Source organism: Hoplias malabaricus, chromosome 1 (assembly GCF_029633855.1).
Source record: "Hoplias malabaricus isolate fHopMal1 chromosome 1, fHopMal1.hap1, whole genome shotgun sequence".
Lineage (NCBI taxonomy): Eukaryota > Metazoa > Chordata > Actinopteri > Characiformes > Erythrinidae > Hoplias > Hoplias malabaricus.
The window spans coordinates 20379986-20623223 of record NC_089800.1 but is presented as its reverse complement, the minus strand read 5'-3'; the positions used below and the strand labels follow the sequence as shown (position 1 = coordinate 20623223).

At 38.7% G+C, this 243238-nt stretch overlaps 13 protein-coding genes across 28 annotated transcripts; 7 read left to right on the top strand and 6 right to left on the bottom strand.

The window, feature by feature from the left end:
* Nucleotides 1-15359: 15359 nt before the first annotated feature.
* arhgef1 (Rho guanine nucleotide exchange factor (GEF) 1) lies at nt 15360-65691 on the top strand. Of its 4 annotated transcripts, none has more exons than XM_066673080.1 (32): nt 15360-15628; nt 31598-31662; nt 35372-35458; nt 35701-35814; nt 38940-39038; nt 39683-39725; nt 40137-40242; nt 40470-40610; nt 43500-43529; nt 44314-44419; nt 44797-44872; nt 45961-45999; nt 46542-46739; nt 47341-47482; nt 51874-52029; nt 52620-52816; nt 53126-53272; nt 54432-54514; nt 54692-54817; nt 55112-55226; nt 55510-55610; nt 56399-56473; nt 56561-56636; nt 58065-58232; nt 58311-58398; nt 58543-58662; nt 58819-58877; nt 59171-59314; nt 59465-59587; nt 60568-60725; nt 61737-61838; nt 62280-65691. In XM_066673080.1, the coding sequence occupies exons 2-31, from the start codon at nt 31636-31638 to the stop codon at nt 61809-61811; spliced, it is 3219 nt and encodes a 1072-aa protein (XP_066529177.1). In that variant the 5' UTR covers nt 15360-15628; nt 31598-31635; the 3' UTR covers nt 61812-61838; nt 62280-65691. The 4 variants fall into 4 exon arrangements, with proteins under 4 accessions (XP_066529177.1, XP_066529099.1, XP_066529257.1 ...); XM_066673002.1 differs by having other exon boundaries at nt 15361-15628; nt 60565-60725; XM_066673160.1 differs by lacking the exon at nt 45961-45999 and having other exon boundaries at nt 15362-15628; nt 60565-60725.
* A 1392-nt stretch (nt 65692-67083) lies between these two features.
* On the top strand, nt 67084-73655 carry cd79a (CD79a molecule, immunoglobulin-associated alpha). Of its 2 annotated transcripts, none has more exons than XM_066642429.1 (5): nt 67084-67198; nt 68272-68601; nt 71507-71622; nt 72425-72484; nt 73113-73655. In XM_066642429.1, the coding sequence occupies exons 1-5, from the start codon at nt 67159-67161 to the stop codon at nt 73230-73232; spliced, it is 666 nt and encodes a 221-aa protein (XP_066498526.1). In that variant the 5' UTR covers nt 67084-67158; the 3' UTR covers nt 73233-73655. The 2 variants fall into 2 exon arrangements, with proteins under 2 accessions (XP_066498526.1, XP_066498518.1); XM_066642421.1 differs by having other exon boundaries at nt 67090-67198; nt 68269-68601.
* Nucleotides 73656-77711: 4056 nt separating this feature from the next.
* On the top strand, nt 77712-107057 carry lipeb (lipase, hormone-sensitive b). Of its 2 annotated transcripts, none has more exons than XM_066672700.1 (13): nt 77712-77812; nt 89829-90070; nt 91597-91881; nt 92411-92501; nt 94074-94219; nt 95407-95592; nt 96581-96733; nt 97108-97252; nt 98056-98283; nt 98470-98616; nt 100367-100611; nt 101236-101496; nt 102884-107057. In XM_066672700.1, exons 1-13 carry the CDS (start codon nt 77725-77727, stop codon nt 103199-103201), a joined length of 2535 nt encoding a protein of 844 aa, XP_066528797.1. In that variant the 5' UTR covers nt 77712-77724; the 3' UTR covers nt 103202-107057. The 2 variants fall into 2 exon arrangements, with proteins under 2 accessions (XP_066528797.1, XP_066528877.1); XM_066672780.1 differs by lacking the exon at nt 77712-77812 and adding an exon at nt 84239-84378.
* A 931-nt stretch (nt 107058-107988) lies between these two features.
* Nucleotides 107989-151084, top strand: tmem145 (transmembrane protein 145). Of its 3 annotated transcripts, none has more exons than XM_066672184.1 (16): nt 107989-108106; nt 108342-108602; nt 122588-122662; nt 123307-123384; nt 124669-124755; nt 125715-125816; nt 130151-130235; nt 131614-131685; nt 131853-131921; nt 132207-132287; nt 134374-134452; nt 135328-135421; nt 137186-137358; nt 138626-138746; nt 141219-141404; nt 146528-151084. In XM_066672184.1, exons 2-16 carry the CDS (start codon nt 108507-108509, stop codon nt 146759-146761), a joined length of 1632 nt encoding a protein of 543 aa, XP_066528281.1. In that variant the 5' UTR covers nt 107989-108106; nt 108342-108506; the 3' UTR covers nt 146762-151084. The 3 variants fall into 3 exon arrangements, with proteins under 3 accessions (XP_066528281.1, XP_066528431.1, XP_066528368.1); XM_066672271.1 differs by lacking the exon at nt 107989-108106 and adding an exon at nt 108174-108215; XM_066672334.1 differs by lacking the exons at nt 137186-137358; nt 138626-138746.
* Nucleotides 151085-156100: 5016 nt separating this feature from the next.
* On the bottom strand, nt 156101-158305 carry mrpl17 (mitochondrial ribosomal protein L17). Of its 2 annotated transcripts, none has more exons than XM_066685438.1 (4): nt 158214-158305; nt 157894-158120; nt 156890-156958; nt 156101-156438 (listed from the first exon to the last, which is right to left on the bottom strand). In XM_066685438.1, the coding sequence occupies exons 2-4, from the start codon at nt 158065-158067 to the stop codon at nt 156178-156180; spliced, it is 504 nt and encodes a 167-aa protein (XP_066541535.1). In that variant the 5' UTR covers nt 158068-158120; nt 158214-158305; the 3' UTR covers nt 156101-156177. The 2 variants fall into 2 exon arrangements, with proteins under 2 accessions (XP_066541535.1, XP_066541543.1); XM_066685446.1 differs by having other exon boundaries at nt 158227-158293.
* Nucleotides 158306-161627: 3322 nt separating this feature from the next.
* On the top strand, nt 161628-163552 carry LOC136701963 (trypsin-2-like). Of its 2 annotated transcripts, none has more exons than XM_066676776.1 (6): nt 161628-161667; nt 161794-161944; nt 162051-162301; nt 162976-163109; nt 163273-163374; nt 163505-163552. In XM_066676776.1, the coding sequence occupies exons 1-6, from the start codon at nt 161628-161630 to the stop codon at nt 163550-163552; spliced, it is 726 nt and encodes a 241-aa protein (XP_066532873.1). The 2 variants fall into 2 exon arrangements, with proteins under 2 accessions (XP_066532873.1, XP_066532866.1); XM_066676769.1 differs by having other exon boundaries at nt 162051-162312; nt 162981-163109.
* A 3961-nt stretch (nt 163553-167513) lies between these two features.
* Nucleotides 167514-174752, top strand: LOC136701942 (trypsin-2-like). 3 transcript variants are annotated; one of them, XM_066676758.1, is made up of 6 exons: nt 167514-167553; nt 167664-167814; nt 167921-168171; nt 168850-168983; nt 169147-169248; nt 174705-174752. In XM_066676758.1, the coding sequence occupies exons 1-6, from the start codon at nt 167514-167516 to the stop codon at nt 174750-174752; spliced, it is 726 nt and encodes a 241-aa protein (XP_066532855.1). The 3 variants fall into 3 exon arrangements, with proteins under 3 accessions (XP_066532855.1, XP_066532850.1, XP_066532843.1); XM_066676753.1 differs by lacking the exon at nt 174705-174752 and adding an exon at nt 169379-169426; XM_066676746.1 differs by lacking the exon at nt 174705-174752 and adding an exon at nt 169379-169426 and having other exon boundaries at nt 167921-168182; nt 168855-168983.
* A 1197-nt stretch (nt 174753-175949) lies between these two features.
* On the top strand, nt 175950-188333 carry LOC136701935 (immunoglobulin kappa light chain-like). Its single transcript, XM_066676738.1, has 4 exons — nt 175950-176243; nt 176349-176683; nt 186527-186590; nt 187858-188333. The coding sequence occupies exons 1-4, from the start codon at nt 176195-176197 to the stop codon at nt 188166-188168; spliced, it is 759 nt and encodes a 252-aa protein (XP_066532835.1). The 5' UTR covers nt 175950-176194; the 3' UTR covers nt 188169-188333.
* Nucleotides 188334-191457: 3124 nt separating this feature from the next.
* On the bottom strand, nt 191458-196197 carry LOC136701922 (leukocyte elastase inhibitor-like). 2 transcript variants are annotated; one of them, XM_066676717.1, is made up of 8 exons: nt 196034-196197; nt 195248-195428; nt 194266-194373; nt 193720-193860; nt 193330-193447; nt 192784-192926; nt 192249-192416; nt 191458-192143 (listed from the first exon to the last, which is right to left on the bottom strand). In XM_066676717.1, the coding sequence occupies exons 2-8, from the start codon at nt 195413-195415 to the stop codon at nt 191736-191738; spliced, it is 1254 nt and encodes a 417-aa protein (XP_066532814.1). In that variant the 5' UTR covers nt 195416-195428; nt 196034-196197; the 3' UTR covers nt 191458-191735. The 2 variants fall into 2 exon arrangements, with proteins under 2 accessions (XP_066532814.1, XP_066532822.1); XM_066676725.1 differs by lacking the exon at nt 194266-194373 and having other exon boundaries at nt 196034-196195.
* Nucleotides 196198-198005: 1808 nt separating this feature from the next.
* Nucleotides 198006-205771, bottom strand: LOC136697052 (leukocyte elastase inhibitor-like). 2 transcript variants are annotated; one of them, XM_066671966.1, is made up of 8 exons: nt 205588-205771; nt 203430-203610; nt 202448-202555; nt 201899-202039; nt 201518-201635; nt 200910-201052; nt 200400-200567; nt 198006-200294 (listed from the first exon to the last, which is right to left on the bottom strand). In XM_066671966.1, exons 2-8 carry the CDS (start codon nt 203595-203597, stop codon nt 199887-199889), a joined length of 1254 nt encoding a protein of 417 aa, XP_066528063.1. In that variant the 5' UTR covers nt 203598-203610; nt 205588-205771; the 3' UTR covers nt 198006-199886. The 2 variants fall into 2 exon arrangements, with proteins under 2 accessions (XP_066528063.1, XP_066528155.1); XM_066672058.1 differs by lacking the exon at nt 202448-202555 and having other exon boundaries at nt 198007-200294; nt 205588-205767.
* Nucleotides 205772-207533: 1762 nt separating this feature from the next.
* Nucleotides 207534-216740, bottom strand: LOC136696975 (leukocyte elastase inhibitor-like). Its single transcript, XM_066671848.1, has 7 exons — nt 216587-216740; nt 215782-215962; nt 214819-214959; nt 210681-210798; nt 209799-209941; nt 209253-209420; nt 207534-209147 (listed from the first exon to the last, which is right to left on the bottom strand). The coding sequence occupies exons 1-7, from the start codon at nt 216706-216708 to the stop codon at nt 208740-208742; spliced, it is 1281 nt and encodes a 426-aa protein (XP_066527945.1). The 5' UTR covers nt 216709-216740; the 3' UTR covers nt 207534-208739.
* A 1556-nt stretch (nt 216741-218296) lies between these two features.
* LOC136696911 (leukocyte elastase inhibitor-like) lies at nt 218297-223862 on the bottom strand. The gene is made up of 7 exons (XM_066671720.1): nt 223676-223862; nt 222888-223068; nt 221966-222106; nt 221579-221696; nt 220958-221100; nt 220419-220586; nt 218297-220313 (listed from the first exon to the last, which is right to left on the bottom strand). The coding sequence occupies exons 1-7, from the start codon at nt 223795-223797 to the stop codon at nt 219906-219908; spliced, it is 1281 nt and encodes a 426-aa protein (XP_066527817.1). The 5' UTR covers nt 223798-223862; the 3' UTR covers nt 218297-219905.
* Nucleotides 223863-233942: 10080 nt separating this feature from the next.
* LOC136696741 (leukocyte elastase inhibitor-like) lies at nt 233943-243011 on the bottom strand. Of its 3 annotated transcripts, XM_066671587.1 has the most exons (8): nt 242844-243011; nt 242039-242219; nt 241207-241314; nt 239278-239415; nt 235884-236001; nt 235276-235418; nt 234730-234897; nt 233943-234624 (listed from the first exon to the last, which is right to left on the bottom strand). In XM_066671587.1, the coding sequence occupies exons 2-8, from the start codon at nt 242204-242206 to the stop codon at nt 234214-234216; spliced, it is 1254 nt and encodes a 417-aa protein (XP_066527684.1). In that variant the 5' UTR covers nt 242207-242219; nt 242844-243011; the 3' UTR covers nt 233943-234213. The 3 variants fall into 3 exon arrangements, with proteins under 3 accessions (XP_066527684.1, XP_066527535.1, XP_066527613.1); XM_066671438.1 differs by lacking the exon at nt 241207-241314 and having other exon boundaries at nt 242844-243006; XM_066671516.1 differs by lacking the exons at nt 241207-241314; nt 242844-243011 and adding an exon at nt 242710-242837.
* Between the last annotated feature and the right edge of the window lie 227 nt (nt 243012-243238).

Below are 243238 nucleotides of genomic sequence, written 5' to 3'. Positions count from 1 at the left end.
CTCTGAACCGGATTCTTAATGTGTAAGGTTTAATGTGTAAAGAGGCAAATAGCTAGACTTTACCACATCAACCTAAACGAGGCTTTGTCAGTAATGCACCAATTCATATTCTAGATATTTGACAGTTCTTTATCGTTGAGGTCATTTTTAGAAAAGAATCAGGAATCCAGTGTCTGTTTAAATATTTTAAACTAGACATCAAATGGGGTTTTATGCTTTATTTATTATTTCAGGTCCACTTGATCTATCTACCCGTGTCCGTCATCCAATGTGTCTCATCAGGATGTGCTATGAGTGTATTCTAAAAGTATTTTTAATATATTACTGTTTATGTATATCGTGTAACAGAATTCATCCCATCATAGTTTTCTGCCAAACCCTGGATGTGTGTAACCCATCTCAGTAATGAGGTATTTAAGACGCGCACAACAATTTAGTTTTATTTATTTTATTTAAACAACAAATACCGTGGTTGTAAAGCACTCGGACCAAGTTGTAAAATGGAAGTTCGCCAGAAACACGAAGCACTTTGATGTTTTGGCCACCAGATGGCACTAATGTGCACCGTGTCATGAAGCTTCGAGTAATGAACCATTTTTGGACACAGTTCTTTTATGAGGAAAGCTTCAGAAAGCTTCCGTCTACCTCTAATTCTAACATAATCATGTTCTTTACTGTCTACTTCCTGTTGGTTCTCTGTTAACAAACACATCTGTAAACATCTGCTCCACTGAGATAACTAATGTATCGAATGTAAACTGTTGCCTAATGAAAAAATGCTGTACCTTTGTTTTTGGTTCTGATCCAGAGCACGGACCCGTACCGACCGAAGAAGAAGAAGAAGAAGAAGAGTAAAAAGAGACGTAAGCCCCCTGCAGTGAATGTTGTAGTTGCAGGTGAAGGGGGGTCACCTTGTGTGACAGGGTGAGTGGTTAGAACATGAATAAATTAAAAGCTAAACTGCTGAGGTGGGTGTCAGGGCGACTCTGGTGAGGCACTGGGAGGTGTTTGAGTTAAAGGGTTAATGAGGTAAAGATGTGCTGAATGAGGGGATAAAGCCGAAACCTGGTCAGAGAGCAAGGTCTGAACACTAAGTTTATCATAAACATGGTGTTAAAGCTGAATGGTGAAGAGCGAGGGAGTGGAGGATGAGGGGAGCAGGTGAGTGAAGGAGTAAGAGACTAAACCTGATCACACTTTACATCCCGACATTTCAGAAGAATTTGACTTCATTAAGAAGTTCTTTAAAATCTTTATTTTGAATGGAACTGTGGAACCTTCTGAGAGGTTCCACTGGGGAACTGTTCTCACCAGAATCAAATCTCTCTGTGTTTCCTGGTCTGAGGGTCAGCTGACAAGGAGGAAGTGGACCCTGGATTAAAGGTTCTTTCTATTTTAGTCTTAGTCTATGTCTGTGAGCTGAGTTTTAACTGAATAACAGCAGCCGCGGCGCTGACCACAGCGGGGCACAGGGCTGGTCAGAGTCGCTGGGGGCTGGGCTTAAGGCGTTTCATTCCAATATCAGTTCATTACTTCAGCCAATAACATCTGGAAACAGCTGGAGAACCTGGGAACGTTTTACTGAGAACCAGGAAAACTGGACTGGACTACACTGACAGAACCATACACTCAGTAGAACCTTCATTAATTCATTCATCTTCTGTAAGCACTTCACCCACGTGACCAAGGCAAACTGGACCAAAGAGTGTTGTGGCCCTGACCTGGTGTTTGTGTGGCCCTCATGTGGCGAGTCAGGGCAGTGCACTGTCAGTCCTTGTGGGGAGTGGGCTCTGAGACGGGGGACGGGCCGAACCCTGGTCTGAATCTGTCAGGGAGAGTTTAAACCCACTGTGACTGAAAAGTGGGGCCTGAATAAGGAAGCCTGTGTTCCCTGCTCTGAAGACCACAGTGACGGTTCTGTAGTCTCCCAGTGGGACGGGTCAGGGTTAGGGAGGTCCAGGGAAGTGTCTCCACAGCAGCTGGACCTCCAAGAGGATCTCTATCTCTGCACTGGAACTCTGAATCTCAAAGACTAACCTCCAATAAGCCTGAGCTCAACTGAGCTGCTGTGGCTCAGTGGTTTAGGAGGTAGCTCAGGGACCCAGAGGTTCCAATCTTGCAGCAGGTTTTGGAAAACACGAAGACAAACGTCCAAAAAAAAGATAAAGAGGTGTGAGATCCTGTGGCTTTGTGGATAAAGTTCTACCTCTGAACTCAGAGGTTCACATCCGAGCAGGACCCACACGGCTGCTGAAGGTTCGGGCACTCGAGGCACATGCCGGTGAGGCACTACGCCTGACTGTATGGTACTGACTACCATACAAGTTTAAACAGCAGTAATTATAATTCAATTATTGTTTTAATGCAATCGACAACAAAATGAACTGTAGCTTTGCCATGCTTCATTGTAAGTAGGTTGCTGTAGTGTGTTTGGCTGTTTAAGGCTTCGTTCGAGAGTTTTTTGTTGACAAGGCTGAATACATGTGGAGTGGAGGGTTACCTTTATCGATAGCCACATTTTATATATATATATATATATAACACACACAAATATCTGAACCTCAAAATTATAAACCGAATTCCTACCCAACAAACAAATATCTGAATATTATGAATACTGAATTGTCGCCGGGCGGCACGGTGGTGCAGCAGGTAGTGTCGCAGTCACACAGCTCCAGGGACCTGGACGTTGTGGGTTCGATTCCTGCTCCGGGTGACTGTCTGTGAGGAGTTGGTGTTCTCCCCGTGTCCGCGTGGGTTTCCTCCCACAGTCCAAAAACACACATTGGTAGGTGGATTGGTGACTCCAAAATGTACGTAGATGTGTGTGAGTGAGTGAATGTGTGTGTGTCTGTGTTGCCCTGGCGCCCCCTCCAGGGTGTATTCCCGCCTTGCGCCCAATAATTCCAGGTAGGCTCTGGACCCACCACGACCCTGAATTGGATAAGCGGTTACAGATAATGAATGAATGAATGAATGAATTGTCGCCTCATGGTCGTTGGTACTGTTGTCCTAGCAAGCAATGTGAATATAAAAAAATTATTAAAGTTACATTTCTTACTGCATCATATTCTACTTTGTCGTTTTTTAATCTTTATGTGTTACAGATGGATACATATGAGGATGGTTTTCACATGTATTTGCAATTCTCTGTTTTACCACATGATGTCACCAATTTGCACCCTCTCCGCAAAGTTTCATGGATACGCATTGGTCAAGTCTTCCAATATATTTGACACCATCAGGATATACGGTAAATGGACCAGCATCCCACTTCCAATATGTTAGACTCAAATATATTTGAAGTGGCATGGTGTCCAATTACCACACATTCAATCTAGTTCAAATATATTACAAGGGGATGGCCAAAGTTAAGTCTGAGTAATTTAGGAAGCGTATATTCATCCCACATCCCCCTCATCTCATATCTGTCTTTAGGGTTTTTATTTCCACTGTCCAAAACTCAGCTCTGGAGTGAGAGACCAGCTCTGTCTAAGTCTGAGTCTCCTTTACTCAGGGTGTGAGTTTGGAGAAGATTCCTCTTTGTGTTTTTTGAGCAAAACTTTTGTCTTTGTCTAATCTTCTCCAGACTCACACCCTGAGCAGAGGAGACTCAGACTTGTACAGAGCTGGTCTTACTTTCGAGACGTAAGCCCCCTGCAGTGAATGTTGTAGTTGCAGGTGAAGTGGGGGTCACTGTGGAGGTTTGTGTCTGACTTTGTGTAGTGTTTGTTTTTCAGTGTTTAAGCGCAGTTAGGACGTCCCAGCGTCGAGGTCTGATCCGAGAGGAACACCGCGGGATCGGGATTCTCCAGTGGACTTTTCTTTCTCATTTTCAGAATAAAACAATAAACCACCTGCAGCTCTGTGTTTTCTGCTCTTTAAGGGAAGTAGAAGACCGAGTGTGACGTGTGTGTCAGTGTTTACCTGAGATTCACTCAGAGTTCAGACTCTGCACATTTCTCCAGCACACGTGGAGTTAAAGGGTTAATGAGGTAAAAGGGTTAATTTGTGTGACAGGGTGAGTGGTTAGAACATGAATAAATTAAAAGCTAAACTGCTGAGGTGGGTGTCAGGGCGACTCTGGTGAGGCACTGGGAGGTGTTTGAGTCTCGCTGTGTTCTCCAGGTCAGTGTAAACACAATCAGACACAGAACCAGCCCCTCAGCACACACACACACACACACTTATACCGTACTGACCCAGACAGGGTGGGTCTGGGCTGGTTCTGACAGAGACACAGCACCTGAAACACAAGTGACCCACATAATAAACATTTCCCTGAAATGATGAGGCCCACGTGACCAAGGCAAACTGGACCTGAGTCCAAAGAGTGGCGTGGTCCTCACCTGGTGTTTGTGTGGCCCAAGTCAGGGCAGTGCACTGTCAGTACTTGTAGGGAGTGGGCTCTGAGACGGGGGACGGGCCGAACCCGGGCCTGAATCTCTCAGGGAGAGTTTAAATCCACTGTGACTGAAAAGTGGGGCCCTGAATAAGGAAGCCTGTGTTCCCTGCTCTGAAGACCACAGTGACAGTTCTGTAGTCTCCCAGTGGGACGGGTCAGGGTTAGGGAGGTCCAGGGAAGTGTCTCCACAGCAGCTGGACCTCCAAGAGGATCCTACACCCAACCAGAGTGTAGAGCAGCAGAAGGAAGAGTCCAGACCTCCACTAAGGCACCTCTCAGGCCCTAGATCTGCTCTGGTTCTGCACTGGAACTCTGGATCTGAAAGACTAAGGCCCAATAAGCCCTGGCTGGTTTGAGCCGCTGTGGCTCAGTGGTTTAGGAGGTAGCTCAGGGACCTGGAAATTCCAGGTTCAACTCTTGCAGTAGGTTTTGGAAAACACAAAGACAAAAGTCCAAAAAGTTCTTGGTTCACATCCAAGCAGGACCCACGCGGCTGCGGAAGGTTCGGGCACTCGAGACACCTGCCGGTGACACAGGTCGGGGGCACTACGCCTGGTGGGTGAGACAGTTCGAGGGTGAGATGAGAGACTGGGGGGGGGGGCAACTATGGAGCCCATGGAGTGTGTGTGTTCTCTCTCTCCTTCTGTCCTCCTCTCGCTCCTACTCTCTCTCTGTAACTGAGTTTTGATTGATTTTTAATAAACTTCATATTAAAAGGCAGTAAAAATAAAGTTTCTGATTTAGAACAGAAACTACTCTTTAATCCCTAAACCTTATTGTCTCCGTCTCTAAACTTAATATAAATATTCCCTACTCCCTCCTCTTCTCTCTGTGGTGATTATATGAATCTGTATAAACATATTTATATCTGGACAAAAGCCTACCCCTGCCTGTGTAAAAAGTAAAAAGCTTTACACCGCCCTCTGCTGGAGGAGACGTTTCATATCGCCCCAGTATTAAATATAAAAGGTGCTGTGATTAAACACACTCCAAAAAATTTAACAAACAACTGCACATAACTTTGTTAAATTTGGCGCTGAATGCTAACAACAAACACAGGAGCAGGAAGTGGACCGAGTTACTGTCTGTTTTTAAAAGATGTTAATTCCACTACGTTTTATAAAACAAAGTACACGATTACAAAATTAGGAATTTATTTTGAGATTAGTCATAAAGTGTTGTTTAATTTATTAAATTATTAGTGTAAATTAAGTAAATACAGCTGTACAAATACAATTTAAAGGGTGTTTGTGTAACATCATTAAAAAATGTCAAATATTTAAAACTTCAAACATTGACATGTTCTTTTGTGGTAACTGTTGTGTAGTATTTAAAATAACAGTCGTCATTATAAATAAATAAATAAATAAACAAATTTCAAATTAAGTATTAATACACTAGGTTCATGATCGTTCATTTTGATTTTCCTAACATTAATATCATCATTTTTAAATCATCTGAAACAAAACATTTGGATACAACATTATCCACAAGAGCAGACCACATCCATGATGCACATGCTTTGACAACGGTGATGGGTTTTTTTGTAAGGTGTCCATTTATTGGGTGTGGTCATTTAATTAAAGTGGAAGCCTAAATAAAATGCCACAAAATATTATATTAACACTTCTAATATTACAAAAGAAAAGGTAATTTTGTTGCCTTCCACATTAAAAAAATTACCACTTCAAATAAACGTTAAAGACTTAAAGTACAGCCAATGTATTTTGATCACCACATTAAAAATAATACACATAAAAAACGTCATTGTATTTAAACATCCACCTTAAATAAAAGGCCACTTCAAACAAACCTTAAAACATAAAAAAATTACCAATATACTTTGACTGCCACATTAAAAAAAATCCACATTAAAAGTAATTTAAATCAGACTTCCACCTTAAATAAATCACCACTTCAAATCCGTTAAAAAAACCGTTAAAATCTTAAAAAGACTGCCAAAATATATTGAACACCAACTTAAAATATTACACCTTAAAAAAATAAGCAATTTTATTTAGACGTCCACGTTAAGTAAACAAGCACTTAATAGAAACTGAAACACACACAAACACCTTAAAACCACCATCTCCCATTATATTTTACAGGCCACCTTATCAAAATTCTACCTTTAAAAAAATCTGCCATTTTATTTAGGCTTCCACTTTAAGTAAATGACCATGTCAAATAAATGGACACCTTAAAAAAAAGAAACACTGCCACCTTAAAAAACAATAAAGTGCTGATGCTCCGCCTTTAAAATCTGACTTCCACTTTAAATAAATGACCACTTCTTATAACCCTATATAAACCTTAAAAAGACTGCCAAAATACATTAAATACCACATTTTAAAAATCAGCAATTTGGTTTGGACTTCCACCTTAAGCAAGTGACCGCTTCATCAAAACGGTCTCATTAAAATAAATACCACATTAAAAAGTCTCCTATTATATTTTGCCTGCCACCTTAAAAATTTCCACATTAAAAAAATTTCCATTTTATTTAGGCTTCCACATTAAGTAAATGACCACACTAAATAAATGGACACCTTAAGAAACCCTACCACATTAAAAAGACTCCCATTATATTTAGACTAAAGCATTCAATAAACTGCTGCTGGAATTTCACCTTAAAAATCCAGTCACATTTATCAGGGGCTTCCTTAAGTCATTGCCTTATGCGGTTATTGCTATGCATTATGCTCTGTGTCCATGAGTCTGTAGCTGTGTTCGAAACTGGGCCATATTCAATATATATATATATATATTGGGGGTTTGTTTGTTTTAATGTAAAACTGAGCTGAGAATAACATCTTCAGGACTCAGGGAGAATGAACAACACAAGACAGGACACTGACAAGTCACTATTCTGTGTTCACTTGCATCAACACCCACCGCTATGTGAAGGCACTGTATCGTTCTTTTCGGATTGTGTCACACGCAAATACGGATCTTACACTCTCTCTGCCTCTCTTTCTACCTCCGACCTCAGTGAGTGTTGATAGTGAAAGATGAGTGTGACTATGATCCTGCGAGCGACACAAAGTGTGAACGACAGTTAATCAGCATGCAGATTTCATTTATTTATTTATATTATTGTGAACACCTCTCACACAGCACTGTCAGTCTGTTTGTTGTTTGACAAAAAGCAGTTCAGGTGGCTGCACTGTCGACTCAGTCTTATATCCTCCATATTAAATGTTAAACAGACATCTACTTAGAGAGAAAACAGCCCATTTAACATAAACTAATACAAGATCAGTTAAATTTCATTGTGTCCAATGCAAGACATATTTAAGCTCACTGAAAACACTAATATGAGTTTACGGAATTTATTATGTCCACCAAAATAAATGGAAAATAAACTCCAACTATGTCTAACCGACTTAGTCACAGATTGATACAAGATCCTTAACAGAACACGTAACGTTTCAGTGTGTGTGAGTGTGTGTGTGTATGTTGAAGGGGATCAATAATAATTATTTTACTATTATAACCAGCAGTTTGTTGTACAACTGCGAGAAACACAATCATTATGTCGTTTAAATCAAGTAGATAAAGAAAACAAAACTGAACTGATTTGATCTGCATTCTTTAAAAAAAAGTCCTACAAAGGGTTCTTGGAGCGAACCACTTTTGGTTCCATAAAGAACCGTGTTTGTTTAAGAAATGTGTGTGTGAAGGTTTAACAGGTTTAAAAATCCATCACTTGGTCTAAAGGTCCTTTACCCGTTTAAACACATCAGCAAAATAGTTCTTTATAGAACCAACAGTGTTTTTTCTAACCCTCAGAGAACCTTTTGTAGCAGCTTTATTTTCGAGTGTAGCTCTGAACCGGATTCTTAATGTGTAAGGTTTAATGTGTAAAGAGGCAAATAGCTAGACTTTACCACATCAACCTAAATGCAGACAGACACAGGGAGAACACACCACACTCCTCACAGACAGTCACCCGGAGGAAACCCAGCAGACACAGGGAGAACACACCACACTCCTCACAGACAGTCAACCAGAGGAAACCCACGCAGACACAGGGAGAACACACCAAACTCCTCACAGACAGTCAACCAGAGGAAACCCACGCAGACACAGGGAGAACACACCAAACTCCTCACAGATAGTCACCCGGAGGAAACCCAGCAGACACAGGGAGAACACACCGCACTCCTCACAGATAGTCACCCAGAGGAAACCCAATGTCCAATAATTCAGTGTTTGATTCGGGTAAAAATAGCCCAACATGAAGAAACACAGAAAGGGTTCTCCCTTCGTCAGCAGGCCTTATGTTTGGGCCAAGTAATGCTAGCAGGTGGTAATAAGCATCCACCCACACTACAATGTGGCACCAAAATCTCAGATAACAGCACATAAAACTGTGTTTTAGAAGGCTCTCCCACTGCTTTATATGTATCCCGAAATACTGAATGCAAGACTCCAGCAGTCTTGCATCAGGCTAAACAGCAGGGAAACAACAGTCTTTTTAGAAGCTTTGACAACCCCCTCATTCTGTCACTACCGCTCTTTAGTCTGTGCAGACTGGAATCATGTTGCGTGGAGAGGGACTGTACTTTAAATAATTGATCTTATAGTGATTTTAGTCCCCTACAATTCCCCCATGGTGAAATATTTGTGTATTATTTCATAGCTACACTAATTAAATAAATCTGCATCTCCTGTTTTAAAAATGCATCATATCGTTCCATATCTAAAATTATCTGTTATTATTTACAGTACATCTGCAAGATTTTTAAATCACGACAGTAAAAGTTGTTTTAATCAAGGTTGGCTTAACAAACGCAATTTCACTACAGGAACTACATTTCCCATGATGCCCCAGCGTCTTTACGAACACGTTTCAGATACTCATGTTTTATTTCGGATATTTGCACGGAGCAATTAACTTTCGCAAATGTTTTAAAGTAAGTCAGCCACACAACAGACAAGGTAACGAGAGCTCATATCTATGTTTTGGTTTTAGCCACTTATAACCGCATAATCTACCAATGATTCACATACTCCATTAAAGTAAACCGACTGGCATTCCCTGCCCACAGACATAATGGTAAGATCACATCGCCACCCAACATCGCTCCAAGTGAGTATACCTGCTCTGTGGGGCTCCTCATCATTGAAGAGCAAGGTGAAATGGGGAAAAGAAAGTATGATGGGCTCATATGTCAAACTCAAGGCCAAATGTGGCCCGCCGTGTCCATTGATGTGGCCCGCAAGAGCTTAAAAGATCTGATTGACTGCAATCTAGTGGCCGTCCCTTCACGGGTAACAATCAGCATGAATTGTGGGAAATGAAGTTTATGGTCAAAGCACGCTTTTAGATTTAATTATTCATGCATTCATTCATTATCTGTAACCCTTATCCAATTCAGGGTCGCGGTGGGTCCAGAGCCTACCTGGAATCATTGGGCGCAAGGCGGGAATACACCCTGGAGGGGGCAATTATTAATTATTCCGCCACTAATTCTAAAGCGTGCATTGACCTTAAACTACATTTCCCACAATGCATGCCGATTATGTTGCCCGCCAAGTAACGGCATTCCACCACTAGATTACTGTGTATCCTCTTCGATGTGATTATGTTCAACAAGTGGAATTAAGAAATAGCTACAAATATTGATCCCAAAATGTCCAGGAAAAGAAAAACGTTCGCAGCAGAATATGTTCACAAGAACTACGGCCCAAAACGACGCAGCTGTGAAAGCTAGCTTTATTGTAGCTAAAGAAATCGCTCGCGCATCTAAGTCTAGGGTACACTTTTGAAGCAGTGTATGCTGAAGGTCTGTAAGCAGGTGTGTCCCGACCGGATACAGACATTTAAAAATGTCAGTTTATCAAGAAACCCCATCGCAGATTGAATTAAGGAACTCGCAGGAAACCTGGCAACACAGCTGGCCGCAGAGACGCGCAACTAACCTGACAAACTAACAGGATTTAACAGAGCAACAAGCAAACATTTTTTTTTTACATCTATGCAAATATTTATAAGTTGAATAAGTAATACATTCAGAGTTATTTAACATTAATGAGTACTTACATTTATTCTACATTACATTTAGTTACATTTATCTGGCCCTTTGAGGGCAACCATTATGCTGATGTGGCCCTCTGTGAAAATGAGTTTGACACGCCTGATGTAGAGAAACGGGGTGACTACAGTCTGTAATTGTAGAACTACAAAGTTAGTGTGACCAGACGTCCTCTTTTTGCCGGATATGTCCTCTTTTTTGGACATTAAAAATGTGTCTGACCGGGATTTCTAAATCGCTAAAAAATATCCGGGATTTTGTTGTCTGCGGGCTTTCCTCCATTCCAATCCTTGACATAAGCCCTAAACCCTGAAGTGTGCACTTTGAAGTTGTTTCAACGCTGTTGTAGGGGAGCAAAATGGGTTAGAGGGGTCAAGTGACCAAGGGCCAGGGAGCTGAGAACAGAACTGGGACACATCACTCGCTCTTCTCCATGTTTGTACAACGCTAGAGCTTCGACCCATTCATTGGTTTCAGCCGAGCTCCGCTAAACATTAGTGTTTCACTAGAATACCCCCTGTCCCAATAACGACACAAATACACAAACGCATCTGACCTTTAACGACTTCCTGACGAGTAAATTACATCTGTGCAGCTTTTTGTGTAACATTAACTTTGCAGGAAAACAGGTGAAATTCAAAACACCAGAGAGCGAGGAACAAAGTTGTGAAACACCTCTTCATCAGCCAGATCTTTATATGAAGTATATGATTTTTTACATAAATGTCTGGGTCCCAGCGACGCCGTTGATTGATCAACTTCTTCGTGATAAAATTAAGTGTGTCGTTTTAGTAATGTTAAAAAAAAATCACCGTTAAACATGTCACTTGTTTATAAATACAGCGATGCGGTTTTGTAGTTTGAAACAAACAGGAAAAACTCTCAAATTGTCAGGAAATGTCAATTATTTTAAAAAGTTTATTCGTTTTTGTTTATGCCCAAATGTTGAGTGCAAATAAATCAGGGCACAAAGGTTAATCGTCTTGTTAAAGACTATCTGTTTATAATGTACAGCAATATAACTAAATGGTTATGGATGCATTTGTCAACATTTTACATGGCCCCAGGGTGGCTCCAAGTGTCCTATTTTTTGGAAAAATAAAAAAACTAAATATGGTCACAGTGCTCCTGTGTGGTTAGTAGAGCTGATAAAATGACAGTGAGTGTAGAAACAGGGTGGGTGTTCCTAATCCAGCTATTATTCAGTGTATACACAGTACTGTGCAAAAGTGGTAGGCGTCCCTTCGATTGTGTATTACCCTGAAATACTGACATTCAGAACTTCTAATCAACATAATCTTGTCTATATCAATTATTTTTATTCTGTTATGTCCCTACTGTGTGTTCATGTAGTGTTGGCCAGGCTTAAGCTAGAAATCTAGTTGGTTTGGTACAGTTCGCTACGATTGTGAAGACTGCTCCTAAAATTACAAAAACATGGAGCTTGTCATGAACTTTTAGTTGCTTCATACTTTTGTGATATATTTAGTGTAAAGTTGTAACTTGTTACCCATTGCTCTGTTATTTCGTCCACACTTGTATGTTGTCAGCATCTTAGACAGTGTTATTGGGAGTCCAGGGCATAGGTTGCCGAGACCAATCGGGATGAAGTCATAGCCATAACATTTTTTTTTATTACAAAGCTTGTTGATTGCCATTGTGGGAAGCATTATTGGCAAAACCCAATGCCAGTCAACTGAGACATGAGCAAAGGCTACAAAACACCAGGTGTTCTGATCCAAAAGCAAGAGAAACTCATTCCCAGAATGAGGGGCACTGGGGTATGACCAGACATCCCAGATGGCACAGAGAGGGTAATGAAAACAGCCCTCAGGAAGACGCCCATTGAGACCCTCTGTGAGATGGTCATACCCTGTTCTCAGTGTGCTCTCAACACTCCAGTGACCCAGGCATATTATATCAACAGCCTGGTTAGAAAGGAGAGCTGCTACCCTTTAACTTCAAAGCCATAACTTACAAAGAGTTTATCTGTCTTGCTTATAGAATCATCAAGGAATTGTCTTTGGGTGTTTTTTTAATTAATTAATTAATTTATTTATTATTGTGAGTTAAATCAAAGTGCTGCAAAAGCATGTGCATTGATTTGTTCTGTTCATGGGCATAATAGTTTTGATTTACATCATTTAAAGATGAAGATTTTGTTGTTAGTGATCATAAAAGTTGTGTACTAAGAATTTAGAGTTTTCTTTTTATATAAAATGACAATGTTTACCATAAAATGAAAAAAAAAAAAATACATGAGAATATCTGAATTCATTCATTGTCTGTAAGCACTCATCCGTTGGGTCTGGAGCCAACCCAGAATCACAAGGCAAGAACACACATTCACTCACACCTATGGACACTTTTGCATCTCCAATCCATCTACCAACGTGAGTTTTTGGAGCGTGGGACGAAACCGGGGAACCCAGAGGAAACCCACACAGACACAGAGAGAACACACCACACTCCTCCCAGACAGTCACTTGGAGGAAACCCATGCAGACACAGGGAGAGCACACTACACTCGTCACAGACAGTCACCTGGAGGAAATCCACGCAGACAAAGAGAGAACACACCACAGTCCTCACAGACAGTCACCCGGAGGAAACCCACACAGACACAGAGAGAACCCACCACTCTCCTCACAGACAGTCACCCGGAGGAAACCCACACAGACACAGGGAGAACACACCACACTCCTCACAGACAGTCACCTGGAGCGGGTGTGTTTCTGCTTTGCGACCAGGTAGGCTCCAGACCCACCACAACCCTGAACTGGATAAGCAGTTACAGAAAAAGAATGAATGATATTGATACACATTCAAATGAATTTTTAAACATCTATTATTTTTAGTCAGAATCCTTTGGCCCGTTGTCGTTGGCTTGGTCATAGCCAAACTAAGTCAGACTGACTGTGCACAGTGTGCAAAGAAACAAGCCCGCTTGGCCAGTTTTGTCCCATCTCTAAAATTTGGTTTTGTTGTTGGACAAAGACTAGTTTTATTTAAAAAGAGTTCCCCTTTCTGAGATCAAAAGGCTGTTTCAGGATTGTGGGTATTTTCGTCTGGGAAATTGAGGTTAGCTGGCATTTAAAAATTTAGATTTATCTCAAAAAAAAAAAAAAAAAAGTGTTGAGTACAGTATATCACCCTGTGTTATACTAAAAGCCCACTTGATTATGGAAGGAATGTTGAATGAGCAAATGTCCATAAACCTTTGGCCCCAGGGAGGTACGCTATGTCTTGATTGAATCTAGTGAAGCCCAGAATGGTTTTCAGCCTGGTTGGTGAGTGATTGTGTATTTTATGTCATATAGACAGCTGTGTTTCATTGCGACCACCAGGGGTGCAGAAGTACAGGGGCACAACTGAGCAATAGGTCTCAACTTTAAAATGTATAAAGCTTGAGCTAATGGTTTAACACATTAAAGCAATGCTAGGTAAGCTTGGTAATCTCCTTGGCTCTCCCTACTGTTGAAGAGTGTTATTCACTTTTACAGTACTGTCCTGAAATCAAGGAGGTGGTGGGAGTGTGTAGATGGTTTCCTATCCTTTTCCAAAAGTTACATAGTGCAGTTTCTGTAGTGCTGAGCCTGGCATAGCAAAGACAGAAGTTTTATTCTCCCTACCACAGGTCAGTGAAGAATCACACTGATTTTGAAGCCATAATTTTAGAGTTAAATTATGCCTAGTGTTGCTTTAAATGTCATAATGGGGTACTGATTTTTTATGTAGCCATAAAAGTCAGAGTCAGTACTTGTCAGCATAGATCTGATCTTTTCCAACCTGACTTATTGTCATAAGAAACTGCCTGAAATTTTAGGCCATGAGATTATGTCTTTCACCATGCTAATGCAAAACTACAGTAAGCAACAATAAATATTTTCTAATAATGAAAAATGCCTGTGAATTTTGACTGAAATATTAGACTAGGTATATTAGGTAGGTAACAACAAGTACTGTATGTGTCAGAGACAAAAGGCGAAGTTTTATATAAAATAATCTAGGCATTTTTCATCACATACAGTCCAGGAAGCCCCACAATTATTCAGCATTTTCCCCTCCATATGATTATAAGTGTAATGGTTAAAAATGTGAGATATGCAAATGAGGAACTTTATAATTAGCCATATTAATAAAAAGAGCAGACAATGGGACATCTGAGCATGTGCATGAGATGTTAACAAGTAGAGGAGTGAGCTGTACAACTTCCACCAATTCCGACCTGACAGCTTGGACATTTAAATTAATATTTCAGGATTTAAAGGGTGATTCACAGCAGCAGAATGACACAGTATTTTCTCAGAATTTTTTCCACTGTTGACTGTAATGTGACTTCTTTCAGTTAAAAAATAATAAAATCTTACGTAGGGCAACTTTTTAGGCTTTTTGTTTGTTTGTTTTTTTACCTTTCTTCCCTCAGTACAATTGTACCTAAAAAATTACACAGGTTTTCACTATTCTAAGAAATGTGTTACTAACATGCAACAAAAAATATTAATACCTAAAATAATACTTAATCACTAATAAAAAAAAAACTAATAAATTGAATATTTTTGTGAATATTTGCCCAAAATGTTGGGAAAACCCTGAAAAAATGAATAACACACTTTTGTGGAAGGTTTGTTAAATTGTTCATATTGAGGGGGAAAATTAAACATAAAAAAGGGGCCTTGGCCACAGTATATTCATGCTGTGCAGTTTGTGGTTTCCAAATGGTCAATGTAAGGTAATAAACAGAATCTGTGCCCTTTTAAAATCTGTGTAGAGGACTTTAATACATAAAAATAATAACTTTTGACCAGGTCTACTCAAAACCTTTATGCTCTGGGTCAGCTGAATGGCGGGGACAGTATTCGGTGTAACACTGCCGAATAGTCTCCCGTAGACAATCCCTTTTCTCTCTGCCAATTACAAATAATGGGTCTGCAAAATGTCCTGTAAATGACCAGCGGAGTACCAAGTAGATATCTCTGTGCGCGGACAATACTTGCCTCGAGTTGAACACGATTCTTCGTGATATTGTCGCTGTAGCTTTACGAGTAATATTACAGAACCTAAGGAGTGTAGCGAGATTCTTCTACTTCCGCATACAGTGTATTTTTTTTCTCCACCGCAACTTTCGAGCAGGACGGTGTCCGAACAGGAGCCTGACACTTCGTTTCACCTCTTCCTTAAGGTAAGTCTCCCCAGAAGCGAACAGAAACCAAGCTTAAGTTGTAGTCGATGTTATAAAACCTATATCCCTGCTGGTTTCAGTCGGAGAACTGTGTGCTGTGTTTTCTTATCTGCTGTTTTGCTTTAGCAGTTAGCCCTCCACTGCCCAGAGCACTCCTTGGAAACAATGCTTTTTTTGGTTATTTATTTATTTATTTATTTTTTAAACTTGTCTTTCCACCATTGTATTTTCTCTGTAACATTATGGCTTGCACAGTCGTGTAGTGTAAAATATAATGTATACAGAAATAGTATTTGTTTCCTAACCGGGTGTGTTGGCTTAGTAGGAGGTAAACACAGTTTTTAGAGGCAGAGAACAAGATCAAATTTGCAGTTGCCTTTAATGTTACCAACATAAGATCTGAAATCAGATAGCTACAGTAGGCCTTAGTGCTGGCATGGATATTTTTTTTCCTGTCTCTGCTTTTCTGATCTTATCCGGCAGTGACACATGGCATAGGATTCTTTTGATCTTTTATGAAGACATCATAGTATATGAAGATAAGATGATATTTGTTAAATCGTATGTCTTGTAGAAAAGTAGAAACACATCTCTTTTTTGTTTGAGGTTTATTATTTTTCCTTTCAATTAATCAGTGGCCTTTCTCGATTTAACGTAAATGCAGGGATGCAAAGTGCAACACTGGAATATCTGTTTTAATATTGCAAATTGGAAACTAACCGGGCTGTTATGATCCGTATTTGTGCGCTGACATAGCTAAAGTCAATTTCCTAGCATGGCTAAGGAAATAAATATTGCTGTGAAACAATTTATTGAATGGTTTTGGAGGAGAATGAAGTGCTCCTTGAACTGACATTTGGGTGGATTGCAGCTCGTGTGAACGGGGACCTGGCCACTTCCTTTTCCTGTACTGACATTTCTTCTTTCTCTCTCTCTCTCTCTCTCTCTCTCTCTCTCTCTCTCTCTCTCTCACTCGCTCACTCTCAAACAGTGGCAAGTCTAATCTTGTCATCCTCAAACCTACTAATTCCTTCTTTTGTCCCCAAACACTTTAATCTTCCTCTCCTTTTCTTTGTCTCTCTTTTTTTTGTTATTATTTCAAATTTTTACATTTCTTCCTTTTTTCCAATTGAATATTTTTTTTAGTTGACTGTTGGTCAAATACAGAACTGCAATGATAATATCCTCGCAGGCATGATGTGTATGAAGAAAATCTTGTACTCAGACAGATATGAAATAGTACTTAGGGTTCAAGGCTAATAGAGGGTATATTTAAATAGCGTATGTAAGTCCCACACAATGATTCTGACAACGAGTGTCAGCTGTAATACTCAAGCTACATTCCCTAATATCGGTGGAACAATCTACTGCAAGCTTTACTGACTGTTTTGTGTCTTTTCAGTCTTGTCTGTTTTTCATTTCACAAATCTCCACAGGTTTCACTTATGAACAGAATGTGACATTATTGAGCACTTCTGTGTGAAAGACAACTAACAAACTTCAGAATTAAGGCTGTGCTCTTGTTTTAGAATAATATCTAGGTACAGTTTAAAGTCAGTGAAATGAGAAATCAAAAGCAGTTTCCTTCTATGACATGTTTCAGAAAGAGTACTGGGGGTAACCCCTGAGGTGGCTGAGCATGCTCGTTTCATGCAAGAATGTGGTGATGGAATGGGGGAAAATTAACATGGTACATTTGTTTAATATTGTTTCCTTGGCTGTTGGTGCACAATGACAAGGAGCAGAACATTGTTTTTGATATATTCATCAGTATTAATCATGCATAGAGAAATGCACAATGGAGGAAATAGATACAGGTTCACTTGCAGAAATCCTGTAGTGTGGGGTGGACATCAGCTCTCAGGTGTGAAACGTGACGTTAAAATCATTCCATGAAAGATGACTGAGGGTTATCTGTTTTTATACATATACACTCCCAGAAATAAGGTACAGTTTTGTCATTAAATGTACAAACAGTGTAAATGTACCTTTATTTGTACGACAGTGTTTTTAGAGTCCAATAAAGGTACATTATTACATTATCTATTCCAGAAGGAGATAAGATATTATTACACAACTGTGTAAAATAAAAAAACATAATAGAAGTCTTGGGGATAAAATGAGGCGTATGAAATTAACACAACTTTAAAATTACAATTAATATAGAATATGTTGCAGTTATATTTCACAAACTAAAAGAACTGAATATGTAACCTTTTCTGAGATTGTAGGCTGTGTCTGAAACAGCCTGTCAACTTAGGCAGTATTATGAGGGACGAAATGATCCAGAGATTCTCCTGCACACGCTGCACAGGCTCCGCCCACACTCCTAAACCATGTGTTTCATTTCCCGCTGTGAGAGAGCATCACAAGCAGAAAATCTCCTGCTGTGCGCTGCATGTGTGAACGACCGGTCTGGGACATCTCCGGACCTGACACCCTGGAGTTTCTCTAGAGATTCTCTGGAGTTCAGGTGTGAAAGAGGCATGATACTACTACACAGGGGGCAGGGACATATTTTAGGTTCAGCTCTAGTGTTTTGGCAGTGTAACTTTAGAGAGATGCAGACACCAACACACAAGTATAAACACTCACAGTGGTGCAGGGTACTTTCACAGGCTACAAATTTGCTTCGATTCCAAGCCAAAGCATAAGTCTGCCTTAAGAGTGAATAGCAGTGTACATCCCAGACCAGGGCTGGAAATAATGCTGGGTAACCCTTTACATGAGTAAATACGTGTAGAGTGAAAATCCTGTGTGCTCTTGAGTCCATTCAGAAAATCAAGTGTGTTACTTTTGAATTAACAGGAAAAGCATGGGAAGATGTTTTCTACCTGAGAGAGTTGTCATAAAAGTTTAGACATTGATATAGTTAAAAATATTTTGACTTGGACACCCTGGGCTGGGTGTACATACATTGTGCCATAATCTGGCCCCAAAACCACTCAGTTATTTTAGGTTTTGACATAATACAGTTTTACAGAGAACTGTAAACTCCAGACAGCTCTGACGACTACTAAGCTGTGAGGCGAGCTTGAGGCAAACTAGAAAATGAAAGGTCAGAACCAAGACATAACCGTTTTAATGCTCTTTACACCAACCATTTTACTGGGGAGTTGTTTTAATCCAGGTTAAGAACCTGTGAAACAACAGCACTGACTGCATGCATGTTTTGCGGCTGCATCCCAGTGTATTTTGCATCATCTCAAACTGAAAATGTAAACAGTGTTATTGATATTAAGCATGTCAGCATGTGCCTGGGTAAATAGATCTATGTGTAGCTGCAGTAAAAGACAACTATGACATTCTGTGACAGTCTTAGTTAAAGCTGAACTGAAGTATGCTACAGAAAAAAAGAGGGTTTCTGTCTCAGCCTGGTACCAGCAGGCAATGAAGCCTATTCAAGGGTGCCTACTGACTCTGGGAAAATGGATTTGCACATTGTTGGAAAGACTGCTGATGTTTATAACAAGCTTATTAGCCAATCACCAGTCTAGATTTTGATAAAGGCTGTGTGGTTAGTTACTGAAATTTGGAGTTTTAGTCAAAAAGCACTTTTTATGAAATTCAGAGTTGTTTCCTCACCATTTGCTGCTCTCCAGTTGGTTTGCACATTGGGAACCGATCTAATGTTTTTATGAAACCAAAATATCACTAAACTAGTAACTAAATAAAAAGTGGCCACCGAAAGAAGTGTTTGAACCTCTTCAAAAGACCACGGCGTAATTTTACGAGCTGCCGTCGTGCGTCGGATAAAAACAAACGTGAGCTTTATTGCAGCTGGAAAATTTTACAGATGGCGAGTTTGTGCTGAATGTCCCTCTGGCCTCAGCAAGGTTTACACATCACATTTAGTCCTTTCTCGGCTCTCTTGGAAGCACGAGCAAACAGGTACTAATTAAGAACGCGGTTCCAGATTTGCCTAATGGTAAAGCAGGAAGAACAAACAAGTATAGCTGAGTAGAGTAGTGCAAGTACCATGCAGTGGAAAAGTGCCATTTCCTTCACACTTCGTCCCCTGACACTGTCCTTGGTGTTTATATCTTTCTTGTTTGCTCCAATTTTAGTGTTGGTAATAAACTGTTTACAATCTGCGGTAAATGTAACTGGGATTTCATCTTATGATGAAATGAATTAAATGATGCTGGGGAAGGTGTGGCTTCATGGCCAGAGAAGTGTGTTGGGGGCCTGAAGGTCACCAGTTTGATTTCCTGGACCATCAGGAAAAGTGTGTGTGTGTGTGGTGGGGGGGTGGTGGGTAGGAGAATGCACTGAAAGAACAGTGTATGCTCCTACCTCAGCATAGACAGCTGAAGTGCCCTTGAGCAAGGCACCTAACTCCCAGCTGTTTCCTGGGTGCAGTCACATAATGTGTTTAAAAGAAAATTCAATATAGAAATAATTGGAATAGAATTCTGTAATAATAAACGTTAATAAAAATACATTTTTCATTTAACGTATTTGTGAATGAACGTATTCTTTCAGAGAGCAGACTTAAAAGCATGTTTGGAGCAAATGAATTTTCTGTCCTTTTCTAAGCACATGGAAATATGGTGTTGTTTATGTTTTATATTTTTATATGAGGCAGGGTGAAGAAAGCTTTTCAGAAGTGCACAAGCAGCTCATTGAAAGCCTTACAGTTACCTCACTGTTTTGATGTTATTTGGAAGTAGACGGCCCATGCTTCACCATAGCCTGCGTACAACAAGAGCAGTCTGTTTTCAGTGGGGGTGTGGCTTAGCAGGAGACAGCTGTTGATTGGATGGAGCGTTGGACCTTTTGCCTCTTTAGAGTTCTGCCACTGGACCAAAATGGGACATGATGTAATGCTCCAAAACATCCTGCTTTACACTGCTGCTTTGGGTAGAACATGTGCTGTTATTCATCTGGACTTGTTCTCATTGACTTTCTCTCTCCTTCTCACACACAAACACACATACAAAATAAAGCTTCAAAGACCCACAAGTCCAGTCACTTTTAAAAACACCTCAACATAACCAAGGTTAACCCAAGCACTCATGGTCTGTTCTGGCAGAGCTATAGGTGTGTGTGTGTGTGTGTGTCTGTATGTGTGTCAGACAGATAGACTACATCTGTGTGTACTCAAAGGGCCTCTGTGTTTAAGGCAATGCATTTACTCCTGGATTTGAAGCTCCTATGTTAAACAGAGAGCCTGAGAAAAAAGCGGCAGTCTGATGCAGTGTGTGTCCCTGTGCTCTGAATGGCTCCTTTACTTCAACTTGGCATTAGTCTATGGGGACTTTTGGCCTTCTTGATGTTCTTGTTGAAGGCATAAGCAGAGAACTTGGACATTTGTATATAGAGTTAGGCCCCTGATATGTGTCATTAATAAATGACATAAATATTGTAGAATACTCTGGGTTTGGAGTTCCTAGGTTTCTGTTGTTGTGTGTCATGTATTTTGTTATTAAATTACAAACTAGCTACATATTTGATACATGTAAGTGCTCTAAATGACTGTTCAAAGTACACTCCAACTTTCAGCCTCTGTCCTCAGTGCCCCTGAAAAATCCTCTTTGAATGATTTGAGGGTATTTTGTGGTGTGTAGTAATTAGCCATCTTTAGCCTGTGACCTAGTTATTATGGTAACAGCGCCACTAAACACTCACAGATTTACCACAGGTTTGAAAAGAAATATATATATTTCTTCATTTAAACCATAATACAACTCTAAGTTTCAATACACATGGGTTACAGCTGACGTACAGTGTGCTCGGGACCTACGCGTTACTCAGACACACAACTCAAATTAAAACTGATATTTGTAAACTGTATTATTGTTTCTATCAACACATTTACTCATTGCTTAGACGTTAAAATTAAGGAAATATAAGTATGGCTCCCTGACACATTTATCCACGCCATGTTTGTAAACAGAGCTCTGTTCGTATGTGTCAGTCAGTAGAGGAGACCAGGCCCCATCCCAAAGTGGCGTCATCCACCCTACATAGTGCACGTCACAGATAATAATAAAACTGATAATACAGAACATAATTAGACACTAGTTTGACAGGGGAAACATGAACTTTATAGTTCACCAAAAATATATTGACATTGCGTGAGTGCTCAAACCATTATTTTATAACCAACTGTGCCCTAAGGAGGATGTAGTGAGATATTTGGGATTTGACCTCTGCTTTTCTGCACATGGAAACCTCTCACTGATCACTCACACTTTCAGACAATATGTCAAACCAGAGGAATAACGTAGGCCGAAAGTCAAAATTAAACCTTATCCTCCAAGAATCTGTTCCACTCTCAGATTATTTACCTGTAAACAGGGGGAAAAGACTAAGACGGAGGAGTACGAGGCTTGTGTCTGTCGTCTCTTACACACTACAACAACACAGGAGTGAAATAAGACGATGACTGAAACTTGTGTGAGATCTGTGTGTGAATAACTCACTCAGATTCAGACAGAAGAGCAGAGAGACACATTAGGGTCTGACGCTAACTGTTTTCTATTAGATCTTATGAAATGAAAATGCTAACATAGCGAACCGATTTTAATGATCTTTTTTTCTCATTATGCAACACAGTGTGATCATTTACCCTGCTGCTGCAAAGAGGTGGTGGCCTCCCTGTGCTTCTGAGTGTTATGAGACTCTGTCTAGTGCAAGAACAGGAACTGTGTATGAGATAAACGTATCTGTGTTTCCAATTAATTTACATTAGTGCTGCGTTTGAAACAATCAGTCCCTAATATGGCACCCACACCAACCTCACCCCCCCACCCCCACCCGATTCACAATGCTTTTTTTCAACTGTTAAACTGTAAAAGGTTAGATACTTGAATCGACCTTTCTCTCTTCTGTCCTCTCCCTCTATGTTACTTCAAAATGAAAGCCCTCTACACATTTTATAATATTCCAAAGCAACAGCAGCAAAATCAGTATAGGGGAACACTGTATTTTGTTACTTTGTTGTTTACTTTACTTATTTTTGTTATGCTTTTAAAATGGTAAAATTTGGGAAAACATAACTGATTTTACAGAGCCCTACATGCACTTACCCATGTACTTAGATAGAAATAATAATAAAACATTGTACTTGGCCTTTCCTAACTCTCAAACCAACCCCGGAGCAATCATAGCATGCAATCTCATTGTTTATGCAATAATATGAGAACGTACTTGTTGTCAAATGCAAGAAAGAAATATCTACATCCACATCCATAAGCTTTATTTAAACATTTATTTACCATCATTGCTGCACACACAACTGTGAATAAGATGAAGAATCTGGAAAAGGGCTTGGACTAATAAGAAGTACGGAAAATTAGAAAATGGCTCGGAAAATTCATTCCACTGAGGCAAGCACATTTTCAATATTAACATGAGTTGACCCACTCTCTCTGGAGATATGATCAAGTCCTGCTGTGTATTTTGTTGCGGACATCCAGATGCTTCTGTTACTAGGAATTTGTCACGTACTCCTTTATGGATTTTGAAAATGGTGAATCAGTTTACCATGTGCTGTTACGTAATCATTATGCTACTGTATGGAATGTGCATGGAGCTCTTTCAGAATATATGTTATCAATTACTGACAGCCGCTTCGTTTTTAATTTTTTTGTTAAGGAATGGAGAAATTAGACACTATATGTTTATTATTTATGTTCTTAAAACTACAGACAATATTGGAATCCTTCAGTTAAATGAAGAGGAATGGCAGGGGCCTTTTAACTGACCCCCTTCAGAGGCCTAGACCTAGTGCTCCCAGCTGAGAGATGGCAGGACAGAAGAAGGTGAACTGCTGCAGAATTCATGAAAAGCTTTTTCCCTCCCACTTGGGCAGGATGTGATTACATACATTTAGGCAATGTATGACTGCTGCCCATTTGCATAATTGATTATTTTTCTTGCTTGGAACAACTGCTGTATTTCAGCATTCAGTAAATAGGTTTACAAACAAAACATAGGTTAAAAAAAGCAGACACAAAGTAAAGTAGTAAATTAGCCAGACACATACCAGGCCATCTTCATCTTCACATTGAGAGTAGCCACTAGATGAAATTTGTGCATCTGATAAAGATGCACTGTGAGTGCCTCCAGCTGGAAGTGTACCTAACAGGGGCAACTGGGAGTAGGACCTTGGGTAGAACCAGGACTCACTGGAGGTTCTGGAGGAATGACTGGGGATGCCCAAGGAGGATCTAGAGGAAAGGACAGTGGATAGACACTTGGGGTTCATTTTTTTTCTTATTACTTTAAATTTTTCATGGTTTACAAGAAAAGATAATATAATTCTCTTGAATCTTTATTAAACGGGGTAAATTTAAAATGAAAATTATTTCCAGTGTTTTCACTGCTTGGAATTGTTAGACTAGGCCTGGACAATAATTCAATATCAATAAATATCACAAAACATTTTTCAATAACAATGATATGATTTTTAAAATCATTTTCAGTGTTTAGTACACATTATTTACAGTGTCTGTCACTGACTGACGGTCATTAGAGGGTGCCGCCGTCAGTTTACTGCCCTTAAATTTAAAGTTAGTTTAAAAATATTAATATTGACAAAGCGAACATGTTCATCTTTCACAGTGGTGTCATATTTCTTAGGGTTTTATTTGCAGTGTTACTGTGGCTTTTATATTGTTGATATCAATATCGGAATTATATCGTATCGACCGAAATTAAGAAATATATCGTGATATAATCAAAGCAAGATTGCAAAGGTTCTAGGTCTTTCACCTTTTACAGTTCATAAAGTCAGAGGAACTCTCAGTGTGTTTTATAGGCCAAGCCCGGAAATCAGTGTTAAATATGTATGACCATTGGGCCTTTGAGGTAATTAGAGACCACTAAGGTAATTTTATAATGGCTCTAGGAAGTCATGTTTTCTGAGGGTATATAAAGAAAGCTCCAGCTCCTTTCAAACATTAGTTATGTTGCAGTCGTTATGTAAATCAAACCAGTTCGTGTAGAACAAATAAGTTGACAAAAGGTGAGCATCGTTCAAAGTCATAGTCATCCACCCTGTAGTAACAGTTTTAATGTTTTGGCTCTTCTGCACATCCAGACACCTTCACATGCTTTGTCACAATTTATTCTGGAATTTTGTTTCAGGAGACCTAATGTAGTCATAAACAAGGACAAGTGTTAGTGATGTGAAGCACTGAATAACTTGTGGACCATGTTGATAAATGTGTGTCAGTGAGTGAATATATACAGGAGTGAATTACAAGCAATTACGTCTTGCATGTGACGTAAATGGTGGACAACAACTCTAGAAGTTGCACTTAATTTAATGCAAAATGACGAAAAGGTGTGTTGTTTTTGGCTGCAATAATTCAATGTACAGTGGGACATCTGTACAAATGGCCCAAAGATCCCAAAATATCCAGAAAATGGACTAAATCTGTCAACTTTAAAGGGGCACTTTGGAAAGTACGCTTACTTCGCCTGTTTTAGTTGGTGTTAGTTAACGTTAGCTTGACTTGCTAAACTCGGTGGCTCAGATTATACTCTGCTACGTAGCTGCGTTACGGAGGTTTATAGTGTCAGATGAATTCGAGTTCGACTTTGATCACATTTAAAGAATAACGGTACCTCTAAATTTGAGTTTAGCTTATTGCTAGGCTATTGTCATGAATAATGTTGGTTATTTAGCTAGCTAGATACTGTCATAACAGTCAGTCATAACAGTGTTTTACCGCAGCGTTGTTCAGCTGTTGTCCACCATTGACGTCACGGTTGTGTTCAAGAATTTCTGTAGCGAGCTCGGGTTTTTCCATCAATTTAATAAAATGGTCAGTTTTAATGCAAATTAAGCTGCTATTTTCATTTTAATTCATACTTATATATGTCAGTAACTAAAATAATGTGAAATATTCATGGAGGTACATTAAGTGGTGCTTAGCCATTAAGTTGTTTTATATTTATATTAAAGTAATATAAGTATGGATCCCTGATCCATTTATCCATGTCACATTCGTCTGTGTCACTCTGGGGAGGGTACCTCATAGTGCCTACGTAGTGCAGATAATAAACCTAATAATCTGCACCCTGACAGTAATGAAAACACATCACTCGCTGATCACATTTTCAGACAAAGAGAACTACTGCAAACTTATGCAAATAAATTATGCAGAGCAATAACTTAGGTAGACCGCCCTGATAAAACATCATCCTCCAAGAATATATTACACTCTCAGAGTGCAGGGAAAGCAGGATCACATTATTTACCCTGTAAATAGGGGGAAAGAGAAAAAGAATATGTGGTTTCTGTTTGTAGCTAAAACAAAACACGAGTGAAATAACACAAAATACTGAAGGTTGTATCTGTGTATGAATAACACACAGATTTGGTCAAAGGGCAGAGATATGCATCGGACTCTGAAGTGCTAACAGTTCTATATGATTATATGGTCAAAATGCTAATATGGGTAACAGAGAACAGTCGCTTTCTTCTCATCATGCAACACAATGGCATACTTTACCACATACTCCACCCCTGACGCAAAGAGAGAGTGTTCTTAGTGTTGTGAGACTCGAGTAGCTATGTATACAATAAATCATTCCATCTGTTTACATTCGTGCTGTGCTCTGAAACCTGACAATCGCCACTCAATATGGAGCCCACACCAAAAAAAAAAAATTATGCAACTCATGTATAGCCTATGCTTGATCACATTTCTTTATAATAGAAGTATTTATTTCCATGATAAACAGATTAAATATTACATAATAACACAGACTAACACAGTCTTTCCTCTACACACTCAGGAAAAAAAGGTACTGTACAGGTACATTATGGTCGGTAAAGGTACAAAGTGTGTAATGTACCTTTTAGAGATACATCAATCATCATTAAAGTTAATCATTATATTTTTGTTCCCTAAAGATTCTCCAGAAGGATTAGTGAATATTTATAAGCTTTCGTTACAGAAATGTGTAAAATAAAAGAACATATTATAATTCCTGGAGATAAAAAGGTGCACGTGAAATCACAACTTGGACATTTACGATTAATACTGAATATCGTACAATAATGTTCCCTAACTAAATGGTACCACCACAGTGACAGTTTTTCATAAGGAAGGCCTTTGTTAAAGTAACAGCAGGTTGTTTATAGAAAGGTGTGTGCTTACACTTGGATTTAAACCTAACAGTGGCATTAGTTGTACAAATATTTATTGTGCATTGTTACTCTGCTACGGCAAAATGCAGACTACTTTAAAGATATATCAATAACATAGTGTTTTATAAGATATAGCCAGGTATTTACAACAATTGCACAACATGTGACACACTTCTGGCCACTAATATTTTAACCTCTTTAGATTACACCAATCACACACCCTTTAACTATTACTGTATACTAGGGTATACTTTGGGTGGTGTCATACTTTATCATAAATCATACGGTTTCCAAGCATTAATGTAGTGGGTGCTGGGATTTCAGGGAGGTATGAAAAGAGCAGGGTTTAATTGCCCCATCGTGTAGCAAACGCCGCAGGGTTTATATACCCCAAAATAGCCTTCTAAGCAAACAAAGTGGGATTTAGCACCGCAAAGCGAACACAGCTAGGCCATTACATTTTTTCTCTTTTCGCATTTACACACCCATGTGGGATTTCCTCACACAGCCCTGTATCACTCTTTCTCTGAGTACATTTTGCTAGTTTTGCTGTAGCTCTTTCAGCAAAACTTGCCTACTGTTAATAATGAAGATATGTCTCCATTTTTACAAAATGTTAATCAAATTTAGGTGAATTTTTCAAATTGGAAAGGGTTCTTTTTTTTAATCATTATATTATTATTATTACAATTTCGTACATTTTTCTTTTTCTTAATCTCCCCTTTTGTCTTTGTTCTTGTAAGAATGTTTAAATCAATATTATTATTATTATTATTATTGTTATTATTATTATTAATATAACATTTATTTTGCTGCAATCCTGTGTTCTTGAAATTAATAAAGATATATTTCTGTGTATTTATTAATTTTTTTTGTTTCGCCAATAATATTGTTATTGCCAAAATACCCTGAAATATTGTGATATTATTTTAGGGCACTATCGACCACCCCTAGTCAATACCATAGTTAATTTTTGTTATTATGTATAGGGATTACAATAAACCAAAAGAATTTGCTCCTATGAACTTGTCTGTTCTGTTTACTGTTGCGCAGAATGGTGATGACTCTAACATTTGTTGTGATGTCATGAAAAGCAGTCCAAGCTGTTTTTTCTGTCTATTTTTATTCTGTTAGAAATTAGCCTCTCAGTCCAGGCTTGTTGATTCCAGTCTCTGCTCATTGCTCCCTTTTGTCTTGTTTTTTTCTGTGGTATTTGTGGTGGTAGCTTCCTCTCATTGGCAGAGATTAGAGTAAATTGAGGCAGAAAGAGCAGTTCATGTCTGTAAGTCAACTTTTAAGAGACAAGATCTCAGATTATTCTTTCATCTAATGCACCAACGTTTTTCACAATTAGAGCCTGTATACAGGGCCAATCTTTAGTCTCCTAGTTTTTTTTCTTGTTTGTTGGTGTCTGTGTCTCTTTCCCTGTATTGTTCTCTCTCTCTCTCTCTCTCTCTCTCTCTCTCTCTCTCTGGCAGGAAATGATTCTGGTCGGAAATTACGCCCATTTCCGCTCTCTCTCTCTTTCTCACTCACTCACTCACTCAAACACACACACACACACACACACACACACACATTGTTGTTTTTGCTTAAGCATCTGAGGCTGTCCTTATAGAACACAGAGGGCTCCATAAACAATGCTGTGCGACTGATTAAAGTAGGTGAAACCACACCGCTATTAGTGGCTGCAGCCTTATGCAATTACACTTCCTCTGTGGAAGGGAGTAATAGTAATTATGTAGATAAACCTTTGCACAGAAGGCTACTGGGAGTATGGCATGCACAGCCACTCTGCAGCTGCTGAAATACTGCCATGGGTCTACTTTTAGCATACTCTCCTAGTGTATGGTGAAGAGGTGGCATTCCACAGCAGCTGTTCTTTCCCAGTTGGCACTGGCTCCTCAGTACTTTACTAACACAACAACATGGAGGGTAAACACAGAATGGGTAATAAGGCCTTTTTTAAATATTTATAAAAGATTTTTTAACATTGTTTGATTCATTCTCAAAATGACTGATCACTCCTTTAGGTTCCTGTTACTTCATTACACATACAGCGCCCTCCGTAATTATTGGCACCCCTAGTTAAAATGTGTTAAAAGCCTTAAAATAAATAAATATTTTATTGCAGAAGCATAATCTCACTCTAAAAAAAAATAGAAAAAGCAACCTTCAACTCAAGTGGAAAATAAAATAAAATAATGAAACAATCCTGACTGAGAAATAATTATTTCCCATAAAATGTCCTGTTTCTACTGTAGTGTATAAAGTGGATCAAAGCATCTAGGAACCTTTTATTAGTAAATCCTCACTTCCTGTTTCCCTGGGGTATAAATATGGAGGCCTGTTTCTCTTACTCACTCTTAAACATGGGAAAGACATGAGAACACACTGTTCAAGTAAAGCAGATGTGTGTCGACCTTCATAAATCAGGCAATGGCTACAAGAAAATAGCCACTCACCAGCAGATGCCCTCATCTACAGTCAGAGCAATCATCAAAAAGTTAAAAACATCTGGAACTGTGACAAACTGTGATAAAGAGCCTGGAAGAGGACACAAGTGTATCTCGCCCCCACACACAGTGAGAAGGATGGTAAGAGAAATAAAAAGTTCTCCTAAGCTCACTGTAAGAGAATTGAATCGAATGGTAGCTTCTTGGGGTTACAGTGTCTCCCAAACAACCATCAGGAGCTATCTCTATGCTAACAAGCTGTTTGGGGGCATGCTCGGAAAAGCCTTTTCTGAGTTATACTCATAAGCGTAATCGGGTGGAGTTGGCCAGCGGTACTGGGATTTTAACTGGGACCGTGTGCTTTGGTCAGATGAGACCAAGATAGAGCTTTTTGGCAACAAACACTCTAAGTGGGTCTGGCGTAACACCAAGGATGAGTACGCAGTAAAACACCTCATGCCCACTGTTAAGTTTGTGGGAAGATCGGTGATGCTCTGGGCCTGTTTCTCCTCCAAAGACCTGGGAACCTTGTAAGGACACATGGGATCATGAACTCTTTGTAATATCAGGACATTTTGAATCACAATCTGGTGGCCTCGGCCCGAAAGCTGAAGATGGGTCACCACTGGGTCTTTCAGCAAGATAAACATGTGGCCAAATCTACTACAAAATGGTTTCCAAGGCACAAAATTAAGCTCCTCTCATGGACATCTCAGGCCCCAGACCTCAACCCAATAGAAAACCTGTGGTGAGCTGCATAGGAGAAGACCCAGGACTCTGGACAATTTAGAGAGGTTGTGCAAAGAGGAATGGGTGAAGATCCCTCTTTCTGTATTCTCCCATCTTGTGAAGAGTTATAGTAGAAGATTAAGTGCTGTCTTGTTGGCAAAAGGAAGTTGTACTAAAGTACTAACCCCAGGGGGGCCAATAATTGTGGCACACATGATTTTTTGAATTGTTGACCTATATTATAAAAAAAAAAAAAAATTATTAGAAGCCCAAGAACACTTCTTAACAAGGGGTGCCAATAATTATGGAGGGCGCTGTATTTAGGAGTGTATCTTACATGAACCTTGCTTTAGTGTTGCTTTGTATTTTACTGATTTGAATGGGATGGGATTATGGTGTATTTCCTCTGGCTTCATTTTTAAATTTATGATGGCAAACAAGTATATCCACTCTGTCTAAAAATAAACATGCATCTCTAAAATACTGACTTTACAGAAGGAGGCAAAAACCTTCTTAACTTTCAGTAGAAGTCGAAGTGAAAGATTATATTCCAAATAATATTGGAGCAATTCTATTGGTCCATTCATCATGACATTTTCACACAGCTGCCGTGTTCAAATGATGCAGTAAACTAAACATCTACAGAAAAATGGACACGCTTATTCTTTGGACAGCGATGACATGGCGCAAACACAAATCATTTTTTACAAGATCTAATCCTCTACTGTGAATGCTTATGTGAATGAGCATTACTTGCTGTGATAATTGATGTCTAATAGTACATGCGCTGACTATTTTGCTCACATTAGGCACTCCATAATATGGTGTTTCTAACCCATTGTCCAGGATGCACTGACAAGTCCAAAAATAAGTTTGTCTCAGTTTCTTCCACATCTGACAGTGTGGAGAAGCAAAACGACAGCGTTGAACTGTGATGTTGAATAGATACACTGCTAAAGGTCCACTGGTCTTTGTGTTTAACAGTTTGCACTAAGCGTACTTTCATTTATATGTTCATATTTTTATTGGTTTGACTACCTCTGTTAGTTTATTTAACTTAATTTATAATTTAAGTTAAACAGATGTTTAAAGCTCTGACCAGTTTATGTAAGGAGCAGTTAGCTAGCGACCAGTGACACCTTTCATTTTATTACTCTTTTTTTTTTTTATTATTATTATTTTATTACAACATACTGTTGGTTGGCAGCAAAAACTTAGCAAATTAATGTTACATTTTTCTATAATCCAGGTTTTTAATAAATGTGTGTGTATATATATATATATATATATGTGTCTGCATCACCATTGGCAAATATGTACATGTGCGATATAAGATATTAGCACTGAGATTTCCCAGATCTGTAAATCTCTCCTTTTTAAATGCACACTTTGTATGGCCTTTGACACCTTGCTTTATTGATCATAACTTGCTCCTTTGAGGAATTTTGTATCTGGGTAATTTGTCTAGGTACAGTTTTCAATTACCCTGACTTATTTATATATTTTGTAACATATTTTTAAAATGCATTTCACATGACAAAATATTGTTAAGCCTTGATTACACTATGCACTGTCAGATTCCTGGATGTTTGCCTGTGTAAATCCTACAGGTTAATATTGATAAAGCTGTGTATTATTAAACCCTGCTGATTGTGTTATATTTTTCTTTTTCAGGAGTTTGATTGACAGGTGACAGCCCCATCCACATCAGCATGGACTATGATGACGTCCATTATGGGGTAAGAATTTGAGTGAATAGCTTTTAGCTTGTCCTAAACATCTGATAACTCATTTCTATGTCAGGTAATTCACACACTCCCTTTGTGGAACAGTTACTAAGTTATTCTCTTGCAACGAAATATGTGGTTTCCAAGTAGCACTCCCCCATCACAAACAGCTCTATTGATGAGGATCATATGACACTTCATTAGGTTTGTTACGATAGCCATCTTTTGTGGTCGATATATTGCCCCAGAAATAACTGCCATAAATTATATTTAATATTTAAAGAACATTTTATGTCACTGATATAATAATAATGTTACAACACCTTTTAAAGAGCAATTCACTTTTAGCAAAAACGTAATTTCCTAGAATATTCAAAAATTGTAGTTGGAATATAACAAATATTTAAATTTTCTAAATAAGTAAACCATCAATAAAATAAAACCACTGCTTTTAAACAAAGTGACACAACGGCTTCAGACAGAGACCCAAGAAAACCAGAGAACAGAAGCAAGTGAGCGGCCAAAATACTTTTTACGTAAACAACCACAGCTGTAAAACAATGGCCGATATTGAGGTGAGCAAAAACTATTGAAGGAATGTCCATATATCGTATGATAAGACGATGATGTATTTGTTGTGACAGGCCTACACTTCATCTTGGATCTTTTTCTTTTATTTAATATCAGTAGAAAGTGAGAATCAGCATTCACTTTGGTTTGATTATAACTAACCTTTTTTTTGCGGTAGCTCTGTTATTGTGGTTCGCTGGAATATGAGTGAATGCTCCCTTTTGAACTCCGGTGCACACCAAACAATGAACCAAGACCGCCTGAGTACGTTCTAAAACTTTGTCCCATATTTGGAGACATTTCCCCCTTAAGTGATCCAAAACAGCATAAAATATGTCAATATTACCCACCTATGGAGCAGGAATAGAGCAATATCCTCATTATGGTTCATGCTTTTCATTGTGTGGAGGTCTTGTAGTCTACTTAAACACATTATACCAGTAGACACATTATACCAGTGTCCAGTACAGAAACAGACTGGAGAACTACTAAATGGTGAAGAAACAGCCCAGTTGAAGACTCTGACAAGTGTATCGCAAAATAAAGGTCACGACACAATGCTAGAGAAGTGATATTAAATAAACAAACAGAACGTTGATTAATGGCTAGTTTAGGTCTTACAAAAATTCACTATTTTGCCTGTCTGAAGGTGGCAGTGTTTCTACTTTGATCTTCAACTTTCACTGTGTGCAGGGTATTAGATTGGCATTTCTGAGATTTCAGATCAAATGATTGGAGCAGAATGCACAAATTGTGTTCTGCTTTTCCCCTTTGAAAGCTGCGCACCTGCCCATGCATGACGTCTGTAGATGCTTAAGCACTTGCTGACACTTAATAAATTCAGGAATGCGGCGTGACAGACCAAGCAGTGGCTGCACACCACAGATGCAGCTGGCTCTCCTCTCACCCTCCTGAGCTATGAACTGGAATGTTCCAGCACCTAATGATCCTGCCTGGAGGGTAGACTCTCTCTGGCAGAGCCATGAATCACCCCTCGTCCAGGCAGGAGTCTCCCACTCTGCGCAAGAGTATGTCTGTAAACACAGCAAAGAGACAGACCCCTATGGTACGGACACTGTCCTTTGTTTAAGAGTAAACTACTGGTCATTTCATCATTCACATCAGTTCTTTATGAAGATAAATGTGTAGATTACATAACATTTTCAGTATTTGCATCTTAATGTGGTCGCTGGATACACAGATAACACTGATAGCTTTGATCTCAGAATGAACACTGCTCATAATTATTACATAAATCTAAGAGATGCTTCAAATATTTTGAACCCAATTATTATAGAAATTCCTCAAAATTTCTTAATCATGTAGATAAACTACTGCTTAAAGGAACAATATGCAACATTTTATCCAAACATTACCGCTGCAAAATGATTGTGATGCTACACTGACCTCTAACAGGCATAATCCAGCCTCTGCCGTTACTACTCTGACCTCAGCACTGCAGAAACTGCACTATGTAACTATCACACACGATCTTTCTCATAAGTTTTGTTATTTTGTATATATTTGGTCCGATGAATATAATAACTTTCACACCGCAATTTAGAAAGTGGACTAATGGCACTTTTCCACTGCATGGTACCTACTCTACTCGGCTATACTCTGCTCTTCTTTCTTGGTCCCTTGGCTTATTTCCACTATAAAGCCCTCTGCCTGGATATGTAGCTAATAAGGTCGCAAAACACAATCTCTAACAGTATAAAGAGGACTAATAAAGAAGAACTAGAGTATGGGAAGCTATAAAGGGCTCACTGCTTTCATTTGACTGGCTCCATTACCTACACTAGCAATGCACTGTCAGTCCTCTGCACACTTTTGAAAATAACATTAATAAATAACATTGAAAACACAACTTGGCCACTAGGTATGAATCAGCTCTATTTGGAAATTCAGTATCTGTGCCTTTCAGCCAGAAGTTTCCGTGCATGCTTACACACATTGTACCGTAAAATAAAATGTAGACACGCAAGCAGAACAAAATGCTGTCCAGTAGTCCACAGAGACTTTATATTTAAATATTTTGACTATAATCTCTTTAATATTTTAGAATAAAGTCTTGTTGAAACTAAAAAAGAGACTTGATTCTGCAACTTTTTTATGAGTAATTGATTATGGAGATGTTATTTACATGCACGCACCTAAACCCATATTGTTTACACTCATTAGACACTGTTTATCATGGTGCCCTTAAGATTTATTTCTATCTCTCGCTTGCTTACTCTTCATTTTGTTCTTTATTAGAAAAACAAACAAACAAAAAACCCCACTTGATTCACTGGTATGTTTCAATTTATAAATCTAGGTTTATTACAAAAAAGGAAATGGAGTTATGCTTATTTTGAAGATTCCCAGTGTACGAACTGAATTAGGAAAACAAGCTTTTACTTTTGCTGCACCATCAGATTGGAAGTTGATACAGAAGGTTTTAAAACTCCAGGAATTGAATCACTGAATATATTTATAAACATTTCTCAGATAGTGGAAGTGGGTAAAAGGGCATGTCAATGTTTTAAATGAATTAATGAAGGTTGGATGTTGATTTTTTTGTGTTCTTTGTTTGAAATATTTTATGTATTACCATCTGTCTTGTCCAGGACTCTTCTATAAATGAGATTTTCAATCTCAGTGACATTTTTCCTGGTTAAATAAAATGTAACAAACAAAATCTTGTTAAAATTACGACTTTAACTTCAAATTTTGACTTTAAGACATAGTAGATATTTGTTTTTTTTCTTCCCTCTTCTGTTTGTCCCCCATTTCCCTGTATGTTTCTTTTTTTTAACCCCCTCTGAACCCCTCAAAGTGATTTGGCTAAATCTGGTTAAAACATTTGAGGACCTCCTGAAGGATCACAGAACTAACACACTTTGATTAAGAAAAGGTCTAGTGTCTAAGGAAAAGGACTTTAAAATGTGCTTGACCTTTGATTGTAGTAAACTAGCCACCAAAGGACTTTGCAATAAATTATCCAAAATAAAAGCAACATATGAGGTCTCGAGGGTCCTTTTAACTTAAGTGGCTTCATCAAGTGTAGCCCAGTAGATAGTGAAAAGAAATAAATGATGTAAGTACAGTTATTTAAACCCAGATGACTGCAACAGCAATATGTTTTTTTGTTTCTCTCTTCATCAAGCGGGGGCCGTTCAGAGCTCAGGGTCCTAACGTAGCCCAGAGTATAATAGGAGCAGAGGATGAGGACTTTGAGAATGATCTGATTCAGGTGAGCCATTTATACTCAGTACGTTAAAACTGTTTATACGCTACATTTACAACAAGTAACAGTCAAAGCAGTTAATGTTGAAACTCATACTGTACAAATGTACCTATCAGCTTATTAAAGCACTATAAGTGAATAACTTTAAAACAATGGCGTAATTAATCAAGTATTTTTATCATTGTTTTTGCTGTTTGTAATTTTCTATTAATTATGGATTAATGGGTTTTGTTTTTCTTACTTTTTAGGCAGTGGATGACCAATGTGCTCATTTTAATAGCATTGAACTGCTGAAGTCCAGGCCCACCCATCTCCTCGTCTTTCTACATCACGTCATCTTACAGTTTGACTGCGCTCCTGTGGTGAGAAACCGAGAGGGACTTTTTATGTGTGTCTCAGAGAGAGAGTTTAATAAAAGAATAAAAGTAAATATTAAAGTATGCTGTAAAAATCTTTTTGAAATTTTTAGTAGAACTGCAGTGGAACTTGCTAGTTTGTCCTGCACTTACCAGCAAAGTAGGTTTGACCAATTAAAAATCATATTTAATGTTCTGTCGCCAAAATAATGTAATGAAATTAAGCAAAGAATCAATCAATAAATATATTTTATGGATTGTATTGTAGTAATAAGAAAAATAGGTAGTAGAAGAATATAGAAAACAAAAAGACAAAAAACAGTATGTTTGTGAGTGTGTGTGAGAAAGTGACGCTAAAGAAGGATGTGTGACATCCCAGTGCTGGAAGTCAAACAGCAGCTTGTCTGTGTGGTAAATATGCATGCAAGCATATGTTTGTGTCTGTGTGTATGTACTTTATTAAACGTCTAGCATGGGTGTGTGTGTGTGTGCATGCCTTTTAAGATATTATTTACATGTGGGTGTGCACACAAGGGCCAGAGGCATGTTGAAGACTGTTAGCAAGTTGGATGTCATGTGTTTTCAACATCATTTTTTAAAGGGTATGTTCAATGGATAAAAGAATAATACCAGAATAGTAGCATACAACTTAAACATAAAATAAAAACAATTGGAAACTTCTCAGACACATTCGGCTAAATAATGTCCCATTCTCATAAAATTTAAATACAATTTGTGAAATCATCACTTTAGATGGTTGTTGTATAAAGTTATAACGATGTGCTTATTTATAACTCATCAATAAACTAACAAACAGGCAGGTAAAACGAGGACAGTGTTAATGGTTAATTTCTAATAAGAGTACAGTTCAATAACTGAATAAAGAATGTTTTGAATCATGTTAAATAAGAAACGGGCTACATTTAAATTACAACATGGATTGGCAACTCAAAGTGTCTGTAGGTGTGTGAGTGAATGTGTGAGTGTGTGTCGCTCTGTGAAGGACTGCTGCCCCCTCCAGGGTGTGTTCCTGCCTTGCGTCCAGTGATTCCGTGTAGGCGCCTGACCCACTGTGACCCTGAACTGAATAAGGGTCACAGACAATGAATGAACCAATGAACAAAGTAAACAGTTGAAATAGGGAATACTATTATTTATTTATTGGCAACACAGAAGAAGCTGCAAAACTAACATTTTCTCAAGCTTCATGTCCCAAGCAGTGTATGTAACCCCTCATGGCTCTACGTAACAAGGAATTGTCTGAAAAGTATGAAACCTGGTAGCAAAGCTTAACAAAAAGGAAAATGGTACAAGGTTTTTTTGCTTCTGCACAATATACAAGTGTTCATCGGAGATAAATCTACTTCTAACCACTGGCACAGCATGCATTCACAATAGATGGAAACTTGGAGTCTATTAGGTGCTTTTGTACATCATATTGCTGCTGTAAACAGAGAGGTTAGTGTGTGTAGCTTAGCATTATATTTATTTTCAGAAAATGACCTCAGTTAACACTTAACACTCTATGAAGTAATTTCCTTTGGACAATGGCCAAGAAGATAACCACTACTGAACTATGAGCTTGAGAAGCATTCGGTCGAACATATTCAGTATACAAAATGTAGAGAATTAAATTTAACTTAAAGTTCTGTTTTTTAATATTGATTAATTTGGTTACTGAAATAAAAAGAATACAATTTTGGTTAATTGTCAGGTGTGTAGTGTACTCATGTGCTGTATACTGTATGTACATTATTTGAAAATGTGTGTGTTTTTTTTTTCAAAAGCAACTGTGAATTTTATAATTGTCTTCTTAACTTGTGGATGTATTATGTTAGGAGTAGAAGTCCTGTTTAATAAAAATCTATGGGTTGTGGATTGACTCATTTTGACTGATAAGGTTGGGCAATAAGTTCTAGTTCTTTAATTTTATGAAGCATGAGTGTCTCTCCCTTTATTTTGCATGCAGCCAAGTGACCCTCCCAGGTATTGTTCCCTAAACACAACACACCCCACTCACTGCTTCCTTCCTTGGTAGCATACGGTTGTGTGGCTTTAAAGCTGCCTCGGTTGTTTAGTTTATATGTATTGCAGTGTGAGGGTTAGGGTTTTCCTCATGTCTTGTGTTTTCACTTTGTTTCATTTGAATTTTTCAAATGAAGCATTCACTTATCAAATAATTTTCCTTTGCTTGTGCTCAGCAGAGTTCTGTTATTTAAATTAAAAGCAGAGGATAATATTTTGACTTTTTTGGAACCTTCTCTACAACATTCATGTTGAATGTTAAGTGGTATCATTTTGAATGATCGATATTCTCCAAAATTCTAAATCAATTTGTGTTAGTAGAAGTTAGAGGAACACTAGATAAGATTTGGTATGATTTGCTCCTGGGCTCACCCTAGAGTCGCAGAGTGTAATTCGCATTTACAGCAGTGTCTTTAAATGAATGGGTAAGGGGTGATTTCTGTCCTCCAAATGTTACATAGTGCAGGTTCTGTAGTGCTGAGCATGGGGTAAAAACAACAGAGACTCTTCTCCCTATTACATGACGTCACAATGATTTTGAAGCTGTCAATATAAGATTAAAAATACTGCTTAGTGTAAATCATCTCCACGTCATTTGAATAAAAAATTATTTTCAAATTTGTATCGCAAGTGATACTGCCAAATTGTGTGCTAAAATCTAACATGAACTGTCAAATTTTAAGGGTCATGAGTTCCTTGTTATCTTGAGAAAACAGATAAGAATGCAGCAATGACACAACTGTTTAGACCTTAGATCTGTTCCGGGGCATAAGGCAAAATCTGGCTTGAATTTTTGGAAAATTTATGAGAAAAAGTGAGAAGTCAAATTAATATCAGTTATGTGTTAATAGGCTATAGGTGAAAACATTGTGGCGCTTGGAGCATGTCACAGCAGATCCCGGCGCTTGTAGCAGTAGGTGAAGGAGGCAGAGCGCTGTGTTTTATGGCTCTAATGATATGAAGAATGCCCTATTTTTTAGACAAATTGTGTGAAGAGTTAGTTTTCTCATTTGAAGTATTTTGGTAATTTTGTAGCACAGTCATTTTATTTAATAAATATGTCAAATAATTAATCTGTACATCTGTCTTACTCTATCTGTCCACAGCTGTGCTACTTATACGCTGACACCTTTAGAAACCTCAGTGCCAAAGAGACTAAGAAGAACATTGGGGATTTCTACAACAGCTTCCTGGACAAAGGAGCAGTGAGTAACAGACACACATTGACACGGAGGTGGACAGCAGACTGAAATATCATCTGTTTATTATTTCACATGCGTTGTAATGTCTGTTACTTCTCAACAACTGTCCGTGCAGTTTGTCTGCTGCATTATCTTTTTGTCTGTTTTCCAATCCCTCATTCATTCTCCGCTGTGAACTATTCTTTGTCATTATTTTTGTTCCTTTTCTTTTTTTCTTCATAAACCACATGCAGTGTCTGAGCCTGTGCTTCCTGCTTGGGGTCCTGGGAACGACCTTCCAGATGAACTTCCCTTTCAGAATCTTTCTCTGTGGTCTTCTGCTCTTCTTCTAGAGCCATATTCTTTTCATGCCCTCCCTTACTATCCTTTCATCTGTAAGAATAAGTCCTGGCACTTCATGTGTTTCATTCAGTTTAATTTAAACCACTTCTGTCGTGAGAGTTTTTTTTTTTCATGAATCAGAGATTGTAACTTTCTCTAGAATCGAAGTGCTATTCTGTTTTTTGGACTCTTGGACCATCTAGAGGCAAACCTGGTGCACTGCATGGTGGTAAAACAGAAGGCTCTGTTGAGAACCGCTTAATTGATTGTTCTTTTCCTTTGTGTGTGTGTGTGTGTGTATGTGTGTGTATATCTCTCTGTTTCAGATTCTCAGAGTACCTGTACCATCTCATATAACATATGAATTTGGTGAGCTTTCATTCATATTTAACTTGATTGTTATGGTTGTTAATGCTTGGAGGAGTCCACATAAGTAACTAAAATCCTAGAATATCACTGCAGCTTTGTTTGACCAAAATTTTTTTTAGAAGCACATCATTCATTAAGGATGTGCATCTTGATGCAGAGGGAGTTGGATTGATAATATTCATTTTTATAAAAGCTTCTGTGCCACAATGGATGTTGATATTCTCAATAGATATACGCAATATATATACACAGACATTTTGTGGCACTGCTTTTTCATTGTAGTTCTTTTCATTTGGGAATGACACTTTTTATTTCTTTTATTGCGTACAATATACTGTGTTTAAAATGAAGGTTGCAGTGTTGCAGAGGAACTATTTTTATAAATTTAAAGTGGTTTTCTCTGTGTACCAGACCGCACTCGTCCAGATCTGCTCAGCGATGACCTGCTGAAGAAATTTATAAACGAAATACAGAAAATGCAGACAAGGGAGGTGCTGCGGCAGCTTGATGATTTCAGGTTGGAGACAGATATGTCCGATTCATATCCCCTGCTATATAACATTATAGATCACAAAGTGCTATTTTGGCAACCTATCTTTAATGTGTATAATATTAGACTTAAAAATAAAAGTGTAATTTTCAAACATTCTGTTGCTCTTTTGTCATTTTATGGTCAGTGGCGTGTAGAATTTAAATATTACTGTTGTCAGTCCATTCAACCAGTCCCATCATGTGCCATAATAGGCAGAAGAGGATGATGGGAATGACCCCTAATGAGCAAGAGCTGCGTCAGGTGGAGAATCACTATCCTACTGACCGTGTCCCCAGGGAAATGAAGGAGAAAGCAGTGGCTGAGATGTTGCTAGAGAAGTTATCAGATTCTAAGTGAGTTTGTTTTAATATTTATTTTGTATAAGTATTTTAATAATTTTCTATCTCACTTTGCTAAGAATATGAATGACACATGAGTCTTACACAAAGCCAACAACAAGGTTTATACTGATGCTGTTTAAAAGTGCATTTCCAAAACGGTAAGTTAACAAAAGGCAGACCGTAGGATATTTTTTTATTTATTTTTTTAATTACAATTCATGTAAAAGGGGATAGCATTTTCATTCTTTTTTTTTTTTACCTAATGTGAAGTGCAGCTGCTGTTTTCAGATGTCCTAGAATAAAGCAGTAAGCCACAAGAGGCAGTGTATTACTGCGATTTTAACATAGGGGAGGATAAACCTCCCTTCACTCTAGGGCTTGGCAATAATTCAATATCAATATATATTGCAATATAAAATGTTTCAGTAACCAACCCATTTTCAATATTCCAATATACGTTATTTACAACACCTGTCACTGATGTTCATTAGAGGGCACTGTTGTCAGTTCAGCACTCAAATTAATATTTAGTTTAAAAATATTAACATTGACAAAGTCAATAGGTTTATGTTTGAGGGTGATGTCATGTTTCTTGTTTGTTTTTGTAAGTATTTCAGTGGATATTATACTGTTCACATCGGAATTATATCGTAAAATTAGGAAACATATTGTGATATAAATGTTGGCCGTATCGGACAGTCTTGAGTGGCTTGTTGCTTTTATTTTACTGAAAACATGATGCTCAATCCATAGATGTATATATTACCAAAAATATTCTTCCAGTACATACTGTGTATACAACATCAACAATGTTCTTGAAGTCATGTTGAAGAACAGCTAGTTGTTCGAATAATGTTGTTCATGTAGCAGCCGATGTTTAGTTATATTAGGAAGTTGGATATGCTCTTGTGAAAGAACTAAATGGTGTTTTATTTTTTCATGTGGTGATGAGATTACAACATGAAATTATATGAGATTAACATGAGATTATTCCTGCTCAACAGCTCGTTTTTAAACACCAGAAAGAAAAAAAACGCAATACCTCCTCCTCAGTACACGGCAACCCCTGCATTGCTGTAATCAATGTCTTTTGGATGTTCATAAACATACTGCAAGCTATAACCACTTGTATTGTTTTAAGAAATCATTGTACAACATACAACTAGATGTGTCTTCTGTATTTAACCCATCTGTGGTAGTGAAGAACACACACACACTAGTGCACTAGGGGCTGTGAACACACACCCAGAGCGGGGGGCAGCCATCTCCAGAGCATGGGGAGCAGTTGTGGGTTTGGTGCCTTGCTCAAGGGCCCCTCAGCTGTGGATTGAGGAGGAGGACAGTACTGTTCCTTCATTCCCAACGCCCCCAGTTTTCCTGCCGCTTGTGGGAATCAAATCAACAACCTTTCAGTTTTAAGCCCTCTTTAACCAGAAGGACATGATTTTTTTGATCATGTCTGTGTACTTTTGGAGCTCAAACTCATTTTTTGGCAAAGTTTGCATTCAAAGTAGCTACATGTGGGAAAGACAGCTGACCTGTAATCACAAATTCAGACTGCTATACCCCAAGTCACCCCTAGATATTAAATAAATAAAACATAACAAATTTTCCTAGAAGCACAGCAATGTTATGATAATCCTATAATTTTGTTTTTGCAAACTAAGCTTCATAAACTCGTTTGGAATACTGCTCCTGAATTACACTTCTGTAAGAAACCAGTCATGCTTTTTTTTTGTCTCTTTATATGAAAAGGAAAATAACCACATGCTGTTAACCTCAAAGAGTCAAATTATACCATGAAGAGAAAGAGATGACTTCAGCTGGGTTGCCAGCTCTGCACATGCAGAGAGAGGCAGGGAAAAGGGGGGGTTAGAAATGGAAGAGAGGAAGCTGTGGAGAGAGGATGGAGTTAGCAGTGCCACGCTGGCAGGAAGTCTCTCATCTCTGGCTCTCTGCCAAATGAGCGATGGGGAAAGGGGATAAAGTGAGGGGCTGCAAAAGGATAACGTGCCTATTATGACCAATGCTCACACACATCTTAGTTTAGGATGCTCACACCATACGGTGTAAATATTTTTTTGATTTACCAAAGGCCCCCTTTGTATATTGCAGTATTGAAAACAATATATTGAATTAAAAATATATATGTTCTGCAGTTCCAAGTGATAAATAGTGTCCTGTATTCCGCCTTTCCTTATTCTCTCATGTGTTTAGTCTCCATGCTCTGACCGCAGCTGTTACAAAGGCTACATCCCGAATCTCAGGGGAGGAGCAGCCTTTTTTCATTGGTCAAGCTCCGGGGATTCCCTGTCAGACTCCACCCCTCATTTGTGTTCATAGAAGAACATAAGGATCCAATTTCCATGTTCTTGCAGGGCTGTTGCATCAGACATAAACACAGTTAAATAGTCGTTTCCAGTGCTGCACTGCTTTGTTTGCTTCGTGGATCCTGCCGGATGACAGCTTCAGTGCCTCAGCAGAGATATTCAGCCGTTCAGAGCAGCACTGAGGGAGGAAGTTAGTGTTATTTTTGCAGAGAATTTAGATATTAACTGTTGAGGGTTTGATCTAAAGTTTTGATCTTGCTGCAAGATTTTTATAGATATTTTTCCTTTTTTTTTTTTTTGTTTGCAATTTTCAGAATATGTTCATTAGTTTATGTTCTGAATACAGCACCACTTCACTTAGTTCAGATTTGAATCAGAAAAAGCACAGTCACTTCAAGTTTCATCGTCCCAAAACAGCACTGAAAATCGCCAGAGAACGAGAGGGTAAAAATGTTACTTAAACGGTGAGAAGTTGGACCAAATCTTAATGTGCTTAATGCATTCCAGCAACTACTATAAGGCATTTAAAATGTATATCATCCTCGTCTAATGGCTCCTGTTTTGTTTTTAGCCCTCCGATTGTTGCAGACGAAGATAAATGGTGAGTTCTGTCCTTTTTCTTTCTTCTTTAAAACTGATGCATGCTCTGTTTCTTTTAAAAACTAAACCATGTCTACTTATTCAGGATTTAATTAGTATAAAAAATAGTGTTGTTATTTTGTAAGGAAGTCTTTTTAGTGACTCCTCTGTTTATTATAAAAATGATAATTTGCCATATTTCACATTTGGGAAAAGTGTGGATGATGATATTTTTCACTTTAATGTTTATTTAGCTTCAAAAGAATTAAATTTATAATGAAAATGCCTCAGTAAGAGTAGTGCTACCCCTGATGTGTTTCAGACTTTAGATATCATTTTTCAGAAACTCATTCCTGCCGTAGAGTCAACCAGTGAAATCCCTCTCCTGTCATCTCATTCACTTTCTTTCTCTCATTCCCAGTCTCCTCCCTCCTGTATCCTCCTCCCTTTTTCTTCTCTCTCCTCTACTTTGTCTGTCTTCTACTGGAACCTTTCCCACTCTCCTCCTCCTCCAAGTCACGTTGTTAGGCCTTAGGAAAGACTTGGGCACATCTAGTAAATGTTATGAAGTGAATAGTAATGTTAATAAACAAATGGACTAATTGCGTTCTTTGTGTAAGGGACCTATTCAGACAGCTTTGTCATTTTTGCACCTGGTCCATTAAAAAAAATATGGCTATGTCCAGGTCTAACACCTGATACTCATTGTCATGACCTGCCAGGCTCATTTGAAGCAGCAGACAGAATTTGTGTGTCTTAATATAAAGCCAAAAAACTAATCTTTTACTTCATTCTTCTCTCCTTAGCTCTGCCATCTTTACCGCAGTGGCTTTTTACATGAAGCAGCTGGGCGTGAAATCGAAAGTTCCAGATAATAAGAAGTCTAGAGGATTCTTCAGGAGGAAGTTACAGGTCTCTGTTACTGCAAATCTTTTAGCAAAAAAAAAAAAAAAACAACAACTTTGTGGGTGGAAATACGTGCTATATGATATGGGGAAAACTGCTAATATGTTGTTAACTATTAATATTGTGATAAAATTGCAATGTAATAACACCCAGACTAATTGCTAATTGAAAGTGAGATAATATAAAAATGAAATAGCAAAATTATTAAACTTATTTCTCATTGAAGATTATTCATTTCACATGTAATTTAGCTTTGTGAATTTGAAATGCATATATTGTATATTCATGTAGTAACTTATTTTGCTAAAGGATTCTGATTGAGTGTCAGTTTATTGATTGTTTGTGTTTATAGCTGACTGTGAAAATGAATGTGTGTTCTTTAGCCTACAAAGAAAGAAGAACCCAAGCCAAAGGGACGTAGTGTTTTATCTGGATGGAAAGATAAAACAGTGGGCCCCAGTACGTATCCACCCTCTCTTACCTTGTGTGGATTCAACAAAGTCATTTTGTAAATTGTGTACGTTCAGGGCTTCAGTCAGTAACTCAGTTTAGAAAAAAGTTTAGAATTTTATTCCAATTTTCAGCCCTGGACTTTGAATCAACAATGTATCTCATACATAGTTTCATACCTGGACCAACTGCAGCATTTATCCTAGTGCAGTGATGTCAGAGTCTGGAGTTAAATATTAATTGTACAAATAAATTTTAAAGCCTTTTCATGTAATGTATAATTGTAACTGAATTGGATGTTTTTGGTCATTTTATGGTGTATATTGAATAGGGTTAAAAATGACCGTTTTCTTCTTATTAAAAAATAGAAACTGAAATTTAAATATTAAATTACTACAGTCATCGCTAACATCAAATTCATTTTTTAAAGCATCTAAAACTAAACTCACATGTAATTTGGATGCAATATTATCCTCAAGAACTCGCTTGCCATTGTCAAAATACTTAATCTACATGTTATTTTTTTTTTGAACAAAATGACAATCATCATTTTTAATACTATGCAGAAGTTACCAAAAAAAATAAAAATGAAAAAGAATGTTTGAATTTTTAATTACAATTAAATGTTACTCAAAAAAAGAGCTTTTAAAGTTATATGTAAACTTAGTACATCTGGTGTTAATGTGTTGAGACATACTGAAGCTAGCTCCAGGGAATTAGAGTCAATAAAATTGACTTTACCCTACAACCAACATTCATCTTATTTTGAGTTTTCAACACATATACACATATATAGTTTCTGTCTGCTTTTTAGTTTTTTTTTTTTAATAGACCATCAATACTGTCCTAACCTGTTGTAGCAATAAAACAGAAAATTCTCATTTAATGAAAGCAAAGTGAACATTTATAATAATGTATGCAGGAACCTCATAAAAGAAAACAAAGTACATGGACTGAATCACCCAGATTAAATAAACCTATTTGTTGACCCCTCAAAGACATTATAAATCAATTATCATTAAGTATGTTTATTATGATTATTATTATTATGATGGTTGAGGTGTTGGAGATTTTTAAAGGAAAATATTTGTTGCCAGGTTATCCTCTTGCAGATGAGGAAAAAACACTCATTGAAGGTACTTTGGTCTGCTCCATCTGTGTAGTTTCCCCTTTCTTAGATGGTGTACCCATTACTAATCAAATCAGTGCATGTGTGCATGTTTGAAATCAAACTCAGGGCGGATGTTGGGTAGATAGGTTTTATATATAATCTAATTCTGCATTTCACAGAAGAGTATATCTGTAGATACAAAACCAAGGAATGAGTTGGATTTACAAATCATTACTTAACCAAGTTTGGTTGACCTTTAGATTTATTACTAAAATCTTCCATTTGAAGGATGACTAACATTATTAGCACCTGATTTCATCTGATCTGTTCTTCCCTCAGTCTGTATACTTACATTCTCTGCATTCGTCACTCCCTTTTTTCTTTGATGACCTCTTTTCTCTATGTATGCATTATGTATCTATTATGTCAGCCCAATGCATCTGCGCTCAAGTAGAATAATGATTTTAATCTATAATAACTATAATTTGTTGATGAAATTGTTGATGAAAAAAAAAAATTGTTGATGAAAAATGAAATTGTTGCTAAGATTTATACCATTTACAACAGGTGACAAAAATTTTGAACGGAAGAGTACTGTGAGTACACAATCACCCCGTGGTTCCACTTCTGAAACTGGCTCTGGACCTTTCCAGCCTCGGAAACAAGGTGTTCCAGGGCCAGGGACAGTTCAGGTGCCTGATGCCGGCGAGGTGCCACACAACATCATCATAACCACCACCCCTGAGTTCACCCAGAGTGATACGGGTAAGAAACTGGACAGCTTGTGGAGTGGAATGCAGTGGAAATTAATTATTAATTACTGTCTCTTGGAATTTCTGAAGATGGCTTGCGAACAGAATGTGTGTTGAGGTGTTTGATAAAATTTATACTGGGCATGGGCACTTGCAGTTGACTGTCTGAGTATTTATTAATAATCTGTCAGCTAGTGAGCAAAACCTTCCTGTTCTCAAATTGAATGAATGTTGCTTTAGATCAAATAGTAAAAGGAAAAAAAAGAAATAATCAAATGCATATCTCACCTGTGGACTGTAAGTGTCATTACACTAATTTTCCCAACCTATGTGTGGCTGGATTTTAACCTCTGCCTGAATTATAATTACAAATAAGATAAGCGGTTACAGATAATGAAATAAAAATAAACATATTTTTGTTTGTTTCAAAGTACAGAAATATCCATAAAGTACAATATCCAATCATTATCATCTTCTTCTTCTTCTTCTTCTTCTTATTATTATTATTATTATCATTATTATTATTATTATTATTACTATGAATCATTCCAGTATGATTCTGATGTATCACAGTGCATCCCTATCATTAATTTATATACTCTTTCCTCCCTCAGGTATCACCGCCAGCTCTTCTGACCCCCAGTTTGTGCCAGATGGTGGCGATGTATCTCCCGCAAGTACCAGTGCTAGCCTCCCTGTCTTTGACTCGTCTTTTGCTAACAACATCCCTATGGATGACAGCCATGACAAAGACAGGTGAGAGGAGGAGACCTGGAAAATAAGTCTGACCCTCCGGGCATAGCCTTAAGGCCTTTACACACCAAATGGCTGTTATTTATTTGAGCCTGTATTGGGATGTCACTAAATTTGTTAAAATATGTTTATGACAAATTGATTAAGATGGTGAAGAAGAAATATTTTGTAGCGTATAGTAAATGCAGATTTTATTTCGTTTACCCACTTTGTTTATAAAGTTTAAGCTTCTGTATGAAACTGGTTTACTTTTTTTGCTTTTTCCATTGCACTTCTGTATCCTACTTCGAATATAACTTTCCCTTTATAAAGCAAAATAATTACTTGTGTACTCATAATGTTGATTTAATCATTCAGAATAATGACAAAAGTATGAGTAAGTATGTGGTTATTATCACAAGTAATTATTATAAAAAATGTGACATAATTTAAATACTATCAGTCAGTGTTTGGTCACCTTTGGTAAATCTGAGTAATGTAAAAATATAAAAATAATTTCAGATTATTTTAAGAAGATTTTTGAAAAGGAAATACAAATACAAACAAATATACAATGAGATGAAAGACTCATGGAAAATCTTCACATTGCTTTTGGTGTGTACTGGCCTTTAAAACTAAATCTTAAATCTAGGATCAAAAAGGGAAGTTAGATAAGAGAATGTGCTTAGAATTTTAATAGAAAGAACAGGCATCACAGGCACAGTGTGGTTAAGAAGTTGAATTGTGTTGTGACTGAGGAGCATGGTAAAACTCCATCAGTGCCTTGTCCATGCTGTGACTGAGGGAGTGTGGTAAAACTCCATCAGCTCTGTGACTGAGGGAGCGTGGTAAAACTCCATCAGTGCTGTGTCCCTGCTGTGCTCTTGCTGCTGCTGCTGGCAATGCTAGCTATCGTCCCTGTGGACGGCAACAAACGATTTGTCACGTATCAACACTCTTCATGCCTACATCCTGTTCCCTCCCTTGCCAAAAATCCACTTTTTTTCTGAACTCTCCTCTTTTCCACTTCTTGTCCTCATGTCTCATTTTCACTTGTTTCATGTGATATTGTTCTGGTTGTATTTGCAGCCTTCCAAGAGTATCTGTTGTTCTTGTCATTTTCGTTTGTAGTTTCTTTGCAGCGCTTCCATTTTAGGGAACATTCTTTGTCTGTCTTGTGTCTTTATGCAATTCAAGTTTTTTGAAGTTAATTCGACAACAGTGAGACGCTTTTACTTCTGCTTAAGGCTTTTTTTAACCTTGCACAGTGTGTGCAAGAACAACTTGGGCTATGTACGTGTTACTTGTCGTTGTCTCCAGCTAGTGGGCTCACTCCATTGTGTTGTTTACTGTGTGCTTCTTTTATGTTGTTTGTCTGGTTTGTTTAGAAGAGTTGCCCTCTTCATTTTCTGGTTGCTTCGTTGTTGCCTACATTGCTTTGCTGTGTTGGGATGTAAATGATTTACTGAGTGTTGGTCGGTCGTACTTTAGGTTAGATTTGGGGGAAGTATTGGTTGTGTCATTGTCCGTGAGAACTGTTTTTGCTTGTCCTGTAATTCTACACTGTCCCGTATTTTGCAGACGGAAGACAAGGTGGGTCTTCATGACTGAGACATGGATATTCTGCCAGCTTCAGCCAACTACTGATTCCATACTCACTTTCACTCAGTTAAACATATATTATGCACTGCACCTTTGTTGTGGTGCTTGGAGTTGGATATTTTTTTAAACACTTATTTTAAAATTTCTCCAAGAACATCTGCTTCTTTATGTTATAGTTTAGATGTAGCTGTAAAACCTTTTTGAAACTTGATGTGAATCAGAGATGAAACTGATACTCATCCCTTTAAAGCTGTCCTTACTTGGTGAAACTTTAATGCCACAAGTTACAAGTTAATGTCTGTGTAATGTGACAGTTGCACAAAACATTTACAAAATAATGAAAGTCGCATATAACACTCATTGGCAAAATAGTAGCTAGATATTTTTTCATATATTGTGTTTTTCAGGAGATAAACATTTATTTGCCATTTATTATTTTATTTGCATGGAAGACAAAAAAGATAGTAAACAATAGTAATCCATAACTGCATAAAATAACATCTAGGCTGACAAATAGCATATTTGCTAGCTAGAGTTTTGCATATTTTCTTTTAAAAACTAGGTTTACTGCATGTACTGGTAAGTGTCCATTAGACAGAGTATTTCTTTTACTAAAGGCTTGTTACATAAACCTAATTCTGTTTCAAGCTACAAAAAGATGGCATAGCAGTAATGACTCCACATGACATTTGTAAAACTGACAGACCGAATGCATGCTAGATTGGAAAGGAAACGTTCTGTTAAAATATTAATTAAGGGTCCACATATATTTATTTATTTTGCTACCAACTATGTTAAAGGCGACGCACATAATTGTAATAAAATAATAATAATAATAATAATTAAAAACACCTTTTTAAAAATTCAAAACAGATTTTCTTACAATTTGCTATCTCTCCTGTTGGTTTGCACACTGGAAATGTGTCAGTAAACAAATAAATATAATAAACAGAGCCTCGGTCAGAAATGCTAGGCTTCCTCTCTCTCTGCTCATGGCAGAAAAATAGCAAAGAGCACACCAAACATTGAAATCAACGAAAAGAGATGAGGGTATTACTTGATTCCTGCTCCATAGGTGATTCATATTGACTTATTTTTGCTGTTTCAGATTATTTAGATAGGAACCCAGTCTAAATTCGGGAGAGCGCTATCTGCATGAAATTAAAAACCGAGCAAAAGCGCTACAAAACTGAATGGCTTGAGTTATAAATGAGTTTCTGTGGTAAATTAAACAGTGAATAAAATATGTATATATTGTAATTCAAAATTCAGACAGTCTCCTGATCTTCTGTGATTTTACGCTAACTGTTGCGTAATATTAAAAATGAAAGTTGTCGTTTTATTCAACAAAAAATAAAGTAGTTTGAAATTAAGTAAAAATAATAAATGGTTTGAAAATGGCAAGAAAGAATTTATTTGTCACTGAGTTCGTTATTAATTCCATCAAAAACCACAGCAAAAGCATGTGCATCAGTTTGTTGTGTGAGATTTGGTTTAGACGATTTACAGATGATTTTGAGGTTTGCAATGATGAATATAGCGTATTAATGCTTAATTTGTTATGAAAAGTTTTCATCACTAATAAAAGCACAATTGTAATTTTTAATACAAGGGGTCCTCGACTTACCGATCCGTTCCTACGTCGCGTCGTAAATCGATTTTCGGTGTAAGTCGGAACGTACATACTGAGAGAGAACGGCGTTGCAGCAAGCTAAAATGGCGTACCACCTCGGTCCCGAGCCGCGTAACCGTGTATTCTTCCGCCGCGCACACCAAACACGAAGTTCGCGTTATGACGTTTACGACGCAAAACCACTTAAGTCGAAACAAGGCTTTATACAGTAAATGGGAGATGTGTCGTAACCACGAAACATCGTCACTGGGGACTGACGTAACCGAGGATTTCCTGTACTATGTTGAAGTGTCAAAAGAGCGGGATGATGTTTGAAATTTGAATTACAGTTATTCATTCATTGTCAGAAACCGCGTATCCATTTCAGGGTCGCGGATTACTTTATTATATGTTACAGAAAAACACTTTAAAACCTATTTGTACATCTAATAGTATCTGTCACTAAATTGGTTTCTTGGAACTTGTTACGTAAACTTTAGATAGTGGCGACTGAACTTTAGTTTAATGTAACTTGTTGCAGTTAAGTTTCATTATGTAAAGCACAAGTTTGTATCTTATAGTGTATTTAATAGTTAATCACTCCATGACTAATAATAAATGTACTTAGTCTGTGGGATAGCGATTTTGAAATTATTTATTTATGTTGCTGTGTTACGAGCCATGTTTTGGTGTTTGCTGTGTGTGAGATTGGAAACTCAAAGGAGCCCAATTAACTGTCATTAATATTTAATTTTTTTTTCAACTTGGGAGCTGCTGCATTCAAGTGAAGTGAGATGTGGTTAATTGCTTCTTCTGACTCTAGTTGAGGTTTGTTAATTTTTAGCTCACAGGGTTTTCTTAATAGGCTTGTTCACAAGAGTAGAACCCAGTTCACAAGGTGAGGATAAGACTTCGCTAGTCTGGTCTCACGTTCTCTTAAATGTGTTCCACGATTCCTTCATAGTTCTTTTCTTTACTCCCTGTTTCATTGTAAATTGTCAATATCAGATCTTTCCATTGTTCATCCATATCTGTTCACGTTTGTCTATCAACAATATCCTCCATCTTGTGTCCTGGTTTTCATTTCCTCTCACTACTACTTCTGCACCTGTCTCTCTCATCGCCGTTCTTTTCCTCTGTTCTCCTCTCTTCTCTTTTCCTCTTCTTTCCTCTCCTACTTCCTTCCCTGGTGTGTATATAGGAGTGTACGTCGCAGTGAGAGTCTGTGTGTGGAGCGGCGTCACTCTCGGCGTGGTGGCTCTGGCCGAGCCAAACAGTCTCGCTCCCGTAGTGACGTGGACCTCCAGTCAACTGTAACCTCCCACCCCCCTTCACCCTCCCCCCAGCACTCTTTCTTGTAAGGCTGCATGAAAGCACATGCTTCTTTGTATATGTAAACACACACACACACAGGTTTCAGGAGTACTGCTATAAAACTCATCTTAAATGAATGCAGGTGTACAGATCCAATTCAGCAACACCCTTTACTCTAACAAGGTAACCTCATATATAATCATCATGTAATCTACTAATCAACTTCTACATACTAATCTGAAACCACAAATTAAAGGATTTGTGCTGTGGCTGCAGATTCTCATTCCAGTTAAGCAGAAGCACACCTGATTCTACTTGTTTAATCAGTTAGTCTCACTCTCCTTCCATGAATTTTTGAATCCCCAACAACTCAGTTCATCATTCATAAGTTCATATTCAATTCTAATCTACAGACGAAAAAAAAAATGTACGCATTCATAATTTTCCGAGGCTTGACTCACAAGGAAGAAACAGCACAGCAGGGATTCAGTGCCTAAAACTAGAAGTTTAGCTAATTCAGAGAAAATATATTTGTTGGATAAATCCCTTTTCTTCCATTCTGTGAGATTTTCTGTGCTAAATTCTGCTTTCTCTTGTGTTTTTCCTCCACAAATTTCCTTCTGCTGTCTCTAGTCCGGAATTAATAAGTGCACCAGCTGAGGGAACTCCTACATCATCCATCTCTGGACCCTTGCCTCAGCAGCAGGAGGAGGTGGAGCCCCGCCTTCTGGAATTTGAGCAGGACCCACCGAACTGGAGAGAGCTTGTCCCCAGTGATGTTCTAAGCAAACTCAGCAAAAAAGAGATGAAAAGACAGGAGGTCATCAACGGTAAGTCCCCTGTTATGTGACTGCTGAAAGAGAAGTGTGTAGTTTTTTATGTTTATTTTGGTTGAGCTTTAAAGGTGGTGTATTTTACAGCTTTCCATAACTTAATAGTATATTATATTATACCATCTCTTTTCTACAAGTTAACAAAAATAAGGTCTCTTGGGTCTTAAAGGTGATGTTCACAAATGTAATCAAGATGTTTCCTCACCATTTTTTATTGTAATAAGACAGATTAACATTACATTTCATGTGTTTTTTGGATTTAACTCACTTCTACATTCTCTCTGTTTTGTGTCTATCGTCCATCAGAGTTGTTTGCAACAGAGCATGCCCATGTCCGCATGCTAAGTGTGCTACAGACAGTGTTCTACCGTCCACTCGAAAGAGAGAACATTATGTCTAATACTGAACTGAGAGCCATCTTTCCCAACCTGGATGATATCATGGACATGCACTGTGAGTCTGTCTTACATTCACTCTCTGGTTTAAGTCAAATAAAACATTGTAAGACTACACTATGTCACAAGTTAGTGCCTGAATAATTGTTTTCCAGTTAAATGTTTAGTTAAAATTACAATATTACATATTTTACACAATATATGTTTCTCTTTGAACACATTTTTTATACAAAATGCAGCTCAAAATGATTTAGTGATTAAATATGATAAAGTGTATACTTTGTAACCACAATTTAATAAAGCAAACAATAAAAACAAACTGAAAAAGTGGAACCGCAGTTAATCCGTTAATTATAATTTAAAATGAAAGTGAAGATGGTATAAGGTGTAAATGGAAAGGAAAACTATTATACAGAGCACTCTGTAATATTTTTACCTTAAAATAACAGCTTCAAAATCATTGTGATGCTTCACTGACCTGTATTAGGGAGAACAGAGCCTCTGGGATCATTGCTGCAGAAACTTTTGGAGGGGTTAGGGTTAGGGAAAACCACCCCATTAACCTCAGCCTCCTCAGTGATTTCAGGACAGTGCTGTTAAAAAAATGTATTACACCAGGGGGTAATCCAAATGCCACCTAATGTCATCACACCTGGGCAGCCGTGGCCTAATGGTTAGAGACCGGGCTTGGTACCGGAATGTTGCCAGTTCATTCCCCAGCAAGGCACTGAACCCACAAATGCTCCCTGGGCACCAGGGATGGCTGCCACCAGCTGTGGGTGTGTGTTCACAGCCCCTAATTTACTAGCATGTGTGTGTGTGAGTTAGTGTGTTCACTGATGGCTTAAATGCGGAAGACACATTTCGTTGTAAGTTGTACGATGACAAACAATTGCACTTTTTAAATGTATTAATTTTTTAATTAAAAAAAAAAAAACCTAACAAAATAAATCAACAAAACTGCCTAGAATTATTTTGTTGTTTTTGATTTTGTAAGTTTGTAATTAACATAAATCTTTCACAGTTAACAGCTGTAAATATCATTATATGATTAAATTCCTGTATAATTTCATTATTTTTAGTTAAATCTTTGACCAGAAATTCTGTTTGTTTTTTTGACCAATATTATAAGACACTCCTTAAAATCAGCACAGGTGATAACTCTGTTATATCAGTCTGGCCTTAATCTGAAGTTCACTGGAATTTATTTCTCCTAGATGCATTCTATGAGAACTTGAAGAAGCCGCGCCTGGAGGATGGATTTGTAGTTAAAACCATCAGCACACCACTACTCAACAGAGTGAGTACTGTCTTCTAGTCTCATGAGATTTGGGAGACACTTACAACAACGTGTGGAGATAAATGTGGTGTTTTTAGATAATGTGGATACTGCTTAGATTTTTAAAAATAATTTAAAAATCCTTTTGGAACTAATTAGCATCACACTAATTTTTTTCTCTTTTTTTACTCACTGTAGTTTCACGGATTTGAAGGGGAGTGGTTCCAGAAGCTCACAGCTCGATTCTGTAGTCACCAGTCCTGGGCCCTGGATCAAATCAAAAGCAGACAGAAGAAGGATCCTCGCTTCAATGCCTTCATCCTGGTATACACACATCTTTACACTTCATATATATATTTTTTAGACATTTTTCCCTGAGCTTTATTTGGAAGCTATCAGATTTCATCTCTGTGCACTCGCTTCAGCAAGATGTGAATACATTTTCTTGTTCTGGAAAGATCAAATACAGTACAAAAAAAAATGGTTTAATGTTGAAAACACTGCTCACAAACGATTATAACATATCTAACTGACACCATGTCTTTAATACATGGCATATACAATTATTAGGCTACCATACACATTCTTACATTTCTGGTAAAACTACCATGCTTCTAGGATGCGGAGAGTAAGCCTCAGTGCAGAAGATTACAGCTGAAGGATATTATCCCCATTGAGATGCAGAGATTGACTAAGTACCCGCTGCTGTTGGAGAACATAGCCAAATACACAGGTAAGGGTCCCCCACCACAGAAAATATTTTGATCAGATTGCTGAGGGTGCTCAAGTAAATAAAGTTTATTTAGTACATATTTGTTCTTTTCCCCTCCATTTTATTATTATTATTATTATTGTGATTTTAGATCCCTGTTACCATTTGTGAATGTTGTAGTTGACTACAAGTGCTTTCCCTAAATATTAATGAGTAAGTGCTTTACTGTGGCTGTAATGTGTTATAAGAGGTTTTCCTTTATTTAAATTAGGGTTAAATCTTCCTTCTGTTTTCTTTCGTACAGAGGACAATGCAGAGAAGGAGAATATTCAGCAGGCTGCTGAGTGTTGCCGTAAGATTCTAAACCATGTCAACGAAGAGGTGAAACTCATGGAGAATTTCCTGGTGAGTAAAGTGTTATTAATAACAATAATTATTAATAATAATAATGTGACATTTATATGACATCTTCCTTATTTTTTTGGTGGCTTCTTCACTGCCTGAATCAGTGATTCCCAAACTTTTTCAGCATGGCCCCAATTTGGTGGCTGAGGATAATCCACCCCCTGACCCCACCCACACACACACACACACAGAGGAGAGTTCCAGCAGCTCGTTCAGGAACTAAATCTGTATGAGTTTTTACGTAGGTCTCTGAGACTCTGATTCTCAATGAATAAAAAGCATTAAATATTTTTTAACATCCACATTTTTATAATCAGCGTGTTGCTTGTTCTACAAGCTTTGTGTTCTGCTATGGACAAGACAAACTGTTCTGCTGTTGTTTGCATTCTCATTATTTTGGTCTACAGCCATGACAATAGAGCTGACTTGCAGCTTTTTTCATCTATAAAAAACTCTGTGTGAATAGGCCCTTACCGTGGAGTCATTACAAGTGAAATGCATTAGCTCCATGATCTCTTAATGACCTCCCCTACATCAGCTACCCACACACGATTCAAGTGTGACACTTTACTATAGAATTAAGAGAAATGTTTTCATAAATATATTTGCTTGTAATCTGACTGAAAGTACATAATGTGTCTTGGCATCTTTTATTTTTTTACTTTACAATTCTCAAAAATCCTTAACCTTTTGTCTACTATTCTGTCACTTTCTTGACTTTCCCCCTCACTCGTACCCATGCCTAATAACCCTGTGTCTGCTTGTCATTTTCTTACTTTTTTTGTCAGACTTTAAAAGACTACCAGCGCAGGTTGGATACATCTGGGCTGAGGCCCAGCAATGAGCTCTACCTGGAATACAAGGTATGTGAATTGTGTCTCACGTTACATGGACAGATCCTGCACAAATTTTTAAGCAGTGATTTTAAGTGGTTTGATTCTCTCTTTTAGAATTTTGACCTTACCACAAGGAAAATGATTTACGAAGGTCCACTGGTCTGGAGAGTGACTAAGGAAAAAGCGATAGGTAACTTCTTTCAGTGCTCATCTCAAGCCCAGATTATTTCAGTGAATGTATTCAGCCTGTTACAAAATTCTTCTGTTCCAAGTTTGAATTTTCTTTTCTTTTCATATGTTTATATAATTTTTCGTGTAAATAATAAATAACAACAGCTGAATTTATAGTGGGGCGGCACGGTGGCGCAGCAGGTAGTGTCGCAGTCACACAGCCCCCCGGGGTTTCCTCCGGGTGACTGTCTGTGAGGAGTGTGGTGTGTTCTCCTTGTGTCTGCGTGGGTTTCCTCCGGGTGCTCCGGTTTCCTCCCACAGTCCAAAAACACACGTTGGTAGGCGGATTGGCGACTCAAAAGTGTCCGTAGGTGTGAGTGTGTGAGTGAATGTGTGTGTGTTGCCCTGTGAAGGACTGGCACACCCTCCAGGGTGTATTCCAGGTAGGCTCTGGACCCACCGTGACCCTGAACTGGATAAGGGTTACAGATAATGAATGAATGAATTTATAGTGTGTAATCGATTAAAACACTACTTTTATGTAGGATCAAATCGATTTCTCTACCAGTGTCGCCCCACATTTGGATGATTTACATAGTCTCATAGTTATAGTCAGGTCAGTAAATTCCTTTGTGTAAACTACATATGTGCCTGACTAAGAGGCCTGAACAATAATGCAATATCAGTATATACATGATTCCATACGGAATATAAAATGATTCCATAACAATGAGATGATGTTTTTAAACACATTTTCAATAATTCAATATACATTATTTACAGCATGTCACAGACAGTCATTACAGGTTGCTGTCGTCAGTTCAATATTTTTTATATTTACTTTAAAATTAATACTGACAAGCTTAGGTTTGATGGTGATGTCATGTTTCTTGTTTTATTCTTGGCAGTTATTCTGTGGAATTTATATTGTTCATGTTGATATCAGAATTATATCATATCGACTGAAATTAACAAACATATCGTGATATAGAATTTTACAATGTCATCCAACCCTACTGATATATATTGTCAGTAATACCAATCAAGATTAATTTAATCTGCTTTATTTATATATCCCCAGTCATTGTGAAACAATGTAAGAAATTGTATCCCTAGATAATCACTCACATTTCAGCTACTTGTGCAAACCAGGACAAATATCACATCATAAAACTGTTATTTTCATATATATATATATATATATGAAGTTATTCCTGTTTGTATATTTGGTTATCACCTGGAATGAGTATGGTTTTTAATTTATATTTTTCTACAAATGGTTGTATTAAAATATTTTGGAGATGTAGTTGTTCCAAAATGTTTCATCTTTTTAAAAAAATGTTATTAACAATAATGTGATATTTGTTATATTTTCCCCACAAGTAAGAATTTTGGGCATGAAAGGACCTTTTAATCATGCTTTTTCCTTTATTTCCCGTGTATTTAGATGTGCAGGGTGTGCTGTTGGGAGACTTGCTGGTTTTGCTGCAGAAGCAGGATGATAAAATGGTGTTGAAATGCCAGAGTAAGAGTAACATCGCGGCTCAGGAAGGCAAACAGATGCTGAGCCCAATCATCAAACTGGATTCTGCTTTCCTCCGTGAAGTGGCCACAGGTGAGGCTGTTTGTGTTTTTTTGCAATTGTTCTGTGTAAAGTGACAAACTAAAATATTCTGTGTTCCCTCTATACCAGATCGCAAAGCTTTCTATGTTATCTTCACCTGGGAGAGTGGAGCGCAGATCTATGAACTTGTGGCCCAGTCTGTGGGGGAGAGGAAAATGTGAGTGGGCGAATGAGCTCTGTGTACGATTTCTACGCAAAGATGCTACAATGAAACCAAGTTTAGACACCAGCAGTTTCATTCCCTTTATGTTTATGTCAACTTTACACCAGTCAGAACTCATTGTTTTTCTGTGTGTTGTAGATGGACAGATTTGATAAAGTCAGCTGTGGATGAGTTAAAGAAGAGTGGAGGTTCAACTCTAGACAGGACAAGGTCCGGCAGCATGCCAGTAGGAGGCAGTGTGATGCATTATAGCCCCACGTAAGTGTGTGAAAGATGGTGGTATTTTTGTTCTTCTGATCTGGGTATTTTGAAATAATACATATAGAGTGCACTGTATAGTTACACTTTCACATCACTTCTAGACATGACTGTTAATTTACAGTTAAATTAACACATCTCTCACTTTGTTTGTAGAATGCAGCCTCCTCTCAGTCCGACTGAAAATGGAGCAGATCCTCTAAAGAGCAGTGCCAGTAAGAATGTGTTCATTTTTAGTCACGAAGCACAAGTATTGTGGGTCCGGAGTGATTGTGTGTGTTCTCTGCTAAAAGTGTGCACAAGAATACACTTAGTAAAATGTCATATTATTCTTTCCAGTGCTTTTCACTCCCCCTCGAATAAAATACATGTAATTATTCATTAATACACGATTAAAACTGATTTTGCAAAATGCAAGGATCTGAAATCGATAAAAGACTTTCACTTAAGTAATATTTGACCAAGGATTTAGCCCAGTTCATACTGTCTTTGTGTGTTTTTAAAACAGGTCGAGAAAAGGACAGCCTTACAGATGAAAAGAGTAGACACACTCAACCCTCAGTAATTGACTATCTTGCAACCAATGGATTTGATCCTTTGGGTCACACAAATGCCCCTCCAGAGAAGTCAGCTACTGGGGCTTTGGATGAGGGTCAGTGATGTATTTTTTCCTCTTCAAAAATCAGTGACATTACAGTATTATTTCCATGTTATATCCCTGAGTGTTCTGCAGCTAACCAGTAATGGTAAAATCAATGTATGAATTGCATATTTAAATTGTTGAACTTAACTACTTCCACAGTAACATGTTTGAAGAGGCTGTTGGTCGGGAGCATCAGTCTGTCTGAGGAGCCCCAGCCAGAAGCAGAGAATGGAGCAGGTTTAGCAAAACAAGACATGGAACCTGAAGCAAGTCAGTCGTTAGGTATTAGCAGTATAATCCTGGTATCACAGTATTATAGTCTTGTAGTTCTGAGACTGTCTCACACTACAGGAACTTCATTAACACTGTCGTCAACATCATTTCCGCAATGTCCAAAATCAAGAACAAGCAAAGAAGACTAGGCTTTCCTTTCCCCAGCTGCTACTTCCAGCCCCTTATGGGAGTCTCCTAGGCATTCCCAGCCCAGTTGGGAGATATAAACCCTTCAGCAGGTTTTTTACACATGTATCATAAATAAATAAGACTTAAACTCACTGTAAATACTGACTGAACCCTTTATCTATGATTCTGGCCCTGTCCGTGTTAAAATAGAGAGCAGCTGTCAAAAAAAAGCAGAGGAGAAAAATTATAATCCCCAGCACATACCCCACAACACATATTCAATGTGTGCTGGTAAAGCTGAGATTGACATTAAAGACTATGGAATATGAACTGTAGATTCTGAAGATCAGAGTACAAGTGCATACACACAGGTGATTCAGTAATAAGAGCAGGCAGCTTCACTACAAAGAAAAAAGTGTGTATCCAAATCTCCACACCATCCCCGCTGTTCATATGTCCTTCTCCAATTTCTCATCTACATACTAACACTTTTCTTTTTCCTTACAAGCGATTTCACTGCTAATCAGCACTTGTATTTGTGATTTCTGGGTATTTTGAAAGTCTTCTGAGTGGTGTTGCGTCACTTCTGACGTGTTTTTTTGACCAAATGTATTTTTTGAGACCAGTCAGATTAATTGGGGGTTCCTCCTGGTGTTAATTTGTGTAATTCATGACCCCATGTCACCAGTCAGTCTTGTAGTATGCAAAGCAAAAACACTTAAAGACACCCGATTATTGGAAAACAATGTGTAGTGTGAAAGGTACAGAAGCAATTGGTCATTGTTGTACTGTCAAAATATTCAGCCTAAGTCATCTCTTGTACTGAGCTTGTTCTGATTTCTTATCCATTTTCTTAGAAGAAGAGAACAGTACAGAGGGCAAGGAGGACGGCGAGGGTGGAAGAGTTAAGGCAGAAGAGGAACCAACAATTGTTGCTCCCCTGGTGCTTTCACATGAGAGTATGCAGGAAGTTCGCAGACGACTGGACGGTCTGGAAGAGAAGCTGAAGAGACTACAGGTGAGAATGTCTGAACAATGGACTGAACAATGGGAAGATTAAGCAAATATTAAAATAATTGAGTCTGACTCTTTTGAATGTTGCCTTTGCATTAGATAGTACCGTATTTTCCGCACTATAAGGCGCACCGGATTATAAGGCGAACCTTCATTGAATGACCTATTTTAAAACTTTGTCCATATATAAGGCGCACCGGATTATAAGGCGCATACAATAGACGCTACAGTAGAGGCTGGGGGTTACGTTATGCATCAATTAGATGGAGCTGCGCTAAAGGGAATGTCAACAAAACAGTCAGATAGGTCAGTTCAACTTTATTAATAGATTACAACCCAGCGTAGTTTAAGGTAAAACATGTAGTGCAATGTTAATATACCCCACATCGTTGGGGGGGGGGACTTTTCCTCGATTCAATAATAATAATAATCACAATATAGTAACACTCGAAATAGTGCAAAGCGATAACAATATATCAATAACTCAACGTTGCTCAAACGTTAAAATCACACAACACACAAAATAAACACGTAAAGCTCACTTTACTAAGTTATTCCTCATCCACGAATCCCGTTCGTTAGTGATTCGTTAATGTTAAATTCTCTTGCTGCTGCTCTATTCCCGTGTGCTTCTGCGTGACTGATCGCCTTGAGTTTAAACTCTGCGTTATATGCGTGTCTCTTAATAGGAGCCATTTTGGGCTTTACATAAAAAACAAATGGAAATGAAATATATATACCGATATATATCCAGCATGCACCGCGCGGAAGAAAATGAAGTAGGCGGCTGCTTACCGTAGTTGCGAGACCTGTTGTGGCTCAATATTGGTCCATATATAAGGCGCACCGGATTATAAGGCGCACTGTCGGCTTTTGAGATAATTTGAGTTTTTTAGGTGCGCCTTATAGTGCGGAAAATATATAATATATATAGAATATATATATAGAATATATATAAAATATAATATATAAGGGTTAACCTTTCAAGTGTTATCATTTTTTTTTTGGTTTACAGACTGTGGAGGAAGACTATCACAAACTGCACGAACTCCTTGCAAAGTTCACCATTCAAAGAGGCAGCTACAACTGAGAAACCTCCCAACCTGCTGGTCACAAGGTGATTTTTGTAAGAGCTTCAGGATGACACACTATATCTAGGGCTGCCACTGTTCACATATACACTCATTGACCCAGATTTTTTAATTATAACCTCTTAATTGGCTGAGTAAAAGTTTCATGGAGAGCTTTAGAGTCAGACACTACTACTGTCAGATGCTACTGCCTGTCTCTTGACAAGAAAAAACAGCGCTCTGTGTTTTTGTATGGGTTATGTTGCGCAAGAGAGAGAGAAAGTACTATTTTACTCAATAATAGGGATGCTGTATTTACATAACTAAGTCACTAAGCTCTGAAAAAAGACAGAATTACTGGAGGAAGATGTAGCCAAATAAAAAAAATGAATGAAATAATTTTGACAGCACTGTATATAATATATAATACAGGAGTATCATCGTAACAAATCCATGTGAAAATATGTTGAATGCTTGTGTCTCCACAGATCACTGTATGTGCTGGAGTGTGAGTGTTGATTTTAAGGAATTCCTTGATCGATTGGCGTTGCCCGGACCTTCCAGTTTCCTCTAATATCCGCACTCATCTCCTCTCGCTTTTCCTGGAGATCGACTGTATGCCTCATCCCTTGTCGTTTAAGGCTGGCTTTTTGCGTGTGTGTGTGAATGCATGTGCATGTGTATGTTAAAAGAGGTGACTGGACTGGAGACCATATCTAAAATCTTCCAAAATGGAAGAGCTACCAGGTTTTTTAAGCAGTTTTTATTGTACATGCACACACTTATGGACTGCCCCAATGTAAGCATGTCAAATGATTTATATTTGCAGAAGTAGTAATATAGTGCCAAAGGGATAGCTGTACTGTACATAAGACAAGAATGTGTTTGTGTAGATTTCACACAGATTTTATGGCCCAAACATTTTTGAAATGTGTTAATAGAGAATGTAATGTATTTTAAAGGAATACTTGTGCATTTTTTACATCTAATCTCCGTCTCTTCAAGGTCTGCCAGATGCGGTTAATTGATACAGTTAGTAATTATAATATATTTCCCTTTGCTTAAAGAAAAGAAAATCCAATGATCTGAAGCACTGTTATTATAGAAACCAAAGGGCAGACATCTGATTGAAAAATGCTGGAGTACTCTTTTAATATGTATATTTGCTGATCCTTGGCTTTGTGTTGGGAGTTGTGTTTATCTGAGAACGACATTTGAGTGCACATTAAAAGAGGGACTAGAAAGTAAATGTGAGTTCTATAAGAAAAGAGGAAAAATGGATTTTGTAGGTAAAAAAAAAAAAAAATTAAATTGGAGTGACCTCTACTAGGTCTGAGATATGATTGAGTTTGTTGTAAAGAATGGAAATAGATGTATGTTGTGCACTATGCAGTTACAAATTATGACTGTTTTTATTTGCAGAAAGTGCACATGCCCCACATGGTCACTATTCTTCGAGTGTGCTTGACATTGTGCATGTGCATGAAAGGGGCCAGTTCCTAATATTCTAGGGAGTGCTGGTAAAAACTAACAAAGAAATTGTTTTTTTTATGTTACACGCCGTTTACAGTTATTTTATTCAGGTGACTTTTTATGCCCTTTCTCATATAGTGTTATTTCTTTAGTTAATCATTTCCTTATAATCAGGATTTCTTTTAAATTTTAATTGTTTTCAGATGTTTTACTTTTAAAGGGTAGCTCTCAGTTATTGCAGGACCAAAGAGGTGGATGTATATCTGCATAACAAATGGTTACATCCATAAAGTTATTGAGCATGTGTGAGTGTACGCTTGGCTGTAATAGAGAATAGATCATTCACATGCCGAGACAAAAACCCTTCTCACACCTTTTCCATTAGAATGAGTGATCTTACATCAGGCCGGTTTGTGAGCTAATGAAACAAATAATACATAAATGAAATAAAACATTATGGTAGAGTTGATAGCTACAGGTCTTAGACATATACACACAACGATCACTGGATTGGGAACACCTGCTTTGTATCTAAACTCACTGTCCATTTCATCAGCTCCACTTACCACACAGGAGACTGTAGTCTGTACTTTGTAGTTCTACAGTTACAGACTGTAGTCTGTTTCTCTACATACTTTTATATCCCCATTTCACCCATATCTTCAGTGGTCAGGACCCCCACAGAGCAGGTATGATGTGGATGGGGGATCATTCTCAACGCTGCAGTGACACTGACTTGGATTGAGACAGTAGCTCACACTGAGCCATTACACTAAGGGCTTTAAGAGCTTGAGCAGCATCACACACACTCCATTAACACCACCACATCAGAGTCACTGCAGCACTGAGAATGATCCACCAACCGAATCATACCTGCTCTGTGTGGGGGACCATTGAAGAGCAGGGTGAAATAGGGATAAGAACATATGTAGAGAAACAGGTGGACTATGGTATGGTCAGTGGAGCTGACAAAATGCACAATGAGTGATCCATTATTCCAGCGATGGTTCAGTTAGAGAAGCAAACTTAGCATAATTACACAATTACAAAAACATAAACACGTACAAATTATCCAATAAATAGTATTCAAACAAACAAACAAACAATATATTTGGATCATTGACAATTGGGTGGTGTTTTGCAGTTTTACATCAAACTGAATGGGCTCCTTGGCCTTGTGTTAAACTGGTACAGGTGTAACTACTACTATTCATTTGCACGTGGACCCTGTCTAGATCAGTTGTTGAAAATGATATTGGTGGGAATCTGCTGATAATGTCCCCCAGTACTGTTACTAGTTTCTTAATGCTCCCATATGATTATGTAATTGCATTTCTAAAGTAAAAGCCCCTGCAGTTTTGTGTTCAAATCTTTGTGTAAGTACCAAAAATGCTTGTTATCACAGCGTAAATAGAACAATCTTTTAAAATGTAACTGTTTCTGATCCTTTTTTTTTTTGGACAGTGCATGCCTCCATCCATCTCATATTCTTCTAGTCAGTCATTGTGAAGTACTTCCAAAAACGGATTGTGAGGCTGGTGCACATTTCATTTTGTTTTGTTTTCTTTGCTTTTCATGGAAACACTTGTTACAGTGTGTATTATGCATTGCCAGTTGAGCAAGAGAGAAAGGAAACATGCCCCATGAACACACACAGGACTTTCTGACTTGTAGAATGTAAGAATGGAATATATTGATATAATCTCTCTAATATGCACCTTCGTATGTATTAAGTCTCTGACAAAAACAGGGATTAAGTGATCGTTTATTTCTCTCTTACTCAATTACTTACCATTTCTAAAGTTTATATGTGACATGTATCTAGCAAAGACACGCATACACATGCACAAACACAGTACACAGAAATCTATTTTTAATGTTAGGTTGCTTGTGCTATTTTTTGTTGTCTCAAGGGTTGTCTACTGAACCTAGTGGTGCTCTTCCTCTTTTTCGTCATGAATGGATGAAAGGCAAATATATCTGGGTTTCACTTCCATACCTACAGGGTGTGCTGCCCTCCACATACTATATATACATTATATAATTTTGTCTTCCCTCTAAGCAGAACTAAATATTCTTTTAAAAAAGTACCTTCACAGAATATAAAAATATATATATTGTTAATTAATTTTTTGAGCACACCGTAAACATAGTTTCATAGTTTCTTTCACATCTTTATCTCCATTTATGATTTTTCACACATTGCTGTGTACATTTTTTTTTATTTTGTACATTTTAAGGGGTTATTTTTACTCACCCCACTGCTGTCAATCTTTAGAAATTATTATGCAAAACTAAGAACTATTCTGTGTATTTGGGCTTTGATTTTATTATGTAAAAATATGTTGTAATGGAACTGAGGTACTTTTTTTTTTATTATTACTGTAATTTCCCCTATCTTTTTTTTTTTTTTTTAATAAATGGTTTTAAAGGTACTCTGTGTCATACATAAATCATTGTACATTCATTCGTTCATTCATTCATTCATTATCTGTAACCGCTTATCCAGTTCAGGGCAGCGGTGGGTCTGGAGCCTACCCAGAGTCACTGTGTGGAGGGGAGGGGGTGTCAGTCCTTCACAGGGCGACATACATTCGCCATTGTACATGTATAATAATATTTTATATGCAGAGTGTGGATGTACTGTTTGACAATATTTATCATTATCCTCATACGATATGGATTGGTTATTCCAGTGAGTCCATAGGTGAGTGAGACTGAGTGACTGGGTAAGCACCCAGTGATTTCTTGTAAGCTCTGGACCTACCACAACCCTGAACACAATGACTCGGTTACAGAAAATGAATGAATGAATGACACATTATCTGCCAACATACTTTTCTGAGCATATCAGTGATCATAATTATAAATATATATATACAATGTAGTATGTAAAATTAGGTGGGTTTCCATCCAAAACTTTCACAAATGTTTTGCATAATAATGAAATATCGGCAGAGAAAAAATTTGAAATGAGTCACGTTTCCATCCGCGGCACTTTTGTAAATAAACTCCAGATGAAATAGGCTCCATTATCAGGCACGACATCAAAATGAAGGAGAGGGAGGGATCTGAGTGTGTCGTTTATCTCAAAAAGCTTGATTTAATATTTATTTGTTGGACGTCTGTGTGTGGAGATTGTTCTTAATGTTTTAGAGAAAAGTTAAATGCTGCGTGGTCTCTTGTTTGATTCACTGTTTCGTATTGGCATTATTACCATTTTCATGATTAAATGGTACTCTACTTTGGCTTTTTACCTTAAAATTACAGCTTCAAAATCATTGTGATGCTTCACTGACCCATAACAGGGAGAATGGAGTCTATGTCATTGCTACTCTGGGCTCAGCACTGCAGAAACTGCACTGTGTAACTTTTGGAAGAAGGTAGGAAAACACCCCTCGATTTCAGGACAATAAAGTGAATTATAATCTGTAACTGCAGGGGGAGCCCAGGAGCAAAAGACCAAATCTTATCTATTGTCCCTTTAATTGCAATTTAAACGGCCTATCAGGAGGGTAGATTTCAGACGTAGCTTGCTCTAAGGCACAAATGTGAAGACAAACATCTTTGGTGTTGAAAAATAGAAAGAATAAAATGACAGAATTTTTGTAGAGTAGTGATTTGGTTTGTACAATTAAGGTCTTAAATTACAAAAGAAAAGTCACAATACCCAGATGATTCAAACATTCCAAACCTGATGCAGCTAAAACTGGTCACAATGCATCAATGCATTTCTCATCCCCTGTCTGTTAAAGAGAAGAAGTGGTGGGTGGTGACTGGGAGGAACATTAATGGGTGGAGTGAACAGTAAATGTCATTCTATCAGTGGGTGAATATTTCATTAAGACGCATTAAGAGTGCTCTATAGAAGCTGTGTGAGTAGTATCATTGAGGATGGGGTCAAGATTGGTTTTCCTGTTCTGTTTTTTGGCAGGTAGGTATGCTCATATATTTCAGGAATGTGAATGAGTTTCTGTTTGGGACATTTGCAATAAATGCAATGGTGTAATGTGCTATAAATTTATTTTATAATATATTACCAGAACGTGAGACTACAGTACTGAATAATGTTAAATATCTAGACTAATATTTTTTAAATATGTTTATGGTCTTACAAAAAAAGGAAAAGGATTTTACCACAAATTATAGGCAAACCGTTTTGTGTTTAATTTGCCTTGCTGCCATTTGCCGGAGTCAGTACATACCATTTCCTGTTTTGCTCCAATGGAGCGCATCTCCTGCTGAAGCAGATGTTCGACGGCCTCAGATTATCGTTAACAATATTAGTTTTTCTGTGTCTTTATCATCAAAGATTTCATTATGCCTGTTTCAGAGTGGTTTGGTAAAGGAGGCTTTTGTATTGGTTTATAGCAATTATTAAAACGTGTATGCGTACTTACATATATGACCAGAAATGTAGACACCTGCTCCTTAAATGTTCTTCCTCTAAAATCAAGAATAAAAGGTAATTTATCCTCAGTTTGCTGCTGTTACAGCCTGGAAAGCCTAAATATTGGAACATTATTGTGAGGATTTGATTCAATTCAGTACCAAAAAATATCATGATATAACATTACAATACTTATATAAGTCCATCAGTGCCTGTGGACTTAAAATGGTATGTCATGTAGGTATAATGTGAAGGTTTGTTTTAATTGATAGCTGTATGTCACAGTGTCAGAAAAAAACAATTTCCTAATAAGGCCTATGGCATTGAAAATACTCATATTTTAATTAACATACAAACTATTTAGTGTTTAACTACTAAACTCACATTCATAAGAAGAGGACTCAATCACATTAATGGGGGAACATACCTACAAATAAAAGATTGAATATATATCTAATATATGCTCAGTGACAGTGTTTTTGTTTGTTAGCTGCATTAGCCTTGTAGCTCCATTGCAAATCTAAAGAAGCTAAAAGTGTACTTGGAATTTTCACTGAATTGTTCATTCATGTGTTTTTGGTCTAAACGTTTGTTTTGTTTTGTTTTTTTGTAAGCAGCCATCAGTGTAATCTGCTGTGATATAGAGGCGGCGGATGACCAGCCCTCCTTGCGAATTGCCATCTCAGCCACAGCCACCTTCAAGTGCTGCTTCAAGACAAACAACACTGACCTGATAGCAACATGGCAGAAGATCAAAATACATGACCACAACAATACTGAAACAGAAATTATTAACTCGACATGTAAGATGAAAAAAGAGAACAACTTACAATGCTGTACTCTTGAGGTGAAACATGTCACATTTAATGATACAGGCCTGTACCAGTGTGAAACGCCATATGGATCAGCTCACAGTTATACACACGGCACTTTCCTGCAGGTCTATGGTGAGTTTAAAGTATTTTTCAAATTTTTTTTCTCCATGTATTAGCATGACTATATTTCAGTTTTTTTCTTAAAAGGGGACATTTGAAAGCATGGGGCCAGCAGTAAAAAGTTCACAAATGCATCCATGCATCTATTAAGTTGAACTTTAATACATAAACAAGACAACTAATAAATGCCTCTATGGCTACGTTCCTTTCCATTAGAAAATAATAACTAATAAATTATAAGAACATATTTTTGTCATTTTCTGACCGTTTCTGACCGTTCTAACCGTTTACGTTAAGCCAGTAAATCTCTCTTCAATACCAAATTACAAAACTAAAAGCACTGTATTGAAATGACATACAAGTAACTCTGTGCGCAAGGCAGGAACTCATCCTGGAGGGGGCGCCAATCCTTCACAGGGTGACACACATTCACACACCCAAACCTACGCACACACTTGAGTCACCAATCCACCTACCAACGCGAGTTTTTGGAGCCTGGGAGGAAACCGGAGCACCCGGAGATGGGGAGAACACACCAAACTCAAATAGACAATCGCCAGGAGCAGGACTCAAACCCCCAAACCCAGGACCCTGGCCCTGTCTGTGTATTCTGGTTTGTCCGTTTTTGCTTCTCTTCGGCTGTCCATATTTCTTTCCAATCGGAAAATGTCTGATATCCCTTCTCGTTCCCTCGTTACACACCTTCTAGACCAGTGGTCCGCAACCCGCGGCTCTTTGATCCCTCTGATGCGGCTCAGCTTTTGAAAATAATTAATGAGTATTTAATTAAAATGTGTTTTATTTTGGTTCGCCAGTGTGCGGTTTCTTGAACTTTTGGACAGCTGAATGCACGGCGCCAGTAAAATAATGACGGTACGCAGAGAGAGAACAGCATTTTTGTGTCCTGCCAGTGGATAATTTAAGTTCAGCGTTTTTTTTTCCCCCATTACTACAAGGACTCAAATAGACATTGAGTATTTTACTTAACCGTCAACACAACATATTTTTTTCGGAGTTAAAAATATATTTTTTTTTTCATTACGACGAGGACTCAAATAGACACTGAGTATTTTACTTAACCATCAACCCAACGTCTTTGTTGATATGTTGATTCAAAATTTCACAGTGTCAACAAATCCCGAAAAAGTTGGGTCAAGTAGCAATAAGTGGCTGGAAAAAGGAAATTGAGCATATAACGAACAGCTGGAAGACCAATTAACACTAATTAGGCCAATTCACAACACGATTGGGTATAAAAAAAGCTTCTCAGAGTGTCAGTGTCTCTCTGAAGCCAAGATGGTAAGAGGATCACCAATTCCTCCATTGTTGTGCTGAAAGATAGTGCAGCAATACCAGAATGGTGTTACCCAGCGTAAAATAGCAAAGACTTTTAAGTTATCATCATCAACCGTGCATTACATCATCAAAAGATTCAGAGAATCTGGAACAATTGCTGTGCGCAAGGGTCAAGGCCGTAAAACTCTACTGGATGCCCATGATCTCCGGGCCCTTAAACGTCACTGCATCTCAAACAGGAATGCCACTGTCAAGGAAATAACAGAATGGGCTCAGGAAAACTTCCAGAAAGCAGTGTCAGTGAACACAATCCACCGTGTCATCCGCCGTTGCCAGCTGAAACTCTACAGTGCAAAGAGGAAGCCATTTCTAAGCAAGCTCCACAAGCTCAGACGTTTGCACTGGACCAGGGGTCTTTTAAAATGGAGTGTGGCAAAATGGAAGACTGTTCTGTGGTTAGATGAGTCATGATTTGAAGTTCTTTATGGAACACTGGGACGCCATGTCATCCGGACCAGAGAGGACATGGATAACCCAAGTTGTTATCAACGCTCCGTTCAGAAGCCTGCATCACTGATGGTATGGGGTTGCATGAGTGCTTGTGGCATGGGCAGCTTGCATGTCTGGAAAGGCACCATTAATGCAGAGAACGATGTTCAGGTTCTAGAACGACATATGCTCCCATCTAGATGTCATCTCTTTCAGGGAAGACCCTGCATTTTTCAACAAGATAATGCCAGACCACATTCTGCAGCAATCACAACACCATGGCTACGTAGGAGAAGGATCCGGGTACTGACAACCTGCAGTCCAGATCTTTCACCTATAGAGAACATTTGGCGCATCAAGAGGAAGGTGCGACAAAGAAGGCCCAAGACGATTGAACAGTTAGAGGCCTGTATTAGACATGAATGGGAGAGCATTCCTATTTCTAAACTTGAGAAACTGGTCTCATCTGTCCCCAGACGTCTGTTGAGTGTTGTAAGAAGAAGGGGGGATGCCACACAGTGGTAAAAAATGGCCTTGTCCCAACTTTTTGGGGATTTGTTGATGCCATGAAATTTTGAAACAACATATTTTCCCCTTAAAATGATACATTCTCTCAGTTTAAACTTTTGATCTGTGATTTGTGTTCTATTCTGAATAAAATATTAGATGTTGGCACCTCCACATCATTGCATTTAGTTTTTATTCACAATTTGTTTAGTGTCCCAACTCTTGGAATCCGGTTTTTAAACCACTGTCATGTTGAGTGGAGTTTGGCTGAAAACCACACAGCGTGTAGAGTCCCAATTCTGCCCTAGGCTCCTTACCACTAGAACATTTGAACTCTCGCCCCATTTTGCTCACCTACAGCAACGTCATTAATGTCATCAAAGTGCACACATTAAAGAAGGATTGGAGAAAGTCTGCAGACAGCATAATCCCAGATATTTTGGGGAGGAACATACAAGTGGGAGGGAGATACAAGATGCCAACAAGTCAGGGGTTATAGTTAGTGTTGGGTTAAGGTTTGCACCCTAACCCTAAAAATGAAGACACACCAAAACAATCATATGACTCAATCCAAATTACAACCTTCATTTTCTTCTCATGTACAATGATCTTTGTCATTTACTAGAGCCCATCGAGAAGATACTAAACATCAGTGAGCAAGCTAAGAACAGCATCATCACTGCTCAAGGTGTTCTCCTGCTGATCATTGTGATCATTCCTGGTGCCATGCTCCTCTGCAAGGTTTCTAAAACTAATTTACACTGTTTCTGACTTGTAAGGGACACCAATACATGTATTTTGCCATAGCTGTCACTGCCAATTGTCTATACATTAATACAATGTTTAAACAGTGACTTAATTTTATCAACTAATTCAATCAAATAAATGTAATGATGAAAGGGGAATATACACCGATAATAAAACTACCACCTCCATGTTTCTGCGCTCATGATCCATTCTCACAACAACACTACAGCAACACTATGTAGTTCCATAATTACAGACTGTAGTCCATCTGTTGCTCTGCACACATTTCTTGCTTCCTTTCACTCTATTCTTCACTAGTCAGGACCAGCACAGAGCAGATATGATTTGGGCAGTGGATCATTCTCAGTGCTGCAGTGGCACTGACATGTTGGTGGTGTGTGAGTGCATGTACTGTGCAGTGCTTGTACAAGTGTACAACCCACCTAAGCATAGTCCACCAACCAAAAAATATCCTGTCAACAGCGTCTTGTGGGCAACATCCAGTGACAACTGGAAACAAAGTATGCATAGCAACAGATGGACTACAGTTTGTAATTGTAAAACTACAAAGTGCTCCGATGTGGTCAGTGGAGCTGATAAAATTGGTAGTGAATGTAGAAACAAGGAGATTTAACAAGGAGTTTTAATGTTATGGCTGATCAATGTGAAATGTACTCATGTGAAATGGAGCAATGCTATTGTACTGATCATCAGTCAACCCACTTGGTGACGAGGTATGATCCCACTTGTTTACTCTTACATAAACTTGACACTTTAAACATCTTTTCTTTCACAGTCAAAGGGGCTGCATGAGCTGGAGAGAAGTAAGAGCAAGGAGGAAGAGAATATTTATGAGGTTTGTCTTGTACAGTTTGGTTAGTCTCTTATTACTTGTACATATCATTAATAATTGGTCTTTTTTATGTAGGGATGTTATTCTCACCATTTAGTCCACAGCATTATTGTGCTACACAGTGCATGCTAGAAGATAATTTATATTAGATCATAAATTAAAGGCTAAGCACCACTTAATGGACCTTCACATTATTTTAGTTTCTGACATATATAAGTATGAATTAAAATGAAAATAGCAGCTTAATTTGCTTTAAAACTGACCATTTTATTAAATTGACGGAAAAACCCGAGCTCGCCAGAGAAATTCTCATACGGAAAACCGTTATGACTGACTGTTATGACAGTATCTAGCTAGCTAAATAACCAACATTATTCATGACAATTGCCTAGCAATAAGCTAAACTCAAATTTAGAGGTACCGTTATTCTTGTAAATGTGTCGGTCTTTTAAACCTCATTCCTTGAATTGGTAATAAATAGTATGTTTTCTGACTATCAATAAACACAAGTTAGGAACTCAAATTCCACTGTATTTATTTGTTTGACACTTTCATATAGCTGCTGCTTAGCCTTTAAAATGTTTTTTTGTGTTGAAATATCTAGTGTTAACCCCCCTATTCATATTTTCAGGGACTAAATCTGGATGATTACACCTCCACCTATCATCAGATCCAGCGCTCTCTGGTACAAGGACCTTACCAGGATGTGATGAATAAGGCAGAGGATGACATCCAGCTGGAGAAACCCTGAGTGAGAGGCAGAGAAGATACCGATAAAGAGGGTGGATAAGGATATTGTCTTATGCCTTATGTTAAAAAAGGGAAATAATGAGTAATTGTAATATTTCGGTACCATTCAAATTAGTACCTTTATGTGATCTGCAATTTCTACACGATTGATGAAATGTAATGTGATTAACAATGTGGAGCAGGACCAGGTGGAGAAACCATGAGCGAGGGGCTGAACTGAGGAGCAGAAAATTTACTGATAAAGTTCTGTCTTTATGTTTTATGTGGGTAAAACAATGTAGGGAATAATGTGAAATTCTATAATCTGGGTGTTACAGAAGCAGTTTTATTTTATATTTTTTAATATACATGTTTTGAGTCACTATTTGTGGCTTTGCTTTTGTATCTTTCTATTTAGAGTATATTTACATGTGTGCCTGTGTGACCTGCGGTTTTTTCATCACTGCTGAAATAAAAAAAAATTGTGCTTTACATATTCTATATATTGTGTATATATTTATACAGCCTTTTGAGCTATTGTACAATAGCACATGGAATAGCTTGCATAAACAGATGGCCTACCACAGCTATATTATCTCCTGGGACCATATCAACCTGGCTTCAACTCAAGAACCTACCTAGCACACCTTAGGGATGTGGATACATTTAGACCAGTGGCGGATGCTGGTCTTTCAAGGAGGGGAAGCTCAATTTAGGCCTACGTCATAAAATTTGTCGGTTTATTTATACGTAAATTCTACCCTCTGTTCCTTTTCAAGAAAATGATCTGTGACCAACAAGGTGTCTTTTCCAGGGACTTGACTAGTGTCCTCTCAATGGCCAGCAGAGCTAGGCTGCTTAAACGGCCTTGGCCCATGTGAAGTGTGTCCGCCTGTGAGTGTTTTGTGACGGTGGAGGGGCTCAGCAGCACCCGCTGGACAGAAACTGCGATAGAAGTCAGAAAGACTGATAGAAGTCAGTCTCCAATAACAAGCAGCTACAAAAAAACACCAGAAATAGAAGCTTGATTTGTCGCTAGTCGTTTTTAACAAAGAAAATGCCGCTAAGAGGATTATGTCTCCGGTTCAACTCAGAACAGAATGAAAATTTAATGCTCCCACGGATCTCTACACCAAAGGATCGCTGATTCGCTCATTTCGCTGTCAATCAAAAAGTGATTCAGCCTCAGACAGATCATCCAATCATCATGCAGAAGCTGAGCGTCCGGGCCAGCCGAGGCCAGCCCACTGCCCCATAGACCCCCAGAGACGCTGAGCGTCCGATGGGCGGGACAAAGCCCAGCATTTATCCAATGACTCGTCTCGTTTCGCTGCACTTCGCTGCTTCGCTATTGAAGCATCCACACTGTTTAAAGCACTATGAAACTGCAGGAATGATTGAGAGGAAAGCCGCGTCTTTACCAGTGATAAGAAGCTGATTCTGAACAAAAGTTGAGCGCGTTGTAGTGCATATTTATTCAATGACATGTACACACAACATTATATATTTGATCACTTATTTTTTGACATTTTAGGGGAAGCTGGGCTTCCCTTGCAGTCTTGGAGCAATTGACTCTGATTTAGACATGTACTGTACAGTACCTAATAGGTATGTTGTATGCATAGAGGCACTGACATGGAGTTACTTTCTTACCTTGCTGCCTTTCCGCTCTCTATTTTTCTTCCATACTTCAGTTTTTTATGCAGGGCTCATTAGCTGCTTCAGTAACTCTGTGTGTTTTGCTGGAGCCGAAATTAAAATAATTATTTCAGTATATGTATTAAAACGTTTGATTCAATAAATACAAATATATTTCAGATTATTTTTTAATAGTAACTGTTTAAAAATATCTGGACAATATCACTCCTTTACTGACTTAAACCCACTAACAGCAATCCTGTAAAACAATGTCCCAGCCAGCTTTACTTTCCCTTACCGATGGTTGTTATTCAGAGTGTATTTATGCGAAATGTTCTGGTGATTGATTTCCATTCTACGTACAATTACAATATGGTTACAGTTACAGTTTAAATTACAGTTACAATATGTAAGTTATGTTCTTTTGTGTTCCACTGATATTGAACATAGCTTTGGCTAAAAAAAAAGTGTCAATACTTGTCCTGCCAAAAAAGCACATTTGAATTTGAATTTGATTGGAACACCATGTAAGATTTGGTATTTTTGCTCCAGGACTCCCCATACAAAGGCAGAGTGTAATTCATTTTTGTGTCCTGTGTCACACTGTCCTGAAACCAAAGGCAAGGTCCAGAGCAACATGTCATTGCTCATAGGATGTTCTCTAATGGCTCAGGAGACATAGTGGTGATTCTCCTAGAAGTCTGAACACTATTTGTGACTTTATTGAGATTTCAGGTAAAACTCCAGAGACACATAAAATCACTGAGTTCTTTTTTAAGTTCAGCACATATTTGAGCAGCAGGTGACATACTAACTCTCTTTTGTTTTTCCTCCTACAAACATTACATGGTTCAGTTTGTGCAGTGCTGAGCCTCGAGTAGCCAAAACAGAGGCTCTTTTCTGTCACAGCTCAGTGGAGCACCACAATGAATTTGAAGCTGTAATTTTAAGGTAAAAATATTACATAGTGTTCCTTTAATCACCATTATCCAGCTTTCTGAAAATACAGCCAGACACAGACCAACGTTGTTCAACCATGGGGGTATGAGGGGGGCACTCTAAAGTGCTCCATAGAGTGGCAAAAACAAGACAAAATGCCCAATTGGCTGCCAAATAAATATAAATATATGGCAAAAAAATAACTGAGTGCCACCTTGGCTGCCGTTTCTTGCAGTAAATTATGATGATGTGCCTCTAGAGCAAGAAAATTCCATAATGTGTCTTAAGAAGAGCCCTTACATGGTTGCCTCTCAATAGACAAGGGTGCATCATTAAGTTTCCTCTATTGTGCCCCTCATGACAGCAGTCTAGGGGTCCAGTGAAATACTTTTGATAAGATTTTAAATATACATCTTGCTTTTAAAACACATTGTACAGCTGCTAACAAACATAGTATGCACTTTTGCAAGGCCCCACTAAGTTAGGTATCAGTTGGCCATTTTCTGAATTTCTGTCTGAAATTACATGGCCATTTTTAAACGATTATTACCTTGTAACTGCTTGGAATAAGTGAACATAGATGGCTTTTTTTTTTTTTTTTTTTTTGTAAAAGAACCATTTAAAGTATAAAAATAAATGTTTTTTTACACTATATATAACTGTAGAGACACCATCTGGGATCCAATTTGTGGCTCAGATGTGGATTTTTATGTAGAACTTTACCAGAAAATGTTTAGAGTGTTACAAATGTATTTATTTGATATTTATTCAAGTCTAAATAGAGGATGCCTTGTGGTGTCTCAAAACTGTTCTTTTTGGTATCAACTATTATTTTATGTTAAAAATAAATAAATAAATAAATATACTGTTGGTTTTATGAATTACTACAAATATAAATTGCATGGCTTATGTTTGGTTCATGAAAAGCCATATTGGGCGATATTAGGTTTTAACAAGCAATATTGGACTTAATAGGTGTGTACATATTTGTCCTTAGTGAAAAAGTGAGGTAATAAATCTCCAAAGTGGCAAACATTGTGTCGAACAGTGCTCCATTGTCTTGAATAAGGCGTTAAATTAAAGTTCGGGTGCCCTCTCGTGGCCGTTAAAAAGTATCGCATGATAAGGTGCAATTATACACAGACAAAATGCACCTTATACACAGACAATATATATATATATATATATATATATATATATATATATATATATATATATATATATATATATATATATATATATATATATATATATATATATATATATATATATATATATATATATATATATATATATAGCGCTTGCACATGGTTTACTTGATGCAGATTCCTCATGTGTCATAATATTTACACAAATTACAAATTAGCTTTCAAATGGCACCTTCATCTTGCATATATCTTATACAGTATGAAAGTTATGAAGCGGAGAATGTGAAAATTACAAGTCTGAAAATACGTTTTACCTACGTTTAACGCAGTTTACCTAGCTATGCATTTTGATTTAAACTCCTGTATTGTTAGCTATTTTATCATACATGGTGAATCATAGGTTATGTCGTGCAATAGGTGCCCTTTTTATTTTTTCGCCACTGTCTAAAATAGTCTTTTTTGGGTAGTATCATCAACTGTTTTATTATAACTTTACAAAAGACATTATGTTGGCAGAAGGCGTTAAATTCCAAATGATACTCTGTTCCCTGTTCTTTGCGCTGTGTAAGTTATGAAACTAGCGGATGTTGAACAGCTGTACAACTCTGCAGCTAACATTTAGTGCACTATGTAGGGTGTAGGGATCCGTTAGAAACAGGGCTGTAGTATTTGATAGGTTCAATAGATAATCTCCGGGCTTTGATTGGTGGGGCTCTGGCTGGGGCGTGGCTTCATGGCAGGTATGGAGTAGCAGCAGCAGAGGGGGCGGTGATTATTCACTTCAGAGACATGGCGTCGCGGAGAAAGACGGGAAGCGGTGTTCTTGAAAAAGGGGCAAATGGAAGACGCTCTTCAAAACTCAAAGACGGTCCTATAGGTAAAACGTATACCCTGTATTTCATCTCTTGGAGTATTCCGTTAATATTTCACATCGAGTTGAACATATGTGTGTATTTGCCCAGCTTTACAGCTATAAACATTAAGCACTAGGTCCTGACAACTGGCGTTATTTAATCCTTTACGAGGTTCAGGAATGTTTACATTGACGGTGTGTTTTTCGAGTTGTGAAATAGGTTATGGTTGGCTTTAGCAGTCAGTTTAAACTGGCTATATATTGGGTTGTAGCTAACGTACCTTTAGATGAACAGAGTTGTTTATATCTGTTAAAGTTACTCGTGTGTGTCCATATATTGATGTGAAAATTACTGTGCACTTTTGAAGAGGATAAAGCTAGTCCCTGCTCCTGTCATTATCTGTCGTGTAAATGAATAGGCTTCTCGTACATTTTCCGGACGCTTGTTCTACCTTTACCTTAAGGGAAGGTGTGTGTATTGAGCTACTGTTGCTGACCCTTTACGTAGCTGTGTGTTTACTCCGCAGAAAGAGGTCAGTCTGAGTCCAGAGACAGGGTCCTTCGTGTTTCAGGAGTTAACCAAGGGACAAAATAGACACTCCTTGTCCATTTCCTAACCACGTTGTACTTCATCGCCTTGGTCTCGTTGCGTTTGTAACCTACGTAATGAATGTTTAGTAATCCTCCTAATCTCCAGTCATCCTCTATGAATGGTGTTTTGTAAGCTTCATAATCTCCCCCGTTAAACTGAGCACGGCTTGCACTTGTGAAAAAAGCGCACAAAATAAGACAAATGAATCGTTTTTTTATACAGTTACTTTGGTAGCCTCCTTACAACCTGTTTCTCAGTGGTTATGGCCCCCCAAAAACATGTACTATTTAGGTGATGGGCTATTTCAGTAGTGGTGGTGTTAGTGTGTGTTCTGCTGGTATGAGTGGATCAGACACAGCAGTGCTACTGGAGCATTTAAACTCCATCTGGGCCTGTTTACACCTGGCATTAACATGGATTTTGTTTAGATTTTGGCTGGATACTGCTTTCTCTTGTTGTTTTATATTCACAACAGGTGCTCTAGAACTTCCCAGTCACTCTTCAATAACATTCCTTTACCAGCCTAGCAATGTGAGGCCTAGCGTTGTCCTGAAACTATTTCACTGGCCAGTAAAGGGACGTTCCAGACGTTCAGAATACAGCACACGCTTAATTTCCCATTTATACTGGGAGTATAAATCTACCCAATATTTTTATTTTCCTCTCTCTCTCATTTAGGATTGTGGTAATAAATCCACTTTTCATCCTCTAGTCACTATTTTCCACAGTAAAGACTTTCTCTGTTGTTTTGTACAGATTCAAACACTTTATTACATGTTCATCTTTATTCTTTTGATGTAAACAGTTAGAGTTACTCAGAGTTGCTCAGTCTGTCTTTTTGTGTTTGACATGAATCTTCATTAAACATTTCTTGCAGTTCATAATTTGTAAGTTCACAGGGCCACCTCTACAGTCACGATCGCTAACTGTAAACCATCTTTAAATCATCAAAAGCAAAACACACATGTAATTTTGGATCCAATCTTATCTCCAAGAACAGAATCCATGCAAATGCTTTTGCAGTGCTTTTTCCTTGTAACTCGAAATGAAAGCAGTGGCTAAGTATTTTTATTCTCGCCCGTTTCAAACTGCTTTATTCTTAGTTTTTATTTTTTATTATTTTTTTTTATAAAATAAAAATTGTCATTTAAATAAAATGCAACCGTTACCTTAAAATGACAAAAAGCAGGGGAATGAGACACAGGGAGAACACACCACACTCCTCACAGACGGTCACCTGGAGGAAACCCATGAGGACATGGGGAGAACACACCAACTCCTCACAGACAGTCACCTGGAGGAAACCCACGCAGACACAGGGAGAACACACCACGCTCCTCACAGACGGTCACCTGGAGGAAACTCACGCAGACACAGGGAGAACACACCACACTCCTCACAGACAGTCACCCGGAGGAAACTCACGCAGACACAGGGAGAACACACCACACTCCTCACAGACAGTCACCCGGAGGAAACCCACGCAGACACAGGGAGAACACACCACGCTCCTCACAGACAATCACCCGGAGGAAACTCACGCAGACACAGGGAGAACACACCACACTCCTCACAGACAGTCACCCGGAGGAAACCCACGCAGAAACAGGGAGAACACACCACACTCCTCACAGACAGTCACCTGGAGCGGGAATCGAACCCACAACCTCCAGGCCCCTAGAGCTGTGTGACTGCGACACTACCTGCTGTGCCACCGTGCCACTTCTAAATTACAATTATACATTACAAAAAGAAAAAAAAACTTTAAAACTTATTTCTAAACATAATACAGTATCTTTGGGCTGAGCGTGGTGGTCTCATCTAATACCCAAGTGTTCCCGAGCTACAGATGGGATTCCACATTTGAACCTATCACCTATATCCTTATTCTTTTCTGTTTTTTTTCGGCACATGGCCTGGCAGCAGTCATTTCTTCTAGGATTGCTGGTGCATGTTTGTAGTTTGACCAGTCCGTGTCAGAACCGATTTAACAAACATACTGTTTTCCAGGAATAAAAAAGACTAGGTTTTAAATTTACATTTGTCTGTTTATTCATTTAAGGCTTTAACCTGACTGCACTCTTAGACAGATTGTCACTCTGGTGGGACTTTAAAGGGTACATTTTCAGTACCTTTAGTTATAGAGATAACATAACTGTATCATATTCTTTAACATTTCATAGGCCCCAGTTTATCTCCAGGACTTATGTTCTTTTATTTTACATAGTTCTGTATTGAATATATACAAATACTCACCTCACCTTCTGGAGAACCTTACCGTACTTTTAGGGAACACAACTGGACTTTAACACCACTGCTGTGCCTTTAAAGATACACTACACTGTTTGTACCTTTAGTGACAGTAATGTACCTGTACTTTACATTTTTTCCCTGGTCTCACAGTAGTAGTGAGTTTAGCTTGATATGACTTTAAACTACTACAAATCAGAGATTATCATATGAGTCTAAAGACCATTAGCACAGTTAAATAATTACAACAAGATGTTATTTTTCATAGCGGCAACATTTACTAACTGGTTGTTTTCTGCATTTAACACTTTAGCAAAACCCAATATTTGCATGTCCCTGAAAAGAAGTTTTCTAGTACTTCCCCTCTTCAGGATATTCCTTTTATCTTCTTTTGATTTCAAGTCTTTCAAATGGTAAGATTGTTCTAGAGACTGCTGTGGAACTGCTGTAGGAGGCGAGGAAGTTATTTTTTTTTTAATGTGTGGAAAGTGAGGAGGACAGTTTGCTGGGGGAAACTCGTCATCAAATCGGTGCTTCAGGGTATTGTTTGCAACTTCCTCTCAAATGTTGTGTGGAGTGGCCTGGGACTAAAATCTGATTGTCTCTGTGTCCCCTTTAATGACAAAAACATGCAACTAAATACTTGGCACTTCTGAGCAGAGAAATGTTCCCGTGAATTGATACAATAGTGCTCTGAAAGTGCAGAAAGATTGATCCTTTACCAAACACACACACACGTTTATTTCACAGCTGAGATATTCTGTTCAGCCATACCATTAAAACCATGTACCTATTTTTTTGTATTATATAACACCCTTAATACCATAATACACTTATGCTGCCAAAACTGAGTAGAGACTTCGAGGAATTCCACAGTTATTCCCACAAATGATGCATCCTTGTTTCAGGGTGCACTGTCCTGCTGAAAGGAGCGGTACTACATGTCCAAGAAACAGCCACATAAATGACAGGACCCAAGGTTTAGCAGCAGGACAGTGCCCAGAGCATCACACTGCTTCCATTGGCTTGCTGCCGCCTTATAGTGCAATCAGGTGCCATCTGCGATGAAAATGCACCCTGCTTCCAACGTGATATAAAAGAAGACGTGATTGTTCGGACCTGGCCATCTTCCTTCATTGATCTGTGATCCAGTTCTGATGGTCATGTGCCCACTGTAGGCGCTTTCGACAGTGGACTGCGATAAACATGAACTGTGTGACCAGTCTGATGCTACACTGCCCCAAATGCGGCAAGCCGTGATGCACTGTGCTTTCAAAGATTTTTTTTATTGGAAGATAAATAAAGCAAAACCAATGTGGGGAAACTTGTTTTTTTTTCAATAAAACCAACACCACTTGGTCGCAGCATCAACTCAGCAGCTAACGTCACCTTAGCATTTCAGAACAATTAATGTGTTAAAGTTTCCAGATTAATCACACACAAAAAGGGACCTGCAGGGCTGTCTGTGAGGAGTGAGGTATGTTCTCCCTGTGTCTGTGTGGGTTTCCTCCGGGTGACTGTCTGTGAGGAGTGTGGTGTGTTCTCCCTGTGTCTGCGTGGGTTTCCTCCGGGTGACTGTCTGTGAGGAGTGTGGTGTGTTCTCCCTGTGTCTGCGTGGGTTTCCTCCATGTGACTGTCTGTGAGGAGTGTGGTGTGTTCTCCCTGTGTCTGCGTGGGTTTCCTCCGGGTGACTGTCTGTGAGGAGTGTGGTGTGTTCTCCCTGTGTCTGCGTGGGTTTCCTCCGGGTGACTGTCTGTGAGGAGTGTGGTGTGTTCTCCCTGTGTCTGCGTGGGTTTCCTCCAGGTGACTGTCTGTGAGGAGTGTGGTGTGTTCTCCCTGTTTCTGCGTGGGTTTCCTCCGGGTGACTGTCTGTGAGGAGTGTGGTGTGTTCTCCCTGTGTCTGCGTGGGTTTCCTCCAGGTGACTGTCTGTGAGGAGTGTGATGTGTTCTCCCTGTTTCTGAGTGGGTTTCCTCCGGGTGACTGTCTGTGAGGAGTGTGGTGTGTTCTCCCTGTTTCTGCGTGGGTTTCCTCCGGGTGACTGTCTGTGAGGAGTGTGGTGTGTTCTCCCTGTGTCTGCGTGGGTTTCCTCCGGGTGACTGTCTGTGAGGAGTGTGGTGTGTTCTCCCTGTGTCTGCGTGGGTTTCCTCCGGGTGACTGTCTGTGAGGAGTGTGGTGTGTTCTCCCTGTGTCTGCGTGGGTTTCCTCCAGGTGACTGTCTGTGAGGAGTGTGGTGTGTTCTCCCTGTTTCTGCGTGGGTTTCCTCCGGGTGACTGTCTGTGAGGAGTGTGGTGTGTTCTCCCTGTGTCTGCGTGGGTTTCCTCCAGGTGACTGTCTGTGAGGAGTGTGGTGTGTTCTCCCTGTTTCTGAGTGGGTTTCCTCCGGGTGACTGTCTGTGAGGAGTGTGGTGTGTTCTCCCTGTTTCTGCGTGGGTTTCCTCCGGGTGACTGTCTGTGAGGAGTGTGGTGTGTTCTCCCTGTGTCTGCGTGGGTTTCCTCCGGGTGACTGTCTGTGAGGAGTGTGGTGTGTTCTCCCTGTGTCTGCGTGGGTTTCCTCCGGGTGACTGTCTGTGAGGAGTGTGGTGTGTTCTCCCTGTGTCTGCGTGGGTTTCCTCCGGGTGACTGTCTGTGAGGAGTGTGGTGTGTTCTCCCTGTGTCTGCGTGGGTTTCCTCCGGGTGACTGTCTGTGAGGAGTGAGGTGTGTTCTCCCTGTGTCTGTGTGGGTTTCCTCCGGGTGACTGTCTGTGAGGAGTGAGGTGTGTTCTACCTGTGTCTGCGTGGGTTTCCTCCGGGTGCTCTGGTTTCCTCCCATGCTCCAAAAACACACGTTGCTAGGTGGATTGGAGACTCAAAAGTGTCCATAGGTGTGAGTGTGTGTCACCCGGTGAAGTACTGGCGCCCCCTCCAGGGTGTGTTCCCGCCTTGCACCCAGTGATTCCGGGTAGGCTCCGGACCCACCGCCACCCTGAACTGGATTACAGGGTTACAGACAATGAATGAATGAATAAATGTTAGTTGTAAGGCTTAGAATCTTAATGTATTTTACAGGCAATGGAATCTGATTTGTTTGCTTTGTCAAAGAAATCAGTGAAAGAAATACTTTTATTTTTCTAGTGAAATGTTTTCTTTAGTTCTGTTTGGGAAATGTCAGTGTATATATTAATTATTCAATAACATCAGATTGTTAAGTCCTATTGTTTTGTCACATCTAGTCCTGAGTTTTTTTTACCACACACAGCAGTATGCTGTTTTTAGCACTGGAGCTGCCAGATAAGGTAAAGGCCATTGGCAGCCACAGTACAGAACACCAATAGCATGCAGTGTTTTTGGGGCTGTTTGGGGGTGGCACATAAGAATGTGTATACAGAGGCCGTTGGGTCTTGGGGCACTGTTAGACAGTGGTGGTGGACTACCCTTATTCCTACACCTCAGAAGGCTGTATATTCCTGTATTAGTTTAGTAGGTGAGAAGTCACACTAACTGAACTGGAAATGCATTTGGAATGGCCTTGAATGTGTTTGTTTGGTGGGGGATGGAAACAGAAAAGAAGAGCCGATTAGTACAAAGTGCCAGGAAGAAAAAAACAGCAGACAGTAGAAGAGAAGTCACAGGGTGTCACAGGATGGGTGCAATCGCTACACCCCGCCTCACATTTTCTGTTGGTTTTGCCCTCCACTCCTTTTATTTCTGCCCTGAATTTCAGGCTGTGCTCGCAGGACGGACAAATACAGCAGCATGATTTCAGACAAGGGTAAAACTCTGCATACACCACGTGTGTGTGTGTGTGTGTGTGTGTGTGTGTGTGTCCACTTCTCTGTTCATGTTCATGCTTCATCTCTGTTGTGTAGTTTTGAGTTGCTCAGTAGGACTATTTGAAGCCTTTTAGTTGTGTTGCTGTATGGGGGGGAAAAGGATTCCTTTAAAGGGATACACATTGCATAATTATGAATCTTTATTACATTTAGATATTCCTGTATTCTATAGTTTGTCTTGGATGTGATATTTGATGTTGTATTGTATTGGTTTAAGGGTTTAATGTTAAATATTCACAATATATTTGATTGAACGATTGATTTTTTTAAACATTTTTTCTCATGTTAATTCTTAACAGTGACCTGCTCACACAGTAAATATCATTAGAAAGAAACTGAAACATTGCATGGTCAAAGATTAAAATAGATTTTCCTTTTAAAACATAAGCAATGATCATGACATGAGTGGGTTCAAGCGAAAGAAATGACCCAGTTTTGGACTTTGGACCCAGAAGAATGGGCTTTAATGACCTTGTGTAGACGTGTTTTGCCCTGGTTCTGTGCTCATTAATTGAGTAATGGGATCAGGTAAAGGCCTAGGCTTAGCTTGTTGTAGCGTGTCCCCAATGAAAGATTTGAATAAGCCTTAGATGCTTTTGTAACCAAAGAGATTCTTATTGTTTAGTTCAGTGTAATATAATTTTTTTTTTGAGGGGGACTTTGTGTGTGACTTTAATATATGAAAACAGTTATGATCATCTCAAAGTCACTCTATTTTTGCTGTTTTCCACCATTGTGAGATAGAAAGGGCAACAGTGACCTCTTTTTATTTTATTTTTTATTTTTTCTAATAGTGAAAGTGTTAGAGAACTTATTGAAAATGTCCAGGCAAAGAATGAGCTCAGATCTGAGAACGAGAGGTTAATCTTTTCACATTTTAAGGTGCACCACAGGATGGATAATAGTTCAATATTAATATATATCTCAATATAAAATGTTTCAATAACAATAGTGATTTTTATACACATTCACAGTGTTTCAGTACACAGTATTTACTGCATCTGTCACTGACTGACGGTCATTAGAGGGCGCTGTCGTCAGTTCAAGGCACTCGCATTATAAACATAGTTTAAAAGTAGTTTTGATGGTGATGTCATGTTTCTTAAATTTTTATTATGTTTCTGATATTTATTAAAGTAAATATGTCTGTGATTCTGCACTTGATGTTTATCCTCAAGTTGAAATATGCCATCGTTTTATAACAAATGGGCTCTCTCTCTCTCTTATAACAAAAGAACACGTACTCCCTTTTGTTTGCAATACCTACGCGAAATTCAGATAAATACAACCGTGGGTTGGCAGCACAGTGTTGTTGATGATGCACAGCTCCACAGTCCTGAGGCCGTCGGTTCAAACACCACCCCGGGTTATTGTCTGTGAGCAGTTTGGTGTGTTCTCCCTGTATCTGTGTGGGTTTCCTCTGGGTGATTGTGTTTTCCCATACAGGCCAAAAACACACGTAGGTTGATTGGCTATTCTGAAGAGTCCACAGTTTTTGCGCCCAGTTTTTCCTGGTAGGCCACCATGACCCTAACTGGGTAAACTACTGTCCAGTTAAACTGTTGCCTGCCCTGATGTTGCATATCATCACTTTTTAAAGAAAAACATGCATCTCTCTTTTTCTTTAACACGCCTCTGTGGATTTGTAATTGTAGTGTTGCTAAGACAGCTGGGTTTCTATCTTCATAAACCAATGGAACGAATGTGCCACAGGCGCAAATGTTTCCAGTATGTGTCCTTCGAACTGCAAGGAAGTGGTGGAGCGGTAGATGGAGATGGAAGACAGGACAAATTGCATATTTATAAATATGAATTTAGAGGGTGTAGAGTTACCTTCAGTCATTTTTAAGGCATTGAGTTACTTCTTTATTTATTTTTTTTTTGGAAACATCTCCTAAATATATATTTTTTTGATGAACATGGAAGAGGTTTTAGGGGTTTCATCAATGACTCGAGTGTGACTTTAATGTACCATTGACAATATCAGACCACAGATTTAAGATATGAAAAATTAGCCAAAAGATGATTAGTTATGGAGAAATATCCATTCATTCAGAGAGAGCTTTTTTTTAACATACTCAATGCCTTTTCTGTTGTAAGACAGGCTTGTTGGGGCTTATGTAAGCCTCATGCTCCTACCAATTCATTTACTCTCTGTTTCTCTTTAGATAAAAGAAAAATCTTTTAGAGCATTCTGGAACCCATATTTAGCTTGGAGAATTTTGTAGCAGTTTATTGCTGTTGTGGAATGGGCCACTCGTCATGAAGATGGAAGTGCTTGGGGCTGTATGTGTTGGTGACTCAAATGTTGTGGAATGGATTTACATCGCCATTGCTCTGCACTGGTAAAGCACTAAGGACATCAATAAATCATAGTGTGTGTCATTAATGCTTCATTTCATTCTGTGACAACACTGTGTATTCAGCTTTGACCGAGCAACTGAATGGCAGAGTACACTTCTAAATAATTTGCTTTATTAATAGTGACTTAATAAATTAATAAAAAATAAATAAATCTTGGATTATAAGTCGAAGCAGGGCATTGCTGGTGTGAGATAATAATAATATAATTTTTAGCACTACAGGATATTTGGGCTGATTTTGGTTCTATGGTACCTCTCCTAAAAAGGCTAGTCTTAAATTATAATCTTTTAAGATTGTTTTTAATGTGAAGTTTGCAATTCAATTGTTGCCCCTCACACTTGTGGACTGGGGGGGGGGCAAATATTCATAAGGCGATGTTTTATGTTGCTGTATTTTTTAAAATACATTATCAATACACTGCTGCCAAATATTAAAGGTTTTATTGAAGCACGCACACCTTATTTCAATCATGGCACATGGGAAAAAATATAAAATTCGAAAATGCCCCAATCTAAAATAATAATAATAAAAACACCTGACAGCCAAAATACACACGGGCACTCGGCTGTAATCAGCCCGAATATTTTAATTATTCTTTCTTAAAAATAAAATTGTAACACCAGAAGATCAAATAGATTTTCTGCATAATTTGCTTTGAGAATGAGATGCATGGCTTTGGCTGCGTCTGCCGTGTCCAATCACAACGCAGACTCACCCTACCGCTCTATATATAAAATACACTGGGACTGTAAAAACATGGCCAGAGCGGTGGGCAGCCATCCCCAGAGCCAGAGGAGCGATGTGGGATCAGTTTTTGAGGAGGAGGACAGTGCTGTTATATTAAATATTCTAATTCTGACTTTACTCTTGGTACAAATATTGCTCTGTCTCAGAGGAAGGGAGGTAGTTTGCAGTATCTCAATAGGAAGCAGACAGTTGGGAAAGACTGCATTGTGAAATGGACTGTGGGTATGATGGCGTGATGTAATGAAGGGCTATTTAGGGCAAAGAGCAATAAATAAGTAAGGAAAAGGCTTGGAAATGCTTGGAAAACCATGACCAATAAACAAAGGTTTTCTCAGAAGTGAGTCTTGAATTAAATCCAATTTTGAGGATTTAAAATAAAGCCCAGCTCTTGACAATTTGCTGTGTCACTCAGATCACTGTCTAAACTGTGAGACAGGAGGTATTTCATATGTTCACTACAAAGTTACACTACAAAGAATTCACATTTTGACAGTACATAAAAGCTTTTGCACACATGGTCAGTTTTGCTCTGTTGTTTTTCTAAGGGCAAAGAAACATCTTTAACATTTGTATGGGTTTAAATACAACCAATATTTCTGTAAATTTAATCGAGTAAATCATTTACAAGTCCAGTATTGAACAATACAGCATGTAATAAATTATGTCACTACACAAAGAACTGACACTAAAGATTATTTACTCTTATAAGACAAGACAGTGTTAAATGTTTCTAAACACGTTACACTTATATTTTTATTGATTTCTTGTTGTTTTTCACTGTGCAGAATATCTTTAAGAAGCTAAAATATCTTTAATCAAAACTGTTGGGTGGGGGAGAAAAAGTCGATTGTTTTTATTCGTATTTACATTTGTTTCCTACAGAGATCTTAACTTTCTTCATTTGAAATATTTAACAATGTGCAATTTGACCAGTTTTTATTTTTATATATATTTTTATTTATACTTTTTTCTGTTAAAATCACTGTCATCTTAAATATACCATTGAATAAGCAATTATCCATCCATCTGTAACCTGAGCCAGATACGACTCTGTAACCTGAACCTGGGTCCAGAGCCTACCTGGAATCATTGGGCACAAGGCAGGAATACACCCTGGAGGTGCCCCAGTCCTTCACCCCCACACACACTCACACATTCACACCTACGGACACTTTTGAGTCGCCAATCCACCTACCAACGTGTGTTTTTGGACTGTGGGAGGAAACCGGAGCACCCAGAGGAAACCCACGCAGACACAGGGAGAACACACCACACTCCTCACAGTCACCCGGAGGAAACCCACGCAGACACAGGGAGAACACACCAAACTCCTCACAGACAGTCGCCCGGAGCGGGAATTGAACCCACACCCTCCAGGTCCCTGGAGCTGTGTGACTGTGACACTACCTGCTGCCCCACCAGCATTTATCCATGTTATTTTCAATTTAATAGTAGTTTAAAAACTCCAAAAATCTCTGCCTCCTCATTGAGCTGAGCTGAGTATTCAGGTCAAATCACAGAATAATTGTCAGTGACATCGCCATGGAAACATAAATAACACAGCGTCAGTAGCGGCGCGCTAGTCAGAGCCCCAGGGAAACAAAACTGTGTGTTTGGACGCCCCTGCAGCGGACGAGGGCTGAGAGGTGACTAGTTAAGAAATTGTAGTATGATATGGAGAAAACACACACACACACCCTGTGACAGTGTACTGAGGAAGGTGTTCTACGCTGCCCCAGTACAGAAATGCTGGCTGGCTGAAAGATGCAGATAAGCAAAAGGCTGTTGCAGAGACGTCATGCTGCTTCTAAAGACTTTTACGCCACCAGGGCACGGCTGATAAAGTTGTGGTGGCTGCAGTGTGTTGTATGTAACTCATTCTGTAATCATTTTAGAGAAGTTCAGATGCAGGGGTTTCATCAGTGAAGGAATGTTTATAACAATTTATCAGTTTTTCATCACAATTATCCCCACTGATTAAACCACTCCAATCTCAACAGGGCATTAGAGGCTGAATGCTTGAGGATGCAGCAATTTTGATTTATTTATTTATTTATTTATTGGTGTGGTAGATTTTGATGCCCTTCAAATTAAAATGATTTGGATTGTTTTGGAGAAAAGCTAATTTTATTTATTTATTTTTTAAAAGAATGTTATCAAACCGCTGTACTTGTGTTGAATGGCTGTTTCTTATTGTGTTCATAAATCATATGCTGTCGGAATGTGTTAATCTCAGCCTATATCTGTGGCTCACAACCATTGTGTTTTATTTTTCTAGTGATGGACACTAAGGCCGTGTTTGCAGCCCTGTATGAAGTGTGTGAGGAGAATGTCGCCTTCTTTTCGGGAGGCCCAAAGGGGCCGACGGGGGAGGCTGCACAGAAACTAGTAGACGCTTTGCTGACCATCCAGAAACACGCTCGCAGTCTAGAGCCTGTTATCTCTGGCTTTGCTGCCATCTACCACCACTTTGACTTTGACCCTCACATCCCGGCCAATGGATACCGCTCACTAGTGAAGGTGTGTTCATGTGTATACACTGTCTTACTGTCTTAATGGTGACTTTGTGAAATGTATTTATTTATATCTAGACACTCATTGTATTTAGTGGGTTGGGGCTGCATCAGCTACGTAACCTGTATACACCCATCAACCATAATATTATCACCATCTCTTTGTTTCTACATTCACAATCCATTCTCTCATCTCCACTGACCACACAGGAGCACTTTGTAGTACTAAAATTAGATTTAAATTGGTTTAAATCTCCTGCTCTACAAACATTGTTTGCTCCTTTTCACCCTCTTCTTCAATAGTCAGGACCCCCACAGAGCAGGTGTGATGTGGTGGTGGATCATTCTCAGTGCTGCAGTGACACTGACGTGGTGGTGGTGTGTTAGTGTGTGTTGTGCTGGTGCGAGTGGATCAGACACAGCAGTGCTCCTGGAGTTTTTAAACCCTGTGTCCACTCACTGTCCACTCTGTGAGACACTCCTCCCACATTGGTCCACCTTGTAGATGTAAATTCAGAGACAGTAGCTCATCTGTCGCTGTACAGTGTGTGTCGGTCATCCTCTAGTCCTTCATCAGTGACACAGGACGCTGTCGGCTGGATGTTTTTAGTCGGTAGACTATTCTCAGTCTAGACACTGAGGGTTTATAAACTCCAGCAGCACTGCTGTGTCTGATCCACTCGCACCAGCACAACACACACTAACACACCACCACCACGTCAGTGTCACTGCAGCGCTGAGAATGATCCACCACCACATCACACCTGCTCTGTGGGGGTCCTGAGAGTGTCCTGACCTTTGAAGAGCAGGGTGGAAGTGAGTTAACAATTCATGCCTGTAATTGTAGAACTACAAAGTGAACAGTGGAGCTGAGAGAATTATTTTGGACGTCAGAGAAAGAGTAAAAAATATAGATCAAGGTCAAATTTTGGAGGAAAAAATAAAACATACTACACATATTGTACTACACAGTGTAATGGAAACTATTTGTGATTCAGCCGTAGTGTTTTGGCTGCGTAATTGCAGAGCAAAGCAGCACACCAACGTACAAGGGTATGCATTCACAAACTTCACAAAGTCGCGTTGGCTGTGGAGTTCTGTGTTGAGTCAATGAGGAAACATTTATCAGCTTTTAGTTCTTCCTAAATGGTGCACAGAGTCAAGTCATAGATAAAGTGTCACATTAATTTGTCACACTGTTAAAGCTGCATCATTGTACTGTAAATGTTGCGATTGTGAAGTGTAAATGGTTGGGAATGAGGCACAAGGATGGGACTGCCATTATGGAAAGCACTGCTTGTGAAGAGCATTCTGTGACCTTGTATACTGCTAATACAGAAATCTTCAGATCCAAATCTTTGATCCGACCGGTATGATGTTGTGCCTGATCCATCAGGTGCATTAGCATTTGAAGCTGTAGTGTCTCACCAGCTTCTCATTTTTAAAATCTAAACCTGAAACTTGGACTCCTGCTGTATGTCAAACTTGTAAAGATGTAATTTCACAAACAATTTCCCTCTGCATCTCTGTCAGGTGGTGCGTTGCTGTCTCCTTCACATTATCCACAAGGGGCGCTACATTACGACCAACAGGCGGAGCATCTTTTATCGGGCGGCCCATAACGCTGGGGAAATGGAGGCATATTGCAGTGCTTTGTGTCAGCTTAGGGCTCTGCTCTACCTAGCCCAGCGTCTGCTGCATGACAACAGCCACGGCAACCTCTTCTTCCAGGAAGAAACAGGTCTCAGCCAGAGCTTCCTTCGAGAGTACGCCTCCATGCACAAGGGCTGCTTCTATGGCCGCTGTGTTGGCTTTCAGGTGTGCATGATTCTGCATATTGCCTGGACTGTACTGTTTATTGTTGTTTTAAGAGTAGGGAATGATATCCTAGCATTTTTCGTGCCACGTTTGTGTGTTTGATTGGTTTTCACGCTCTTCTGTGATGCTGATCACACAAAAAAATTACATGGGGCATGTTTTTCTTAAATAATCCTCTGAGTTTCCTTGAATAGCTGCAGGATTCAAATTACTGCAGTTCTCAGATCATGTGGTGTTTTGTGTCTTAAATTTGGAGTACAATTCATCATGGTTTACTATAAATAGCCACCATCTCATTCAAATAAAGATGAGTGCGATTCATTTTGGTTCCAGATAATCTGCTAAGACTTCGCCTAAAATATCCGTCATGTAAACTTTTATAAATTTAAATGATTACACTTAATACTTCATTTGTTATTGTTTATTTCTTGTAATATTTAAAAAAACAAAACAAAAAGACATTCTTCTTTTGACTCACTGTGTGCTTTTCATTAACTTGTTCCCTTTTTATTTATTTATTTCTCTATAGTTCACTCCATCAATCCGTCCGTGCTTGCAGAGTATTGCTATAGGCCTGGTCTCCTTTGGGGAGAACTACAAGAAACATCAGTCTGGGATAGGTCAGCCACATATGCATTTATTTTTATAGTCTCCTAGGACATGTACATAGTGTACTTTTACTTTTGAGGACACTTCACGGTGCTGTCAGTTTTTATGTATGTGTTTTGTACATCAGTAAATGGAGACTGTAAATTAGACCAGGCATGCGTTTTCCGGTTTTCCAGGTGTTCTAACATTGTGTCTTATGCTCAATGCTGCACTCTAGTGGAGACAGGAGCTATTACCACTTATGGTGAGTCCTCAGTGCAGTTTCAGCTTCTCACAGTAGCTGTTACAGTATTAATTTAGAGCTCAGACTCTCCTTGCACTAGCTAAAAGCCTGCCTAGAAAACTATACAATAAGAATTCATTCAAATGTCTGTTTTTTATTTAAAGATCATTTGTTATTTAAAATACTTCCATACAAAAATGAAGAAATACATCAGAAGCATGCACTAAGCCTGATTGAAAGCATAAATGGACTACATTATATGCTTCATAAAACTGTAGCATGCATCAGGAAAAATAAAAATAATAAATTGAGAATTGCTCATTTAATGTCCGTTAATTCTCACCTTGTTTGATATATTCATGCATTATTAGGCTAATCTACTCCCATCATTTAATACTTTAAATGTAATAGTTAACATACAGGTTATTACTTAGTTTATCAGTGTTGGCAGGTGATAAACGTACAGCTTAATATTTCTTGTCTTCTGGTTAACATTTTGAAACATTGGTATCATTGTAGACGAAGCAAATCTGTAAATACACAGTACTTATGTCGGAGTGAGTACATTTCACGTCTCATACATGGCTTGGTGTGCAGGGGTCAGTTTCAGCAGTGGAGATGGAGGTCAGAGCGATCAGACAGTGGGTGATGGATTGCATGTGTCTAATTTACCCTGCATTATTTATTTTCTTCCATGCATGCATTAAGTGGAGCCTGGGATTTAGGACAGTCTTATAAAATGGGCCAAAGCCTTTAGGCGTGCAGCTATAGAATATATTTTTAAATCCCTTTGTTCTAGCAGCTACAGATATTCACCTGCACAAAATAAATACAGATAATACATTTCCATGCAAAATATAGAAAAATTAGGCCATGGAATTGTAGAGATTGTGTCAGCACTCCGTTGGTACATGTGAGAAATACGAGCTTATTATAAAATGAAGCTTTTTTTTCTTAATGCTATTACTCACATTTATTTTCTGAACATTATATTCCAGGGAAGAAAAGGTAGAGTACAAATGTACATTACTGTCACTAATGGTACAAACCATGTAAATATACAGTCCTTTTTAAAAAAAAAAAAAAAACAATTAATCACTGAAAAATCTGCTTTATGAGATGCTCATGGGAGGCCTGTGTGTTTGACAACTTATATAAATGTTATTAATTTGGAAGAAATATTTTAGCTCCAGGTTGTGGGCTCTGCAGTAATGTGCTACAGCTTATTTCCTACCAATCCTAGTGGCATGGATCTAAATGTTGCACTCGCTGTTGTCGTTTCATAGCTGAGTTTAACAATGTGCTTTTCACATTCTTGTGTAGAATCTGTGCCAGACCGGTCACTGTTTTCTTCTCTCAGGTGTTGCTGCTAGTTCTTTTTTCACTTCTGGGAAGTTTGCCATTGATCCGGAGCTGAGGGGTCAGGAGTATGAGCGCATCACTCAGAACCTGGACGTTCATTTCTGGAAGACGTTTTGGAACGTTACTGAAACTGAAGTTCTTGCAGTCAGTATTCATATTTATTATGTGTTTCATGGGATATCAAAATAGTAATGTCTACGACATAGGCTTTAGTTTTAAATCTTGTTAGTCATCAAAGTCCCCACACTACACAATCCACCCTCAATGAACCACACAGCTGTGCTCCTCAAAACGTCGTGGGAGTCTCTCCTAAAATGCTACATCCCGAGAGCAGGCGGGAATTTCTCTCACACTCCGGCTGTGTCTGACTGATACCCTGTGCTCTTGCTCCCTCACAGGCAGCATTTTGAAAAGAAGGTGTTTGTAACCGAGTCACATCAAAGTATTCAGTATTTCAGCACATTGCCTGGGCCCTGCTCACTAGCGCCCCCTGCCAGAACCATTACAACTTTGGAGCAAAAAACAGGCAGCATTTTAAACATGTTTTAAATACAGACATCACTCTGCACCTTCCTCCATCAGATCACTGCCTCAATTACAGCACTGCACTCGTTTCAGACACAGATGGTATGTAAAAAAACACGGTGGATGTCTGCGAAATAATCCCAGCTCGACTCTCATTGGTTTATCATCTTTCAGGCCTGAAGCTAACAGGGCGTTTCACTCCCGAGAATCGGGAGTCCACCCACACTGCAGAACTCAGAGTCATAAATATTGAACACATTTCATATTTATGATTCACCACTGGGGCAGCCCCAACTGTTCTGGGAGAATATCGGAGGAGTAAAGACTGGATTATAAACTAGATTATAGACTCCACACACTACAGGATCATCTGGGAGATAATAGTTTATGATCGTTCTAAAATCGGGGAACTCTTGCGATTGTTGGGAGCAGTAAATCGGCTCTGATTATCCTGTAGTGTGGGCCAGGCTTAAGTTAAATATCATCGCTGTCGCTGAAAAACATGAAAAATCTCCAATTTCTGGCAATTTTTCAGTTTAATACAGTGTTTGAACACTGTTGTCCTTTATATTGTGTAAAAATGTAGAAAAATGACTTGGAATATAATCTTTTTATACGGACTTCTATTGAAAAAAGTCTTTTTTTCGGTTTTCCTGTAAATGTACTATTTTAGAGATAAATGTTGCTCATTGGACAGCGAGGACATGCATCTGAAGTTCTTGGCAGGCGTCTGGATCCATTCCTCGAACCACAAAACCCCTTTTTCTCCCTGTAATAGTTACTCACTCAGTCATTCACTCTTTCAGGGTTTGGCCAGTATGACATCTGTTCAAGTGAAAGTGAATCGGGCCCTCTCCGTGCCTCCTACGTCCTTTGACCTACCGCTGGCATCTGATCCCACACTCACTGTTACAATCTCTCCTCCTGTTGCCCATATCGGCCCTGCTCCCGTCCAGATGAGACTCATTTCTAATGAACTAAGGGAAGGACAGGTAAGGTTCCTCACACCTGTCTCACTTTCCGATCGACTGACACAGTGTTGAGCGTATGTTTTGGCCTTAAGAAGATCACATTACACATGTTATTGTATTGTGGATTTCCCAGGCACGGATTAAGCATAGACCTGGACGAGCATTTGGAATTTCTCTCTCCTCTCTCTGCTGAAAGGAAGATATAGTCCAGGACTAAGCTTAGTGTTGGTTTTTAATCATTGCACTTGTTGCTGTGTCTAAACAACTTGTTGCCTGATCTATCTCCAGTTGTGTTTTCAGAACATTTATTCATTTCTCCGGAGCCTACCCAGAATCACTGGGTTTCCTCTGGGTGACTGTCTGTGAGGAGTGTGGTGTGTTCTCCCTGTGTCTGCGTGGGTTTCCTCCAGGTGACTGTCTGTGAGGAGTGTGGTGTGTTCTCCCTGTGTCTGTGTGGGTTTCCTCCGGGTGACTGTCTGTGAGGAGTGTGGTGTGTTCTCTCCGTGTCTGCATGGGTTTCCTCCGGGTGATTGTCTGTGAGGAATGTGGTGTGTTCTCCCTGTGTTTGCGTGGGTTTCCTCCAGGTGCTCCGGTTTCCTCCCACACTCCAAAAACACACGTTGGTAGGTGGATTGGAGACTCAAAAGTGTCTGTACGTTTGAGTGAATGTGTGAGTGTGTGTCGCCCTGTGAAGGACTGGCACCCCCTCCAGGGTGTGGCCTTGCGTTCAGTGATTTTGGGTAGGCTCCTGATCCACCGCCGCCCTGAACTGGATAAGGGTTACAGACAATAAATGAATGAATATTTACCTCGTTTTGTAACTGTATTAGTCTTAATTACTTTGTTCAGATGGGAAAGAAAAATGAATCCTGCAATTACACATTGTAGCAATATGTGTGATCAAAAGTCTCATTTTGTGGCAATCATTTTGTGAAAAGGTGCCCTTATTGCACTACAGCTCTTGTACATTTCAACATTAAGCCCTTAAAACCTGTTCTTTTCTCCTCAGGACAGTGAGAAATTGTTGGCTATGACTCGTTCTGAGGGTGGCCCCATTTCTCTGAGTCTGGGCTTAAAGCCTAAGAAGACCCCTCCTTCACCTTGGCTCGTGGTACACTACCATGGAGGAGGCTTTGTGGCACAGACTTCCAAATCACATGAGGTAAAGGCTTGTACCGTCGTCTCTATATATTAACTTTTAGAACTGCTGTAGCTTAGTGTGATCCTGCACCACACAGCATACAGAAGTAATTACTGTCTCAGGACATTAACTGATGTTGCTTCTCCCAGTGACTCATTGATCCAGGCACAGGATAATGGATGAGCTTGATTTAATCACCCCACCACTCAGATACAGGCAGTAGTGAGCCTTCAGAGAGATCTATGGAGTCTGTGATCCAGATTTCCAAACAGGTTTAGTGATTTTATTATGGAAAGCAAGCTAAAGTTAGACTAGAAGTCTATTATTGACCGCTATCATATCATCATATCATATAAGTGTTCTTCCCATGCTGACTGTGACACACCCTCCTCCAGCCCTATCTGAAGAGCTGGTCTCAGGACCTGAACGCTCCAGTCCTGTCTGTAGACTATTCCCTTGCCCCAGAAGCCCCATTCCCAAGGGCTTTGGAGGAATGTTTCTATGCCTACTGCTGGGCCATCAAGAACCACAACCTTCTTGGTAAGTAAAGCGAAATTGTAATAATTATATTACCAGGTTATCTAAAATATATTTTGAGATTGAGTGTGATTGCATACCACATTTCTGTGGTTGCATACTCTTTTGTCTTTTTATGGAAACTGTTGCATAGTATTAAAGCTGACAAATGTTATTTATTAATTAAAATGAAGTATACATATGCATGATTGCTAACATTGAAATCACAATATTTAAATCGCCTAAACCCAAAATCCCATGTAATTTTGGAGCACGTTTTACTTGATGGAACTCATAACAAACAAGAAACAGGACATCACCCTCAAACATAAACCTACTGGCTTTGTCAATATTAATATTTTTAAACTAATTGGCAACTCAAAAGTGTCCATAGGGGTGTGTGTGTGTGTGTGTGTGTGTCTGTGTTGCCCTGTGAAGGACTGGCGCCCCCTCCAGGATGTACTCCCGCCTTGCGCCCAATGATTCCAGATAGACTCTGAACCCACCGTGACCTTGAACTGGATAAGCTAACAGATGAATGAATGAATGCATGAATGAATTTTAAATTGAGTGCTGAACTGATGACAGCGCCCCCTAATGACCGTCAGTCAGTGGCAGGTGCTGTAAATAGTGTATACCGAAATATTGACAATGTGTTTAAAAATCATATCATTGTTATTGTTATTTTATATTGCGATATTTATTGATATTAAATTATTGCCCAGCCCTAATACTAAGTGTAACTGAAAGATGTCTAAAGAGTCAAAACTATTGAATAGACAACTTTGATTTGTCCTTTTCTGCCTTTTTTCCCCTCACACTCTCAGGTTGGACCGGCGAGCGAGTTTGTTTGGCTGGTGATAGTGCAGGAGGTAACCTGTGTGTGACTGTGTCGATGAGGGCAGTGGCTCATGGGGTGCGCTTGCCGGACGGTATCATGGCTGCCTATCCTGCCACCTTGCTCACCGCTTATGCCTCACCCTCTCGTCTTCTCAGCCTAATGGACCCTCTTCTGCCTCTGAGTGTCCTGTCACGCTGCCTCAGTGCTTACGCAGGTCACACACAGTACCATGAGAAATATCTTTCGTAGGGTATTGTCAGAACATTCTGAACTAAAATGTCAACAAGTAACATTTAAATAGATATTCAGAGGTCAGGCTGTGTTTTGTGTTTTGGGATGTTCTGGACATGCTTCGTTGTTGTATTCACCCTCTTCTCTCTGCTGCGCTTGCTCCGTGCAGGTATGGACTCACAGGTGGATAAGCAGGTAGAGAGGGTCAGCACACTGAGCATGGTGAAGCGGGACACCGCCCTACTTTTAAGAGACTTTAGACAAGGAGCCTCCAACTGGATCCACTCTCTCCTAGACACCAACAGAGCAAGTGCAGGTATGTGGTTTGACTCCCAGTGAAATCCAGCTCATTGATTTTGAGTCTTATAGAACTGATCATAAGGGCAGCAGTACTTTGGCCCGTGTGATGACCCGATGAAGGATTATTTTGCACAAGCATGCTAGACTGGAGCCAGTATTTAGGTTTACACGTATTAAAGTGTTTTAATATTTTAATATATAATTATCAAGCGGAGTTTGACAGGAGAACAGGAGAATTAATCATGAGCATTATGGTTAAATAAATTCAAAATATACATGTGAAACATTATAGCCATCTCCTCATTTCTACACACACTGACCATTCTCTCAGCTCCACTGTCCAGAGGGGCATTTAGTGGTTCTACAATTGCAGACCAGAGTCCACCTGTTGCTCTGTATACATTGTTTGCCCCATGTTCCCCTGGACCCCCACAGAGCAGGTATGATTTGGTGGATCATTCTCAGCGCTGGAGTGACACTGACGTGGTGGTTGTGTGTTGTTGTGTGTGGTGTCCTGTGTCACTGATGAAGGACTAGAGGACGACACGCACTGAGCTACTGTCTCTGACTTTTACATCTACAAAGAGGAGTGTCTCACAGAGTGGACAGTGAGTGGACGCAGGGTTTAAAAACTCCAGCAGCACTGCTGTGTCTGATCAACACACACTAACACACCACCACCACGCCAGTGTCACTGCAGCGCTGAGAATGATCCACCACCACATCACACCTGCTTTGTGGGTGTCCTGAGCGCTGAAGAACAGGGGAGAGAGTAATTATAAAAATGCAAAAGCATCCTGTGTGGACAGTGAGTGTAGGAACAAAGAGGTAGTCATAACTATATGGATGATCAGTGTATACACAATAAGATTAAACAAACAAATTAGCATTAGTATCTTTATTAGGCAAACATTGGTTTTATATAGATTTCCAAAATCCTGAGACTCTATCCGTTAAACCAATCTAGCAGGTGCTTCCTCCTCATCCACAGCCTTTCACTCAGCTATGGATGGTTGCGTAATTGGTGAGGTTCCCATGCTTTCTTCTGAGTTTGGTGGTGACTCTCCCACTTGAACGTTTGAAGTTACTCAGATTTGTGGCACTGGTGGACTTGAGTTATATATACAGAGCGTTAGCTGTGAGAACATTCATTCACTGTCTATAAGGGCTTATCCAGTTCCGCCTACCCGGAATCACTGGACGCAAGGCGGGAACACACCCTGGAGGGGGCGCCAGTCCTTCACAGGGCAACACACACTCACGTATTCACTCACACACTCACACCTACGGACAGTCCATCTACCAACCTACCAATCACCCGGAGGAACCCCAGGACCCTGGAGCTGTATGAAAGAGACGCTACCTGCAGCGCCACCGTGCTGCCGCCAGTGATAATACTGTTAATGTAATATTGCTGATACATTAATACAGATCCCTTCCTGCTTGTGTAGATGAGAATATATTCAGGCCACTTACTAATTATTTGTTGTTGAATAGAACAAAATAATGTCACAAAATAGCTTTACAGTGGAACTTTACAGTAAGCTATTTATCATGAACTAAATTTCATGAATAGATACAAGTATGCCTTGGATGCCCTCTACAGTTTATAGTCAGCTTTACACAATATCAAATTTGGTCATATTTTGTTATATGGAAATGACACAAAATGTGATTTTATGACAGTCTCTATACAGTTAACCCTAGCCATGTCAAATATTTGTATGAACTATTTTTCTAATGCTATTTAAACTCTTTCTTTTCAGACACAGTGAGGAAGAGTGTCTCCGATGGCACTCTGACATCTCCCAATTCTGACCAGTCTGTTCCAGCTGCGACCTCTGACTTCTCCGAGATGAGGGAGTCTCTGAAAAGCCAAACCTGTCTGAACCTGACCACTCACACCACCAGCAGCAACCACGATAAAGCCAGCCATACCAGCAGCCACAGCACTAACTCCACAGCCCAAAATAATCCTATCCTCAGCACCACACCACTCTCAGAGAGCAAGGTACAAACAGAACCCCGTTCACTCCCGACTGCATAGGGCTCCGTTGTTTAGACTGCTGTCTTTTATGTTTTGACAGCTGGTTCTAAGTGGTTCTTCTATGAACATGTCTTGTTGAGGATATAGTTGCATTAAAATTCCTTGTTGTTTTTCTTAGTAAAGGTTCATACTCTACAAGAAAGGAAGTATGTAGGGGAAAAGTTTACGTAGTTAAAACCTGTCCAGGCTGAGTTTAAAAGTGTTCACTTCAATTGTTCACATGTTGCTTTATTGTGTAGGTGAAAGGAGGTAATTTTCCCTTTCAGTTCAACTGTTGTTTAGCTGTTCATTTCATTTCTTGTTTCCCTTCACTCATAAGATGGTTAAGAAAAAGTCAGTATGCGTTTTTGACTATCCATTTAAAGGAGTGCATTGAAATGGGTGCATTAAAATTAGCACTGTGAATTTGTATTAAAACATACCTCGTCTGAATATATTCAGTTATCAGTTGGTGGTTTGCACGATGACTTTCTCAATACTAAATTTCTGCAGTACTATCAATATTAATATGCTCAACCCTTAAACTCATTCTAATTGATTCAAGTATTTTTTTTGTTTGTTTGTTTTGTTTTTGGGTTTTTTTTTTAGCCAGAGGATGTCAGTTTCTTTCTCTCGAAAGAAGAAGACCCCTCCTTGTCAAGTTCAATCTCTGCTGTAGCCATTCCTCCCCAAGAGGGAGAAGAAGACTCTGAAAGCCCAAGAGAGTTTCCTGAGGGCTTTGAGCCACTGCGTTCAGAGCAGCTTGCTGAGATGAAGGTGGACCCCTCCCCCATCTTCAGAAACCCATATATGTCCCCACTTCTGGCTCCAGACAACATGATAAAGGGACTTCCTCCAATACACATAGTGGTAAGAGACTTTAGCTGTTTTTTATTTTATTTTATTTTATTTTATTTTAAATGATATGCATGGAAAAATGGCACTTGGTGGGATTCAGAAGATACGCCATGCACTCATTAATTGCCTAAGGCCAGGGCACTGAATCAGTCCTGATGGGATTCTATTTAAAAGTGTGAGAGACTGAAGACGTGAGCTGAATGTCCCAGTTTCAGAAACACCAAGGTGACTTGTTGAAATATTCAACAAGAGACACATAAGAATTGCACCTTCCTTTAATCCTGTCTTGTATATTTATTATTTGTTTGTTTGTTTGTTGTTGCCTACAAATTAAATTTAAAAACACTTCATAAAGTGATCTGCAAATCTGCACGAGACATTCTTTGATTCCAGACTGAAAAGTTTCTCTTCAGTTACATCTACAAATGAGAAATTCCAGAAATGTGGACTCTACTTTGCCACACTACAGAGACTGTTTGGAGGTCAGGGAATTAATGATAAAAAGCTTAAAGGAAATATATGGATGCCTCTGAAAAAGGGGAAAAGTGCCCTCTCTGTGAGGAGCGGGGACCCAGGTGGGGAAAGTGCTGGCCTTGTGGTGCTTGGAAGTGTTTTTTCTTTCACACGGCGTATAAACTATGCACGGTTCCAAATGGCACCCTAATCCCTACATAGTGCACTACAATATAGTGCTGAGGAAGAAATTTGTGACACACCATATTACGAGTATAAACGCATGTGTAGGCTCTGCGCTGAACCAAAGCACAAATCACAATGAATCTGACTTTTTTAAATCATATTTGTGTCACTTTCGTATGTGGTACTGAGATCCGATCCATATCTGATCTGTCTGAATGACCAGATCAGAATTCATGTCACTGCAGCGGCTGAGAATGACCTCTGAGCTACGGTCCAAAGCATTTGCATTTTTCATTTTAATTTGAAGCTTTAGCGGCCGTTCAGAGCATTTTTGTTTTGTAAAAAAAAAAATTGTGAAACGAAAAACTTGTGAAACTTCTTAATCCAGGTTCCTGTCTCTCATTAATGAGAAAATAAAACTCATGGAAGTAACTTGTAATTGTTTATATGGGTATGAAGCTGCTTAAAATGGAAATATTAAACTTATATTATCAAGCACTCCTGTAAATTTGCGCTTGGATTGAAAGAATAATTCACACAAAGAGTGAGTGTAGTCTAATCGACCAGTATCTGCATCACAGATTAAATTTTATCATGGATAAACATAAAAAAACCATGACATTGGTGAGAAAATATTGAAGTTACTTTCAGGAGAAGATCTAATGCATTGTGTATATAAAAATAAGGCTTTACTTGCTGACTGCAGCATAAAATGTAAACAAGCCTTATTTCCTACTCTCTCCTTCACCCTTTTCCCAAGGCCTGCGCTTTGGACCCCATGCTGGACGACTCTGTGATGTTTGCCAAACGCCTGCGAAACGTTGAGCAGCCTGTGACCCTTTGTGTAGTGGATGACCTCCCACATGGCTTCCTCAGTCTATCCCAGCTCTCCAAGGAGACCCGCGAGGCCTCTAACGTCTGCATGGAGCGCATCAAAGAGGTCTTCACCATGAAAGACCCGCCTCCAGAGATGCGGAAACATCGCAAGCTTAACAGGACTTCAGGAGGTGCCAAGGGAGCCTCCACCAAGCATTTTCAGAGGACCACGAGCAGCGAAGGGGGAGCCGCCATAGTTTGAAGAGATTTTATTGTGAGATTTCAAGCAAATACTGCTTTATACTGAAGAATAAGAATAAAGAGATAAATAAAGGTAGGTTTGTTTGATGAGAAGAATGGAAGACTGCAATCACTATGCAACAACAACAACAACAACAACATCATAGCAGATCGAGGAGGAGTCAGTAATCCAGTGATTTCTCATATTAGCAATATTTAAATTTTTTTTTGTACTTGATGAATGGGGGAGCACTAAGCAGATGGAAGGAGAATGTAAGGAAGTACGCTGGATATACAGTGAACTCCACACTTCCAGCTGCTTGTGTACGTGCTCACCACTACCAAGTTTAAATGCAAGAGCACATGCGCATACACTCATCCTTTGCATCAAAAAGCCACTTTGCCTTTTTTACTCTGCTGCTTTGCTTAGTTTAAAAACTGAACTAAGGATGACTACAGTCACCGCAAGGAAAGACCTTCCCTGCCTTCTATAGGTCTGAATAGGCTGCTTGTAGTAGATTTTATAGTGTATTTTTAACTGTAAGCCAAAGCAGGTATCAAGCTGTGATTATATAAATTCCTAGCTGTCTTTTATGTGCTGTATGAAGAAGGTTTGGTGTTTTTGTGTAAGGTATTATTGTAATTCAGAATTCAAACATTGTACCGCTATTTTGTCAATGTGTGGTAACTGTGGCGTAGGAATAAATACAACAATTTCCATTTAAAAAAAAAACAAAAAAAAAAACCCAAAACCCTAAAATGTAAGTATTAATAAGTTATGTTCACAGTGGCAAAGATGACAGTCATAATCTTTAAATGGTAAAAAAAAACTAATTTCACATAACTTTAATTTTAATTCAGTGTGCAATGAAGTAGAACAATGTGTTTTCTGCATTTCCTCCATCTGTGGCAGTGAGCACACACCCAGCGTAGGGGCAACCATCCCCAACACCTTGCTCAAGGGCACTTCAGCCATGCCTCGAGGGAGGAGGACAATGCTGTTCCTTCTCCCACCACCCCCAATTTCAAACCAAGCCCGCTTCTCTAACCATTGGGCCATGGCTAATGGAAGTTTGTAACCCTCTTCCAGTTCAGCTTGGCGGTGGGTCCGGAGCCTACCTGGAATCACTGAGCGCAAGGCAGGAACACACCCTGGAGGGGGCGCCAGTCCTTCACAGAGTGACAAGCACTCACACATTTGCTTTAAAACTTGTTTGTACACCAAATATATACTTTCATCAGTGTTTATGAGGGGTCATATTTCAGCTGACCAACTTGATACTGAGACGGAAAAACATTTAACAGTGAGTTCCCAAAGTACATTTAAATATGTACATTTAAATTATAGCATTTGCTTTTCATAATTGTTTATCAGAGAAAGGAAACACACTTGCAGAACTATATTTGGTTTAGCATCCGCCATGGTGCCTAGTCTCCCCAGGAAATGGAAGCGTGTAGCCTAACTAGATGTGCCAGGGTGGACAAGTAATGCCTATTTTAACCTTTTAACCGGAGCCATGCTGCCATAGAACATTTAGCTTTTGTTTTTCTGTTTTCATATTAATGCGATAATAGACGTCTTTGGCACGAGAGGTTCTCGCACTTTCTATTGCTCATTGGTCTTCTATCTTCTGTTCTGTAAATGTGTACTGTCTGCTCTTGCTTGTCATGGGCTTGTTTTGAGACCCTCTGGATGCTGACCCATTTCTAGCACCCAGCCCACGCATGAGATATTTTAAGCCAAATCCCTCAACAACCTTGAACCAATGGTCCATTTCATGTAGCACATGTCCCAGCACTACCCCTCTGTATGCCAGTAGATGGGCCTAAAATCAGGTCATCATCTTTCTACCACGTTTCAGTTGAGATTTCAGTCTATTCGGGTGCTTGGCAGAACTAGAAGCACAATCATTCCGCTGAGGAGTCCGTATTTTTGTGAATTCTCAAAATGCTTAGTCCAAAGTTTCTGAGATTTACAAGTGTTTTTTTGGGGTTTTTTTTTTCTTTCCCCCCCTCCTCTTCTCCTTGAGCCCATTGTCAGAGGATTGGTAATACCACACGTGTGTGTGTGTATTTTTTCCCCTGTCTCTCACTTTGCACAATCACACTCCCCAATGTCAGAGACAGGTTTTATTTTTTGTTGTTGGGTTTTTTTTTACTTTCTTTCTGTAAGATAACTTAGATTTGAACTCTTTTTAACATTCCCAGACCGTTCTAGTCATGTTCATTTTTAGGTCACAAAGCAGACTGTCCCTGTGGTGGTCTCTTAATTAGTTGGCCACACCCAAATGAATCTGAACAAATGTTCTCTAAAAGTCCTCTCTAAAATGGTGAGGTCACTCAGACTGAAACTTTATCTCATGTTTTTTTTTTTTGTGTGTGTAAAATTCAAAGAAAACAAAAGAACATATGATGTATTATTTCTCTTGAACCTTTGTTTTAAATGATAAAAAATACAAAGAAATAACTTTAAATGTTTTGACCAAGGTGGTTGTGTACAAGAATAAAAGGTAATTTAATATATGTACAGTATAAAAGTTGGGATGGACATTACAGACGGGTTCCCTGTCCGTCATTATGGGAAATGTAAGATTTCTCTCCAATAAAACGGACAAACTGGCGGCACTGACCCAGCCTTCACTCATAAGAGTGAAAGGTTTATAGAATACTTGAGCTGCACCATTGTGAAACACAGCGATATCATTAGACCTGTTTTATAGCCCTCCCCAAAATTCCACTTGCGATATTTCAATAATTTGTATCTTCAGTTCCCAAACGATGAAAACATAGATTTAAATGGATTTTGTTTATATTTGCAAAACACAATCTAAGTTTGTGAGTAAAACAATCCGAAACCTTTCATTGTATTTTGTCAGTTAAATAAATGTTCAAGAGGATTAAAATATATTTGCCACATTTTGCAAAAAACAATCCCAACTTTTTTCTTTGGAAGCAGGTTTTGTGCTTGAATCAATACCTTGCCTTTTTTTTTTTTTTTATAGACTTTGTGCATGTTTGTGTATTTCATGATGCCAATCAAATCTGCAGTCGCACAGTCACAATCCAAGATGATTATTCCATGTCAGAAGTTATATTTTGAAGCTGGAGGTCTTCAGATAACAAGCACTTTATGGCTAGGAATGCATCAGTGTATAGTATATGTGGAACAACTTGCATTTATTATTTTAACCATTTTTTCCTCAGTTAAAACACCACAAGTGCAATCCTTTGTATAGGAACATTGATGCATAAATGGTTTCCACTAAAGCAATATTTTTATTTTCTCTTTTAGATTATATTATTTTAACCTCATATTTTATTCAGAAATCATTTAATTATTTTGTTATAGGGGCTTTATAAATTTTCACATTGCTGTGAAAAATAGGAGAAGTGGCTAATTAGTAGAGCTTTTTATACATATATACATATGGAGAAAGATGAAGAATGATGACATTGTATTAATATTATAAAGAGTCCAGAGTGCACTAATCTAAAAGAAATCTTCAAGAACAATGATGTTTTGAAGTTTGCAATAGTGCATTTGTTCTTTTAAAAAAATCTATTGATTAAGCCTTGTGCTCATTTATTGTATATGTATAAGTATGAGTGCTGACTGTGATTCAGTTCTGTATGTGCAGATATGTTGTCTGTATTTTCACTGGAACCAAGTAACGCAAAGGATTCACTGCCATTTATGGCAGCTACCAAATGTAGAACAATGAACCCATTCCTATTTAAAAATAAATAAATAAAATAATAATATATTATTAAAATATTAAGTACTCTAATAGCCATTTCAAAACGCAAGTCTTGTTACTGACGTATACATATATTACAACTGTTTATTTGATTATTATATTTTCTGTGTTTATTGTTATTGGAATAAAGGTAATCAATTAAACCTCATTTTTTAATTATGTCCTTAATAATAATTTTATTATTTTGTGTATTGATGTGATAACCATGAGTTGTTTGTAAAATTATAGGAGAGCTTTTTTTTCTTTCTATTGGAAAACAATCACATTATTATTATTATTAGTCTCAAGAATAAATGCAATTACTGTTAGTACACCTCAGTATCGTCAAGTCTCCAAAACTACAGCCACAATCCTCTATTCCAGCAAAGTATTTAAAAAGCTTAGAAGAAATCTTGCCCTCTAGAGACCATAAAATCCCTGTTGTTATTAATATATAATTATTTGGTGAAATCATTATAAGTTAAGTAAATGAATTGACAAATAGCAGAGATAATTTTAAAGTATAATCTCAAGTATGGAAGTGTTGTGTGACGCAGGGCTATGTTAGTACCAAAGGCCTTGGACGTGTTCGAATTTGTAGCAGCTAGGACTCAAGGGCTGTTTTTTGCTCTTAGCTTAAAGTGGTTAATGATTATATCTTACAGCAGGAGAGTGATCTAAAGTCCTCAAAAAGCTATTTAAAACCTGTTGGCTGGACGTAAAGGGAACGTCTGCGATTGTGGGGAAACGTTCTATCCTCCATATTTTTAAGGTGGAACGCTGTGTTTAAGGGAAAATGATTTGTTCGTAGGGGTCTGAAGAGTAACTTGTCTGTAAATTTTGTAAATTCACTGTTTGAATTACCACAGAAACTCATTTGTATCTCTAGTTGTTTAGCTCTGTAGCACTTTCGCTACCTTAAGTGATCTGAAACAGCCAAAAAGGCAATATCACCCACATATGGAGCAGGAATAGAACAATATCCTCATCTCGGTCCCTGCCTTTTAATGCTACAAATCTAAACAACTCACGTTACTAATGAGTTTCTGTGATGATTCAAGCTGTGAATAAAAACGTGCCGACAAGTTACACTTAAGTCACGTTTAATGAACTGTCGTTATTTCCGTCAACCATATCGTTCCACCTTAAAAGACGCGGCGCTTAGAGCTTCGTAGACATTCCCTTTAAAGGTAAAGTAACTAAAAAGGCTGCTTAAATCTGAGGGGAAAGGAAAAAGGGAGGTCATACTGGTTTGGTACGGCCTTCAACAACTCGAATGTTATAAAATACATTTAAAGGGTAATGTATTAAAATTACAAAAGATAAATAAAAATAAGGAAACATGTTTCGTAGATGTAGTCGTTAAATCTAGCGGGAGGAAGGAAGAGTTAAAAAAAAAGCTGATTATCAGAGCATTTCTTGCAGCGACTCGACCCCCCCCCAGTGAAAGCGCGCTCTGGTCGCACATGCATCAGCAGGGCTGTTTGACGGGAGCGCGCATGCTGCCAGATCCATCTCCTCATCCCTAAGGTTACCAGCTCACCAACACAGAGCGGAGAAGGAGCAGCGGCAGGAGGAAGAGGTCAGAAAATGGACCGAGTTTTAGGGTTCGCCCTGGTGTCGAGCATTTTATGCGCTGGGTCCGTGTTTGGAAAATACGTCAGAGGCATCGTTAACACCAAAGAGGTGAGCTGTTTACTGCGTGGCTGTTTTTTCGCTGCAAAGTCTCGGGCGAGAAGGCTTCGTGTAGGCGAGCCTTTAGCATTAATGAGCTTCCAATAATGTGATATCTGTAATTTATTCATTCTGTGGTCGTTTATAGACGCTTTAGGTTTGCTTCACATCTGGCAACCGCTTCGTTGTGTCACTGCAAGGGATTGTCTTGCAGAAACAGAACCGACTTTTTAAAAATTGTTATTTATTCTGAAATAAATCCATCATGTTGCTCGCTTGTGTTGGCAGCGATGGCTGATGGAGTCTTGCTTTATTTATCAGGCGACCGTTACAGGTGTGCGCTGTGTTCAAGTCCATTATATTTTACCGTAGTGCAGGTTCAACATATTGCTGGAGTCTGTGGTACGTAGAAACCATACGTTTGTATTTTTAAGCTCCACACACTCAGGTTTGAACGAGTACACACTCATCTCTAACTCACGCAACAAACCACTGGACCACAGTGTGTAAAGACTGTTATTTTAATGACGTTGGTGCAAAAACACTCCAATATTTTTCCAATGTAGTCTATAGGCCTGGGCTTATTTGCTTTTTGACTGAAGCAAGGTGTGCCCACTGTTAGGTGTCTAATTATGACCAATTGTTTCACATTGAGGAGGCTTCTGCTTGCTTTCTCAAGGACACAGATGCCACATGGCAGTAGTTTAGACTTGAGCCTGAGTGGCACCTCTGCACTGCAACACCATGGTGTAGCTGCTCATCAGCTGGGTGCTGTTCTCATAAAGCAAAATGAGTGGGAGATATAATCAAATTTATTAGGACTGTGTTGTATATACATTGATGAGAAAAAAAGAAACCCACCGCTGTTCATTTGATCAACTCCACGTACCGTTTGAGTGTGTTCTCTAGTCATACTGTTGCTCTGCATATATTTTGTTATCTCTTTTCGACCCTGTACTACAATGGTCAGGGGTCAGGACAGGACCACCACAGACCACAGAGCAGGTAGGATTTAGGAGGATCTCAGGACTGCAGTGATACTGACAGTTGTGGTGTGTTAGTGTGTGTTGTGCTGGAACAAGTAGATCAGACACAGCAGTGACACTGGAGTTTTTAACTATCTTTTAATTTTACCCATTCATGCAGAAGCCTTGCTGAGGTGCTGGATCTCAGGATATTTCTAATATTTTTAATTTTTAATTTTATGATAATTTTGAATCATTGTCTTTCATTGCACTACTTTAAATGTTTACTTTTTTATTTTTAATCTCTTTTACTCTTTAATATTTTATCATATTTTGTTTAAAAGAATTTCTGTAAAGCACTTTGAGATGCATTTATCGATGAAATGTACTGTTCAGATAAAGATTATTATTATTATTTTAACCTGTACCCACACAATGGCCACTTTTTGACACATCTGCCTTGTCAGAAGCAGTGACTCATCGGTTGCTGCACAGTATGAGTTATTCATCCTCTAGTCCTTCATCAGTGCCCATAGAACACTTTTTGTTTGGTGGACTACTCTCAGACCAGCAGTGACACTGAGGGGTTCAAAAACTCCAGACACTGCTGTGTCTGATCCACTCTGCACCAGCAGAACACACACTAACACACCACCACCACGTCATGTGTCGCTGCAGCTCTGAGAATGATCCACCACCACATCACAACTGCTCTGTGGGGGTCCTGTGGGGTCCTGATCGTTGTAGTACAGGGTCAAAAATCCAACACCCATTACTGAAACACCACCACCACATCAGTGTTGAGGCAGTGCTGAGAACGATTCACCTCCCAGTTAGAACCTGCGCTCTGGTGGTCCTTTGGAGGTCCTGAGAATTGACGAACTGGGTAAAAGGCAATGTATTCAGAGCCACAGAGAGAGTGCAGGATTGCATAGTGTGGCTTTATGGTCAGTGGAACTAACAATGGACAATGAGTGTATAATATTAGCATTTCAATGAAGATTTTATGACATTCGGCTACAGAAACAATGATGAGGTCAGGTAATGATGGCCAATGCTTTGTCGTAATGGAGAAAATCCATTGCTCCAGTTCCACTGCTCCACAGCCCAAAATCGTAGACTTCTGTAACGTCTCCAAAGCGTCCCATCTTGTTTTCTGCATCTCTATGGAGATTACACAAGCGGTCCATGTACTGTGGAATGACGGTGTTCTCAGTTTGTTCACTTTAAAGTAGCTGAATTGAGCAGTTATACAGGTTCTCTGCAAGCTTTTTCTGATGTAGTGTATTTCTTCCTGAGAAAAAGAGCGCAGTAATCTCAAGTCTCCTAGAGATATAGAAAAGTCGCCCATTCTATGCAGATTTGATGAGATAATAAAGCTCTGTTTCATCTGCAACTGAACTCTCATCCCTCCTTTATCTCTCCCTGTGTCACGTCTCCATTTTTGTCTTATGCTGTTTCTACAAAGGAATTTAAGGAGAATCCCCTTTAAGTCTTCTGAGCGATTAAAGAGCATCGTCTGAACAATAAAACCATACTTTAGTTTGATATTTTGTGAGTTCAAAGTTTTCCTTTAATGTCCAGAGCCTTAACATGGATTTATTAGTTCCATCACCAGCTCGTCTTAATCAGTCTAATGGGGTAATAAAGACCAAACCTGGTTCTGAATGATAACAGATGTTGATATTGACCACAGACAGAATTTTAAAGGAACATTAGGTCGCATTTTTACCTGAAAATTACAGCTTCAAAATCACTGTGATTCTCCGCTTACTTGTATCAGGGAAAATAGAGCCTCTGTCTGTGCTATTCTTGACTTAGCACTTCAGAAGTTGCACTATGTAACATTTGAGAGGAGGGTAGGAAACAATTCTAAATAATAAAAATAGCAGCAATAACAAAGATAGCATATTTTCCCTCGTGTTCCTTTAAACATCTCACAAACCTGTCAGAACCACAAGGCAAACAGCATGCGTTTGTAATTATATTTATATCAGAATCAGAATCTGGTTTATTGGCCAAATATTTTGATACAAGAAGAAATTTATTTCCAGCTCTTTCCAGGTGTTTCTTTAGTAACAGGATTGTTCACAGTACATACATTATAAACAACAGAATAAAGTCTACAATATACAAACATACAAAATCAGCTCCACTGACCACATAGGAGCATTTTAGCTCTACAATTTCAGACTATAATCCATCTGTTCCTCTGCATACTTTCTAATCCCGTCCTTCAGCGCAGAGGACCCCCACACAGCAGGTGTGATGTGGTGGTGGATCATTCTCAGTTCTGCAGTGACACTGACGTGGTGGTGTTGTGTTAGTGTGTGTTGTGCTGGTGCGAGTGGATCAGACACAGCAGTGCTGCTGGAGTTTTTAAACCCCTCAGTGTCTGGACTGAGAACAGTCCACCGACCAATAACATCCAGCCAACAGCGTCCTGTGTCACTGATGAAGGACTAGAGGACGACCGACACACAGCAGCGACAGATGAGCTACTGTCTCTGACTTTACATCTACAAGGTGGACCAATGAGGGAGAAGTGTCTCACAGAATGGACAGAGAGTGGACAGAACTCCAGCAGCACTGCTGTGTCTGATCCATAGCACCAGATCTGAGAATGATCCACCACCTAAATTACCCCTGCTTTGTGGGGGTCCTGAGCATTGAAGCGCAGGGTGAAATGGGGATAAATAATGTAGAGAACCAGACAATAGACAGATGGACAACGAGTGTGGATCCAAGTTAGGTGTTTCTAATCCAGTGATTTTTCAGTCAATGGTGTGTGGTTTACTGTAGGGGTGGATGTGAAGCAGGGTGTAATAACAGTGAAGAATGTTATCTACAGAGTGTCATCTGTGGCCCAGCAGATGATACTATATCGGTCAATAATGCACTAAAATTAAAGGACACTGGCAACTTATCTACACTTTGACCCTTATGTTTGTCGTCTGGGTTTGAACAAGGTGTTATGGAGCTACCAATCATCCTTTATAATGCAGAGGATATGTAATTAAGAGCAATGATGTAAACAAATGCTTAGGATCCATCCAAAACAGAAGCTTCATAATTTACCTTGTGTCTAAGCAGAACTATTACAGACTTCTAAAAAAACGCATTTTGTTGTTTATTGTCATTGTTTGTCCTTGGCTTATAGCCCATGCCTATTTGGCACTAATGGACTTGGTTGGTGTGTTGCCTTTGGGAGGTGGGCAGACACTATTTATTTTCTGTTTTATTTCCCAAACAGTATGAATGTGAATGTAAGGTTGTAAATGTATGGGAATGTGATGTTGCAGTAATTGAGGTTTATTACACTCTTGACTTTGCAGTGCTGTAAAGAATTTAATATGTGTTGTATATTTTTATAGGACACACAGTTCTCATAATGGAGTATCTTTGTTTATAACGTTTATCCCAAGACGGAACTATAGCATGGACATTGAATTAAATAGCCTTAACTTTATCAGGTAGATATTTCATGAAGTTGTTCTTATTGTTACTGTACAATTCTTCTGCTTCTCTCCACTAACCATCAATGGGAAGAGGCCATACTGTCCTTATTTTATGTAGTTTGTGGACCATACTTAGCACAGGACTGACACTGTCATGGTTACAGTGTATATATCCAAGGGTGATCTTGTGGTCAGCAACCGGCCCCTAATATTTTATAGGAAGACTAAATTAAGTTATCATGTTTAACCAAAAATATACCATGTTCCTATTTGCAACCAGTTTGCAAATGTCCCCCAACATAAATTGGTTCCAGAACCAGAAAAGAACATTCCCTTGTGGAACCAAAGAATATCAGCGCAAACCACAGACAGTGTCTGTGTTGAGCTAAAGAAGCTCCAGGAAAAAATCACAGACCCTCAAATAAAGTGATGTTTACCAGTGGAGCTTGGCAAGGTCAGCAGGGCCTTACCCCAAAATACAAAAATTTTAAGGATTCAAATTTCATAGAATTTGGCTGTTTCCTTGTGTGCATATTATAACGAGCTAAATTCAGCCTGAACTATGCTGGACCCGAGCACACCTGCCTATTCTGTTGTTAATCACATTCTATTAAGCCAATCAACAACAGGAGTTTATTATATTTCACTGCAGCTGCTCGTATTAACAGTTCTTCCAAATGAAAGACATAATGGCACTGCTATTGGCCAGAGTCTAGTGGGTGAAAAATTAATTGCTAAGGACCATCATGACAGAGACACTGCAAATACGTATCTGCTGAGTGTCTGAAGTTTAAAATCTCACAACCTCACGCCCACCAAAAGCCAGAGTACAGGTACATTATTGTCACTAAATGTACAACAGTGGTTTTTAAAGTTCACTTCTGTGTCTCTTAAACATACATTACATTCTCTTCTCCAGAAGGTGAGGTGACTATTTGTATGTCTTCATTATAAAACTGTGTTTAAAGCAAAATAGATCTCAACAGATGAGGTACCACCACAGTGACCGTTCTTCTGAGAGTTTACAAAATGTAATATACATGTGTATAGTATAGTAGTCGTATAGTATATCTATGAGACACTGCAACCGCATGCACAAAAGACAAATCTGCACGTGCTTCCCTACTGAGGATACATTCATGTGACATAGGTCTATATAGTAGTGAATATGGCCGTTTCCATAAAGACTGGTGAATTGTTAATTGGCTCTTAGAACCATCCACTTTCATCATTCCTACTTAGTGATAATACTAAAGAAAGAAAGAAAGACTCAGAGATAGACCTTTTTTTCTTTTAGGACTAATGAGCAAATCCTAAACTATTATAGGAGTTTGCAAATGCCTTTTTAATGGGGATCTGTCATTTCATATATGTCTCAAAGGAAAAGATAATGTTAAAACAACAGAAGCTGGAACTAGATAAAAGCAACAGAATTAATTAGTCAAGCCAACCCTACACACTTTTTTAGATCAACGTTAAATTTATTCTTGAGTGAAAAGGCAAGGAGAAGATTATTATATCAAAAGCAACAATGAATATGATAATAGACTTAGAAAATATCTGACAAGGCTGTTAAAGTGGCAAAAAAAAAACTTACTGATCTATGTAAATGAAGGAAATAAATTGTCATCAAATGATGACTGAAGTCTTCTTAGAAATGAGAGAAAAATACCAAGAATACCAGAAGCTTTAGATTCTTCTTTATTATTACAGTACATATTCTGGAACAAAATGGAGCAAAGAAAAGTGCAGAACTTGCAGTAATGACTTTCAGAGCATATGGAGATTGCAGAGTGGCTGTTTGCAAGCTTCAATTCAGGTATTGATTTTAAGACCTTGGACTGAAAGAGTACACTATGGCTTTATCTTCTCTGTTTCAAGCTCATGAATTTACTCATCACTCTGCAAACATTGCAAACATGGCCTTAAGTGTCGTGGCTGTTCTGGCTATGCTGGCCTCAATTAACCCCTACTCTGTGTAAACAGAGTATTAATATATGTGTTGGAGCTTGGACAAGATTTTTACAGACTGCTAGTGTTAGTTGTTTCCTTTGGAGGTACAGAAGAGACTCATTAATTCTCTCATTAATTCACTCGTTTGGTTTATGATTGGCTCAATTCCATATTTACTATATCCCCTCTGTCCTAATTGACCTCTCAGGCCACTGTTTTTACTCTGTATGTTCTTGATGTAAAACACTATTGATGTGACGTACACTATTTTAATGTGCATTCCATCACCATTTTCCTTTAATGATTCTTTTAAATTAAATAAAAACGCAGCTATATTAAGCAGCTGAAGTCTAGTGTCTGATGTATCGGCAGTTCTGTGATAAAAGTGTTTCTGCTTAAACCGTTTTAAACATGAGCGCATTATGGGGACCCACTCTATGGAACATAAAGGCTAATTCACCACGTAATGAACATATGCCATGTTATGAGTAACTGTATGACATTATTAGATAAACAAGTCACTATATGGATATTGTTATCGTTTTTATAAATATATTGATATTATCACCAACAATATGGTTTGGCACAGCCCTAGTAGACATATGATATATGATGATATAATTAGTGAGTTCACCTACTCTGAAGTGGCCCTGTTATGTAAACTGATGCTCAGTACAACACTGATCGATCACTGGATTAGGAACACCTGCATGTCTACATTCATTGCTCCACTGACCACTCATGGAGCACTGTGTAGTTCTACGATTACAGACTGCAGTCCATCTGTTGCTCTGCATAATTTCTTCTCCCCCTTTCACCCTGTTCTTCAATGGCCAGGACCCCCACTGAGCAGGCACGATGTGGGTGGTGGATCAGCGCTGCAGTGACACTGATGTGGTGGCGGTAGTATGTTAGTTTGTGCTGGTATGAGTGGATCAGACACAGCAGTGCTGCTGGAGTTCTTTAACACTGCATCCACTTACTGTCCACTCTGTTAGACACACCTTCCACAAGATGCTGGATGTTTTTGATCGGTGGACTGTTCTCAGTCCAGCAGTGACACTGAGAGGTTTAAAACTCTAGCAGCACTGCTGTGTCTGATCCACTTGCACCAGCACAACACACACTAACACACTACCAATACCACCACCTCAATGAGGGTCATGCTGGGGTTCTGATCAATGGAAAACAGGGTGAAAGGGGGCAAACAGGTAATAGATGGACTACAGTCTGTAATTGTACAAGTACAAAGTGCTCCTGTATGGTCAGTGGAGCTGAGAGAATGGAGAGTGAGTGTAGAAACAAGGTGGTGGTCTTAATGTTATGGTTGATCGGTGTATCATTGCTGTCCAAAGAAAAACATGCATCTTCAAAATAGTACAGTTATAGGAGATAAATTTCTAACTTTCAATGGAACTCAATGTAGGACGGTTTTATTCCAATGAATATTGGATTATTTCTACTGGTCCATTCATCCTTTATATATAAAAGCATGTGTTTATGTGTGAATGTGTTTGCATGAGCTTGTAAGTGTATTTATAGTCTGTCTGTTGTGCTTCCAAGCAATTAATCATTTAAACCCTCAGTGGAGTTAAGGTGACATGAGTAGTTGATTGGTAATTAATTCTTCATGAAGCTTAGCGTCTCTCTCTTAGAGAGAGAAAATGGTGAAACCACCTCTGATTGGCCAAATGCTGAAGCTGGGTGGAGTCATCTCTTTTAATAATAAAGACAGTGAAATGACGTAATGTCATGACATCTTCAGTCCTCAGTAATGAAGTCCTCAGTGATGCCTTTTTGTCTATGAGCCAAAGTCTATTTGAAAGATGCCATTGATCATTTTTCCAGCTCCTGCTCTACATAGACTTGGAGGATAGGCGTAGGCCTCAGTCATAGCTGATTATTCAAATGAGACACAGCAGCTTCCACCTACTTCCTTGTGGAAAGCTGGAAAGCATATGAATAGCAGCAACAATAGCTTTTCTAAATCACCGTTTATAAAACGCAGTTCCATATTTTGCTTTACTTATCTCTGATTTAAAATCACTGTCATATTTAAACCTTATTAAAATGTCAGCAAGATTCATAATTTTTGATATATAATGTATAAAGAGAAAGTTTTATTACAATGTGCTTTAAATTCAAGTGTTTCTTTATCGTCATTATTAATATCATAACACAGCTGTGTTGTGGAAATTAAACAAATTTAAAGTATGCCATTTTTATCATTATTCTAAAGTGCTTTGTGTGTCTTTCATGATGAAACCTGTTCTGACGGGGCTATGTAGACTAAAGCTCTGTAGTCCATACCTTGTTTATTTGACATGTTTGTTTGCTTTTAAGTGAAGATCCTGGAATAAAATACTGTAATATTAATGAGACAAGCTTTGTATATAGTGCTGCTCAAGCAAAACACTGTGAGCTTGAATTTGATGAATTAATGTGGAAGACATTTGCACTGACCTTGAAACAAGTAAAGTGGAGGCATCAGATGTCCATTAAAGTTTGAACAGATGTGTTCCCAGCAGAAAGATATGGTTAGATTTCGCTCAGTCTAGAAGGGATGTAGGCACTTTCAAGGACTGCTGCCTTCCAATTACATGAAGCAAAACTGTATTAAAACTAAGGTCTGACCTGAAGAAAAGGTCTGGACCAGGGAGGAATCTATAGAGCAGGATTCTATCTGACCTCAGGTAGTGAAAATTGGAAACAAGTCATTTAAACTGAACTATAAAATTAAAAACTGGAATAGCTTAAGGTTGCTGTCTCAGGCTGTGGTTATTGCTCAATGATGATTGTATAGCAATCTGCACTCATTCATCTCGGTGGTATACAGTGACAGACTATAGCCCAGAGGTTCTCAAACTTTTAAATCCAAAACACCAAATGAATTTTATTAATGCCAGGTTATATAAAGTGAGTCATTATGTAATTTACACATAAATAAGTTAAATATTCAGTTAATAGTTCCTTAAAGGGAACATGTACAGTTGTGGGTTATTGCAGTTCTCTCTGGTCGTTTACAATCAGAAGCTTGTTTTAAGGTGGAATGGTTTGCTTGAGGGGAAAGAAACATTGTTTGAGGGTCGATGAAATTTAACTGCTTTTATTCACAGTGTGAATGACCACAGAAACTCATTTATAACACTGTAAAGCAGTTAGCCATCTCCTGGGTTTGGAGACATTTCCACCTTAAATTATCTGAAACAGCAAAAATAAGTTGATATTACCCACCTATGGTGCAGGAATAGAGCAACATCCTCTTTTTGGTTCATGCTCTTCAACGTTTGGAGTTCTCTCCGTTGTCCAAATGCTGAGAGAGAGAGAGAGAGAGAGAGAGAGAGAGAGAGAGAGACTAATTTTTAGCATGCAAACAGATTGGAGAGCTAGCATGAGGGCTTGTGAGGAAACATCTTCTAAATTTTATATAAAGTGTTTTTGGATTACAATCTTGAACATTGCCTTTAACTGTTAAGTCGTAAGTAATATGTTTGAGGTCATCTCATGTACCACATTTGATAACCACTGCTATAGCCCATTCTGTGTCATGTATAATTAGTGCTACCCTGGCTCTGTATTAATGGTCAGTTTCCGAATACAGAGCAGGTCTTGGTTGAATAACTTGAGTAGAAAGCTGACACCATGTCACAGCATAATTACAGTGTTGAGGGAATGCATTCAAACAGTATCTGACCAACTGAGGTCTTGATATTAGAAACAGACCTATGATGAATAGAAAGCAGAGGGAGGAGGGCAAATCGTGCCAGACAACAGACTGGTAGACTATAATTGAACTCCTATACCATGGACCTATAAGGTAGGTGTGTCGTGGTCAATTATAGTCTGTTGAAATGAGTAGGTGTAACTAATAGACTAGTAATTATAAAGATGATGATGATGAATAATTTACTGTGTACAACGCTCAATGGCAGACAACCCATAATGCATTTCAAGAGTAAGTTAACTCTTTATGGACTCTTTGTGGAGCGTAAATGAAACAGCTGTGGAATTAATCTTCTACTCCACAACCCAGGGAGCACTATCTGTCTTTTCTTGGTTTCAGAAGTCTTAAATATATGAAATCTTAATGTGTTTTTGGGGTTCATTTTGTTGTTTAAGATTCCAATCACTCTGGCCACAGACAGTTCTCACCTCTGAAGACGTACTGCTCTGTTAATGCACAGACTTCCATTCCCATAAGCATTTTGAATATTAATAATTAATTATTTTCAGTTTAATAAAGTTTATGCCACAGATATAATGATACTCGTTCATTCATTCATTATCTGTAGCCGCTTATCCAATTCAGGGTCGGGGTGGGTCCAGAGCCTACCTGGAATCATTGGGCACAAGGCAAGAATACACCCTGGAGGGGGCGCCAGTCTTTCACAGGGCAACACACGCACTCACAGATTCTCTCACACCTACGGACACTTTGGAGTCGCCAATCCACCTACCAACATGTCTTTTTGGACTGTGGGAGGAGCACCCGGAGGAAACCCACACGGACACGGAGAGAACACACCAACTCCTCACAGACAGTCACACGAAGTGGGAATCGAACCCACAACCTCCAGGTCCCTGGAGCTGTGTGACTAATTATAAATTACAAACCTCTCTCTCTCTCTACCTGCTGCGCCACTGTGCCACCCATATAATGATACTCTAATTGAATTTAAATTAAAGAGCAGTGAGCTTTTAGTTATTAAGAATATCCTGACATTGTATTTGGAATATAAAAAACAAAATGACATAATGGATTATGGGAACAAGAGAATAAAATAGCACAACTGGCTAAAACACCGTTTTGTGACAATCATTTTAAGGTAGACAAACACGGCAGTAAACACAGTGGTCAATATTGAGGTCAACAAAAATGAATGAGTTAATATCCGTATAAACGGTCTTCAGCGGTCTCGTTTTATAGAGAAGTGTGTTCGGAGAGAGGTACTGACTGAGCTGCTCTGACATTAAACAGGAAGAGGGAGTGATAAAAGCAGTGCCTTAAGACGTAATGAGAGTCGAACCTCTGGTTTCTATGGCAGCTGCAAAGTTCAGCATGTGGCCATTGCTATGACAATAGTGAGTTCTATCCTCAATGTGGGTGGCTGATTAAGGATAACTGACCTGTGTGTGTGTGTGTGTGTGTGTGTGTGTGTGTGTGTGTGTGTGTGTGTGTGTGTAGGATAAGCAATATACCCATATCCCTTACTGTGATCTGAAGTTTTGGTCAAAGCGAGTTCTTGTGTTAAGATTATTTAAGAGGCCTATAGCACTGCCATGGAAACCATCAACAAAAGCTCTATTGTTGGCTTGAAAGTTGATGCATGTACTGAAGGAACAATTGAAGATAGACTAGTGTAAATTTGTGAATTTTTAAATATGCACACAGAAGTGGAGGAGATGGTAAAATACTTCATTTGCTGACATTTCTAGACAAATTATTGCTTTTAATAAAATTGCACTATAAGGCCAAATGATTGCACTGACTCATTAAAAAAAAAAAAAGAAATAGTATATTTGAGTAATTGGATTAATGCTTCTTTTGGTGATATATTAAATTAGCCCTAACAAAGCAACAAGTGTCATGAATTAATCATCCTGGAAACTTGAGTGGTCCATAATTAGCGAACCCAGTTTCTACCACCTTTCATTCAGTCCTACCTTTCCTCGTAACACCCTCTAAGCTCTGTGTGTACCCCACTACAAGAAGTCATCTAGAAATGCCTGGAAGAAGAGTAAAGATTTAGGAGCTGGTATGTTTAATATTAGCCTCCTGTTTAAGTTTAATAGTAAACATTTGTGCAGTGTCAATTCAAATGCAGTGGTGGCCTGCATTTTGAATTATTTATAATCTGTTTTTCAGAGGTTCCAGTAACAGAATATACACAGATTTGTTTTAGCAGAGAGCATGATAGAGTTCAAAAAACGCCATACAGTTTTCCCCATTCAGAAACTGGGCTTAGACCTGTGATTTATAATATGGGCATGTAGCTGACTACAGAATGGCAGTCTGCTGTAGTGGTCTGTGAGGACAGCTCTTGTGGGTTCTTGGCTATAGTTAGCTATGACATTGGTGCGAGTCAATCTCCACAGCAGGAACAATTTAGGCTCCCACAAGCACTCCATTTCCACTTTTAATAGTGTCATTTCAACCCAGACTCTATTCTTTTAATAGTATCAATTTAGTTCAAGCTCCACAGACTGATTCATGTTCTGTAGCCTTCAGCCCAAAAAAACAGTGAAGTGCACCACTACAGTTATACATCCCAAACACATGCACACAAACACACACACACTTCACCTCCGTAAACCTTGTTTACACACATATCGCTTGGATCAGTTTAAGATTAAAGGTTCCCTCTAGAGGAACCTATATGTAACTGGCACTATATACATGTGCATGGGCATTGTATCAGTCATATCCAAACTGAAATTGCATGAAATCAGGTGGCAGCCATTGATTGTAAATCCACAAAAGTTAAGAAGCCCCAGGTTTACACCTTGTAGCCTATAGTTATTGGATAGGGGGCAAATACACCTGGCAGTTATGTGGCCTTCTCTGCAAAATGCTCCCAGAAATCACTCGCCAGCGCCCCAGGGCGATTTGAGCATAAAAGTATCCAAGAAATATACCTCAGTGTGTGTTATGTCACGGGATGCAGAGAGAAGCAGAGCAGCTTTTGACGAGAGCTTGCTGGTTTCATGTTGTGACCTGGGTCTAAATATGTGTAATAAACCACAGAATCCTTCAGTCCAGTAAGGGGATTTGTAAAAGACTTTAGAATCCTCCAGCTTAGTTTAAAATCGCATAACTTGAGTCCATGGCTGTGTTGTAAAAACACTAGACATATCTTCCAGCTAATCTTCATGAGAGAATTAAGACTCTGGAGAGAAACAGCATGTAGCTTAAGGCTAGGAAGAGTTAAGCTAGTGGGAGGAAGGCTTTAGCTGTAGCTATAGAGAGTTATTCCACACACAGATTCTTGATCCAGTTCCATCTCCAAAATCCAAAAAGTTACCAGTCCCAAAATATCAATGCTGAGGCCAGAGCACACTAAGTAAGAATAAGCAAAAGGAGTACAGGTATGCGTTGATCACTACATGTACAAAATTTGTAGACATCCAATTATGTTAGTCCATTTAATACATTTTTAAAGAGAATACTAAGAAAAAATAGGGACACCACCTCACTGTATCAGTAATACAGCCTGGTAACTAACAAGGTCTAAGCCAAAGTAAATACACACTCAAATCTTATCAGAATCCACAAGCACATCTGTAAAATCAGTTGTTTCAAATGTGTATCAAATCTCCAATAAATATTCAATACACACAATATATTATCAAACTGCAGTATAAAGAACTAGGAATTTAAATATATATCCTCACTGTCCAATCAAAAACACGTCTCCGTTTTTTGTTGATTTTTTAAACTACTATTTACTACATCATTTGAACACAGCAGCTGACCTTGTCAATAGAATTGCTCCAAAATTACCTTGATTCCATTGAAATGTAAGAAGGTTTTTTTCCTTTTCCTGCTGAGTTATGTTTCTGGGAAATAAATGTGTTCCCTCTGCTGCTCTTCCTGACTTGTCTTCTTTTTCCTCCTCCACAGGACTGGGTTTTTCTGACGAGGTTTTGCTTCCTTACTGATTTTGGAAGACTGGACTTTAAGTTCCGATATCCCAAGGTAAGGATTAGGTACAATTCAGACGAAGGAATCTCTGAGAGAATTTACTTTGCCACTGGGCCATGAACCAGACGTGGGCTTAGGAGCACACCCTGGTGATCATCAGACCTATACTAAGTGGTCCTTAGAGTTCCACAGTAGTCCTTAGTCGTAAATAATCAAAAATGTTTTGCTGTGGGCCGATCTTGTGAGAAATAGATGGGCTTTAGTGTGGAAAAGGCTGGGAATACATTCCAATGAAGCAAATATATTTTGAGTTTAAAGGTTTTAAAACTTCAGTGCAAAACTTTGGGGGGTTTCATAGAAATTTCATGTGGAGTTTCTTAAAAAGGTCCCTTAAGAAAGCGTTTTTGTTTGATGTATAATTGTAAATCAAAATTCAAGCTGTCGATTCTGGATCCAGTTATTGTTGTTTATGCTCAGCTTCTCATAAATTAGCACTTGCTGCTACTATACAGACTGCAGCTTGTTGGTTCACGTGCCGTTTCTGTTTCTCATTTTTTGCGGCTTTGCCACTATTTCTAAAGAGTCAGTCCCTCAAACCTATTTCTCAATTGCTCTCACCTCCTCTCTTAGGTACTTGATGAGACTCAATTGAAAAGTGTCTCTCTTTCTCTCTCTTTCTCTCTCTCTATATCTCATAGTCACGCTGCTGTCAGAACATATTGCTCTACTTTGATGAAAGCTCGCAGTGGCCAGCTGTATACAAGAGGCCAGAGAAGGTGAGGCAGACACTGACTGTAGTCTATTTGTGTGTGTGTGTGTCTGTGTGTGTCTGTGTCTGTGTGTGTGTGTGTGTGTCTGTGTGGAGAGGCGAGTGAGGGTGTTTATGTGAGAGATAGAGGGAGAGTGAGATAGTGGTGAGGAGGACTCATCTTGGATGAGAGAGTATCTGCAGTGGTGTGCTGCTCTGTGGATTACACACTCAGCTGTAGTCTCCAAAAGGCCAGAGTGCGGCCTGCATGAGTGAGTATCTATAATGCGGACATCGTTTTTCTTCTTCCAAGGACATTCTCATCCATTATAAACTGGAAGAAGCTGTGTTTGAACTATAGGGTTGTTATGATAGTTTATTTTTATCATTATAAATATGCTGCTGTGTTCTGTTGTTTGTAAAAACCCATTATAAATGGGAAACGTTGGAACAGCTGCACATGAGCCAAAGGTCACCAGCACTGGGCTATGAAGCAGGGGAACTTCATTTTCTGGAGTGAATACATACAGAGATGGAGTGGCTTATGTGACGCTAAGCATCCAACATCAGTACTAGACCTCACTAATGCTATCAAATCAACCCACTGTGCAACCCCATCCAATGCAATTATTTTCAGTCAAAGCAATGTACTGATAAAATGTACAGGCTTCACAGAAATATAAAAAAGGTATAAAGGTGTCAAACTACCTATTCATATCCCTGATTTCAGAAGAAACCGATGTGGCCACTGAGTTATGGTCATAAAGCTTGCCATTTGCAGTATGACAAAGAAAATGCAAAAATATTATGGCAAATTTAAACACACTTCATTTTCTGAACAGCAGATGCTTATCAATGAACACAGTGCACATAAAAAGCGTATTTCTAAATCAACATCTTCATCTTTATATATGTTTTAGATCTGCTATTGGCTGCATTCCTGATCATCCATGTTACGTTACTCTACATATAAACCTACATGTTTCTTCTGGGTGCTCTGGTTTCTATTAACAGTCCAAAAAGAACATGCTGTTAAGTCGATTGGCTTTTCAAAAGTGTCCCTAGGTTTGATTGTATGAGTGTGTGGTGACCTGCAGTGGACTGGTACCCCATCCAAGGTATGTAGCCATTCTGGGTAGGCTCCAGACCCACCGCGACACTGAACTGGATACACAGTAATAGACAATGAATGAATGGAAAAATAGCACTTGGATAAGCAGCACTAGTAAATAGAATCAGTTTCTCTGTTTTGCTTGCTTTATTAAAGTACATGTGGTGTAAAACCAGTGCTTATGGGATCATATCTGTGTAGGACTGCTATCAGAAGGAGGCAGTCCTGAGGCCCGAAAACAATCAGGTGATCAACCTCACCACCCGCTACACCTGGTCCGGATGTGTTGTAAGTATGCAAATACCTATCAGTGTTGTTTGAAACAATTTACCCAGAGTTTATTTGTTATGCTCCTTATTTGCACAGCCATCTAAGCATTAAGTGTTTCAGCAGGCCGGTGCAATCAGCAGTTCCACAGCCAACTGTGTCTGGTAGTCCACAAGAACATAATGAGCCTAGCTTTCTCTGGGTGGGTAGGATGACAACCTAGGGCACCTCACCCATGGATTGTTCATGGAGCCAGAATGGTTCCTTCATTTTCCTGCTAGCCCAGAAAATCGCACTGGAAATCTTTGGATCCCAGTTCATTAACCTTTTAGCCACGGCTGCCTCATGATGCCATTAAGATGCCATTCTACACTCTTAAAAATCAGGTTCTGAAAGCGTTCTTTGTTAAAGGAACTAGTTCTTTATATAGAACTCTGAATACTTGAAGAAAATTTGCATGATTAAAGGGCTCCTTGTATGATGAAGGGGTTCTTGTGCTATGTATGTTTCTATACAGCACCTTTTATAAATGTGTTCTATATGGCTCCAAAAACGTTTTTTTTATTTGTTACAATAGAAGAACAGTTTTTCGTGCCATACAGAACCCTGTCCTTAACGTTGCTATATAGAACCATCTATGGCCAGACATTTTCCATCAATTTAAAGAACGCATTCATGCTGCAAAGAACCCTTTAAACATGCAAAATTCTTCAAGTGTTTAGGGTTCTATATAGAACAATTTCCTTTAATAAAGGACCCTTGTAGAACAACCAGTTTTAAAAGTGTATGTGGGCATCTATTTGTGTTCTCCTACAAGTATATTGTGCAGATTAGACCTAAATAATTGAACTGAAATCTGAAATAACGTTTTCAATCTGAGTTAATGGTTTTCACCTGCAATGGTGAGGTCAGATTCGTATTGTGCTTCATGTTTGAGATGGTGATAGATGGGGTAATGTGAGTGTAATTCTCTGGTTCAGGTTGAAGGAGAAGGTGATGAAGAAGTCCTGAGCTGTATTGGAGGACGTAGTTTTCGTTCGGTCAGAGAAAGATGGTGGTACATTGCTCTCAGTAAATGTGGGGTGAGTAGTGAAATGTTCCACGCCTAACTTATTTCCACACCTAATGTATAAAATATGTAAAACATACAGTGTGCCCTTTAGAAACATATATATATATATGGTTAGTGAGTGTAGACGTAAGACAGATGTATCTACTTAACTGGTAACTAAGTGTGTAAAATGCAACCTACATGTAACAAATTTGTGTTGTTTCATGGCCCAGAAACTTGGATTTAAACTCAAGCAATGCCCATGAATTTAAAATACAGGCTGACATCTGTTTTTATTTATAGTCATCCTATTTTAGGGGGCCAGAAATAATTGGCTGCTCAGATACATTTTGCTGCATCACTGAATTACACACAAGAGAGTGCTAACAGTAGTTGATTCTATTTGTGTCATGAGTCTGTTGCTGATGTCTAGCCAAACAAGTGCCAGTGCCAGAGAAGCAGGGCATTGTGAGGCTGACAAATCATTATAAAATCTGCAACAGTATCAAAGTCTAGTGTTTGCTACATAAGTGCAAGCTTAGCAACGAGAAAATGAACACTACACTACATTGAGTTTACTTTGAATCATTATTTAAAACTTGCAACTGCAGGATGTTCAGACATCCCAGCTCTCACTGAGTTTTCGTAGGAGCTCCCTGAAATCCGCAAATTATGTAGACTCATTCATATCAATTGTTAATTGAGAGTGCACCACAGAGGAAGAGACCGTATATTAGACTCAGAGCTCTACAGTCTAATTCTCTTTCACACTGGCTGTCTGTTTAGGCTCTGTCCACAAGGATCTGGATATATTGAAAAACTGAGATTTCCCTCCCTCTGAAAGGAATATGAAAATGGTTGCGTTGTAATGCCAGACCAGTAGGAGGGCACAGTGCCTCTAAGACACCATGAAGCATTAGACAAACACAGAGGTTTAATTCCAAATTCCAATGATATATTTCTAATACAGCATCATTTATATTTATTTATATGTTGGAATCTGAAATCTAGTGCTGTCTGAATGTATACACTAGGGTTGGGCGGTGTAACAGTAATCTCCAAATGAGCGCTGTATTTATGATGTGTGTGTGTGTGATGTGTCACATTTCTGTATCTTTCAGTACAAGGCCATAAAATTAATTTGTTGTGTGAGCTCACTGACTTGCAATGTCACACTCTGAAAATGAGTAGGGGTAAAAACACAAGCCCTGTGTTATTTTCACCCATGTCGGTGTGCACTGTTAAGCTGTGTTGAGCTGAACTGCACAGCACCAAAAACACTTCGTTTGACTCACACTCACTGTTATGAGGTTCACAGAGCCCAACAGTGCAGTGCATCTCCAAGGTAATACAGTATACCGTGATAATATTGTGAGACAGTATGAAAAATACCGTAGTTTAATGACTACATAGGGAGTGAGGAGCTATTTGAATTTCAGCCAGAGGCAGGCATGCTTTGTGATGTCAGCGTTTCTGAAAAGCTCCGTTTTCCTCGTCTACACAAGAACAGTGACAAGGGTGTTTTCAGACAAGGCCATTTTCGTTTTCAGTACCCTAGGGGCTCACAGGTGTGGGTGAGTGGCTAAGGACACAAGAGATAATATAGGAAAACAACCCAAAACCAGAACACAAAGGCTAAAATCCTTACGTCATCTCAGACTAAACTAAAGTGTATCTCTGGTTAATCTGGAAAATATAATGAGTGTTGTTCGCTGCACCGTGTGAAACATTGACTTCTCTATTGCTCATGGTGTGTTTAAAAGACTGTAAATGACATGTTAATGTGAGTTCATTCATTCATTAACATTAATGTTAGTTAAACCAGCTGGCTTCATGTTAAGGAGCCACTCTATCCACTGCATGTAAATTATATAAGCACTGATTTAAATGTCACATTTTCTGCATAATGAGGTCTAGATCTTAACACCGCCTCCCTGAAATGAGTTTTTGCAGTGTGACATGTCAGAATAATACAACAGGGGTATAGACAAAAGAAAATGAATACACCAGAATCAGAAAGTCTACCACAAGATGTACTATTAAGCATCAAGAATTTGTAGAACACACCCTACTTTACTCAAAGTACACAAATTCTTGACAGTGTCTAAAGACTAAGCGATACTAGAGTGTGAAAAATTAAGGAACGCCTCATGAAGCAAAGCATAACGCCTCATCCCTAAAACATGGCGTATGGTAATGTACAGCCACAGTGGAACATGATCTTTTGACTTTATTGATGAAGTGACTTCAGAAAGTAGCATTAGGATGAATTTCTGCATCTTAAGTATGTAACCTGCTTAAATCCAACCAAGTGACAGAGCACTTGGACTGCACTGCGCCTGGCAGCAGAACAGTGGCCCCAAAAATGCAACCAAAGCAGATATAGGGATTTCAGGGCAAAATGTAAAATATTCTTAATTGACCAAATCAATCAATCAACCTGAATTCCACTGAGAATATACTGTATTGCATTAATGGTGCTTTTCCAGTGCATGGTTTTTACTCTACTTGGTTCTTTTGCTTCTCTATTAGGCAGGTCTGGTACCTGGAACTGGATACTTTTTTGAGTCCCTGCTGGCTCCTGGTTCCAAGTGAACCATGATGTGTAAAGTGCAAATTTGACCAGAGAGATTTGTCAGTCACGATGAAATGCAGACATCCAGCACAAATTAGCTTAGTTTGTAGAACCTTCAAGCTTCAGTAGAGATCTCAGTTGTTTTATCCGACTCACATTGTCAGCTCCTGGTCTTTTGAATTGGTTCAAACACTCCTTCGACTGGTGGTCGATGAAAGAATCTAGAGAGAGTCAGAGAAGCAGGAATGGAAAAAGTGAAACGATCTGTATGAACTGGGGCCTGGAGCTGTGTTAACTCCCAAAAAACAACAATTATACATAAATACACAATGAGTAAACAAAGCTTAACATTAGCACCGTTGTGGTTTCCAAAGCCCATGTTTCACTGGCTACATTTTGGTGTGTGTGTGTGTTGGGTGTGGGGGTGATATTGAAGAACCACCAAGTGAGTAAAGTGGTGTAGGGTCGAGTAACATGGGCACCATACAATTATAAAACACCATTACTCTATGTGAATACACCCAAACCAAACAACAACTCAACAGAAATGGCTGGTAATGTTTCATTGGTGAAGAGACTTAGCACTGGGCGATGTATTATTAAAGCAGTAATACACAAGAGGAGAAATTGGCATTGGTGTGCTGCATTCATTTTTTTGTTCATTCGTTTATTTGTTCATCTTCCATGAGGTAAAATTGTTCCACTCCTTTGTACATTCCTTTCTGTGATTTTTGATGAACTCTGGATTTTGAACTGGTTCCATTTAGGGTTTTTGAACCTTGGTGCTCTCCATCAAGCCAGTTCCCATTCGCACCAGTTTTTCAAGGCTGTGTTATTCAGAGCTGCTTTCGGTCTAAATCAGGACAGCACCAAAGCCAGAGATAGACGGATAGAGTCAGTGAAATGTCATTGTTTAACCATTGTTTCCAGTGGGTTCCGATCACAGTGATATGTGATACCTGTGTATTTTGGTGTACGGTCGAGCATCACCACAGAAACCACACACACGTAGAACTTTGCTGTTTATTTCCTGCTGATTTTCTTTTGTTTTCAAATCGTAAAGAGGATAACGGGTCCACTGCACCATAACTGTTTACTCTGTTAAAAATTAGATTTGTGAATGAAACTGAACTTGTTCCACATTGGTTAAAAAGGCTGGGTACCAGTATTGTTGACTGTCTCTCTGCCAGGGTCAGAGCTAACTGTGGTTTAATGGGTGGCAAACATCAAGTGTTCTTATTACGAATAACACTGTGAAAGTATAAAAATATCTTTCTCTAACAGACTTGAAGTCAGGATTGTTGTACCTCTGGGCACTGTTTACAGATGCTTGTTGTTTTTGCGGGCGTGTGAGTATCAGAGAAAACAAGAGCCCCACTTATTCTTCAGTTCTTTGTTTCCTCACACATTCTGTCACTCCAGACTCAGCTCACTTGTGTCCCAGCCTTTGATTCCTTATCTTTTCTTTCTCTATCACCTTCTCTCTTCTTCACTCCCTCATCCTCTCCCTCTTCCAGCCTCACTCTATCTGTAGCTACATTGATTTTGTGACAGTGTATGCTTCATGCTCTTCACCCTTTTGATGAAGAGAAGAGTTTTCCTGCCAAATGCTATCAAAGCGTAACTAACTTTTTTTTTTAAAGTCTGCCTAAAATCCTCTCAACAACTGGAAGGTCGGGTGCTTTGAAGTCATGATGATCTCTTTGTGTTCTCTTTGCCCCCCCCCCCCCTTCCCTATCTCTCACTCTCTGTCTGTCTCTCGCTCTCTCTCTCTGACATATACGCAACAGGGAGGAGGGCTGCAGCTGGAGTATGAGATGAAACTGACTAATGGCCAGTCTTTTTGGACACAACATTTCTCTGCAGATGAGTTTGGTGAGTCACAGAGTCATGTTAGACATAAGTAGGATTCATGTATTTAACCTGATAAGAGGTAGAAACAGATAAATGACCTCTAAGATGTACTGGATTGGTTGATGCAGTTAAATCACTAATATTTCCGTTATAAGCTCCCTGGACAAAACATTAGTCACCTTGCATGTTAAAGGTGGTAGTAACTTCAGGTTCCTGCAAATGGCGTTGTACAAGGTTAATCCGTCTATAAACACCTGTGGGGTGTGTGATGGGATTCATAGATTGAGAAGAGGTGGTACAGTGCAGTGAATGTCGTGTTCAATTTGTGGACAATGTGTCACAAAGCAGATGTTAATGATTGGCAAAAAGGGAGTTATTGCATTTGTTAAAGAAGTAGCTGAATTTCCATGTGTATTGAATTGTATGCTCAGAAGGGTTGACCACACAAACATTACACTCTATCGGAAATTTTTATTAGAATTGTGTCCAGAAGACAAAATGGACAGACAGGGACCACTGGGGTGTTTCACGGCTTGTGAATGAAAATCACTTTGCTTCCAGGCAAGAATAGTTGTGAAGTCAACTCAGGTCCTTCACAACTAGTTTCTGAAAGAACACTCCGCAGTGTGGATCCAAGAGACGGAAAACTGGACTGTTCATGACTGGAAAGTGTTATCTGGTCTGATGAATCTCCTTTCCGCCTGTATATGAAGGATGGCTTTATGTTCATCGTAAACCTTCAATAAAGACTGCATGCAAGTTGTGGTTCAAGCTGGAGGAGGCTGTGTGTTGTTCTCAGGGTGTTTTAATTACACAGAAAAAGGGTAAATTGACCCAAAGTGCCTGCATTGAGCTGCTGGACAACTAGGATTTGCCGTTTACTCATCAACATCCCGGTATTCCAAGATGAACTGATGAACACTCAGAGCATTCGCATACATAGACTGGCCTGAAGAATCTCGTTGAGTCCTCTTGAAAATCGGTGGGACTACCTGCAATATTGAATAAAACATCAGGGAAGGCATCTATGAAAATTTGTCCAAACGGCAATTCTTTGAAGCAAGAATGGCTGAAGATTGTTGTCGCCTACATCCAGAAATTTCACATTGCTCAGACAGTCCATGCCGAATCAAACCACAGCTGTTATTTGTGGCTATTAGATATGTTTTGATCTCAGGTAATTATTTTTTTTGTCCTGTTAGCTTATGACAACACAACTCTGATATGTTATTATTTATAATAAATATACTGTTTACATTTTCTTTTACACATTCTCCTGTGTCCTGCAAGCCTTGTATCTCTGGATGTTGTATTATGTTGTTAATTACAGTAAATGCTCTGTGTTTTTATTGCTCCCTTTCATTCAGCTTTCTTTGTCAATCTCTTATGTCTTTGGCAGGAATTTTAGAGACTGACATCACTTTCTTGGTGATATTTGCCACAGTGTTTACTATCTCCTGCTATTTTGCATGTGAGTAAATGCTCTTCTAATAAGTTATTAATAAGAGTGTGTTTTATAAGTCCTTTCTGGGCTTTTTACTTTCCGTGCATGTTGTTCTTGTTTTATGACATTTAGAATAGAAGTTTTGGATTGCTTCTTTTAAAAATTCACTCAGATAATTCATTTAATTCAACCAGACAATCTGAAGGGAAGACAGCTGCTCCATACAACCTACAAGATGTTTATGACTGCAACAGGAGTTGAGGGTGAGGAAAGAAAAACGACTATTAATACACTCAAACACTTTAAACCATAGAGAGTTCTGGTCTTAGATTCAGATTGAAATGTGCACACACAATTTGTGCTAGTAGTTGTTATAGTGGTGGTTAAACATGTCTCGATATCATCTAAGCTAGCGCCCTTGATTGTGTCCTTATATTTTACTCAGTCACTCTATTCGTCCACCTTTGCTCTCTCTGTATCTTCTTCTTGATTAACCAGTCATTTTTAATTACGTTGTCTTTCAATGCAGTTCTCTGTTTATTCTCCAGTTCTCAGTCTGCTCTTCTTTTGTACCTACTGGGGCCTGTATGCCAGAGATGGAGTGGGGAATGGCAGTCTAAAGATACTTGGTGAGTGAACTGACATATTTACTTCATTACATGATATGTACATGTTCCATATTCTTGGCTACACCTAGAAATATTCAGATAAACAAATGTGTAATAGGAATATGTTTATTAATTTTACTCATTATGTTTGTCTAAAATGTTAAAAATATATTCTACAACTATACCAGTGGCGCAGTCACACAGCTCCAGGGTCCTGGGGTTGGGGGTTCGAATCTGTGAGGGGTTTGGTGTGTTCTCCCTGTGTCTGCATGTGTTTCCTCCTGCGGTCCAAAAACACACTCATGAGTGTGTGAGTGACCCTGGCGCCCCCTCCAGGGTGTGTTCCTGCCTAGATGTTAACATGCTTTTAAATGTAACATACTTTTTAAGCTGTTGTTTATAAAATTTAGTAATTAATAATACCTCTAAAATAGTAAAACCTTTTAAAATACATGACTGAAATACATAAACTAAAGTCAGCTGCAAAAATTAACACTGGGAGAGTGTTAACTTTCAAGGCTTAGCAACTCCCCTTGGGGCTTGTAGAAATGCTGACTTGTGGCTTGTACGTTGTGGGGACGTATGATTACAAATTGGATGTTACCTTTGTATGCAAATATGCGATCGGGGAGTCCTTTCAGCAGTCTACATCGTACAGCACCTGAAACTTTTTACCCTTCATGCCCAAACTTATCCACGATTATATTCTTAATATATGCCTACAGAATGTGCACATATTACAAATGGAACCTCTGTAGTAATTGGCAGTCAGGCAGTTGTTGGTGTTCTTGAATTCTAATACCTGAGTTATTCAGCAGAGGTATTCTTTGGCAGTGATGAAGTTTGAAGCTGATTCAGTTGACTACGAACATTGCTGTGGCTCCTGACGTCAGTTCTGTTATATTAAACACTGTTGTGCCAGATGTGTGCTGTTTAAATGAATGCAGAGTATAACAACATAAACCCAGGTGATTAGAAATGTACCAATTTAAATACATCATTTTTTATATTTTATATGTAGTATAGTTATTTAGAGCACAGGATTTACCAGATATTGCCTTGCAAAGCAAACTGGTGAAGCTGTGAAGACTAATGTAGGTGGACAGATTGGCAGTATGTGCTTTTCTGCTTCCCCCCAATGTCAAAAAGTAATAAATGCGGGTTCATCGACTTTGCCAAATGTTAGCTGATGCTTGCTGTTTTGAACCTTGACAGAAAACAAATACAGCCCCTCACTTTAGTGTGCTTTCTAAAGCCTCAAACCACGTGAATAGTGTGACTGGCCTAGAACTCCTGAATGCTGAATTGTGCTCAGTTGTCCCAAATAAACTGGTAATGGGGGCCTACTTGCAGTGTTAAAGCTGCACTAATTTTACTTTAAGATTTTATTCAAATGTAAATGGTTAGGATTTCTGAGTCAGATGTTTTTTTGGGCTATACGTCTTTGTCATAACTTCACACACACACAAGCTCAAGACACAAGAACATAAGGTATTACACACATTTGGGGAGTTTGCAAATCCCCCAAAGTTTTACTGTGTATATTTAAGGGCCAACTGAAGGCCAAATATATAAAACATACAAATAACTCAGTGTCAAAGAACAAACAAAGTTAGAAAAAAAGGAAGAATCCAATAAATGTATAAAAAATATGTATAATTTATTCTTTGTTTGGGTGAGAGGGTCAGGTGAGGGCCATTTTCAGGTCGGCGAATCAGACATGTTTATAGACCACTTGCCCTGTGGGGTGCACTTTGATGTTCTATGCTGTAATAGGCAAAAATGTGATGGTAGAATTTGTCAGCTTCTGTGTTTTGTCTACAGAGCCTGAGGCCAGAACAGGCTTATTTTTATAAGAATATATATATTTTTTTATTGACAGCTTCTGGAATATGAGGAGACATTTGCCAAATAATGCAAACTGTTTTGACTGAAAAGCTTATAAAAACATTTATTTACAAGGGCACAAACCCAGTATTCAGAAATATTCTCTATTTTCATATCAGCATTATTTATTTATATAGCACGTTTATAATAAAATTTATAGAATATATATTTTTGCTAACATTTTAATTTCTCTGCTCATTTTCCTCTTCTATAACTTTAGGGAAACTGCTCTTCTCGGTTAGCTTCCTGGTCTTTCTTCTGATGTTGATTCTCTTGGGCAAAGGCTTCACGGTCACCAGGTAAGACATCATGTGTATTTTTGCTTGTATCTGTAAGCAGAAGCATCAGTGGTGTAATGCTGAATGATGAATAACACAAATTGAGCAAAAATCTCTAAATACACAGAGATTTGTATCGTCAAGGTAACCAACACACCAGTAGGTGATGCTATGAGATGAGTGATATAGCCCTAAAGGCTTTGAGATTTAAAAGGCTACCATGTTTTGATCTCTCCTATCCTGCAAATAGTACATCACTCAATTACGTCTGATCAACAGTGGTCTTGTGGTGGTCCCTAAATTGAATACAAAATTGATTAAGGATATAGAATTAGCAGCAGATGGGCTAGAGTTATTAATAATGCATCTATTTGATGGGCTTACTTAAACTCAGTTCAGTAGGGTCAGTACATCATGAACATGTGACGTTACAATGTGTAGAAAAAATTAACAGCTCAGTTCACCACTTCTCCCGCCTTGCGCCCAATGACTCCAGGTAGGCTATGGACCCACCGCGACCCTGAACTGGATAAGCGGTTACAGATAATGAATGAATGAATGAGTTCACCACTTCTGCTTCTCAGTGTTATGTGGTGCAACTGCATAGTTATATTAATACTTCCTTCATTTATAATTTACTCTTGGTTTAAGCTTAGTTTTACACTCATTACTATTTTTGTGACTGCAGTTTGTCTTTGGGAGAAGATCTATAATTATTTATTGATTTAATTATTCCTGTATTGTCATAAAATGTCCAGGAATAAAGGGAATTATACACCGTTAACCTGTAGACAAGTCTGTCCAACAAAGTACAAAGTAACTTCAAGCCTCAGCATTAATTTGTGTTTTTAGCAAATAATGTACACAAAGTAACAGAGTATCTCTTTGTGTTTTAGGGCAAGAATAAGTCACAGTGGTTCTGTCAAGCTATCCATCTACATGACGGTCTACACTATTACCTACATCATCCTCTTCATTTATGAAGCTGAGGTAAGAAATTCCTATGGTGTTCTTTAGTGCAGTGCTAATTATTGTGCCATATAGGATACATGTATATAATCTTTTCAGCACTATCATTGTACACGTGTAAATGCATACTGTCCACCAACATATGGACGTTAAAACCTGTGTTTACATGCAGTGTACAAATGCAGTCATCTGGTTTCAGCTAGTGACATATTACAAGTGATTTCATAAACAGTGTACTATATGATAAGATCTGATTATAAAATGAAAAAAAAAATGAATTGACATAATGGGCGGCACAGTGGCATGCAAGTAGTGTCGCAGTCACACAGTTCCAGGGGCCTGCAGGTTGTGGGTTCAATTCCCGCCACGGGTGACTGTCTGTGAGAAGTGTGGTGTGTTCTCCCTGTGTCTGTGTGGGTTTCCTCCGGGTGACTGTCTGTGAGGAGTGTGGTGTGTTCTCCCTGTGTCTCCGTGGGTTTCCTCTGGGTGACTGTCTGTGAGGAGTGTGGTGTGTTCTCCCTGTGTCTGCGTGGGTTTCCTCCTGGTGACTGTCTGTGAGGAGTGTGGTGTGTTCTCCCTGTGTCTGCGTGGGTTTCCTCCGGGTGCTCCGGTTTCCTCCCACGGTCCAAAAACACACGTTGGTAGATGGATTGGTGACTCAGAAGTGTCTGTAGGTGTGAGTGTGTGAATGTGTGTGTCTGTGTTGCCCTGTGAAGGACTGGCGCCCCCTCCAGGGTGTGTTCCCGCCATGTGCACAATGAGTCCAGGTAGATTCTGTGTACTGAACTGGATAAGCGGTTACAGATAATGAATGAATGAATGAATATAGAGGTCAATGTAAGTAATACCTGTTAAAAATTTCCAAGAAGAATTCTCAGATTTCAAAACAGAATATTTTCACAGGCACTAGATTAGACCACTGTAAATTGTTTCTGATTGGTTGCTCTGCTATCTCATTTGAACTGGCTCACGCAGCAAAAACAAAACTAAATTGTATGTGAACAATATATTTTCACACATTTGCGAATGATATCTGGTTGTGCACAAAGTTTTCAAACATGCCTAAATATTTCTGCAGGTGCAAATCTTATTACACATTCATGAACTTATTTTTATTTAAGTTCACACATTCAGATGTGTATGCAGTGTATGCATATTTTTCACAAACACGCAGAAGGTTATATGGAACTACAGGCTGTGAAATTATTTGTGAAAATCCTTTTACAAGCTCGAAATATTAATGACTCTTTTTTGTTCCCATACACAAGGCCTCAAATTAAATTAAAAAAAAGAAGGCTTGAAGAAGGAAGACAGACTTGTCTTAAAGTGAAATTCATGCTTAACTGGGTTTAAATTATTTTCCTGTCTTACTTTCATGAGCATAATTCAAGTGATATTTGCTCTCACCTATTCTGTTCTATGCTTCATTTAGAGCTCTTTTCATATAGAATACAAATGGCCTGCATACTGGACTGAATGCGAGAGCTTGAGTTTAGATGGTTTCAGGCTGAATGTTGTAGAGTATTATTCATTAAATATAACATTATGGAAATAGCTTGAGAATGTGTTTAATAAAATGGCCTTTGCAGAAGGAGATGTGGAAGTTTGTAAGCTTTACTTATAGAAGAGTGTAAAATAAGAAAACACAATACAGGTCCTGGAGATGAAACTGTGTGTATGAAATTAACACACTTTTAAAATCTGCAATTATTCTAGAATATGGTACAATTGTATTCCCTAACTGTGTGTGTATGTGTGTGTGTGTGTGTGTGTGTGTGTGTGTAGTTCTTTGACCCAGGTGAGGTGTTGTATGCCTATGACAGTCCTGCTGGATATGGGCTAATGGGTCTGCAGCTGCTAGCCTATGTGTGGTTCTGCTACGCTGTCCTGGTGTCTCTTAAACATTATCCTGAGAAACAGCCGTTCTACATCCCCTTCTTTGCTGCATACACGCTTTGGTGAGTTTAAAAACCTCCTAGAACATAGTGATGTACTCTTCTCATAAGCTTTTAATACCAAAACATGGTATACAGCATGGGAATATTTTACTTTATTTAATAAAGATACATACATTGTGTCTATCAGTACGTAGTGAACAGACTACATAGGCACCATTTAGCAGCACAGAATTGTGTTTTTATTTACTTTTATTTACTTAGGATGTGGTCACTCATACTTTAATCTTTATAGGCTGTGAGTGTTAGCATGTTAGCAGTCTCTCAAGCTTATTGTTTAGTCTTGTGAAAATTAGTACTCCACTAAAATATTAAGCTTGAGCTTTGTTGTAAAGCCCCAATCTCACTGGGTTTTTGCATTTCGATTAAATTTGATTGTGAAATGGGCGTGGCTGTGAGCAGGGTTAGGAGTCAGCGCGGTAAACAGCCCTCCATTTTGGTTCAGCAGGTTCATATCTGAAGAGCACTGGTATTCTCGCAGCCGCAGCTAAAATGAAGAGTTATCAGATAGTTTTGTTAGCTCTATTTTTCACTGTTACTTTTGCTTGTGTTGTATTTTGTAACCCACAAAAACATCAATTTGGAAACCATTACCGTCAGCATGTTGGTTCAGACAGAGCAGAGAGAGTCCAGCGCGTGTCAGAGGCCGGAGCAGCTGTGCTATTGGCTGGAGAAGCATATCAATAGGTGTGAGCGTGTGAGGGAATGTGTGAGTGTGTGTTGCCCTGTGAAGGATTGGCACACTCTCCAGGGTGTGTTTCCAGTTATTCCGGGTAGGCTCTGGACCCACCGTGACCCTGAACTGGATAAGGGCTACAGATAATGAATGAATGCCTGCTCATTAATGTTGAACTTGTTGTGAAACTTCACAGGTGAAATTTATTCAGTCGGAAGTTGTGCGCACATAATTCACCTTTGGTCGAGAATGACATTAAAATGAATGCAGTTTCACATTTTTTCATTAATTAAACACTTATTTTGTGGACACAAACCCAGTTTATCAGTCTATTTGTTAAATATTTTTACTTCAGTAACTTTAGAAGGAAGTTGAAATAGTTGCTATTTTATGAATGAATTATTTTATCATTGTGTAGTTGTAATGCATTTATTATTATTATTTTTTAGAAGGTTTAATTTTGGGTAAAATACTGCCTACCTACAAACTTGCAAGACTCTTTGTTGATACAGCTGCAGTAAGCATATGGTTTTGCAATGCTCTAGTTGTGATTCAGATGTAGAAATATGTTATTACATATCACACTCTTGTTAGGTTTTTTGCCGTGCCTGTCATGGCCCTGATTGCCAACTTTGGAATATCTCGCTGGGCAAGGGAAAAGATTGTCAATGGCATTCAGCTCGGCATCCACCTCTACGCCCATGTGGTTTTTCTAGTAAGTTTAATTTTCCATGTGTTATACATTAATTTTATGGTAATGCATTTGCCAAATAGGAATTATTATGAGCTTAAAAACCCAGGTGCCCATGAAAGAGCAAAGCACAGAAAGTCAGCCAAGGTGGTCTGGAAAATATTTACAGGTTATACATTTTTTTTTATATCCCAATTCTTCCAAACCATACACAGAAGAACAGTACAAGATCAATCAATCGATCGATTTTCGCAACAAAACATTGTCACAAAGCAGCTTTACAGAGATCCGGGTCCAAGTCTCCTATGAGCAACAGTGGCAAGGAAAAACTCCCTCAGCACACGAGGAAGGAGTCTTGGAAGGAACCAAGACTCATACGGGGAACCCATCCTCCTCGGGTCGACACCGGAGACAAAACAGAGAACAGAACATAAGTAAAAGTGAACTGATGACAGAAGAAGGGGTTATAGTAATGTGAATGTAGAATATTAGTGATGTATGAGTCTGAGGAAGGAGGAGGTGCTCAGTGATTCTGTGGGAGTTAAAAGTAGGTGCAGAGTTAATTTGAGATAAAACAGCATGGCCAATCATGATAGTGTAGATGAGCCAGGATCTTGTACAGGACACACAGGAGCTGGATCAGGGCAACACCTGGAGAGCAGCAAGATGCAGAGTCCATCCAGTTACAATCTTTCATGTAATACTTACCAACACATTTTAACTTCCCAAAACTGTGCACATGTAGGTTAATTAGTGTCTTAAAGCAGTGCCTGTTAGACATGAGACACCAAATAACTCTCAAGCATTCAGCTAAGTTTCTAATTTTCAGACAAACATAGCATCTCCAAATGTATATTTTGCAGGAGAAGAAAAATACACTCTTAAATTTGAGTGGTCTCTTTTTCAATATCTGATCCACTCATACCAGCACAACACACACTAACACACCACCACCATGCAGCTCTGTGGACATAGTTTAAATTTGGTGCAGGAAGTCTCCAGGGAGTTTTTGTTCTTTGAGGTTAAAGAGACGAAAGGGGAGTTGAAGGTGGTCTGAGCGAATGAGGGTCAGTGCGTGCTCTCGAGAGCCAGGGGAGAGGCAATGTGTGAGTTGTGGAGTCCTGCTGGTAGGTGAGGGGTAGTTGGGAAGTTGGCTGTTTGAGCTCTGGCAGTAGTTCTGGGCTCCTACAGTCTGATGTTGAGAAGAGAGTAAAGCATGGAGCAAATCACTGCTGTCCAAATAAAAAACATGATTTTCTATTTTTTTTATTTATTACATCATTTGAACACAGCAGTTGTCCTTAACATTATGTGAAAATTCCATGAGGAATGGACCAATAGAAATGCTCCAAATTTGTAGATATGTTTTTCTTTAGACAGTGACGAAATAGAAGTTGAGCGGGAATCCAAAAAGGCGAGAGAGAGTGAGAGAACAGTGGGTATACAAAGAGGTTTTAAAGGCTGGAGGAGAAATTTAAAAGAAAACAGAGGGTTCATACAAGCCACACCTTAGGAGTCTTTATCAAAGTCCTGGAGCCCAGCAGGAGACCCGTATTTGAAGGAGCCATTAGGGGCTGGGAAGTGTGGCTCCAGCGGGCTCATCAACTATGTTTGATTAGTCCCCTATCTTGACATGGCTGAGGGAGCTGTCAACGGAGCAGGCGGCCGGATCGAGCTTTGTATTGGAACTTGTTGGTGGTGTCACACGGAATGATCAATAAAGCTCCACTGAACCATACAGGAGAACTCTGTCATTCTATAATTACAGACTAGTCCAGACATGCTGCTAGTGTGTTAAGCTGGTACGAGTGGATCAGACACAGCAGTGCTGCTTGAGTTTGTAAAAACTGGGTCCATTCTCTGTCCACACACTGTACTACAGTAACTCATCTGCTGTAACACATGAGTCCTGTGGTGGTCCTAATCACTGAAGAGCAGGGTGAAATGTGATAAGAAAGTCTTTAGAACTACAAAGTGCTCCTGCATGGTCAGTGATACAGTGGAAAGTGAGTGTAGTCCACGGATCCAGAGGTCATTCAGTGTATAAATATATATTATGTGAATTAATTCCAAACCCGCTGCCACCACGCATAATCCATGTTTCAAGAAGCTGATAGAGCGTACTGAACCGTTACCTTCACTTCTCTTCAGTACAATTCAGTCGCCTGCAGCCATTCATTTACTTAAACATTTATTAGATATATTAAATATTCATGTTACACACACATCAGACACCACATCTATAAAAACAGCATAACTGCAGGATATTATTGTGCTGAAATGTGTGAAACAAAATGAACTGCCATTTTTGTCCCACTTTACATAGCACTATCTCTCTTTCTTTTTCCCTGTTTCTCTCTCTCTCTCTGTCTTTCTCTCTCTCTGTCTCTCTCTTTCTCTCTCTCATTTTCTCTTTCTCTGTCTTTTTCTTTCAATACACACTTAATCTCTCACTGTCTCATACTCTGCTTTTCTCAAAATACATTTCTCCTAAAGGCCATCACGCGTCCATCGGCGGCCAATAAGAATTTCCCATACCACGTGCGGACGTCTCAGATTGGTATCCTGCTGTCTAGCCCTAAAGGAATGGGGACAGAGAGCTTCCCTCATCATGCTTATGGAAACAGCTCTTTCCTGGGAGACTCACAGCCAAACTTCACAGAACTGTTCTCCATTCACTCAGTAAGTAAGACCAAGAGGTGATATTTTCTGAGGTGATCAACCACCAACGTGCCTTCGACACATTCCAAAACCTTTGTAACGGAGGCCATTTGAGACTAGGAACATTGTGAAATGTTCAAAAAATGTGTAAAACAGGTGATAAACGTGTAACAGAATTGTAGCCCTAAGAAGCATTTTGCACGTTTTACAGCAGCATGGCTCTATAATTAATGAATATCGATTCGTGTCATCCAGTTCTGTCTAGCGTTGACAAATACACACAGCTACAGAGGCCTTGTACGTGTTTTCAATGATAAATTAGGAAGGAAATATAAAGGAATGTTGTGGACATTTTTACTAACATTTTTGAAGTAAAAGCAGATTCTAAATAAGAAATTACAGATTTTCAATTTAAAAAGTTTCTCCCCAATAGTCCCATCATTATGTAAAATATGAATAAAATAAATAAATCTTAATTAATAAAATTAATTATGGTAAATTCTGTTTAAAATCATAACATTCTGTTTTGTGTTTATCATTCAGTCATTAATATTTCAGTCCAGTTATTATTATTTGGGTAAGTTTTTTTCCATAAAAATTTAAGTACAGCCTTTTACACCTAGGACTGAAAGGACAAGCTGCAGCGTATTCGTGACACAGAAGGGAGGATATTTTTTCATATTGCTGCACTGCTGAGAAAGAGAGATAGACAGATTTATTTCATTTCTCTCCAAGGTGTGATCTGGGGATTTCTGAATTCTAAAAGGGAGCTTAAACATGCTTACTCGCCTCCAGTGCTACCAAAATGGTCCCAATTGTGAGGTTTTTCAATAGAAAGATGCAAATCTCTCTCTCTCTCAGTCTCTATTCTCCCCATTACTTTCTGTACAACACCTTATTGAACAGTGTGGCAATACAGAAAATCACAGTCTGTGATGAAGTGTACAGTATTGGAAATGGCTGCCTATTCTTTGGGTCCCAGATGTAAATGACTGAATCCTGCAGGCTGTAATTTTCCTGGGGTATTGGGTTCTACCTTCACCTTGAGTTATTGTCTGTGGCTGACTGGAGGAGAGTGGGGTGCCATGTGATGGACTGGTACTCTATCTAGGGTTTGTTCCTGCCTTGCACTCAATAGTTGTGAGTGGGCTCTGGATTCACCATGGCCCTGAGCAGGATGAAGCAGTTATTGAATATGAATGAATGAATAATGTTTTTTTGGGTTGAAATTTTTGACTCAAAAATAATAAAATGAAAGTGAGTTGACTGAAATAGTGTTGACTCCATAATGCAGAAGTTTAAACTGAATACTTTGGGTTTCAATTTGCTTTTGAACTGTTTATAGTGTCTGTGTGTGTCTGTGTGTGTCTGTGTGTGTGTGTGTGTCTGTGTGTCTGTGATTGTGTCTGTGTGTCTCTGTCTGTCACTCTGTGTCTGTGTGTCTGTCACTCTGTGTCTGTGTGTGTGTGTTTCTGTGTGTGTGTTTCTGTGTGTGTGCGTCCTTGTGTCTGTCTGTCTGTCTGTGTGTGTCTGTGTGTTTGTGTATCTGTGTGTGTGTGTGTGTGTGTCTGTGTCTATGTATGTGTGTGTGTGCGTGTGTCTGTCTGTGTGTGTGTGTTTCTGTGTATGTGTGTGTGTCTGTGTGTTTCTGTGTCTGTCTGTGTGTGTGTCTGTGTGTGCCTGTGTGTGTGTGTCTGTGTATGTGTGTGTGTCTGTGTGTTTCTGTGTCTGTCTGTGTGTGTGTCTGTGTGTGCCTGTGTGTGCCTGTGTGCCTGTGTGCCTGTGTGTCTGTGTGTGTGTGTGTGTGTGTGTGTGTGTGTGGGTCTTACATATGTAAGATGGGGTGCAAGGGACAAATAAGTGGAGGTACCTGCAGAAAAGCATCTTTATTAAATAAGAGCATAAAACTAAACCAAACAAAAGGAGAAACAAAACAGGAACTAATCTAAACTAAGAGTAGAGAGGACTGAGAAAGAGAAAAGCAAAGCAAGACCCAATGGACCATTAAATATATGGGATGCAAATCCTGCCAAAATTAAAATGTAAATAAAAACAATAAAATGAAAATTCAAATACAGTTTTGCCTTTTCTTTTTCTGTACGTAACATTATCATGACAATATTAAGCATGGGTCAGCACTGACTCTTTTGTCATTTCATTTTCAAAACTATTCTGGTATTCCATGTTGAAATCTAAAATGAAAACGCTAATGAGGAAAAGAAAATTCAAACACCACTTTAGATTTGCTTTTTCTTCATGAACTGGATAATAAAAGCCAAAATGAAATGTGTATTTAGATTTTCATTTTCAACTGCAGTCTGCACCAGATCAGACTAAATTGAAATTAAAATACAAAATGGATAAATAACAGTCATGAACAACATGCAAATATATGTTGGTTAGCAGTGGGCGGGGCTACCCTCCTTGTTTGTAGTGTGACCCCCGCAGAGCTGCTGGGCGAAACCTTGTGGAAAGCAGAGCCCTGGGTCAAAGCAGTCAGCTGCGAGGGCATATGTATTTATGCATTTATACATTTATTTATTTATTGTTACTTTTTATTACTTTTATTGTAGAAGTAAGCTATAATATAAAAACTGACAAATAAAATTCAAAGTAAAGTAACAAATATTGTTATTGAAGAATACTGATATCAATATGTTCTCAAGTCCTGCACCTGCATGTGCCTGCCTCTGCACCTGTCTCATTCTCCTCTTATATGTGTAAGGGCCTGTTACCACTCACTGCAATCACTGTGAATGTTCCACACTATTTTTGTGTATGTACTCATCTAGAGATAATGCACAATGTGTGTTGTTTCCCAGGGTAAACTGAATGAACTGTGCAGTAAGTGCCTGATATGCTGCGCAAGTACCGCATGTGTGACACTGGCTCTGGTCTTGAAGTCTTATGATTGGCTAGTTTGCTGTGTTGTTGTTGTGTCTGTTCTGTGTGGATTTGGGGCTGATTTTCATGTGTGTGGAGTGTGTATTTATCCTTTGTTTTGCCAGTAAACTTCTTGTTGCGTTTGCATTCCCTCTGTGTCTCTGGAATCCGTGTTTGTGGCATCAGCCTTTGATAAGTGGAATTGATTTTGAGAAGTCTTATTGAAGGGCGGCACGGTGGCGCAGCAGGTAGTGTCGCAGTCACACAGCTCCAGGGGCCTGGAGGTTGTGGGTTCGATTCCAGCTCCGGGTGACTGTCTGTGACTGTCTGTGTCCGTGTGGGTTTCCTCCGGGTGCTCCGGTTTCCTCCCACAGTCCAAAAACACACGTTGCAGGTGGATTGGCGACTCGAAAGTGTCCGTAGGTGTGAGTGTGTGAGTGAATGTGTGTGTGTCTGTGTTGCCCTGTGAAGGACTGGCGTCCCCTCCAGGGTGTATTCCCGCCTTGCGCCCGATGATTCCACATAGGCTCTGGACCCCCCGCGACCCTAAATTGGATAAGCGGTTACAGATAATGGATGGATGGAAGTCTTATTGATTTTGAGAACCCAGTTATGTTGCGTTAAAGGGAAAATGATATGCAGCTTTCTCCACAAGTTAACACAGTTCCTACGTACCCTTTTTAACTTAACATTACAGCTTCTAAATCATTGTGATGCTCTGCTGAACTGTAATGAGGACAACAGAGCCATTTTTCAATGCTACTCTGGGCTCATCACTGCAGAAACTGCACTATGTAACAGTGTAAGAGGGAAGGAAAACACCCCTTGCTTCTCCCTGCCTCGTTGATTTCAGCACAGTGCTGTAAATAGGAATCACACCTAGGGGAGCCTCAGAAGCAAAAAAAAATTACCTAGTGTTTCTTTAATGATTTGAAGAAAAGGATGTCCAAAATAAAAAAGACATGAAAATGATCATCAGAATGTATGATATATGTATGTAAATTATTTAAATGCTTAAACATTTGTTAATTAATACCTCTCATAATGTAAATAAATCATGCTAAATTTATACTTTAAACAAATAAATGAATGTGCATTAAATAATAATAAATTTACAAGAACAGCATGCTCTAACAAAGCTCAGCTCAAGCTTAGTGCACTTCATTTGTTGCTTAGACAACTGACAAATATGTAAACTTAAAAATCCAGTTGAATTATTACTTTGCAACACCACGTAAAGAGTTACAAGTTGTAATCAGTTGTGCTCTCATTAATTTATGATAAAACTCCTTGCAGACTGTGACCCAAGACCCCTGCTGCTACATAACTAGTTCACCTACAGCGTCATGCCCCAAGCAGATAAGAAAGAAAGGCCACGAGGTCTTATTAGTATAGTGTGATGCACTTTTGTGCACGCTTGTGTGGGTTATACCACTGGGGCAACCACTGCATTATACCAGCCACACAGATGTGCTGGGGTCTGTAATGTAATGTAAAATCATCTCAGCTCCTGAATGTATTCTGTACCATTGCCCACAGTGTCTATTTTTACTGTCTACTACTTTATTCAGTATTAATGTCAGATTTCATGTCATTAAGGAGCATATTTCCATCCTCAAAGTGTTTACTGTGCTTTGTTTTCGTTAAAGACAGTTATAAGTTTTCAATATGTTTACAGCTTTCAACACTAATGAGAATTAATGGCTCAAATACGTATTCTTCAGTGTGTTTACTACATTCTGCTTTCTTATAAGTTCATGACATTAATATTTAATTTAAGTGTGTAGTGTATAATTATAATGTAAAAATCAAACATGCTGCCTTTTTGTCATTTTATAGTAACTGTTATGTAGGATTAAAAATTATGAACGTTAACAAGGAAATCACCATTTTAAATCAAACTAAACCCCACTTCACACTTGTTTGGACATAATATCATCTCCAAGAGCAGAACAAATCTGTTCTCATGATTTTCACACATTTTCTTTAATGGAACTTATAACCAATAAAGTGACCAATAAATTCCTCTCACTTGCCGTCTTCAAAATACTTCATTTTTAGGTTGTTTTTGTTAAACAGGATGATGATTATCATTTTTAATACTAAGCATCAATTACAGTGAAGTGACAAAAAAGCAGGAGAATGGTTCAATTGTAATTATATGTTACACATAAATGCTTTAAAAGCTATTTTTACACCTAATAAGTTTCCTAGAGACTCAGTAATACATGAAGAATATTATTTCTATTTGTATATTTCAGGTCCCTGTGAAGACCATAGATGAAGCAGTGGGATGGAAGGGACAAGAAGTCGCGCGGAACAGTGACCAGAAGATCATCACCACGACAGCTGACCTGTCATCCACCTTTAACCCGCCTCCTCCACCTGTCCCGCCGCGCTGCTCCACCCTCACCCCGCCCCCTCCCAGACTAGCCTCTCACTTTACAGAGTATTTCAGCATGCAAGGGGGAACGCTGATGGGCTCGAAAGCGTAGTTCAGGAGTCAGATGATCTTGGGATTTGGAGAAAAGTCCAAGTGAGAACACCCAGGTCTGGTTTCTGAATATTGGTTCATTTGTGAAAAAGGATACCTACAGAACACTGTACAATGTTCAGTTCCCTGCTCAGATGGTTTGCAGCAGGATTTGCAGCAGAGGAACAATATAGGGTTAAGTGTTAAAGTGATGTGTAAAGAAAGAAATAAAAAGCAATAAATATTTCAGCCAGATGATGGAGATTCTTCAGAAGACATTTTGGATGTAGACAGCACAGAATTTCAAAAATGAGTGGTGAGAAGTGTACAGAATTTTGAAATACAAAGACTTTATGTGAAAATAGGACAGAGGCCTGTAAATAATGACGCACATTATGGTGTCCTAGCATTTTTTAAAACTTTATTTATATACATATTTCTTTATTTTAAATGATGCTGTTACCATTTAAAATATCATGCTTTTCTTTGAGCCAGAGCATCTCCCTTAAAAAAAAAAAAAACAAAAAAAAAACAATGGGCCTCATTCATGAAATGCAAGTAGAATTAATTTGCGCATAAATCATTCATTAAACATTTTTTCGTGAATGTTTAAAATATTCAAAGTCCCAAAAAGTCAAACAAAATTTACACCTGCTTTTGAAAATGCATAAAATGTATGTAAAAGAAGCTGGGATATCGTTGACATGGCTGCACTTGAATTAAAATGAATAGAAAATTAATCAGGATGCATTTAGCGTATCCACAGGTGTGAGTGTGTTCCCGCCTTGCGCCCAGTGATTCCGGGTAGGCTCTGGACACACCTCCACACTGAACTGGATAAGGGTTACAGACAATCAACCAATGAATGAATAACTGAATTAATAAATATTTTTTTTTAAATCAAACAAAATATTTTCAATTTATTCATATGGATAATTTAATTATGTTAATGTTTAGGGTCTATATCACCCACCTGCGTAAATATCTGATCGGGTTCAGCACAGAGAACTCAGCATTGGATACGATACTCGTTAATTCGCTGACAGCACTGACTCACTGGTTAGTTGCTGTTAACTTTGGAGATCCATTATATTGTATTTGTGCATTTCAACATTTCAGAGCTGGCTTTGAGAAGGGAGTCCCAACAGATCCCATGCTATTCCTGTATCTGTGCAGGTGCTGTCCATGTGCTTGGCTCCTTAGACACAGGGATGTTACGGACAAGTATTTCCAAGCCCTCAATCATCCAAGCGTCATTCCAGGAACTTTACACGAGGTTATACTTGACACAGTACAACTGGAGTGAGGGCGTGCTCCGCAAAACGAGTCACGGTGTTGCTCCTGCTCCCTGTTGCTGTGCCTGAAAGTTTTAACATACTTCATACAAAACGAACACATCTAAAGGAGCTCTTACAAAGCAGGTACAACTCCACAGGCATTTATCCCTCTGTGAGAGAGTAGAGATAGACAAATGGTCCGTTTTAAGTGAACGCCTTTGTTGGAATACCTCAGTCCTTTCTTATATGGTGGTAATTTGAAATTCTTGGGCATGGATTATGGTAATGATCTGCTAATTGTGAAGAAAAGTCCACGGCCTCCCAGTCTGCAAACGATTGGTTATTCACTAACACTTTCTACTGATGACTCCTGGGTTTCTCAGAGTTTGGGAATCTGGAATCTCGTGTTTTATGAAGGTTTCATGAATGAGGCCCAGTGCCAGCATTTTGGCAAAGAATCTCATGTTTCACTTGTTGTTGTGTGTGAATAATATTTGATGGATTTTCTGTGAGAATAGTGATCAGATTTATTTTAGAGGCAAGAGAAGTTAATGCATCAGCTTGTGTTTATGTCTCCAGTGGAAAAAAAGAAAAAAACAGCCACCACCTCCCCATCTATGGCCTCGTCTTCATTCTGAACTTTAACACTAGTGGTTGGACTACTACGTCATGTTAATTTTGCTTATTTCACATAACCCTTTAAAGCAGATTTAAAGTCGTTCCCTAATCTCCATATTAACAATTAAGCAAAACATGGCAGAAGACGCCTCGGAGGCAGTGCAACATTTGAATTGTATTCAGTTGAACACCTTTTGCTTTGATGATATTTCATTACACATCCGACAACTGAAAATTGAGATTTTCTGTCAAAACGGTGATGCTGTCATTTAATTGCCACATTTGTTTTTTTTTTTAAGTTTTGAGAAAGAGGTTTTTATAAAAAGTATATGTGTCTTGTCTGTATAGTTCAGAAAAAACAACTATATATTTTTATTCACTTTGAAACCATATGCTGATGTTTAAATGTGCAATGGCAAACTTACTGACACCAAGGCAGTATTTGTACATCATGCATGTTTGTGCTGTGTCTTCAGCTTCTATCCGGTGTAAACAGTGGTGCCTAGTTTGCAGAGTTAGAGATCTAATTTTATGCAGCATGTGTTGTATAGTTTAAAAGAGGAAAAAATATCTTACTGTTGTTGTAGATGATGAAGGAGCCACTGTAGTCCTTTAAAATCTTAATCCCTAATCCCTGCGCAGTGTGATAGGTGTCTCACTCCTCAGATTTATGTCAGAGTATGGGTAGGGGAGATTTAAAGCTTAATATTTAGATTTTTTTTTTACAGTGGTACTAGTTGTACAAGTTTTCCTGTGTCATTATATATAGGATGTGTTGCCCTCATTAGTATTCTGGTAAACAATAGGGGAAAGGAGGACTCGGCCTAAAACATGGTGATTGCTAAGAGTTTTAAAAGTAACTGTACGATTAATAATAGTTCAAACAAGCAACATTCACATTTCTGCAGCCCAACTCTCATTTCACAAAAGATTTTAAGGCTGTGTTGTTCAAGGCTATCGCTAATGACTTATTTGTTAGTACGGACCACGCCTGTAAACGGGGAGATGATGTTTTTGGGCAGGAGTTCACTGTGGCTTCAGAATGCGTACAAAGCCAAACTGAGGGCTGAGAGGAGGGGTTCATGGTCCTACTCCCAAAATAGTGTATTGCATAACTTCAATTCAAGAAGTATAGCACTAAAATGTATTTATAGTGCAATTGTTCCCTATTTATCCGTTTTCTATTGTTGTGCCGGGGTTATTAACTCTGCCTCGTGTGAACATATGAAAAACTTGCCCCACACAGCCTAAAAGATAGGCCCCTCCCCCATTACTCACTAGGGTATTCAGCGATGTTGTTTCCCCTTTCCTTTCTAAAATAAAAGGGTGTCCTTTGACTTTTGACACACCCCGTATAAATATCACCTGCTTATCTCTGAGGAAACTGGTACATTGTATATACCTCATAATATTTGTAGACAGAGGTATAATTTATTAGGCTTTTTTATCTTTAGAAAGTTATCATACTGGAATCACAGCATTGGGTTCCAGGGACGCCATTTCATTCCTGTGATGCTTTGTTGATGCTTGACTAAGTTGTTAAAGTTATCCAAACAAAAGAAGACAGTAAGTTTCTGAAATATTCTGAGCATCTATCAATTTTTATCTTACTTTAAAACACAAGAAAACATTGAACTTGAAACATACGGCCACACATTCGTAGCTTCAAAACTTTGAAAAGTCTCTTGTATGAGCATGAGGTCTGGCAACATAAGACATCATTTAACAGCTTTTATGAGTTAAACACAGCAATATAATCATTGCATAGATGCTCCAAATATAATTCATTTTAAAGCTACAATTAGAATGTTTAAAGTAGCACACTAACGTGTTCCTGAAAGCATTTGTTGAAGCACTTTTGCTTCCATAATGAATCTGGCTCTGGATTTTAAAGGACGGATGTGTTCTGTGACATGCCTCAAAAAATTCCATATTCTTAAAAAAATGTCCATTTCATTTTTTTTTTTTAAATCAATCAAACGTATATGCCATAAAACCAAACTCCAGATTAGTTCCTGGTTGAATAAGTCTTCCTAAAATTCACTTGGAGAGTACAGATGAGAGATGACAGTGCATCTTCTATATGAAATGAGAAATTCATCATGTTTACAGCATTTTCAATGTCCATAAATTGGTGCAATTTTAAAACACCCTGATTGTAGCTTTAAATCCTGATGGCATGATTCATCTGTCTCTTGGCTGAAAGGCTGAGCTGCTGATAGATGTGAACACTTCAAAAGCAATGGCAGGGACAAAGATTAGAGAGTGAGAACGTTTTGAATTTATGACTGAAGACAGCACAGCCCACCTGGGAGCACAGCAGATAGATTCAGTAAAGAGCACATTTCATGCACTGTTCACAACCAGTGTATTTTAATAGTGACCAATGAATAAATGACTTAAATGTGCTGTACATAGTCGTTTTTGCCAAATTAAACTGGTCTGGTTTAATAACGTGGCTCATGTGTCTGAATCTTTTTCTTACGAAGATAAAAGAATGAGTGCATTTTAAAACATAAACATTTTTGGGTGGAAATTTTTGACTTTCTCCAATCCTCTCCAAACTCACACTCTTTGTAAGAGAAACCCAGACCTAGATGAGGACGCTTGTTAAATTCTCGTATGTTGTTCCTAAGCTGAGATCTGACCACCCCACCTTCAACACATTTGATTCATACCAATTATATTTGAAGTGGGATGGTGTTCAATTACCACATATTCAGTCCAGTTCAAATACGTAACGAGTGAGATGTCCAAATAAAAGTCTGAGTACTTTTTAGGAAAACATTATTTTTATTTAAAAAGGAAAAAAAAACATTTATCCATGTGTCCCATGTCCCCCCTGATCTCATATCTGTTTTTAGTTGTAAAATTCCACTGTCAAATACCCATTTATTTTTTAATTGGAATATATTGGACGTGTGATCAGATCTCGGCTTTGCAGTGAGAGATCTCGAAAACAAGACCAGCTCTGTCTAAGTCTGAGTCTCCTTTACTCATGGGGTGAGTTTGTAGAAGATCGGAGACCTTAGAATCTACACCACATATTTTTTCACCTTAAACTCTGAAACAATTACTTCTATTGTCCAAAGTTTCTCTTTCTCTTTCTCTTTGGACACTGTACGGTTGAAGTTATTGTTTCAGGGCGAGGAAAACAAAACACAAACACAAGTCAGTTGAGTGACAGCATGTGGCTGCAGCAGTAAACGGTGTTAAATCGGTTCATTAAACAGTCATCGTTCACAAACAATCTTCGAGATCTCTGAAAACGTTGTCGTCTTATTTGTCCGTGAGCTAGGTTTAGTGAGAGTAAAACAATACGACAAATAAAGTAGAATGTGATAAAGCAAACAAAAGAACTAAGTTATTTTAAAAAAGTGAGTATTAATCTTGCTTGATTCTTCTTTAATCTGTTTTTTATGTGTCATAGACGTGTGTGAGGATGGTTTGCATATTTACTTGCAATTTAAAAAGTAAAAAGCTCTACACCGCCCTCTGCTGGAAGAGAAAGATTACAGCAAACCGCATCCTGCAACCTCTACACCGCCCTCTGCTGGAGGAGAAAGATTACAGCAAACCGCATCCTGCAACCTCTACACCGCCCTCTGCTGGAGGAGAAAGATTACAGCAAACCGCATCCTGCAACCTCTACACCGCCCTCTGCTGGAGGAGAAAGATTACAGCAAACCGCATCCTGCAGCCTCTACACCGCCCTCTGCTGGAGGAGAAAGATTACAGCAAACCGCATCCTGCAGCCTCTACACCGCCCTCTGCTGGAGGAGAGAGATTTTATCTTACCGCATCTTAAAGCCCACGCGGCCCTCTGCTGGAGGAGAGATGTTACAGCCTACCGCACACTGTAGTCGCTACACCGCCCTCTGCTGGGAGAGAGAGGTCACAGCCTACCGCATCCTGAATCCGAGACGCCCACGGCTGGAGGGACGTTTCATATTACTCCATTATTTATTAAAACGTGCTGTGTGATCAAACACACACTCCAAAAATATTTTAATAAAGAAAAAAACAACATAACTTGGTTAATTTGGTGCTAAATGCTAACAACAAAAACAGCAGCAGGAAGTGGACTGAGTTAGTTAGTTATTCCATTACATTTTAGGCCCACTTTTATAAAATAAAGTACACGATTACAAAATTAAGGGTTAATTTCCAGATTAAAGTCATAAAGTGTTGTTTAATTTATTAAGTTATTATCGTAAATTATGTAAGTACAGCTGTACATGATTTAAAGTGTTTTTGTGTATTATTATTATTATTAAAAATATTTAAATATATTTAAAAATTCAAACATTGGCCTGATTTTTTGTGGTAAATGTTGTGTAGTATTTAAAATAACAGTTGTCATAACACTTTGTTTTGTTGAAATAATAACAATTGTCATTATTATTGATAATTTCGATTACTGTGGTCTTTATCTCCTTATTTTTGAGCAGCAGGAGACCTGTCTAGGAGAAACAACACAAACTTTAAAGGAATACTACATACATTTTTTACCTTAAAACTCCAGCTTCAATTTCATTCTGATGCTCCACTGAGTTGTAATAGGGAGAATAGAGCCTATGTTTTTGCTACTCCAGTGTCAGCACTGCAGAAACTGCACTATGTGACTTTTGGAGGAGGGTGTGAAACCTTGATTTCAGTGCAGTGCTGTAAAAAATGGATTACACCCTGCAACTCTAGTGGGAGGGGGAGGTGGGGGCAGGTGCAAAAACATCAAATCTTACATAGTTTTCATTTAAGAATTTTATAATTTTCTATAATTACTATTATGTTATACAAACACATAACACCTTTAAAATCTAATTGTACACGTGATACTTTGGACTTTCAGTAACAAGAACAGTTTTAACATCTAAAACTTTGTAAAAAAAATAAAATAAAAGTGTTCCCATAGATTGAGCACAATCACGGCCCCTTTATATTAAAGCAGTTGTAGTCAGAGTCAGTGTTGCTAGCACAATTAAAACACCCCGGCTCAACATGAAACAGGGGTCTCCCATAAGAAGTGACATATTTTTGTTTCATTTACGACTTCTGCAGTTGTTTTCCTAATTCACTGAGCTCTACCTACGTCTCCTACAGGGAAATCTGACTTCATTCCTATGGTATATTGCACCCGTGTTTGTAACTAGACTGGTTACCTCTCAGCTAGGTTCTAGCCACATTTTAGTACCTCTTCCCATCCTCTTGGTGTCAGTAGGGAGGTAACCTTGGAATGTGTATAAACAGAGGCAGCCAAGCAGGAAGTACTGAGAGAATGGTTTCCTGCTGGTAATATCCTTGTTTGTTTTTTTGGCCATTTTTCTAAATGTTAAAAAGTCATACGTGTACTTTAAGTGTTTATATGCTGTTTTGCTAATGCTAAAGCTATAGTTGCTGTTGTGTTTGATTGTTATTGGTAGGACTACTTAGCATTGGTTTTAGGCTCAGTTTTCCATTCTTTTTTATGCAGAAGGAGATGTTATATGCCTTAGACTCTGTGGACAGGTCTGGGTTGGCGAAGCTAGGACGTACCTGGACTATCTTGTTCTTCATGCCGACTTCATTCCTCCTCACCATTAGCTGCTAACACCTGCTGCTCTCCACTATTACAGAGGCCTACTATAAGAACTGTCTACCACCTGGTGAAAAACATTGTTCTTTAAGTCGCCAAAGCCAAAAACCGCAATGTAGCCTATGGACCCCATCCAATTCAGTTGTGTTGCAATACAGCACTTGCATTGGGGTTTAATGGCCGGGAGTGTGGGAAAGTGAGTGCCATCTAGTGGTGACATATGCTTCCTGCAGGACATGGTATACATGGATATTTTTATTTAATTTTATTTTAAAACAAATGTTTTCCTAAAAAGTACTCAGACTTATCTTTGGTCATCCCACTTTTAATATATTTTAACTAGACTGAGTATGTGGTAATTGAACACCATCCCACTTCAAATATATTTGGTATGAGTCAATTACCATGAGGGTGTCTTCCTAAAATTCAAGTGCATCTTCTATATGAAATGAGAAATTCATCATGTTTACAGCATTTTCAATGTCCCATAAACTGGTGCAATTTTAAAACATTCTGGTTGTAGCTTTAAATCCTGACGGCATGATTCATCTCTCTGAGCTGCTGATAGATGTGAACACTTCAAAAGCAATGGCAGGGACAAAGATTAGAGAGTGAGAACGTTCTGAATTTATGACTGAAGACAGCACAGCCCACCTGGGAGCACAGCAGATAGATTCAGTAAAGAGCACATTTCATGCACTGTTCACAACCAGTGTATTTTAATAGTGACCAATGAATAAATGTGATGTACATATTCCTGTGACAATGGTTTAATTCATTCATTGTCTGTAACTCTTATCCAGTTTAGTGCAGCGGTGGGTCTAGGGTGCCAAAATCAATGGGTGTAAGGCAGGAACACATACTGTAGGGGGCGCCAGTCCTTTACAGGGTGACTCTCACATTCACTCGCACCTATGGACACACACACACCTACGGACGCTTTTGAGTCACCAATCCACCTACCAACGTGTATTTGGAGTGTGGGAGGAAACCAGAGCACCCAGAGGACACCCACGCAGACACGGAGAACACACCACACTCCTCACAGACAGTCACTGGGAGCAAACCCACACAGACACAGGGAGAACACACCATACTCCTCACAGACAGTCACCCGGAGGACACCCACACAGACACAGGGAGAACAGAGAGAACACATCACACTCCTCACAGACAGTCACCCGGAGGAAGCCCACACGGACACAGGGAGAACACATCACACTCCTCACAGACAGTCACCCAGAGGAAACCCACGCAGACACAGGGAGAACACACCACACTCCTCAGACTGTCACTGGGAGGAAACCTATGCAGACACTGGGAGAACACACCACACTCCTCACAGTCACCCAGAGGAGACCCACGCAGACACAGGGAGAACACACCAAACTCCTCACAGACAGTCACCCGGAGCAGGACTCGGACCCACAACCTCCAGGACCCTGGAGCTGTGTAACAGAGACACTACCTGCTGCTCCACCGTGCCCCTATGAACTCGATAAGCAGTTACAGAATATGAATAAATTAAACACAGTGGCATCTAATCATCCGTGATTTGTCCTTTAATTCCTCTGTCAGCACAAGTGTCATCTAAACATTACGACCATTTATAACATTCTTTAAGTAACCCAAATTTATTTCTATACACATTGTGCATTCCCTATTCCTTTGGGCTTGTATTTATTTATATTTTTAATAAATATACTTAAAATAAAATAAAAATAAAAATGTTCAACATCTACGTGACCTGATGTGCTTGGATACCTCTAATTCTGTTATTATTTCAACAAGGTAACAAGTTTCCCAGGCTGTATAAATATAATTGGGAGGCGAACTTTTGTACTCAACTTTTCACCCACAATACTTGAGCAATAAAGAGATACATACACTAGGTTTACATCGTTTATTAAAAATTGCATCCCCTACCCCACAGACAAAATTATATAAAGTGACAAGTAACACCTGAGTCCTTTATGAGTCCTTGTTTCCAGAAGCCTGCTTGGTGCGCTCTTCTCTGTAGCCTTTTAATAGTTGGTTAACCAAGTTCAGTTCATTTTCTTTTTTAACAGGAAAAAGAGGTGGGAATGGGTTGCCCTTATACTCAATAACTGCCATAGCAGCACGATCCAGATTTTCTCTGTTTGGAAGACGGGCCATCCGTGTATACCCACTTGACTCGTTTTCAAACCTTGGAGCGAGAACTTTAAAAAGCTTTGGAATCAAATCCTTCTCCTGAAATATACAAAGAAACCAAATTAAGAATACCTTTGTGTATTATAATAGAAATGTTCAATATTAGAACTGCATTGGATTTAAATATCACAATATTTAATATGATAAATGAAAACAACAACAGTACTGTAATATATTACAGAATACAATTCAGGATTTAAGATCTGCAGCCCTTTAAATGGCGTGACTTGCAATCAGGCGACAAGTACAGAGCCCCTGAAGTCCTATGGTGGAAAAATATTAGAGACTTAATCGATTGCACAGCTTATTAAACTATGTACAGCACTGTGACACTACAATTTCCCTCGGGATCAATATTATCTCATTTTATTTAATTAATTATGTATTTATTTATGCTGTCTGCCATGCTATCCATATCCATTGTGCCCCCTATACATATCCATTATCATGTAAATGCAATTAAACATACCACTGAATATGTATTACTTACCGTGAGCCAAAAATCTGCCATTTTCATTGACTTTTCATTAGTGTCTCCTTTTTTGGCATAGTCAATCAACTGGCAAGGGGAAAAACAAAACAAATTTCAGAAACTCAAATTCATTAATTCATTCAACAACCTGAAATTAATTTAAACAAAAATATATTCACAGTCATATCAGAATATTATGACCACCTCATTTCTACACTCTCAGCTCCACTGTCCACAGGAGCACTTTGTAGTTCTACAATTACAGTTCATCTGTTGCTCTGCATACACCGTTTGCCCCCTTTCGTTGTGTTCTTCAATGGTCAGGACCCACACAAGGCCACAACAGAGCAGGTATTACTAGGCTGGTAGATCCTTCTCCGTGAAACAGCAGTGCTGCAGGAATTATTAAAAAGGAAAAAACCCTCCGCATGCTGCCGGACTGAGAATAATCAATAAAACTCAGCCAGCGCCATCCTGTGGGCAGCACCATCTACAAAGTGGACCAACAAACGTAGTTGTGTCTAACAGAATGGACGATGAGCGGACCGTGTTTAAAAACTCCAGCAGCACTGCTGTGTCTGATCCACTCGCACCAGCACAACACACACCACCACCACGTCACACCTGCTCTGTGGGGGTCCTGACCATTAAAAAAAAGAGTGAAAGGGGATGAACAAAGTAAGCAAAACAATAGATGGACTACAGTCTAACTGTAAAACTACAAAATGATCCTGTGACATTGCTGACAATGATTCACCATCCTTTGGGGGTACTGCCTAATGAAGAACAGGATGAAAAGGAGCTTGCATTGTAGGCAGGACAACAGGGGGCTACAATCTTTAATTGTAGAACTTCATGTAGCGCTAATATGGCAAGTGGAGCTGATGAAATGGACTATCTTTACAGAATTGTAGTTTGTGTGTGTGTCGGTACTGTACCGTAGCGCGGAAGGTTATTTTCTGGAAGGAGTCATGAACGTTGATGTTGACCCCACAAGCCAACGTTATTATTCTAGTCCTCACCTTTTCGGCGTAAAATCGCACCTCGTCGGCTCGTGCTCTGGTGGTCTCTATCCTCTCGTGCCGAACCAGTCCTGTCAGGATGTTCCGCAGCATGTTAATGCGGGACTCGGGGCCGAGGCCCATGCGGCGGGCGACCCGTCCATGAGAGATCAGCGCGCGAAGAGTGAGGCGCATTCCGCCGAGGAACTGTGAAGGAGTTCAACTCCCCCTTACTTTAGACACAGATCCTAGAATATAGAAATATGTTAGAGACTTAAGCTGTACCCTCAGATCCCAACGTATACTTAAATATATCTAAAATATCACACCAAACCACATACAAACTACAGTAACCTTCACAGCAGCGTAACACTCCGGTCACTGTCGGCCATGAATTTCAAAATCAAAGTCCTACAACCCTGGAAGGACTTTGATTTTGAATATACACACACATATATTAATACTAATGGAGCAAATATAAAATATTAACGACACGATTAAAAAAACGGATTAAACCCGTGTAACAAAAAAGGACAAAAGAGAAATAAATACTCTAAAAATGTTTATTTTGTCACGGATGGGATATCAATGCAGTGTTGATAGCAAACAGGACTGGGCAATAAAAGAAAAAAAAAAACATAAAAAAGCTTCTTATTACCATCTAAAGTTAGTATGTGCTGGGAAAACAGCAGGATATTTAAGATACACGATGACACAAATGCTGTTGTACTAAATAGTAGCACAGATGTCATACAGTCAAATAACTATCAAAGCAGATATTCAGTACAATATTACCTATTATATTCATCCATTCATTCAATGTCTGTAACCCATATCCAGTTCAGGGTCGCGGTGGTCCAGAGTCTACCTGGAATCATTGGGCGCAAGGCGGGAATACACCCTGGAGGGGGCGCCAATCCTTCACAGGGCAACACACACACTCACACATTCAACGTGTGTTTTTGGACTGTGGGAGGAAACTGGAGCACCTGGAGGAAACCCACGCAGACACGGGGAGAACACACCAACTCCTCATAGACAGTCACCCGGAGGAAACCCACGCAGACACAGGGAGAACACACCACACTCCTCACAGACAGTCACCCGGACGAAACCCACACAGACACAGGGAGAACACACCACACTCCTCACAGACAGTCACCCGGACGAAACCCACGCAGACACAGGGAGAACACACCACACTCCTCACAGATAGTCACCCGGAGCGGGAATCGTACCCACAACTTCCAGGTCCCTGGAGCTGTGTGACTGCAACACTACCTGCTGCGCCACCGTGCCAGCAACCACTGTGCCGTTTATATATAATATAAATTATATTATATTATATATTTTTTAGAGTGTAGAATGTCTTATAACCTTTTACAAAAGTTCTAAAACTCTTTTCTAGATAACAGTAATATGTGATAACAGACTATGATTTGTTTGTTTAATTAATAGTTTATTGTTTGGGCATGGGTATCAGCCGGGTGCTCCGGTTTCCTCCCATGGTCCAAAAACACACGTAGGTGGTAGGTAGGTAGGTGTATTGGCGACTCACAGTGCCCATAGGTGTGAGTGTGTAAGTGAATGTGTAAATGTGTCGCCCTGTGAAAGACTGGCGCCCCCTCCAGGTTGTGTTCCTGCCTTGTGCCCAGTGATTCCAGGTAGGCTCCAGACCCATTGTGACCCTGAACTGGATAAGGGTTACAGGCAATAAATGAATTAATTAATGATTTGGCACCTCTGACTAACAAATAATCCTGATAAATGACCTGAACTGTTTCCAAGCAACACATACCCAGCTGTCCTAATGTACATTTACTTCTATAATGATTTAAACTTGGGACAGGAAGGATTTGAGCTCCATGACTGGCAGGAAAACAGGGGCAGGGGAGTGAAGGAACAGTGCTGTCTTCTTCCCTCAATCCACAGCTGTGTTGCCCTTGAGTAAGGCACTTAAAACCCCAACCCCTTCCCAGGCACGTGGGATGTTGCCTGCCACTCTAGACCTGTCTACCCCTAGTGCACTTGAGTATGTGGGTGTGTGTGTGTTCACTGCCAGGAATGAGTTCATAAAAAGCAAAAAAACAAGAAGCATTGCAGGGGTCACAGAGGTAAAGCAGTGAAGGCTGAAGAGACAGAGGAGTGAAAACCGTCCAGTCCATAAGCATCCACAAGAAAGAAAAAAAGTGCAAAAGAAATGCCCAGACACTGTGTCTAAAAACTATTTTTATTTATGTCTTCTGCATTTAACCCATAAAATGAAGAGATTAAAGATGGTGAAATATATTGATATTTAGACATTTCTTTTTGAAAGATCTATACATTCTCAGCTAAACTGGACATTGTTGCCTGAAACTGTATGACTGACGTCAAATGACGACAAAATTATCAAGACAGTGTTGCATTAAACTCGTATGCTGTTTTTCCTTGCCTCAAAGATACGATTGGATTGCCCTTTGCTCATGAAATTCCACAGCACCTGGTGTCTTCTCACCAGCTAATCACATGTAATGCAGTCTATATACTATTCTTTTTACAACTCGTTCTTTCAACTTTTGAAAATGTATATTAATTTAAATATATATATATATATATATATATATATATATATATATATATATATATATATATATATATATATATATAATATATATATTATTACATTATTTATATATTGTGAGTTTCAGTAGACACACCAGGTTTCAAAAATGAAAAGGATTTATGAAGTGAAAATTAGTTTTAAATCATGAGGGATTTCAGGACATGAAACTATGAGCCTCGGTTGGTCACAGAATACACAAAGTTGTCTCTAATCAAGTTCATGAAACTGATATTAAAATAGAAAAATAGGTCCCAAAATGAATCAAAATTAAGCTTTTCTTTCTCACTTTCTCATTTAAGCTGAAAATGAAACGTTCAGAATTCCAATGAGCTATCTATCTATCTTCAATATTTTATAACACTTTACAATACAGCCCAGGTTTTAGAGTGTATTTCCAGGGTAGTTTCCCTGAATTACAGTGTAACTTGCCATGTATTACAGTGTACTTTTCTGATACTTCCAGTGTAACTTCTTTATAAGAACTGGGGACCTAGTGTCATACATGTTAGGAACTGGCCAGTAATAAGTACTGAATAAGTACTCTAAAATAAGACATATTTTACTGTATCTACAGGGAAAATACACTGTAAGTAAAAGCACACTCTCAGAAAAAAGAAAACACTAAAGTTACCAACAGTGTAAATGCATTTTTAAAGGTACAACCTTGATTTTAAATTCTTAATTTTAAAGATATTAAAGTGATTTTGTTGCTCCAGAAGGTGAAGTGAACGTCTGTAATCTTTCGTTATAGAACTGTGTAAAATAGCAGCACCTTGAGATGAAACCTGGTAAAAGCAATCAACACAATTTTCAAATCTAAAATCATAATAGAATAAGATCTGTTCCCTAATTAAAGGTACTCAGTATGTACCCTTGAGGTGGCAGTAGTTGTGACAGTGTACGCTCTGAAACACAGGCTATATTATAAAATTACCCAATATTCTTTTGAGAATTACTGCATTCTGCTTTGATCAGCAAATAGAGAAGTGTGTGAAAACGACAGTTGTATCATTATCACATTTTAGGTAATCCCAAAATAGCAATATTTCTTGGCCTCTGTTGTAAGATATGTGTGTGCTCCATGCGGTGGCTTGGATATATATAAGGGAGATTTAATGCACTCTTCATTAAACAGCTTCATACAGCCACTATGAGGTCACTTGTCTTTCTTGTGCTCCTCGGAGCCGCTTGTAAGTATAGCGTCTGTTTCTATATGTTCCTATGTCCTATATATCGCATTTACACTTTATATAATGATTGCAGAATATATGCGTTTCTCTGTCTCTCAGAATTTGCGTCTTTGATTTTATTTGTAGTTGCTCAGGAGGACGACAAGATCGTCGGAGGGTATGAGTGCACACCCTACTCCCAGCCCTGGCAAGTGTCTCTGAACGCTGGCTATCACTTCTGTGGCGGATCTCTGGTCAGCCAGGACTGGGTCGTGTCTGCTGCTCACTGCTACAAGTCGTAAGTGATTTGAAGGAAAGTTAATAGAGTGGTCACTGGGGTTGTAATCTGATCTGTGTGAACTGGGAACTATGTGAATCTAACACCAATCCTATCTACCTTGTAGTTCTATTCAAGTTCGTTTGGGTGAGCACAACATCCAGGTTAATGAGAACACTGAGCAGTTCATCACCTCTGCTAAAGTCATCAGAAACCCTAACTTTAGCTCCTGGACCCTGGACAGTGACATCATGCTCATCAAACTGAGCCAGCCTGCCCGCCTCAACCAGTACGTGCAGACTGTGGCTCTGCCTGAGAACTGTGCTGCTGCTGGTACCTGGTGCAGAGTTTCTGGATGGGGAAACACCATGAGCTCCGGTGAGTACAGAATCATAGTCAAAGATCAATTAATCAGAGAGAATTTTGGGAGCTCCCCTTAGGACACAAACTAACAGGCTTTATTATAAAACAATATAAGTGGTGATTAACATGTTCTATAACAACAGGAGATTTGAATCAAAAACAGTTTAAAAGAATCCCTGTTAGTGTGATTATACAACTAAAAGCTCCAGTTCAGGGTCGTGGTGGGTGTGGAGGCTACCGGGAAACGCAGGGCGCAAGGCAGGAACACACCCTGTAGGGGGCGCCAGTCTTTTGCCGGACGACAAAGAGCTTTACATTTGTAAAAAAAAAAAGTTTGGGTTAAAAATGCAAAGATTCATAAAGCAAAAGACAAGGATGTATATAGAAACACAACATCTGAGTCCTGTCCATCTTGAATGAGCACAAATAATGGCCCTTTCCTCATGTCTTTCCTCAAAAATACAAAAGATTTCTTTATAAATACCAGCATAATAATTGTATGCTTCAGGTTTACTTATGGAGGACATGTTCCATTTAGTCAGGGTATAATTACACTGTGCTTGAGTAATGTGCCAAAAAAAAAAAAAAAACAGCAACACAATATTGCATTTGGACAGAGTGAATTTCTGCTCATGAATATCTTTCTTCATTCTGTTTTTTTTATTTTTTTTAACTCTACAACTACGTAGCTGACTCCAACAAACTGCAGTGTCTGGACCTCCCTATCATCGCAACTAAGGATTGTCAAAACTCCTACCCCGGCATGATCACCAACACCATGTTCTGTGCTGGCTTCCTGGAGGGTGGCAAAGACTCTTGCCAGGTACCTAACAACTTAGACAGAGAGATACACGGAGAACATGCTTTAACAAAACCAATATATCAAACAAGAAATGTGTTGTATTTTTATGCATTTGCAAATGTTAATGACAATAATTTGTCTTATGGCACTGCAATAATACAAGCATTTCTCAATTTGTAATCAGGGCGACTCTGGTGGTCCCGTGGTGTGCAACGGTGAGCTGCAGGGCGTTGTGTCCTGGGGATATGGCTGTGCGGAGAAGGGCAACCCCGGTGTTTACGCCAAGGTAAAAGCCATGTCTGTTATAATATGATTGGTTGCACAGTCTTTCAAAATAGTTATTAAATACAGGTATTAAAAATAAACAATGATGTAGATTAAAAGCATTTTCATTCAACTTTTTGTTCTCTCTCCAGGTTTGCATGCTCACCAAGTGGCTCAAAGATACCATGGCTAAAAACTAATTCTGCTGTTTCTTCATGCAAGGCAACACCATACACCGATGTCCAGTACAAAAACTTAAGTGCAATTAAACTTGAAAAAATCTAAATGTCTCTCATTTGACTTCTTTATTCAGAACAGTTTTTGCTCTTCCTCGTTATTATTCTAAATACAACAGTAATTTCTATTACTGCATTATACCCAGACCAACTTTCAGCTTAATTCACACATTGTCCATTTTACCATCACAGTGGTCCTGTGGGGGTCATGACTACTGAAGAATAGGGGGAGGGTGGGGGATGGATGAAACATATACAGATTGAATACAGGTTATAATTGTAGAACTATAAAATGCACCTATGGTAAGGGGAATTTCCTGAAATGACCAATAAATGCAAAAGAATTAGATCACTTTAAGTTCCATCTGATTATTGTTTAAAGCAGCTGCTTATATTCATTTAAGCCAAGCATTAATTAATGTGTTTTTTTTTATCCCAAAAATCTGCTAGTTCACATAGATACAACAATTATTTACTAAAATGTACTGAGTAAGCAAAGCATCACACACCATTTGTCACAAAATCTGTAAAAGTCTTCTCCTCTACATTTCCTAGACTCCAAATTACCACACTGCCTCTCTCATGTTTCACAGCTGGCAATGCAAAGTAAGAGCGAAAAATATTTTTTATATTTTTAATGTTAAATAATTAAGTTGATAATTTTTAAAACATTACGTGACATTGCATTACATTATTTATTCATTCGTTTATCATAAACTCAGTAGAGTTAACAGATACCATAACACTAGAATATGTTTGTTTAAGTTTCTTTTTAGGGGCCCAAAGTGTTAATAGAGGGTCTTGGACCCCTAGTGTCCCCTGTGATTTTGCACCTTGGGTACATTAGAGATGAAGGCTTGGGACCGGAAGGTCATTGGTTCAATCCCCATCAACGAAAGAAACATCCATGTTTAAAGTGCCCTTGAGCAAGAAACCTAAAGCCCCAGAATGGTCCCTGGGCTCAGAGGGTGGCTCCAGGTGTGTCACGCACCGTTCAAAACCAATGCATTTTAATAGTGTCCAATGAATAAATGACTTAAAAGTGCTGTCGTTTTTGCCAAATTACCCTAGTCTGGTTTAATAACATGGCTCATGTGTCTGAAAATTTTTCTTAAAAAATTAAATGAAGAGTTCATTTTCCTGTGTAAAATAATGTTAGAAAAACCTTATCCCATCAAACTCTATCCCTTACTTAACAATTACTGTGACATGGATTAATTCATTCATTGTCTGTAGGCGCTTATCCAGTTCAGGGCAGCGGTGGGTCACAAGGAGGGAACACATACTGAGGGGTGCGTCAGTCCTTGACAGGGCGACACACACTCACACATTCACTCACACACTCACACCCACGGACACTTTTGAGTCGCCAATCGACCTACCGACGCGTGTTATTGGAGCGTGGGAGAAAACCCATGCAGACACAGGGAGAACACACCTCACTCCTCACAGACAGTCACCTGGAGGAAACCCACGCAGACACAGGGAGAACACACCACACTCCTCACAGAGTCACCAGGAGGAAACCCTCGCAGACACAGGGAGAACACACCACACTCCTCACAGACAGTCACCCGGAGGAAACCCATACAGACACAGGGAGAACACACCACACTCCTCACAGACAGTCACCCGGAGGAAACCCACGCAGACACAGGAAGAACACACCACACTCCTCACAGACAGTCACCTGGAGGAAACCCACGCAGACACAGGGAGAACACACCACACTCCTCACAGACAGTCACCAGGAGGAAACCCTCGCAGACACAGGGAGAACACACCACACTCCTCACAGACAGTCACCCGGAGGAAACCCACGCAGACACAGGGAGAACACACCACACTCCTCACAGACAGTCACCCGGAGGAAACCCACGCAGACACAGGGAGAACACACCACACTCACAGACAGTCACCTGGAGCAGAGCTGTAAAAGAGCGCCACTTGCTGCGCCACCATGCAACCATTACTGGACTTGTAATTTCTTTTTTTTTTGTAACTTAAATTAATATATTTTTTATGATTTCTGGCTAATGTCATAGTAGGTTGGTGTAGATGTATAGTATATGTACTCTGTAGCATTAAACAAGTAAAACACATCTTCACTGGACAACACTTGACAGTCATGGGAGAACTATGAATAAATCAGTGCTGACAGCACATGTAAAGTCCAGTTCCATTCATAAAGATGTTGGGAATTGAGAGGGCTACTATTCTCAGACACGCTGAGATGTGCATACACTGTTATTCTCAGTGGACAGTGAGCACTGTGTTCGTGTTTACATGAAATTCCAGTTCAGTTTAATGTAAACTTTGCCTACTTCACTGAAATCTTGCAAGCAGTAAACACAGGCTGATAAGCCTTTAGTAATTGATAACTACAAAAATAAATATTATTTAAATGTAAGCACCTCACAGCTTTTGATTTTCTCATTCACTCTCTCTCTCTCTCTCTCTCTCTCTCTCTCCCTCACACACACACACACACACACACACACACACACAACACACACACACACACACACATATATATATATATATATATATTAACAGTCAAATGTTTGGACACGCCCACTCAGGAAGGGTTTCCTTTGTTTTGGGCCGTTTTCCACATGTTGTGAATGTACAGAACCAGTCACTTTCCATATTGTATGTGAATACAGGAGACAATAAAACTATGAAGAAACAAATATGGAATTATGTAGTAAACAAAAAAGTGTTAAACAAACCAGAATATGACAGCTTTGCACGCTCTTGCCGTTTTTTAAATAATCACTCTGATCTAAAACTATTTTGTTTATATTACTATGTTTTAAACATCATATATTCGTATTCTTTATTTAAGTAAATCATGGGCCGGTGTAATGACATAGAATTTTACACAAATTGGACGTGCTTTACTTACTTCCTTTGTTTTTTTAAATATATCCTCATCAAAAATGCTATATCACTTTTTGCATTACATTGAAAACCAGTGCACAAAATGAGAGGGTGAGAAGAACACCATCTGCCAAAAGTCTGGGGGGGTTCCCACTGGAACACCAACTCAAGGTTATGGAGATTACAGGCTCAGAGCCACAAGTGGAACCATGCAGTCCTGTCACACACACACACCACGTTCTTTTATCTCCATTAGCCAATAGGGATTAAAAACATCAGTTAATGAATGAATCAATTATTTCATGGCCCTTCAGTTGAAGTCTTTTCAGTTTTTATTTTGATCAGCAAACACCAGCTAATAATCAGATGCATTTAGAATTGTGCTCAGAAGCACAGGTGTTTATTGGATTCAGCAGTGTTTAAGAAATACTTATTACACACAGTGGAAAGGTACTTAGAGAGCTTTAGCGGTCTTAAATAAATAGTATATAGTAAGTGCTAGATGGGGACATTATCTGACACTTTCTAAGAACATTTTGATTCGTGGTGTTACAGGAGATGATCATTAGGTTGTTTTATTTAGACACTGACTGACAGCGTATACTGCAATGACTCTATACTCTAATGTATTTATAAAGAGAAATATAGACATTTATACATTTACAGAGACATACTGTCTCAATGACAATAGTGAGCTAAATGTTGCTTTTTATAATATACCATGAACTTTTGTACATGTGCCATAACATTTACAGCCTATTTATAGACTATATATGATGATAATATAAAATAATAAATGATGGGTTGATGTAATATACTATATTTTAGTGACAGATGATGGGATAGTGATATAGTTCCCCAATTAAATATTGCAAATATTCATAAAAAAAAAACACAGTGTTTGTTCATTTACGGTTTTAGCTATCAGGCCTTAGGTTATTTTTAGGCCCTGCCTGTTGATTGGTCTGTAAGTTAGTGCTGGTCTGCATAAATAGGATGGAGAAGTGCAGGTATGCATCCAAGGTGATCATACAGCCTGATCATGAGGTCTCTGGTCCTGCTCTTGCTTGTTGGAGCTGTTTGTAAGTACAAGTTTATTTGAGAGAGTGAAGATTATGGACTAATTCAACATTCAGACATAGGTACACATATACTACACAGTCTGGTTTACAGTCATTTTTGCTGTGTGCAGTTGCTCAGGAGGACGACAAGATCGTCGGAGGGTATGAGTGCACACCCTACTCCCAGCCCTGGCAAGTGTCTCTGAACGCTGGCTATCACTTCTGTGGCGGATCTCTGGTTAGCCAGGACTGGGTCGTGTCTGCTGCTCACTGCTACAAGTCGTAAGTGATTTGAAGGAAAGTTAATAGAGTGGTCACTGGGGTTGTAAACTGATCTGTGTGAACTGGGAACTATGTGAATCTAACACCAATCCTATCTACCTTGTAGTTCTATTCAAGTTCGTTTGGGTGAGCACAACATCCAGGTTAATGAGAACACTGAGCAGTTCATCACCTCTGCTAAAGTCATCAGAAACCCTAACTTTAGCTCCTGGACCCTGGACAGTGACATCATGCTCATCAAACTGAGCCAGCCTGCCCGCCTCAACCAGTACGTGCAGACTGTGGCTCTGCCTGAGAACTGTGCTGCTGCTGGTACCTGGTGCAGAGTTTCTGGATGGGGAAACACCATGAGCTCCGGTGAGTACAGAATCATAGTCAAAGATCAATTAATCAGAGAGAATTTTGGGAGCTCCCCTTAGGACACAAACTAACAGGCTTTATTATAAAAACAATATAAGTGGTGATTAACATGTTCTATAACAACAGGAGATTTGAATCAAAAACAGTTTAAAAGAATCCCTGTTAGTGTGATTATACAACTAAAAGCTCCAGTTCAGGGTCGTGGTGGGTGTGGAGGCTACCGGGAAACGCAGGGCGCAAGGCAGGAACACACCCTGTAGGGGGCGCCAGTCTTTTGCCGGACGACAAAGAGCTTTACATTTGTAAAAAAAAAAAAAGTTTGGATTAAAAATGCAAAGATTCATAAAGCAAAAGACAAGGATGTATATAGAAACACAACATCTGAGTCCTGTCCATCTTGAATGAGCACAAATAATGGCCCTTTCCTCATGTCTTTCCTCAAAAATTCAAAAGATTTCTTTATAAATACCAGCATAATAATTGTATGCTTCAGGTTTACTTATGGAGGACATGTTCCATTTAGTCAGGGTATAATTACACTGTGCTTGAGTAATGTGCCAAAAAAAAAAAAAAAAACAGCAACACAATATTGCATTTGGACAGAGTGAATTTCTGCTCATGAATATCTTTCTTCATTCTGTTTTTTTTATTTTTTTTAACTCTACAACTACGTAGCTGACTCCAACAAACTGCAGTGTCTGGACCTCCCTATCATCGCAACTAAGGATTGTCAAAACTCCTACCCCGGCATGATCACCAACACCATGTTCTGTGCTGGCTTCCTGGAGGGTGGCAAAGACTCTTGCCAGGTACCTAACAACTTAGACAGAGAGATACACGGAGAACATGCTTTAACAAAACCAATATATCAAACAAGAAATGTGTTGTATTTTTATGCATTTGCAAATGTTAATGACAATAATTTGTCTTATGGCACTGCAATAATACAAGCATTTCTCAATTTGTAATCAGGGCGACTCTGGTGGTCCCGTGGTGTGCAACGGTGAGCTGCAGGGCGTTGTGTCCTGGGGATATGGCTGTGCGGAGAAGGGCAACCCCGGTGTTTACGCCAAGGTAAAAGCCATGTCTGTTATAATATGATTGGTTGCACAGTCTTTCAAAATAGTTATTAAATACAGGTATTAAAAATAAACAATGATGTAGATTAAAAGCATTTTCATTCAACTTTTTGTTCTCTCTCCAGGTTTGCATGCTCACCAAGTGGCTCAAAGATACCATGGCTAAAAACTAATTCTGCTGTTTCTTCATGCAAGGCAACACCATACACCGATGTCCAGTACAAAAACTTAAGTGCAATTAAACTTGAAAAAATCTAAATGTCTCTCATTTGACTTCTTTATTCAGAACAGTTTTTGCTCTTCCTCGTTATTATTCTAAATACAACAGTAATTTCTATTACTGCATTATACCCAGACCAACTTTCAGCTTAATTCACACATTGTCCATTTTACCATCACAGTGGTCCTGTGGGGGTCATGACTACTGAAGAATAGGGGGAGGGTGGGGGATGGATGAAACATATACAGATTGAATACAGGTTATAATTGTAGAACTCTAAAATGCACCTATGGTAAGGGGAATTTCCTGAAATGACCAATAAATGCAAAAGAATTAGATCACTTTAAGTTCCATCTGATTATTGTTTAAAGCAGCTGCTTATATTCATTTAAGCCAAGCATTAATTAATGTGTTTTTTTTTATCCCAAAAATCTGCTAGTTCACATAGATACAACAATTATTTACTAAAATGTACTGAGTAAGCAAAGCATCACACACCATTTGTCACAAAATCTGTAAAAGTCTTCTCCTCTACATTTCCTAGACTCCAAATTACCACACTGCCTCTCTCATGTTTCACAGCTGGCAATGCAAAGTAAGAGCGAAAAATATTTTTTATATTTTTAATGTTAAATAATTAAGTTGATAATTTTTAAAACATTACGTGACATTGCATTACATTATTTATTCATTCGTTTATCATAAACTCAGTAGAGTTAACAGATACCATAACACTAGAATATGTTTGTTTAAGTTTCTTTTTAGGGGCCCAAAGTGTTAATAGAGGGTCTTGGACCCCTAGTGTCCCCTGTGATTTTGCACCTTGGGTACATTAGAGATGAAGGCTTGGGACCGGAAGGTCATTGGTTCAATCCCCATCAACGAAAGAAACATCCATGTTTAAAGTGCCCTTGAGCAAGAAACCTAAAGCCCCAGAATGGTCCCTGGGCTCAGAGGGTGGCTCCAGGTGTGTCACGCACCGTTCAAAACCAATGCATTTTAATAGTGTCCAATGAATAAATGACTTAAAAGTGCTGTCGTTTTTGCCAAATTACCCTAGTCTGGTTTAATAACATGGCTCATGTGTCTGAAAATTTTTCTTAAAAAATTAAATGAAGAGTTCATTTTCCTGTGTAAAATAATGTTAGAAAAACCTTATCCCATCAAACTCTATCCCTTACTTAACAATTACTGTGACATGGATTAATTCATTCATTGTCTGTAGGCGCTTATCCAGTTCAGGGCAGCGGTGGGTCACAAGGAGGGAACACATACTGAGGGGTGCGTCAGTCCTTGACAGGGCGGCACACACTCACACATTCACTCACACACTCACACCCACGGACACTTTTGAGTCGCCAATCGACCTACCGACGCGTGTTATTGGAGCGTGGGAGGAAACCCATGCAGACACAGGGAGAACACACCTCACTCCTCACAGACAGTCACCTGGAGGAAACCCACGCAGACACAGGGAGAACACACCACACTCCTCACAGAGTCACCAGGAGGAAACCCTCGCAGACACAGGGAGAACACACCACACTCCTCACAGACAGTCACCCGGAGGAAACCCACGCAGACACAGGGAGAACACACCACACTCCTCACAGACAGTCACCAGGAGGAAACCCTCGCAGACACAGGGAGAACACACCACACTCCTCACAGACAGTCACCCGGAGGAAACCCACGCAGACACAGGGAGAACACACCACACTCCTCACAGATAGTCACCCGGAGGAAACCCACGCAGACACAGGGAGAACACACCACACTCCTCACAGACAGTCACCAGGAGGAAACCCACGCAGACACAGGGAGAACACACCACACTCCTCACAGACAGTCACCCGGACGAAACCCACGCAGACACAGGGAGAACACACCACACTCCTCACAGACAGTCACCAGGAGGAATCCCACGCAGACACAGGGAGAACACACCACACTCACAGACAGTCACCTGGAGCAGAGCTGTAAAGAGCGACACTTGCTGCGCCACCATGCAACCATTACTGGACTTCCATCCATCCATCCATTATCTGTAACCGCTTATCCAATTTAGGGTCGCGGGGGGTCCAGAGCCTACCTGGAATCATTGGGCGCAAGGCGGGAATACACCCTGGAGGGGACGCCAGTCCCTCACAGGGCAACACAGACACACACACATTCACTCACACACTCACACCTACGGACACTTTCGAGTCGCCAATCCACCTGCAACGTGTGTTTTTGGACTGTGGGAGGAAACCGGAGCACCCGGAGGAAACCCACGCGGACACGGGGAGAACACACCAACTCCTCACAGACAGTCACCCGGAGCTGGAATCGAACCCACAACCTCCAGGCCCCTGGAGCTGTGTGACTGCGACACTACCTGCTGCGTCACCGTGCCGCCCATTACTGGACTTGTAATTTCTTTTTTTTTTGTAACTTAAATTAATACATTTATTATGATTTCTGGCTAATGTCATAGTAGGTTGGTGTAGATGTATAGTATATGTACTCTGTAGCATTAAACAAGTAAAACACATCTTCACTGGACAACACTTGACAGTCATGGGAGAACTATGAATAAATCAGTGCTGACAGCACATGTAAAGTCCAGTTCCATTCATAAAGATGTTGTGAATTGAGAGGGCTACTATTCTCAGACACGCTGAGATGTGCATACACTGTTATTCTCAGTGGACAGTGAGAACTGTGTTCGTGTTTACATGAAATTCCAGTTCAGTTTAATGTAAACTTTGCCTACTTCACTGAAATCTTGCAAGCAGTAAACACAGGCTGATAAGCCTTTAGTAATTGATAACTACAAAAAATAAATATTATTTAAATGTAAGCACCTCACAGCTTTTGATTTTCTCATTCACTCTCTCTCTCTCTCTCTCTCTCTCTCTCTCTCCCTCTCACACACACACACACACACACACACACAACACACACACACACACACACATATATATATATATATATTACCAGTCAAATGTTTGGACACGCCCACTCAGGAAGGGTTTCCTTTGTTTTGGGCTGTTTTCCACATGTTGTGAATGTACAGAACCAGTCACTTTCCATATTGTATGTGAATACAGGAGACAATAAAACTATGAAGAAACAAATATGGAATTATGTAGTAAACAAAAAAGTGTTAAACAAACCAGAATATGACAGCTTTGCACGCTCTTGCCGTTTTTTAAATAATCACTCTGATCTAAAACTATTTTGTTTATATTACTATGTTTTAAACATCATATATTCGTATTCTTTATTTAAGTAAATCATGGGCCGGTGTAATGACATAGAATTTTACACAAATTGGACGTGCTTTACTTACTTCCTTTGTTTTTTTAAATATATCCTCATCAAAAATGCTATATCACTTTTTGCATTACATTGAAAACCAGTGCACAAAATGAGAGGGTGAGAAGAACACCATCTGCCAAAAGTCTGGGGGGGTTCCCACTGGAACACCAACTCAAGGTTATGGAGATTACAGGCTCAGAGCCACAAGTGGAACCATGCAGTCCTGTCACACACACACACCATGTTCTTTTATTTCCATTAGCCAATAGGGATTAAAAACATCAGTTAATGAATGAATCAATTATTTCATGGCCCTTCAGTTGAAGTCTTTTCAGTTTTTATTTTGATCAGCAAACACCAGCTAATAATCAGATGCATTTAGAATTGTGCTCAGAAGCACAGGTGTTTATTGGATTCAGCAGTGTTTAAGAAATACTTATTACACACAGTGGAAAGGTACTTAGAGAGCTTTAGCGGTCTTAAATAAATAGTATATAGTAAGTGCTAGATGGGGACATTATCTGACACTTTCTAAGAACATTTTGATTTGTGGTGTTACAGGAGATGATCATTAGGTTGTTTTATTTAGACACTGACTGACAGCATATACTACAATGACTCTATACTCTAATGTATTTATAAAGAGAAATATAGACATTTATACATTTACAGAGACGTACTGTTGAGGCTCAATGACAATAGTGAGCTAAATGTTGCTTTTTATAATATACCATGAACTTTTGTATATGTGCCATAACATTTACAGCCTATTTATAGACTATATATGATGATAATATAAAATAATAAATGATGGCTCGAATCCGGTCTAATGTGTTTACAGTTTACAAAGCCCTGTAAATGAATGAAAAACAAACAGGCTCAGTCCAGTATGCTAGTTTTTCCTGTCTCTCTCTCTCTCTCTCTCTCTCTCTCTCTCTCTCTCTCTGTCTCTATCTATCTATCTATCTATCTATCTATCTATCTATCTATCTATCTATGTATCTCTCTCTCTCTCTCTCCCTCTCTCTCTCTCTCTCTCTCTGTCTCTATCTATCTATCTATCTATCTATCTATCTATCTATCTATCTATCTATCTATCTCTCCCCCCCCCCCCTCTCTCTCTCTGTCTCTATCTATCTATCTATCTATCTCTCTCTCTCTCTCTCTCTCTCTCTCTCTCTCTCTGCTCATGGCAGGGGTATTTGGAGATGTTTTAGACAAAGCACAGAACCCCAAACATTAAAAAGCATGAACCTAAATGAGGATATTGCTCTATTCCTGCTCCATAAGTGGGTAATATTGACTTGGCTATGTTTGCTGTTACAGATCAGTTAAGGTGGAAATGTCTCAAAACTCAGGAGACAGCTAACTGCATTACAAACAGTGCTACAAAACTAAACGACTCCAGTTAAGAATTAATTGTGCGGAGCTTAGAGCTGTGTTTCCCCACAACTGTAGATGTTCCCTTTAAGAGTTTTGATTGATTAATTGCAGAGTATTTATAGCAGTTTTATTGATATTGTTTTATGTAAATTAATGTTTGCTTATGCACTTTGACATATTTATTTCTTTTTACATTTATTTAATGGTTTCCATTCTCTCAGGGTGACTCTGGTGGTCCTGTGGTGTGCAATAATGAACTGCAGGGTGTTGTGTCCTGGGGTTACGGTTGTGCTGAGAAGAACAATCCTGGTGTCTATACCAAGGTACTTAAATAATAATAACTAATTAAATTACAAAATGCGCATTATAAAAAAACTTTTTATGGTGACTCTTGCTTGCAGTGTTAAATAAATTCACTTGATATTTATCCTAAAAATAATGTTCACTAGTTTTCCAGGAGTAGGGAAGATTAGAAAAGCCTTTAAATGGTTTTAACTCTTTCTAATAAGTCATTTTTTCATTTGTTCTCCTCTGTTTTCCAGGTTTGCATTATCAGCCAGTGGCTTGAGGATACCATGACCATGAACTAAATCTGGTTCAAACATGCCACCTCCAGTGAAAACTATTATAAAATATGTCACCAACTAGTTGGAGAAAAAAAAAAAAAAACCTAAACACAATAAAAACAAAACTTTGTGTACTTCATCCCTCAAAGACCAAATCATTTATTTTGTAACGCTGTGTTTTCAGTTAGAAAAATTTTCAGGTCACAGATTTTAAATGGGATTAATCAACCAATTTTTTTTTATGTTTGTCAACTGCAGTGGCATGGAGGACAAACACTGATTCCACCAGGGATTAGAATGTAAACATTTATTTTTATTTTATTTAGTTTTTGGTTAAAATTAAATGATCATAACCCAGTATTATTAATTTCCCTTTTTTCTCAAATAACAAAGTCACAGTTTGTATCACAGATATAAAATAAAAATAAATGTAAAATGCAATAATAAAAGTAAAATAAAATTTAAAAACACTTTTACTTTGGAAATATTCAGTTTCAGGTCATCTCTGCTTACCATATTTTCTTATATGTCAAGGCCAATCATTTGTGCTCGTTGTTAGTCAGTGGAGAACTTGTTCTTTATTTATTGCCTGAAAGCACAAAGCACAATAAGTTGATCAATTTACAAACTGACCTCTAGATGGAGACACAGAACGCCTACAGTTCCTCTTGAAAACTGTAATCATTTTCAACGTCACATTTTTGATAAAAGTATTTATTTTAGTCGTAAAATTATTTAATAAATGCTAAAGTAAAAACAGTAATAAAAATATCATGTGTTTGAGTATGTATTACAAAATACTAAATGAGAAATAAAATAATAAAAAAATAATTGTAACAAATAATGCTTTAAAACTTAAAAAATAAAGCTTGTGAATAAATCCTGTTGTCTTAATTTACTGCAGACAATGATGTTTTCATCAGATAATTTTCTGCCAATATCATTAACTGACACATACTGCATGAATAAAAACATAACAACGACAATAACAATAAATAAATTATTATATTTTAATTATATATATATTATAAATTAATTATATATAATTAATTTATAATATACAGCTTCGGGCCACTTGTGATACACAAACATTAATGGCTACTAAAATGTTTTGTATAAATAATAAATGCAGCAGTTCTTTTGGGTAAATATTTTGTTCCCTTTTCTCCAGAACAGTTAATGCTAATGCTAATGATATTTAGCAGCCGTTTTAGTGCCTGAGTGAAAAATCCAAAGAAGAGCAAAGAAGTTTCTTTCATTTGTTTGATTAAACTACATTCAGTGACTTAGCAGAAAAGAAAGCAGAGAAAATACAGACCTATTTAGTTCTCTGAAAAAAAGCATTTCCATAAAAAGTGAACAGTTTGCATATACAGTGAATGCATCAGTGCTCTCAGAGTCTTTATAGCCTTGGGAGTGGGATAATTTGTCTCTAGCAGTTCGTCTTCCTGACAACAAGAACAGCAATGGCTTTGATTATCATCTTTATTTTGGCTCTTTTGAACTGCATCAAAGGTACTGTTGGTCTAATAATCACTGTGTGTTCTTAAAATGTACTCCTTTCAAAACCAGGCTATGAGACTTCCTTTATAAATCTCAGCTTTCCATCTTATTTTCCAGAGTCCAGCGCAGAAGCTACCATTGCTCAGTCTCCTTCTGTGGTACTTGTAGAAGCAGGACAAGATGTGGTAATAAACTGTAAAACAAGTCTCCATATTGGACGCCTTTCAGATGGCGACTGCAAATCATGTGCACACTGGTACTATCAGAGAAGTGGAAGCATACCTAAAGTGCTGATCAAATCCATCAAAACGCGTCAGTCGGATACTCCATCTCGGTTCACTGGAGGTGGAAGTGAGCATGGGACTGAATTTACTCTGACCATCAGTGGGGTTCAAACTGAAGACTCAGGAGATTACTACTGTCAGAGTTACTTCTGGATCAACAGCAAAGGAGTGTTCACACAGTGATAAAGAGCTGTACAAAAACCTAGTCGTTTTTCGCTACATGCCCAGCAAATTATGTGCAATGTTCATCTGCCCAGAAGAGTATATAGGCAGTAACAGGCTTCTCTGGTATTAAGATAATTTTTGCTATATTCATCTTGCTATAAAAGAGTAAGTGTCAACATTTTTCCATGTATTTTCATTTTATATTCTCATTTTCCAGATTCTGGAGATCTGGATTTTGTTTCTTACAAACCAACAACAAAAGGCCTTATAAACACCCATTAAAGGCAACAATGATGTTTTGGGGGAACTGCTGTTCTCTCTGGTTTGTTAATGTTCCGATCCTAAATTTAATTCCCACAGATACTCATTTGTAACTCGAGTTATTTAGTTTCCAGATGCCACTGGAATTTATTTTTCATACAAAACTGCAATCTGTTACTGAAAAAAAAACAGTTTAAGTAACAAATCACCTTAATAAAGTGACAAATTAGACACTGAATTGTTTGAAGGCATCTTTGAAGCTCAAAGTTTGTTGAGTGCCATGTCACTTCTGTCTCCACATTTGTTGTGGACTGAAACATCAACGTTCAGTGGAACAGTGAAAGAACTGTGGTTTCTGGAAGATAGCATGGTGAAACATGTCCTGTGTCTCATGCATCACTGCTTTGGGTGTGTAGTAGCCAATAAGGTATAAGCCTTCCCAGAACAGAGCAGTGAGAAATGTGCCCAAGGTGACTTTGACTCATTTGTTTCTTGAGAAAATATGGCATCATTTTTTAATATTAATTCTTTGTAATACAACATGGTTTTCTCAAACCTGCCTATGTTCTTCCGTCTTCCGTTAAACATCTTAGTTTTATTAAAGTTATGTGGTTTCTGCAAATACAGGAATAATGGAAAGATTGAAACAGAATACAGTAAACACACTTTTCACACTAATTCAAATCACATGGAATTAAAGGTGCAGTTAATGATTGTAATGGAGTATTTTTACTCAACTCCAAACGTTGAAAAGCACGAACCGAAATGAGGACGCTGCTCTATTCCTGCAACATAAGTGGGTAATATTTACTTATTTTTGCTGTTTCAGATCACTTAAGGTGGAAATGTCTCCAACCTCAGGAGATGGCTAACTGCTTTAGCGACTGTGCTACAAAACTAAACAACTCCAGTTACAGATGAGTTTCCGTGGGAATTCAAACAGTGAATAAACCCTTACAGACACGTTATACTTCAGACACATATAAACAACTAATTTCTTCCCACTCAAACACACCGTTCCACCTTAAAAGACGCTTAGCTTCAGAATGTAAACGAGCAGATAGGACTGCGGTTAGCCACAATCGTAGATGTTCACAATGAAAAAACCTGAACACTCAACAACTTTGGTTCTACAAGGGTTCTTTATTAAAAGGAATGTTTCTATATAGAACCATGAGCACTTGCAGAGCTCTTTGCATGTTTAAAGTGTTCTTTGTAAAGGAGATCTTCAGGTTGAAGGAGAATGTGCTATAGATGTTTGTATACAGCACCCTTCAGAAAAGACTTCTATACAGTGCCAAAATATACAGGGACTACTGTATGAAGCATTTTCAGAAATGTGTGTTTGAAATTAAAGTTGCAGAATGTCTTGTCTGATTGAGTACATATTAATCTGATTTATTCATTCATTAATGTGTTTATTTATTTATTTTTAATTTAATGAATTATTTGAATAGTGAAATTAGTCACTGGGTGTCATGGAGGCATGAAAGGTAATGTTGTGACACAAAGCTCCAGGGTTATGGACAAACGAGTTCAGTGAGTTCAGACATTGCCCTGGGTCTCAGTGTATGTCAATGTACTATAAATAATTGTCTACACAGGTGTGTTCATGTTGTGTTTCTGTTTTGTACTCAATGACCCCATGTAGAAGCTATGACTCTGATCAGCATAATGCAGCTACAGAGGTTTAATTAAATAAAAAAGCTGGTCTGTTTGGCTTTAAAATAACACACTTTCACTGTATCATCAGGCAACTACCAAGCCCTTGTTGAATTTATCAGGGCGTGTTAGTGCTGTATTGTGCTAAATAGTGCTGTGGCCCTCTTGGAAAAAACATCACATCTACAAAAACATCCACTACAGGTTCATACATGTTATGAGTTGAACATTTCAGTACTTTCAAATATTTTTCATATGCAAATTACAGTATTTATCATAAATGGTCAGAAAATGACTCACACTAACAAACTGTAACACACACTAAAATACTCACATTCTACAACCGTTGGGAAAGAAATCATGATAACTGATTCTGGATCCATAAAGTGTGCCAGCAAAGGGGGTGAACACATGTACACACACACATACACACAGGGGAAAACATTTAGACTGGTGCCAACTGCATCGCAGAAGACAGCTTTTACAAGCTATGAGTAAATGGAGCAACTTGTGGGCCTTTGACCATGGACAGAGAGTTGGAGCCTGGAGGTGTGGTGCCAGTGTTTCAGCAACAACTGCACTTGCGTAACAATGAGTTTCTGTGGAAGTTCAAACAGTGAATAAAAACTTACAGCCAGGTTTAACAGCTACGTACAAACAGCAGTTGTTCTTTTTTCCTTCCTCAAACATAACCTTACCTTAAAAGACGAGAAGCTTCTAAATGTAAACAAATGAGAACAGCATTTCCCCACAATAGTAGACATTGCATTTTAGACCACTGTCACAATAAATACATCATATTATATATTTTATAAGTACATTGCATTGCTATAAAGGTTATTTTGCATTCAGTTATGAAAACATTAGATCCATAACTCCTCTGATCCACAGCCCAGTACTGAGGGCTTTATACCCCTCTCACCCACTGAACCTGTGACTTTAGTCTGATATGCAGCACAATTTGATTTCATGTGTTTTTTCTGAGATAATAAATGGTGCATGCTTCCTTAAACAATGTGTCCATAATGGGTTTTGCTTACAATTGCAAAATTTCTTAATTATAAAATGTAATTCAATCATGTAGAAATACTGTGCAGCATTATATTACTTTTATCAGTGACTGTAGTTCAAAAGGTCAGGAAAAAGAGGACAGAAAAAAAAAAACGTTGCAGCACATAAAACCCACTGTGTCTACTGAGTCTGTTTTAGGGGTGTTTACAGTAAATCAATCATCTCAGAGCAGGACGCACCACATAAACCTGCCAATACCTATAAACCAGTGCCTGCAAATACAGAGTCACACCCAAATTGGTTACGAAAGGTAATTCAAAGTCAGTAATTTCTTGCCATGACAGATGAGCCTTATCTAAAAGGCAACATTTACCACACATCACACCCATATAACCATGAATTTGAGGACAAAAAGCTGTCTCAGTTAAGAAACCAACAAGCTTCTGCAGGAGAATTCCTCATTTGCCTTTAGGTCTAAGACATAGGACAACTGGTAAATCATGAGCTTTGCTTTAAAGCTCAGCTCCCTCTGCACAGGCATTACTATAATAGCAAAGATATAATCTACCAACCCATCCACCAGAAGACCCCCTGTACTTGTCTCTCCCTTGCTATCCTGTCCAAATTAATATTATGAACTGAAGTGGAGATAACGCTAAATTTTGGCAGAGCCCAGCATTAAAAGCAACTTTGTGGAGAACTGTAGTTTTCTCTAGTTTGTTTACATTCAGAAGCTCTGCGTCTTTGAAGGTGGAATGGTGTGTTTGAGGAGAATAACGACTGGTTTGTACGTGGCTGCAATGTAAATTGTCTTTAAGTTTTTATTCACTGTTTAAATTACCACAGAATCTCATTTGTAACTTGTTATAATAGTAGTAAACTTTAATGCAGTCTCCCGTTGCAGCACATAAAACATAAACCCACTGTGTCTACTGAGTCTGTTTTAGTGGTGTTTACAGTAAATCAATCATCTCAGAGCAGGACGCACCACATAAACCTGCCAATACCTATAAACCAGTGCCTGCAAATACAGAGTCACACGCAAATTGGTTATGAAAGGTAATTCAAAGGCAATCACTTCTTGCCATGAAAGATGAGCCTTATCTAAAAGGCAACATTTACCACACATCACACCCATATAACCATGCATTTCAGAAAAAAATGCTGTCTCACTGCTATTGCACAGGTAAGAAACCAACAACAGTAGTAAACTTTAATGCAGTCTCCTGAATTCAGAGTCAGTTCCACTTTAAGTAATCTACAACAGCAAAAATAAGACAATATTACCCATCTATTTTTCTGCCATGAGCAGAGAGATAGGAAGCCTAGCATGTCTGACTGAGCCGCGTTGTTGTTTTTTTACTCATTTACATTAAATTAAGAAAATTATGAATTTATAAAAAGGGTTTTTTGTTTTTAAATAAAATTGTGAATGTCATCTTTACCACAGAATAAGCCTGAGAGGTCCAGAGTGAGGGTGCAGTGAGTGGTAGAGAGTGGTCCTTGCGGTCATAAGAAAAAAGGAAATAAAAAACTATTTTAAATATATTCTGCGCACTTAATGAAAAGCAGCTCCACTTTGCATTAGCAGGACATGGTTCAGTGCACGGAGAGTATTTACAACCTTCCGAACAGCCTTAACACTTCATGAAGAAGAGGTGATCTTCAGGATTACAGAACAAGCAACAAAAATGACTTTCATCATCATCATCTCTGTCTGGACGCTCTTCAGCTGCATCCTAGGTATCGACAGATTCTGAGATTATTACATAAAGACTTTGTACTGATCTTTGTGAAACATAATTCTTTAATTTAACTTTTAATTAATACTTTTCTCAGAATATTCTGTTTATAAAGTAGCTTAGTTGCATAAATATATGGAATTATTTTCAGATCATTAGATAAAGTATTAAAATTGTAGGTCTTTAGTGAAACTTGTGGAAATGCAGTCACTTTATTAAACTAACGTTAATCTCTTTTAGGTTCCAAAGGAGATGTCACTGTGACACAAACTCCTTCAGTAGTGTCTGTGTCCTCAGGAGAAAATGTAAAAATAGTCTGTTCCTTTGGTTACTATACCACTGCTTGCTCTCCTGACTGTCTGTCCTGGTACCTACAAAAGCCTGGAGAAGCTCCTAAGCTCCTGATATACAAAGTGAGCAAACTCCAGTCTGGGATTTCCTCTCGATTCAGTGGCAGTAGTTCTGGGAGAGTGTTCACTCTCACCATCAGTGGAGTCCAGGCTGAAGATGCAGGTGACTACTACTGTTTTATCTCAAGCAGTGGTCCAGTGTTCACACAGTGATAGAAGGCAGTACAAAAACCTCCTTTACACTGCACAGTAAGGGCACTGGAGTATAACTATAAAGAATCTCTATAACCTGTGTTCTGAGGTTACAGACTGAGATGATGTAGTGTCTTGAAGTCTGAAATATTTCGGCATTATATTTATGTAAATAAACAAACATAATCGAGACAGTGCAGTGGCAGACTGTCTTAAGGATATAGCACAGACGTTTTTTAACATGTACTCAATAGATAGATAGATAGGAAACCCACGCAGACACAGGGAGAACACACCACACTCCTCACAGACAGTCACCCGGAGGAAAGCCACGCAGACACAGAGAGAACACACCTAACTCCTCACAGACAGTCACCCGGAGGAAACCCACGCAGACACAGAGAGAACACACCAAAGTCCTCACAGACAGTCACCCGGAGGAAACCCACGCAGACACAGAGAGAGCTATGACACAGGGACACTTAGCTTTTAAATTCCCTTTTGTATTCACAAAAAGGAACTGGTAAAAGTCATTCAAGTACAGGCTGCAGGGTGGATGACCCCATTCTTGTTATTCAGTAACAGTGCAATGCTCAAGTTTCAAAAACATACTTCTGTTTGGTTTAATAATGGTTTAGTTTACACAGTTATTGCAACAATACTAATGAAATGTGTCTGACATTTTAAGCCATTTGTGGGTGGACACACACACACAAGTTTAATTTGATTTAATTATTTTCTATTCAAATACCTTGCCATTTTTACAGTATTGAGTATGACTTTTTTATTCATTAAAGATGTATTTAGCCACTGAGGATGAAATATTTAAAATTAGTTTGTATTTTGTTGTTTAAGATTTAATACTGAGTTTGTTGTTGCATGGGTTTCCTCCGGGTGCTCCGGTTTCCTCCCACGCTCCAAAAACACATGTTGGTAGGTGGACTGGTGACTCAAAACTGTTCGTAGGTGTGAGTGTGTGAGTGAATGTGTGAATGTGTGACTGGCGCCCCCCTCCAGGGTGTGTACCCAGTGATTCCGGTTAGGCTCCGGACCCACCGCCGCCCTGAACTGGATAAGGGTTACAGACAATGAATGAATGAATGTTATTGTCCTAACATTAAAAATACTGTGAAATTGCAGTCTTTGACTGGAAAATTACTTTGCATTTAACAACATTAAGCACATCTCTGCTGAGAATCAGATTAAATCTCTACACCATAAATCAGTATATGACAGGGCAGTCCACAGAAGTGGTATGTATTATGTTGCCTAAAGGTTCTGCTGATATTATGCCTATAATACATTACTTTGTGTAAGTTTGTAAATAAAAACAAATACTTTATGTTGATTTCAGAACCAAAACTATAAAAATCTTTTATTGTTTTAAAAAAACACAACAAATTATTTTGAGTACATTTCCTGTACATTTTCATGCTGTAAGGTTAATTACTAAAGGTGCTAGACATGAGAAGGTTTAGTGAACCAGTGGTGCTAGTTTCAGTCTGTATAATGTGGTCTCCCTCAGTGTGGGTTTCGCCTCTCTCTGTCGTCGTAAGGTTAATTCCTAAAAATGCTAGACATGACAAGGTTCAGTGAGCAGTACATATTATAAGTTTCAGTACATATTATATGGTCTTTCTCGGTTTTGCTTTAACTTTCACTATATTGCCTTTAGCAGAGGAATCCGAAATTCAAAAACTCATACTAATATTTAAAACACAACCTACAATTTGTTTTATAACGTAATATTTCAGAGAACGCAGCTCGATCCCTGAATATTCTAAATATAATTTTATTATAATTTTGTCATATTGTTTTCTGTACAGTTCTTAACCCATTCTGACATTCCCATGTGTTTATTTGATGTCATTTACTTATTATTATTATTATTATTATTATTATTATTATTAATTTACCTTTTTTCTTAATTAAGTTATTTATTTATTTATTTATATTATCATTTGTTGTCATTTATCTCTTTAGAGAGAAGTATTCTTCAGTATAAATTTATAAAGTTACATTTTTTTAAATTCCTGAGACAACCTTTTTTATATTTGTAATTCATTTCATTTATGTTATTAAACTGGTTTCTGTATATGTAAAATATTTGCCAGTTTATTAATTAATTAATTAATTCATTCATTCATTCATTGTCTGTAGCCCTTATCCAGTTCAGGGCAGCGGTGGGTCCAGAGCCGACCCAGAATCACTGGACGCAAGGCAGGAACACACCCTGGAGGGGGCACCAGTCCTTCACAGGGCGACACACACTCACACCTATGGACACTTTTGAGTCACCAATCCACCTACCAACGTGTGTTTTTGGAGCGTGGGAGGAAACCGGACCACCCGGAGGAAACCAACGCAGACACAGGGAGAACACACAACACTCCTCACAGACAGTCACCCGGAGAAAACCCACGCAGACACAGAGAGAACACACCACACTCCTCACATACAGTTACCCGGAGGAAACCCACGCAGACACAGGGAGAACACACCACACTCCTCACAGACAGTTACACGAAGGAAACCTACGCAGACACAGGGAGAACACACCACACTCCTCACAGACAGTCACCCGGAGGAAAGCCACGCAGACACAGGGAGAACACACAACACTCCTCACAAACAGTCACCCGGAGGAAACCCAGCAGACACAGGGAGAACACACCACACTCCTCACAAACAGTCACCCGGAGGAAACCCAGCAGACACAGAGAGAACACACCACACTCCTCACAGAGAGTTACCCAGAGGAAACCAACGCAGACACAGGGAGAACACACAACACTCCTCACAGACAGTCACCCGGAGGAAACCCACGCAGACACAGGGAGAACACACCACACTCCTCACAAACAGTCACCCGGAGGAAACCCAGCAGACACAGAGAGAACACACCACACTCCTCACAGAGAGTTACCCAGAGGAAACCAACGCAGACACAGGGAGAACACACAACACTCCTCACAGACAGTCACCCGGAGGAAACCCACGCAGACACAGAGAGAACACACCACACTCCTCACAGACAGTTACCCGGAGGAAACCCACACAGACACAGGGAGAACACACAACACTCCTCACAGACAGTCACCTGGAGTGGGTCTCGAACCCACAACCTCCAGGACCTTGGAGCTGTGACAGAGACACTACCTGCTGCTCCACCGTGCCACCCCACTGTAATGAATTATTCCTAAATAAATGAACTAAATTTAGAACAAAAATAATAATAGTGATAATACTTCTAAAAATGTATAAAGTATGTATAAAAGTAAGTAATGTATAAAGTGAAATGCATATTAATTTAGATGTCACTCCTTTCAGACTTCATACATGGATATGACATTTTGCTTTTAATATAAATTCAGTCTTTCACAGGGCGACACACACTCACACCTATGGACACTTTTGAGTCGCCAATCCACCTACCAACGTGTGTTTTTGTAGCGTGGAAGGAAACCGGAGCACCCGGAGGAAACCAACGCAGACACAGGGAGAACACACAACACTCCTCACAGACAGTCACCCAGAGAAAACCCACGCAGACACAGAGAGAACACACCACACTCCTCACATACAGTTACCCGGAGGAAACCCACGCAGACACAGGGAGAACACACAACACTCCTCACAGACAGTTACCCGAAGGAAACCCACGCAGACACAGGGAGAACACACCACACTCCTCACAGAGAGTTACCCGGAGGAAACCAACGCAGACACAGGGAGAACACACAACACTCCTCACAGACAGTCACCCGGAGGAAACCCATGCAGACACAGGGAGAACACACCACACTCCTCACAAACAGTCACCCGGAGGAAACCCAGCAGACACAGAGAGAACACACCACACTCCTCACAGACAGTTACCCGAAGGAAACCCACGCAGACACAGGGAGAACACACCACACTCCTCACAGAGAGTTACCCGGAGGAAACCAACGCAGACACAGGGAGAACACACAACACTCCTCACAGACAGTCACCCAGAGGAAACCCACACAGACACAGAGAGAACACACCACACTCCTCACAGACAGTTACCCGGAGGAAACCCACGCAGACACAAAGAGAACACACCACACTCCTCACAGAGAGTTACCTGGAGGAAACCCACGCAGACACAGGGAGAACACCACACTCTTCACAAACAGTCACCCGGAGGAAACCCACGCAGACACAGAGAGAACACACCACACTCCTCACAGACAGTTACCCGGAGGAAACCCACACAGACACAGGGAGAACACACAACATCCAGGACCTTGGAGCTGTGACAGAGACACTACCTGCTGCTCCACCGTGCCACCCCAGTTTAATGAATTATTCCTAAATAAATGAACTACATTTAGAACAAAAATAATAATAGTGATAATACTTCTAAAAATGTATAAAGTGAAATGCATATTAATTTAGATATCACTCCTTTCAGACTTCATACATGGATATGACATTTTGCTTTTAATATAAATTCACCATGTACAAATGGATCTATATTTGCATAAAGTCATAAAATTTTTACCAGGAAATTAAGATAATTAAGTTGTTGTTATTTGACATTTGTTTCACAGCAGCTGGTGATGGTTTGGTTCATGTTTCTGTGTCAGGTTTTTGTACAGACACATGTGCTGTTTGTATCACTGTGGTACACTTTCGGTGGTGGGACGAGACTTGATGTTGGAAGTGAGTAAAATTTTCTCTTTTTATTATTAAACTGATACATTTATAATAAAGGCATAATTGAGATGGTCATTCTTATTTCATTGTTTTTTCTTCTTTATCACCGTTAACCTGATGTACAGTTAATAATTTAAATCCTTATTTTTAAGAATGATATATAATAATAAAATATAAATATGAAAACATATATATCATACATCAGAAATGTTCAAATTTATTCACTAATTGTTAAAAAATAGTTTAAATAATAAAAGTTTAAATTATATTTAATTTAGCATTATATATGGACTGTATTTAATAACATAATATTACAATGTTTATGATGGTATCAGATATATAAATTTGTGCTTTGTATAGTTTTTATTTGAACAGAATTATATATTAACTACTATGGCGACACTATGTAAAAAGTCCCACAAGTTTACATACGTTTTTGTGTATACAGTCAGTATTACTAATGTGAATACTTTTGTTTATTATTATATCATAAATATATAATATATGATATACACCAACATACATATCGTCATGGAAATATCTGAATACCTGTACTTGAATTACAATTTTTATTTTAAGAAAAATATGCTATTTCTCTAAAGAGAGCACTCTTCAGCAAATAAAAAATAAAAAAAAAAATAAATAAATAAATAAATATATGAAAATAAATGCAGTTTACTAAATTGTTAAGTTTTTGTGGAAATATTCAGCAAATGTTATATTGTTAAATGTTTTAATGTTTACTATTTTATTATGTTATACATAAATAAGTGTTTTTATATGTTTTATTTATAAAGTAAATAAACAAAAGTTATAATTAGCAGAACACACACACATTTAATTTGTTCCCTGTAGAAAATGGGACCACACTAAAGTTTGCAATACACTTTTACAAATAGTTACTGAATAAATATATATATTTTAAGATATATTTTCTTTTAAGAATAAAAGAAATTGTTTTTTTATTAAATTTTAAATATCTTAAATTACATGTTATATAACGTACATCGTCTGTTTTTAAATCTCACTTTAAGTTGTATTTTTATTCGTTGGTTTTGATTCTGTATAAGACTTATTAATATTTCTGTTTTTATGTTATTTATATCAGGTTTATATTGGGTTTTATCTCTTGTATGTTTTGTTTCACAGCACTTTGTTGGACAGCTTTTGTTGTTTTTTAAATGAGCTTCATAAATAAACTGACATTAACAAATTAAAAACTAATAAAACGTTACACGTGCAGAAAAGGTATAATACACTCTCTGTTTTACAGAAACTACCACTCCTGCACTCACAGTCCTGCCTCCCTCCACCGAAGAGCTGAGCAGAGAACACAGGGCTACGGTGACCTGCTTCGCCCAGAAGGGCTTCCCTTCAGACTGGACACTGGGCTGGAAAGTAAATGGCAAAAGCAGAGGTCAGCAGACTAGCCCTGGCGTCCTGCAGCAGGATGGTTTGTACAGCTGGGGCAGCACACTGACCCTAACTCAGCAGGAATGGGAGAGAGGAGACTCGGTGCAATGTGAGGCTACTCGCAGCGGCCAGTCGGCCCTCGCTGAGGCCAGCAGAGTGCAGTGTGTTTAGCAGAATTTTCTTGATGCTACATTTATCTTGCTCATGGCTCAGATTGGTTTTAATTTTGCTTAACCTTAAGTATCCAATATAAACTGTTGTCTTATTGGTTTATTTGCTCTTAATATAATTCAGATTTAGCACAACTGTATTTAGACATTTAGACTTTTAACATTTGATGCTGCTTTTGATGCATTAGACCACAATAAAGATCAATAAAGATTCAAAAATGTGCTTGATTTCTTCATACGCTGTCTTTTCAAATACTTGGAACTTGTATCTGCCCAGTAGTAAACAACAGAAGTAATATAATAACACTCAGATGTGGTATTTTATAAATAGACTGCTGATCATTGAGCCACAAGAACACCTGCTGGTTTACTGCATTATGTTCTGATGAAATCCCTAAGGGTGAACATTAAAAAAATGCCTAGAGAAATGAGAGTTCTCAGTAGTCTAGTAGAACGGTTAAAAGAAAGACACACCCAAATGATTTATGTCCACAAATGGGTAGAAAAACACAATATTTCTTCCGAAATCACAAATATTAATTGGGTATTTCTCTCTAATTAGCTATAGTATACGCTTATGTTCTTATATGTATTTCAATATTACATAACACATAAATATTAGCAAGACCAAGTACTGATCAAACACTACTCTAACTCAACCTAAATTATGGGCTGGAGCTTCATCAGTGCAGTGCTGGATGGTTTCATGCCCCTGTAGCTAATGTTTATTAATATGAATGGTGACGGTATGCTTATCTTCAGCTTTTTTGCAGATTTAGAATTTTCTATTATATACTGTGCACCTTAAATTACCCATAACCAGAATACGTGTCTGCATGTTCTGCATATCATCATTGTCCAACCAAAAACATGTATCTCCCAAAATAGTAACATTTCCGAAGAATGAAACAATAAATTCTTAACTTTCAAAGGAAGTCAATGTAAAAAGATTTTATTTCAGTAATTTTGAGCATTTTGGTTGGTTCATTCATCATTAAATGTACACATGGTGTGAAGGAGAGCTGCTGTGTTCATGTGCTATATTAAACTAAACATCTACAAAAATGAAGATAGGTGTTTTTAATTGGGCAGTGATATATAATGTATACTTGATAGGAAAATGAGTGTCTGAAAGTAGGGTTTCCATTTGTACATTTTTCACTAATGACATCTGCCTTTTCTCAACTGTACAAGAGCACAAAGTTTTACTGAGATGGGAAGATAAATGCACTGGACTGTGTTGAAATCAAGAAAAATATGAACATAAATTATAAAAATATACTAAATATGAGAAATCTCATTTTCACAGTATGGTTTGCATACTCCAGCCACTTGGGGTGCTGTTATTTTAGCCCCATGTTCATCATTAATAAATAAATAAATAAATAAACAGCATTAATGCATTTTCTATTAATTTACATTTACATTAGTCATCTTACCACTTTAGTCCAAGAAGAACATTTCCCAAACTCATTAATGTCTGATATCAGTTCACATCACTCTACGCTTAATTTGAGCATGTGTTAAACACTATTCTGTACATATTCATTTTGATTAATTAGGAGGACCAATGTAGCAACCATTTCAGGTTTCAGGTTCTGTTGAATACTCTGGGGAGCAGCTCACATCTGGTGACAGTGCTGCACTATTCTGGGCACCGCTGAACCAGGTCAATGCAAATGTGTGTTTCATAACCCATTTGCAGTTTCAGTGCTTGACTAACTGAAGTCATTTTAATACCGAGCGGACAGATTTAATTTCTTGACCTTACTCACTGGGGTATGGATTAAGACATATACAGATGCAATTGTAGGTTTAATTTTTAAAAGGAAATAAATAAATAAACATTAATAATAATAGTGATGTTTAAATGTTTGTTTTTGTGTACTATGTGTTGGTGTTTCCATGATCTCTGTTTGAGTGTGAGAAGCATTTACATGGAATACACTCTTTGTTGCTGCTAAAGTTGAGAAATGATTAATTAAGCTCTTCATTAACTCACTAAAATTTAGTTTTTTAATCATTTTCCAGATGTATGGTGTCAGATAATGGCAAAAAGTCCATTTAAAATATGCCACCCAAACTTTAAACTTGACTAAACAGAAATTAACATGAATTGAGATGAGAACTATTCTGCTGTTGGAGTCTACTTCCCTATGGTGACTGAAAAGACTTAATACTATTCTTATTTGGAACAAGTGCTTGAGATGCAGCTTTCCATTAAACTTTGCTTTGATGCTAATGCTACAAATGGTTCTTTGAATGATGCTATAGAAGAACTATTTTTGGTTCCATAACGAACCATGTTTGCTGAAGGCGTGCGAGTGTGAAGAACTTATTAAAGGTTATAAAAATATATTCATTTGATGTAAAGGTTGTATACCAATTTAAAATGTATTAGCAAAAGATGGTTCTAACATGGAAACAAATGTGATTCTTCTACTGCAATCACTCAAATAACCCTTTTTAGCACTTTTATTTTAAAGAGATTGTCTATGATTGTTACGTTCAGAAGATCCGCGTTTTTTAAGGTGGAATGGTATGTTTGAGGGGCAGATATTTGGAGACATTTCCACCCTAAGTGATCCGAAACAACAAAAACTTTTATAGGTTTAAGTCATGGTGACGTTCAAGTTCAGATACTGAATGATACTGCCACCTACTGGACACGGGCAGGAACGTACACATATATGGTGTCATTTACTTGAACGTGTGCTGGGTAAGGATTAAATGCCATCATCCCACAACCACCACCAAGGAGTCTACGGAGAACATGCTGTTTCTAAGTGCCAAGTGAGTAAATAGTAAACGTATACATTCATAAACTTTCAAGATATTTCAACACTTCCAAAAATCAAACACATTCTTATTGTGAAACTGCCTGCCTTTGTTAATAGTACGTTCTTTAAAAAACTAAATGAAAACTACATTTGTAACATGAATGACTGGTGTTCTCCTCTTTACCTGTCTAAACGGCGTGTAGGTATTTTGATCACAATTATGCAGTGATTAAAAATTATGCAAAAAATTATGAAGGTAACCACCATCTGCATCAATTCTGGACACAAAGTTAAATATAAAATATATAACTTCACAGCTGTAGCACAGAGTAATATGAAATCTGCAAATCAGGTATATATTTATTTATTAATTTTTTTAACCAAATGGTGGTTCATGTTGAAAATCTAAGGGGGGCATGAGTTGTGGACTTTTCCCTGAAGGTTCAGCATTAAATGTAATTTCATGCTAGTGTTTTGTATCTAAAAGAAAAGTCTGAAATTCAAGTCCTTGTATATTTTTTATTAAAGATCAGATGAGGTTATATTATAAATTAGGCATCAATCTAAATTTAGGGAACATTACAGGATTAAGGCACAAGTGAACAGTATAAGACCGTGTGTACAAGTGAGATCAGAATTCATTAATCAACACCCTGCAATGTCTTAGTTAACTATTTTAACCATGTCCTCCCAAATTATGTAAAACCCATTCATAAACAATGCAAATGTGTTCAGATGCATGCATACAATGATGTATTCTTTGCATTGGCATTAATGCATCAGGCAGCTTAAGGAGAGCAGTAGCGTCCACAAAAGAGAATGCTTTGGGTCGCCTTGTGCTTGATGAAAAAGAGGAATGGGTGGTCTGCCATAAAAACTTCTCCGCCCATAATGAGACAGCGACACATCATGACTGCTGCAGTAGCTGCAGCTGCTTCTGTGCCCTCTTCATTCACCTCTACAAAGGACTTATGTATGACTTTGGACAGCACCAGATCACTGCTAGGAGACATGTGTGAAAAATCACATTTTGCTTCATCAAAGGCATCCACCATGCCCATGCTGACAAGCAGCTTCTTCATTTCATAGGTCTCTTCAAGTTTGAACCGGGGTACAGACACTTCCACCTCAACAGTGTCCATTCTTTCAGGCCGTGTCCATTCCACAAAGTTCTTGTAGGTGAGGTTTTGCTCAAGCTGAGAGGAAACAACAGAAAGAAATTCAAATGAAAGCTGTTTCTTTCTGGATCAATAAAGTGACATCTTATAGCATTTCCGATCATTTACAACTGTATCATTTACCTTCTCAAGGCCAGTGGAGTTATCCTCAATCTCGTTAGGTAGCATTATTATCATGCTAAGTTCTTTTCCAGCATATGGCATTTCCAGAATCCTGCAAGACATTTCAGGGATGTAGACCAGGGGAAACTTTGCTTTCTGTCGCATCATCTGAACTGGTTTAGTGTTATTCTGCAAAAGGAAAGGGAAAACTTGAACTAATAGTTGACTAAATGTGACTAATAAGGATGCACTGAAATTTTTGCAGCTGAAAAGTGTGAGATATTCTCTTTTGGTTTTGTTAAAAAGAAAACAACAAGGATAAAATATCCCTTTGCAGCAGAAGATGAATCATGAAGCAGAAGAGTCATGAGAGATCCATTTAAAATGTTTCTACAATTACTATTACAGACAACCTATTTATGATCAGTTTCTGCTGTCCAAGGCTTTATATTATTTTAAATGATTCTACATTTAATGTGTCATTAACCTGAATATGGAGAAGACTTTAGATAATAACATATGATTTTAGATCGTGTGCTGCATGTTCCTGAATCACCTTGTTTAGTTTAAATGGAACCTCACTGGTTGAAGACTCTTGAAACTTCTTGTCCCAGCTGCCCTTGAAGTAGATGGCATTCACCAAGACAAGTCTGGTCAAACTGTCAACAGCTCCTTTAGCCAGAATGTCCTTGATCTTTTCTGAATAATACATTTATAAAATTATTATTACAATGTAAAACATGCTTTTCCACAAAAATTAAGACAATACATTAGAAAAGTTTAAACATCAGGACTCAAGACTAGGAGTGTTATTACAGAATCCATAATAAAACAATCATTATCTGATATTGGCAGCTGAAAAGCAGTTATTGTGTTACTGTGTTGTGTTATTGTGCATGAATAAACAGTGCATTTCAATGATTATATATTAAACATGTTTTGCAGATTAGGTTGATGTGTGGCATCATACATTCATTTTTAGCAGATTACAATGACTTTCCATAAATTTTAAGCAAGCAACAGTTGTCAAGCTTTGTGACATGGAACTGCTTTATGGGATGAAATATTTAGTAAATGTAATAAACTGTACTAGAGTTCTAACCTTGTGTGTGTTTTTCCACCCATTTATTAATATTTCCACGAGCAGCCTCTGCATTTGTTTTGAAGTCAGCTTTCTCCAGCTCAGCGCTGTAGTACGTTTTTGTGTCATGTAGGAATTTCTAGAACAAAAGGACAGTGATCAGTCATTTTTATACATTGATTAATCACTGCCATGTAACAGCAGGATTGTGGTGTGAAACACATCGGTCTGTGACCTGATCTTTTTTAAACTGAAAACCAAAGTATTAAAGGTTAAAGTAAGAATGTGGCCAGTGGAAACTGGTAAACTATAGATTCATAAATATCAGTTAAAGACTGATTAAAGGGAATTGTATTTTTAGAAATTTTCCGTCTTTTCCTAGAAGCAAATTTTTGTAAAGAAACTTCTTACCTCCACAAACTTGTAGGACTGCTCTCCATAAAGCCGATTGGCGAGGCTGAGGGAATATGGAACTCCTGGTTTGTTCAGTTCACTTATGAGCTTCTTGAAGCCAGTGTGGATATCATCCGTGGCTTTGGTGAAGTGCAACGACTAGTGTTCAGGATAAATTAAAAATTATAAACAAAAAAGGGAAAGGAAATTAATGCATAAACCTAGTTATAAAAGCAAGACGTCACTCTGAAGAATGAAACTGCTTTGAGAAATCTTCAAACATAGAGTTGGAAAAGAGGAAAAATACAATAAAAGACCAAAAAGAGTTAATATTCAGCCAATAACTCCAACAGCCCCGTCTGTAAACCTCAAACAGCAGCAAATGAAAAATGCTGTTCATAGTCGACATGAAAGTGGAGCACCTTGAAAGAATGGAAGCCACAAAGAAAATCCCAGTTATCCTCCACCAATACAGAAATGCCAATGTATACCATGAACTGCTGCCATCACCACTGTTTATGTCTTAATAAAACCCTTAGCTTGTTAGCGGTCGTATCCAATAACCTTGTTTTGTAGAGCCACAGGTAACTGTGCTTTCTGGACCTTCTGGGCCTGTTGAACTGTTGCTGCTTGAGCAGGTTTAGATTTCATAGCTTTGTTGAAGCCTAAAACCTATAGCACAATATTGTACGTCAGAATTAAGGAACAAATTGCTTCCACAGTTTATGCCAAATGAGTTAAACCATATTAAGTTACAGACGCACTTTCTGTCAAACAGGAATTAAGGGAGCCAGTTTTACAAAGATCAATATGAAAACAGCCTCACAGCATGTACAGAGTGTAATTTTGTTAAACAAGATAAATAACCATGTCATGGGTGCGTTTCTGCCTTCTGCCAAGTGAATTTTCACAGCCACCACACCCCAGATTAGGCTGAAGTGGTAACAATATGTACCTGAATTAATGAATAAACAAGATAATTCTAAGGAAATTTGCACATATCATTTACATGGATATCCCTACAAATTTCAGCTGAGGATACTAATAAAAACCATGGGAATATTGTTTAACCCTGAGAGAAAAACATATTTTATGGCTGACAAAGGAATGCGTCTCAGAGGAATCTCACAGTAAGAAACAGCGGAGTGAATCACCGTATGTCCAAATCATGTGTAAAGTATCAAAGGTCAGATTCCTGTTGAAATCTCTGCTGTCTAAGGACCAGGAGATTTATAACCATGGCCACTTTATCACTTTCTGAAGACCACAATGTGATGAAATCTATGAGAGGTGTGCCCCAGGGGGTGTATCTCAGGATAGCTTCGTTGAGTCATCATAAGGCTCAAGTTTCTCAGAATAATAGTTAAACAAAGATTCATTTATTTATTGTGAGGATATTACTGTATTAATGCTCTACAAGTTTTGATGAAACCCCACCTGAACAAAGTAGGCATTAATCGTCTTAATCTCACACAGGGAAAGTGATACCAAAATATTCTCAGATTTCAGAAATGCATTTAGTGAAACAGAAAGAAAGAGTCCTAACCTCAGACATCTGAGCTTCAGTTCTGCCTGCAGCTCCTAGATAAACCATGGCCAGAGCTGAGGAGATGCTGAGGGGAGAGTAGAACATGTTGCCTGTTTTGTTGCTTTCCCTGATCTTCTTGAACAGGTCAAGGGCGAAACTTGTGTTGGCCACTGTCAAAGAATCCATCTTTTTCCAAATTCTGTGGAAGAAACCGAAATGAGTACATTATCTTCTGCACATTCAGTCAGGAGCTGAGACTGTTTACTTCAGAATAAATTACATAAATGTGTTTTATTTTCCTAAGAACATAACACAGTGATAATGTCAATATTAAAATATTTATAAGTCATTTTTCTTAATACTTTATAGCAGCCGAGAGAAAGACTTTTATGACATTTTTCTCACTCAGAAGCCTGGTTTAACCAGGAAGAGACTTTACTGCAGGTGTCCTTTAACTGAGTACACAAAAATGAGCACACACATTTATCATACGTTTTTGGAGTATAAGTAGTCGTTTGACTGACAGTGCTTCTTTAATACAGAATATATTACATTAGCCAGGCTGCTAGCTAAGACAATGTAAACACAAAGTGTGTATATTTCCAACGTTGACAGTAATTCGATTTAATTTAATGTTTTTACACCGAAACTCGACACTTGAGCAAAAAATACCTTCGCTAGATACCGTGTTTCTTCGTCGTCACTCAACAGCGTTTATCCCTCAGTTAACTTTCATATTAAACATAAGTTAGCGATAGGTTTTACTCTCGTCTCCTTGTTTTTGCGGCGCAGTAAGACACTCACCTCAGTGCGAGTTGGTTCAGAGCTGCAGTGTCAGGGCTATGGTGATATTTCCGTAAAAAGCGAGGAGAATATCTGGAATATATAGCTAGTGTTTTGAAGGAGGCGGTGCCAATGTGTGGTTACACCCCAGCACTTTCAGCCCATGGAAGCTCGCCCTTTTGCTCTTTCCCTGTGTGCGGGTGTGGGGTGTGACAGAATGAACGGTGACTGGAGAGAATGAAGACTTGTACTAGATTATTTTCCTGCTGAACAAGCTGTAGTTCATTCTTAAAAGAACTGTTATTGATACACATTTGCCTTGTAGGTCTTAAAATAGTACACTGCTGTTTACTTATCAATATATTTGGGTAAATTGTCAAAATTTTGACTTTCACTTGGTGCTTTATGGTTTTGGTCAATTTAATTTTATATATAAAACTAATAAAATGTATTGCGGTTATTAATATAATTATTAATACTTAGTTTTTAGTTATTTTTTCAATTAAAAGTCAATTGTCATTTTTAATGTTGCATAACAGTTATCAGAAAAGCAGGAAAATACTTTCTAATCCCCATTTCACCCTGCTCTTCAATGATCAGGGCCCCCACAGAGCAGGTATGATGTGGGTGGTGGATTACTCTGACCACATGATGATGTGTTAGTGTGTGTTGTGCTGGTGAAAGTGGATCAGACACAGCAGTGCTGCTTGTGTTTTTAAACACTGTGTTCACTCACTGTCCACTCTGTTAGACAGTCTTACTTCATTGGTCCACCATGAAGGTGTAAATTCAGAGACAGTAACTCATGTGTCGCTGCACAGTGTGTGTTGGTCATCCTTTAGTCGTTCATCAGTGACACAGGACGCTGTCGGCAGGATATTTTTGGTTGGGTCACTATGCTCAGTTCATCAGAGACACTGAGGGGTTTATAAACTCCAGCAGCACTGCTGTGTCTGATCCACTCACACCAGCACAACACACACTAACACACCACCACCACTTCACTGTCACTGCAGCGCCATACTTTACCCAGGTCTTTGCATGCCACCAAGAATAGTGAGAATAGAGGACAGACAGGCAGCTCTGTGTGGCATTTGAAGGGAAGATGTTACAGAAGCTCACTGCTGACTAACGAACATGGCAGACTTGTGCTGCGGGTGTATCCAGGTTCATGTGAACTGTTGGCATTTTACTCAATTTGCTGTCCATCGTACAAGTACCATTGTATGCTGCCAAAGTGTGGGCACTGAGCTCCCAGCCTTCTGTTTTGGTCCTTCAGTGTTACAAGCTAGCTGCAGCTGTCTGGCTAGACCTGTCATGCTCAGGCCAGGCCCTGTGCTCAGCACTACCTCTCTGCCTGATCAAACTCTGGTGTCACATTATTTTGAATCTGCTGAAGTGTTGCTTGAGCTCTTCAGTCTCTTTAGCTATAATCCCTGTGTGCTGTAATGCAGTTGGTAAACCCCTCTTTCACCATGTGGCATTAAATGTATGTTTAGTGTTAGAAATGACTGTTTTCTTATGTTGGAAACTTGCATTTAGTGAGAGCTTGGCCCAACAACAGAGACCAAACATGACCTCCACAGTTAAATACCATTAATGCTTAGTAACACCAAAGGAACTATGACTTCCTTGGCGTAACAGCTGCTAACACATAGAATCAAATGTGTTAATGCATGATAACACTGGGAAAATGACATTAGCAAAATAGAATTGTGGTGTCCACCATCTTTTAAAGCTCCATGGAATTTTTGTGTCACCTATGATTAATTGCCTCGTTTCAAATGTGTTTCCATTTTCCTTGCCGTTGTTCAGGATAAATATAAAACATAAAGTAAATGTAATTAAAACAACAGTTTGACTAAGCCCTACTCTATTGAATGACCACCCCTTTCCACAATTATCAGTTTTTCATTGGCTGTACCAAGCTGATCGTTCTATCACTGGTAAATAAACCATATTTAATTAAAATAGTACAAAATGAAACATCTATTTACAATTTGTTGCTAGCAACATGTATAAAATGTTGGGATGGGGCAACCAAATATTAATGCTTAAAATAATAAAGAAATAAAAAAGAGACAGTGGAATTTAGTTAATCACAACTAGTAACAGGTAAGTAACATGACAGAGTATAAAAATCACTCTAGAGAGGCTGGGTGTTCCAGAATAAAGATGTGGAGGGGTTTACCACTCTGTGAAACACTGTGCAGGCTAATATAGCAGCAATTCAAGAACGTTTCTCAAGTTAAAATATTAAAGAACCTGGGAATTTCATCATCACACATACACAATACAATTAAACAATTCTGAGATTACAGAGAAATCTCTTTATATAATCCGATATTGCATGGCTGTGATATTCAGGCCTTCAGGTGGCACTGTATTAAAAACATCTTCTGTAGTAGAAATTACAGCATGGGCTCAGGAACACATGCAGTTTGCTGCTGTATGCATGAATGGAATTTAAAATACTTCCATGGAAAGAAGAAAGCAAATATAATAAAATATATTCCCTGAAACACCACCTCCTTAATCAGGCCAGAGCTCATTTAATGATTTATTGAAGTGAAGTGGATGTTCTCTGTGGTCAACAAAATGTGAAAATATTTGGATATCACATCCTCTGTGCTAAAGAGCAGTTGGCCATCTGGCTCATTATCAGTGCACATTTCAGAAGGCAGCATCTGTGATAGTATGATCTGTGATAGCATTAGTGCACAAGGTGTGGGTAACTGGCAAATCTTTATAAGCACCAATAAATCAGAAAGATATATAAAGCAATATATGCCACCACCCAGATGATATCTTTATCCCTGAAGGCCTTGCTTATTTCAACTTTATAAGGCTAAACTGTATTACAAAAGCACAGTTCTGTAATCAAACGGTCAGGGATCTTAACTGACCTGTCTGCAGATGAAAACTTGGTAAAATTTAAACACAAAAAAATTACAAAGCAGACCCAGACATTCTGAGCAGCTTTTAAAACTACAGTAGCAGTTGGTTTCCTCAGTTACCAAACACTTGAAGAAAAAAAAAGGTAATTAAAATAACACAGTAGCAAACATGCCCTTCTCCCAGTATTGGAGACACCTGCATGTATTTAAAAACACATATATTTAAATAAAACTAATATCAATTTTCAAGATTGGAAGTGTTGTCTTTGCAATATTTAGTTTTATATTTACAGAGCTGAAATTATCTGTGCATAATTGCATTCTTTTGTTATGAGGCATTGTTTCTGCAAGTAAGGTTATGCACTTTAGCAGTTCACAGAAACAGTACAAAAAAACAAACTCCTGTAATTTTACATTACACTACAGACATTACTGTGATAGTAAACTGTATTTTGTCAAAGGGTGTTGTCACTCCTCATAAGAAACTTTTATATTAAGCAATACCTCAATGTTTCTGAACAGTTTCATTTGAAACAGTTGAGTTATGGAGTTATATTAGGGTCAAAAGATTTGTTCATTCGGAAAAAAAAAAAATCTGAAACTGAAAGTTCAAATATTGAGATTTAAATCTGAAAAATACAACACTGTATTCAACATTAAGTGTAGGATGATTTGTTTTCAATTTAAATAGAATTTTGATTCAATTAATTAATTATTTTGAATGAATAATTTATTTAAAATTTTCACTTTCCTATATATTTTGTAGTTTCATATCTTTTTTTCAGACACAGATCTTATTTTCACTTTCAGATTCTTTTATTTTCAGTTTCAGACTTCTGACCCTTTTCTCGTGTGGGAGGCAGGACGTTAGCGGAGAGGGGCGTGGTCTCATGACTGAAAGCACAGCAATGAAGGCGGAGGACCTTCCTTACTGTTGACTATGAGAAATATCACTGAACATTAATGCATCAGGCAACTTAAGGAGAGCAGTAGCGTCCACAGAAGAGAATGCTTTGGGTCGCATTGTGCTTGATGAAAAAGAGGAATGGGTGGTTTGCCATAAAAACTTCTGGGGGCATAATGGCACAGCGACACATCATGACTGCTGCAGTAGCTGCAGCTGCTTCTGTGCCCTCTTCATTCACCTCTACAAATGACTTATGTATGACTTTGGACAGCACCAGATCATTGCTAGGAGACATGTGTGAAAAATCACATTTAGTATCATCAAAGGCATCCACCATGCCCATGCTGACAAGCAGCTTCTTCATGTCATAGGTCTCTTCAAGTTTGAACCGGGGCACAAACACCTGCACCTCAACAGTGTCCATTCTTTCAGGCTGTGTCCATTCCACAAAGTTCTTGTAGGTGAGGTTTTGCTCAAGCTGAGAGAAAACAACAGAAAGAAATTCAAATGAAAGCTGTTTCTTTCTGGATCAATAAAGTGACATCTTATAGCATTTCAGATCATTTACAACTGTATCATTTACCTTCTCAAGGCCAGTGGAGTTATCCTCAATCTCGTTAGGTAGCATTATTATCATGCTAAGTTCTTTTCCAGCATATGGCATTTCCAGAATCCTGCAAGACATTTCAGGGATGTAGACCAGGGGAAACTTTGCTTTCTGTCGCATCATCTGAACTGGTTTGGTGCTATTCTGCAAAAGGAAAGGGAAAACTTGAACTAATAGTTGACTAAATGTGACTAATAAGGATGCACTGAAATTTTAGCAGCTGAAGAGTGAGAGATATTCTCTTTTGGTAAAAAGAAAACAACAAGGATAAAATATCCCTTTGCAGCAGAAGAGTCATGAGAGATCCATTTAAAATGTTTTTACAATTACTATTACAGACAACCAATTTATGATCAGTTTCTGCTGTCCAAGGCTTTATATTATTTTAAATGATTCTACATTTAATGTGTCATTAACCTGAATATGGAGAAGACTTTAGATAATAACATATGATTTTAGATCGTGTGCTGCATGTTCCTGAATCACCTTGTTTAGTTTAAATGGAACCTCACTGGTTGAAGACTCTTGAAACTTCTTGTCCCAGCTGCCCTTGAAGTAGATGGCATTCACCAAGACAAGTCTGGTCAAACTGTCAACATCTCCTTTAGCCAGAATGTCCTTGATCTTTTCTAAGTAGAAAAGTAAAAGTTTAAACATCAGGACTCAAGACTAGGAGGCTCATACATTGCCAGGTGAATCACTACAGCTGTGGTAGTTTCAGCTGTGTTAACTGAGTGTCATTACAGAATCCATAATAAAACAATCATTATTCTGATACTGGCAGCTGAAAAGCAGTTATTGTGTTATTGTGCATGAATAAACAGTGCATTTCTAAAGACATTGTTTTTAATGATTACATATAAAGCATGTTGTATGAATTCCTGCCAAAATCAATGAGGCATCATTAATTCATTTTTAGCAGATTACATTGACTTTCCATACATTTTTTTGAGCTTTGTGACATGGGACTGCTTTATGGGATGAAACAGTGAGCCCTGAATAGAGGATTATACATGTAACTTTGTCAATAATTATAAAGAAAAGCATGAAATAAATACATTTAACATTTACGTAAACTTTACTAGAGTTCTAACCTTGTGTGTGTTTTTCCACCCATTCATTAATATTTCCACGGGCAGCCTCTGCATTTGTTTTGAAGTCAGCTTTCTCCAGCTCAGCGCTGTAGTACGTTTTTGTGTTATGTAGGAATTTCTAGAACAAAAGGACAGTGATCAGTCATTTTTATACATTGATTAATCACTGCCATGTAACAGCAGGATTGTGGTGTGAAACACATCGGTCTGTGACCTGATCTTTTTTTTTTTTTTATTAAAGGTTAAAGTAAGAATGTGGCCAGTGGAAACTTGTAAACTATAGATTCATAAATATCAGTTAAAGACTGATTAAAGGAAATTGTGTTTTTAGAATTTTGCAGTCTTTTCCTAGAAGCAAATTTTTGTAAAGAAACTTCTTACCTCCACAAACTTGTAGGACTGCTCTCCATAAAGCCGATTGGCGAGGCTGAGGGAATATGGAACTCCTGGTTTGTTCAGTTCACTTATGAGCTTCTTGAAGCCAGTGTGGATATCATCCGTGGCTTTGGTGAAGTGCAACGACTAGTGTTCAGGATAAATTAAAAATAAAAAGAAAAAGAAAAAGAAAAGAAACGGAAATTAATGCATAAACCTAGTTATAAAAGCAAGACGTCACTGAAGAATGAAATTGCTTTGAGAAATCTTCAAACATAGAGTTGGAAAAGAGGAAAAATACAATAACAGAGAGTTAATATTCAGCCAATAACTCCAACAGCCCCGTCTGTAAACCTTAAAGAGCAAATGCAGCAAATGAAAAATGCTGTTCATAGTGAATGAAAGCGGAGCACTTTGAAAGAATGGAAGCCACAAAGAAAATCCCAGTTATCCTCCACCAATACAGAAATGCCAATGTATGCCATGAACTGCTGCCATCACTAATGTTTATGTCTTAATAAAACCCTTAGCTTGTTAGCGGTCGTATCCAATAACCTTGTTTTGTAGAGCCACAGGTAACTGTGCTTTCTGGACCTTCTGGGCCTGTTGAACTGTTGCTGCTTGAGCAGATTTAGATTTCATAGCTTTGTTGAAGCTTAAGACCTATAGCACAATATTGTACGTCAGAATTAAAGAACAACTTGCTTCCACAGTTTATGCCAAATGAGTTAAACCATATTAATTTACAGACGCACTTTCTGTCAAACAGGAATTAAGTGAGCCACTTTTACAAAGATCAATATGAAAAAAGCCTCACAGCATGTACAGAGTGTAACTTTGTTAAATAAGATAAATAACCATGTCATGGGTGCGTTTCTGCCTTCTGCCAAGTGAATCTTTATAGCCACCGCACCCCAGATTAGGCTGAAGTGGTAACAATATGTACCTGAATTAATGAATAAAGAAGATAATTCTAAGGCAATTTACACATATCATTTACATGGATATCCCTACAAATTTCAGCTGAGGATACTAATAAAAACCATGGGAATATTGTTTAACCCTGATAAAAAAACATATTTTATGGCTGACAAAGGGATGCGTCTCAGAGGAATCTCACAGTAAGAAACAGCGGAGTGAATCACCGTATGTCCAAATCATGTGTAAAGTATCAAAGGTCAGATTCCTGTTGAAATCTCTGCTGTCTAAGGACCAGGAGATTTATAACCATGGCCACTTTATCACTTTCTGAAGACCACAATGTGATGAAATCTATGAGAGGTGTGCCCCAGTGGGTGTATCTCAGGATAGCTTCGTTGAGTCATCATAAGGCTCAAGTTTCTCAGAATAATAGTTAAACAAAGATTCATTTATTTATTGTGAGGATATTACTGTATTAATGTTCTACACGTTTTGATGAAACTCCACCTAAAAAAGTAGGCATTAACCGTCTTAATGTCACACAGGGAAAGTGATTCCAAAATATTCTGAAAATTTCAGAAATGCATTTAGTGAAACAGAAAGAAAGAGTCCTAACCTCAGACATCTGAGCTTCAGTTCTGCCTGCAGCTCCTAGATAAACCATGGCCAGAGCTGAGGAGATGCTGAGGGGAGAGTAGAACACGTTGCCTGTTTTGTTGCTTTCCCTGATCTTCTTGAACAGGTCAAGGGCGAAACTTGTGTTGGCCACTGTCAAAGAATCCATTTTTTTCCAAATTCTGTGGAAGAAACCGAATGAGTACATTATCTTCTGCACATTCAGTCAGGAGCTGAGACTGTTTACTTCAGAATAAATTACATAAATGTGTTTTATTTTCCTAAGAACATACCACAGTGATAATGTCAATATTAAAATATTTATAAGTCATTTTTCTTAATACTTTATAGCAGTCGAGACTTTTATGACACTTTTAAGTCTCTTTTGTGTTCCTGGTGCACGCCCTTCCGAATTGGATAACGCTGGCTTAGACTGTCAGAAAGCCCTCTTTATTATTACCTGGATTGTGCATGTGAATTTGTAAAAGGACTACCATTCATTCATTCATTGTCTGAAATTGCTTATCTAATTCAACTCCTCACAGACCGTCACATGGAGTGTGGCTCAAACCCACAACCTGGAGCTGTGTGACTGCAACACTACCTGCCGCACTACTGTGCCGCCCGAAGGGCTATCAATTTATTTTAATATAATTCATTTATTCAGTTTAATTTATTTCAGAAATACACCATATATTTGAGGACAAATTTGTAATGAATATATTCTACATTAAGTTGCAACCGTTACTAACACAGATGTGCACACACTGCCTCTCTAATCCCTGTAGAGAAATACTGACAATAGAATTGGATTCTCTGGAGTAGAGAAACATGAACGTAATGCCAGGCAAAGAATATGTAGCACTCCAGCACTGAGCTGTGCTGATGAACCCATATTTACTGTCGTCATGTCTCTTGTTAGGAAGTGAGTAGTAGCCTATATGTAAGCAAACATTATCATTCTCAGCACATGTGGTCTCAGTTAAATGGTTATTCTCTTTATTTATTGCAAGAATTTCACATATTAAGCGAACCACAAACAAGTCTGTAAATCACATAATGCTAAAAATGTACTCCATATAATGTACTCAATGTTTGCAAGGTACAATATTAATACTGAAAACAAAACAGTTATTACGTGGTCACCAGGCACACAGCTGTACTACAAAATACACAATAATCCAACACATTATCCCAAAGAACTCACTGACATTCTCTTAAACTTCCAAACAATGCTCAAACAGAGCAATTTGAGCTGCATTAGTTATGGAAATTTGTTAGAAGAAAGAAAATAACTAGGATACCTATTTTGTGCAGGGCATTTTACGCAAAGCAGGACATCACAGTTAACCAGACAGCCTAGGTTTCTAAAAGTATCAAACTATACACACTGTCTGAACTGTGGTTTATAAGGTGCCCTGCAGTCTAGTATCTGTGCCTTAAGAATTGAGGTGAGGGGCCAGCTACAGTCCAGTTTCCATGCCTTAAAAATTCTGGGGTGAGGGGCATGGCGTAACCACAAACATCGCATTGACCCTGAGACCCTGCTCATCAACACAAGCTTTTAGAAACAGCTCCATATCAGCCCTGTTTTTAAAAACAAATAAAAAGGGTTCTTCAGCCTCTGGGTCGTCTCCAGAGCCTCTACGACAACTACATATCTCGTGCTTAAAATGTCCTTCCGCGCTCACTTGGAGCTGTACCTCCCACTTGGAGCTGCCTCCGGCCTGCAGAGATACCCTTCTCCCGAAGCCTGGTTTAACCAGGAAGAGACTTTACTGCAGGTGTCCTTTTTATTTTAAGCCTTTAACTGAGTACACAAAAATGAGCACACACATTTATCATACGTTTTTGGAGTATAAGTAGTCGTTTGACTGACAGTGCTTCTTTAATACAGAATATATTACATTAGCCAGGCTGCTAGCTAAGACAATGTAAACACAAAGTGTGTATATTTCCAACGTTGACAGTAATTCGATTTAATTTAATGTTTTTACACCGAAACTCGACACTTGAGCAAAAAATACCTTCGCTAGATACCGTGTTTCTTCGTCGTCACTCAACAGCGTTTATCCCTCAGTTAACTTTCATATTAAACATAAGTTAGCGATAGGTTTTACTCTCGTCTCCTTGTTTTTGCGGCGCAGTAAGACACTCACCTCAGTGCGAGTTGGTTCAGAGCTGCAGTGTCAGGGCTATGGTGATATTTCCGTAAAAAGCGAGGAGAATATCTGGAATATATAGCTAGTGTTTTGAAGGAGGCGGTGCCAATGTGTGGTTACACCCCAGCACTTTCAGCCCATGGAAGCTCGCCCTTTTGCTCTTTCCCTGTGTGCGGGTGTGGGGTGTGACAGAATGAACGGTGACTGGAGAGAATGAAGACTTGTACTAGATTATTTTCCTGCTGAACAAGTTCATTCTTAAAATAACTGTTATTGATACACATTTGCCTTGTAGGTCTTAAAATAGTACACTGCTGTTTACTTATCAATAAATGGACAACTGGGTACATTCTCACTTCGAAATTTTGACTTTCACTTGGTGCTTTATGGTTTTGGTAAAATTAATTTTAGATATAAAATTAATAAAACATTGTAATTATTAATACTTAGTGTTTAGTTATTTTTTCAAGTCAATTGTTATTTTTAATGCTGCATAACAGTTATCAGAAAAGCAGGAGAATACTTTCTAATTCCCATTTCACCCTGCTCTTCAATGATCAGGGCCCCCACAGAGCAGGTATGATGTGGGTGGTGGATTATTCTGACCTCATGATGATGTGTTAGTGTGTGTTGTGCTGCTGAAAGTGGATCAGACACAACAGTGCTGCTTGTGTTTTTAAACACTGTGTTCATTCGCTGTCTACTCTGTTAGACAGTCTTACTTCATTGGTCCACCATGAAGGTGTAAATTCAGAGACAGTAACTCATGTGTCGCTGCAGTGTGTGTTGGTCATCCTTTAGTCGTTCATCAGTGACACAGGGCGCTGTCGGCAGGGTATATTTGGTTGGTGCACTATTCTCAGTTCATCAGAGACACTCAGTGATTTATAAACTCCAGCAGCACTGCTGTGTCTGATCCACTCACACCAGCACAATACAAATAACACACCAAAACCACTTCACTGTCACTGCAGCGCCATACTTTACCCAGGCCTTTGCATGCCACCAAGAATAGTGAGAATAGAGGACAGACGGGCAGCTCTGTGTGGCATTTGAAGGGAAGATGTTACAGAAGCTCACTGCTGACTAACGAACATGGCAGACTTGTGCTGCGGGTGTATCCAGGTTAATGCCCACTGTTGGCATTTTCCCTAATTTGGTTTCCATTGTACAAGTACCAGTGTATGCTGCCAAAGTGGGGCACTGCTCAGCTCCCAGCCTTCTGTTTTGGTCCTTCAGTGTTCTCAGCTAGCTGCAGCTGTCTGTCATGCTGAGGCCAAGCCCTGTGCTCAGCACTACCTGTCTGCCTAATCAAACTTCACATAATGGTGTCACATTATTTTGAATCCGCTGAAGTGTTGCTTGAGCTCTTCAGTCTCTTTAGCTATAATCCCTGTGTGCTGTAATGCAGTTGGTAGACCCCTCTTTCACCATGTGGCATTAAATGTATGTTTAGTGTTAGAAATGTCTGTTTTCTTATGTTAGAAACTTGCATTTAGTGAGAGCTTGGCCCAACAACAGAGACCAAATATGAGCTCCACAGTTAAATACCATTAATGCTTAGTAACACCAAAGGAACTATGACTTCCTTGGCGTAACAACTGCTAACACATAAAATCAAATGTGTTAATGCATGATAACACTGGGAAAATGACATTACCAAAATAGAATTGTGGTGTCCACCATCTTTTAAAGCTCCATGGAAGTTTTGTGCCACCTATGATTAATTGCCGCATTTCAAATGTGTTTCCATTTTCCTTGCTGTTGTTCAGGAAAGTATAAAAAAAAATAAATGTAATTAAAACAGCAGCCTGACTAAGCCCTTCTCTATTGAATGACCACTCTTTTCCCACAATTATCAGTTTTTCATTGGTTGTACCAAGCGGATTGTTTTATCACTGGTAAATAAACCATATTTAATTAAAATAGTACAAAATGTTGGGATGGGCAACCAAATATTAATGGTTCAAATACTTAAGAAAAAAAAAACAGTGGTGATTAATAAATCAGAACTGGTAACAGGTAAGTAACATGACAGAGTATAAAAATCACTCTAGAGGGGCTGGGTGTTCCAGAATAAAGATGTGGAGGAGTTACCACTCTGTGAAACACTGTGCAGGCTAATATAGCAGCAATTCAAGAATAACGTTTCTCAGTTTAAAATATTAAAGAACCTGGGAATTTCATCAGCACACATACACGATACACTATATCATTAAACCACTGAGTTCTTAACTGTCCTGCCCAGAGTCCAGACCTGTCAGCAGATGAAAACATGGCAAAGAACAAAGATAAATAAATAAATTAATAAAAATAAATAAAGACAAAGCAGACCCAGAAATTCTAAGCAGCTGAAATCCTGTATTAAGCAAGAATTTGAAATATTTTCACTTTCAAAACTACAGCAGCAATTGGTTTCCTCAGTTCCCAAACACTTGAAGAAAAAAAAAAAGGTAATTAAAATAACACAGTGGCAAACATGCCCCTCTCCCAGTATTGGAGACGCCTGCTTGTATTTAAAAATACATATATATGTAAATAAAATTAATATCAATTTTCAAGTTTGGAAGTGTTGTCTTTGTAATATTTAGTTTTCTATTTACAGAGCTGAAATTATCTGTGCATAATTGCATTCTTTTATTATGAGGCATTGTTTCTGCAAGTAAGGTTATTCACTTTAGCAGTTCACAGAAGTGAAACAACTCCAGTAATTTTACATTACACTACAGACCTTACTGTGATAGTAAACTGTATTTTGTCAAAGGGTGTTGTCACTCTTCATAAGAAAGTTTTATATTAAACAATACCTCAATGTTTCTGAAAAGTTTCAATTGAAACAGCCGAGTTATGGAGCTATATTAGGATCAACAGCTTTGTTCAGAATTGTCTAAGTGGTTACAGATAATGAATGAATGAACTTTCCTATATATTTTGTAGTTTCATATCTTTTTTTTCAGGCACAGATCTTATTTTCACTTTCGGATCCTTTTATTTTCAGTTTCAGACTTCTGACCCTTTTCTCGTGTGGGAGGCGGGACATCAGCAGAGAGGGGCGTGGTTTAATGACTGACAGCACAGCAATGAAGCCGGAGGACCTTCCTCACTTTTGACTATGAGAAATATCACTGAACATTAATGCATCAGGAAGCTTAAGGAGAGCAGAAGCATCCACAGAAGAGAATGCTTTTGGTCGCCTTGTGCTTGATGAAAAAGAGGAATGGGTGGTCTGCCATAAAGACCTGTGCTTCTATAAGGGCACAACCACACAACACTTCTGCTTCAGTAGCTGCAGCTGCTTCTGTGCCCTCTTCATTCACCTCTACAAAGGACTTATGTATGACTTTGGACAGCACCAGATCATTGCTAGGAGACATGTGTGAAAAATCACATTTAGTATCATCAAAGGCATCCACCATGCCCATGCTGACAAGCAGCTCCTTCATGTCATAGGTCTCTTCCAGTTTGAACCGGGGCACAAACACTTCCACCATAACATTGTCCATTCTTTCAGGCCGTGTCCATTCCACAAAGTTCTTGTAGGTGAGGTTTTGCTCAAGCTGAGAGGAAACAACAGAAAGAAATTCAAATGAAAGCTGTTTCTTTCTGGATCAATAAAGGGACATCTTATAGCATTTCAGATCATTTACAACTGTATCATTTACCTTCTCAAGGCCAGTGGAGTTATCCTCAATCTCGTTAGGTAGCATTATTATCATGCTAAGTTCTTTTCCAGCATATGGCATTTCCAGAATCCTGCAAGACATTTCAGGGATGTGGGCCAGGGGAAACTTTGCTCTCTGTTCCATCATCTGAACTGGTTTGGTGTTATTCTGCAAAAGGAAAGGGAAAACGTGAACTAATAGTTGACTAAATGTGACTAATAAGGATGCACTGAAATTTTAGCAGCTGAAAAGTGTGAGATTTTCTCTTTTGGTTTTGATCTAAAGAAAACTGAGCAAAAACAACAAGAATAAAATATCCCTTTGCAGCAGAAGATGAATCATGAAGCAGAAGAGTCATGAGAGATCCATTTAAAATGTTTCTACAATTACTATTACAGACAACCTATTTATGATCAGTTTCTGCTGTCCAAGGCTTTATATTATTTTAAATGATTCTACATTTAATGTGTCATTAACCTGAATATGGAGAAGACTTTAGATAATAACATATGATTTTAGATCGTGTGCTGCATGTTCCTGAATCACCTTGTTTAGTTTAAATGGAACCTCTCTGGTATAATACACTTCGAACTTGTTGTCCCAGTCGGCCTTAAAGTACATGGCATTCACCAAGACAAGTCTGGTCAAACTGTCAACAGCTCCTTTAGCCAGAATGTCCTTGATCTTTTCTAAGTAGAAAAGTAAAAGTTCAAACATCAGGACTCAAGACTAGGAGGCTCATACATTGCCAGGTGAATCACTACAGCTGTGGTAGTTTCAGCTGTGTTAACTGAGTGTTATTACCGAATCCATAATAAAACAATCATTATCTGATATTGGCAGCTGAAAAGCAGTTATTGTGTTACTGTGTTTTGTTATTGTGCATGGATAAACAGTGCACTTCATTCATTCATTCATTCATTATCTGTAACCGCTTATCCAATTTAGGGATGTGGTGGGTCCAGAGCCTACCTGGAATCATTGGGCGCAAGGCGGGGAATACACCCTGGAGGGGGCGCCAGTCCTTCACAGGGCAACACAGACACACACACATTCACTCACACCCATGGACACTTTGGAGTCACCAATCCACCTACCAACTTGTGTTTTTTGGAGGAAACCCACGTGGACACGGGGAGAACACACCAACTCCTTACAGACAGTCACTCGGAACGGGAATCGATCCCACAACCTCCAGGTCCCTGGAGCTGTGTGACTGCGACACTACTTGCTGTGCACTTCAATGATTATATATTAAAAATGTTTTGCAGATTAGGTTGATGTGTGGCATCATACATTCATTTTTAGCAAATTACATTGTCTTTCCATAAATCTTAAGCAAGCAACAGGTATCAAGTTTTGTGATATGGGACTGCTTCTTGGGATGAAACAGTGAGTAAATGTAATAAACTTTACTAGAGTTCTAACCTTGTGTGTGTTTTTCCACCCATTTATTAATATTTCCACGGACAGCCTCTGCATTTGTTTTGAAGTCAGCTGTCTCCAACTCAGCGTTGTAATATGTTTTTGTGTCATGTAGGAATTTCTAGAACAAAAGGACAGTGATCAGTCATTTTTATACATTGATTAAACACTATTGACATTTCCAGTCCCATTGAGCCATTTTGTGGTATTTGAGTGTCCGTCTCAGCTTGATTGTTTATTACACTTTCCTCTCTGTTAGGTATTTCTTCTTGTCAAAGATGTTCCTGTTTATTCTCTTGTGTTTCAAACTTCTTTACATGTGTTGTATTTCTGCGATAACATACTCCAGTTGGAGATTGAACAACAACTCGGTTTCCAGACTTGCTCACAACCTTGTGTGGTGTTGTAAACTTGTCCACATTGTCTTGTCGAAGCAGTACTGTGTCTCCTACGTCCACTTTTGAGTACTGGGCTCCTCTTCGCTCATCTGCATATAGTTTAGACTTTCCTATTTGTTCAGCATCTCTATCACGAACATATAATGCTGTTGTGTTTGATTCACACATGTCCGGTAAGTTTCCTCTTATTTTTCGGTTAAACAGGAGTTCTGCTGGACTTTTCCCTGTAATAGGATGCTCAATACTGCGATAAACAGTTACATATTTTCTCAATTCTCGCTTCCAGTCCAGTCCTTCTGCATGAGCAATCCTAATTCTTTTCATCAGTAAAGCATTTTGGCATTCCACTTCTCCATTGGCCTGCGCCCATTTTGGTGTTGTCTTGATATGATTGATTCCATTTGTATCACAAAAGTCTGAATAAATGAACTGTGGTCCATTGTCTGATTTGCAGGTAACTGGTAGTCCATGTCAACTGAATATAGATTCAAGACAGTCAATTACTTTGTCAGCAGTTGTGGACGTTAAAACCTCATATTCATAATAGCAACTGTAGTAATCTACTACCACAAGGATAGAGTGGTTTGTCGGTAATGGTCCCAATAGATCTACAGCAACATCCTGCCACGGACGTTCCGGTAAGTTTGTATTTCTCATTGGTTCAGGTGGGTCTGGTCTGGCTACAATTTGACATCCATGACAAGCTTTGCAATATTTTTCAGCTGTTTTGTCCATGCCAGGCCACCACACTTTTGTTCTGTGATGCTGTTTTGTCCCTACTATACCCAACTTTCCTTCATGAGCTAGCGCTAGTGCCTTCGCTTTAAGTTTTTCTGGTAGCACTATGCGAGTTCCACGCAAAACTATGTATCCTATTACACACAGTTCACTTGCAATAGGTGCGTAAGGCTTGCAGTTTTCAAAATGTCCATTCTCAATCGCTTTGCGCACTTCTGCTAACTCTGGGTCTGTAGCAGCGGCTTCCTCTACCTCTCTTGTGGTGAGTGCTTTGGGTGTGGCATTTACTGTTATGAATCTCACATACTCCTCCGACTCATGTTTGTGTATCTCTTTTTGTGTCCCCTCATCAAGTTGTCTGGACAGTGAGTCTGCAATGTTTTGTTTGTTGTAGTCGGAGAACCCATCTTTCAATACGGGCACATGGTTTTGATCGTTGACTATATATGACTTCCAATGGCTTGTGGTCGATAACTAAATCAAATTTTCTTCCATATACATATGAATGTAGTCTTTCACATGCCCATACTAGTGCTAAGGTTCCTTTTCAGTCTGAGAATACTTCTGCTCACACTCTGTCAAGCTATGACTTACATAGCATACTGGTACCTCCTCCCCATTCTGTGTTTGTACTAGCACTGCACCCAGACCTACACGGCCTGCGTGTGCTATTACTTTAGTTTGGGCTTCTTTGTCAAAATACGCTAAGGTACCTGCTTTTGCTAACTCAGACTTTAAAGCTTGAAATGCCTGTTTTTGCTCTGGCCTATACTTAAATATAGTCTCTTTTCGTGTCAAGCGTCTTAGTGGCTCAGAGAGTGTTGCAAACTGTGGTATGAATCTGCTGCTGACACCTACTAGTCCAAGAAAACACTTCTGCAGCATTCCTTGGTTCTACTGCAGCTCTCACTCTTTCTTCTGTTGGTCCGATGCCTTTTTGTGTCAACAATATTCCCATGAATACAAGTCTGTCCATGTTGAGCTGACATTTTTCTGAGTTTAGAGTCAATCCACATCCAGAAAGTCTTTTCATGACAACATGCAAGCTTTTGTCATGAGTTATTTTGTCAGGTGCATGTATTATCACATCATCTGAGATGTTCTGGACTCCTTTGATGCCTGCCAGTGCACTTGCTATCTCGCGCTGGTATTGTTCACTGGCTGACGAGACACCAAATATTAGTCTCTTGTACCTGTACACTCCATTGTGCACTGCAAATGTAGTGATTTCTCTGGACTCTGGGGTTAACTCCAACTGATGATATCCCCACTAATCTGCTAAATACGGCAGAGCCATTCATGTCCTGTAGTATTTCATCCATTGTAGGAATGGGGTATTTCTCTCTCTCTATGGCCTCATTAGCTTTTCTCATGTCCAAGCACAATCTAATATCTTTATCACATTTTGGGAGCACCACAACTGGATTCACTCCCTTAAACACTGTAGGATACTGCTGTTGAAGAGTATCCCTAATGTCCCTAACTACCGCAACATTTTCACCTTTTTTAAGCACCCCTAGTTTTGTAGCAGTCCTTTTCCCAAGAAGTGGTTCACCATTGCCCCTTACTACAATGAACTCAGCCTGCTGTCTTGTCACCTATTTTGATGTCACACTTAAATGCACCTTTAACATGCATTCACGGGTTTGAAGAGTATGCATACAAACTCCTCTGCTCTTTGGGTACATATGAACAACATTTTGTCTTTTGTGCTTTTAGTTTTTCCCATATATTTTCTCCCATAACATTACTTGTGGTCCCTGAATCTACTGACATTTTTAACTCTACACCCCCTACACAAAATGTTAGTCTCTCTGGCATGTAATTTTCTTTGATTATGAATGCAAAATCACTTTGTTCATTTTTTACCGGGTTCGCCTTTAGTTTTTTTCTTTTGTGCGACACATTGTTGCAAAATGATCCTTTCCATTGCACTTCCGACATGTTTGTCCACGAGCTGGGCATTTGAGGTCTCTTCCTATGTGATCATTGTAACCACATCTGTAGCATTTCCTCTCAGATATATCCTCTTCTCTATTTCTGTTTTTTATCCCTAATTTCACTGATTTTCTACTTTTTGTTGCCATACGATTTACAGTTTCCCCCACTTTCTTTTCAACGTTTGGGTTCATAACTGCCAGCTGTTCCTCTACTCTTTCACATTGCAATGCCAACTCCAATGTGCGAGCGAGTGTCAGCCCCAGACCTTCCTCGAGTAATTTTCTCAGCACATACTCAGATGTACAATTACTCAGTCTCTTATTTGATTGTCCATGTCCCCTCAAATATCACAGTCTTTTGTCTTAAGTGTGTACAGAACTGTTGCACCGTCTCTACTTGTTTTTGGAACAACTTGTAGAATGATTGTCGGGTGTACGCTGAGTTTACCTGGGGAACAAAATACGTGTTGAGCGCGTCCACTGCTGCCTTGTAGTTTGGTAGAGTGAAAAAGATGTCCTGAACGTCCGGTCCGGCCAAGTTGAGTAAAAGAGCATTTCGCCGCTGCTTTGTTGTATCCGTAGTCTCATCATTTATTTTAAGTCTTTTACCATCTGAATATAACTCGAACGACGTCAGCCACCGTGTCCATCTTGGCCCAAGAGTCGCTGGATCAGTGTAACAAACGAATGGTGATAGCCCGGGCTTGTCCATGCTAGCTAATTTTAACTAATCGAAACTTCGTCTTCACTCACAAAAGTGTTCAATTCAGCATCCTCGTCTCCATTGTTGTGTCTGCCTCAATACTATAATTAGACTTCACACTCTGAATTAAATCAACGTACTTTATTGAGCACAACAAATCATGGACTGCTGTCCACTTTCCCGCGTACAGCTTCCCCTCTTTATTTCATTTTTCCTCCTGCCTCATCACGTGACCAGTACATAACAGAAACTGGTAAACTATAGAGTCATAAATATCAGTTAAAGACTGATTAAAGGGAATTGTATTTTTAGAAATTTGCTGTCTTTTTCTAGAAGCACGTTTTTGTACAGAAACTTCTTACCTCCCCAAACTTGTAGGACTGCTCTCCATAAAGCCGATTGGCGAGGCTGAGGGAATATGGAACTCCTGGTTTGTTCAGTTCACTTATGAGCTTCTTGAAGCCAGTGTGGATATCATCCGTGGCTTTGGTGAAGTGCAACGACTAGTGTTCAGGATAAATTAAAAATTTTAAACAAAAAAAAAAGAAAGTTAATTAATGCATAAACCCCGTTATAAAAGCAAGTTATAAAAGTCACTCTGAAGAATGAAATTGCTTTGAGAAATCTTCAAACATACACTTGGAAAAGAGGAAAAATACAATAACAGACCAAAAAGAGTTAATATTCAGCCAATAACTCTAACAGCCCCGTCTGTAAACCTCAAACAGCAAATGCAGCAAATAAAAATGCTGTTCATAGTCGACATGAAAGTGGAGCAATTAACTGAGCCACTTTTACAAAGATCATTGCTTCATCTACATGAGAACTTTGTTAAACAAGATAAATAACCATGTCATGGGTGTGTTTCTGCCTTCTGCATGAGAAATGTCAGGTCCTAGAGGGTGATCTTACACAGCCGCAGCACCCCTGATGAGGCAGAAGTGGTAACAGAATGTATATGAAAGAATGCATAAACAAGATGATTATAAGCCAATATACATAATCTATATTAAAACCTAAAAAGTAGAACACCACAGTGTGATGAAATCAATGAGCTGAAGCAGTGAAGACGTGCCCCAGTGGGTGTATCTCAGGATAGCTTCGTTGAGTCATCCTAAGGCTCAAGTTTCTCAGAATAATAGTTAAACAAAGATTTATTAATTTATTGTGAGGATATTACTGTATTAATGCTCTACAAGTTTTGATGAAACCCCACCTAAAAAAGGTAGGCATTAATCGTCTTAATCTCACACAGGGAAAGTGATACCAAAATATTCTCAGATTTCAGAAATGCATTTAGTGAAACAGAAAGAAAGAGTCCTAACCTCAGACATCTGAGCTTCAGTTCTGCCTGCAGCTCCTAGATAAACCATGGCCAGAGCTGAGGAGATGCTGAGGGGAGAGTAGAACATGTTGCCTGTTTTGTTGCTTTCCCTGATCTTCTCGAACAGGTCAAGGGCGAAACTTGTGTTGGCCACTGTCAAAGAATCCATCTTTTTCCAAATTCTGTGGAAGAAACCGAATGAGTACATTATCTTCTGCACATTCAGTCAGGAGCTGAGACTGTTTACTTCAGAATAAATTACATAAATGTGTTTTATTTTCCTAAGAACATAACACAGTGATAATGTCAATATTAAAATATGTATATGTGATTGATTCTTAATACTTTATAACAGTCGAGAGAAAATGACTTTTATGAGACTTTTAAGTCTCTCCAAAGCCTGGTTTAACCAGATAGAGACTTCAATGTATGACTCATTTTACTTTTATGCCTTTAAAAGACTACTAAACATGAGCACACACATTTATCATACGTTTTTGGAGTATAAGTAGTCGTTTGACTGACAGTGCTTCTTTAATACAGAATATATTACATTAGCCAGGCTGCTAGCTAAGACAGTGTATACACAAAGTGTGTATATTTCCAACGTTGACAGTAATTCGATTTAATTTAATGTTTTTACACCAAAACTCGAGACTTTACACAAAATACCTTCGCTAGATACCGTGTTTCTTCGTCAAGTGATTCAACAGCGTTTATCCCTCATTTAACTTTCATATTAGACAGAAGTTAGCGATAGGTTTTACTCTCGTCTCCTTGTTTCTGCGGCGCAGTAAGACACTCACCTCAGTGCGAGTTGGTTCAGAGCTGCAGTGTCAGGACTGTGGTGATATTCCCGTAAAAAGCGAGGAGAATATCTGGGATTTATATTTAGTGTTGTGAAGGAGGCGGAGACATCCCAGCACATCCAGCCCAAGGCGAATTAAATGGAAGCTCGCCCTTTTGCTTTTGTTGTGGGGTGGGGTCGAAAACGGTGACTGGAGAGAATGAAGACTTGTACTAGATTATTTTCCTGCTGAACAAGCTGTAGTTGATTCTTAAAAGAACTGTTATTGATACACATTTGCCTTTTAGGTCGTAAAATAGTACACTGCTGTTTACTTATCAATAAATGGACAACTGGATAAATTATCACTTAAAATTTTATTAATAACATTATGACTTTCAAATGGATCAGACACAACAGTGCTGCTTGTGTTTTTAAATACTGTGTTCATTCGCTGTCTACTCTGTTAGACAGCCTTACATCATTGGTCCACCATGAAGGTGTAAATTCAGAGACAGTAACTCATCTGTCGCTGTACAGTGTGTGTTCGTCCTCTAGTCCTTCATCAGTGACACAGGACACTGTTGGCTGGGTAATTTTGGTTGGGTCACTATACTCAGTTCATCAGTGACACTGAGGGGTTTATAAACTCCAGCAGCACTGCTGTGTCTGATCCACTCACACCAGCACAACACACACTAACACACCACCACTTTACTGTCAGTGCAATGCCATACTTTACCCAGGTCTTTGCATGCCACCAAGAATAGTGAGAATAGAGGACAGACAGGCAGCTCTGTGTGGCACTGGAAGGGAAGATGTTACAGAAGCTCACTGCTGACTAACGAACACGGCAGACTTGTGCTGCGGGTGTATCCGGGTTCATGTGAACTGTTGGCATTTTCACCAATTTGCTGTCCATTATACAAGTACCATTGTATGCTGCCAAAGTGTGGGCACTGAGCTCCCAGCCTTCTGTTTTGGTCCTTCAGTGTTACAAGCTAGCTGCAGCTGTCTGGCTAGACCTGTCATGCTCAGGCCAGGCCCTGTGCTCAGCACTACCTCTCTGCCTGATCAAACTCTGGTGTCACATTATTTTGAATCTGCTGAAGTGTTGCTTGAGCTCTTCAGTCTCTTTAGCTATAATCCCTGTGTGCTGTTATGCAGTTGGTAAACCCCTCTTTCACCATGTGGCATTAAATGTATGTTAAGTGTTTGAAATGTCTGTTTTCTTATGTTGGAAACTTGCATTTAGTGAGTGCTTGGCCCAACAGCAGAGACCAAATATGAGCTCCACCATTAAATTCCATTAATGCTTAGTAACACCAAAGGAATTATGACTTCCTTGGCGTAACAGCTGCTAACACATAGAATCAAATGGGTTAATGCACGATAACACTGGGAAAATGACATTAGCAAAATAGAATTGTGGTGTCCACCATCTTTTAAAGCTCCATGGACGATTTGTGTCACCTATGATTAATTAACTCGTTTCAAATGTGTTTCCATTTTCCTTGCTGTTGTTCAGGATAAATATAAAACATAAAGTAAATGTAATTAAAACAGCAGTTTGACTAAGCCCTACTCTATTGAATGACCACCCTTTTCCCACAATTATCAGTTTTTCATTGGCTGTACCAAGCTGATTGTTCTATCACTGGTAAATAAATCATATTTAATTAAAATAGTACAAAATGAAACATCTATTTACAATTTGTTGCAAGCAATCTGTATAAAATGTTGGGATGGGGCAACCAAATATTAATGCTTAAAATAATTAACATAAAAAAAATGATGATTAGTAAATCACAACTGGTAACAGGTAAGTAACATGACAGAGTATAAAAATCATTCTAGAGGGGCTGGGTGTTCCAGAATAAAGATGTGGAGGGGTTTACCACTCTGTGAAACATTGTGCCGGGTAATATAGCAGCAATTCATGAATAATGTTTCTCAAGTTAAAATATTAAAGAACCTCGGAATTTAATCACCACCCATACACGATACACTATATCATTAAACAACGGTCAGAGTTCTTAAATGTCCTGCCCAGAGTCCAGACCTGTCAGCAGATGAAAAGTTGGCAAACAACAAAAATAAATAAATAAATACAAAGCAGACCCAGAAATTCTGAGCAGCTAAAATCCTTTAGTAAGCAAGAATTTGAAATATTTCACTTTCAAAAGTACAGCAGCAATTGCTTTCCTCAGTTCCCAAACACTTGAAGAAAAAAAAGTAATTACAATAACACAGTGGAAAACATGACCCTCTCACAGTATTAGAGACGCCTGCATGTATTTAAAAGTAAATATATATTTAAATTAAATTAATATCAATTTTGGGGCGGCACGGTGGGGCAGCAGGTAGTGTCGCAGTCACACAGCTCCAGGGGCCTGGAGGTTGTGGGTTCGATACCCACTCCGGGTGACTGTCTGTAAGGAGTTGGTGTGTTCTCACTTTGTCCGCGTGGGTTTCCTCCGGGTGCTCCGGTTTCCTCCCACAGTCCAAAAACAAACGTTGGTAGGTGGATTGGCGACTCAAAAAGTGTCCGTAGGTGTGAGTGCATGTGTGTGTGTCTGTGTTGCCCTTTGAGGGACTAGTGTCCCCTCCGGGGTGTGTTCCTGCCTTGCGTCCAGTGATTCCAGGTAGGCTCTGGACCCACCGCGACCCTGAACTGGATAAGCGGTTACAGATAATAAATGAATGAATGAATGAATAATATCAATTTTCAAGATTGGAAGTATTGTCTTTGTAATATTTAGTTTTATATTTACAAAGGTGAAATTATCTGTGCATAATTGCATTCTTTTATTATGTGATAGTAAACTGTATTTTGTCAAAAGGTGTTGTCACTCTTCATAAGAAAGTTTCATATTAAGCAATACATCAATAGTTTAATGTTTCTGAACAGTTTCAATTGAAACAGCTGAGTTACGGAGCTATACTATGGTCAAAAGTTTTGTTCATTTGGAAAAAAAAATCTGAAACTGAAAGTTCAAATCTTGAGATTGAACTGTGAAAAATACAACAATGTATTCAACATTAAAATGTGTAGGATGATTTTTTTCAATTTGAATACAATTTTGATTCAATTATTTAAATTTTTTGAATAAATAATTTATGTACATTTTTCACTTTCCTATATATTTTGTAGTTTCATATCTTTTTTTTCAGGCACAAATTTTATTTTCACTTTCAGATCCTTTTATTTTCAGTTTCAGACTTCTGACACTTTTCTCATGTGGGATGCGGGACATCAGCAGAGAGCAATGAAGCCGGAGGACCTTCCTCACTTTTGACTATGAGAAATATCACTGGACATTAATGCATCAGGCAGCTTAAGGAGAGCAGTAGCGTCCAAAGTAGAGAATGCTTTGGGTCGCCTTGTGCTTGATGAAAAAGAGGAATGGGTGGTTTGCCATAAAGACCTGTGCTTTTATAAGGGCACAACCAAACATCATGATTGCTGCAGTAGCTGCAGCTGCTTCTGTGCCCTCTTCATTCACCTCTATAAAGGACTTATGTATGACTTTAGACAGCACCAGGTCATTGCTAGGAGACATGTGTGAAAAATCACATTTAGTATCATCAAAGGCATCCACCATGCCCATGCTGACAAGCAGCTTCTTCATGTCATAGGTCTCTTCCAGTTTGAACCGGGGTACAGACACTTCCACCTCAACAGTGTCCATTCTTTCAGGCCGTGTCCATTCCACAAAGTTCTTGTAGGTGAGGTTTTGCTCAAGCTGAGAGGAAACAACAGAAAGAAATTCAAATGAAAGCTGTTTCTTTCTGGATCAATAAAGGGACATCTTATAGCATTTCAGATCATTTACAACTGTATCATTTACCTTCTCAAGGCCAGTGGAGTTATCCTCAATCTCGTTAGGTAGCATTATTATCATGCTAAGTTCTTTTCCAGCATATGGCATTTCCAGAATCCTGCAAGACATTTCAGGAATGTAGACCAGGGGAAACTTTGCTTTCTGTCGCATCATCTGAACTGGTTTGGTGTTATTCTGCAAAAGGAAAGGGAAAACTTTCCTAGTAAACTAATAGTTGACTAAATGTGACTAATAAGGATGCACTGAAATTTTAGCAGCTGAAAAGTGTGAGATTTTCTCTTTTGTTTTTGTTCAAAAGAAAACAACAAGAATAAAATATCCCTTTGCAGCAGAAGATGAATCATGAAGTTTAAGAATCATGAGAGATCCATTTAAAATGTTTCTACAATTACTATTACAGACAACCTATTTATGATCAGTTTCTGCTGTCCAAGGCTTTATATTATTTTAAATGATTCTACATTTAATGTGACATTAACCTGAATATGGAGAAGACTTTATATAATAACATATTTTAGATCGTGTGCTGCATGTTCCTGAATCACCTTGTTTAGTTTAAATGGAACCTCAGTGGTATCATACACTTTGAACTTCTTGTCCCAGTCGGCCTTAAAGTAGATGGCATTCACCAAGACAAGTCTGGTCAAACTGTCAACAGCTCCTTTAGCCAGAATGTCCTTGATCTTTTCTAAGTAGAAAAGTAAAAGTTTAAACATCAGGACTCAAGACTAGGAGGCTCATACATTGCCAGGTGAATCACTACAGCTGTGGTAGTTTCAGCTGTGTTAATTGAGTGTCATTACAGAATCCCTAATAAAACAATCATTATCTGATATTGGCAGCTGAAAAGCAGTTATTGTGTTACTGTGTTGTGTTATTGTGCATGAATAAACAATGCATTTCTAAACACATGGTTTTTAATGATTATATATAAAGCATGTTGTATGAATTCCTGCTCAAAATCAGTGAGGAATTATTAATTAATTTTTAGCAGATTACATTGACTTTCCATACATTTTTTTGAGCTTTGAGACAAGGGACTGCTTTATGGGATGAAACAGTGAGCCCTGAATAGAGGATTATACATGTAACTTTGTCAATAATTACAAAGAAAAGCCTAAAATAAATACATTTAACATTTACATAAACTTTACTAGAGTTCTAACCTTGTGTGTGTTTTTCCACCCATTCATTAATATTTCCACGGGCAGCCTCTGCATTTGTTTTGAAGTCAGCTGTCTCCAGCTCAGCGCTGTAGTACGTCTTTGTGTCATGTAGGAATTTCTAGAATAAAAGGACAGTGATCAGTCATTTTTATACATTGATTAATCACTGCCATGTAACAGCAGGATTGTGGTGTGAAACACATCGGTCTGTGACCTGATCTTTTTTTTTTTTTTCTTTTATTAAAGGTTAAAAGTAAGAATGTGGCCAGTGGAAACTTGTAAACTATAGATTCATAAATATTAGTCAAAGACTGATTAAAGGAAATTGTGTTTTTAGAATTTTGCCGTCTTTTCCTAGAAGCAAATTTTTGTAAAGAAACTTCTTACCTCCACAAACTTGTAGGACTGCTCTCCATAAAGCCGATTGGCGAGGTTGAGGGAATATGGAACTCCTGGTTTGTTCAGTTCACTTATGAGCTTCTTGAAGCCAGTGTGGATATCATCCGTGGCTTTGGTGAAGTGCAACGACTAGTGTTCAGGATAAATTGAAAAATGTATACTAAAAAAGTAAAGGAAATTAATGCATAAACCTCGTTATAAAAGCAAGACATCACTCTGAAGAATGAAAATGCTTTGAGAAATTTCCAAGTCTATGTTTGAAGAAGAGGTGATATATAATAAAACACCAAACAGAGTTAATATTCAGCCAATAACTCCAACAGCCCCGTCTGTAAACCTCAAACAGCAAATTAAAAATGCTGTTCATAGTCGACATGAAAGTGTAGCAATTAAGTGAGCCACTTTTACAAAGATCATTGCTTCATCCACATGAGAACAGCCTCACAGCATGTGCAGAGTGTAACTTTGTTAAACAAGATAAATAACCATGTCATGGGTGTGTTTCTGCACTCCTGATCAGGCAGAAGTGGTAACAGAATGTACATGAAAGAATGCATAAACAAGATGATTATAAGCCAATATACATAATCTATATTAAAACCTAAAAAGTAGAACACCACAGTGTGATGAAATCAATGAGCTGAAGCAGTGAAGACGTGCCCCAGTGGGTGTATCTCAGGATAGCTTCGTTGAGTCATCCTAAAGCTCAAATTTCTCAGAATAATAGTTAAACAAAGATTTATTAATTTATTGTGAGGATATTACTGTATTAATGCTCTACAAGTTTTGATGAAACCCCACCTGAACAAAGTAGGCATTAATCGTCTTAATCTCACACAGGGAAAGTGATACCAAAATATTCTCAGATTTCAGAAATGCATTTGGTGAAACAGAAAGAAAGAGTCCTAACCTCAGACATCTGAGCTTCAGTTCTGCCTGCAGCTCCTAGATAAACCATGGCCAGAGCTGAGGAGATGCTGAGGGGAGAGTAGAACATGTTGCCTGTTTTGTTGCTTTCCCTGATCTTCTCGAACAGGTCAAGGGCGAAACTTGTGTTGGCCACTGTCAAAGAATCCATCTTTTTCCAAATTCTGTGGAAGAAACCGAAACGAGTACATTATCTTCTGCACATTCAGTCAGGAGCTGAGACTGTTTACTTCAGAATAAATTACATAAATGTGTTTTATTTTCCTAAGAACATACCACAGTGATAATGTCAATATTAAAATATTTATAAGTCATTTTTCTTAATACTTTATAGCAGCCGAGTGAAAGACTTTTATGACATTTTTCTCACTCAGAAGCCTGGTTTAACCAGGAAGAGACTTTACTGCAGGTGTCCTTTAACTGAGTACTAAAAAATGAGCACACACATTTATCATACGTTTTTGGAGTATAAGTAGTCGTTTGACTGACAGTGCTTCTTTAATACAGAATATATTACATTAGCCAGGCTGCTAGCTAAGACAATGTAAACACAAAGTGTGTATATTTCCAACGTTGAGAGTAATTCGATTTAATTTAATGTTTTTACACTGAAACTCGAGACTTGGGCACAAAATACCTTCGCTAGATACCGTGTTTCTTCGTCAAGTGATTCAACAGCGTTTATCCCTCATTTAACTTTCATATTAGACAGAAGTTAGCGATAGGTTTTACTCTCGTCTCCTTGTTTTTGCGGCGCAGTAAGACACTCACCTCAGTGCGAGTTGGTTCAGAGCTGCAGTGTCAGGACTGTGGTGATATTCCCGTAAAAAGCGAGGACAATATCTGGGATTTATATTTAGTGTTGTGAAGGAGGCGGAGACATCCCAGCACATCCAGCCCAAGGCGAATTAAATGGAAGCTCGCCCTTTTAGTTTTTTACTGGAGTCAAGCCAGCCCCCACTTAGATTTGGTGGAACGTCGTATTCTGAACATTACGGTAATAGCGTGCAGAGGAACAAATTTCTAAATAAAAGCCAAAAGTCAATGACAGGAAATGTATGTAATAATAAGTAATGTTCTAAACAAATAATAAAAGGATAAACAACAAATATTTGCTATTTTGTGGAAATGATGAAGATTTTAGGACATGACTCTCAAGTCACTCTGATGTGCCATTTCAAAATAAAGGCCCTTTGCGTAGTCCTATGTCTGTAAATTTATTTCCAAATTTAAATCATTATTAAAAAGAAACCTTTAGTTTGCACAGAATAATTTCACTTCATAACCATAGTACCACACCTGATTATGTCACTCACTTAATATGAAGTCATTCTGATGTGTCATTTCAAAATAAAGGTCCTTTGAATTGTCCCATTTCTGTAAATTTAATTTCAAATTTAAATAATTATTAAAAAGAAACCTTTAGTTTGCACAGAACAATTTCATTTCATAATCATAGTACCACACCTGATTATGTCACTCACTTAATATGAAGTCATTCTAATGTGTCATTTCAAAATAAAAGCCCATTGAATTGTCCCATTTCTGTAAATTTATTTCCAAATTTAAATAATTATTAAAAGGAAACCTTTAGTTTGCACAGAACAATTTCACTTCATAATCATAGTACCAAACCTGATTATGTCACTCATTGAATATCAAGTCATTCTGATGTGTCATTTCAAAATAAAGGCCCTTTGAATTGTCCCATTTCTGTAAATTTAATTCCAAATTTGTATAAATATTAAAAGGAAACCTTTAGTTTGCACAGAACAATTTCACTTCATAATCATAGTACAACACCTGATTATGTCACTCACCTAATATGAAGTCATTCTGATGTGTCATTTCAAAATAAAGGCCCTTTAAATTGTCCCATTTCTGTCAATGTATTTCCAAATTTACATAATTAATAAAAAGAAACCTTTAGTTTGCACAGAACAACTTCACTTCATAATCATAGTACAATACCTGATTATGTCACTCACTGAATATCAAGTCATTCTGATGTGTCATTTCAAAATAAAAGCCCTTTGAATTGTCACATTTCTGTAAATTTTAAAATTTACATAATTATTAAAAAGAAACCTTTAGTTTGCACAGAACAATTTCACTTCATAATCATAGTACCACATCTGATTATGTCACTCACTTAATATGAAGTCATTCTGATGTGTCATTTCAAAATAAAGGCCCTTTGTGTTGTCCTATCTCTAAATTTATTTCCAAATTTAGATGAATATTAAAAGTGAACTATTAGATTGCACAGAACAATTTCACTTCATAATCATAGTACCACACCTGATTATGTCACTCACTTAATATGAAGTCATTCTGATGTGTCATTTCGAAATAAAGGCCATTTGAATTGTCCCATTTCTGTAAATTTAATTTCAAATTTACATAATTATTAAAAAGAAACCTTTAGTTTGCACAGAACAATTTCACTTCATAATCATAGTACCACACCTGATTATGCCACTCACTGAATATCAAGTCATTCTGATGTGTCATTTCAAAATGAAGGCCATTTGAATTGTCCCATTTCTGTAAATTTAATTTCAAATTTACATAATTATTAAAAAGAAACCTTTAGTTTGCACAGAAAAATTTCACTTCATAATCATAGTACCACACCTGATTATGTCACTCACTTAATATGAAGTCATTCTGATGTGTCATTTCAAAATGAAGGCCCTTTGAATTGTCCCATTTCTGTAAATTTAATTCCAAATTTAAATAATTATTAAAAGGAAACCTTTAGTTTGCACAGAACAATTTCACTTCATAATCATAGTACCACACCTGATTATGCCACTCACTGAATATCAAGTCATTCTGATGTGTCATTTCAAAATGAAGGCCCTTTGAATTGTCCCATTTCTGTAAATTTAATTTCAAATTTAAATAATTATTAAAAAGAAACCTTTAGTTTGCACAGAAAAATTTCACTTCATAATCATAGTACCACACCTGATTATGTCACTCACTTAATATGAAGTCATTCTGATGTGTCATTTCAAAATGAAGGCCCTTTGAATTGTCCCATTTCTGTAAATTTAATTCCAAATTTAAATAATTATTAAAAGGAAACCTTTAGTTTGCACAGAACAAGTTCACTTCATAATCATAGTACAACACCTGATTATGTCACTCACTTAATATGAAGTCATTCTGATGTGTCATTTCAAAATAAAAGCCCTTTGAATTGTCCCATTTCTGTAAATTTATTTTCAAATTTACATAATTATTAAAAAGAAACCTTTAGTTTGCACAGAACAATTTCACTTCATAATCATAGTACCACACCTGATTATGTCACTCACTTAATATGAAGTCATTCTGATGTGTCATTTCAAAATGAAGGCCCTTTGAATTGTCCCATTTCTGTAAATTTAATTCCAAATTTAAATAATTATTAAAAGGAAACCTTTAGTTTGCACAGAACAATTTCACTTCATAATCATAGTACCACATCTGATTATGTCACTCACTTAATATGAAGTCATTCTGATGTGTCATTTCAAAATAAAAGCCCCTTTGTGTTGTCCTATCTCTAAATGTATTTCCAAATTTAGATGAATATTAAAAGTGAACTATTAGTTTGCACAGAACAATTTCACTTCATAATCATAGTACCACACCTGATTATGTCACTCACTTAATATGAAGTCATTCTGATGTGTCATTTCAAAATAAAGGCCCTTTGAATTGTCCCATTTCAGTAAATTTAATTTCAAATTTAAATAATTATTAAAAAGAAACCTTTAGTTTGCACAGAACAATTTCACTTCATAATCATAGTACCACACCTGATTATGTCACTCACTTAATATGAAGTCATTTTGATGTGTCATTTCAAAATAAAAGCCAATTGAATTGTCCCATTTCTGTAAATTTATTTCCAAATTTAAATAATTATTAAAAGGAAACCTTTAGTTTCCACAGAACAACTTCACGACGTCCTTGGGAGCAGAGGGCCCTGCGACGACGTCCACGGAGACAGGAGGCCCTGCGACGATGTCCACGGAGGCAGGGGGCCCTGCAACGACGGCACAGAGGCAGGGGCCCTGCAACGACGTCCACGGAGGCAGGGGGCCCTGCAACGACGTCCACGGAGGCAGGGGGCCCTGCAACGACGTCCTGTACTGAAACTGTTAAGGGTTTAGGGGGTCTGATGGGCGAACTCTTGAGGGATTTCTTTAAACATGGATCCCCCAGAGGTGCGCCTCTGTTAGCCTCACTTCCCTTGTCCTGAAGTCGGAGGCTAACAGCCCCCACCCTTAACCCCCACCCCAAAAATTTCCCCGGACTTGAAGGGGTAATCCACCAGCGAGGGGGTGACTCCAGCACGCTTCTAATGCCAGTTCCTTCGATTCACACTGGAGTAATCACTCGGTACATGAGTCGACTACTCTTGAAGGCGCTGAGGAACCACGTCGTGCATGAGCTGGAGCCGGCTACTCCATTCCGAAGCCGCCTTTAAAACATACCCCACAGGATCTCTGGGGCCTATATGGAATGGCGTCCGGCGAATAGCACACCTCGCAAAAGGATTGTCTGTGTAAGCTGCGTCCTTATAGTGATTGGTCATTCTGTCATGATTAGCGGGGCGGACTGACGGAGGCGGACACACTTTTGCTGAAACACAGTAATTTTAATGAAACAAAAGATATATCAAAACAAAGATATCAAACAAACACATATGAAATGAAATGAGGAAAACGACAGAGACAGACCGAACTAAGAAACAAGACACGGATACACTGGAGACAAAACAACGATACTTAGAGGAAAGAAATGACAAGGCTTGGGGAGAAAAACGAAATGACATGACTACAAATGAGAATTACACACACCGACATGACTTTGGAATCAAAATGAAACGACTAGGAAACAAAAAAAAACCTGACTTGAAGTGGGAGAGAAACAACACCACATGACTATGAAAAAGGAAGAAACAACACGACTGGGAAACTAAACGAAACGTCTTGACTAGGAAGTTAACAACACAAAACGAAATGACATGACTTGACTGGGAAACAGGAAAAAAATGACATTTAAACAAATACAAACGAGACACACCTGAGACAGATAATGAGGACAGCGGACAAGGAGGCGGAACAAAGGCGGTACATGGGCAGAGACAAGGACAGCAACAGACAGAGCCATGTGCTGAGAGAGCACATGGCGAGGAAAACGGGCATGACAGGACGAGGGCGTGACAGTGAACCTCTGACAGCAGCTTTATTTTTAAGAGTGTACAATCATTTCACTAAGGTAAAATAGGAACATGACCATAAAGCCAATTTAAAAAACATTCCTAAAATATATAATGTAGTCTTACCAATAACCAGTTCAGTGATTGACGTTCAGGTGTAATGTAATCCATTGTTTTCCATCAAGTCAGAACCTTTACAGCAGCATATTGGACTTGCTTCGTTAGCATAATAGAGAACATTGGGAGCACATAAATCAGTAATGTGATCTGGATGTAATGAGTGGATGAGCAAATTAGACACACTACAATAGTATGACATTAAATGATTGATGCTTGCATGTGCTGCACTATCATTATGAAGTGAAAGTAGTGTTTACAAACTGGAGGATTCCTTTTATTAACAATCTCAACATCTACACTGAATATAATTAAAATCTGATTGATTACAGTGGTCCTAATATGAAATGGCACACAATAATGACTTGATATTAAGTGAGAGACATATATTTAGGGGATGTACTTTCATTATAAAGTGAAAGTGGTGTGTGTAAACTGGAGGATTCCTTTTAATAACAATTCCAACATCCGGAGTGAATATAGCTGAAATGTAATCATTTACAATAGTTATTTTTTAAAATGGCACACCAGAATGACTTCATATTCAGTGAGTGACATAATCAGGTGTTGTACTATGATTATGAAGTGAAAATGTTCTGTGCAAACTAAAGGTTTTTTTTAAATAATTATTTAAATTTTGAAATAAATTTACAGAAATGGGACAATTCAAAGGGCCTTTATTTTGAAATGACACATCAGAATGACTTGATGTTCAGTAAGTGACATAATCAGGTGTTGTACTATGATTATGAAGTGAAATTGTTCTGTGCAAACTAAAGGTTTCTTTTTAATAATTATTTAAATTTGAAATTAAATTTACAGAAATGGGACAATTCAATGGGCCTTTATTTTGAAATGACACATCAGAATGACTTCATATTAAGTGAGTCACATAATCAGGTGTGGTACTATGATTATGAAGTGAAATTGTTCTGTGCAAACTAATAGTTCACTTTTAATATTCATCTAAATTTGGAAATACATTTAGAGATAGGACAACACAAAGGACCTTTATTTTGAAATGACACATCAGAATGACTTCATATTAGGTGAGTGACATAATCAGGTGTTGTACTATGATTATGAAGTGAAATTGTTCTGTGCAAACTAAAGGTTTCTTTTTAATAATGATCGAAATTTTGGAATTAAATTTACAGAAATGGGACAATTCAAAGCGCTTTTATTTTGAAATGACACATCAGAATGACTTGATATTCAGTGAATGACATAATCAGATGTGGTACTATGATTATGAAATGAAAATGTTCTGTGCAAACTAAAGGTTTCCTTTTAATAATTATTTAAATTTGGAAATAAATTTACAGAAATGGGACAATTCAAAGGGCCTTTATTTTGAAATGACACATCAGAATGACTTCATATTAGGTGAGTGACATAATCAGGTGTTGTACTATGATTATGAAGTGAAATTGTTCTGTGCAAACTAATGGTTCACATTTAATAATGATATAAATTTGAAATTAAATTTACAGAAATGGGAAAATTCAATGGGCTTTTATTTTGAAATGACACATCAGAATGACTTCATATTAAGTGAGTGACATAATCAGGTGTTGTACTATGACTATGAAGTGAAATTGTTCTGTGCAAACTAAAGGTTTCTTTTTAATAATGATCGAAATTTTGGAATTAAATTTACAGAAATGGGACAATTCAAAGCGCTTTTATTTTGAAATGACACATCAGAATGACTTGATATTCAGTGAATGACATAATCAGATGTGGTACTATGATTATGAAATGAAAATGTTCTGTGCAAACTAAAGGTTTCCTTTTAATAATTATTTAAATTTGGAAATAAATTTACAGAAATGGGACAATTCAATGGGTTTTTATTTTGAAATGACACATCAGAATGACTTCATATCAAGTGAGTGACATAATCAGGTGTTGTACTATGACTATGAAGTGAAATTGTTCTGTGCAAACTAAAGGTTTCTTTTTAATAATGATCGAAATTTTGGAATTAAATTTACAGAAATGGGACAATTCAAAGCGCTTTAATTTTGAAATGACACATCAGAATGACTTGATATTCAGTGAATGACATAATCAGATGTGGTACTATGATTATGAAATGAAAATGTTCTGTGCAAACTAAAGGTTTCCTTTTAATAATTATTTAAATTTGGAAATAAATTTACAGAAATGGGACAATTCAAAGAGCTTTTATTTTGAAATGACACATTAGAATGACTTCATATTAAGTGAGTGACATAATCAGGTGTGGTACTATGATTATGAAGTAAAATTGTTCTGTGCAAACTAAAGGTTTCTTTTTAATAATTATGTAAATTTGAAATTAAATTTACAGAAATGGGACAATTCAAAGGGCCTTTATTTTGAAATGACACATCAGAATGACTTCATATTAAGTGAGTGACATAATCAGGTGTGGTACTATGATTATGAAGTGAAATTGTTCTGTGCAAACTAAAGGTTTCTTTTTAATAATTATGTAAATTTTAAAATAAATTTACAGAAATGTGACAATTCAAAGGGCTTTTATTTTGAAATGACACATCAGAATGACTTGATATTCAGTGAGTGACATAATCAGGTATTGTACTATGATTATGAAGTGAAGTTGTTCTGTGCAAACTAAAGGTTTCTTTTTAATAATTATACAAATATGGAATTAAATTTACAGAAATGGGACAATTCAAAGGGCCTTTATTTTGAAATGACACATCAGAATGACTTGATATTCAATGAGTGACATAATCGGGTGTGGTACTATGATTATGAAGTGAAATTGTTCTGTGCAAACTAATGGTTCACATTTAATAATGATATAAATTTGGAATTAAATTTACAGAAATTGGACAATTCAAAGGGCCTTTATTTTGAAATGACACATCAGAATGATTTTATATTAAGTGAGTGACATAATCAGGTGTGGTACTATGGTTATGAAGTGAAATTATTCTGTGCAAATTAAAGGTTTCTTTTTAATAATTATTTAAATTTGGAAATAAATTTACAGACATAGGACTACACAAAGGGCCTTTTTTAAATGGCACATCAGAGTGACTTGAGAGTCATGTCCTAAAATCTTCATCATTTCCACAAAATAGCAAATATTTGTTGTTTATCCATTTATTATTTGTTTAGAAAATTATTTATTATTACATACATTTCCTGTCATTGACTTTTGGCTTTTATTTAGAAATTTGTTCCTCTGCACGCTATTACCGTAATGTTCAGAATACGACGTTCCACCAAATCTAAGTGGGGGCTGGCTTGAGACACTTACTCGATTATTTTCCTGCTGAACAAGCTGTAGTTGATTCTTAAAAGAACTGTTATTGATACACATTTGCCTTGTAGGTCTTAAAATAGTACACTACTGTTTACTTATCAATAAGTGGACAACTGGGTAAATTATCACTTAAAAGTTTATTAACAAAATTTTGATTTTCAAGTGGATCAGACACAGCAGTGCTGCTGGAGTTTTTAAACACTGTGTTCACTCACTGTCCACTCTGTTAGACAGTCTTACTTCATTGGTCCACCACAAAGATGTAAATTCAGAGACAGTAACTCATATGTCGCTGCACAGTGTTTTTTGGTCGTCCTCTAGTCCTTCATCGGTGACACAGGATACTGTCGGCTGGGTATTTTTGGTTGGGTCACTATACTCAGTTCATCAGAGACACTGAGGGAATCCATTATAAACTCCAGCAGCACTGCTGTGTCTGATCCACTCACACCAGCACAACACACACTAACACACCACCACCACTTCACTGTCACTGCAGCGCCATACTTTACCCAGGTCTTCACATGCCACCAAGAATAGTGAGAATAGAGGACAGACAGGCAGCTCTGTGTGGCATTTGAAGGGAAGATGTTACAGAAGCTCACTGCTGACCAATGAACATGGCAGACTTTTGCTGTCCATCGTACAAGTACCAGTGTATGCTGCCAAAGTGTGGGCACTGCTGAGCTCCCAGCCTTGTTTTGGTCCTTCAGTGTTGCCAGCTAGCTGCAGCTGTCTGGCTAGACCGGTCATGCTCAGGCCAGGCCCTGTGCTCAGCACTACCTCTCTGCCTGATCAAACTCTGGTGTCACATTATTTTGAATCTGCTGAAGTGTTGCTTGAGCTCTTCAGTCTCCTATGTTTCCACTCCTGTGTGTCACCTATGATTAACTGCCGCATTTCAAATGTGTTTCCATTTACCTTGCCATTGTTCAGGATAAATATAGAACATAAAGTAAATGTAATTAAAACAGCAGTCTGACTAAGCCCTTCTCTTTTAAATGACCACCCTTTCCCCACAATTATCAGTTATTCATTGGCTGTACCAAGCTGATTGTTCTATCACTGGTAAATAAATCATATTTAATTAAAATAGTACAAATAAAACATCCATTTACAATTTGTTGCAAGCAATCTGTATAAAATGTTGGGATGGGGCAACCAAATATTAATGCTGAAAATACTTAAGAAAAAAAAAACAGTGGTGTTTAGTAAATCACAACTAGTAACAGTTAAGCAACATGACAGAGTATAAAAATCACTCTAGAGAGGCTGGGTGTTCCAGAATAAAGATGTGGAGGGGTTTACTACTCTGTGAAACACTGTGCAGGCTAATATAGTAGCAATTCAAGAATAACGTTTCTCAACTCAAAATATTAAAGAACCTGGGAATTTAATCAGCACACATACACGATACACTATATAATTAAACAATGGTCAGGGTTCTTAACTGTCCTGCCCAGAGTCCAGACCTGTCAGCAGATGAAAATTTGGCAAAGAACAAAAAAAAAAAGACAATGCAGACTCAGAAATTCTGAGCAGCTGAAATCCTATATTAAGCAAGAGTTTGAAATATTTCACTGATTCATTGTTTATTCATTTTAAAACATTTTTTCGTCTTTTGAGAGATAAAGTTACATTAAAAAGGAGACTTTGTCCTCTTATATTTAGGGGTGCTTGGACTCAAATATGGGCTAGAAATGCCCATACCAGCCAGATAAAGTTGGCCTCACGTCTAAGCACATTGTGGGCTGTACAACCAAACGCTTTGATAGGGCATGTTCTCCTACTCAGGAGTTGCACGGTGAGAAGTGCCAATGTGATCTTGGCTTGCAGAAAGGAGAAGTTTGACTGTTCCGAGTATTCAGCCTTCTGGGAGAATGAAGGTGGTATTCGGGGGAAGATGCCCTGAGGTAAACCCAGAGCTTGCTTGAGGGACTATATCTCCCGTCTGGCCTGGGAATGGCTGCAGATCCCCCAGGAGGGGCTAGTGAAAGTTGCAGGGTTCCTGGGCTTCTTTGCTTGCCCTGTTGCCACCACAACCCTAAACCTAGATGAGAACTATTCTGCTCTTGGGGTCTAAATCCATATAGTGACTGAAAATTATGCAAATTGAAGGTAACCACCTTCTACATCAATCCTGGACACAAAGTCAATTAAATTTATTCCCAAGTGTAGCACAGAATTATATGAAATCAGCAAATTAGAAAACAAAGTTAAAATACTAAATAATAATCAATTTTTTTTAATCAAAATGTTTATGTTGAAAATCTATGGGGGTCCCACATTTTCAGGCAAATGTATAATATAATACTATTATAATACTAATAAATAATATTAATCCTTTAATTAATGCCTGTGGCTTATCATCAGAGTAATATTAGTACTTAAAAGAAAAGTCTGAAATTCATGTCCTTGTATATTTTTTATTAAAGATCAGATGAGGTTATATTAGGCATCAATCTAAATGTAGAGAACATTGCAGGATTAAGACACAAGTGAACAGTATAAGACCGTGTGTACAAGTGAGATCAGAATTCATTAATAAACACCCTGCAATGTCTTAGTTAACTATTTTAACCATGTCCTCCCAAATTATGTAAAACCCATTCATGAACAATGCAAATGTGTTCAGATGCATGCATACAATGATGTATTCTTTGCATTGGCATTAATGCATCAGGCAGCTTAAGGAGAGCAGTAGCGTCCACAGAAGAGAATGCTTTGTGTCGACTTGTGCTTGATGAAAAAGAGGAATGGGTGGTCTGCCATAAAGACTACTGGGAGTGGAAAATGACCGCAACACAACATCATGACTGCTGCAGTAGCTGCAGCTGCTTCTGTGCCCTCTTCATTCACCTCTACAAAGGACTTGTGCATGACTTTGGACAGCACCAGATCATTGCTAGGAGACATGTGTGAAAAATCACATTTAGTATCATCAAAGGCATCCACCATGCCCATGCTGACAAGCAGCTCCTTCATGTCATAGGTCTCTTCCAGTTTGAACCGGGGCACAGACACTTCCATCATAACATTTTCCATTCTTTCAGGCCGTGTCCATTCCACAAAGTTCTTGTAGGTGAGGTTTTGCTCAAGCTGAGAGGAAACAACAGAAAGAAATTCAAATGAAAGCTGTTTCTTTCTGGATCAATAAAGTGACATCTTATAGCTTTTTAGATCATTTACAACTGTATCATTTACCTTCTCAAGGCCAGTGGAGTTATCCTCAATCTCGTTAGGTAGCATTATTATCATGCTAAGTTCTTTTCCAGCATATGGCATTTCCAGAATCCTGCAAGACACTTCGGGGATGTGGGCCAGGGGAAAAGTTCCTCTCTGTTCCATCATCTGAACTGGTTTGGTGTTATTCTGCAAAAGGAAAGAGAAAACTTGAACTAATAATTGACTAAATGTGACTAATAAGGATGCACTGAAATTTTAGCAGCTGAAAAGTGTGAGATTTTCTCTTTTGGTTTTGATCTAAAGAAAACTGAGCAAAAACAACAAGAATAAAATATTCCTTTGCAGCAGAAGATGAATCATGAAGCAGAAGAGTCATGAGAGATCCATTTAAAATGTTTCTACAATTACTATTACAGACAACCTATTTATGATCAGTTTCTGCTGTCCAAGGCTTTATATTATTTTAAATGATTCTACATTTAATGTGACATTAACCTGAATATGGAGAAGACTTTAGATAATAACATATGATTTTAGATCGTGTGCTGCATGTTCCTGAATCACCTTGTTTAGTTTAAATGGAAACTGTCTGGTATCATACACTTTGAACTTGTTGTCCCAGTCGGCCTTAAAGTACATGGCATTCACCAAGACAAGTCTGGTCAAACTGTCCACATCTCCTTTAGCCAGAATGTCCTTGATCTTTTCTGAGTAGAAAAGTAAAAGTTTAAAAATCAGGACTCAAGACTAGGAGGCTCATACATTGCCAGGTGAATCACTACAGCTGTGGTAGTTTCAGCTGTGTTAACTGAGTGTTATTACAGAATCCCTAATAAACAATCATTATCTGATATTGGCAGCTGAAAAGCAGTTATTGTGTTACTGTGTTGTGTTATTCTGCATGAATAAATAGTGCATTGTAATGATTACATATAAAACATGTTTTGCAGATTAGGTTGATGTGTGGCATCATTCATTCATTTTTAGCAGATTACATTGACCATAAATTTTAAGCAAGCAACAGGTGTTGAGCTTTGTGAAATGGAACTGCTTTTATGGGATGAAACACTGAGCCATGAATAGAGGATTGTATAATATGTAATATATAATCTTTGCCAACAATTACACACGGAAGCATAAAATAAATACACAAAATACCTAAAAATACTAACCTTGTGTGTGTTTTTCCACCCATTTATTAATATTTCCACGGGCAGCCTCTGCATTTGTTTTGAAGTCAGCTGTCTCCAGCTCAGCGTTGTAGTACGTTTTTGTGTCATGTAGGAATTTCTAGAACAAAAGGACAGTGATCAGTCATTTTTATACATTGATTAATCACTGCCACGTAACAGCAGGATTGTGGTGTGAAACACATCGGTCTGTGACCTGATCTTTTTTAAACTGAAAACCAAGGTATTCCACCGCTTATCTGGGTCAGGGTCGCGGGGGAAGCAGTCGGAGCAAAGAAACCCAGACCTCCCTCTCCCCAGCCACTGTTTCCAGCTCCTCCGGGGGTATACCGAGGCTTTCCCAGGCCAGTCGAGACATGTAGTCTGTCCAGCGTGTTCTTGTTCTGCCCCGGGGCCTCCTCCCCATTGGACATGCCCAGAACACCTCACCAAGGTGGTGTCCAGGAGGCATTCGGACCAGATGCCCCAACCACCTCAACTGGCTCCTCTCAACGTGGAGGAGCAGCGGCTCCACTCCGAGTCTCTCCCGGATGTCCGAGCTCCTAACCCTATCTCTAAGGGAGAGTCCAGAAACCCTGCGGAGAACACTCATTTCACCCGCAATCTCGTTCTTTCGGTCACTACCCAAAGCTTGTGACTGTAGGTGAGGGTTGGGACGTAGACTGAATGATAAATCGAGAGCTTTGCTTTTCTACTCAGCTCTCTCTTCACCACAACGGACCGGTTACAGAGCCCGCATAACTGCTGACACTGCACTGATCCACCTATCAATCTCCCGCTCCATCTTTCCCTCACTCCTGAACAAGGAGGTATTTAAACTCCTCCACTTGAGGCAGGATCTCACTTCCAACCTGGAGAGAGCACTCCACCCTTTTCCGACTGAGTACCATGGACTCGGATTTGGAGGTGCTGATCCTCATCCCTACCGCTTCACACTCGGCTCCCAACTGGTCCAGCATGATGAAGCCAACAAGACCACGACATCCGCAAAAAGCAGACATGGAATCCTGAGACCACCAAACTGGACACCTTCCGCCACTTGGCTACGCCGATAAATTCTGTCCATAAACATTATGAACAGAACCGGTGATAACGGGCAGCCCTGAGAGTCCAACTCTGACTGGAAACCAGTCGGACTTACTGCCAGCCATATGAACCAGACTCCTGCTCTGTCTATACAGGGACTGGATGACTCGTAGAAAAAAGTGACCATACTCCCAGAGCACCCCCCACAGAATATCCCAAGGGACATGGTCAAATGCCTTCTAAAGATCCACAAAACACACGTAGACTGGTTGAGCAAACTCCCACGCACCCTCCAGAATTCTAGCTAGTGTAAAGAGCTGGTCCTGTGTTCTACGACCGGGGCAGAATCCACATGGTTCCTCCTGGATCCGAGGTTCAACTATCAGTCGGACTCTCTTCTCCAGTACCCCCGCATGGACCTTACCGAGGAGGCTAAGGAGAGTAATCCCTCTATAGTTGGAAGACGTGTTGGTGGGATTCTCGAGGTATTCCTTCCACCGCCTAATGACGTCCCCAGTCGAGGTCAACAGTTCCCCACCCCCACCATATACAGTGTTGGTGTAAAACCACTTTTCCCTCCTGAGTTGCCTGATGGTTTGCCAGAAGTTTCTCTGAGCCGACTGAAAGACATTTTCCATGTTCTCACCGAACTCCTCCCACACCCGAATTTTTGCCTCAGCCACAGCCGAAGCCGCGAGCCACTTGGCTCCTCAGTAACTGTCAGCTGCCTCCGGAGTCCCCCGAGCAAGCCAGGCTGGATAGGACGCTTTCTTCAGCTTGACAGCCTTCCTCACCCGGGGTGTCCACCACCGAGTGCGGGGATTGCCACCCCAACAGGCACCGACAACCTTGCAGCCACAGTTCTGTTCAGCCGCCTCAACAATGGAGGTCCGGAACATGGCCCATTCAGACTCTGTCACCGTCCTACCCCAGGATGCAGTCGACGTTCTGCCGGATGTGGGAGTTGAAGATCTTTCTGACAGGTTCCTCTGCCAAACGTTCCCAGCAAACCCTCAGCACACATTTAGGCCTGCCAGGTCTGTCCGGCATCCTCCCACGCCATCTGATCCAACTCTCCACCAGGTGGTAATCAGTTCACAGCTCAGCACCTCTCTTCACCCGAGTGTCCAGAACATATGGCCGCAGGTCTGATGATACGACTATGAAGTCGATCATCGAAATGCGGCCGAGGGTATCCTGATACCAGGTGTACTTGTGGACACCCTTATGCTCAAACATGGTGTTCGTAATGCACAAACTGTGATGGGCACAGAAATCCAATAACTGAACACCACTCTGGTTCAGATCAGCGGGGCCGTTCCTCCCAATCACGCCCCTCCAGGTCTCATTGTCATTACGCACGTGAGCATTGAAGTCCCCCAGCAGAATAATGGAGTCCAAAGAATGAGTACTCTCCAGCACCCCCTCTAGGGTCCCCAAGAAGGCATGGTACTCTGAACTGCTGTTTGGTGCATAAGCACAAACAACCGTCAAAGCCCTTTCCCCAACCCGAAGGCGCAGGGAAATTACCCTCTCATCCACTGGGGTAAACTCCAATGTACAGGCGCTAATCCGGGAGGCTATGGGTAAGCCCACTCCTGCCTTACGCCTCTCACCCTGGGCAAGTCCATAGTGAAAGAGCATCCAGCCCCTCTCAAGGAGATTGGTTCCAGAGCCCATACTGTGTGTCGACTGTGCCAGTACCTCTCAACCTCGCGCACCAGCTCAGGCTCTTTTCCCACCAGAGAGGTTACGTTCCATGTTCCAGGAGCCAGTTTCAGTAGTCGAGGATCAGAACGCCAGGGCCACCGACCCTGGCTGCCACCCGATCCACAATGCACCAGACCCGGATTACTACCTATCCCACAGGTGGTGGGCCCATGGGAGAGTGGACCCATGTTGCTCGTACGGGCTGAGCCCGGCCAGACCCCATGAATGAAAGGCCGGCCACCAGGCGCTCGCCAATGAGCCCCTCCCCCACGCCTGGCTCCAGGGTGAGGCCCCAGTAACACTACTCCGGGCGAGGAAAGCTGTGTCCCTGTTCTTGATCTCTTAATCTTGGTCTTTATGGATCACTCTTTGTCTGGCCCTTCACCTAGGACCAATTTGGCTTGGGAGACCCTACCAGGTGCTATTGCCTGCAACAACATAGCTCCTAGGCTCACGCAGGCAGGCAAACCCCTCCACCACGTTAAGGTGGTGATCCGGGGAAGGGAGTAAGAATGTGGCCAGTGGAAACTGGTAAACTATAGATTCATAAATATCAGTTAAAGACTGATTAAAGGGAATTGTATTCTTAGGATTTTGCCGTCTTTTTCTAGAAGCACGTTTTTGTAAAGTAACTTCTTACCTCCACAAACTTGTAGGACTGCTCTCCATAAAGCCGATTGGCGAGGCTGAGGGAATATGGAACTCCTGGTTTGTTCAGTTCACTTATGAGCTTCTTGAAGCCAGTGTGGATATCATCCGCTTTGGTGAAGTGCAACGACTAGTGTTCAGGATAAATTGAAAATTTTAAACAAAAAAAGTAAAGGGAATTAATGCATAAACCTAGTTATAAAAGCAAGACGTCACTCTGAAGAATGAAACTGCTTTGAGAAATCTTCAAAAGCAGGAGATATACAATAAATATGGGAGCAAATCTGTCTCATGAGACTTTGAAATATTACCACCTTTGAATGTGTCGCACTGAATTTTTTTTGCACTGAAATTATTCATCTGAATATAATTGCTCTTGAACAGAACTCGTGAATTTTCAAGAACACGTTTTCACTGTTACTATTCAGGGTTAATAAATTCAGATAAAAAAATTCAAACAATATATTTCGAAGTTGCTCAAATTTGGTACAAAATGCAGACGTTTAACTACACGTTTAGCTTCCATCCATCCATTATCTGTAACCGCTTATCCAATTCTAGGGTCGCGGGGGGTCCAGAGCCTACCTGGAATCATTGGGCGCAAGGCGGGAATACACCCTGGAGGGGACGCCAGTCCTTCACAGGGTAACACAGACACTCACACACTCACACCTACGGACACTTTCAAGTCGCCAATCCACCTGCAATGTGTGTTTTTGGACTGTGGGAGGAAACCGGAGCACCCGGAGGAAACCCACGCGGACAAGGGGAGAACACACCAACTCCTCACAGACAGTCACCCGGAGCGGGAATCGAACCCACAACCTCCAGGCCCCTGGAGCTGTGTGACACTACCTGCTGCGCCACCGTGCCGCCCACGTTTAGCTTCCTTCCGCGGATATTATCTCTTTATTTTCAAAGTGTCTCAGAAATCTGAAAGACTCACTAAAGACACAATATAACAGACTATTGATGTTCTGAAGATGAAGAAATTTTACTGTGGAGATGTTTTTGTAATGGCCCTGTGAACAGAGCATGTGATATGACAGAATGTGGAAACATGAACTGTGTGGGGATACAGTTGTGTGAAAATTAGAACACCCCATGAAAGCCTTTGTCTTTTTAAACATATTTAAAAATATGGACATTTGACTTTCATTTGAACAGCACTGAGAAATGGAGCTTATACAAATAAAAACTGAAGAAATTACTTATAAACACAGGTTGTACAGTGTAATTGGCTTTGGCAGAGAGGATTTGGAAAATTCACACACTCAGCTCTACTGCTCCTCCCACACACTCAGCTCCACTGCTCCTCCCACACACTCAGCTCCACTGCTCCTCCCACACACTCAGCTCCACTGCTCCTCCCACAAATGCATGTTCCTTACAAATGTGGCACCATTGAAAAGGGAAATTAACAGGTTTTTTGACTGTATAGGATTTATTGCCAAGAAGCATTGTTACAACAAATAAATAATCTACAAACACAAATTTCTATATAAATATTTATGATAATATTAGAAAGAACCAGACATTGTGAATATACACATTGACATTCAGTGTTTAAACAAACACAACTTTATGAATTAAACTCTGCACTTTGGGATATTATATTTGTACTACACCTTCTGTAAAATCAATTCCAGATTCTTGATAATTTGACAATTAAAAAATAAAATTGCCATAGGACACATACTCCACAGTTCATGTTTCCACATATTCATCATATCACATGCTCTGTTCACAGGGCCATTACACAACATTTCCATTCATGAAAGTGGAGCACTTTGAAAGAATGGAAGCCACAAGGAAAATCCCAGTTATCCTCCACCAATACAGAAATGCCATGAACTGCTGCCATCACTAATGTTTATGTCTTAATAAAGCCCTTAGTTTGATAGCGGTCATATCCAATAACCTTGTTTTGTAGAGCCACAGGTAACTGTGCTTTCTGGACCTTCTGGGCCTGTTGAACTGTTGCTGCTTGAGCAGGTTTAGTTTTCATAGCTTTGTTGAAGCCTAAGACCTATAGCACAATATTGTACGTCAGAATTAAGGAACAACTTGCTTCCACAGTTTGTGCCAAATGAGTTAAACCATATTAATATACAGACTTTCTGTCAAACAGGAATTAAGTGAGCCACTTTTACAAAGATTATTTCTTCATCCACATGAGAACAGCACTGTGTATCTTAACTAAACAAGATAGACATTTCAAGGGTGTGTTACTGCTTTGCGGACAAGTAATTTCAGGTCCTACAGGGTGATCTTACACAGCCGCAGCACCCCTGATCAGGCAGAAGTGGTAACAGAATGTACATGAAAGAATGCCTAAACAAGACGATTATAAGCCAATATATATATATATATATATATATATATGTATATATATATATATATATATATATATATAATATAATATAATATAATATATATTAAAACCTAAAAATAAGACACCACAGTGTGATGAAATCAATGAGTTGAAGCAGTGAAGATGTGCCCCAGTGGGTGTATCTCAGGATAGCTTCGTTGAGTCATCCTAAGGCTCAAGTTTCTCAGAATAATAGTTAAACAAAGATTTATTAATTTATTGTGAGGATATTACTGTATTAATGCTCTACAAGTTTTGATGAAACTCCACCTGAACAAAGTAGGCATTAATCGTCTTAATCTCACACAGGGAAAGTGATACCAAAATATTCTCAGATTTCAGAAATACATTTAGTGAAACAGAAAGAAAGAGTCTTAACCTCAGACATCTGAGCTTCAGTTCTGCCTGCAGCTCCTAGATAAACCATGGCCAGAGCTGAGGAGATGCTGAGGGGAGAGTAGAACATGTTGCCTGTTTTGTTGCTTTCCCTGATCTTCTCGAACAGGTCAAGGGCGAAACTTGTGTTGGACACTGTCAAAGAATCCATCTTTTTCCAAATTCTGTGGAAGAAACCGAATGAGTACATTATCTTCTGCACATTCAGTCAGGAGCTGAGACTGTTTACTTCAGAATAAATTACATAAATGTGTTTTATTTTCCTAAGAACATACCACAGTGATAATGTCAATATTAAAATATGTATATGTGATTGATTCTTAATACTTTATAACGGTCGACAGAAAATGACTTTTATGAGACTTTTAAGTCTCTCCAAAGCCTGGTTTAACCAGGAAGAGACTTTAATGTATGACTCATTTTACTTTTATGCCTTTAAAAGACTAATAAACATGAGCACACACATTTATCATACGTTTTTGGAGTATAAGTAGTCGTTTGACTGACAGTGCTTCTTTAATACAGAATATATTACATTAGCCAGGCTGCTAGCTAAGACAGTGTATACACAAAGTGTGTATATTTCCAACGTTGACAGTAATTCGATTTAATTTAATGTTTTTACACTAAAACTCGAGACTTTACACAAAATACCTTCGCTAGATACCGTGTTTCTTCGTCAAGTGATTCAACAGCGTTTATCCCTCATTTAACTTTCATATTAGACAGAAGTTAGCGATAGGTTTTACTCTCGTCTCCTTGTTTCTGCGGCGCAGTAAGACACTCACCTCAGTGCGAGTTGGTTCAGAGCTGCAGTGTCAGGACTGTGGTGATTCCCGTAAAAAGCGAGGAGAATATCTGGGATTTATATTTAGTGTTGTGAAGGAGGCGGAGACATCCCAGCACATCCAGCCCAAGGCGAATTAAATGGAAGCTCGCCCTTTTGCTTTTGTTGTGGGGTGGGGGCGAAAACGGTGACTGGAGAGAATGAAGACTTGTACTAGATTATTTTCCTGCTGAACAAGCTGTAGTTGATTCTTAAAAGAACTGTTATTGATACACATTTGCCTTTTAGGTCGTAAAATAGTACACTGCTGTTTACTTATCAATAAATGGACAACTGGATAAATTATCACTTAAAATTTTATTAATAACATTATGACTTTCAAATGGATCAGACACA

Bases quoted from the DNA above. Each gene is read 5' to 3' on its own strand.
- mrpl17 (XM_066685438.1), bottom strand. From the start codon at position 158,067: ATGCGCCTCACTCTTCGCGCGCTGATCTCTCATGGACGGGTCGCCCGC. The intron at 156,959-157,893 runs GTGAGGACTAGA...TCCCCTTGCCAG, and splicing joins TGCGATTTTACGCCGAAAAG to TTGATTGACTATGCCAAAAA. The intron at 156,439-156,889 runs GTAAGTAATACA...TGTATATTTCAG, and splicing joins TGGCAGATTTTTGGCTCACG to GAGAAGGATTTGATTCCAAA.
- tmem145 (XM_066672184.1), top strand. From the start codon at position 108,507: ATGGACCGAGTTTTAGGGTTCGCCCTGGTGTCGAGCATTTTATGCGCT. The intron at 132,288-134,373 runs GTGAGTGAACTG...CTATAACTTTAG, and splicing joins TGGCAGTCTAAAGATACTTG to GGAAACTGCTCTTCTCGGTT. The intron at 141,405-146,527 runs GTAAGTAAGACC...TGTATATTTCAG, and splicing joins AACTGTTCTCCATTCACTCA to GTCCCTGTGAAGACCATAGA.
- cd79a (XM_066642421.1), top strand. From the start codon at position 67,159: ATGGGGTCAAGATTGGTTTTCCTGTTCTGTTTTTTGGCAG. The intron at 71,623-72,424 runs GTTTCTAAAACT...TTTCTTTCACAG, and splicing joins GTGCCATGCTCCTCTGCAAG to TCAAAGGGGCTGCATGAGCT. The intron at 72,485-73,112 runs GTTTGTCTTGTA...TCATATTTTCAG, and splicing joins AGGAAGAGAATATTTATGAG to GGACTAAATCTGGATGATTA.
- LOC136696975 (XM_066671848.1), bottom strand. From the start codon at position 216,708: ATGTGCTGGGATGTCTCCGCCTCCTTCACAACACTAAATATAAATCCC. The intron at 210,799-214,818 runs GTAAGAAGTTTC...CTTTTGTTCTAG, and splicing joins AGTCCTACAAGTTTGGGGAG to AAATTCCTACATGACACAAA. The intron at 209,942-210,680 runs GTTAGAACTCTA...TTTTCTACTTAG, and splicing joins GGTGGAAAAACACACACAAG to AAAAGATCAAGGACATTCTG.
- LOC136701922 (XM_066676717.1), bottom strand. From the start codon at position 195,415: ATGGATTCTTTGACAGTGGCCAACACAAGTTTCGCCCTTGACCTGTTC. The intron at 193,861-194,265 runs GTTATTGGATAC...CCTGAACACTAG, and splicing joins CTGTGGCTCTACAAAACAAG to TCGTTGCACTTCACCAAAGC. The intron at 192,927-193,329 runs GTTAGAACTCTA...TGTATTATTCAG, and splicing joins GGTGGAAAAACACACACAAG to AAAAGATCAAGGACATTCTG.
- LOC136701935 (XM_066676738.1), top strand. From the start codon at position 176,195: ATGGCTTTGATTATCATCTTTATTTTGGCTCTTTTGAACTGCATCAAA. The intron at 176,684-186,526 runs GTGTTCACACAG...GTTTTTGTACAG, and splicing joins TCTGGATCAACAGCAAAGGA to ACACATGTGCTGTTTGTATC. The intron at 186,591-187,857 runs GTGAGTAAAATT...TCTGTTTTACAG, and splicing joins GACGAGACTTGATGTTGGAA to AAACTACCACTCCTGCACTC.
- lipeb (XM_066672700.1), top strand. From the start codon at position 77,725: ATGGCGTCGCGGAGAAAGACGGGAAGCGGTGTTCTTGAAAAAGGGGCA. The intron at 92,502-94,073 runs GTCAGCCACATA...TTCTTCTCTCAG, and splicing joins GAAACATCAGTCTGGGATAG to GTGTTGCTGCTAGTTCTTTT. The intron at 98,284-98,469 runs GTCACACACAGT...TGCTCCGTGCAG, and splicing joins CTGCCTCAGTGCTTACGCAG to GTATGGACTCACAGGTGGAT.
- LOC136696911 (XM_066671720.1), bottom strand. From the start codon at position 223,797: ATGTGCTGGGATGTCTCCGCCTCCTTCACAACACTAAATATAAATCCC. The intron at 222,107-222,887 runs GTTAGGACTCTT...CCTGAACACTAG, and splicing joins CTGAAGCTCAGATGTCTGAG to TCGTTGCACTTCACCAAAGC. The intron at 220,587-220,957 runs GTGATTCAGGAA...TTCCTTTTGCAG, and splicing joins TTCCATTTAAACTAAACAAG to AATAACACCAAACCAGTTCA.
- LOC136696741 (XM_066671587.1), bottom strand. From the start codon at position 242,206: ATGGATTCTTTGACAGTGTCCAACACAAGTTTCGCCCTTGACCTGTTC. The intron at 239,416-241,206 runs GTTATTGGATAT...CCTGAACACTAG, and splicing joins CTGTGGCTCTACAAAACAAG to TCGTTGCACTTCACCAAAGC. The intron at 235,419-235,883 runs GTTAGTATTTTT...TTTTCTACTCAG, and splicing joins GGTGGAAAAACACACACAAG to AAAAGATCAAGGACATTCTG.
- LOC136697052 (XM_066671966.1), bottom strand. From the start codon at position 203,597: ATGGATTCTTTGACAGTGGCCAACACAAGTTTCGCCCTTGACCTGTTC. The intron at 201,636-201,898 runs GTAAGAAGTTTC...CTTTTGTTCTAG, and splicing joins AGTCCTACAAGTTTGTGGAG to AAATTCCTACATAACACAAA. The intron at 200,568-200,909 runs GTGATTCAGGAA...TTCCTTTTGCAG, and splicing joins TTCCATTTAAACTAAACAAG to AATAGCACCAAACCAGTTCA.
- arhgef1 (XM_066673002.1), top strand. From the start codon at position 31,636: ATGGACTATGATGACGTCCATTATGGG. The intron at 52,817-53,125 runs GTAAGTCCCCTG...ATCGTCCATCAG, and splicing joins AAGACAGGAGGTCATCAACG to AGTTGTTTGCAACAGAGCAT. The intron at 58,233-58,310 runs GTGAGGCTGTTT...CCTCTATACCAG, and splicing joins CCTCCGTGAAGTGGCCACAG to ATCGCAAAGCTTTCTATGTT.
- LOC136701942 (XM_066676746.1), top strand. From the start codon at position 167,514: ATGAGGTCTCTGGTCCTGCTCTTGCTTGTTGGAGCTGTTT. The intron at 168,183-168,854 runs ATCATAGTCAAA...TACGTAGCTGAC, and splicing joins TGAGCTCCGGTGAGTACAGA to TCCAACAAACTGCAGTGTCT. The intron at 169,249-169,378 runs GTAAAAGCCATG...TTCTCTCTCCAG, and splicing joins ACCCCGGTGTTTACGCCAAG to GTTTGCATGCTCACCAAGTG.
- LOC136701963 (XM_066676769.1), top strand. From the start codon at position 161,628: ATGAGGTCACTTGTCTTTCTTGTGCTCCTCGGAGCCGCTT. The intron at 161,945-162,050 runs GTAAGTGATTTG...TCTACCTTGTAG, and splicing joins GCTGCTCACTGCTACAAGTC to TTCTATTCAAGTTCGTTTGG. The intron at 163,110-163,272 runs GTACCTAACAAC...ATTTGTAATCAG, and splicing joins GTGGCAAAGACTCTTGCCAG to GGCGACTCTGGTGGTCCCGT.